At 47.6% G+C, this 285046-nt stretch overlaps 4 protein-coding genes and 1 pseudogene across 19 annotated transcripts; 4 read left to right on the top strand and 1 right to left on the bottom strand.

Moving 5' to 3' along the window:
• Positions 1-51359: 51359 nt before the first annotated feature.
• CREBBP (CREB binding protein) lies at positions 51360-173346 on the top strand. The gene is made up of 31 exons (XM_069570662.1): positions 51360-51722; positions 77348-78060; positions 106300-106476; positions 124359-124599; positions 125881-125994; positions 133563-133805; positions 134942-135044; positions 135318-135464; positions 136282-136399; positions 136918-137089; positions 137371-137415; positions 139487-139611; positions 140197-140385; positions 141829-142245; positions 144010-144189; positions 145102-145291; positions 149400-149518; positions 150326-150565; positions 150856-150944; positions 156268-156348; positions 157867-157923; positions 160273-160350; positions 160674-160741; positions 164721-164871; positions 165207-165353; positions 165966-166079; positions 166628-166793; positions 167095-167262; positions 168783-168944; positions 169090-169371; positions 170145-173346. The coding sequence occupies exons 1-31, from the start codon at positions 51638-51640 to the stop codon at positions 172269-172271; spliced, it is 7308 nt and encodes a 2435-aa protein (XP_069426763.1). The 5' UTR covers positions 51360-51637; the 3' UTR covers positions 172272-173346.
• Positions 173347-178071: 4725 nt separating this feature from the next.
• TRAP1 (TNF receptor associated protein 1) lies at positions 178072-230011 on the top strand. 2 transcript variants are annotated; one of them, XM_069570652.1, is made up of 19 exons: positions 178072-178140; positions 178449-179426; positions 210047-210214; positions 210980-211062; positions 212474-212614; positions 215715-215786; positions 216126-216286; positions 217117-217226; positions 217607-217680; positions 218379-218534; positions 219224-219344; positions 219767-219836; positions 222785-222932; positions 224333-224518; positions 224866-225004; positions 225563-225645; positions 226850-226995; positions 229518-229590; positions 229757-230011. In XM_069570652.1, exons 2-19 carry the CDS (start codon positions 179351-179353, stop codon positions 229856-229858), a joined length of 2109 nt encoding a protein of 702 aa, XP_069426753.1. In that variant the 5' UTR covers positions 178072-178140; positions 178449-179350; the 3' UTR covers positions 229859-230011. The 2 variants fall into 2 exon arrangements, with proteins under 2 accessions (XP_069426753.1, XP_069426752.1); XM_069570651.1 differs by lacking the exon at positions 178072-178140 and having other exon boundaries at positions 179281-179426; positions 225560-225645.
• On the bottom strand, positions 229952-264043 carry DNASE1 (deoxyribonuclease 1). 9 transcript variants are annotated; one of them, XM_069570656.1, is made up of 11 exons: positions 263834-264043; positions 239063-239483; positions 237906-238122; positions 232317-232464; positions 231900-231988; positions 231691-231774; positions 231393-231508; positions 231131-231243; positions 230890-231044; positions 230455-230551; positions 229952-230316 (listed from the first exon to the last, which is right to left on the bottom strand). In XM_069570656.1, the coding sequence occupies exons 4-11, from the start codon at positions 232461-232463 to the stop codon at positions 230269-230271; spliced, it is 849 nt and encodes a 282-aa protein (XP_069426757.1). In that variant the 5' UTR covers position 232464; positions 237906-238122; positions 239063-239483; positions 263834-264043; the 3' UTR covers positions 229952-230268. The 9 variants fall into 9 exon arrangements, with proteins under 9 accessions (XP_069426757.1, XP_069426761.1, XP_069426762.1 ...); XM_069570660.1 differs by having other exon boundaries at positions 231896-231988; positions 263834-263987; XM_069570661.1 differs by having other exon boundaries at positions 231896-231988; positions 232317-232534; positions 263834-263972.
• LOC138428846 (G2 and S phase-expressed protein 1-like) lies at positions 255745-261314 on the top strand (annotated as a pseudogene).
• On the top strand, positions 264040-283267 carry SLX4 (SLX4 structure-specific endonuclease subunit). 7 transcript variants are annotated; one of them, XM_069570648.1, is made up of 16 exons: positions 264040-264090; positions 266020-266157; positions 266481-267089; positions 268482-268703; positions 270453-270642; positions 271493-271705; positions 272131-272339; positions 272452-272768; positions 273246-273480; positions 273856-273944; positions 274777-274923; positions 275915-276084; positions 276895-279101; positions 280679-280781; positions 281345-281761; positions 282215-283267. In XM_069570648.1, the coding sequence occupies exons 3-16, from the start codon at positions 266744-266746 to the stop codon at positions 282606-282608; spliced, it is 5259 nt and encodes a 1752-aa protein (XP_069426749.1). In that variant the 5' UTR covers positions 264040-264090; positions 266020-266157; positions 266481-266743; the 3' UTR covers positions 282609-283267. The 7 variants fall into 7 exon arrangements, 6 of the variants coding, with proteins under 6 accessions (XP_069426749.1, XP_069426748.1, XP_069426751.1 ...); XM_069570647.1 differs by having other exon boundaries at positions 264044-264090; positions 266585-267089; XR_011252757.1 differs by having other exon boundaries at positions 264082-264469; positions 266585-267089; positions 281345-281907; positions 282215-283109.
• Positions 283268-285046: the final 1779 nt, after the last annotated feature.

The following is a 285046-nucleotide window of genomic DNA, read 5'->3' as shown; positions in this document are numbered from 1 at the left end:
TAGAATTCACCTGTGAAGCTGCCCGGACCTGGGCTTTAATGAAGTTCTTTATGTCTCAGAAAGAATTTAATGAGAGACAGGGAAAGGTAAGAAGTGGGATTCCTAGGTGGCGCTAGTGGTAAAGAACCCATCTGCCAATGCAGGAGATGTAAGAAAGGTGGGTTCAATCCCTGAGTCAGGAAGATCCCTAGGAGGAGGGCATGGCAACCCACTCCAGTATCCTTGCCTGAAGTACCCCGTGGATAGCAGAGCCTGGAGGGCTACAGTCCATAGAGTCGCAAAGAGTCAGACACAACTGAAGCGACTTAACACACAGCACAAGAAGCTGACTTGTTTAGAGAGATATGCGTTCCATAGACAGAATGCAGTCTGTCTCAAAAGGCAAGAATGGCACACTCCACAGACTAATTGTGGGCCATCTCAGAAGGTAAGAGGCTTCAAAATATGGGGTGGTTAGTTTTCAATGAGCTGGGTAATTTCATAGGCTCATGAGTAGAAGGATTATTCCAACTATTTTAGGAAAGCAGAGGAGATTTCCAGGAGTTGAGCCTGGAAATTTTATGATTGGCCTCTGAACTGTCATGGCACCTGTGGGTGTGTCATTTAGCTAATGTATTACAATGAATGGTGACTGCAGCCTTGAAATTAAAAGACGCTTGCTCCTTGGAAGAAAAGCTATGACAAACACAGACAGCAGAGGGTTTTTTTGTGTGTGTTGTTGTTGTTGTTGTTTTAATCACAAACCTAAAAAGCAAAGATATCACTTTGCCAACAGAGGTCCATGGAGTTAAAACTATGGTTTTTCCAATAGTCATGTACTGATGTGAGAGTTGGACCATAAAGAAGGCTGAGTGCCAAGAAGTGATGCTTTTGAATTGTGGTGCTGGAGAAGACTCTTGGACAGAGAGTCCCTTGGACAGCAAGGAGATCTAACCAGTCAATCCTAAAGGCAATCAACCCTGAATATTCATTGGAAGGACTGATGCTGAAGCTCTAATACTTTGGCCACCTGGTGTGAAGAGCTAACTCATTGGAAAAGACCCTGATGCTGGAAAAGATTGAGGGCAGGAGGAGAAGGTGGTGACACAGGATGAGATAGTTGGATGGCATCACTGACCCAATGGACGTGAGTTTGAGCAACTTCAGGAGATAGTTAAGAGCAGGGAAGCCTGGTGTACTGCAGTCCATGGGGGTAGCAAAGAGTCGGACATGACTTAGTGACTGAACAACAACAGCAATTATCTGAATTCATTTTATTTCTTTTTCATGCCTTACTCTAGGGGCTAGGACCTGCAGTACAATGGCTACCAGATGTAGTGAAAGCAAATGTCTTCTTTCTTCTCCCAATTATAGGAGGAAAGGACTCAGTCTTTCATTAGTAAGTTTGATGTCCATTGTAGGTTTTTCATAGGTGCTCTTCTATTTTTAGTTTGCTGAGAGTTTTTCTCGGGAATGAATGATGAATTTTGTCAAGTGCTTTCTCTGAACTTACTGAGATGATCATATGGTTTTTCTCTTTTATTCTATTGTAGTGGGTTACATTGATTGATTTTCAAATGTTAACCTAATCTTATATTCCTGGGGTAAACCTCATATGGTTCTGATCTTTTGACTATATTGCTAGATTTTATTTGCTATCATTCTGTTGAGGATTTTTCTGTTTGCACTCATGAGCGATATTGGTCTGTAGTTTTAAAAAAAACTTTTACAGAGCCCTACTTCCTCCTTAAGTAAAATGTAAGGGTTGGGGAAGTCCTCCCCACAGAGGGTATTTCCAAGTCTAAGGTTCTCTCCAGGTAGGGCTCTAGTCCCAGAAATGCCCTGGGTAACAAGCAGCTAGTGTCAGTGAGATGAGATATGCTGGCTAAGAGTTCCACCTGGGTCATTTAGTACGTACATTTGATGGGTAAAGCTGATGCCAAGATCTGAGCTTCTCCTATACAGGTTCAAGAATTCAGCTTTACCAGATCACCCAATGGTGTTCATTTCCTAGGAAGTTAATTGCATCATACTGTGCAAGCCCATGGAGACTAAACGATTAGATCAGTGTCTTTTTATGAATTTATGATAGTAGTATACTATTCCTGAAATCTGAATATTTATGCCTTTTATTCAAGGAACATACTTCCTGACTTGGTCTCTCAATATTCAAGAAACCAAGTTTGTCATGCAAAGGGTTCTTAGCATACCCAGAGGCCAAGCGCAGGGAGCTGGGCAATGCTAGGTTTGTTTTATCCAGGCTGGGGTGGAATATGGAGTCTTTCCATTCCTAGCTGGTGATCCTGTGCCAGTCAGAGTCCCTCTGCCATTGTTAGCACTAAATAAACAATGGTAAATTCTTAGCCTTAGGCAATCATAGACTTAGTCCAGGCCGCTATCTTACAGCCTTTCTCGTGTCGCAGTTAATTGAACAACTGCTGATTTTACATTTGCTTTCATTTTGCCTCCCTGATGGAGACTTAAGACACCCTGAAATGGGGACAGCAGATATTCTGTATCTTTCAAAAATCTTTGTAAAAAAATGACACCTGCACAGAAAAGTGCACACACACAAAATATGTACTACCCAATGGCTAATCATAAGGCAAATACTTGTACAACCACTATCCACGTCAAGAAGTAGAACACTGGCGGCACTCCAGAACCCACTGTAGGCCCTTTCTGTCACAAATCTCCATTCCCATCTTGATTTTTGCTTTATCTCTTCTCTGTGTTTACCTATAATTTTCCACCAAAACGTGCATTCCTAAATCTTATGACTCTGTGTGTGTGTGTGTGTGTGTGTGTGTGTGTGTGTGTGTGGTTTCTTCTTCAGTCAGTCATGTTGTTGTATGGATATTTCACAACTTATTCACCCATTCTACTGTTGGTAGATTAAAAAAAAATTTTTTTTTTGGCTGTGCCCTGAGCATGTGGGATTTTTGTTTCCCAACCAGGGATCCAACCCATGCCGCCTGCATGTAAAGACAGAGTCTTAACCCCTGGATCATCAGAGAAGTCCCTCCAGATAAATTTTTGGATTACCAAAAATCCAAATTTTTTTATTTTTTATTTATCCCTCCCTATTTTTTAATTGTTTCCATTTTTTGAAGTCAGTTTGTTAAATTCTATTTTTTTAAAAAATCCTTTGAGATTTTGATTAGGATTTCTTTGGATCTACAGATCAGTTTGAGAATTGATATTAATATTATTGTCTTCTTATCCATAAATGTATTTGTTTAGGTCTTTTAAAATTTGAAGTAATTTTTTTTAGTTTTATATTTAGAGATCTTCTTTTAAAGTTTTGGGAGTTAGGAAGACAAATATTGGTATTTAACTTGATTGTGTTTTTTTTTTAACTGTATATAAAACTGCACATATAGTGACATTTTGTTTCAGTGAATATACTTTAACTTAGACTTTTAAAAATAGTTGATTTAGGTTGTGTTAGTTTGGAGTGTACAGCACAGTGATTCAATTATATACATGCGTGTTTACGTGTGTGTTCAGTCCTGTCTGACTCTTTGTGATTCAATGGACCTAGCCCGCCAGGTTCCTCTGTCCATAGGATTCTCCAGGCAAGAATACTGCAGTAGGTAGCCATTCTCTTCTCCAGGGGATCTTCCTAACCCAGGAATTGAACCCAGCTCTCCTGCATTGCGAACAGGTTCCTTATCAATGAGCCACCGGGGAAGCCCCTATATAAACATGTACATATATGTATATTCTTCAGATTCTTTTTTCTTATGGATTATTACAAAATACTGACTATAGTTCCCTGGGCTATACAGTAGGTCCTTGTTGATTATCTAGTTTATATATAGTAGTGTGTATGTGTCAGTCCCAACCTCCTAGTTTATTCCTCCCTATTTGGAGGTCTTTGCATACTTTTTTAGTTTTATTTTTAGACATGAGTATTTTTAAAGTATTGCAGATGGTGTCTTTTAAATTTATTTTATGTTTATTACTGGGACACTCTTCTTTTTGAACATTGACTCTATATCCAGTTATAAAATATTTTATTAATTCTAATATTTATCAGTCGAGTCATTTGGATTTTCTTCATATAGAATCATTAGCTGAGAATAATTACTGTCTTAGATTTTTTTTTTCCCCTTCTGTCCAACCCTTATAACATTTATCTCTTTTTCTTGCCTGTTGTACTGGCCAAAGCCTCCAGAAAAATGCTGAATAGAAATGATGGTTGTGAGCTTTCTTATATACAATCTCAAGTATAAGTTGAAATCTCACAATTTCAACTTTTTACCAAATATGGTATTTACCAAGTAAGATCGGGTTTTTTTCATCCATACTTTAAAAAAATATTTTATTTGTTTATTTATGGTGCTGTGCCAGGTCTTAGGTGCAGCATGCAATGCCTTCTTTGCCACATGGATGATCTTTAGTTTCAGCATATGGGTCTTTTTTTTTTTTTTTAAGTTGCAACATGTGAAATCCACTTCCCTGTTGTTGCTCAGTCACTTAGCTGTGTCCGAGTCTTTGTGACCCCGTGGACTGCAGCATACCAGGCTTCTCTGTCCTTCACTATCACCCTGGAGTTTGCTCAAACTCAGTCCATTGAGTCGATGATGCCATCCAACCATCTCATCCTCTGTTGCCCCCTTCTTCGCTTTCTGTCATAAGGGTGATGTCATCTGCATGTCTGATATTTCTCCTGGCAATCTTGATTCCACCTTGTGCTTCATCCAGCCCAGCATTTTGCATGGTGAATTTTATATATAACTTAAATAAGCAGAGTGACAATATACAGCCTTGATGTACTCCTTTCCCAGTTTTGAACTAATCTGTTAGGAGTCAAATCCAAGCCTCCTGCGTTGGGAGCATGGAGTCTCAGTCACTGGACCATCAGGGAAATTGCAAGATAGGTGCTTTTTTTTTTCTAAAGGAATTTTATTAGTTTGTGTATTTATTTGTTTTTTGGCTGCCCTGGATGTTTCTTGCAGTACACAGGCTTCTCTTTGTGGTGGCTTCTCTTGCTGTGGAGTCCAGGCTCAGTTGTGGTAGTGGTGCACGGGTTTAGGTGCTCCATGGCACTTGGGATCTTCCCGGACCAGGAATTCAACCTGTATCCCCCATGTGGGCAGGAGGATTCTTAATCCCTGAACCACCAAGGAAGTTCCCCAAGATAGGTTTTTAAATTGATGTCCCTCATTAGATTCAGGAAGTTTCATTCTTTTCTGTGAGTTTTTGTTTTATAAAGATGTCGAGCTTTGTCACTTTTCCTGTAAGACTTTAGTTGATGAATTTTCTCTTTTAATCTGTTATTGTGGTAAATTCTATTAATTGATTTCCTAATGTTAAATCAACATCCATTCCTAGGATAAACCCAATTTGATCATGATGTATTATCCTTTTACATATTCTTTGATTTGATTTATTTTATTTTATCTAGGATTTTAGCACCCATACTCATGAGTGAAATTGACCTGTACCTTCTCTTTTTGGTGATGTAGTCTGCCTGTATCTACAGTTTCACTTTCCATTGTTTCAGTGACCCAGGATCAACCACAGTCCAAAAACATTAGATGGAAAATTCCAGGGTGGCCCAGTGGTTAAGACTCTGTGCTTTCAATTCAAGGGGTACAAGTTCAACCCCTGGTTGGGAAACTAAGATCCCACATGCCAAGGGATGAGGCCAAAAAGAAAAAAAAAACTCCAGAAATAAACAATTCATAAATTTTACATTGCAGGCCATTCTGAGTAGTGTGATGAGATCTCATCCAGTCCTGTTTTCTACCACCTGGGATGTGAATCATCCCTTTGTCCAGCAGATCCTGCCCACTAGTCACTTAGTAGCAACTCAGTTATTAGACTCATTATCACCGACTCGTGGGACTTATGTACAAGTGACCCTTATTTTACTTAATAATGGCCCCAAAGTATAAGACAAGTGATGCTGGCAATTCGGACATGCCAAAGAGAAGTAAAAAAGTGCTTCCTTCCAGGGAAAAGATGAAAGTTCTTGACTTAACAAGGAAGAAAACAATTGTAGACTGAGGTTAAGATCTATGATATGACTGAATCTTCTATCCATGAAGTTGTGAAGGAGGGAAAGGAAATTCGTGCTAGTTTTGCTTTCACTTTTCAAGCTGCAAAATTATAGCCACAGTGTAGGGTAAGTTCTTAGTAAGATGGAAAAGGCATTACATTTGTGCAATAAGATGTTTTGAGAGACTGCACATTAATATAACTTTATTACAGTATATTGTTCAATTTTATTATTGTTGTTGGTAGTCTCTTACTGTACCTAATTTCTAAATCAGAATTCATCATAGATGTGTATAGATGGGAAAAACAGAGCATATATAGAGTTTGGTACTGTCTGTGGTTTCAGGCATCCACTGGGGGACTTGGAACATATTCCTGCAGATAAGGGGGGCCTACTGTACTGTTCTTGTTGGGCATTAATATAAAATTTATACCAGCATCCGAGAGTTAGCTGTTGAATCCTTTCCTGCTTTCTGGAAGAGCTACATAAGTAAGCGTCTTTTCTTTATTCAATGTTTGGTAGAATTCCCCAGTGAAGACATTTGAGTCTTGAAGTTTCATCATCAAATATTTTACAATTACAGCTTTAAAAAAAATAAAATTACAGCTTTAATTTTTTAATCATTATAAGACTAAGATTTTCTGTTTCTTTTTGTCAGTTAGGTTGTATTTTTCTGTGTGTGTATGTGTATGGGTGTGTTAGTTGCCCAGTCGTGTCTGACTCTTTGTAACCCCATGGACTGGAGCCCAGCAGGCTCCTCTGTCCATGGGATTTCCTAGGCAAGAATGCTGGAGTGGGGAGCTGTTTTCTTCTCCAAGGGATCTTCCTGACCCAAGAATCAAAGCCTCGTCTCCTGCATTGCAGGGAGATTCTTTACCGCTTGAGCCACCAGGGAAACCCTGCTCGTTTTCTATAAATATGTCCATTTCACCGAAATTTTCAAGTCTTTGGCATAGAGTTGTTCATAATATCCTCTTACTTTTGCAACAAAGTCTCTTTCATTTTTGATACTTCTCTGTGTGCCTTCTTTTTTCTTTTTTCATTTTCATTGGGGGTTTATTGATGTTTTTAGTCTTTTCAGTTTGACTTTGTTGCTTTTCTTTGCTGTTTGCTGTGGGTTTTCTTTTATATTTACTTATATTGTTAAATTATTTCCTCTCATCTACTTTTGTTGATTTATTTTGCCATTCTTTCTCTAACCTCTCAAAATGAATGCTTAGTTCATTATACTTCAGTCTTTTTCTTCCCTAAAATATGCAATTAAGGCTATAAATTTCCCTCCAAGCATTGCTTTATTTTTATTCCACAAATGTTGTTGTGTTGTATTTTTTAATTATATAAAATTTAGTTAAAATAATTTCTAATTTCTATTTTTATTTTTTCAGAGACTATGCATTATTTAAAAGTGTATTTTGGAAGCATATTACTCAGAAGTGCAGCTTTCAAAGATACAGGGATTTTACAATTATATTTTTGCTATTGATTCTTAACCTATTTGCAATGTGGTTAGAGAACATTATCTTCTTTAGTTCAGCCCTTTGAAATTTGTTGGAATGTGCATTTTGGTTGAGCATTATAGTCAAATTTTTAAACGGATTTTAAAAAATCCATTCTTCTTGAGGATAATATATTCTCTGGTTGTTGGGTGCACATATATCCATAAAGTCAGATTTGTTGATGACGTTGTTTCAGATCTTCTGTAGTGTTATTTATTTCATGTCTGCTTGCTCCATTAATTACTGAAAAATGTATGTTATAGTATCTCACTATGACTATGGACTTAATCAGTTCCTCCATATAATTCTGTCTACATTTACTCTATGTTTCCTGTTATTCAGTTCAGTTCAGTCGCTCAGTCGTGTCCGACTCTTTGCGACCCCATGAACCGTAGCACACCAGGCCTCCCTGTCCATCACCAACTCCCGGAGTCCACCCAAACCCATGTCTATTGAGTTGGTGATGCCATCCAACCATTTCATCCTCTGTCGTCCCCTTCTCCTCCTGCCCTCAATCTTTCCCTGCATCAGGGTCTTTTCCAGTGGGTCAGCTCTTCACATCAGGTGGCCAAAGTATTGGAGTTCAGCTTCAAAATCAGTCCTTCCAATGAATACCCAAGACTGATCTCCTATAGGATAGACTGGTTGGATCTCCTTGCAGTCCAAGGAACTCTCAAGAGTCTTCTCCAACACCACAGTTCAGAAGCATCAATTCTTTGGTGCTCCGCTTTCTTTATAGTCCAACTCTCACATCCATACATGACCTAGTTTCGTACAAATTTAGGATAATCTTTTTAAAATATATATTTTGGCTGCATATTGTCATGTGCAGGGTGGTTTCCCTACCAGGGATCAAGCCCAGGTCTCTGCAGTGAAAGCTCTAAATCCTCATCACTAAGCCACCAGGAAACTCCTTGAGATACTCTTTTATATTATAGACTGCATGCATGCTCAGTCGCTTCAGTTGTGTTCGACTCTTTGCAACACCATGAACGATTGCCTGCCAGGCTTCTCTGTCCATGGGATTTTCCCAGTAAGAATACTGGAGTGGGTTGCCATTTCCTTCTCTAGGGGATCTTCCTGACCCAGGGATTGAACCCACATCTCCTGCACTGCAAGTGGATTCTTTACCTGCAGAGCCATCAGTATTATTACAGAGTGATGCTCTTTAATTCTAGTGATGCTTTTACCTTAAAGTATATTTGTTTGACATTAGGATCGTGACCCATACTATACTAATAGTATTTCAGTTGTATATGATTTTTTCATCATTTCTTTGCAGTCTTTCTTGATTCCTCTGTTTTAGATATGTCTCTTGTACTTAGCATATATAAGATTTTGTTTTTATCCAGTGTGATAATCTTTGCCTTTTAGCTGGAGTAGTTGACCCTCTTCAGAGAAGGCACTGGGTTGAGTTTTTACGTTATCATTTTGTTCCTCTGTTGGCTTGATATTTATTCAGGATTTTATCATTCTTTTTAGTGACTATTTTAGGAATTACAATATGGCAACCTTGACTTATCACCCGATAGGAATTATTGCCTCTTCTCTTCTAGAAAAACCAAGGCATTTATAAAGAACATTTACACTTCTCCCATATTAGATGCTTTATTTTTTCAAAACCAACAACTTTTTATTGAAGTATAATTGATTTAAAATGTTGTTTTAGTTTCAGATGTACAGCGAAGTAATTAAGTATATATCTTCTTTTTTAGATTTTTTTCCATTTCAGGTTGTTACAAGATATTGAATATAGTTCCCTGTGCTAAACAGTAGCCCTTTGTTATTTATTTTATATATAGTAGAGTATAAACTGCTAATCTCAGACTCATCATTTATCCAAATCTTCCACTTTCCCGTTTGGTAACCATAAATTTGTTTTCTGGGTCTGTGAGTCTGTTTCTGTTTTGTAAATAAGTTCATTTGTATTGTTTTTTAAGATCCCACATAAAAAGAGATATCATATGATATTTGTCTCTCTCTGTCTGACTTATTTCATTAAGCATATTACCTTCTGGGTCTATCCATGTTGCTGCAAATGACATTTTTTAAGGCTGAGTTGTATGTATACAACAGAATATTACTTATATATATATATGCCATATCTTCTTTTTCCATTCATCTGTCAGTATCAAAAGGTTGCTTCCATGTCTTATCTACTGTAAATAGTGCTGCTATGAACATTTGTAGACTTTTTGATGGAATTCCAGTAAAGCTATTTCAAATCCTGAAAGATGATGCTGTGAAAGTGCTGCACTCAATATGCCAACAAATTTGGAAAACTCAGCAGTGGCCACAGGACTGGAAAAGGTCAGTTTTCATTCCAATTCCAAAGAAAGGCAATGCCAAAGAATGCTCAAACTACCGCACAATTGCACTCATCTCACACGCTAGTAAAGTAATGCTCAAAATTCTCCAAGCCAGGCTTCAGCAATACGTGAACCGTGAACCTCCTGATGTTCAAGCCGGTTTTAGAAAAGGCAGAGGAACCAGAGATCAAATTGCCAACATCCACTGGATCATCGAAAAAGCAAGAGAGTTCCAGACAAACATCTATTTCTGCTTTACTGACTATGCCAAAGCCTTTGACTGTGTGGATCACAATAAACTGTGGAAAATTCTGAGAGAGATGGGAATACCAGACCACCTGACCTGCCTCTTGAGAAATCTGTATGCAGGTCAGGAAGCAACAGTTAGAACTGGACATGGAACAACAGACTGGTTCCAAATAGGAAAAGGAGTACGTCAAGGCTGTATATTGTCACCCTGCTTATTTAACTTCTATGCAGAGTACATCATGAGAAACGCTGGGCTGGAAGAAGCACAAGCTGGAATCAAGATTGCCGGGAGAAATATCAATAACCTCAGATATGCAGATGACACCATCCTTATGGCAGAGAGTGAAGAGGAACCGCCTCTTGATGAAAGTGAAAGAGGAGAGTGAAAAAGTTGGCTTAAAGCTCAACATTCAGAAAACAAAGATCATGGCATCTGGTCCCATCACTTCATGGCAAATAGATGGGGAAACAGTAGAAACAGTGTCAGACTTTATTTTGGGGGGCTCCAAAATCACTGCAGATGGTGATTGCAGCCATGAAATTAAAAGACGCTTACTCCTTGGAAGGAAAGTTATGAGCAACCTAGATAGTATATTCAAAAGCAGAGACATTACTTTGCCGACTAAGGTCCGTCTAGTCAAGGCTATGGTTTTTCCTGTGGTCATGTATGGATGTGAGAGTTGGACTGTGAAGAAGGCTGAGCGCCGAAGAATTGATGCTTTTGAACAGTGGTGTTGGAGAAGACTCTTGAGAGTCCCTTGGACTGCAAGGAGATCCAACCAGTCCATTCTGAAGGAGATCAGCCCTGAGATTTCTTTGGAAGGAATGATGCTAAAGCTGAAGCTCCAGTACTTTGGCCCCCTCATGCGAAGAGTTGACTCATTAAAGACTCTGATGCCGGGAGGGATTGGGGGCAGGAGGAGAAGGGGACGACAGAGGATGAGATGTCTGGATAGCATCGCGGACTCAATGGACGTGAGTCTGAGTGAACTCCAGGAGTTGGTGATGGACAGGGAGGCCTGGCGTGCTGTGATTGATGGGGTTGCAAAGAGTCGGACACGACTGAGCGACTGAACTGAACTGATGAACATTGGGTGTCTGAATGTATGCCTATGAGTGGGATTGCTGGATCATATGGAAATTCTATTTTTAGTTTTTTGAGGAGCCTCCCTATTATTTTCCTAGTGGCTGTACCAATGTATATTCCTACCAGCAGTGTAGGAGGGCTCTCTTTTATACACACCCTCTCCAGCACTTATTATTTGTAGACTTTTTGATGATGACCGTTCTGACCAGTGTGAGGTGGTACCTCATTGCAGTTTTTATTTCTCTAATAATTGGTGGAGAATTGAGGAGCCTGGCCTGCTGCAGCTCATGGAGTCACAAAGAGTCAGACACAACTTAGCGACTGAACAACGACAACCAAAGTTAGTGATGATGATGAGCATCTTTTCATGTGCTTATTGGCCGTCTGCTTGTTTTCTTTGAAGAAATGTCTTCTACCCATTTTATTAAAATATTTTTTTTTCTTTCTCATTTTGTTTATTATTGGCTGTGCTGGGTCTTCGCCTGCTCACGGCGAGCAAGGGCTACTCTCTAGTTCGGGTACACAGGCTTCTTATTGCAGTGGCTTCTCGTTGCAGAGCACAGGTTCTAGGGCCTGTGGGCTCAGTAGTTGTGGCTCATGGGCTTAGTTGCCCCAAGGCATGTGGAACCTTCCCAGACTAAGGATCAAATCCATATTCCCTGCATTGGCAGGCACTGGACCACCAGGGAAGTCCTAAGTTACTATTCTTTACAGATACCAAGTACTGAACGATAAATTAATGAGAGAGATCTATTTAGAGGAGCATAGAACCTCCTGGAGAAGATGCCCTTAGTCAGCTTATCCATGAGCCAGAGAGCAGGACAGGCAGCGATGCTGCAGCGAATTCACAGGGGACACGGGGCCTCGAGGGCTGGAGGGAGGATGCAGCCCGCTGGACAGAGCCCCTCAGGACGAGCTGCGCCCTTACGTTACTGCAGGCACCACTCTTGCTACGTGTGGATTCTTGCGAGTTCTGAACACTCAGGTGCGGTTTTCTTTTCTAATCTTCACATCCTTGGGCCGCAGGGTGGAACCTGTACCTTTAGTTCATGACTGCTTACAGTAAGAAAATCCTTCATTGTTCACCCGGCCTGGCTTAGGTCAGTCATTTCACAGACCCCATGGAGGCTGGAGGGATTACAGGAGATTCCCTCCCACCCCACCCCGCCCCGTACTAACGAGAGGCTCTGGCCCATCAAAAGCCTTTTCCTCTCAGTAGCTTTACTGAGACACCATTCACATGCTGTTCTGTTCACCCATTTATGTGTGCAGCTCAGTTGCTTTTATTCAGAGTTGTGCCTCCATCACCACAGTTATCTTTAGGACATTTTCATCACCCCCAGAAGACACTCCGTAACCCTAATCCTCCTTTTCCCCAGCCCCAGCTCTAGGCATCCACTAATATGCTTCCCACCTCCATGGGTTTACCTGGTCTGGACATTTCATATCTATGGAGTCTTACAACATGTGGTCCTTTGTGTCTGGCTTCTTTCACTAAGCATCATGTTTTCAAGGTTCTTCCATGTTATAATCCATGTCAGTGTTTCACTCCTCTTTTTATGGGTAAATTATATTCCACTGTGTGATTAGACCACATTTCATTTATCCATTCACCAGCCTATGGACATATTCATCACATCAAAGTTGTTTCCACTTTGAGCTGTTGTGAATAATGCGGCTGTGAACCTTCAAGTACAAGTTGTTGTGTGGACAAAGGTTTTTAATTTTCTTGGGACTATGCCTGGGAGTGGAATTTCTGGGTCGTATGGTGATTCTGGGTTTAACCTTTTGAGGAACTGCCCGACTGTTTCCCAGAGCACCTGCATCATTTTGCATTCCCACCAGGAGTGTGTGACGGTTCCAATATTTCCACATCCTCAGCTGCATTTGTTATTACCTGTGTTTTTCATCATGGCCACCCTAGTGGGTGTGAGGTATGTCTCAGTGTGGCTCCAACTTGTGTTCCCTGATGACAAGCGACCTTTTTTTTTTCTTTCTGGCTCTGCTTTCAGCTTCCCTCCATCACCTTTGTCCACCCAGACGAGGGGGTGAGCTCATTCTGCAGAAAGACTGGCAAATGCTTAATTCCATCCTTGTGAGAATTTTCTCTCCCTCTCAGCTTTCCCATTAAGGGGCAGTTTTCACAGGTGGTGCTTTAACAGTTAAGAGTTGCTCACCTCATCTCTCCCCAGCTTTCCCCATGAAGCACATTTCTCTCACCCAGTTTACATTTCCTTTTACCCATCTCCTTGCTGGATAGTTGTGGACCAGGTGAGCAAAGACCACCTCATCCCTCCACAGGAGTCTCCTCTTCCTCTGAGCAAGGCCCCGTGCAGCACAGAACAGGTTTCCCTAGTTCTGCAAGCCGACTTCCCCGCAGTCCTCATGCTCTGTGGGTTCTGGCACCTCTCCCAGGCGTGTGCTCCAGGTCGGGCAGCAAGCTTATTTCCTGTGCAGTGATTGGCAGCGTGTGGACCTGTTGGCTCTGCCCAGTGCTGTTTGTGGCAGCTGAGGATCGCCCATTGCGACAATTCAGGGGAGGAAATGCTAGCTCATGTGCCTTCACCCCCTCCAGACTTGTGTTCAGCTCCCAGGAAAGGGCATTCTGGGAAATATCTGGCCCAAACCTTCCCAGTTTAGGCAACTGAAGAGCTGAGTAAGAGAAGCCCTCCAGAGACTTCCCTGATGGTCCAGTGGTTAAGAATCTTCCTCCTAATGCAGGGGATATGGGTTTGATCCCTAGTCAGGGAACTAAGATCCCACATGGCACAGAGCAACCAAGCCTGCTTGCCACAACTACAGAGCCCACATGCCACAGTGAGATAGTCCATGAGCAGCAACACATGCAACTAAGATCCAACACAACGCAATACATAACTGATAAAACTAACTATATAAAAATAGAGAAGCTCTGTACCCCTGGCTGGTACAGGAGGGGTATAAATGTCACTGCTCTGTGATGGAGTGCAGGCCTTTAATTAAATTCCTGTTTATCAGTCCTTTTCTTTTACCACATTTGTAACCCACTGGGAAAGATTAAGTATTTCTAGAGGGAGAAAAAAATCCTGGTGGAATAGTCAACAGAATGGAGAGATAAATCATATAGTAGTTGTTTGGTCTGTGGCAATGCCAACTGCGTTACAAAGACCTGGATCTCAGGATCTCACCACATGCTATGAGAGACAGGTGCTCAAAGGTGAGCCATGCTACACAGGTCCTGTCAGTGTGGCAGTGCACAGCCTGGACACCTTTCCACTGCACTCAGTCTGCACTTCAAAGTGCCTGGGGGTGCAGCTTTGCCTCTCATATTCTCTGGCAGGATCTTATATCCCCTGCAGCCAGCCCTGTGGGCTCTCTTTGCTGCAGTGGGAGAAGACCCCTAAGATCCTAGCATCCTCAGGGAAGCCGTGTTTTCCTGAGCACACAAGTGGTACCCACTGCCTGAATTCAAAACCAAGGAAGGGAGTAATGGGATCCACAAGAGGGCAGGCATTTTGGGTCCACTCATTCATTTGCTCATTTGTTCAGTGCATATTTAATGAGATGTCAATATAGAGTGGTAAACAACAGTAGTTCTGATCCTAAGCCTTTGGACTGAGTCCACGGGAAACTCTCATACCTGTGGAATTAGGAACAGAGACACGTGTCAGCAAAGTCAGGCCCTAGGAAGGGTGAGATGGTGGGTGCCAAGGGACTTGGACTGGTCTCATGGCCAGGGAAGGCCCATGAGGACAAGATTGCTGAACAAAAAGATAAGGAGGTTTTAGGGGTCATGAAACTTCTAGGGAGAATGGAGAATACAGATCAGAGCCCCAGGGAGCAGAGTCTTCCAGGGACTGATGGAAGGTCAGGGTGGCTGGAAATGGAGAAGACACATAATCACTTAGGATCTGGGCGTGATCTGCTGAGGTGGGGTCTGACCTGGGCTGGTGTGCACTGGCGGGGCTGGTTCAGGCATTAAAATCTGAACATTCCCATGGCTTCTCGGCCCTTCCCCTCCCTAGGAAACCCCTGTACCTCCCTAACTCCAGGCAGTAAAGAGAGTGCCTGGTCCAGAGGGAGTCTCCAGTATCCTGTTCCCCCACCACAGCCAGGCCCCTCCTGGTTGTTCCTGCCTATGGCTTACCTGCCCAGGTCCTGCTTGCCCCCTGGGGTACCAGAACGGGTGGCCCTGAGTGTCCTGTACTCCCCCTGCAGCTGCCGTGACCTCATGCCTCTCAGCTGAAGCTGCTTCCACCCTGGCTTCACACCCAGAAGTGGGGACACACAGGGTGCCCTGTGTTCAGCCACATGAAATGCTACCAGAAAGCCTCAAGTCCAAGCAGCTGTATTTGGCCACTTTCCCAGGACACCTTTTTGGTCACAGCATTTCCTCTTGACCCCTCCATCCTCTCCATCCTCCCCAACTCTTCCCCACCCACTGGGTAAGCTGGGGACCCCTGAGTACCATGACCACCAGACCCTGCTGGTCTTCTTCTCTTCTTTCAGATCCAGCAAGTCCTTCCCCACCCCCACTGTCTGGATGAAGGGCAGATGGGGATGTGGCTTCCCCAGGTACTGACCAGCAGGACACACCTGGACACACCTTGTTCCATCTGCATCTCTCCACACACATCCGCCCACAGGAAGACACAGCCCGAGACTCGCCCAGACTGCCTTCACCCAGCTCTTCATTCGTTTCCAGATGACAACCTGGTCCTTACAGCTTCCTATCTATTTATTTTATTATTTATTTGGCTGCACCAAATCTTAGTTGTAGCATTGTAGCATGCAGGATCTATTTGGTTGCAGCATATGGGCTCTTAGTTGCAACCTGTGGGATCTAGCTCCCTGACCAGGGATCAAACATGCCCCCTGCATGGGAGCTTGCAGTCTTAGCCCCTGGACCACCTGGGAAGTCCCTAGAGCTTCCTGTTTCTTTTCTCACTCAGTGTGGTCTGAGCATCTGCTGAGCACCAGGGCTGCTCCCCTCCAGGTGCAGGGGTGGGGAGGACAGGCAGTAGTCCCAGAGACCGCAGAAATTGAGCCCCCATGTCAAAGCTGAAGGCATGGCAGTGCTGTACCCCCCTGCCCCCATGGGACAGGACTGGGAGATGCTGGTGGGGACAGGGATTGGACTGGGTGGGAGGACTGCATGGTCTGTTTCAGAAGATGATGAGGCAGGAACAGATTTGAGACTCAGGGAACAGCCATGGCCAGGGTTGGGAACAGCATGACTGTGGTCAGCAGTGGGGACTGGAGCTGGTGGTGGGGATTCAGCATGGAGGTGGGTCTGTGCCTTGAGAATAAGGGGGGTGATTTCTTCAAGCAGAGGAATGATGGGATCTCATTTGTGTTAATAGAAGATGATTTGTTTGTGCTTGGTACCAAGAGAAGCAAGGAGACCAGTTAGTGCCAGGCTCTTCCATGAACCGTGCAGCTCCCCAGATCCTGGAAGCAGGAACAAGCAGCGTCCTCTGTTGGTTTGCCCTGGAGGCCATGGCCGTCTAAGCTGCTGGACGGTGGCCCTGTGATCAGTCCAGTCTTTCTCCCTGAGCCCTGCCTCATTCAGCCCCATGCTGGATGCCCTCCTTTCTTCCAACCTCCAGAACCTCAGAACATTCTGGCTTCTTCAGATAGCTCCTTCCTCAGTCCTTGACCTCCTGGGGGATGGGGAAGAGGTTTGCATCAGAAAACCATGTGATTCTTGGACCTCTGCTCCTTGCAAAGAGACAGTTGGCCGGGCAGACTCACATGAAAACCCAGCGAAGGGGAAAAAATCAGGGTGTTTCATTCCCTGTATATTACCTGGAACCAAATCAGAGAAAGATTTACTGCCTCTCACAACACAGGCATTTCAAAATCCCTAACAAGAGCCTTCCTGGATTACAATGATTATGGTGCAGGTATGAGCCGCTGTTAGAAAGTCTGGAGGCAATTCATTCCCTTTATAGAAGGTTTTCCAGAGTGTTCTTCATGAAAGATGCCTGCAGAGCATTCAAAAGGGAATTTGATTGATATTCAAGAAGCCATCAAATATTCCAGCCCCTAGAATAATCACAGCAAAGCTCTGCTCTCCAGCAATATGGGGCTTTAGGCAATAAATAAGACAAGTGGTCATTTTAGCTGGTTATAAAAAGGATGAAATAAGAGAACGCAGTGGATGTGACCCGGGCTGGGACTCTAAGGAGGTGGCACTGAGTGGAGTGCAAAATAATGGGGAGGGGCAGCCTTGTGAAGGTCTTGGGGAAGAATGTTCTGTGTGCAGAGTTTTGACAAGTTTGAGTGGCATTTGGAAGGTGAGAACCTGGAGCATAATAGTAGGGGTGGGACCTATCACAGGAGTCTTGTAGCCATGGTACAAGTTGAAGTTTTTACTCCAAGAGTAAAGGGAAGCTGCTGGAGGGTTTTAAGTAAAAAGAGGTGTGAACTGATTTACAACTTGGACATCCCACATGTGCTACTGTGTGGAAGGTGACCCTGGGAGGCAAGGCTGGTACACAGCATTGACACAGAATTTTGGGGCTTGTTTGTTTTTCTAAAAATCTTCATGTTGAGTTTTAAAAATATTTATATATTTAATATTTATTTGGCTGTGCCTTGTCTTAGTTGTGGTATGTGTGATCTTTAGTTGTGGTATGTGAGATCTTGTTCCTTGATCAGGGATTGAACTGCATTGGGAGCACAGAGGCTCAGCCACTGGACAACCAGAGAAGTTCCTTGGCACAGGATTTGGATTGAACTGAGTGCCAACCAATTCCTTTGATCCTTTGTATATAAAAGAGACAGCAGTCCCTCCCCAGGGTGACTGTCCACAGACAAGAGTCCTGCTGAGGGGAAAGGGAAAGAAGCCAGGAACCTGCTGTAGGGCTGGCCCCTGAGTGGGCATAACTCACAGTCCAAACCTTAGTCCCTCGGGGAGGGGACTGCTGAGACCTAAGAGTGGAAAGGAGCTAATCAGACCCTGCATTCATCAGGCATCTAGCCCTCTGTGTGTGTTATCCCAGCAAATCCTGACAGATACTTGAGGTGAGTGTATGTATCTGTAATCACTTGTCATGTAACAAAATGCCTCCAATGTCCTGTTGTTGTTGTTGTTCAGTCCCTAAGTCATGTCCGACTCTTTGTGACCCCGTGGACTGCAGCATGTCAGGCTTCCTCTTCCTCCACTATTTCCTGGAGTTTGCTCAAATTCCTGTCCATTGAGTCAGTGATGCTATCCAACCATCTTATCCTCTCTCTCACCTTCTGCTTCTGCCCTCAATCTTTCCCAGCATCCAGGTCTTTTCCAATGAGTCTTTTGAATTGTGGGCTTAGAGAAGGCTCTTGAGAGTCTGTTGGACAGCAAGGTGATCAAACTAGTCAATCCTAAAGGAAATCAACCCTGAATATTCATTGGAAGGAGTGATGCTATAGCTGAAGCTCCAATACTTTGGCCACCTGATGCAAAGAGCCAACTCATTCCCATCAGGTGGCCAAAGTATTGGAGCTTCAGCTTCAGCATCAAGTGGTGGTTTAGATGATAAGTTGTGTCTGACTCTTGCAACCCCATGGACTATAGCATGCCAGGCTCCTTTGTCCATGGGATTCTCCAGGCAGGAATACTGGAGTGGGTTGCCATTTCCTTCTCCATGGGATCTTCCTGACCCAGGAATTGAACCCAGGTCTCCTGCATTGCAGGCAGATTCTTTACCAACTGAGCTACAAGGGAAGCCCCACTTCAGCATCAGTCCTTCCAATGAATATTCAGGGTTGATTCCCTTTAGGATTGACCGGTTTGATCTCCTTGCTGTCCAAAGGTCTCCCAAGAGTCTTCTCCAACTCCACAATTCAAAAGCATCAATTCTTTGGTGCTCAGCCTTCTTTATGGTCCAACTCTCACATCCATACATGACTACTGGAAAAACCATACTATGACAATATGGATGTTTGTCAGCAAAGTGATGTCTCTGCTTACTGATTGAAAGCAACAGACACTGATTATCTCACCATTTCCACAGGTCAGGAATTCCGGAGCAGCTTCACTAGGTGGTTCTGGCTCAGGGTCTTTTGAGAAGTTGGTACTGAGGTGTTGGCTCTGTCTGCCATCATCTGAAGGCCAAACTGGGACTGGAGGATCCTCTTCCAATATGGCACCCTCATGTGGCTATTGGCTGGGCACCTTGGTCCTTCACCAGTGTGCCACCCTTCATGACATGGCACTTGGCTTCCTCTGGAGGGAGAGATGAGAGCAAGAGAGGTGACAGGCAGGAAGCCATGGTGCCTTTTGCGACCCAGTCTCCAAGGTCAGAAGCCAGCACTGCTGCTTCACTTCATTAGTTGGAATCGAGTCATTCAAGTCCAGCCCGCACTCAAGGGGCGGGGAACCAGGCTCCACTTCTTGAAGGGAAGACCGTCAAGGGATTTGCAGACATACTTTAAAACCACCACAGGAGACGTCTTCACTCCCATCCCAGGTTGGGAATCTTTTTTTTAATTTTTAAAAGTTGAAGTATAATTGATTTACAGTGTTGTGCCAATCTCTGCTGTATGGCAGAATGATGCAGTTATACACATATAGACATTCTTTTTTAATATTCTTTCCCATTATGATTTATTACAGGATATTGAATACAGTTCCCCATGTGATACAGTAAGACCTTATCCATCCTATATATAACAGTTTTTCATCTGCTGATCCCAGACTCTCCATCCTTCCCTCGCTCACTCCCCACCCCCTTGGCAGCTACAAGTCTGTTCTCTATGCCTGTGAGTTTTTCTCTGTTTTGTAGACAGGTTCATTTGTGCCATATTCTAAATTCCACATGTAAGTGATATCGTATGGTATTTGTCTTTCTCCTCCTGACTTCCTTCACTTAGTATGATAATCTCATGTTGCATCCGTGTTATAGCAAGTGGTATTACTTCATTCTTTTTTATGGCTGAGTGGTATTCCATTGTATATATGCACCACGTCTTGTTCATCCATTCATTTATCAGTGGACATTTAGGTTGTGTCCACGTCTTGGCTATTGTGAGTAGTGCTGCTATGAACGTGGGGGAGCATGCATCTCCCTGAGTGATAGTTTTGTCCTGGTGTATGCCCAGGAGCGGGGCTGCTGGGTCATACAGTAATTCTACTTTCGGTTTTCTGAGGAACCTCCATGCTGTTTTCCATAGTGGCTGTACCAACTTATATTCCCAGGCTGGGAATCTTGAATGAACTTCCCCTGCATCACACTATAGGGAACAGGAGGCATGTGATTAGAACTCATATCTCTAGAGCCTGAGTCTTTCCTCTGGCACCATGATGCTGAGGGTAACTTTTCCAGACATTTCTTGGCCTCGGCAGCTAGCTTCTGGTGGAGCCAGACCCATCAGCTCAAACTTAATGTTTCCAAAAATGTCTAAGTCCAGTCATGGGCCCAGCCTAGGCCCCAAGCTAAGATTTCCCTACTGGGGCAGGGAGTTTGTGTCCAGGCTTTAGACCTAAGCCTGAGTCCAGATGCTGCCCCACTGTGCACGGTCAGGGTCAGAGCTGCTCACGGCCTGGAGGGGCCGATCCCCCAGGGTGCTCAGCAGAGTGGGGCTGGGATGGGACAGTGGGGCCAGAGGCTGCTGTGTCTTCCTCTTCCTGCAGCAGGAGGTGCTTGTGGAGCCTTCCAGGGCATTTCAGGGATGGTATGTGATAGAACTTGTTTGATCACTCCCATCTCTGCAATTAAGAGCAGATTCACACCCTGGGGAGCCCACGTCCCGGAGGAGCTGCCTCTGCAGCAATGGGATCAGACGCTCTGACTTCTGGGTCAACTGGGCCTGCCCTCAAACAGGTTTCCAAGTGATCCATTTGTAAAATGGGAACAAGGGGAACAGTGTCTGCTCCCCAGAGCTGTTGAGAGAATTAAACCCAATAAGGTGTGGGAAGTGCTACACTTGGTCTTGGTACATAGTCAGTGCTCAGTGGGCATCAGCTGTCTGAATTCATCACCGTTCAGAGCGGTGGCCCCACTCCATACACTGGACATCACCGTGCTGGCCATGGGAATGTGTTTATGGGGCTGGCTGCCCTCCCATCAGGGGTGCTGTGAGCCCATCAGTATCTACTCATACTCTAACTGACCTTCGGGTTGCACTCTGGGTGGTCTGGACACAGAGGGAGGGAGGGAGTTGGGGCTTTCACTGGGGGCAAATCAGGAACCAATGAGGGTCAGGAGAAAGCGGGCTGACCTGCCTCAGACCTCACCTCCATCCTGATGGCCAATTTGTGTATTTGCCCTGGAAGCATGTGTACCCTCCAGAGAGCACCTCACTGTCTAAGTAGGTCAAGCCCTCCCTGACCTTCAGGAGAGCATGTGTGTCCTGGTGTACCTGTGGCTATTTGGTAGTGTCTGGAGCAGTTAAGTGAGAACAGAGGCGTCTGTCGAAGTTCATGGCTACGTGTGTTTGGTGGGGGGAGGGGGTGGTAGAGAGAAGTGGCAAGAGGAACAGAGGGTCACTGGGGAGAGTGGAGGCCACCAGGTTGCAGGAGAGAGTGACCAAGGACCTGAGAGTTCTGGATCCTGGCCCTGGCTCCACCTGCCCGAAGTCAGGCCCCACCTCCACCCCAGTGAGACAGAAGGACGCAGGTCTGCTCCCATCTGGTCCCCGCCCTGCGACAAAGCACCCTCCAGCCTGTGTTTGGGGTGCCAAGGCTCGTCATGGCACTAATGGAGTTAGCATCAGAATCCATGCTCACCGGCTTTCTGCCACAAAGCCCTCACTCATCGTCTCCAGGACACAGAGCAGGCCCGGCGTCTGTGCGTGGATGCATGAAGGCCAAACCACGTATGCAGCATTTTAAGAGCTTCTGTGCGTCATGAGTCATGTGGACCAAACGTGACTGTAACCCTTGTTTAGAGACCCAAGTAGGCATCACTCGGAAGCTTTAGCTGGGACTGGCCTTAGGCAAGTTGTTAAACACCTGTGTGCCTCAAAGTGAGTTAAAAACCATAACATGCTATGAGGTGATGATCAAGGCACCTCTCACAGGTCCCCGGCCCCACCTGGGCACCTTACAGCCAACTAAGGTGTAACTCAGTTAAACTAAGCTAACTATGGCCACCCGCCCAGCAACGTGAAGACAGTCCACCCTCCATCCCTGCTTCCATGGTGTCCTCTGGGCTGCCTGGCGCCACTGGCCCTCAGGAGGGAAGGAGTTTGCTTGCAGCTACGCGGGGTGCCAGGCGCTGAGTCCGTTGCTCCCCATGATCACGATACACGCTGCTCAGTGATGCTCCTCTACAGTGAATGGCAGAGGCTCTGAGAACCCAGCTTACCCCAGTCACCTGCTAGTACCCCAAGGATGAGCTGACCAGCCCTGCTGGAGTCCCTTCATCACCTTCTCTGGACCTCAAGACAACCTTGAGGATGTGGCGAGAGTGGCCTCATGCGACCACAGAGGAGCCACAAGTCCCAGAATGCGGCTCAGACTCGTCCTGTGATACTTTCCCTCCCCCTGCCCCCGAATACTCGCAGACATCACAGAGGGGAGCAGGGTGGGCGGAAGGAAAGAGCTCCACACAGTTGACTTCATATCCTCGGCACCTCTGAGCTCAAAGGTTTTCTGGGGAGCCACCGCTCATCCAGCGTGCCGGATCACATCTCACTCTCAACAGTCACTCTGTGTCCTCCCAGGACATTTGTCCTCCTCAGTTCCTGCCTTTCGAGATCCCTGCATCTCACCTCCAGTGGCCTGAGTCCTGCCGCGTCGTCTGGCTTCTCTGAAGGAGGGGGGTCAAGAGGCTGCTGGGGTGCCTCCCATCCCAGCTCCATGTTGACTTCTGAGGAGCCTGGGGTCCTTGGGGCAGAGCAGAGTGGCTAGAATCCAAATACTGGCCCAAACGAGGCCACTTTCCAAGACAACAGACTACAAATTAGCAAGGAGGAACGTCACAAGGGATATTCCTTTAAACAGCACGTTCCCCGCTTTGTGAGAAGTGGTTGGAATTACCAGTGGAGTCTGGTGTCGCCTGGCACAGTCTCTCAGCTGGAAACTCAGGGCCGTGTTACTGGGGAGGGTCCCTGAGACTGGCTTGGTCCCACTGAAGTATTTTGGACTTTAACTGGGAAAGTGTGCCCAGAAGATGGTTATTCTTTTTCCTCAATAAGCTGTTTCCAAAGCTGTCCAGACTGTCACACCTCTTCTCTCTCCTCTGACCACGATATCCCTGCATCGCCTGTGCTGGCATGCTACGGGTGTGGGGAGACGCTCCCCCAGTGGCTGCAGCTGTGGAGGTGCTGGCGTGCGGGTGGGGTCTGCGTTCCCTCATGCTCTGTGTTGCCCTCACGGCTATCGTTACAGGTTAGTGGTGGATGGGGCTGTTTGTGCTGTCTCACTTCTGAGGGGCCCCTGGAGCCCTTGGTAGCAGAGACCCCTGCCCTCCTGGGAGTTCACAGTTTGTTCTTCCTGTTGCCAAAGAAATGGAAGCCTGGCTGCCCCAGGGGCTTAACTGGAGCCCCCAAAGGTATGCCCACCTGGCATCTCAGACTGTGAGCTGATTTGGAATAAAGATCTCTGCAGGTGTCGCTGTAAAGATCTTGAAGTGAGCTCACGCTGGATTATCTGGGTGGGCCCTGACTCTAGTGACAAATACCATTATGAGAAAGGAGAGGGGGACTTCCCTGGTGGTCCAGTGGTTGAGAATCCGCCTCCCAGTGCAAGGGACACAGGTTTGATCCCTGATCGGGAAACTAAGATCCCCTAAGCTGCAGGGCAACTAGAGAATCTGCACTGCAGCGAAAGATCCCGCACACCCCAATGAAGATCCCATGGGCCACAGCTCAGACCCAGTGCAGCCAAACAGACAAGTATTAAAAGAAGAAGACAGGAGAGGAAGATCTGAGACACACAGACGAGATGGCCGTGCGACGATGCGAAGATGAAGGCAGGGGTTGGGGCGATGTGGCCAGAAGCCAAGGAGCACCTGGAGCCACCAGAAGCTGGAGGAGACAGAGAGGACCCTCCCCTTGAGCCCCTGGAGGGAGCACATCCCTGCGGCCCCTCGACTTCAGACTCCCGGCCTCCAGACTGTGAGGGAGCACACTTAATGTGTTGTGAGACCCGCAGCAGCCCTGGGACACCAATCCAGGTGCTGTGGTGGGGGCTGGGCCCCCTGGGAGCAGACCCGGGGATGGAGGAGAGTGCGCGGGAGGTTTACTAGGGGCTCCTGTAGGGAGTGAGGAAGCAGGAGCGGCAGGAGGCCGCTGGGCTGCAGCGGCAGATGGCCCTTCACCACGGGATGGGAGTGGGCGCTGAGCCCTGCATCCACCACCTCGGGTGCAGACTCCCAGGAAGGGGACGGCACCCTGATGAGACAAGTCTCCCCGATCAAGGGCAATCCCCAGAGCATTTCTCACAGTGGGGGAACTAGATCCTTCAGCCCCAAAGTGGATTGGGGGGTGAGGCACGTCATGGAAGGGCCCCTGCGGCCCTGACCACTTTAAGCAATGCATCCCAGAACTCAGCGTTCACTTGTGCCTGTCCCAGCCCCAGGGGGACAGCCCTGACTGTCAGCATGTCAGCACCACCTGGTTCACGTGCATCCCCTGCGGGCAGTGGAGAGGCTGAGGCCTGAGTCACACTGGGTCACAGCCACTGGGGGCTCAAGAGGGGCCCCTACACGAACTCCTAGCCGTCCCCACGGCTGACCGTGGCTCGGCGGCAGTAGTGCTAATTACAGATGGTCACCACAGTGGCGACAGAAGATAATGCACGGCACCAAGCGTGTGTCGGGAGAAGCTTGTCATGCCACACGTGTGCCTCTTCACTCGGCCTCTGTTGTGTGTCATCTGCCTATCTGCTCTCAGCATTGGACGAGAGAAAGCCCTGTCCCCTTGGGCCCTGCTTTTGGCTCTTGGGACCTGTTGGAGTCCCAGGGGTGGCTGAGCAGAGTCCAGCCCCACCCTGGCATCCATACCAGCCCACCATAGGCCCTGTACACACATGAGTCATCGTAGATGCCCAGGTGACTCCCTTGGCCCTTCATTAAAGCTGACAATGTTCTTCAGTAGGTTTTCATCCTTAATAGACAATGGTCTCTTTGGGCATTGCGTTTTTTCTCATGATTTTTTTAAAATTTGAGTTTCTAAAACTAGGCAGGTGATACACAAATTTATTTGTGTTTAGTCTTTTTTTCCCTTTAGTTTTAACTCAGGCATGGGGGATTAGGTGACTCAGGTTCTGGTTCATGGTCCCATCTCAGCATTGGTCTGTGCAAGGCGCATCTTTTCTTTTGTAAAGACAGAACTGGTGCACAGCCTGCAAGTAGGTAGCAGTGCCTTCTACCTTGGAGATGGTTTCCACTGTCCCCACAGCAGAAACCCCGCTGTGGGTGGTGCCCAAGATGACAGTGTTGGCCCAGCTTCTGGAAACAGTGCCTAGTAAGGAGTGCTGTCACTCAGAAAGTGAAATTCCTAAGCTGCCTTTCTTGTCCGGAGACTAACTTGACCAGGTCTCTGGTGTCAGTTGATGCTTCCCAGGTGGCTCAGTAGTAAAGAATCTGCCTGCCAATACAGGAGACACGGGTTTGATCCGTAAGTCAGGAAAATCCCCTAGAGAAGCAAATGGCAACCCACTCCAGTATAATGCCTGGAAAATCCCATGGAAGAGGAGCCTGGCAGACTACAGTCCATGGGGTCTCAAGAGTCAGACACGACTGAGCAACTAATCCACACCACCTGGCTTCCGTTACACCAGCCTGTGGAAGTGGCAGGAAGCGTGCATGCCCAGTTGCTTAGTCGTGTCTGACTCCTTGCGACCCCATGGACTGTAGCCAGCCGGGTTCTTCTGTTGATGGAATTTTCCAGGCAAGAATACTAGACCAGGTTGCCGTTTCCTACTCCAGGAGATCTTCCCAACCCTGGGGTTGAACCTGCGTCTCCTGCTTCTCTTGCATTGGCAGGCAGATTCTATATGAGCCACCTGTGAAGCCCCTTACGTGTACCTGAGCCCCTTACCCCAGACTCCCAGTGGATGCCTGAAACCCTGCAAAGCACTGAACCCTATATACACTGTGTTCTTCCTATACATATACACATGTGATAAAGTTTGATTTAGAAATTAGGCACCGTAAGAGATTAACAACAATAACTAAAAATAAAATATAGAAATTATAACAATATGCTGTAATAAAAGTTATGAGAATATGGTCTCAAAACATCTTTTTGTGCACATTTATTGCCTTTTCTAACTAAGCACTTACCTGCACTGTGGCTGTAACTTCTGCAGTTTAAGGAGCGGAAGCAAAACTGGCATGAATTGTTTCTTTTTTGTTCACAGTTTCAGGGACAGAAGATTCATTCTTACCATAGATCTTAGCAGTCTCAGCTTGCAATTTATTTCTTTCATTATTAAGTCAAGAACTTTCACCTTTTCCCTTAAAGGAAGCACTTTTAGGTTTCTCTTTGGTGCATCTGACTTGCCAGCATCACTCTTCTTATACTTTGGGATCACTGGTAAGGAAAATAAGGGTCATTTGAACACGAGTGCTGCAAGAGGGCAATCATGGGTCTGATACCTGAGTTGCTACCAAGTGACTAGTGGGCAGGATCCACTGGACCAAGGGATGATTCACATCCCAGGTAGAGTGGAGTGGGGCAGAGTGAGATTTCATCGTACTGCACAGAATGGCACACAATTGAAAAGTTGTGTATTGTTTATTTCTGGAATTTTTCTATTTAATATTTTTAGTTCATATTTGACTGAGGATAACTGGAACCTTGGAAGGCAAAATTGCAGACACGGGAGGACTACTGAATAGGCGAATTTGTATGTCTGAGGTTGGCTTTATACTCATGCTCTTGAAATTTGGCTGGATATAGAGTTCCAGGTTAGATACCATTTCCCCCCAGAATTTTGAAAGTATTGTTTCCTTGTCTTCTGGCTTCTGGGGTTGCTATTGAGAAGTCCACCATCATTCTGATAGTCGGCTCTTGGAATGAAACCTATTCTCTCTGTGTGTCCGTCAATCTCTCCAAGTTTATAGGCACAGCAGTGTGCCTTGATGTGGATCTCTTTTCATCCTCCAGAATGGAAAGTGTGGACACGAGAATTCCCTGTCCTGATCCTACACTTCAGAGAGCCCTCCAGTCATGCTTTCTCCCATAGGATGAAGCGTCTACTGGCAACTCAGAGCCCATGACCTGATAGCAGCCTGGGTGCATACCTGGAAACGCGCACTCTGGAAACGCCCGTAGTGCTCAAAGTCCATTGCCAGGAGCCACGCAGGCATCTTCTCTAGATCTGTCCTGGGGACAGAGCACGCTGCAACTTGTTCACAATGTTATGCCTACGAAGTGACCAAGAAGCAGCTTCAACAGAAATGTATTTTGGAAATATTTTCTTCCAGTACATTACTTGCTTTTCTGTTTTCTTTATGGTGTCTTTTGAAGAACAAAAGATTTGCATTTTAATGAAGTCCAAGTAATCATTTTTTCTTTTATGTATGGCACTATTGTTGTCATATGTAAGAACTCTGACTAACCCAAGATAGCAAAGATTTTCTCCTATTTTTCTTCTAAAAGTTTTTTTGAATTTATGTGTTTTTGCTTTTTTACAAATTCCTTTATTGGGTAAAATATAGCCACTTAAAATTTTGAAAAACTAAATTTATTTTAAAATACTTTGGAGTGGGGAGGAGAAACCAATATAGGATGACATTGTGAATAAGTGTTAAACTAGGTAATAGGTGAGTAGGAATTCATTATACCTTTTGTAGGTATGGGATTATGTGAACCGTGAACTTCCAGATTTAGAAAAGGCAGAGGAACCAGAGATCAAATTGCCAACATCTGCTGGATCATCAAAAAAGCAAGAGAGTTCCAGAAAAACATCTATTTCTGCTTTATTGACTACGCCAAAGACTTTGACTGTGTGGATCACAATAAACTGTGGAAAATTCTGAAAGAGATGGGAATACCAGACCACCTGACCTGCCTCTTGAGAAATCTGTGTGCAGGTCAGGAATCAACAGTCAGAACTGGTCATGGAACAACAGACTGATTCCAAATAGGAAAAGGAGTATGTCAAGGCTGTATATTGTCACCCTGCTTATTTAACTTATATGCAGAGTACATCATGAGAAACGCTGGGCTGGATGAAGCATAAGCTGGAATCAAGATTGCTGGGAGAAATATCAATAACCTCAGATATGCAGATGACACCACCTTTATGGCAGAAAGTGAAGAAGAACTAAAGAGCCTCTTGATGAAAGTGAAAGAGGAGAGTGAAAAGTTGGCTTAAAGCTCAACATTCAGAAACCTAAGATCATGGCATCTGGTTCCATCACTTCATGGCAAATAGTTGGGGAAACAGTGTCAGACTTTATTTTGGGGGGCTCCAAAATCACTGCAGATGGTGACTGCAGCCATGAAATTAAAAGACGCTTACTCCAACCTAGACAGCATATTAAAAAGCGGAGACATTACTTTGTCAACAAAGGTCCGTCTTGTCAAGGCTGTGGTTTTTCCAGTGGTCATGTATGGATGTGAGAGGTGGATTATAAAGAAAGCTGAGTGTCGAAGAATTGATGCTTTTGAACTGTGGTGTTGGAGAAGACTCTTGAGAGTCCCGTGGACTGCAAGGAGATCCAACCAGTCCATCCTAAAGGAGATCAGTCCTGAATATTCATTGAAAGGACTGATGCTGAAACTCCAATACTTTGGCCACCTGATGTGAAGAACTGACTCATTGGAAAAGACCCTGATGCTGGGACAGATTGAAGGCAGGAGGAGCAGGGGACAACAGAGGATGAGATTGTTGGATGGCATCACTGATGTGATGGACATGAGTTTGAGCAAGCTCTGGGAGTTGGTGATGGACGGGAAGCCTGGCGTGCTGCAAAGGGCATCACATGAGAGTCAGACTCGACTAAGCGACTGAACTGAACTGAGCATGCACACACATACATATTGGACAGAGGAGTTGGCAGGCTACAATCCATGAGGTTGCAAAAGAATAGGATACAACTTGGCGACTAAACAAAAACAACAGCAGCAACAACAATACATATACCCATTCTTTTTCAGATTCTTTTCCCATGTAGGTTATTACAGAGTATTGAGTAGAGTTCCCTGCTACACAGTAGGTCCTTGTTGATTACCTATTTTATATATTGAATTTGAATTGAAAGTACGTACTCAAACAGATAGTGCTGCAGCTTAGTTGCTTTAGTTGTGTCCGACTCTGTGCGACTCTATGGACTGTAGCCCGCCAGGCTCCTCTGTCCATGGAATTCTCCAGGCAAGAATACCAGAGTGGGTTGCCATGCCCTCCTCCAGGAGTTCTTCCCAACCCAAGGATCGAACCCAGATCTCCTGCATTGCAGGCGGATTCTTTACCATCTGAGCCATGAGGGTGTATATGTTAATCCCAACCTCCTGATTTATCCCTCCCTGTCCATCCCCTTTGATAACCATAAGTTTGTTTTATAAATCTATGAATCTGTTTCTGTTTTGTAAATAAGTTCATTTGTATCATTTTTTAGTTCCCACAAATAAATGATGTCATATGATATTTATCTCCCTCTGTATGACTTACTTCACTTAGTATGATAATCTCTGACCACTTTTGCCTTTTAATTAGTGTTTATTAGTTCATTGACATATGATGTAATTATTTCAATGGTTAGATTTAGGTATAACATTTTACCATTTGTTTTAGTTTGCCCTTTCTCTTTTTGTTCCAGTATTTCTCCTTTCCTGCCTCTTTTTGTATTAACTGAATGTTTTAATGATACCTCTGGGTGGTATTTCTTTAGTAAATTCTCTGGGGATTGCACTGTGCCTCCTTAAGTTTTCCCAGTGTACTTAAGAGTGAATGCCATGCTGCTGCTCTGCAAATGTAGAAACCTTGTGACTGTACAGGTCCATTTTTCATTCCCTACCCCCATCCTGTATGCTTTAGTTTTCATGTTTGCTATATCTGCACCCATTGTAAACCTCACAATCAATACAACCCTTTAAATTTTGCTTCAAATATTACATGTGTTTTAACAGAATTAAGAGGGAAAATATTCTTTTCTATTTCCCCACATGTGTATACCATTATCAATATCATTCATTTCTTTCTGAAAATTCAGTTTTCCAGGAGATACAGTTACTCCTTAGTCAGAAGACTTTCCTTTAGCAATTGCATAGCAAAGTCTTGCCGGCAATATATGCTCTGAAGATTTTCACTGAATTTTCACTGAGTACAGAATTGGGGGTTGATAGATTCCTTTCTTCCCTCTTGATCTAAAGATAGCATTCTGTTGTCCTCTGGCCTCCACTGTTTCTGATAAGAAGTCAGTATCATCCGTTCACGGCTCGTCTATGGCTTCCTTTGCCTCTGAAGTCAGTGTCTTCCAGATCCTTGTTGCGCTATATCTATTGTGTCACTTTTTCTTTGTCTGCTTTCCAGACTCTCTCTTTATCTTTGATTTTTAACAGTTTGAAGTGCCTGAATGTAGTTTTCTTTGTACTTATTTAGCTTAGGTTCTCCTGACTTTTTTCAATCTGTGAGTATGTCACCAAATAAAGGAAAATTCCATTCATTATTTCTTCAAAAAATTTTTCTGTCCATTCTCTTTCCTCTCCTAAGACCCCAGTTACTCATGTTAGATCGTGTAATCTTGTCCCACAAGTTACTGGAGTCATTTTTTTCATGCTTGTTTTTTCTCTCTAAGCTTCAGTTTGGGTAGTTTTATTACCCTGTCTTCTGGTTCACTCATCTTTTCTTCTACAGTGTTTCATCTGCTCTCAAGTCCATCAAATTAATTTTTAGTTAAATTATGTTTTTCTAGAATTTCCATTTGGTTCTTTTTATTAGTTTCTGGACCTGTCCTCTGTCCTGAGACATACTGTATTCTCAATGTGTGTTTATCTATCTATCTATCTATCTATCTATCTTTATATGCAGTTTGTCCTTGAGAACAATTATTTTATGGACTGAATTGCACCCCTAATTCACATATTATAGCTCTAACTCCCAGCTCTGACTGTGTTTAGAGACAGAACCTTTAAAGAGGTAATTAAGGTTAAATGCACTCATCTCACATGCTAGCAAAGTAATGCTCAAAATTCTCCAGAACAGTATGTGAACTGAGAACTTCCAGATGTTCGAGCTGGATTTAGAAAAGGCAGAGGAACCAGAGATCAAATTGCCACCATCCACTGGGCCATAGAAAAAGGAAGAAAATTACAGAGGAACATCTACTTCTGCTTCATTGACTCTGCTAAAGCCTTTGACTGCGCAGATCACAACAAACTGTGGAAAATTCTTCAAGAGATGGGAATATCAGACCACCTTACCTGCCTTCTGAGAAACCTGTATGCAGGTCAAGAAGCAATAATTAGGACCGGACATGGAACAATGGACTGGTTCCAAATTGGGGAAGGAGTTTGTCAAGGCTGTATATTGTCACCCTACTTACTTAACTTATTTGTGGAGTACATCATGAGAAATGCCAGGCTGGGTGAAGCACAAGCTGGAATCAAGATGGCCAGAAGAAACATCAAGAACCTCAGATATGCAGATGACACCACCCTTATGACAGAAAGTGAAGAGGAGCTAAAGAGCCTCTTGATGAATGTGAAAGAGGAGAGTGAAAAAGCTGGCTTAAAACTCAACATTCAAAAAACTACGGTCTTGGCATCCGGTCCCATTACTTCATGGCAAATAGATGGGGAAACAATGGAAACAGCAAGAGACTTTATTTTCTTGGGCTCCAAAATCACTGCAGATGGTGACTTCAGCCACGAAGTTGAAAGACGCTTGCTCCTTGGAAGAAAAGCCATGACCAACCTAGACAGCGTATTAAAAAGCAGAGACATTACTTTGCTGACAAAGGTCCATCTAGTCAAAGCTATGGTTTTTCCAGTAGTCATGTATGGATGTGAGAGTTGGTCCATAAAGAACGCTGAATGCTAAAGAATTGGTGCTTTTGAGCTGTGGTGTTGGAGAAGACTCTTGAGAGTCCCCTGGACTGCAAAGGGGTCAAACCAGTCAACCCTAAAGGAAATCAGTCCTGAGCATTCGTTAGAAGGACTGATGCTGAAGCTGAAACTCCAGTACTTTGGCCACCTGATGTGAAGAATTAATTGACTCATTAGAAAAGACTCCGATGCTGGGAAAGATTGAAGGTGGGAGAAGAGGATGACAGATGACAAGATGGTTGGATGGCATCACCGGCTCGATGGACAGGAGTTTGAGCAAGCTCCGGGAGATGATGAAGGACAGGGAAGCCTGGTGTGCTGCAGTTCATGGGGTCGCAAAGAGTTGGACACGAATTAGCGACTGAACAACAACAAGTTTGAATGAAGTCATAATGGTTAGCTGCTAAGCCCATAGGATTGGAGTCCTTATGAGAAAAGAAAGAGAAATCAGGTACGTGCATGAACAGGGGAAAGGACTTATGCGGCCATAGCAAAGATGAAGCAACTATCCGCAAGCCAGAGAAACCAACCCCATGGCACCTTGATCTTGGACTTCCAGAATCTGGAATTGTGAGAAAGTGAATTTCATTAGGTAAACCATCTAGTCTGTGATATTTGTTACAGCAGCCCTAATTGTCCAATGCAAGTTATAATAATTGTTGTAGCATCCTTGTCTGTTAATTCTAATGTCTTGGGGTCAGCCTCCATTGATTATCTTTTCTCTTGAAAGTGGGTCACATTTTCCTATGTTTTTGTATGTCTAATAATGTTGAGCTGTGAATGATATATTGCAGAGACTCTGAATCCCATTATCTTCCTCTGAACAGTGTTTTTATTAAGCCAACATTTAACTTGGCTGGATTCTGTTTGCAAATTCTGTCTTCCCCATAGTGGGCAGCAGCTGAAACCTCAGGTCAGTTCTTTTAGCCTTCACTTGGTGCCAATGCATGCATTGTTTATGAGTCAGCCAAAGGTTTGAGCAGTTTATATACAGAATTTGGAGCACTCCATCTCTGTGTCTGTTCTTTCCAGGTTTTCTCTCCTTCCTTTCTAGCAGCTACGCTTGTCACAAATCGTCCTCTGTTTCTTCAGCCCAGTAAAGCTATGAGTTTTCTATTGGAATTTTAGCCATCTGGAATGGTGGTTATTGCAGCCTTCCCTCAGGCTAGAAACCATAAAAAATGAGAAGTAGCTAATGCAGTTCCATTCTTTCAAGTGTTGATGCCCCTCCAGTATTGCTTTTGGTTTCCTTCCAGAGCCTTTAAGTAGGTGCTTTTTTCAGTGTTTGGTCCAGAATTTGCAGTAGTGTTCTGCAGAAGGGTTGATCCAATAGGGGCTCCTTGCCCATACCTGAGTAGAAGTCCTAAATATTACTGGAATCAGTCCAAGTGTCTCCACTTCCTTTGCCTGAGTTTTAAGCTACCATTACAAGAAGACTAAAGCACTGACTCCGAAACTAGTTTCTCCTAATACTTTCTCCCCATTAAGCTCATTCTCCACATGCTTAGAGCACTTCCGTAGGTTGACCTTGGATCCCCTGTTCATGCTCTCTCTACCTCCTGGGTGTTGTATCCACTTCTGTCTTCAGTGGCTGTCTCTGTGCTGATAACTCCTGAATGTGAACCTCTGGTCGAGTGTCTCTTAATGAATGCGTCCTTTTATTTATGTCAGCGGATCCTTTAACCTATCATGCTCTTAGAGGACATCATTATTTCATGTCTTAAAAACTAGTTTTCTTGGGTTCCCTTTCACAATGAATGCCTTCACTATCCACTCATTTTCCCAAATGAGAGATCTGGAAACCATTCTTTCTTTTTAAATTAATTAATGTTTTTTTGGCTGCACTGGGTCTTCGTTGTGTGCAGGCTTTCTCTAATTGCAGTGAGCCAGGGCTACTCTTCGTTGTGGTGAGTGGGTTTCAGTAGTTGTGGTGCACAGGCTTAGGTGACCCACGGCACGTGGAATCTTCCCCCACCAGGGGTCGAATCTGTGTCCCCTGCATTGGCAGGTGGATTCTTCACCACTGGACCACCGGGGAAGTCCTGGGAACTGTTCTTGGTCCCCTTACCTTCGTGCTTAATCTCCAAAATTTCTTGGTATTTATCTCCTAAACCTCTCTCAACACTGCCTATTTTCTCCATCTTCATTTCCACTGTTGCCACAGTCTCTAGCCTGGGTTCTCAGCAAGTGTCTCCTAACTGGCCTTCCTACTTCTCCTCTTGTCACTCCCATCCCTTCTACACAGCAGTGGCCAGAGCGACATTTTCGTGCTACTAAAGGCAATGGCACCCCACTCCAGCACTCTTGCCTGGCAAATCCCATGGGTGGAGGAGCTTGGTAGGCTGCAGTCCATGGGGTCGCTAATAGTCAGACACGACCAAGCGACTTCACTTTCTCTTTTCACCTTCATGCATTGGAGAAGGAAATGGCAACCCACTCCAGTATTCTTGCCTGGAGAATCCCAGGGACGGGGGAGCCTGGTGGGCTGCCATCTATGGGGTCGCACAGAGTCGGACACGATTGAAGCGACTTAGCAGCAGGAGCAGTTGCCCTTAGTTTTCCATATACATTTTTGAATTTTTATTTATTTATTTTTGGCTGTGCTGGTCTTTTGTTGCTACCCAGACTTTTCTCTTGTGTGGCAAGTGGGAGCTACACTAGTTGCAGTGTGCAGGCTTTTCACGGTGGTGACTTCCCTTGTTGCAGAGCATGGGCTCTGGGGCACGTGGGCTTCACAGCTGTGGCGTGTGGCTCAGTAGTTGCGACTCTCAGGCTCTACAGCACAGGCTCAGTAGTTGTGGCACATGGGCTTAGTTGCTTTGCACATGTGGGATCTTCCTGGACCAGGGGTTGAACCTGTGTCTTCTGCATTGGGAGGTGTATTCTTTACCACTGAGCCACCAGGGAAGCCCTCTATAAACATTTTTTACACAGCTTGTAAGTTCCCTTTTAAAAATCTTGCTGGGGTTGCATTGAATCCATAGATCAATTGGGGGAAAATTGACATATTGGCAATATTGAGTATTCTGGCTCTTGAACATGGTACTGGTCTTATTCTATTAAGTTTGCTATAACAAAAAAAAATCACAGATTGAGTAGCTTATAAACAGCAGAAATTTATTTCTCACAGTTTTAGAGGCTCGAAGTCTGAGATCAGGGTGCCAGCATGGTTGAGCAAGGGCCCTTTTTCAGTTGCAGGCTTCTCATTGTATCCTCACATAAAGAAAGGGGTGAGGGAACTCTCTGGGGTCTCTTTTATAAGGACACTAATCCCATTTATGAGGTCTCCACCCTTATGACCTATTCACCTCCAAAGACCCCATCTCCTAATACTATCACATTAGGATTCAAGATATAAATTTTAGAGGGATAACAGTCAGATCGTAGCAATATCTCTCCTCATTTATTTAGGTTTTTAATTTTTTCAGAAGTGTGGTATGGTTTATAAGGTATGGGCCTTGCACATTGTTTTTGTTAAATTTATTCCTAAATATTTCATATTTTAATGCTATTTTAAATATTATTGCTGGACTTCCCTGATGGTCCAGTGGTTAACAGTCCTCCTTCCAGGGCAGGGGACTCCAATTTGATCCCTGGTTGGGGAGCTGAGATTCCACATGCCGCAGCAGCTAAGCCTGCTCCCTCCAATGAAGACCCAGCTCAGCCAATAAAAAAAAGTTGAAGTCCAAATTATTCATAAGTGCTTTAACTACTGTAGTTTAACTTAAAACATAAACGTTATCATTCATTAATATCAATTTCCAATTTTTTGTTAATGCTATTGAGTTTTTTGGTATTTTTTTGCTATTGAGTTTCATATATTGACCTTATATCCTGTAACCTTAATAGACTCACACATTAGTTCTATTATTTCTTCTAGATTCCTTAGGATTCTGTGTAGAAGCAATTATGTCATCTCTGAATAGTTTTACTTCTTTCTTTAAGAAGTGAAGTTTGCATTTCATTTCCCGTCCATGTTTTATTGTGCTGGATATGACCTCCGTTAACTCTTATATAAGATGGGTGAATATGGACATCTTTGCCTTGTTTCTAATCTAAGAAGGAGATAACTCTATCTTTCACCACTGAACATGATATTAGCTGTAGGTTTTCTGTAGTTGTCTTTTATGGGATCGAGGAAGTTCCACTTCTTTTTTTAAAGTTTTTTTTTTTTTTTTTAATGAATGTATGTAATCCCTTCTTGTTTTGAAGGAGTGCCTTTCTACTGATTTGCTAGTTCAGTTATTCTTTTTATATATATAATTTTATTTATTTACTTTTGGCTGTGCTGGGTCTTCGTTGCTGCGAAGGCTTTTCTCTCATTGCAGTGAGCAGGGGCTACTCTCTAGTTGTGGTGTGCGGGCTTCTCATTGCAGTGGTTTCTCTGGTTGCGGAGCACGATTTCTAGGGCATGAGAGCTTCAGTAATTGCAGTGCATGGGCTCAGTGGTTGCATATCCTGGTCTCTAGAGCACAGGCTCAGTAGTTGTGGCTTGTGGGCTTCGTTGCTCTGCAGCATGTGGGATCTTCCCAGATCAGGGATCGAACCCATGTCTCCTGAATGGCAGGCAGATTCTTTACCACTGAGCCATCAGGGAAGCCCGTGGAAGTTCTACTTCTACTTCAGTGTTCTAGTTTGCTGAGAGTTCTTTTTCTTTTGTTTTAGAAAACGATGATGACTAGGTATTGAATTTTGTAAAAAAAAAAAAATTTTTTTTTGCATCAAAAGAGATGGTCAGGAGGTTTTTCTTTTGTAGTCAGTGTATGAGTGTCCTGGAACTGCCATAACAAATTACTGCAGGCTTGGGGGCTTAAAACAACAGAAATTTGTTCTCTCACAGCTCCGAAGACCACAAGTCTGGAATCAAAATGTCAGCAAGGCTACACTCCCTCCAAATGGTCTCGGGAAGCTTCTGTTCTTTGGTTCTTCCAGCTTCTGGTGGCCCTGGTGTCCCTTGGCTTGTAGCCATGTCAATCAATTCCCTTATGTCTTTGTCTCCTCTTATGTGTCTCAAATATCCCTCTGCCTTTCTCTCTGTCTCTTTTTAAGGTTCATTTATTTATTTACTTATTTTTGGCAATTCTGGGTCTTCATTGTTGCGCTCGAACTTCCTCTAGTTGCAGTGAGCAGGGGCTGCTCTTCAGTACAGTGGGCAGGCTTCTCATTGCAGTGGCTTCTCTTGTTGCACAACACAGGTTGTAGGTGCATGGGCTTCAGTACTTGGAGGCAAGGGGGCTCAGTAATTGTGGCTCCTGGGCTCTAGAGTACTGGCTCAGTAGTTGTGGCACACGGAGCTTAGTTGTTCCACAGCATATGGGAATTTGCTGGACCAGGGATCAAATCCATGACCCCTTCTTTGGCAGGCAAATTCTCAACCACTAGACTACCAGGGAAGTTTCTCATGGTTCAGATGGTGAAGAATCTGCCTGCCAGTGCAAAAGACACAGTAGATGTGGGTTCAGTCCCTGGGTTGGGAAGATCCCCTGAAGGAGGAAATGGCAACCCACTCCAGTATTCTTCCCTGGAGAATTCCATAGACAGAGGAGCCTGGTGGGCTACAATCCATGGGGCCACGAAGAGTCAGACACGACCGAGTGACTAACACAGACCACCAGGGAAGCTCTCTTCTGCCTTTGTCTTATAAGGAGACTGGTCACTGGATTTAGGGACTACCCGAATAATCCAGAGTTATCTCCTCATTTCAGGTTCCTTAACTTAATCACATCTGCAAAGACCCTTCTTCTAAATAACATCACCTTTACAGATCCTAGGAATTTGACATGACACCCTTTAGGGACTCTTTCTAGGACCACCACAGTCAGCTAATATGTTAATTGCCATGACTGATTTTCACATGTTAAACCTGGCATTCCCCACTTGTCATGATGTATTAAATTTGCTTTTTGTGTCTATGTTCATTACTAATATTGATCTGCAAACTTTTTTGGTAATCTTGCCTGATATTGGTGTAGAGGAATGAAGACCTCATGAAATGAAATGACTTCCTCTTCTGTTTTCTGGAAAACCTTGGGGACAATTCATTTTTTCCTTTAAATGTTTGGTCAAATTCATGAGTAAAGCCACCAGGACCTGAAATGTTTTTTGTTGGAAGGTCTTAAACTACAAATCTAATTCATTGACATTAAATTAAATTAAATTTCAGAAATTAAATCCATTTCACCCTGAGTGACCTTTGGTAGTTTGTGTCCATTCCTTCTAAATTTCTGGTCTTGTTGCTGTAAAGTTTTTCATAATATTCTTTTATTATTCCTCCTACCAGGCTATGTTTGGTTTCTCCTCTTTAATTCCTGATATTGGACATTTTAATTTTTTCTAGAAGTTTATCAGCTTTATTGATATTTTCAAAGAACCAGCTTTTGGTGTTATTGATTTTCTCAGTTGCATTTCTATTTTCTTTCATTGATTTCCACTCTTTATTTTATTTTCTTCTTTCTGCTTATTTTGGTCTTAATTTTCTCTTTTGTTTCCAGTTTCTAAGCTTGTAAACTTATTTCATTGATTTGGAAGCTTTTTTCTCTTTTCTAATGTAAGCACTTAATGCTGAAAGTTTTTCTAAGCACTATCGTAAGTACATTCCACACATTTTGATATGTTATGACTTTATTTTCACTCACTGCAAAGTATTGCCAATGTCCCTGTTATTTCTTCTTTGAAGCAATAGGTTATTTAAGATCGTGTTACTTAATTTACAAACATTTGGTTATTTTCCAGATATCTTTTTCTTATTCAATATTTATTTCTAATTTCAATGATGGTCAGGAAACACTGTATATGATTGAAATTCTCTTATTCTTCTTCAAACTAGTTTTATGACCCAGAATGGATGAGTACATTGCCAAGATGTTCGGCCATTCAGAAATCATCACCAGCATGAAGTTCACCTACGACTGATCACAGTGTCCGGAGACAACTGCGTCTTCATCCAGCACGTGGGCCGCGAGATCACCAGCTGCTTGAAGCAGCACTTGCTGGAGATCAACCCCCAGGAGCAGCAGCAGCAGAACACAAAGGATAGGAAGGGGAGCAGCCGGCCCAGGCAGGAGGCCAATACCCAGGCCTGAGATGTGCTCCCTGAGCCCTGGGAGCAGACGGGGAATGAGGCAGACGAAGAGTGTGAACCCGAAGAGGTGCTGAAGATGCCGTCGAAAGAGAGCTTGGGTCCAGATCTTCAGTGCCTGCTGATCAACGGCATGCTGCCACTCTGGGCAAGGCAGCTGGTGAGTCTGCCTGGAAAGCGGGACACCGAGGGGCTAACACAGTATAGTGCCCTTCTCCATGCCCCTTGTTTTTCTGGGAACCCTTTCCCCTTGACATCTCTGCTTTCCTTGGAGAACCCCCGTCCTGCTTCCAGTCTCTGTTATACAGCCTTTCGTTCATCCCAGATGTATTTACTGCATGCCTACCCTGTGCTTTTGACACTATTCATGGGGTTCTCAAGGCAAGAATACTGAAGTGGCTCTCCTTCCCTTCTCCAGTGGGCCATGTTTTGTCAAAGCTTTCCACCATGACTCATCCAATTTGGGCTAGAAGGGTTTCCCTGGTAGCTCAGTGGTAAAGAACCTGCCTCTCAATGCAGGAGACTCGGGTTCAGTCCCTGGGTTGGTAAGATCCCCTGAAGGAGGAAATGGCAACCCACTCCAGGATTCTTGCCAGGAAAATCCCTCGGACAGAGGAACCTGGCGGGCTACAGTCCTTGAGGTCACAAGAGTGAGACACAGCTTACAACAACAAATGGACTATCTGGGTGAATGTTTCATGGGTGTTTTAAAACAGCATGTGTTCTACAGTTGTTAGGTACGTGTTCTGTAAGTGTTAATTTAGTCAAGTTTGTTGGCCATGGTATTTAAGTCTATATCTACATTGAGCCTCTGCTTGCTCTGTCAATTTCTGGCAAAAGTATGTTGAAATCTCCAAGTCTAACTGGATTTTTCTATCTATTTTTCCAGGTCTATCAGTTTTTTGAATTCATATGTTTTGAAGCTATTCTATAAGATGCATATACTTTTAGTTTTATGCTTTTAATTAATTGATATTATCACTGTAAAATGTTCTTCTTTATCCCTGGTAGTATTTCTGGTTCTGAAACCTACTTTGTCTGATATTAATATAGTCACTCTAGGTTTTCTTTTTTGAAAATGTATTTATTGAAGTATAGTTGATTTGTAATGTTGTGTTAGTTTCTGCTGTACAGCAAAATGATTGTTATATATATGTATATATATCCTTTTTCATATTCTTTCCATTATAAGATTATAATGGATTATAATGGTTATTATAAGATATTTACTTTAGCTTTTCTTTTGATTAGTGTTTACATGCTATTTTCCCATCCTGTTATTTTTAATTATCTTTGTCTTTATAACTAAAGTATAATTAGAAATTTGAAAGAAAATTTAAAATTTTTAGTAGCACATAGTCTTATCTTGTCTTTTCACCCAATATAATGACTTTTTCCCTGTTAATTGGGGGCGTTTAGGCCATTTACATTAATATAGTTTTTAATATGGAGCAGGAATTAATAAAATAGAAAGCAAAGAACCAAGAAAGTAGATAAAACACCAAACAAAAATTGGTTTTATAAAAAAATTAAGTTGACAAAACTTTTGTGAAAATAGAGAAAATACAAATAAACATAATATTAGATTTTTTCTTAAAAAAGAGAGCTTTCTGAATAACTTCATACCCATATTCTAAAAAACAGGTGAAACGGGCAATTTTGAAAAATAAGTTTATATGTGTATTAACTTCACCCAGATAGTCCATTTGTTGTTTAGTCGGTAAGCTGTGTCTCACTCTTGTGACCTCAAGGACTGTAGCCCGCCAGGTTATAACCTTAATATTTGATTCAGTAGTTAAAATCCTATCCATTAAAAAATCAAAACCAACAAACATACATAAAGTTTGTCATATTCTACTGAACACTCAAGGAATGAATGTATCCTATCTTATACAAACTATTCTCATACAAACTATGAAGCAAACTATTCCAAGAAGAAAAAATGAAGGAGAGCAGTTCAAATAATTCTATGAGACAAGAACAATTTGAATAGAAGAAATTACTAACCAATCTGATTTATAAGATTTGATGCAAAATCCTAAATAAATATTAACAAACCAAGTCCAATAATGTATTAAAAATGATAACAACAACAAAAATATGATAACAACAGAGAAACAAAATCAGATTATGATCATGTAAGGTTTATTTGGGAATAGAATGGAGGTTTTTTAAACTTTTGTTTATTTATGGCTGTGCTGGATCTTTGATGCTATGTGCAGGCTTTCTCTAGTTGTGGCCGGTAGGAGCTGCTCTGTAGGTGCGGTGCATGGGTTTCTCATCGCGGTGGCTTCTCTTGTGGAACATGGGCTCTAGGGTGCATGGGCTTCAGTAGTTGTGGCTTGAGGGCTCTAGAGCTTGGGCTCAGTAGTTGCAGGGCATGGGCTTAGTTCCTCTGAGATACATGGGATCTTCCCGGACTAGGGATTGAACCTGGGTCACCTCCTCCAGGGCAGTCCCAGAATAAAGGTTTAACATTGGAAAATCTGCTTGTGTGTTTCACAGCATTAACAGATAAAAGAAGAAAATGTGTATTCATCTCAAATTCAGAAAAACTGTTTGATAAAATTCATCACTCATTTGAATAACCCTCAGTAAACAAAGATGAGGAGAGCAGTCACTTTAACCTGAGAAAGCATCTACTGAAACCTAGATGAGTATGCTAAGATCCAAGTCCTAATGTTCTCCTGCAAACTGGTTCACTTTCAGCTCTCTCCATCTCAGTTAACAGCAGCTCTGGCCCTCCAGTTGCTCAGAATAAAATTGAGAGTCATCTTTAACTCCTGTCTTTTTCATTCACCCTGCTCCTAATTCACCAGGATGCCTGGTTGGCCTTCAGAATACATCTAGAATCCAATTACTTTCACCATATCCACTGTTAGTACTAGACAGACCACTAACACCTAGCTGAAGTGTCCTTCCTGGAATTCTTACTTCCAAGTTTGCCCCTTTGACACTCCCATTTCTATTTTCAGTGCAACATACAGAGAGATCCTTTAAAACACACAACCACACAACAGTTCACTCATTTAAAATGTGCAATTCAATGGCCTTTAGTGTATTCACACAACTGTGCATCTATTATTACAATTAATTTTAGAAGATTTTCATTATCCCAGAAGAAATCTGTATCCCTAAGCCAATAATTCCCCAGCCCTCACAAAAGATCCCCTGGAGAAGGAAATGGTTTCCCACTCCAGTATTCTTGGGGCTTCCCTGGTGATTCAGATAGTAAAGAATCTACCTGTAATGTGGGAGACCTGGGTTCGATCCCTGGGTCGGGAAGGGAATGGCTACCCACTCCAGTATTCTCACCTGGAGAATTCCATGGACAGAGGAGGCTGGCTGGTTACAATCCATGCGGTTGCAAAGAGTCAGACATGACTGAGCAACCGATACTTATTTTTTTCAAGCCAATTATTGCCAGTTCCCCAGACCCCAAAGCTACTGATCCACTTTCTGTTTCTATAGGTTTGTGTATTCTGGACATTTTGTATAAACCGAATCATACAATACATGGTGCTCTGTGATCAGCTTCTTTCACTTAGCACATTGTTTTCGAAGTTGATCTGCTCTGTAGCATGTATTTTATTCCTTTTATACTTGAATAATATTATGTTGTATGAATAGACCACATATTTTTGGTGGGCATTTCCACTTTTTGGCTATTATAATGCTGCTGTGAACATTTATATACATGTATAGATATGTATTTTTATTTGTCTTGATTATACACATATACCTAGGAGTAGAATTAGTGGGCCAAGGGGGAGCTCTCTGTTTAAGCTTTTGAGGAACTGCCAGACTGTTCCAGAGTGGCTGCATAATTTTACATGTTCATCAACAGTGTATGAAGGTTCAATTTCTAATCATCCTCACCAGCACTTGTTATTGTCTGTCTTATTCCAGCCATCCTAGTGGGTGTGGAGTGGTATCTCATTGTAATTTGATTTGCCTTTCCCTGATGGCTAATGAAGCTCAGCATCTTTTTATGTGCTTATTGGCTTATTGGCCATTTATACATGCTCTTTTCTGAAAAATTTGTCAATTTAGATCCTTTGCCCACTTCTAAATTGAATTTTTCATCTTTTAAAAACATTTTATTATTTATTTGTGGATTCTCTGGGTTTTCATTGCTGTGTGTGGGCTTTCTCTAGTTGCAGCAAGCAGGGGCTGCTCTCTAGTTGTTGCACACAGCCTTCTCGTTGTGGTGGCGTCTCTTGTTGTGGAGGATGGACGGTAGAGTACTTGGGCTTCAGTAGTTGTGGTGCGTGGGCTTAGTTGCTCCACAGCATGTGGAATCTTACCCAACCAGGGATCAAACCCATGTACCCCTACAGTGGCAGGCAGCTTCTTAATCACTGGACCACCAGGGAAGTCCTGGATATATTTCTGAGGGAGAGCTTACAGGATTTTTAAAAATTAAGTTGCATGTAAAGTGAGAGAAAAAGACTCAAGAATTACTCCACATTTTTTGGCCTAAGAATCTGGGAAAATTGAGTTGCAATCAACCAAAAAGACATTGGGTGGAATAAGTATTGTCAGGAGGTACATTTGGGACTATGTTAATTTTGAGATAACTTTCTGGCCTCTTTCTGGAGTTCAGTTTGGAAGGCATGGGCATTCAGTCACGGGTATTTGCCTTTCTTGTTCTGACTTCCTTCACTCAGGAGATAATGTCTAGGTCCATCCATGTTGCTGCGAATGACATTACTTCCTTCTTTTTTATGGCTGAGTGGTATGCCATTGTGTGTGTGCACCACATCATCTTTATCCATTCATCTCTTGATGGACATCTAGGTTGTTTCCATGTCTTGGCTATTGTCAATGAATTTCCAGTATATATATATCTTCTCAAAGTATAGTTTTATCTGGATATGTGCCCCAGAGTGGGGCTGTACGATCACATGAAAACTATTTTTCATTCTTTGAGGAACCTCTCTACTGTTTTCCATAGTGGCTGTACCAATTTACATTCATACCAATAGTATAAGAAATTGCTATTTTCTCCACATCCTCTCCAGCATTTGTTATTTGTAGACTTTTTAATGTTGGCCATTCTGACTGGTGTGAGATGGTACCTCGTTATAGTTCTGATTTGCATTTCTCTAATAATTAGCATCCATCATGTTAACTTACACTTGTCCCCACACTGACACTGGATCCTCCTTAACCTACCTTATTACTTTTCTGCATAGTGTTTATCACCTTCCAACATATGTTGGAACTATGTTGTGCAACTACATAGTGTGCTGCAACTAAGACCCAGCACAGCCACATAAATAAGTAAAAAAAAAAAAAAAAGAAATCCACATTGTGTTTCTTGCAGAGCTTTGTAGAGTCTGGATTTTGTAGCATACCCCAGTGTTGTATGACATGTTCCTCTGTCCTCTAATTTGCTTGCTGATTGATAGGTAGACTTACTGTATTTTAAATGGTAGTTTTCTTCAAGTTAATCTACAAATTCAATGCAGTGTCAATAAAAAATCCAATGTTTTTAATGGTCCTGGAAAAAATTAGCTTAAAATTCACCTAGAAGAGTAAGTTCAGTCGCTCAGTTGTGTCTGACTCTCTTCAACCCCATGGACTGCAGGTTGCCAGGCTTCCCTGTCCATCACCAACTCCCAGCGCCTACTCAAACTCATGTCCATTGAGTCGGTGATGCCATCCAACCATCTCATGCTCTGTTGCCCCCTTATCCTCCTGCCCTCAGTCTTTCCCAGCATCAGGCTCTTTTCCAATGAGTCAGTTCTTCTCATCAGGTGGCCAAAGTATTGGAGTTTCAGCTTCAGTATCAGTCCTTCCAATGAATATTCAGGACTGATTTCCCTTAGGATGGACTGGTTGGATCTCCTTGCAGTCCAAGGGACTCTCAAGAGTCTTCTCTAATACTACAGGTCAAAAGTCCAGAACAGTAAAGGGCTAAGAATAGGCAAGACAGGTTTGAAAAGGAAGAGTTGGCGGAACTCCCCTTACTCTAAATTAGAAACTGTAGTAGAGGTGGGGGAATCCTTTCAGTTGACCTCTGAACAGCTCAGGGGGTTAGAAGCCCCAGAGAACTCCTTTACCCCTTCTGCCATGTGTGAACAGAGCAAGAAGACAGCCATCTATGAATCGGGAAGCAGGCTCTCACCAGACACCAAAACCACTGTCACCTTGATCTTGGACTTCCAGCCTCCAGAACTATGAGAAGAAAATTTCTGTTGTTCATAAATCATTCAGTCTATGGTATTTTGTTCTAGCAGCCTGAATGGAGTGAGGAGTAAGACAGAGCAGGATCTTGAGTTATTTGTAAACTTTGCATTATTCACAACAGCCAGAATGTGGAAGCATCTTAGACAACCATCAGTGGATGAGTGGATACGTAAAGTGTGGAGTTAAATATATAAGTGGTGTGGTGGTTGTCATTTAGTCCTTAAGTCGTGTCAGACTCTTGCCACCCTGTGGACTGTAGCCCACCAGGCTCCTCTGTCCATGGGACTTCCCAGACAAGAATACTTGACTGGGTTGCCATTTCCATCTCCAGGGGTTCTACCTGACCCAGGGATCGAACCCGCGTCTCCTGCACTGCAGACAGTCTCCTGCATTTCAGGTGGAGTCTTTACTGCTGAGTCTTCAGGGAAGCCTGATACATAAATACAATGGAATATTATTCAGCCTCAAAAAGGAAAGAATTCCTGACACCTGCTACAACATGCAGATGAACCTTGGAGTGGAATGATGGTTGCCAGGGGCTGGAAGATCAGGGAATGGGGAGTTATTGTTTAATGAATACAATTTCAATTTGAGAGGCTAAAAGACTTGGATGCACAAGTCATATTTGGATGAACCATATTAATTTGTTGGGGGCGGTGAAGGGATCAGAAACTGTCAGGTATTTCACTTGGTTCAACTGAGTAAAAATACTCAGTAAAAATACATCTTGACAACTTCCCTATCAGTCCAGTGGATAAGACGCTGCGCTCCCAAGGCAGGGGGCACAGGTTCCCACAGGAGAACTAGGATCCCATGTGCCACATCAGTTCAGTTCAGTTCAATTCAGTTCGGTCGCTCAGTCGTGTCTGACTCTTTGCGACCCCATGGATCGAAGCACGCCAGGCCTCCGTGTCCATCACCATCTCCCGGAGTTCACTCAAACTCACGTCCATCGAGTCGGTGATGCCATCCAGCCATCTCATCCTCTGTCGTCCCCTTCTCCTCTTGTCCCTAATCCCTCCCAGCATCAGAGTCTTTCCAATAAGTCAACTCTTCGCATGAGGTGGCCAAAGTACTGGAGCTTCAGCTTTAGCATCATTCCTTCCAAAGAACACCCTAGGGCTGATCTCCTTTAGAATGGACTGGTTGGATCTCCTTGCAGTCCAAGGGACTCTCAAGAGTCTTCTCCAACACCACAGTTCAAAAGCAACAATTCTTCGGTGCTCAGCTTTCTTCACAGTCCAACTCTCACATCCATACATGACCACTGGAAAAACCATAGCCTTGACTAGACGGACCTTTGTTGGCAAAGTAATGTCTCTGCTTTTTTTCACATAGCATGGCCCAAAATCCCCCCAAAACACATCTCATGTGGTAACCATATACACCAACTTCAAGAAAGTGGTGGCTTTGGGGGAGAGAGGAAACGGGGGCTTTAGTTCTGTGTCTGACACGTGATTCCTTATATAAATAAGTAAAATAAAGGTCTGAAGCTGATGTGGTAAAATGTTAATAGTGCCTACCTTAACAACATAGACAGGAATATCTATGCATTATTTTTTTTAACTTCTTTGATAATTTTCATTGAATAAAAATTAAAGTGGTGAATGGGAGAAGTGAGTCAGGTCAGTGTAGACAACTGGGCCCAGCATCTTGACTGGGAGTGGAGGAGAAGGGGCAGAGTCAGGGCTGGTTGCAAAGACTGTACATTCATGGAGGAGCAGAAGCCCCTGGGGGAGGCAGGGATTAAAGGTTCAGGAAAGGGAACAGTGGGAAGCCACCCTAAGACCTCCAGAAGAGAGTCAGGACCCATTCCTGGAAGCAGGGCACATGCGGCGGAGCTGGAGTAGAGACAAGTTTGCCGCCTCTCTTTGGGGCCCGCTGAGCATGATTGTCCGCTGGGGTCCGAGGCAGGAGCCCGAGTCGCGCATTCCTCAGTTCTCCTTCATGAACAGCCTCTCTCTCCACTCCAGCCTGTGAATCTCGGTCTCGGTCTTTTTCCCTCTGAGTTCACCCCGCAGCTCCTAATTGGGAAATCCAGCCCCACCCCCGGACCTTTTCCCTTGGTGCCACCACACAGATCCCCTTTGCACTGTCCCAACTGGCCGGTGACTTTTGTTCTTCTGCTGGGAGCACCTGCCTCCCTCTGTCTTTCCTTGTCTCTCTTCCTTCTTCCCAAACCAGGCTGTTAACCAGCTTGGTTGAGACAGAGGTCATGTACCCTGTGATTCACCCAAAGTGTAGATTGCAGTGGTTTTCAGTTCTGAGTTGTGAACCACCATCATCATCAACTTTGGAGCATTTTCATAACCCTAACACAAACCCCGTATTTTTTGGCTACCATTCACTGTCTCCCCCTCTCCCCAGCAATCCCCCACAACAGCTAATCTACTTTCTGTGTCTATGGATTTACCTATTCTGGACATTTGAATAAGTGGAATCATACAATATACAGTCTTTTGATGACTGTCTTCTTTCACTGAGCATCGCTTTCTCGAGGTCCATCCATCTTGTAGCTGTGTCCATACTGAATTCCTTGTGTGGCTGAATAATACTCCATTGTGTGGCTATAACACATTACATTTATCCATTCATCAGTTGGTGGATGTGAACGAACTTTTCCCAGGTAAACCTCTCCTGATCTGTTTCTACCTCTTGCTCCTCTCCTGGGCCCTGAAGCATCCTGTAAATGGGGATTCCTTGGTGACATGGCCTCTGAGACTGGAGAGAGCAGGCAGGCTCATGTCTGCAACCCTATGGAGCCCCTTAGTGACTGATTGCTCTCCTCTGGGCCTTATTCCCTCCTCTGTAAAAAGAGGACAGTGATGTTTCCATCCAGGGTTGTGCGAAGTGCTGATCTGAGTGGAGCATATGGCAGGGCGGCCTGGGATACAGAAGACACTCAACACTGCTGGGTCCCTTTTGTCTGTGTCAACCTTGATCCCGGGCTAAGGTGGGCAGGCGGGAGCCATACTTCCTCCCGTGCTGTTCCCCCACCCATGTCTGAATGCTGTGTTCTTTGACAAGAGTCAAACTAAGGGGAGAAGACGTAGAAAGGAAAGAAACAGCAGATATCAGGAAATACCAGGGGAATGGAACAAAAGGATACAAGTGAGACAGAAAAAGGGCTGTAGAGCAGGTATGTTTCAGGGCTGGGAGGCCAGAACATGGGGTTTGAAGACCTGTGTTTCAGGCTCAGGCCTGACACGTCCAGGTCACTTACCTGAGTCTTAGGGACAAGTGCCCTCCATTTCCCCCTCTGGGAGTGCGAGGATGGCACAAGCTCATGTGCCCACTGTTGTGTAAACCATTTACCCAGGAATTCTAAGGGCCTGGAGGTATTCCTACTGACCCAAGCAGGCCCTGGCTGAGGCCTCTAAGTGACCTGACATGTTGTCCCCTCTGTGGAGAAATGGCCTGGAGCTGCTTCAGGCTGGAATCCAACCTTCTCAGTGTCCTTGAGACCTCTAGGCCTCAGGGGAGCCTGACACTGTTCATTCATTCATTCATCAAATTTTACAAACCTGCCTCCTGCAGGGCACTGTGCTGTGAAGACCTGGCCTTCGTCCTCACAGGGCTCCCAGACTTGTGGTGAGAAGGACACACAGGCACATTCAGATACAGGCTGCTGCTGTCCCCTGTGTTACTCTGTGACTCTAAACACCTCCTGCTTTCTTATGCAGTGACTTCTTGAATGTTTGTTTCTGATTTCCAGGATTTGCTGTTTGGCCTCTTTGAATAGATAGGGATTTCTTTATTCTTTGCCCAGGAAGTTAGTGCAGTGGCAATGCCCTCAGGAGATTCTCAAGGGATATTTGATAAACAAAAACAAGAAGGATAAAAAATGAGCGTGTGTGTGGTATACCTTCACAGAAGTATGCCCACAAGTGCTGTGGGAGCTCTAAACTGGGCTGGGAGGGCTTCCTGGAGCAGGTGATATTTGAACCGGGTCTTGGTATTAGTTAGTTTGCCAGGTATATGTATTCTCAGCACAGGGAACAGCAGTTGCAAAAGTATGAAGAGGTCTGAGTGGTAAGAACTTCTAGTGATTGTGGGGGGGGGGAGTAAGGATGGAGTGAGGCATGGATAATGGAAGAGGGATGCAAAGGGGGGCAGTCAAGATTTTGAACAATATACATAAACAGAAAAAAGTAGAAAGATCATTCAGTCTTTTTTTTTTTTTAGTTGAGGTATAGTTGCTTTACTATGTTGTATTAGTTTTTGCGGGTACAGGAAAGTGAGATCACTCAGTCTTAACACTTGAAGACCATCACAGACACTATATAAATGCTGTTTCTTTGAAGCAGAGTTTTTTTCTCTTTCCAAGAAGTTAACTCTGGTGCTGAATGGGGAGAAATATAGTTTTCAAGGGACGCTTAGTGGGGAGATGCCATTGGAGCCGGGGAGTGGGAGGAAGAGCGGTTTGCCCAGGTAAAGGACCTGGGAGGCAGGTTGCTCGGTGGGTGGAGAGGGAGGGAGGAGTCGGCGCTGACTCTCAGAATTCTGGCTTAGGGAACAGGTTGCTGGTGATACCTTTCAGATAAGGGCTTCGGATGAAGCGCTGGCAAGTTTTGAGAAGCAGATAAAAAGAACTGAGATGTGTGAACACCTCAGATTTTTGTGGAACCATCCTGTGGGGAGTGGCCAGGCGGGCCGATCCCCCTGGGACCCCACACCTGTCTGGAGCACCTGAGGGCTCCAGGAGGTTGTCGTGGGGCGGCGAGGGTAGCGCACCAAGGCCCGTCGAGGCCCTAAGCCCTGATGTAATGGGGCCTTCTGGGCCTGGGGACAGGCTGAGAGCGCCCGGCTGGAGGACAGCGCTCACCACCTCGAGGCAGGTTGAGGGTGTCGCACCTGGCGCCCCCGGGGCATCGGGCTGCGGAACAGGGGCTCAGAAGCCTGGCGACGCCCCTCACATCTCGCGGGGGCGTTCGAATTCCGGCCCCGCCACTTCCTGCCTCAGTTTCCCCACTGCACCCGCTCGCAGGCGAACCAGAGGGCAATGTGTAACCTGCAGAGGCCACGATACATCGCTGGCATCCGGCGAGGGGAAGTGGCCAGGCCTAGTCGCGGGGCAGCGGGGAGAGAAGCCGGGACTGAGCAGAGTCGCCCTGCGGGACAGGCGGGCCCTGTCACAGCCGACTCCACGCCCAGGGGCCCGGCTTGAGGCCAGGCCGCAGCCAGAGCTCTCACCGCCCAGTCGCCGTCAGAACAAAAGTGGCGGCGGTGCCGACGCCCGGCGCCCCGCAGGCCGGGCCCCCGGCCGGCAGTCCGGCCGTCCCTCCGCCCGGCAGCACAACGCACTGCAACCGCGCCTTCGGCCCTTTCCGTCCGAGCGCGCTCGGCTCTTTCCGCCGCGGCCGGCGCAGGTGGAGGGGGCGGGGCGGGGGCCGTGCGTAGTGACGCCGCGGGGGGGTGACGCACCGGCGTGCCCCGCCCCCTCCCCCTCCCCGTTCAGGCTCTGGAAAGAGAAGAAAAAAAACTTTCTTTTTTTTTTAATTGAGGAATCAACAGCCGCCATCTTGTCGCGGACCCGACCGGGGCTTCGAGCGCGATCTACTCGGCCCCGCCGGTCCCGGGCCCCACAACCGCCCGCGCACCCCGCTCCGCCCGGCCGGCCCGCTCCGCCCGGCCCTCGGCGCCCGCTCCAGCGGCCCCGCTCGCCTCTCGGCTCGGCCTCCCGGAGCCGCGGCGGCGGCGGCGGCGGCGGCAGCGGCGGCGGCGGCGGCGGCGGCGGCGGAACGGGGGGTGGGGGGGCCGCGGCGGCGGCGGCGGCGGCCCCGCTTCGCGCATTGTTTTTCCTTACGGCGGCGGCGGCGGGCCGCGGGCGGGGAGCGGAGCCCGGAGCCCCCCGGTAGTCGGGCCGCGAGCGAATTAATTAAGTGGGGCGCGGGGGGGGGGGAGCGAGGCGGCGGCGCGGCGGCGGCACCATGTTCCCGGGGACTGCCTGAGCCGCCCGGCCGGGCGCTGTCGCTGCCAGCCGGGCCCGGGGGGGCCGCCGGGCCGCCGGGGCGCCCCCGCCGCGGAGTGTCGCGCTCGGGAGGCGGGCAGGGGATGAGGGGGCCGCGGCCGGCGGCGGCGGCGGCGGCGGCGGCGGCGGCGGCCGGGGGCGGGCGGTGAGCGCTGCGGGGCGCTGTTGCTGTGGCTGAGATTTGGCCGCCGCCTCCCCCACCCGGCCCTGCGCCCTCCCTCTCCCTCGGCGCTCGCTCGCGGCTCGCGCTCGCTCCTCTCCCCTCGCAGCCGGCCGGGGCCGGCGCCGACCCCAGCCCCGGAGCCCTCGCCGACCCGGCCGCCCGCGCTCGGGGCTGTTTTCGCGAGCAGGTGAAAATGGCCGAGAACTTGCTGGACGGACCGCCCAACCCCAAACGAGCCAAACTCAGCTCTCCCGGCTTCTCGGCGAATGACAGCACAGGTGAGAAGGGGGCCGGGCGGGGGGCCGGGGCCCCGGGGGTTGCTTGTCAGCCCCATCCGGAGGTGAGTGCCCCCGGGAGACCCCAACTCGGCTGCGGGCTGTGCGGGGCCCGCGGAGCGAAGGCCCGCGCAGCCCCTTCCCCCGGACCCCCGCCGCCGAGGGGGAAGTTTGTCGGAAGACTGTCATGGGGCCCGAGTGGGGCGGCACATGCCCGGTGCGCTTGGATCGCCCGGAGCTGGAGAGCCCTCCTCGCCGGGAGACCGAGTGGTACTTCCAGGGAGGAAAAGTAAAGTGGAGCGTGTGTATTCTGCGTGGTGATTCCGTCTGCCTCCCACTGCCGCCGTGTGTCCGTCCACACAAGCTTGGCTGGCTGGAGAGATGACAGCGGAGGGTACGCTGGCTAGTGAGAGAAGGAAATAGTGCTGCCGAAAGGAATCCCGAAGTGTTTTCTGAATCGGTAACATATACACAAGGCTGCGACCAGAGGACTTTCCTAACAGCAGCCAGCCCGTGAGTTACGACTTATAAGTTTCTTGGAATGTGCTTCCTGGGAAAATGCTTAGTGCTATTTTGAAAACTCTTGTCGCTGGTCACCTAAGCCATTCCATTTTTCGCAACCCAGAACTTCTTAGCAAGATGTCATAAAAGTTGCTGTGGAGTGTTAATTTCACGTGTATAACTTCGGAAGAAAGTTAAACAGCAGATTCATCTGGGCTGCAGTCTCCAGGGGAGCTTGTGGTGTTCTTACAATGTACATATATATATATATATATATATAAATTATGTTCAGGAATGTAGGAATTACCATTAAAAATTTATTTTTATCAGAATATTGAATAAATCGTTTAAACAGCTTGTCTGGAGACCTTCTTCGGTACTCCTATCAGTTACCTAAGAGAAGTAGTTTAGTTTTCTGTAGGTTTAATGATTCTGGGTTCTTCTGGGCTGGTTCACGGTAGCGTTATGTACTAGTTGTGTTTCCTCTTTCAGAGCTCTCCTTTGCAGTAAAACACAAACTTGTGCTCTGCTGCCCACGATTTGATTCCCAGCGCTGCTTGCATTTCTCCACTACGGTCTTGCAGTAGAAGCATCTGAATATCAGTTTATAATGAATGGGTCCAAATTGAATTATATTGCTGCAGCAGTGCCTTCAGATTTGCAGTAGACACAGCTGTTCAGCTTGTGCAAATATTTCTTTGACCACTAGTGTTTTTCTACTAGTGGTCTAAATATCTCTTTATCCTGTTGAGACAAAACTTGAATTTTGTGGCTGCAGTTTTAATACAATTCCTAGACTATTATTTAATGTGGAAGTGACAGAAACAATCAAAAACAAAAAACATATCAGTCGTGAGATTCTTGTCTGGTTGAAATAAATTTGTTAAGCAGTGGAGAGGAATGAGTAAGTCTGGTGGGTGATTTTAAGTCACTAATAATACTCTATTTAAAAGCTGATAAAAATTGAGTTTGATGTTAATTTTTAAAAATCGGCTTATCTGAAGTGAGAGATGTGGAAACAGGCAAGAGTTAAATGCTCTGATTTCACTCCATGAAAATACTATGGTTTTACTGCAGAATAGATCTCCTTTGCTTCATTAATCTTGACATATTTGAGTGAAAAATCTTTGAACATATGAAATGTAGATCATACCAGACGAGTTTGGCCTTGAAGCTTGTCCTCTGAAACTGGTAACTTTTGAATGGCTTTGCAGCTTTGCTATTGTTAAATGAGGTTATTTTAGATTTTGTTTTATAAAGAGGGACAAATTAGTAACATGATACTTTAACAGAGAGGCTTGTTGCACTATATACTTTCAGCTGTTTCCAGGATGGTGCACAGTGGATTGGCCTTTGGGGCAGTTCTGTTCCAGGATGGTTAGATACTTAATGTGCTGCTAATCACAACAGAGTTTTATCAAAAAGGATTTTCTACTCTTGACCACTTTTTCCCCTTATTTGACCCTTGTAAGGCGCGGAGGCTCTTTTGTGAATGTGAAACCAAAAAGTCAGTTTTTAATGACTCTGTTTAAATAATCCAGAGAATAAATTCACCATTATATTTATGTTGGGCCCTTGGTTGCATATTCGTCACTGTCACATTGTTGTGAAATGGTCCGTTAGTGTGGGGGCCATGGAAGGGGTCACCATTGAACATGTTAAACAAGGTGTAACTTTGTCTCCCATAATTGCTAGTCTAAAATAGAGATTTTAAGGACATATATTAAAGCAAATAAAGGACTAAAGGAATTACATTACACACACAGAGTGGAAGCATTTGAATAGATGGAAAAGCAGGGAGAGACCTGGCAATAACATTCTGAGAGACTCAGCGTCATTTTAGTTAGGGGATGTGTGTATGTGGTTTCTGGGATGAAGTTCGGCCAGGCAGAGCAAGGTGTGTTCCCTGCTCATGTGATAAAATTTGAGGGAGGGGTGCTCCGAATGGGAAGAGCTGAAGGGTTAGGCGAAGCAGGAGGTGGCCTTGGTGGCCTGAGAAGCAGGAGGGACTCGGACGTCATGATCCAGTGTGTGTCTCTGGGGACTGGCCTGTGGAGCCATCCTGTCCGTTAGCTGAGTCTGATGGGTAGGCCCTGGGCCCCAAGCATAGTACACCTGATGCTGGGGAGCTGACCAGCTGGGATGCTGCCTGCAGGGCCCTTGCAGTCCAGCCGGGGGAGTGTGGATGTGCACAGGGTCCCGAAGTAGCCTTTTCTTGTTTTACATTGAGGATGTAGATGCTTTTTCACAATTATCATCTTCATTTACTTGGCACCCTTTATAAGCAGTGGGACTTTGTGTTACCAGTATATAGTTTGTTGTGTGTTTTGGAAATTTTTGTGTTTAATATTTCCAAATTAAAACAGTGTATTACTGTCTTGCAGCAGCAGGGATTCATCATTTAACAGTATGGAAGAAAAATACCTAGGCAAGCCGTAGAGGTTTTTTTTTTTTTGGTCAGCTTTATTGAGGCCAAATATACATTCAACAAATCTACTATAAAAGTTTTGTAGAACTGCCTTCTGAAAGTTGAATAGGTATATTTCATCTCGTGCTATATATGTGTTGCTAGTGTGTATTAGTTGCTCAATCATGTATGACTCTTTGTGACCCCATGTACGGTAGCCTGCCAGGCTCCTCTGTCCATGGAATTCTCTAGGCAAGAATACTGGAGAGGGTTGCCATTTCCTACTCCAGTAAATGTCCCTAAGCAGTTGTGGTTACATTGTATACTGTGAATCCCTTTAAATGCAATAGAAAACTGTATTTAAAGATACTTGGTGTAAATACCATTACCAACCAAAATGCCTTTTACAGCAAAATGATGACCTTTTAGGTTTACATCTCAAGAGTTCTTTTCTCCCCATCACTTCAGTTTGATCCTCAACAGCATCCTGTCAGGTGGGAAGGGAAAGTACTGTTTCTGCCAATTCCAGGTGAGAAACCAGACTTGAGAGAGGTGATCTACTGAAAGTAATGCAAAGGGTGAAAGCCAGAACCTAACCTAGATCTTTAAAATCTGTATATTCATCTTATGAATTTGCATCCAGAAACAGAATTTCCTTGAATCATGAACTCAGGAGACTACATACTTGGCAAGTTTCAGTAGCATAACTCCAGCAAGTGGGGAAAGTTTGTCAGCAGCTTTACGGGGATGTGGGGGGGGCGGGGGTTGGGAGTGGGCAAGCAAGAGTATGCTCCCCTGCACGGGTATGGGCTCCCCCTTCCCTCTGTTCTGGCCCTGCAGGATGTTATCCAGGGTGTACACGGTCTCACCTGTTTATTGCAGTGGATAATTGAGGACCAGTCTCAAGTTATTTCATCTCTTTACTACGTGCCATCTAAATAGGAGCTGTGAGTTTTTGTAGAGACTTCTAGGGCTAGGGCTTTTCATGTCTTTGCTTAGCTTTTACTTGGTAGAAAAGTAGGGATTCTTGGATAACTGAGAGGGATGAGGACAGTGGCCACATTTGAAGTTGCTTGGTGGGGGGGCGGATAAGTATGAATCCCACCAGGGGAGTTGTCACAGTAGAGCAAAAGATTGGGAATCATCCCTGTTTAACGCTTGAATTTGATTGTGTGATTCTCCAACGTGGCTGAGAATGACTTGTAAAGGGACTTAGGCTTAATCCTATAGTCGGAAGTTAATGCTTGCATTGTTAGCCTGTGTTTTTACAACTTCTCACTTGTGCCATTGTTGTTGTGTGACAAAGTGTGTGATTACTTGGGGCTATGGAAGTGCCGACTTTGTGTTTTCACTTAATGTGTTTGAAGACAAAATAGTTAATTATTTTGCCAAAGCATGCCTTCCTTCCCTTGTTAAGATGAAATGTTCCTTACTGTGATCTGTTCAATATGAGGAAGGCTTGCTTTCAGCCAGGTTAGTTGTTGGTGTATCCTTAGTCAGGACAGCATTTCTTTATTTCATTCAAACCAGCTCTTCGGTATATTCCAGGGACACGTAAGGAAGTGTTGCTCAAGAGCAGATTGGTGCTCAGGAGAAATTGGGCATGGCTGAGGCTCTTGTCTGCAGACTCTCCGCAGCCTTCCTGTGCTCTGGGCTCTGAGCTTTGGAGGGGCTGCAGCAGCATTCCCAAGTGCGTGGGTCACAGACCTTTTCTGTAGAGGGTCAGAGGACAGAATTTCGGCTCCGCAGGCCACACGGTCTCTGCCACAGCTGGTCGCTCAGTGCTGCCACTTCAACATGAAAGTGGCTCTGGGTGGTATTCACGGATATGCCAGGAAACTAGTAAAACTCTGGTTTCAGAAACCGGCAGCCGGGGGTTTGGCCTTGAGGCTGCAGTTTGTGACTCCGAGGTGATGTGAGACTGGTGCTCTGAGGATCTTCAGTTTCCTCAGGTGTGGAATAGAACAAGCATCCCCTTCCCCAGGGGCTGGGTGAGATGACGTGTGAGAGGTGCCCGGCGACAGTGCTGTCTGGACCGGGGGAAGCGGGTGCGCTTTGTAGCCACGTTTGCGGGTGGTTCTGGAAGCAGTAGCCCTATGCACGCGCCCACACGGGACACCAGTGGGCAGGTCTGTTGTAGTGAAGCATATAGCCAGAAATTCTTCCATCAGCACTATTGATTTTTTTGCCTCCATTTTCAACTATTTTTTAATAGGAACACGATGGCCATGAAATTTTAAAACTGCCAGAAACTTAAGCAGTGTGGTATGTTCTGAAAATTCTTACTAATTTTGAAGCATATGTCACGGACTGTTTAGGCAGCCAGCATGTGAATCTGTTTATTTAGTGTGTGTATCACACTTCCATCTGAGGTGCCCCTTATGCCATAGTGTACAGAGGATCTGGGTGATGTCTTCTAGTAGCTTAGAACTGTGTTGACGAAGAGAAGACTAAGAAACAGAACTTGAGAAAAGAATGTGAAATGCAGTTAGGTGCCCAAATGCACAACTCAGAAAGGGCAATTGAAGGAAGCTTCCTTTATTCACCTGCTTTTTACTGAGTGCCCCTTGTGCAGAAGCCCAGGGCTGGGTGTCCAGGTGAGGGTGGCACCAGAGGCAGGCCCTTGGTGTTCTTTTCTTTGATGCCCGCACCCTGGGAAGTCTGCTGGTTTTCTACACTTTCTGTGTGCTGGGAAAAGCGCTCTGGCTACTCAGAGAATTTCATCTCTATGGGTGTGATCTTGGCCCATGGCCTGCACCTAAGTCCTTTCAGGTTGTCCCAGCTGGTCTCTCAGATGCCCTCAGGCTCCTGGCCATGCCCTCTTGATTTTCAGCACGTGTGCCCAGTGTCCCTTGAGCCCTTCCACTAGTGGCACGGCCCTCATCAGAAGACTGTCCCATACCTGGGGGGCTCTCAGGATCTGGAGTGGTGTCTACAGCTCCTGCACAAACTGGGGAGCAGGGGGTTGAGGGGTGCCACACTTTCCCCATCCAGTCTAGGCTTAGCTTTCAGGAATCGTTATGTCACAGCAAGGCATCGATGCAGGGTGTCCACACTTACACCAGTGCCTGTTGGGGACACTGGTGACTTTCCTTGGGGCTGTGATTGCCAACAGGGGTGCTGGGGAAGAGCCATGTGCAGGGGTTGCCTAGCTCAAGCTTTGACTTGAAGAGTTGTGAATCAGAGATTGGAGTGGGGGGTGGTTCTTCAGGAAAGGCATGGAAGTAAGCAAAAGTGGCTTTTTTTTCCATGTTCTTAGACAATACACAGAATGACTGCCGCTGATTTAGAAAAATCTGCCTTTAGGGTGTTTTCTTGTTCTGAATTTGGGAATTAAGGCTATTTTTGAGCTCTATGTCTAAAAGTCAAATTCCTGTCTTTTAAAACCTTACCCTTAGAAAGACTTAGATATCATCCCATGTGACAGTTTCCCCCGTGTTTCATTTCCATTAATCAAAAGAATGTTTAGTTGAACTATCTCTAAGAATAGTAAAATCTAATGCTGAAGAAATTTTCACTTGGTTAAATCTGACTTTCCTATTTCTAGATGTCCCGTCTGCTGCTGTTTGACAGTCTCTTAATTTGCCAGTCTTTCTAATACACCTGTGCCTTAGTTTATGTAGTAGATGTTTTTTAATAGTTGTAGCTGTTAACGGGGTTGTACAATTCTGTTGTGAAGTACAATCTTTATATAGTTCAAAAGCTTCCTTTTGCACTGCCCCCCAAATATTTTGAATTTTTTTAAAATCAAAACTGTACCACCTGGACATGTTTTAATTTTGTAGGTAGAATACCCAGTGAAATCACAAGAAAAATAAGCTACTATTCTTTATAATAGCCTGTAGAGTGAGGCTTGGGCCATATTTGAATAACGTGGATTTTGGTGGATTTATCAACAAACTGCATGATAACACCCAGGAACTATAGAAATATATCAAATAATTGGGGTTTGCTTTGACAGTTATGGGCTATATGAGTTTGACCCCTATTTCTTTGCGTTGATTGCTGAGGAAGGCTTTCTTGTCTCCTTGCTATTCTTTGGAACTCTGCATTTGGGATGAGTATATCTTTCCTTTTCTTCTTTGCCTTTAGCATCTTTTCTTGTCTCAGCTGTTTGTAAGGCCTCTTCAGACAACCATTTTGCCTTTTTGCATTTCTTTTTCTTGGGGATGGTCTTGATCACTGCCTCCTGTATAATGTCACTAACCTCTGTCCATAGTTCTTCATGCACTTTATCAGATCTAATTCCTTGAATCTATTTGTCACTTCTACTGTATAATTGTAAGGGACTTGATTTAGGTCGTACCTGAATGGTCTGCTGGTTTTCCCTGCTTTCTTCAACTTAAGTCTGAGTTTTGCAATAAGGAGTTCGTGATCTGAGCCAGAGGAAAACAGTAGAATGGGAAAGACTAGAGATCCCTTCAAGAAAATTTGAGATACCAAGAGAACATTTCATGCAAAGATGGGCACAGTAAAGGACAGAAATGGTATGGACCTAACAGAAGCAGAAGATATTAAGAAAAGGTGGCAAGAATGCACAGAAGAACTGTACAAAAAGATCTTAATGACCCAGATAACCACGATGGTGTGATCACTCACCTAGAGCCAGATGTCCTGGAGTCCGAAGTCAAGTGAGTCTTGACTTGAAGTGTCACTGTGAACAACACTAGTGGAGGTGATGGGATTCCAGCTGAACTATTTCAATCCTAAAAGATGATGCTGTTAAAGTGCTGCACTCAATATGCCAGCAAATTGGAAAACTCAGCAGTGGCCACAGGACTGGAAAGGTCAGTTTTCATTTCAGTCCCAAAGAAAGGTAATGCCAAAGAATGTTCAAGCTACCACACAATTGAACTCATCTCACGCTAGCAAAGTAATGCTCAAAATTCTCCAAGTTAGGCTTCAACAGTACGTGAACTGAGAACTTCCAGATGTTCATGCTGGATTTAGAAAAGGCAAAGGAACCAGAGATCAAATTGCCAACATCCTTTGGCTCATAGAAAAAGCAAGAGAGTTCCAGAAAAACATCTACTTGTACTTTGACTATGCCAAAGCCTTTGACTTTGTGGATTGCAACAAACTGTGGAAAATTCTTAGAGATGGGAATGCCAGACCACCTGACCTGTCTCCCGAGAAACCAGCATGTAGGTCAAGAAGCAACAGAACCAGACATGGAACAATGGAGTGGTTCCAAATTGGAAAAGGAGTACATCAAGGCTATATATTGTCATCCTGCTTATCTAACTTATATGCAGAGTACACTGTGTGAAATGCCAGGCTGGATGAAGCACAAGCTGGAATCAAGATTGCTGGGAGAAACATCAATAACCTCAGATATGCAGGTGACACCACCCTTATGGCAGAAAGCAAAGAGGAACTGAACTTCTCAATGAAAGTGAAAGAGGAGAGTGAAAAGGTTGGCTTAAAATTCACCATTCCAGAAACTAAGATCATGGCATCCAGTCCCATCACTTCATGGCAAACAGATGGGGAAACAATGGAAACAGTCAGAGACTTTATTTTCTTGGGCTCCAAAATCACTGCAAATGGTGACTGCAGCCATGAAATTAAAAGATGCTTGCTCCTTGAAAGAAAAGCTATGACCATTCTAGACATCATATTAAAAAGCAGAGACATTACTTTGCCGACAAAGATCCATATTGTCAAAGCTCTAGTATTTCCAGTAGTCATGTATGGATGTGAGATTTGGACCATAAAGAAAGCTGAGCACTGAAGAATTGATGCTTCTGAACTGTGGTGTCGGAGAATACTCTTGAGAGTCCCCTGCAAGGTGATCAAGCCAGTCCATCCTAAAGGAAATCAGTCCTGAATATTCATTGGAAGGACTGAAGCTGAAGCTCCAATTCTTTGGCCACCTGATGCAAAGAACTGACTCATTGGAAAAGACCCTCATGCTGGGAAAGATTGAAGGAAGGAAGGATGACAGAGGATGAAATGGTTGGGTGGCAGCACCGACTTGATGGACATGACTTTGAACAAGCTCTGGGAGTTGGTGATGGACAGGGAAGCCTGGTTTGCTGCATCCATGGGGTCGCAAAGAGTTGGACACAACTGAGTGACTGAACTGAACTGAACTGAGTTTGACCCAGTTCCTATGGATTAAAATATTTTGAGTGTTTGTCACTTGATTAAAAGTAGAACCTTCTAACCGTGACTCAGAGTTGAAGGAAATGTCAGAGCTTTTTATACTGGGAGGCAGGCAGTGTGGTAGTGAGGAAGGAGCTTGGCTTCCACTCAGTGGACACTGAACCTCAGTATCCAACTCTTAAGCTCTGTGACTTGGACCAGTGACTGTACATTAGAACTTGGTTGGGGAGGATGGATCTCATGTCTAAAAGGAGACTTTCCCCCTAAAATTTTGCATTTCTTCTCAGTTTGATTAGCTTTGCATATTGGGCTCCTGTGGGCTTCCCAGATCGTGCAGTGGTAGAGAATCCACTTGCCAGTGCTGGAGATGCAACAGACGTGGGTTCGATCCCTGGGTCAGAAAAATCCTCTGGAGTAGGAAATGGCAACCCACTCCAGAATTCTTGCCTGGAAAAATCCCACAGACAGGAGCTTGGCCAGCTACAGTCCAGTCCTTGGGGTTGCAAAGAATCAGACCTGAGTTAGCCCACACAGAGACAGACAGACACACATACACACATGGTTCCTGTGGTTCCTGTCATTTAGCCAGTTGCAGTGGCCCTTACTATTGTATCATTGTATGGGAAAGTACTAGATTCATTTTCCTCCTGGGCTGGTGAGGACAGGCTGATGTAGGTGAGGGGTCTGACCCAGAACCAGATCCGTGGACGTCCTCACTGAGCACACAGAAGATGCCGCCGCTGCCGGTTCCCGTAGAGCACGAGGGCCAGCGCGGCCTCCACCCCTGCTGGCGGAGGAGTGAGTGAGAGCTGAGATTGAAGTCCCAGGACATGGGTGCAAGCGTGACACACTTCACTCAGTCTGTGTTTGTAGTTTAAAATTGTTCTTTATTGGAAAATTGAAGTTTAAATGGAACTGTTTTTCTAGTATTGTTTCAGAACAGGGACTTGACTTAAGTTAGGACTTGCAGGGAAAGAAAGTGAGCACAGAGAAACTATATAAATGGTCTTTCTGTTTTAGAGAACAGAGTTAGGGGAGAAAACGTCCTTTGAGTCACTATCCAGTTTAGTCAGGCTGATTGGCTGAAAGAAATATCAGTGAAATTTAATTTCCTCTTTGATTCAGCAGCCACTGATCTTGAAAGGGGTGGATTCAGCCGCTTGCTGTTTTGTGGAGTTTTCTGTTCCTGCAGATTCTGTAATAGGAAGTGACTTCAATGGAGTTTGCTGTTTTTTCCATTCTAGATTTTTGTTGTTCTTATTTAGTTGCCGAGTTGTGTCTGACTCTGTGACCCCATGGACTGTAGCCCACCAGGCTCCTCTGTCCATGGGATTTCCAGGCAAGAATACTGGAGAGGATTACTGTTTCCTCCTCCAGGGGATCTTCCCACCCCAGGGATTGAACCCGAGTGTCCTGCATTGGTAGGCGGGTTTTTACAAACTCTGAGCCACCCACATATTTTAGGTATGGCAGTTTATGGGTTTTGCTAGTAAAGATTGCCCCGTGGTGGACAAAGAATTTTTCTCTCTAATTTGTGTTCATCTTTACATTGGATCTTTTTTGCATTTTATTTAGTTGTAATTTTTATTGGAAATAACAAAAGAGGCGTGAAGCATCGGTAGCTTGTCTGTACCGTTTTGGTCGTGCCTGTACTGCTGTTGGGATTGTTTTTGTTTGAAGAGCTGAACCCATCCAGAGTTGAACTTCTCTTTTAAAAATCTCTGAGAAAATCATATTGAAAGACTAACTCATTGTTTTAGCTCACAGTGATGACTTTTTCAATCTGAAAGTTGAAGGAAAAGCTGGTTCCTTCTCAACAGTAAGAGTGGTTCTGGACATTTCCTTTGTTGGAAACACTATAGAGTTCTCGTGCTGGGAAGTCCTGTTGAACTTTCACTGCCAGTGGCCACCTTCTAGACCCACACCCCCAGGACTGGGTCCACGAGACTCTTGTGGCTAGTGAGTGCTTAGACTGTTAGTAGTGTGACTCAGGCACATTTTCATTTTTCTTCAGTTGTAATTAATATAGATGTTAATAGCCACGTGTGTCTATCGGCTGCTGCATCAGACAGCACAGCCCAAAGTCATGTTTGTTGTTGTTTAGTCGCTAAGTTGTGTCCAACTCTTTTGCGACCCCATGGACTGTAGCCCGTGAGCCCCTCTGTCCATGGCATTTTCCAGGCAAGAATACTGGAGGGGTTGCCATCTCCTTCTCCAGGGGATCTTCCCGACCTAGGGATCAACCCCGCATCTCCTGCATTGGCAGGCAGATTGACTTACTTCATTTGCCTAGAGTGTTCTTTAAGATATAGGCCTGAAGGCCAAGTCCCTCTAAAGGGACCAGCTTTTAAAGATGGAAAACATTTTTAAAAATACACTTTGGTTTAGATTCCAGATTTTTCACTCATGTAGAAAGTATTCTAGTGTGAGTCAGCCCTGGAAATCTAGGGGACACGGCGGGCCCAGGGTCTGCCTTCGCAGAAGGCAGCTCTGTCAGCGGCGACTGAGCGCCTTGGAAAGGAGGCCCCAATTGGGGCATAGGACAGAGGCTGTTCGGAAGGGTCCTGGTAGGCCTTCTGGAGGAGCTAACCAAGACCTGAGGATGAATAAGACATGAGAGGTACTATTCCAGGCATAGGGAACAGCATAAATAGCAAGTGTGGTGGTCTGGAGGTATACACTTCTGAGCAAGTAGTTTTTGCAAGAGCCAGTTTTGTTTTTGTTTTACATTCAATAAATTGCCACTTGGAGGCAGTGTGGTCTTGCCTCTGAGAGGGGGAGACTGCTAGTGTCATTCGACCCTGGTGGGCCTGGGCTCCAGTCTCAACTGTGCCCCTCTTTATTCTTTTATTCAACAAATATCAAAATGCTTATATAATTCACATTGTCTATGTGTGCTTATTATGTGTGGACACTGCTTGGCTGTGGTTATATCATTGTTGCCCCGTCGTCTTGGACCTCAGAGGGTAGTGGTGTGGTCAGGCAGTCCAGCAGCCCTACCAGTGCCTGTCTTAATCGCAGACTGAAAGCAGTGTCGCGATGGGAAAGAGCCAGGTGTTCCTGGCTGGCTGGTCAGGGAAACTCCTTGGAGGAAGGGCACTGGAGCTTGTTGCAGGACAGACTATCGGGGGAGTCAGGCTGGGCACCTGAAGGCAAGGTCACCTCGTGGGAAGCCTGCAGTGTTGGCCCAGGGAATCCAGACATTTGGAGCTTAAAAAGCAATTCAGAGTTTTAGAAACCCATCACATTCAGGGTGATTGGAGGAAGTGACTGTGACCTGTTCTCCAGGAGGCTCGATCATCTTTTTCCAGGTGTATTTTCCATCCAAGTTCATATGTGCAGTGACAGCTGACAGTTGCCTTCTCACTCCCCAAACTGTATTTGTGGGAGCAGGAAAAAGACCCTATGAACAACAACCTAAGAATCAGAACTACAGTTGACCCTTGAACAGTGCGGGGCGTCGGAGTGCCAACCCTCCCTGCAGTCAAAAATCCATATAAAACTTGCCTCTTTATACCAGTTCCTTCACTGTGTCTCCCTAACGCGGGTCCTCCATACACATGATTCTGCATCCTCAGATTCAACCAACCACTGTGTAGTGATGTAGTCTTTACTGTTGGAAAAAAAATCTGTGTGTTAAGTGGGCCTGTGCAGTTCAAGCCCTTGTTCAAGGGTCAACTGTAGTGTTCTTATTCAAGGTATTAGGAAATTTTTATACACACAGGAGGTTTTTGTTTAAAAAGTGTTTTGTTGTGTTTTTTAAATTCTTTTGACTGGGTGACATATTCATAGTGTTCCAAAAAGTACAAAAGGCTGTTTAGTGAAAAGCCTTCCTCTCCTTTTTCCAAAATCACCAGTGACCCTCCCCATAGGCAGCTAGTGTTTCTTGCATGTCATGCAGGAGATGCACTGTGTATGTGAGCACAAGCTTCCTCTGCTTACTCCTCCTTCCCACAGTGACACATGGCTGTGCTGATCCAGTCTAGGTGCGTTTCAGACTGATGAATATCTCAGAGCTGTTAGAAGTATTAATAATTGAAGAGCAGGCATCATTCTAAAAATCCCTTTTTTAAAAAATGTTAAAATGTTTTGGCGCTGTACTTAAACAACACAGAATGATTTTTGTATTTGTGCTGTACTTTATAAATACGAAGAATCGAAGTTTTAAAAATTAATCACGTCTCAAAGGGTATTAGAGGTTTTGTTGCTATCATAGTGTTGCACATCACGTGACCCTGATTGACACCAAAGTTCTGTCTTATGGTTTTTTCCCCAGTTTCTGGAAAAAATTCTTTAAACCTGTGGTTTTTATTAACCACCTTACTAGCTGACATACACATACCTGTAGCTTAACACAACCTACTTCTGCACCAAGTAGATAAAGTAAAAATCAGTCTCTGGCTTGGTAGGACTTCTGAGAATATTCATATTCACTCCAGACGTTTCTGTTAATTTAGTCAGTTAGTCTAGATATTGCGGAATCTTAACGGTGACACAGTTGTCCTTCAGAAGAGGAGTAGCTGAGCTCTCTGCCATCACACATCTGGTGAGGGAAATTGATAGGTATTTAAGATGGAAGGTAAATTTCAGAATTGTTAAATAGGATGGAGAACAGAAATGATAATTAGACCCTTTTTAGGGGTAGAAAGATATACTAACGCGTGCATAGAATATTTTCAGAAGGAAATCCCTGGAAATTGTTTTTCTTAGGTGTGGGAGTCCTCCACTTTCACTGTATAGTCTTCCAAATATATATATTTTTAATTTTAAAGCATAAATATATTGTTTTTAAAATGAAAAACTAGTTTACAAGTAAGTCAAACCCACAGCAAAACATCTTTAGTATTTGTGGTTAGAAGAATCTGTGAAGTGGGGAGAACTGGAATTCCCTCTTGTAACTGGTTAATCCCTCTTGTAAAACCTTTAGATCTGTAGCAGGAATGATTTGAACAGAGTGTAAACTAACTTAGAAGTGTTGTCCAGGGATGGGAAAATATGATTGTGTTTTAGTGTGGTGTCCAGTCATCACTTCCTTTGTCACAAGCTCTGATTTTAGCAGAATCCTTTTGTTAGAGGTATTTTCATGGATGTGCTTGAAGCTGCAAGACCTGACAGCCAACTAGTGTTTCTTCGAGTATACCGAAATAAGGTCACCTTTCCCAACATGAGCAGCGCATATTTTTACTACTGCATTCGGTACAAAACATTATATGTAGATTACCACATTTCTTTAGAGAAAAGATAGTAGTTTTGAAAAGTCCTTTTTTAAAGTCCTTTTTATTTGTCTGCCTTTCAAACTCATTTGAATGCTAAAAATATTTTAAAGTAATACTGAACCCATTTCTGATTTCATCCTCAAACTGGAAACACTTCCAAGTGGAACCAGGAGCATCTGGAAGCGTTCCAGGTGTTATCACCTGGGCTGAAGCTAATCGCCTGGGTCTGGACACCCCAGGGGCTGCCTAAAAACGTCAATCTCTTTAATTAAACGGGTAGTTCACTCACACTCTTCAAAACCCGACACAACTCTGTCAAGTGAGAGCCTCCCCCGGTCCCCTCGGTGGTTTCCTCAAGCAGAGAGCGTGTTTGCAGCTCCCTTGCCCTTGTCCTGCTTTTGTCCTCTTACTGGAAGCTGCACCCTGTCCACATGGTTGCCTGCCTGTACACAGCCACACATGCAGAGCTTCCCCACTCTCCCTTTCTGCAGTTGCTTGGTTCCCGTTGTGTGAGAGGAGCTGTGATTGGTTCAGTCTGTTCCCCACTGGTGGATGGTTGGGTTTCCAGTCTCATCAGTGCCGTAATGACTAGGTCTCCTCAGCTACATTTATCTGTGTAGAACTGATTCCTCAAAGTGGGATTAATGATGGAAAGGAAGGTGCGTTTGTAATTTTGAGTGAATCATCCAATTGTCCTCCAAGAGTTTGTATGTTGGTGGAGCCTTAAAGCTTTAAAAGCAGCACACTCAAACCCAGTGTAGACATAATTGGGTATTTTGTGTATGTTATTAATATAGTTGATAAATACTCAAGTTATTCTTCAGCTTGTGATTCCGTATCATTTTGTACCTCTCAGTCGTTTGTGATTTATCTGTAATTTTATGGCATACCCTTTTTTCCCCCTTTAAGACAATTTTTTAACACACTTTCAGGTTCAGAGCAAAACTGAGGGGAAGGTTGTATAGAGATTTCCCACGTATGCTCCCTCCCCCTACCCACGTATAATCTTCTCATTGTCCACATCCCCCACCAGAGTGTACACTTGGTGTGATTGATGAACCTCATTGATACATGATAATTATCCCGAGTCTGTAGTTTACTGTAGTGTTCACTCTTGGCTTGGTACATTCTGTGTGTTTGGACGAAGGTGCAATGGCATATATCCATCATTAGAGTACCATGCAGCAGTTTTTCACTGCCCTAAAAATCCCCTGGGCCTCCCTGGCGGTTTAGTGGTGAAGAGTCTGCTCATAGTGCAGGAGATGCAGGTTCGATCCCTGGGTCAGGAAGATCCCCAGGGAGAGGGAATGGTAGGGACATCGCATGCAAGAGGAGCCTGGCAGGCTCCAGCCCATGGGGTCACTTAGCGACTGAACAACAGCAGATCCCCTGTGTCTGTCTAATTTTCCCCCCACCAAAAAAGCAAACTCCCGGCAATCACTGATTATCGTTACTGCCTCCATAGTTTTGCCTTTTCCAGAATGTCATATAGTTGAAATCATTTAGTATGTAGTCTTTCAGATGGTATTCTTTCATTTAGTAACATGCTTTCAGCTTCCTCCATGTCTTTTCATGGCCTGATAACTCACTTTTTTTTAGAACTGAATAATATTCCATTGTCTGGATGTTGGTGTACTTTTTAGACTAAATGCATTCATTTCTCTCCTAGCCCACACACACTTCCATATGTTGTACACTGACAGCTCTAAGTTCAGAATAAGGCTGTTCTTTCTCCTGACATGGGACTGCTGCCTACCAGCTGCAGCTCCCAGCATTTGGGCCAGGGGACCCGTTTCTGGCTGGCTGCTTGCTTGTACGTACTCTGTGGCCGGTAGTCTGAGGTGGCCCAGCCCCTGAGGTTAGGGGTTGCTCCTGCAGAGCCCGAATCCTCGCTCTGCCCCACATCCTCCTCCTCTCGGACTTTTAACTAGGTTGCCAGCACTGCCCTTCTCTGCCGGGATGCTGGAGAATAGTGAGCCCCTTTCTACAGGCCAAGCTGTCTGGTCCCCATTCCAGGGCTGCTGGTGGTTGATGGTTGGTCTGATGGTGGCTGTACCTTCTGACAGTACCTTCTTGCCCACCTTTGTCCCAGGAAGGCTTTTCTCCTCTCCTCAGGGCTGAAGGAGACACAGACCTCATTTAGGAAAATGTAAATTGTCCTAAACTGTCTGGGAAATGGCACTCCCCCTTCCCTGGGGCTTCTGAGGGAATCAAATGAGGTCAGAGGCTGGCTGCAAGTCCAGGACTCTCCTGATTTAGGGTCCAGTGTGACAGAGAGCTTCCACTCAGTATTATCTTATAATCCTTTCATACAAGTCTGTGGTGAACTTGGCCATCCCTGCCTGGAAGGAAGGCCTGAGAGCAGGGACTTGCTCCCCTGAGGAAGGCCTGGGAGGAGGGGGATCACCTGGCCAAGCCCACTTTGGCTCTTGGGCAGATAGTGATCTTGAGGAACGGCATTTTTGTTGTTGTTGTTGTTCAGTATAAAACATTGTTCAGAATAAAGTAAAACCTTATTTTTACTAATTTATGTATTTGCATTAAATATTGAAGCCTGAATCATAGATGATTATAGAAATAATTTGCTTTTAATTATTTCCTAATAGTTATTGTAACCAAAAAAAAAAAAAAACAACCAGGGGTTAGATTAGATGTCTTTTAAGAATGTGACTAAATGCCTGAAGTTTATTTGTAATGGCATAAATGCCAATAAAATCGTGCTTTTTTCTCTTTTCTTTTAGATTAAAAAAAAATTTATTTCTCCATTGTTGGAAAGTTGTTCCTTTATTTATTTGCATAATCTTTAAGAATTTTTGAAGCAATATGAGCATTAAATCTAGTAGAATTGTCAGACTATTAGGGCGTTACCATACAGAAGAGACGGTTGGTGTCACGAACTCGGTGCCAGGTCCTTGGTGTGCATGCACCGTTCAGTCTTCATAGCAACTGTGGAAGATGGGGCAGTGACAGTAATAATAGTGACTAATATTTACTGAGCCCTCACTGCATGTCAGGCTAAGTGCTGTGTACACAGTGTATGACTTAATTCCTTCTCCAGTGATCCTAGAGGCAGGTACAGTTTTCCTTTCCAGCTTAGAGCTAAGGAAGCACACAGAGGGAGGAGGCAGGACCTGAAGGAGACTCTGGCTGGGTGCTTCCCTCGCTGCCCCAGACCGTGCCCCCTCTGTTGTTGGTGTCTGATTAGCAGTATATGAATAAATGCACTGACGAGGCCTTGAATGGTCTCCAGGTCATCTAAGACTGAAAACCCTGTGAAAAGGTCTAACATTCTGTGGATGCCTCCTCTTTAGATGTGAGCTTTTTCAGGATGCATTGCCCTTTTTGGATCAAGGTGATTTTTCTCTTTATTTTAATCCAGTTTTGACTCAGGAATTAAAATTCTTTTTGTAAAAATTTCCAAGGTTGATGAATAAAGATGCTCAGCTTTTGAAAGATTTAAGAGCTGATTTAATAAAGCCGGAGAGAATCTAGAGAATTCTGAAAAGATTTTAAAGAAAGCAGACCTTTTTCATGGGACAAAAGGGCTGCAGAGAGAAATAGGGGTAAATGGGGAAGAGAAAATATCCTTGGGAGGGGAGTTTCATGCTCAGAAGTAGAGAAGCACGTATACAAAGCAGCGTCTAAACTCTTGGGTAGTTTATTTCCAATACCACCATCTCTTCTCCATTATGCTTTTTAATCTTTTCATCACCGGTAGGATAGAGGATCATTGATGCCAAGATGTAGCCAGAGAGGGAAATAGACTTGGCTGGTTTTCTGGAAGATAGGTAGCAGGAAGAAGGTGTAAAGAGGAGGATGAGCAAAATAATGTAACATTTCAAGAAAATTCATTGTTGAATTTTGTTCTTTTTGTTTCTGTTTTAGGAAAATAGTAATAAATGTTAAAATTACTGCTTGCCCTCTTGGGCTAGACAAAGTAACTTGTTAACATTGATACTGTGTATCACCTGTAGCTCAGGCACTCTTCTCTGGCCTGCACTCTCTCTTTCAGCTTGCAGTTAGCTGTTCGGGCTCCGCTGCTAAGCATGGGGTGGTAGGCACTGGGCGCTGACCTAATCCCTGTGTGTGGCGTTCACAGCCTCATGAGTTGTAACAAGAAGGTGATAGTATGATTTTAAGATTCACCCATTATGTCTGTAGACTGTGGAAGAGTTCATACTTCTGGCCAGTACAGAGTGTAATAAACTGGTTTGTACACATTTTGAGAGAAAAATCAGTTCTGCCGATGTGGAGGATCTGGGGTTCTGAATGCAATTCAAAGAAAATAAGGTATTATGACAGAAAGAGGAGAATTCAGAAAACCTGAGGGAAGAAGTGTCTTCTAGATGGTTTCTTTAATTAGCTGATGCATTTGAAACAATTCCTTTCAAACAAAACTTTTCAGATGTTGCTGGCTAGAAAGATTGAGTCAGTCACCTGCCAGGTATTTGATTTTGTAAAATGAAAAGCCTTTTCCAGTGCCTCTGATAGTAGATCATTCCTTAAGGTGAAATGCTGCCTTCTGGTTGTGATGCATCAGAATGGGTCTTGCGTCATGGGGGGTGGTCAGTGTTTGGTGTGACCGTCCCCAGACTGAGGTCTCTGTGGTCCAGAGGGGAGAGGGCCCTCGTGGTCCCGCGTGGTGAAGCCCTCCCGCTCCCGAGACGTCAGGTCTGCTCAGCTCTCCTTCCCGAGCCGCTGCCACGGGCGCCGCAGCCTCGCCGGGTGTGGTGGAGCCTGAGCGCCCACAGCTGCTTTTCCCAGGTCAGCTTAGCTGAGAGGCACAGGGGAGCTTGGACCTGGTGGAGATGGGGAGGGAAGAGGTTCAGCCCTGCACCCCTCCTTCTCCCAATGCCTTCCAGCCACAAATGAAGAGTCGTTTGTGGAGGTTGACTCCCCAAAGTACGTATGTTCTATCTTGAGTTCCTTGGTGCAGCTGGAAAGTCCCGAGGGGGCGAGAATTCCTGCTCCCGCCTGTGGCTGCGGAAACAGTGTCTGCTGTTGGCTGTGTGACGGGGCTCATCTTCTGCTGAGGGTGACCCTGGAAAGCAGGTTGACCCCGAATCTCTTGCAGCCTCAGCTTTGCCCTCTCCTGGGCCCATCCTGTGCTGACGTGGTGTAGAGACATGAACTTCCTGGGATTGGAAGTGGTGGTGCTCAGTCTTGAATTTTTGGAACTTCCGATGATTCAGACTGGTGTTTGCCCAACCTGTATGTGGGGCACTGGGTGTGTGGAAATCACAGCTGTGTTGTGTTGCAACAGCCTCCTGCTTCGCTCTCCTGTGTCATGTTTTGTTTTGAACTAGAGAACAGGGAAGAGTAATGGTGAGGAAAGTGTGATGGTGTGAGTGTGGATATGCCTTCCACAAGCACTGCACACCCCCTTCTGTCTGTTACAGAGCCTGTACATCATGTATGTGGCTGTTAGCATGTTCATACATGTTTGGACTGGGTAGGTGAGGACGCAGCAGAGTCAGTCAACCCTTCCTGCACCCAGACAGCTGTGAGACGTGCTTGTGCTGAAACAGGATGAGAAAGAGTGGACACAGTGTGGCAGACCAATAAAAACCAAAACCAGAAACGAGGCATAGACATAACACCTGCCACAGCCATAGAAAGTGCAGGCGCCCTGGGACTAGAGCAAGACAGAACCAGAAAAGAAAATGCATCAATTTGAGAGTGGCAGCACGTGGTGAACTTTTAAAGGTAAGAAAGTTTTTGTGCAGGATGGTGTTAAGATAACTGGTGTCAGTGAAGATAACTGGCGTCAGTGGCAAAGCGCCCCTTTGCAGCTCTCAGCGCGTAGCCCTAGGATACCATTGTCCCTGTTTCACAGTTGAGGGAATTAAGACGCAGAGATTAAGCTGTTTGCCCAGGGACACGGGGCTGATTGACTCAGCCAGGATTTGAACTCCTGTGCTCTGCCTGCGAGTGTTCTTTCTGCATTCCCATTTCCGACTCCCACTTCCTACGCTGGACTAGGGACCCTGTTGTTGACCTTGCTGTGGTTATCTGTTCTTCTGAATTTACCTACCATTGTCCTGGCCTGCTCGCCCTCTCCTAGAAAAGTGCTTTGGGACTCTTGGAAGAATCAGTCGGGAGCATCCACAGGCTATTCCAAACTTTGACTGTACAGTATTTGTAGCTCACTTCCTTCTTCTGGTCTCTAGTGCTTGACACTACATCCCCTCCTGACAGGTAAGAAGGAAACCTGATGTCTGTCATAAGTGGCTTCCATTGTCTTTGTGTAAATGAGTTTCATTTTCTTGTTCATAGATTAAGAAACATTGCATTAAACATATGCACACACTCGATTTTTCTAAAATAGTGGTCAGTAGAAATGTGTGTACATGTGGAAGGCAACAAATACAAATGTTAGTTATATTAGAGGGTTGTTCTCATTTATTTCTACTATATTTCACGTGGTCTTTGTGTCTGGAGACCTTAGTGAATCTCCAGATTAAGGACAACACAGTAGCATGAAAGCTGTGAAATGGAACCCCCAAAGCCACGTGGAAGCACAGGAGCTTGGAGGTTGCCTGTGGGAAGCTGTGGTCAGTGGTTCTCTTTGCTGTCTTCTGTATCCAGAAATCCTGTTGTCGCTTCGTAGTTAAGTGTCCTTGAGCCTGAGGAAGCAACCCCACACTTGGGGCACTCTGCAGAACAACTAACCTACCCTCTTCAAAAATCTCAGAGTTACGAAAGACAAAGGCTAGAGGTCATTTCTAGAATAAAGGAGAAGACAGAGACATGACAACCTAAACGTGTTGGGATCTGGAAATGGGTGTTGTTTTTTTTTTAATTGTTTTGCAGTGTGTTTTTTTCTTCTTTTTCTTTTTTTTTTTTTTTTTTTTCGGCTTTAAAAATAGGCAAAGGACCTAAATAGACATTTTTCTAAGAAGACATACAAATGGCCAATAGGTAGATGTAAAGACACTCAATATCACTAATCATCAGGGAAATGAAAATCAAAACCACAATAAGATTCACCTTACACCTGTTAGAATGGCTATTTTCAATAAGTCAAAGATAACAAGTATTGGTGATAATGTGGATAAAAGGGAAGCCTTGTACAATCTGTGGGAATGTAAATTGATAGAACCACTAAGAAAAACAGTATAGAAGTTCCTCTAAATATTAGAAAATAGAACTACCATATGAACCAGCTATCTCACTTTTGGGTATATAGCCAAAGGAAATAAAATCATGATCTTGAAGAGATATGTGCACTCCCATGTTCAGTTCAATCGCTCAGTCATGTCCAACTCTTTGCGACCCCATGAACTGCAGCACGCCAGGCCTCCCTGTCCATCACCAACTCCCGGAGTTCACCGAAACTCATGTCCATTGAGTCGGTGATGCCATCCAACCATCTCATCCTCTGTCATCCCCTTCTCCTCCAGCCCGCAATCTTTCCCAGCATCAGGGTCTTTTCAAATGAGTCAGCTCTTCGCATCAGGTGGCCAAAGGGATTGGAGTTTCAGCTTCAGCCCTTCCAATGAACACCCAGGACTGATCTCCTCTAGGATGGACTGGTTGGATCTCCTTGCAGTCCAAGGGACTCTCAAGAGTCTCTCCAACACCACAGTTCAAAAGCATCAATTCTTTGGCAGTCAGCTTTCTTCACAGTCCAACTCTCACATCCATACATGACCACAGGAAAAACCATAGCCATGACTAGACGGACCTTTGTTGACAAAATAATGTCTCTGCTTTTGAATATGCTGACTAGGCTGGTCGTAACTTTCCTTCCAGGGAGTAAGCATCTTTTAATTTCATGGCTGCAATCACTATCTGCAATGATTTTGGAGCCAAAAAAAAAATAAAGTCAGCCACTGTTTCCACTGTTTCCCCATCTATTTCCCATGAAGTGATGGGACCAGATGCCATGATCTTAATTTTCTGAATGTTGAGTTTTAAGCCAACTTTTTCACTCTCCTCTTTCACTTCCATCAAGAGGCTCTTTAGTTCTTCACTTTCTGCCATAAGGGTGGTGTCATCTGCATGTTCACCGCAGAATTTTTCACAGTCACCAAGATATGGAAATAACCTAAGTATCCATCGACAGATGAATAGATTTAAAAAATGTTATACCATGGGACTTCCCTGATGGTCCAGTGGCTAAGATTTCAAGCTCCCAATGCAGGGAGCCTGGTTTCGATTCTCGGCCAGCGAACAGGATCCCTCATGTCACAAGTAAGAGTTCACGTGCGGCAACTATAAGATCCCACATACCAAAACTGAGACCCAGCACAGCCAAATAAATACATAAATTTTTTTTAATGTCACACATGCATGCACACACACACACACACACACACATACCACAGAAAGGAATATTATTCAGCCTTAATAAATAGGGAAATCCTACCATTTGCAACAACATGGATGAACCTAGAGGATATTATGCTGCTGCTGCTGCTGCTAAGTCGCTTCAGTCGTGTCCGACTCTGTGCGACCCCATAAGACGGCAGCCTACCAGGCTCCTCCATCCCTGGGGTTCTCCAGGCAAGAACACTGGAGTGGGTTGCCATTTCCTTCTCCATTTTTCTTCTTTTTCTGAAATGGATTTTGCAACAGGAAAAAGAAACGTGGTAAAGGACATTTTGGGAACAACTGGCCAGATCTGAATAAGGGCAATCAGTATTAAGTGCCATATCAATGTCAAGTTTCCTGAATTTGTCAACTGTCCTGCGCTTGTGTAAAGGGTGTTCTTGGGGGCACGCAGTAAAGTACTCGGGAGGAAAGGTGAGGCTCATGCTGTCTGCAGCTGCTCTAGAGGTTCTGTAAAACAGAGTGTGTGTGCAAGGAGTGTTTAGTCCCTCACAGTCAGGCAGGATGAACTAAATATGTGTTCGAGGTGGCTTATGAGGCATGCACGTGTAGTGAACTCAGGAGGTTGAAAAGGGACTGGTTGGTTTTGCAGGAGGAGTCTCCGTAGTTACTGCTTAATGTGAAGGAGGGCTTGGATGTGAGGTTTTCTAGACTGAGAGAAAGTGCATGCAGAGGAGAAAGCGTGCTGATGCAGGTGCTGGCTTGTGGTATTGTGGCTGGGAGGTCGGGTGCCCCAGCAGGTGCTGAGGAGAGTGAAGGAGTTTGAACTTCATCCGCAGACACGATGAAGATACCAAGATGCCTTTAGCTGCAAGTCTCCTTAGACTGTAGCTGGAATGGCTTCAGTGATAGGAGTGTATTTTCTCTCCTTACAGGAAGTCTGAAGATGGTGGGGGGTGGTTCCAGGATCGCTATGTTAGCTTAGAGATGGCTTCATGAACCTGGGTGCTTGTGTTTGCCCTGCAGCCATCCTTAGCGCGAGAGCCCTGTCTCCTTTCCTGGCTGAAGAGCATTGCTGCAGTTCCAGGATGAAATCTAGTGAAAAACGGGAGGTCATCTTCTGAGCATCCCTTAGCATTGGAAAGGAAAACCATCTCCAGAATGCCTTGGCCCACTTGCCTTCCGTGTCCATAGCTGGGACTGTGTCACTTGCCACGGGGAAGGTGGTCTGGTGGCTTTTGCTCCTTGGACTGGAAGGCGCTGCCCTTCCTGAAAGGTACATCCCAGGCAGCCAGCTGAGGAGCTGGTTGGGGAAGACAGTCACAAGAGTCTGCACCTTGGAGAAAAAGGTTTTCAATTTTCTAAAAGTGGTTGGTGGCAGGGGGAGTGGCTTGTTAAATTTTATAAGAAGCCGCATGCACACATCACCCCCGGTTTTACCCGTGCACCTATTTTTGGCAGGTTACTTTCCAGCTACTGCCCACATGCACGCACTTTGGTTCTAATTTTACTCTGTGTGCCATTCTGCATACAGTTTCCATTTGCATGTTTTTATATAACACAAACATTTTCCTATATTTGTACAGTCTTCATATGGTAATGGATGTATGATGTTCTCCTGTTTCTATTGTACAGCAGCTTATTAAACCTCTATTATTGGATGATAGTAATAATAATATCTGAGGGATCCCCTGGTGGCTCAGCAGTAAAGAATTCGCCTGTAGTGCAGGAGCCACAGGAGCTGTGGGTTCGATTCCTGGGTCAGGAAGATCCCCTGGAGGAGGGCACGGCAACCCACTCCAGTATTCTTGCCTGGAGAATCCCAGGGACAGAGGGGCCTGGTGGGCTACAGTCCATGGAGTCACAGAGTCAGACATGACTGAAGCGACTTAGGAAGCACACACAAAGAGCCAATACTTTCTGAACCCTTAGCACCCACAGGCACTGTTTAAGTGATCTACATGTATTAATTCATATAGCCCTCACAGCAAACCTTCAGAGGTGTAGTAGCCATTATCACTCCCCTTTTCTAGATGAGGAACTGAGGCACAGAAAGCCTACGTGACTTAACCAAGGTCACACAGCTGGTAAGTGGGGAGCAGGAGGCAGAGCCGGCATCCAGATACTGGCCGTCTGGGTCTTGAGCTCTGATAACCAGTAGGTTAAACTGCTTCTGAGTATAGTCTGCGTTTATATTGATGTTACAGATAATCCCACGGTGACTGTGTTTCTGCACATCTTGTCCTTTGCACTTGCACGCATGGCCAGGTGGTTGTTACTTGAACAGTGCGTGGTTAGTGAAGGACTGGGGATGACATACAGCCCACATAAGAGAAGTGCCGCTTTGAGAGGGACTGGGAAAAAGGAGTTGCTGTAATTGTCATGTCCGATAACTGAAGGACGGTCTCTTCTGCTCGCTGTTTTATCTTCCTTTGTGATACTCACGTGCTTGTGTATCCGTTGCACATTTATTCTTGGGAGGTGTGCTTTCCATCTTTATATAAGATTGACTTTAACCCTTTCTGTATAATTCAAGTACTTTTTAAGCTCCTATTTTCTTTTACTTTTAATTCTTTTTAATTTCTGTATATATCTTTATTTCCTGTGGCTTTAGCACTTTGAGGAATCTCATTTTCTGTTAAGGCTAGTTTTTTTTTTTTTTTTTTTTAATAACTTGCTTCTTATATATATTTGCTTAAGGGTAGGCTTTAATTTTCTCAAATTGCTGTTGGTCTAACCTGATGCCCAGTTACTGTTTTACACACATACATTCTTGAAGCATTTTAACATAATTAAGCAAACTCGTTAAATTTCCATTGTATTCCTTTAAATTGTATTTGCCTTACCCCACACTCTTTATTGTTGTAGAATATAGGATAGAATCTATCGTTTTAGATAGCCTTTGTCTTATCTCTGTTTAACTTTCCCTTCTTCAAAGTTTGAAAAATATTTTTCTGTTTTATTTTCCCAAATGAACTTTCAGATCATTTTGACATTACTTGTAAGGCATGCGAGTGTTCCATGTTAAGTGCCCCTTTAGATTAAGCTGGTAGTAACATATGACAGTTGGAGAGAGATTGTGGTTGCTTAGTTTCTCATTTCTGTTTCTGTTTCATTTCTAGATTTTGGATCATTGTTTGACTTGGAAAATGATCTTCCCGATGAGTTGATCCCCAATGGAGGAGAATTAAGCCTTTTAAACAGTGGGAACCTCGTTCCAGATGCTGCTTCCAAACATAAACAACTGTCCGAGCTCCTGCGAGGCGGCAGCAGCTCCAGCATCAACCCGGGAATAGGCAATGTGAGTGCCAGCAGCCCCGCTCAACAAGGCCTCGGTGGCCAGGCCCAGGGGCAGCCCAGCAGTGCCAACATGGCCAGTCTGGGTGCCATGGGCAAGAGCCCTCTGAACCAGGGAGATTCTTCGGCCCCCAGCCTGCCCAAGCAGGCAGCCAGCACCTCCGGGCCCACTCCTCCTGCTTCCCAAGCACTGAATCCGCAAGCACAAAAGCAAGTGGGGCTGGTAACCAGCAGCCCTGCCACGTCGCAGACGGGACCTGGGATCTGCATGAACGCAAACTTCAACCAGACCCACCCAGGCCTCCTCAATAGTAACTCTAGCCACAGTTTAATGAACCAGGCCCAGCAAGGACAGGCACAGGTCATGAATGGATCTCTCGGGGCTGCTGGCCGAGGAAGGGGAGCTGGGATGCCATACCCTACTCCGGCCATGCAGGGGGCCACGAGCAGTGTGCTGGCTGAGACGTTGACCCAAGTTTCACCGCAAATGGCCAGTCACGCGGGGCTGAGCACCGCACAGGCCGGAGGCATGAGCAAGGTAAGTGAGCGTCAGTGCTCTGCAGGCGTCCTGGTAACCGGGGGCACATTCCTGCCCCTCCTTCTCTAAAGGGATGGGTTTGGTGTTCCGTGTCCTTCTTCCCAGCATATGGATCCCTGCTGTGTCTTTAAGGTGGAAACTGTTGAAGAAGCCAGCGGTAGGCTAGCCTGCACGTCAGATGGTTGAGAACACGGAGAGGGAGTTGGGGCTGAGGGCCAGTTTTTAGCCTCTAAGACAGACGTGTGGAGATGGGACCACGTGGTTGAGAGGCAACTTTGCGGGGAGTTGGCCTTCTGTGGCGTCAGTGGGCCCGGCAGAGGCACTCTGCCGTCGCCTCCCGCCGCCAGCCAGGGCAGTCCTCTTCATGCATTTCCTGTGTTACAGCCAGCTGGCCTAGTGTCTTTTGTCAGCCTCTGTTTTACCAGTGAGGAAGCTGGGTTCCAAGCTGGTTAGCTCCTGCTGGGCTTAACAGGGAAGAGGTGGCATGGTAGAGCCAGGGCCAGTATGGGGCTTCGGGTCCCAGAGGAAACTCAGAGCAAGGGTTCTCCAGGTGGGCTCCCAGGCAAGTGGCGTTGGCACCACCTGGAGCCTGTAAGGCACTCAGAGCTGCTGACTTGGGGGCTGTGATGGCTGTGCAGTGTAGAGCTCTGCTCCTGAGAAGGGCCTTGCAGCTCGTGTGCAGTGTAGGAGCTGAACGTGGAGAACAGGGAAGGCAGATGCCAAGGTGGAGAGAGACCACTGGAAAAATGAGAGCGGGCAAGGGACAGAGGATGCGGGCTGCCTCAGTGGCTTAGACGGCAAAGAATCCGCCTGCAGTGTAGGAGACCTGGGTTCAGTCCCTGGGTAGGGAAGATCCCCTGGAGGAGGAAATGGCAACTCACTGCAGTATTCTTGTCTGGAGAATCCTGTGGACAGAGGAGCCTGGTGGGCTACAGTCCATGGGGTCGCAAAGAGTCTGACATGACTGAGCGACTGATACTTTCACTTTGAAGGGACAGAGCACAGCTGACCCACCCGATGCCGACCCCGGGATGCGCTAAGGAGGCCAGGTGCTCTCCCCAGTGCCCCTGTGTTAGGCGGTGTTTGGTGCAGCAGGTTCCAGAACAGCAGAACTGTTTGAATTGGATGAGTCCCAGATAAGGGAGAGGGAGAGGCCAGGCCGAGCAGTTTCCCCCTGAGGTTGATGCCGGCACTAGGTGAACCGTGTGACTGGCTTGGCTAAGAAGAGGATTTTTTTTAACTGAAGAAGTAAAAGTGAAGTAATTCTAAACATTCAGATTTCATTTATCTCTTTTGAAGTGTTATTAAGGGAAAATGTGAACTCAAATTTTTGTTGTCCCTGATGTTTGAAGAGGGGTCTGTGTGTGCATGCACGTTTTAGAGTTGAATTGAGAAGAGATTTCTTTTGGTTTAGGCTTCATGGGTAGGTTTGATGTTTGTTCCTTCCTGATTCACTGGTCATTCTGCTCCACATGCCCAGTTACCAAAAGGTATTTTGGAGAATTTAAGTCACACACAAAAATAAACAGGGCTCCTGAGAAATCTTAGAACTTATTGAGGAGTTTTCTTTAAAATGTGGATTATCTGTCCACATTTGCCACATTAGATACTAAAAGAGAATTTTAAAAGACAAATGTTCATTAACCACTGTAGTAATGTCAAATGTCACAGAGCCTCTTGTAAGAGGATGAGAGCAAAAAAGGCAAATAATTGTCTTAGTGTTTTATGAAAATAGTTTTGACCCCTGAAAGGACCTGAGTCCCTTGACCGCATTTGGAGAGCCATTGATTGTGTGTGTGTGTGTGTGTTCATGTATTCCTAAAAGTTGGACTTGGCATACCTGGGCAGAGTACACTGTCACATGTACATAAGTGATTTCCTTGGTCATCAGTGTCCACTAGATACTCAGTTTTCCGGTGGTTGCATGTGTTGTGATTTGTTATTACAGAGTCCCCTCCCCCCGAATTGAATAACCTATCTTTTACTCAGTTGCTGTGGTTCTTAAGAAGCTGTTAATCTCTAGAATTCTTACAGTTTATTTGTTGACACATCTGGCTGTTGTGCTTGTTGTTTGTTCTGGGAGTTTCCTGCAGTCTGGGCATTGCCGATCATGTCTCCCTTGCTCCATGTTCTCCATCTGCCCAGCGTTGTCATTCCTTTGTACAGCGTGATCTGTCTCTATACAGCAGCGAGTGTTCAGTGTGAGGATGGTAAGCCACAGGACTGTTGTGGCACAGCCATCTCCCATCGCAAAGAGGCCGATGGCGAAGAAGGGGTGGGAGGTGGTTGAAAGTTGTCGTGGCCTTTGGCTGGGACAGAAGAACTAGCAGCGGTGGGCAAGAGCAAGAGACGCGTTCATTTTAAGCTGGATGAGATTCTAGATGCACAGAGGGAAAAAGAAACTTTTTAAAAGGTAATTTTGTTTAAAAAAATTATTGGGGTGAAGGATATGCAGATTTCCTATAAAATAATGTAAATAGTAAAAAGAGCAGCCCCTCTTCTGCTTACAGGTAACTGCTTCTGTACAGATATATTAACACAGGTCCTTTTTTAATATACGAAATGGAGCCAGACCACATGAGATGAGCACCTTGCTGTTTTAGGTAACAATAGACCATGAAATGCTTTTCCATGCCAGTGGGCACAGATTTTTCTTGTTTTCCTACTGATAGCAAGGTGGTGTATTTTATGATGCACCATAGTTTGTGTGCCCTGATGAGCATTTGGATTCTTCCTAACATCCCATTAGTCCAGGCAGCACTGCAGCGACTGTCCTCATGTGGGCATACCCACATGCACCGTGAGGGACATTCTGAAAAGTGAAGTTACTGGGTCAAACACTTTGTTAACAGTTTTGTTTTTAGAAAGTAATCATGCATATGGTTTAAACAACTAAGTCAAATTTTTTTAAAAATCAGCGTTAAGGATAAGAACTGAAAAGTTAGTCTCCCTTAATTTTTGACCTTTGGTTCTCCCAAATTCTCTCACCAAAGGCAGCTACTATTTCTTATCTGTCCTGCCAGAGATGGTTTGTATATATACAGGCAAGAGAGGGTGTGTGTGTGTGTATCACTTCTAAATGTAGTATAGTATAACCTCTCCCCTCCCCTGCGCCCCCATTGCGTACATGTGTGTGCGCGCGTCCTTTCTGCCCCTCAGCAGTGCAGGTAGGAAGTTGCTGCATGTTAGATGGAGCTTTCAGTTCTTCTCATGCGGTATGGCAGGGGCCCTGATTTGGCTGTATGCCCCAATAGCTGTATGTTTTGATGCTATACGTTTGAGTTTTGATTTGTGTATATATCTTTGTATAGCTGGATGTATCTGCTGGAGAGATTTGGGGGGTGAAATTTCCGGATTAAAGGATATTGACATTTTTAATAAGCATAGATATTTAAGCACAGATCCTCTCCAGACACATGCAGATTACCCCCTAACCAACAGCAGATGAGTCCCTGTGCCTCAAATTCTCACCAGCACTGATACCTTTTTTTTTTTTTAACTGATTTGCCGTTCCCTTAGGCACAATGTCTTGTCATAAATTCATGGGCCTTTCTATTTTGCTGTTGCTCATATTCTCTGTCAGTTTTTCTGTTGTCTTATTTCCCATTTTTTCTTGTTGGTTTGTACTCTTAATATTTTTGCATATTAAAAGCTAAAGTCTAAAGACAAAAAATTAGAAGCAAAAAGCATATAAAGTGAGATGACAGAAGCAAAATCAAGCATAGTGTGTGTGAAAGTCGCTCAGTTGTGTTCAACTCTTTGTGACCCCATGGCTTATACAGTTCGTGGAATTCTCTAGGCCAGAATACTGGAGTGGGTAGCCTTTCCCTCCTCTCCAAAGGATCTTCCCAACCCAGGGATCGAACCCAGGTCTCCTACATTGCAGGCAGATTCTTTACCAGCTGAACCACCAGGGAAGCCCAAGAATACTGGAGTGGGTAGGGTATCCATTCTCCAGTGGATCTTCCCGACCCAGGAATTGAACCGGGGTCTCCTGCGTTGCAGGTAGATTGTTTACCAACTGAGCTATCAGAGAAGCCCTAAAAATATGACGTGACTCATTTTTTTTTTCTCAAAGTATAATTTTTTTTTAAAGCTAAAGTCTTTAAACCTTCCTCTTGAGAAATCTGTATGCAGGTCAGGAAGCAACAGTTAGAACTGGACATGGAACAACAGACTGGTTCCAAATAGGAAAAGGAGTACGTCAAGGCTGTATATTGTCACCCTGCTTATTTAACTCCTGTGCAGAGTACATCTTGAGAAACGCTGGACTGTAAGAAATACAAGCTAGAATCAAGATTGCCGGGAGAAATATCAATAACCTCAGATATGCAGATGACACCACCCTTATGGCAGAAAGTGAAGAGGAGCTAAAAAGCCTCTTGATAAAAGAGGAGAGTGAAAAACTTGGCTTAAAGCTCAATGTTCAGAAAACGAGATCATGGCATCTGGTCCCATCACTTCATGGCAAATAGATGGAGAAACAGTAGAAACAGTGTCAGACTTTATTTTGGGGGGCTCCGAAATCACTGCAGATGGTGACTGCAGCCATGAAATTAAAAGACTCTAACTCCTTGGAAGAAAAGTTATGACCAACCTAGATAGCATATTCAAAAGCAGAGACATTACTTTGCCGACTAAGGTCCATCTAGTCTAAGGCTATGGTTTTTCCAGTAGTCATGTATGGATGTGAGAGTTGGACTGTGAAGAAAGCTGAGTGCAGAAGAATTGATGCTTTTGAACTGTGGTGTTGGAGAAGACTCTTGAGAGTCCCTTGGACTGGAAGGAGATCCAACCAGTCCATTATAAAGGAGATCAGTCCTGGGTGTTCTTTGGAAGGACTGATGCTAAAGCTGAAACTCCAGTACTTTGGCCACCTCATGCGAAGAGTTGACTCATTGGAAAAGACTCTGATGCTGGGAGGGATTGGGGGCAGGAGGAGAAGGGGACGACCCAGGATGAGATGGCTGGATGGCATCACAGACTCGATGGACGTGAGTCTGAGTGAACTCAGGGAGATGGTGATGGACAGGGAGGCCTGGGGTGCTGTGATTCATGGGGTCACAAAGAGTAGGACACGACTGAGCGACTGAACTGAACTGAAAGTCTTTTAATGAGGGAACGTGTTTCCCCCTTTTTTACTTGCCAGAATGGCCACATAGTTCTGAGTTTTTACCAAATGGATGTTTTCCGTTTTTATAGAAACAAATTTATCTGTGTTTTCCTTTATGTCTTTTGGGTTTTATGTCATGTTTGGAAATTTGTTTCTATTCCAAAATGGAGTATTACATATTTTCCCCCTTATACCTTGGATCTTTAACCCAGAATTCATTTTGGCTTGAGTTTCTATATTAATAGAAATCTAACTTTGTATACATTTTTCCAAATTAGTTAGCCCAGTGCATTTATTTAGTATTACTAATCTGTCTTTTTTCTGAGTTGTCTTACCCTGTTCATGCAAGCTTTGTCTTTCATGTCTTTTCATGAGTCCTATGTTGCTCAGAAGCATACGATAGTTTTCTTTATATAAGTAATACACCTTTTTTTTTTTTTTCCTAAGTTAGTTTCTGGATGTATTCATGGGTTTATCCTTGCTTTTGGACATGAGTTCTATTTCATTACCTAATTGACTGTTGTTTTGATATAGAAAAGATGTTAACATATATATGTCACTTCAGTCATCTGGCCACTTGATGAAATTCTCTTGTTCTAATACTTTTTCAGGTGATTCTCTTAGGTTTTTCCTGGTAGACAGTTATCTTTGGCATTATTGGTACTTTTGTCTTCTCCTTGGCAGTATTTCTACCAGTGTTTATGCTCTTGGGCATCCCTGTCTTGTCTCTGATTTAAATAGAGATGTATTTGGTGTTTTATTATGAAGTGTAGCGTGAGCTTTGGTTTTCAGCCTTTTTAAATTGGGACATAATCTATTCCTCATTTGTTGGATGTTGGATTTTATCAGAGTCCCTCTTGACATCTATAATTATTAGATGTGATTTTTTTCTCCTTTGTTTTATTTATGTGGCAAATTATCTCAGATTTCTTACTGTCCAGTTGAACCACCTCTGTAATTGTGAAATTAAGTTAATATTTTGCTGGATTTTATTGGCTAGCGTTCATTTAGAATTTTTGCTTCTCACTAATCAATAGTGAGATTGATCCCTGATTGTTTTTTGTGTGTTTTGTCAGGTTTTCGTATCAGAGTTATGTTAAATTGCTCAGAGTTTGGAAGCTGTTCATATCTGTTCTCTGAAACAGTTTGGAATTTAAATGATCGGTTCCTTGAAGAACTGAGAAGCTTCATCTGTACAAAAGCTATATGGGCCTGAAGTTTTTTCCTTAGAGGGTGACTTAAGATCTTTGACCATACTCCATTAGACTCTTGGTCTCAAGTCAATATCTTTTTGTTTTAAAAAAATTTAAGTTTGTTTTTATTCTGAGGAAAAACTCAAAGCATTTAACTTCTACCCTTCATTAAAAATAAAAAGTGGGTACTATTCCCATTTTACAGATTAGAAATAGAGGCACACAGAATGAAGAGGAGAAACTATTTAAATCACATCATTCTTTGTTAACATTATTGGCATGTTGTTGAAATGGCTTGTATTTTCTGTTTTAAATGTTTTCTTTAAGAGTCACACAAAATTAGGAATGAGAAAGTGGAAATAATCACAAACATCATAAAGGGCTTCCCTTGTGGCTCAGCTGGTAAAGAATCTACCTGCAATGCAGGAGACCTGGGTTCGATCCCTGGGTTTGATCTCCAGCCTTCCCCTGGAGAAGGGAAAGGCTACCCATTCCAGTATTCTGGCCTGGAGAATTCCATGGACTGTATAGTCAGTCCATTAGGGTCACAAAGAGTCGGACACGGCCGAGTGACTTTGACTATCACTATCATCCAGGCTTCGTGGGATCCTATCCTGGCTGTGCTGGGTGATCGTGGGGAGTTACTCAGCGCCCCTCTGCTCCCTCCTCTCTGTGTGCCTCCGTTTCAACAGTAGGCAACCTCGTGCGTTACCTTTTTGGTAGTGTGCTCTACTTTTCTGCAGAGAATCAAAACTTGTCTTTTAGGAGGAGAGCAAAAAATATATTTAAAGTGGGGATTGGAAGCTATACGCAAGTTCTCTTGCCTGGAGGTGTTGTTGCTGTGTAGAGAGGTGGCTGAGGAAGCAAACACTGGTAGGAAGAGGTAGGTCTTGTGGAGTATCTGGGCAAGGGGTCCAGAGTCTGTCCAGTTCCAAGGCTGTTAAGTGCTTTTGCAGCCTCAGAAATCTGTTCAGTCCTTTCTTATAAGTAATGTAGAAGAAATAAGGGACCAAGATAGTTTGTATGGTAAGCCCTCTTCACAAAGGGTTGGATTAGGACTTGTTTTTGATAAAGTTCTTGGAATATTAGTCTTATTTTAGAAAGTAGTCAGAAAACAGGGGCCTGGCTTTCCTTAGAGCTGTGCTATAGGTGAAGGTTTTGATTTAGATCTAGACCCCCTGGTCAGTCAGCCAGCATTTTGGTTAGATAGGATAAAGCGGTGGTCTCACACTTGGCGTCCAGCACAGTCACTTCGGGCTTGCTAACCCAGCATGCTGGGGCTCCCCAGAGTTCCTTCTTCAGTAGGTTTGGGGTGGGGCCAGCTCCCAGGTGACCGTAGTTGGTGCTGGTAGGGGACTGCACTCCGAGAACTGCTGAAGGGATGGATTAGCAGCATGTTGTCACTAAGGGAGGAGTGGGGCCAAATTGGTCATCGGGAATGAGTGACCCACCTTCTCTATTTGGAATGATGACTGAAAATTTCTCACATTTAGTAGCAAGAGAAATAATCCTGTACATTTGTCTGATGCTTTTCTTTTTCATATTATTTCTTTTTACTATCATCTCATCTGATCCTCGGAGAAGGCAATGGCACCCCACTCCAGTACTCTTGCCTGGAAAATCCCATGGACGCAGGAGCCTGGTAGGCTGCAGTCCATGGGGTTGCTAAGAGTCGGACACGACTGAGCAACTTCACTTTCACGCATTGGAGAAGGAAATGGCAACCCACTCCAGTGTTCTTGCCTGGAGAATCCCAGGGATGGGGGAGCCTGGTGGGCTGCTGTCCATGGGGTCGCGCAGAGTCAGACACGACTGAAGTGTCTTAGCAGCAGCAGCAGCAGCAGCAGCATCTGATCCTTGGTAGCAAATAAGGACATTTTTTTGTTAAGTAAATCCTAATTTTGCCTTTTTTAAAAAGATCACAGTGGAAGTAAATGGTGAGTTTATAGAACAAAAGGACTGAAAGCTTAGAAATACTCCAGTGAGCTGTGGTATGATTATAGAGCTATTGTAGGCACAGGTTTTGGTAAAAATCTTCAGCAGTCTTCTACTGGTTCAGTCATCTTATCATGACTTTCACCGGAGAATATGTGAGTCAGGATGTGCTGAACTTCCCATGATACGTATGCATGAATTTATTTATAAAAACTTTTAAATGAGATGGTATATATGTTGGTCATGGCTTTGCAGAGAGTCTTGGCCTGCTGCTGCTTCTGTCCTCGCTGTTGTCTCACCTTCATCTTCAGTGGTGGTCCAGCCTGCCTCCCCACATGGAGTGCAGCTGAGTGCTTGCGAGCAGAGGTTGGAATCTGGACTTGCTGCGTCACTAATTATTAGCCGTGGGAAAATCATGTAATCACTCTGGGTCTTAATTGTTTGTCTTTTAAATGAGCATAATAGTAATATCTGCCTTTGAGAATTGTGTAGATTAAAAGAGGATAGTAATATCTAAGAATTGTTACGCTGATTAAATGAGATGGGGTATGTATAGTTCTTGGTGCCTGGGTTTACTGAAAACTTACAGAGAAGACTGGGTTAGTTAGCTGGCCAGATGCTTTCTTACCTAAAGGATTTGAGATAATTAACATTTGAAGTGATGTGACTGCTTTTCTGCTGTTTTCAGAGAATTATTTTTTAATTAAAAAAAAATAGTTGATTGAACAAAAATTGTAGGTCTAGAGAAGAAAACACTGCCAGTAATCCTATCACCTACTTCATAATTGGTATTAACTTTTTGATGTTTTCCCTAGCAGTTTTTTAACCATAATTACTTACCTCTTTTTAAAATCGAAGTTGGAGTTACCTTTCTTTTTTTCAGTTGACTTTATAGCATTATTTTCTGTAGCACAAACTGAATGTTTTACAAAATAGCAACATTGAGTTCTTTGATTTGCTAGGTCTCTAGGGTGACTACTTGGAAGAGCATACTGGTGAGAAAAACCAATCAGCCTTACTACTTTCTAACTAGAGGTCAACAATTAGGATCTGGGGTTAGAGACCTACATGTATTAATTTTAAAAATACTTACTGTTTACTTTTATTATTTTTAAAAGTATAATTTGCGTAGAGTGAAATGCACAAGATCTGAAGTGTTAACAGTTTGATTTGTCAAGACTCACGCTGATGTTATCCATACCCCTATCCCAATTCAGGGCGAATCATTAGCCAAAAAGTCCCTTGGTATTCCTCCCTTTTCCTGTTCTTGCCACCCATTTCTTTCACCATGGATGAGTTTTACCTGTTCTCAGACTTTATGTAAATGGAATTTGGTAGTGTGGTGTTTGTTTTTGGTGAGGCTTCTCTTTTGCTCAGAGTGTTTTTGAGATTCATCCATGTTGTTGCCTGAATTCAATGGTTCTTTTTACTGTGAGTGTTCCACTGTGTGAATATACCATGACTGCTTATCTAGTTTCCTATTCATGGACATTGTGGTGGTTTCCAGTTTGAAGCTGTTAAGAATAAAGCTTCTGTGAACGCTTTTGTATAAGTCTTTGTGTGGACATATAAGTTTTCATTTCTCTTGGTTAAATAACTAGAGATGGAATTGACTGGATAAAGAGGGGTCTGTTTCTGGACTCTAGTCCAGGAGTCAGCAAATTTGTAGCCCATGGGCCAAATTTGGCCCATAACCTAAGAATGGTTTTTTTATTTCTAAAGCCTTGATTAAAAAACAGACAACTAAAGAAAAGAATGAGGGATGGAACCCGTTGGTTACCTGCCAAGACTACACTATTTACTAACGACTTTGATAGAACGTCTGTCTGCCGCCCCTCTCCTGGTCTCCTTATGGCTGCGCTGGGTCTTTGTGGCCGCATGCTTTCTCTAGTTGCGACACAGAGGGGCTGCTCTCTAGCTGCAGTGTGGGGGCCTCTCACTGCAGCCGCCTCTGCTGTTGCGGAGCACGGGCTCTTGCGCTTGTGGGCCTCAGTAGTTGCAGCACGTGGGCTCAGTAGTTACGGCGCTTGGGCTTAGTTGCTCCATAGCATGTGGGATCTTCCTGGGTCAGGGATCAAATCCTTATTCCTGCATTGGCAGGTGGGTTCTTTACCACTGAGCCAGCAAGGAAGCCCTGGTCTGTTTATTTCTTTAGCTTTATAGTAAGTATTAAAAACAAATTGTTTCATTTCTCATTTTCATTTGTTTGATGTCTAGATTTTGTCTAGATTGTTTCACTTGTTTGTTGCTAATATAGAGAAATAGAATTGATTTTTCTTTATTAACATTATATCCTGTAACTTTTCTTGACTTACTTGTTAGCTCTACTTATGTGGTAGATGCCTTAGAATTTTCTAGGTCACGTTGTCTTTGTAAAATAAAGAATTTTACTTCTTTCTAATTGGTGTGCTTTTTATCTTTTTGGCTTCACTGCTCTGCCTGAGACCTTCAGTACAGTGTTTAATGAAAGTGTTGAGAGCATGCACCCCCTGTCTTATTCTTGATCTCTGGAGGAAAACAGTCTTCCATTAAGTATGGTGTTAGTGGTAAGCTTTTAAAGATCCCCTTAGTCAAGGTGTTGCTGAGCCTTTTTATCGTAGATGATTGTTGAATTTCATCAAATATTTTCCTGCATCTGTTGAGAGGATCAGGGGGCTTTTCTTTATTCTGTTAATGTGGTAAAGTGCATCTTTCTGAATGTTGAACCAACCTTACATTCCTGGGATAACCTCCCTCGATTGTGATATGTTACCCATTTTATGTACTGCTGGATCTTATTTATTAAAATATTGTCTTAGGATTTATGCTTCTATGTTCATGAGGGATATGGGTCTGTAATTTTCTTAGAGTATCTCCTGATTTGCTTTGGTATCAAGGCGATGCTCTTTTGTTCTCTTTTCCTTACTTTTCTATGAGAGGTTAGTATTGTTTCTTTAAATATTTAATAAAATTCACCAGTGAGACCATCTGGGTCTGGAGTTTTCCTTGTGAGAAGATTTCAAATTATGATTTGATTAATTTAACAGGTATAGATTATTCTAATTTTTCATTTCTTCTTGTGTTAATTTTTTTTTTCAAGGAATTTATCCATTTCATCTCAGGTCTTAAATTTATTTAGCAGTGAAGTATTCATGCTGCTAAGTCACTTCAGTCGTGTCCGACTCTGTATGATCCCATAGACGGCAGCCCACCAGGCTCCCCTGTCCCTGGGATTCTCTAGGCAAGAACACTGGAGTGGGTTGCCATTTCCTTCTCCATGCATGAAAGTGAAAAGTGAAAGGGAAGTCGCTCAGTCATGACCCCATAGACTGCAGCCTACCAGGCTCCTCCATCCATGGGATTTTCCAGGCAAGAGTACTGGAGTGGGGTGTCGTTGCCTTCTCCGAAGTATTTATAATATTCCCCTAATTTCCTTTTAATGGCTGTAGAATCTGTAATAATGTCCAGGGTCTCCTCTTTCAGTCTGATATTTGTAGTTTTATGTTTCTCTCATTTTCCCCTGATGAGTCTGGAGAGGAATTTGTCAACTTGATTGATATTCTCAGACACCCAACTTTTGACTTGTCAATATTCTTTTCTATGTCATTGATTCTCTTTATTTTCTTTCTTCTGCTTTGGACTTTTTGTGCTCTTTATAACTTCTTGGGGTAGGTGCTTAGATCCTTGATTTTAGACCTTTCAATATTAACATTTGAGCGATAAATTTCATTCTAAATTTGCTTTACACTGCATGTGATCAATTTTGATAGAGTTTTATCATTTACTTTATGTTAATATTTTACTTGTGATTTCTTCAACTCATATTTTTTACGTAGAAGTGTGTTGCTTAATTTTCAAATATTTGAGATTTTTGCAGATACTATTTTGTTACTGATTTCTTATTCCATTATGGTCAGAGAAGGTGCTGTATATAATTTTTGTCCTTTGAAATCTCCTGAGGCTTGTTCTGTGGCCCAGCATATGGGCTGTCTTGATGAATGTTCTGCATATGCTTGAAAAGAATATGCGGTTGTAGGGTGTAGCATTTGTAAATGCCAGTTAGAGTAAGTTGATTGTGTTCAAATCAGCTACATCTTTACTGATTTAAGTTAATATACATTTTGGATCATTATGTCTTCCTGATTTGAGTTTTGTATCATTCTCAGTGTTTCTCTTTATTTCTGTTTTGTCTCATTAACACAGCTACTCTCGTTCTTACTAACATCTGCAAAGGATGTCTTCTTTACCCTTTTGTCCATGTCTTTGAAGTGTGTCTTGTGTAAAGAACATGTAGTCAGAACTTGTTTTTGATTTATTCTGACAGTCTTTGTCTTTAAGTGGGAGGCTTGGTTTATTGACATGGGATGTTGATGTAGTTAGGCTTAGGTTGGCATCTTGCCGTTAGTTTTCTCCTTGTCCCTTCTGCATTTAGTTCTTTTTCCCTCTCTCTTTGTTCCTTTCCTGCTCTCCTTTTGAAGGCTAATTCCAACATCTTTGTTATCTCTGTGTTTGCAGTCTTTTTGTTCGTTTTTTAAAAATATATAATTCCCGGTGATGGGTCATATTTTCCTGCCTCTTTGCATGTTTAGTTATTTTTGGTTATGTAGCAGACATGGTGGATCTGTTGTTGAGTAAGAGTTTTGTTGTCTTTCTTTAGAGAGTGTTGGGTTTGTTCTGGGAGACATTTGACTCTGCCCTTCGTATTCCTCTTGGGTGCTTTTCCTTCAGTGCAAATAATTTAGGAATGATTTGATTCTAAAGCCCAGCCGTTAACATATCTCAGACTTACGTATCTTTGGGCAGGGCTTCTTAAACTTTATAAGGATTTGCAGATCACCTGGGGATCTTATTAAGGTGCACATTCTGCTTTGGGAGGTCTTGGGAGTGGGGTACTGTGAGTCTGCTTGTCTTACCAGCTTTGGGAGGGTCGGGTGGTGTGGCTGTGCCATCTAGGCACTGGGAGATCTCTCCGTCTTGATGGTATAAGCACAAATAGGGTGTGTAATGGGTGCCCATTGGTGACCAAATACAGCACATTTCAGAAGGTATCTTTCATTTCTTTCCTTGTTTAGTGCATAAAGTTAGGAAGTACTAAACTTAACATTCTTTGTGTAAATGGGTCCAAAGCATGACTTCAAGGATCGACTTCTCCAAAATGTTTCTGCAATATTTTGGAAAGAGTTGCATTTACTGTAGACAGTAATTTGCTGTCCATCTGTCACCAAGTTAAAACATTTAGGGTTTTTATGTTGATTACTGTGTAATAATTCTGGCATTTTCAGAAGTATATAATGACTATAACATAAAATTACAGTATGATCCTTTTATGAACAAGGATAACAGTTACTGTGTTTACTCTTTTTTGAACTATAGTCAGAGAAGAGCAGGCAAGGAATGACATTTCTGGGGCACCGGTTATACTGGACTCTGTTCTAGGTGTCTTTGCAGCATAATCTTGATTCTTCTCATGTTTAATAATCCTGTGAGGTTCATGCCATATCCGTTTTGCACATGGAATAAAATATTCTGAGCCACTTTTCTGTCTCCCAGGAAATTATTCAAGACGACACACGTTAGAAAGTGGCAGACTTTGACTTCCAGCCCATCCATGTCTGACTCCAAAGTCTGCGTTTTTTCTTCACCATTTTTTCTGTGATATACTAGGATTCAAAATAAGGTGAGAAAGTGCATAATACCCAATTTTCTGTATATGAATCAGCTTTGACCCCCATCTATCAGATTTATAGAATAGATAACTTGGAGAGTGAGTCTGATTTCCCAGGAGTACTTTTTGTTGTACAAAAGGATTTGCTATTTACATCCTTTGAGAAACACACCCATGTATACTGTACTGTGAGCCTTCCCTGTGGTCTGATTGGGCTGTAGCTCTTAATCTGAAATAGTAATTCAGCCAAGCAAGATTGGCAAGACCCATAACAAAGTTGATTTTTCTTGCTAGTGAAAATTTTTTACCTCCCATGTGGGAGGCCAGCATGGTTATAATCACTTTTAATGTGATATTTTGAAGTCATCTTGCCTTTAAAAAAAATGTTTTAAATAATACTGCTACTATGGCAAAGAAAGGTTTATTTTTTTTTATTTTCTGGGTTTTTAAATTTTCAGAACACGCCAAAGAATGATAGAATCAATATGTTTCTGTTAGAATTAGCATGTTTATATTTATCAGATTTTTTCTTCACAGTCTTTTTTTTAATTTCACTTTCTAAAAAATTTATTTTTATGTTGGCTATACCACGAGGCTTGCAGGATCTTAGCTCCCCAACCAGGGACCAGACCTGCGCCCATGGCAGTGAACCACCGGACAATTCCCTTTTCTTTTTTTTTTTTTTTTCCCTTTTCATTTTTAAAGTAGACATTTTTTAAAAACAGTTTTAGACTTGTAGAAGAACTGGAAGATGGTTTTACGGATTCATATACCTCTTCCTCCCCTCATTTCATTTTCTCCTGTTATAACATTTGTGTATTTGTTACAACTAACGAGCCAATATTGATAACAAAATCCATACAGATTTCCTTAATTTTCCCCAATGTCCTTCTTTCTTAAGGATCTGACACCACATTAGTTACGTCTCCTTAGGCTCCTCTTGGCTAGGACATTTTCTCCGTCCTTCCTTGTTTTTGATGATTTTGACAGTTTTGAGGAGGACTGGTCCGGTGTGTTTAGAATTTCCCGTTGTGATATAGTTGGGGTTTTAGACTCACGGTGTTGGGGAAGGAAGATCATAAAGTGCCATTCTCATCGCTTCATGGCAAAGGTGCATACTGTCGCCATGGCTGACCACAGGGCTGTGTGGCTCGCCTGGGCTGGGTCGTGGCTCCGTTGTGCTGGGCCATCCCCCCTCGCGTGTAGCCAGTCCTCTTGGAAAGAAATCACCGTGCCCAGCCCACACTTACGGAGTGGGGTTGGCCTCTACCTCTTTTATGGGGGGTGGGGCGCATCTGTCTGTGTAACTTATTTGGAATGCTCCTGCATGGGAGGTTTGTCTCTTCCTCATAGGTTTTTTTTTTTAATAAATAAAATAAAATCTAACATTAAAAATCTACATGTCTTATATATGTTATACATGGCATAGTATACATATTCATCTCGTTTTTAAAAAACCTGATATTATTAAAATTGATAATATAGATTTCATTCATTTATTTTAAACATCTGTCCATGCGACTTTTACAATTCTTCCTTAAATTTTTTGTGTTATAGTTTTTCTGTATTGTTTGTGCAGGTTTTTGAACTTTGTGCAGGTGTAACACTTTGAAAACTTTGCCTTTTACAGGAACTTGAAGCAGTGGGTAGAGTTGAATCTGAGATACAAGAAATATTTGTTTTAGTAATTTTTAAAATGAAGATTACTCACAAATGGAGTTTTCCCCCAAGCATTTTTTATTTTTCTTTGCTCATGTTTATAACACTTGGTAAAATGAACTCTGTGCGTGCAAACATTCCTTTTCCTCCCTTTGGTTTTGTGCTGATGAATGAGCACCCTTCTTGACTGTTTTAAAGAACGAGTGTCCAGAGTGCTCCGAACACACCAGGTCAGAGCTATCGGTTGATTGTTGATGACATTTTCTGTTCAGGAGGTGTGGGTAGTTATCAGTGGATTATAACTCCAAAGTCATAGTTCTGAGTTAGTACACCTGTGCCCAGTATTATACATTTTAGTGGAGGAATGTGGCGCTTGGGTTTGTAGCTTTTGGTGAATGGCGTATTGCAGTGGTTGTTTTGTTATTTACTTGGTGGAAACTTCATACCCTCAGTAACAAGCCATTTCATTCATGTTTTTCTGCCAAGTTTTTGAAGAATGAACTGGGAGACAAGCCATCTAAAGTCCTAGAGTAAGAGATAGATGACACTGAGAAATGCCAACGTCAGACATGACATTGGAATCACTGACTTTAAACCGTTAACAGTCATGGTGCAAGCCCGCCTGTTTTCAGTATTGTAGAAAATCTATTCACTTTAGAGAATCCTGTCTGAGGTTAGAGATTTTCTGTGCTCTGTTTTTGGAAAGAGATATTAAAGCCACCTCAAAATTGCACAGTGCTTTGTGGTTTTCAGCGCATTTTCCTCTGCACTATTCCATTTGAGTCGGAAACAGGAAGTCTGGGCAGCCCTGTGTGCCCGGTGTACAGGGACCATGGTCTCAGTGGTGGGCGGCCATGCCGATAGGGCCACGGGGAAGCGCTGGGTGTGGTGATAAGGGCCAGACCGGGGGAGGTTTGGAGTCTTGTTTTCTCCCCAGAGAACTTGGCACATTTTGCTTGAAGATTGACTATAGAATGGGAGGTGCTGGCCAGCTTGGCAGTTGTCAGGGTGTGGCTGCACCTCGGCAAGCTACTGCTGCACGTGGGTTCATTGAAGGAAAGGTTTGGGGTGGGAGTGGCTGGAAGCTGCGTGGCCGTGACTCTCAGGTCAGTCTGTCTGGATCTGACTGGAGACGTCACAGCAGTTTCCGTTCCAGTCTATCTGCTCTTGAGAGACAGAGCTTACCTCTTATAAGTAATTATCAGCATTAATAACCAGCTTACTTCTGTTCTTCCCAGTCTTGATGTTCCTTTTAATTAATACCTAGATTTGTCAGTCAGCTCCCAGCCAGATGGCTGATCATCTAGTCCGATCGTTGTGGGTGTTTGAGTGGAGAGACTTTGAAACTGCGAGAGTAACTCCTCTGTGGTGGATACCGGGGGATGTCTTACCGTGTTCTCGTTCGTGGTGCTGATCCTGAACTGCAGCCACCACTGATGAACATTAGTGGTTACTGTTCAGCCCGCTTCTCGGGGCCCATCTAAGTTGGCCCACCTGAGCTGTTTGTCTGCCCGCCCCCTCCCTCCCCAGACTCCATTTAGCAGTTGGAGTGGATGCCACCTGCTGGCACGCACACGTGTTTCCTTGTAGCTTGTGTCTCTTGTCTTGGGCTCGAGAGGACGTGGCCCCACATGCTCTGCACCGCCACCAGCCTGCACTGTCTCCTTGTAGAAGGTGCTGATAGATGTCATTCTCATAAGTGATTAGCATGTGTATCACCACCACCTTTCACTTCCGCTGTGCCGAAGGTCAGAGCATCATTCCAGGAGCTTTGAGCTCAGAGGCAGATGGGCATCAGTGAGAGTGGGCAGGTGTGATAGATGCTGGACCAGCTCCTTGCTCGGAAGGTCTGCTCCCTAAACCGGTACTCTCCACTGTCAGTGCATCTCACTGTCGAAATCTGGGAGCCAGACACGTTCTGCTGAGTCCCTCGTGATCCATTCTCTTGCCTGCTGCTCTCCAGAGCTCAGGTGCCAGGTGGAGTCAGAGGAAATGGTGTTCCTTGCTGCCTGGACCAGAGTGCAGAGAACAGGAGTTCTTTGTGCCTTTGTTGAATCAAGAGTCACTCACGCAGTTTCCAAGTTGATAAACATTAGCAACTGGAGCAGCGCACAGTGTGTTGCATCCTGGTTGGCTGTCAGCTGCATTTGCTTCTCTTTTCCCTCCTCCCAGCCTTTCTTGCCAATGGGAGTGTAGATGTCTGAGTGGCTGAGCCTCATTCAGGCTTTTTTATGGTCACATGTATAATACATTAGAGCAAAGTGTGACAACCTACAGCCATGTTACAACTGTGGTGGATTTAATTTAAATTCCTACCCAGGAGTAATCTCTGTCAGTCATAATCAGTTTGATCTGCCTAGTTTTATTCAGTGTCTGGTGACAGGTTAAAATTAATATTTTAAATACAGCTGTGCAGCCCATCAGTGGGTCATATTATTGTGAGCAGCCAGAATGTTTGCATAGAGAATGACTTAAACACAACTTTTCCTCCTTAGATAAAATAATGCTTTGTGGAGAGAATTTCAATAATAGAGAAAATGTTTAAAAAATAAAAACCACCTCTAAACTCTTTATTAAATATTTTGGTGTTCTCTTTCATGCTCTGCATGTATCTGTGTGCATGTGTTATGGGGATTATATGTTTTTATCCTTTTTTTTTTTTTGAACCTAATGTACAAGGGCCATTTTCCCCTTGTCAGTAAAGGGTGAGTTTTATAGTAAAAGAACTTTTTTACCTTAAATGCCACCGCCACTGCTTCACACGGATTTTGCACTTTGCCTTTGCGAGAGCTCTCACACGAGTTTCTCTAGGAGTGAGGTGCAGAATGTGGAGCGTTGCGGCGCCTCTGTGTGTCCTCGGAGCTGTGTGTGCCAGTGCGTGACCAAGAGCACACCGTTGTACCCAGTGTGCTTTCATCAGGAATTGACACAGCTCGGACTTCGGTTAGAAGTAGAGCCACATGTGTTTGAAATGATGACATGTCTTTGAGTGTGTTTTATGGCTTGAGATTTATGGTGTTTAATAAGCTGGGCAGGACTTGACTTCATCCCCTTCGTTCCTCCTCTTGCAGCCGAGGAGGCCCCAGAGAACACTGGGCTCGTGTCCTCCCCTGCCTCCTGGGATTCTCCCCCTGCCCCGCCGGGAAGCTCAGAGCCTGCCTGTTTCCAGAGCTGGTTCAGTTTTCCTGCCTTGGTGGAGAGGAAGAGCAGAATTCTGTGAAATGTCAGCTTTCTGTCTCTTTCACATTCTACTGGAAGTAATCATGGGGTCTGGTCCCCCGCAGTTTTCTTTGCATATTCGGTCCCATCTAAGTTACCTCTCCTTCCCCTGAATTCCCTTGTTACCTGTGTGAGCTTTCTCCTGGTTCCTCTGTTGTCTCCCCTGTCTGCTGTGTTTCTTCATTCTTCGGGTAGTTTGTAAATCCACGGAGGAGGGTTCTTCTTGGCCTAATAGAAGAGTTCTCCCCATAGAGGGTTGGGGCAAGGTTTACTGAAAGCTTGGCATTCTCTTCTGTTGTGCTGTAGCTTAGCTGCAGTGTAAATTAAAATTCATCTTTATACACCTTCATTCTTTATAAAATATGGTGCTTTGTTCTCATGTTTTTCCCTTTTCTCTCCTACTCTTTTATCATCTTTTCCTCTTTCCTCCTCTTTCTCCATAACCACTGTGGGCTGGGCTTGGTTTTGATTCACAAAGAGGCTGCTTTCCCACCTTAAGAAAATATTAGGACTTGAAGAATTAGGAGAAGTGACCAATTTTGAGTTTCATCGCCCTCATCTTGTTTTGGTGGTACTTCCTGTAACACAGTCTGGGAGATGGTGTGGAGGATGCGAAGCTGTGGAAAGCCTGGCGTCTGTGGCAGGAGTGCCCTGCAGAATCCAGTCTCCTGGACAGGCCACTGGCCACCCCACAGGGACCACGGCCTCAGTGAGATCCTCCCAGGCCAGGGGCCGCACTTGGCCACGCAGACTCAGAATCTCCAGCTTCCTGTCCCCGTCGATAGCTGGGCCTTCCAGGATGTGGATATCAGATGATTCAGCGTTGCTTTTGTCTGTCTGTCCTGGTGCACCGGGTCTCTGGCTGCCTGCGGGCCCTCTCCAGTCGCAGTCATGGGCTTCTCACTGCTTCTCCAGGGCTTGTTGCAGAGCACTGGGGTGGCTTCAGTCGTTGGGGCTCACGGGCTTAGTCGCTCTGTGACATGTGGAATCTTTCTGGGTCAGAGATCAAACCTGTGTCCCCTCCATTGGCAGGCGAATTCTTAACCACTGGACCACCAGGGAAGTTCCATACTGGTTTTTTAAAACCAGAAGGGTCACTGGTTTTAGGATCCCAGGGAACTCTAAAGATCACCAAGTGGCCATCTAAATGCTTCGTGTCTTGTGGCTGAGGAGAACTGAAACTTGGAGGGAACAAGAGTCTCAGTCACACAGCTGATGAGAGACAGATTCAGGATTAGCTCCCCTGACCTTGGCCTGGTGCTCTGCTTGTGAGTTAGTGCAGACTGCACCCTAGAGAGCTGGTGTCTACCCGTAGTGACCTCTGAGGGATACCAACACTATTAGGGCATTTTTATTGCTAGAAGTTTCTGGAACAATTGGGCAAACACAAGTGAGGCCACCTGAGGCCTTGGCTGTGATCTGCTGTCCTGTCATCTTCCCTTTAGGAGCTTCCATGTTCTTTCTAAGTCACACTCTGCTTGCACACCATCCAAGGGCAGTATCATGAGTGTCAGTACGTACTTCTTTCCACCCGTTTTCCAGTTGCAGTTTATTAGTCTAAGGGGAGTCTTCAGACCTGGGGGGCTGTGTGTGTTTCCCTGAATACTTTCAAAGCTGGAGGCATCATGAGAGTTGAGTTCAGCAAGGTGATTTCTCCCATGCTCGGGGTCTTCCGCCCAGTTCTCTCACTCCAGGTGACTCTGCACTGCCAGGTGATTTTGGTGTTGCGACCCGTTGCGTATTCTCTTACTCTTTATTTGCCAGGTCGAGGTACTGGAGGGATTCCAAGAGCGAGCGGGTGATAGCAGACAACTGAATACAGCCGTGTCTTCCATGGAAACTGTTTTTCTTGGCTCTCTCCCAACACTGTCAGGTTGCCAAGAGAAAATGCATTTGGCTTTACAAACGATATGGCCAAACTCTGGGTTAGTCCTGGGTTGTTTGGTTTGTTTTTTGTTGTTTTGTTTCTTTGGTCATGGAAAAGAATGAATACTTCTGGCTCTTAAATTATTTGGCATATTTTTGCTCATGGCACACCAAATTGTGTTTTTACACACTTTATATGAATTTGTGGTTTTATGTGTAGAGCAATGTGTGAAGAAAGATGCGAAAAACTTCAGGTTAATAAACCTGTCAGGTTAGGTCGGAGCCACATCAAAGGGAGCGTTCCTCGCTTTGTCGTGGCCAGCTTGTGAGCAGGCGCCACTTCAGTCTCTTTTTTGTGGGAATGTTCTTTCTTACTCAGTTCTTCTATGTTTTGATTTAAACTTCAACCCAGGAACATTAGTCTAGGGTATTTTGACTGTATATTGTTTCTGCTTAAAATCTATTTTAAGTTCAAAGTGAACATTCTAACTTATTTTTTGCTGGCAAACAATCTAGAATGAAAACTGAAAATTTTGTGATTTGCTAGGACAGTTAGAACACAGTTGTCTGTTAAAAGCGTATCTACAACTAGTAACTGCACAAGATTGTTTTTGTCACAAGTTCATTTCATGTTTCTCTGAAAATGTCTCATCGTCAAATGCCAATAGTCCCAGCTGGCTTCTCCCTCTGATCCTGCGTGTTTGAACCACTCTTCACTATCATGCATTCTCTGAAAAATGTTCATTGCTTTTATTAGTATTATGCATCTGGTGTAAAGCAGTTCCCCCCGGAGCCAAGTTGTAACACACCAGCCAACACCTACAGCACCTGCTGTGCATGTCAGTCATTCTTCTTGTGCTTCGTGTGTGTGAGCCCACTTAATTCTAACACGACTCTAAGTGGAGGCAGCACCTCCTCTTATCTCCATTTTACAGACGATAAAACTCGGGCACAGAGATGCTTAAGTAAATTATCCAAGGTCACACGCCAGCAAGTGGCAGGGCCACCCTCAGACCAGGTAAATATCCCCAGCGTCCACAGACTTAACCACAGTGTCTTACCGCCTCTCAGAGTGAAGTCTTGTTTGTGGCTGTGTTCCAGTAGAACGTTTGTTTGCTTTTTCAAAAATAGGCTTTGAGCTACTCTGGCCCTGGGGCCATGGTTGCTGACGCCTGGTCTTCGTGGACTGAGCCAGTCCCTGTCCAGCAGTGCCCAGAGCGCGAGGCTGGCAGTGTGAGTCCGGGTGGCTCTGTGGCAGCAGGGGGCGACCCGTCTCTGCCAGGGGCGGGGCCTCGGGGCGGGGTGGACGAGCCTCTGGCAGGCTCTCCAGTGGCTTGCTGTGTTCCTGAGCTCTCTGGGCCACCCTTTCCTCATCCACGAAGTGTAAGTTTTAACTAGATTCTCTCTGAGGCCTTCCAGCTGACAGTTGTAACCTGTCCTTTTGTCCTTCCTAAAGTTATCACTGAAGGCTGTATTTTGTTTTCTTTTTCCTGATCAGCATCAGTTACACACACACACACACACACACGCACACACACACACACACACGTGCGCGTGCAGTACTTCCTCTGATCTTTCTGCTATGTAGTGTGGTTTTCAGTGTGTATCAAGGTGTGAGGAAGAATTCAGCTTTTGAAAAAACGTGTTTAATGGGCTCATCAAAACCACATCAGACTCAGTATCGGCTGCCGGCTGACGTGCTGGTGGGGCCATGAAGAGAAGCCTGCTTCTGGCTGTCCTGCCCCTCTCCTGGACATCCTCCCTGTTACCATCATTCCTGACGCGCTCAGCTGGTCACCCAGTGTGTCCCCATCAAGCTGTTAGCTCCTAAATGGTTGTGATCTGATCCTTCCTGTGCGTGTGTGTTGCAGGAGGCCGTTTGGAGACGGAGACTGGGGAGAGTTCATTTGTGAGGGTGGTGGTTCTGTGGGCGGTTGATGTCTCTGGACAGGAGTCTGTTCCTGGGAAAGGCTGTGTACAGCTGGGGGTGTGTGAAGTCTGGGGGGAGCTTGTCCTTCCGTGAGACTCCAGGAGCTGCCTTCCCCAGGGCAGGTGTCTTTTTACTTTAGGGGATCTTAGGACCCCTTTTGAGAACCTAATGGTGGATCTTTTCTTTCAGAAACTTATATCACACAAAATGTGTACAAGTGCGGTCGCCCTAGCACCCCTCCCCGCATCGACTGCCCGGCGGGCCCCGGCCTGCCCTCTCGTCCCCAGGGAGTTCGGGTGGCCAGTTGCAGGGAGGAGGGGCTGCACCATGAGGTGGCTCTGCCTGCAGGGAAAGAGTTTCTCCGTTTCCATTCCCTCCAAACGGGTGGGAACACTGGCTTGCTGCTGTGGTGGAGACTCTGCTGGGGAGGAGCCTGCGTGACCACGGTTCCTCCCCCCTCACGCCTGAGTGAGTTCTCTGGTGTTCAATTACTACCTTACTTGATTCCCGGAGTGAGGGCAGCAGCAGAGATCGTCTCCGGGTTAGTGTAGTGTGTGGAGAGCATCTCCGTGCTCTCTGGGAGCTCACAGCTTGTGTTCTTATCAATAATGTTGGTAGTTGTCATAGTCTGACACAAATAGAGGATGAAAATATTTGTTCCCACACTGAGGTCAGCAGAGGAGGCCGTTGGCAGCCAGAGGGGACTGTGGGCGCTGATGGACCAGGGTTGCAGAGCGCTGGTGGGAGGCTCTGGGCTGGAGCCTGGCTGAGGCCTTACACCAAAGCAAGGGGTTTGCTGGCCTAGGGCGTGTAAGCGCAGAGTGCTGTTGCACAGCCAGGCTGGGGTGCTGTCGCGGGGCACAAAAGTGTGTTCATGCTGTAAGACCAGCTTCGAGTGTGTGCTCTCTCTGTGCTCAACCTTTCGGCACAGGCCAGTGGACTGGTAGCCTGTCTGTTGCAGTCAGTAGCTGAGATCCTCATGTTGACTGTTTGAAAGACAGAAAGGAGCCTGTTCTGCCTCCTCGAGTGCCCCCTGAACCCAGGGGTGACCCTCATCTGTGCCTGGCTGCGGTGACTGGGTCACAGTGCTTTGACCACACCTCCCCGCCGTCGCCCCCGCCCTCAGTGTTGATGTTGGGGGTTCTCTTATTCCGTGCCGGGCTGCAGGATGTCGTGGTCTCTTGGATGTTCGTTTATTTGGGTTCTCTCCCCAAATACTAATCAAGTACCCACTATGTACTGGGGTCCATGGACACAGAGCAGACATAGATTCCAGGAAGGCAAGACATTTCATCCTGGTTTTGTGCCAAAGACAGATTTAGTCTAGATTGTCATAAATATTATCATGACAAGTAATTGCACGGAGCTGTGTCCTATTATAAATCTTCCCAGTCTGTCTGCACTCTGCGTCTAGCAGAATGGAGAGAGCACGTCTGCTCTGTCCTGCTTCTGGGGTAGCGGTCACTCACCTGTTGGGCCAGCAATTCAGAACTTGAGCTGTTTTTGATTGATGGACCAGGCGCCGTCACCAGAATTGGCTGCCGACACTGTCTGTGTTTTGCATGCTGTGTGTGCAGGCGGTGTTCAGGTTTGCTGAACTGAGCCCTGAAGACCGGCTTCCTCATCTGGTCTCATGCTTCAGAGCCCTGCCATCTAGGGCCGGCACAGGCGCCAGTGCTGACACTACTTTTGGGGGGCAGGTTTGGGGGTTGTCTTCCTGGTACACATGGCTGTAGTTTATGTGTCTTTATTCTCTTGGTGAAGTGATAAACAGCTAGGAAGTAGGTTCTCAAATGATTGATAGATAAACTTGATCATAGGAATGCTTTTTCATGGGAAAACTTGGTAGACTTATAAAGCAGTATTTAATTTAGATTTCATTCTGGGAGAAATTGTCTTTTTCCAATACTTACTGTAGTTAACCTTTCCTATTTTCTAAGATTCAACTTGAATTAAACGTTTAAAAGGGCTCTGGAAGAATAGAGTGAAAGGATATTTTAACATGTATGGGCTGTTGCTGAATGAGGCAGAATATAAATACTTATTGTATAGGCTTTAATTTGTTCATATATAAATTGCACCATTAACTGAACGGTTGCCTCTTTCTGCCGTTCTACTTTTTGAATTTTATTGAGAAGACTATATGCCGGTTTTGGAGCAGCCTTAACCCAAAATCTGATAAACTTCAGTTGAAAATAAAATAAAGTTTACTAAGTTGCTATCAAGTAACTGTTGGGAAATTAGAAGAAATATGTAGGTTTTATTGATTGGAGTTAGACAAACATCTTGATTTATACAGTTTCATCGTGAGTGTGGATGCTAAAAAAACCTGTGGTGACTAGATTTGGGAATGTTCAATCTGATCAAAGGAGAGTAGATACAGACAGGAAATCAAAAATCTAGAAATCTCTGGACATGAAAGGGGTTACTCAGAACTACAGGCTAGGACTGGAGAGCAGCGTTCCAGTTCTCCCAGGCTCTGCCAGGAGATAGCTGGGACCAGGAGGCCTGCTTGGCCAAAGGCTGGGGGACTGTTAAAGGACTGTCCTTGCCTGGCCTCTGTTAGCTCTGATGTTGAAGAGGGTCTGGCCTGGACCAGGGAGCTGAGGTTGACCTTGGAGCCTGATCCCGTGGGTAGCCAGGACTCACTTTGGTTCATCTTTGGAGTGTGGTGTCATGAGGGTGGGATTTTCCCCTGTTTTTAAAACACATCTTCTCTGTGAGCTGGCCATTCCTTACCTGAAATCTCTGATCCTTGACTTCACCTTGGTTCTTGCCCCATGAGGGTAGAACCCATGTTGAGAGGTTTCCTTCGCTATGGGATGGCCAAGAAGAAAAAGTGAGAACAGATTTCCTGATGAAGCCTGTCAGAGTTCACAGCACTGGTGCTTTGCCCCAGCAACTCAGCAGGCAAGTAGTAGCCAACCAAGCAGACCACATACCTACCAGGTGTTCACCCTGGCAAGGTGCGCGTGTGAACACCGTGCAGATGTTTGCAGCACCTTAGATGTTTTTTACAAGCCTGATGACCTTTGAACCACATGGGCCCCCTCTGGCAGCTCGTGGGCCTCCTGGCATTCACTTTTCACTCTGCGCTGAAGGACCTGTCTGGGACAGTTGGATCTGTGCAGGGACAGATGCCTTTACTTCGCCCCTCCCCTCCCCGCCCAGCTCTGCTCATTCTGGCTCATCAGTACCGGAAACTTCAAAAGAACATTGATTTTTCTTGTTTATCAGATTGGTGGTTACGAGAAGCGAGCTCCATGCATGCAGGGAAATTGCACGCATTGCACTCTGAACCAGGCTTGGCTCACAGCAGCACCCAGTAAACGCTGGCTGGCTGTGGGCAGAGGTTCATGGAGGGCGGATAGATACACGTCTCCCGACATACTTGGTCCTAAATAGAGAAATTTCAGATGAAATTCAGGAAATGGAAATTACAGCTTCTTTTTCCACAAATTCTTGGGGCTCTGAGAACAGTGCAGTAAAACAGCAATTCAGACCTTTTGGCAGTCTAGTGGTTAAGAATCCACCTGCCAGTGCAGGGGACGTGGATTCGATCCCTGGTCCAGGAAGGTCCCCCATGCCTCGGGGCGACTAAGCCTGTGGGCCCCAGCTACTGAGCCTGTGCTCCGCAGCAAGAGAAGCCACTGCAATGAGAAGTCCCTCTCTGCAGCTGGAGGGCAGCCCCCACGCACCGCAGCGGGAGAAAACCCGTGAGCAGCAGCAGAGACTAAGTGCACCCAAAATAAATAAATGTGTTTTTAAAGCAGAAAGTCTACAAGAAATGATCATTATGTAGCCTTAGTTTAGTGTAACACTTCCTGAAAATACAGGATTTTGGTTCGGTTCTTCTTCGTTTTAGATAACAACTGAAGGAACCTAGCTGAAAATCAGAAATGTCCTTTATGTTAAAAAAAAAAGTTTGTTAAATCTCTCCTTGATTAAGTCATGTGAATTTAAAGTGGAATCTCCTTGTGGGCTTTGTGGAGCATTTGTTTTTACTTCAGTTTACTCAAGTTGACTTCGAGTTTTAGTTGTTCAAATTCATTTCAGTTTACTCAAAGCAAATAGGGCAAAAATGGTAGCTAGGATGTGTTTATGTTCAAAAAATGAGAGTATCAGCTGTGAGGGTACGTGTGGAAACCACCAGTACCTATGAAAATGCCAGACAAGATCTTTTTGGTTACAGTCATTTGGTTTTGTGTTTTTATGTGGATATTTCAGCAGAAAAGCCTCAACTGTGTTGAGCATCTATTTGTTTGCAACCTAGAATTTTAGAGCCGAAAGAAATAATGCAGTTGCCTTTTGCGAGACGCTCATCTCTGAGATGAGGGAAGGGAAGGAACCTAAGTTAGCCTGTGTGAACGGGCTGGTGCTGCAGTCACCACGTGAGGTTGGTGGAGAGAACTGAGCTGTGATTTCTTGGATGGAAACTTTCCCCTAGGGAAGGGGGTGTGGTCTTCTCTTCGGGGGACTCCTGCCTCCCCGTTGCTAAACCTCAGATGCACCAGGACCCCAGAAAAGTAGAACAGGCAGTAGGGAGCAGATGGGCTGTTGCAGCTTCGTGAGAGAGCGAAGACGGGCAGGCTAGAAAAGCCCGTCTCTCAGTAACGCGTCTCTGCTGCTGCTTCTCCAGGGGGGGCAGCTGAGCAGCAGGGCCTCCCCGTGGCCACTCACGCATGTGGAGGTTGGAGCTGAGGGGTCCTGGTTGTGGCCTCTTGACTGCAGGGGACCCCCCGAGGGGGTTGCTGACCCCCTCCCTGAGGCATAGGTGGAATCTATCCTCCCCACTCTTGGCTTTGTCTACTATTTAGATTATTTTATTTCACTGCCAGTGCAGGAGACACAGGTTTGATCCCTGGATCGGGAAGATCCCCTGGAGAAGGGAATGGCTACCCACTCCACTATTCTTACCTGGGAAGCCCCATGGACAGAGGAGGCTGGCGCGCTACAGTCCTTGGGATTGCAAAGAATTGGACATGGCTTACCGGCTAATAAGACTTTATAATGGAAAACTCCAAATAGGTACAATATTAGAAGGGCTAGTATAACAACCCCCCGCACCTGTCCCTGGGTGAGGAGTCACCAGCATTTGTCCAGTCACTCTCTAGGACCACTGCCTCTTGCTTCACAAGGTTATTTTAAAGCAAACCCCAGACATTATATCGTTTCTTTGTCAGTATTTCCACTGTGCATTTTGAACTGATGGAAACTTAAATCTGATTGAGGGAGGTGGTAGCTGAAAGAAGCTACCTACAGAGTGGTTAAGGATTAAGCTGAAGGAGCTCCCCTCTGTCAGTGACTCGAAAAGGTTTTGTTTCCGCATGATCTTCTGACTGTCGGTGCCTCAGTCAGCTGGGGGCACGGAGGGGGGTCAGGCTTAGGGTGAGGGTGGAGGAGCACGGGCTCGGGGGGGTGCTTAGGAGGAGGGGGCAGACGGGATGCTGGGAGCGGCTTTGCTTGTCTTCTGTCTTTAGTCTGTAGCCTTTTGAGCAAGTTGCTCTGTTCATAATGCTAACTGTGAACCTTGAGAATGCACCTTTAATTTATAATTGAAATGAAGGTTCAAAAGGGAAGTAATGATTTTTGCTTCAGTGGGTCACAGTGAACGTTTCTGAGACCCTTCCTTTCATAAGTGGTCGTGTCAGGACGGCTGATGTTGCTCTTTCTGTTTCAGATGGGAATGACTGGTAACACAAGTCCATTTGGACAAGCCTTTAGTCAAACTGGAGGGCAGCAGATGGGAGCCCCTGGAGTGAACCCCCAGCTGCCGAGCAAGCAGAGCATGGTCAACAGCTTGCCTCCCTTTGCCGCAGACATCAAGAACGCTTCAGTCACCAACGTGCCAAACATGGTGAGTCGCCCTTGGTCTCAGACTGTGGATCTCCAGTGGGCGCTCGGTGTGTGGATTCTTATCGTGCGACAGTGAAGATCTGAAGCTAGAAGTGTGTTGTGGGTGATAGGAGAGTAGCACGTATTTCCTGTGTGTGTGCTGTCTCCGTGAGTTTAAGTTTCTATGATGAGCTGCCCGTAAGGGGCTAGTAAAGATGATTCAGCTAGTCCCCCATGCTCCCTACCAGGAGGGAGGGGTTCATGAGTCACTTCGACTTTCCTCCAGAGTCACCCTCTGATTCAATAGGAGAGCTGAGAGAATGGGGGACATGGGCTTTTTTGGCTTTTTTACTCTTCCTGTCTGTCAGAGGTTGAGGCTGTCAGTAGAAGCCCATCAATTTGTGTCACAGTCAAATGAAGGACATTTATCTCAGAGAACTGTGCCTTGTCTTGAGACGTGTGTGTGCTGTCTGACTTGACAGATGGCTTCACGTGTCTTCATTCTCCCTGAGATTTCCTTCGTATAAAATAGAAACTGTCCTTGTAACTCTCGATCTCACTAACCCAGGGATCAGTGGGAAACAGCTCCTTTGTGCTGCAAGATGGAATCGCTTGAGGTCCAGCCACTCAGGGGAAGTGTGTTCTTCTGTCAGACCTTACTGTGCATACGTGGCCGCTGCGCCTCTGATGTGCCTTTGCTGCGGGGTCAGGGCCTGCAGCAGCCACTCTCCCTTTCCTGGGCCAGCCCCGGGGCTGCCAGCCACGCAGCTGTGCGGAGCCATCTGGGCTGACTCAGAAGAAAGCTGGCGGTTATATTCAGAAAAGGTGGTTCTTTGTCTTCTGATTTTTTAAAACCTGTAATTTGAAGTATTTGTCGTGAAGATACCCCAGAGAATTCCTCTATCACTATCACCTGCTTCCCTGGATGTTAGCATCTTCTGTAACTTGGGACAATTTGCCAGAACTAAGTCCTTACAGTACTTAGGAGTCTGGAGGTTGTTGGAAGCAGAAAGAGCTAGGTCTCTTTCTCTTTTTGATAAAAGTCAGGAAGTGGAGTGATACTGAGGTGTCCTGATCAGGTTTGCTCTGTTTGCCACATTCTCATATCTTAAAACAAGAGAGAGGAAGAGTGATGAGGCTTGTCCTCAAGCTGCTCCGAGTTCTGACCGCTTCTTCTTGTCGGCATCTGTGTGACTCTCCTGGGTCTGCTTCTCTCCCTCCAGTAACTGTGTGTGGCCAGGATCGCTCTGTTCGCAGCCAGGCAGATCCAGAACTTAAGGCAAAGCCCACTGCTTCTTCCACGCCCCCACCCCCACCCCCCAGCCCCGCTCTCCCTGGCCTTGCCTCCCGCAGTCCTCACTGGGGGACAGTCGTGTGGACTTCAGTGCTGCTGATTGTCCCCTGGGTTTGCTCAGGAACCTGGAGCACATTTTGGCTTCGGGAGTAAAAGCGTTAGCTTTTCACAGACATCCTGTGTTTTTTGTCTGGGAAACTGTGACCCAACTTTTTCCTCCCTTTCTTCTTTAAAATTTTCTCCAGCCCCACTTTTTCACCCTCTGTCCTTCACGCACAGTCTCGTGGCAGAAACCCTTCCCTGTGGTCCTCTGCCCAGCTCTGCTGCTCCAGGGACTGAATTCCCGGGACTGGTGCGCTGATCAAGGGCAGGGTCAGACCAGACAGGAAAGAAGCTTCTCTCTCCACCTGAGCATGGCCTGGAGCTCTGGGCTGTGGAAGGGCTTCTGTCTGCTGGCACTTCAGAGGTTTCTCAGTTGCGCGGGCCGTGCTGTATGTTGTGGGATACTTAGCAGGATCCCTGGCCTTCACCACTCAGTGCTCCCAGCCCTCCCCCGTTCCCTTCCTTTCCCTGCCTAACCCCCACCACCCCCAGCCAGCCCCAGTTGAAAGCCCCTGCCCTGGAGAACAGTTAGGGGAGGCAGTAGTGATAAAATCTCATCCTTCTGGCTGTGAAGCGAACAAATGAGACCAGCTCTTCCCCCGACCCCACCCCCCTCCTTGGGCCCCTCTGGACAGCATGGTGAACTGGGGCAGCGCCTTGGTCTGTGCCAGCCTAGCCACTGCTTTCCCATGGGGACCTGGGTGGACCCGGGAAGTGATGCACAGCTGTTGTCTTCGGAGTAAGGTCCTCAGACGTTCATCCATGAGGCACCAGAGCTTTGCCAGCATGTATGTCTGAAGCCTCGGCCTTCGCGTTGTTGGGTGCGCACAGGTGCTGGCAGGGACCGTCAGAGGAGCAGGGCGCGAGGGCGTGTCACTTGCCTGATATCCAAGTGCTTTCTCATCGTGTGTTCTACGTTACTCTTTCACAGCCTCTTGAAAGACATCATTCACCTCCCATTGTTCAGATGAGGAGGCTGAGGGTTTGACTGAGTTTATTCAGGGCTTGTAGCCTGTTGTCTGCAAGGCCCAGAACTCTTTCAGTGGTCCTAGCCCTCATGTTTTAGGGGCTCTGAGCTCTTTGGGGGTGTTTATATCACTTACATCTGTTCCTCAAAACATATTTGGTGGTCTTCCTTGAACTTTCTAAATTGTATCCGGCCTGTTGGAGCTCAGAGATTGTTGTCTGCAGGAAGGAAGCAGTTACCAAAGACTTAGGTCTCTTTAGTTTAAAAAAAAAAATAGAAAAATTTGCACCTTGAATGTACTTGTGGTTTTTGTCATGCTTTGGAGTGACCTTGTAAAACCCAGCGAGGCTCTGTGTGCCGCCTGGGTGAGTTCGGGCCTGTGACTCCAGCTCACCCGGTGCCTTGGCTGAGCTCTCTGTGGAGCCATTGAGGCACTTGGTCTTTGGCCAAGGGGCTCGTGCCTGTCTTCTCTCCATCACTGGGGGTGCAGAGGAAGCCAGGGGTGCGGACAGTCTTTCAATTTGCTGCTTTTGTTGAGCACCTTTTCTGAGCCCAGGTGTATCTGGAATGTGGCTGTGAGTGATGTAGAGCTCACCCCCATGGAATTGCAGGGGTGGGGGGCAGCGGTGGTGATGGAAAACAAATAATCAAAGACAGACTGCCCAAGCAGGTCTGAGTAGCACACAGAGGTTGAGGTTGACACGGGGACCTCCTTAGGTGGAACCATCAGAGAGAGAGCTGCACCAAGAATTGGGTTTAAGGGCAAGTTCGGGAGGGTGAGCAGAAGCCATGGAGACCCCAGGGCTCTGGAAGAGCATGGCTTGTATGGGAGCCAGCGGAAGTCCAGGGAAGGATGAGGGGGAAGTGGTGTGAGGTGAGTACTGGGGGCTCAGCCGGAGCCATCTCAGGGAGGCTGTGGGTGGCAATGGCCGCTGCAGTGGTCCAGGCTAGAAGAGACAGGTCACAGTAGGGACAGGGGAGCAGACAAGAGTCTCCACTAGAGTGGGGTCACCAGGAGAGATGACTTGGTGGGTGGTAGGGCCATCTACAGAGCTAGCAGAGGAGCAGGCTGGGGAGAGGGTGACAACGGAGAGGGCACTCACAGTTCCGCTGTAAACCTGCTCCTCTTGAGATGCTTGTGAGATGTCCAGGTGAAGAGGCCAGGCAGGTGGACGGACATCCAAGTAGGGTGGCCACTGTCCAGGGGGGCTGGTGATGTCCCTGAGGGTGGGAGAGGAGACTGAGAGGGGATGGTGACTGTTGGGGTGGTGAGTGAGGTGAGGGCCGAAGATCGCCAGGGGAGTGTGCAGGTAGATGTGTGGGTGGTCACGGAGCGTGTGGGCTGTGCGGCCCGTAGTCATGGAAACCTGTGGCTCGCCACGCTCTGAGGTCTCCCTCTGGGATGTGCTGCCTGGAACTCCAAAGGGCGCAGAGCTCCCATTGCAGATGGGGTCCTTGTTGAGGGCATCCATAATCCCCAGGACAGCATTCAAGAGCAAATGCCACATCTCCCTAAATTTTCACATGGATTTCATTGCAGCTCTGTCTTTCGGCCATTTTATTTGTAATTTCTTAACTTTCTACAGATTTTTGAAGTTGTTAGAATTTTTACCATATTATTACACTGTATTTCATGATTTTAAGATCCACTCCTCCACCCCCCCAACCCCGCCACATTGTAGCATCTTTGAAATCAGGATGTTTTTTAAAAATAGTCAAGTTTTAGGTCTAATAAGACTCAGTATGTATGCTATTATTTATAATGTGAATTAATAAGAGTTACAACTATAAAATATATGTGTTCACTATCCAGTTTTCTAGGATTGTTCACATGGATGTAAGAATTTCAAAATAATATAAATTTTACTGATGAAGAAGAGTGATTTTGGTGAGGGCATGGGTTGGATTGTCTTTCTGTAGCCTGGCTTGAAGGTCCACATGGGCCGTCTCAAAGGAGAGGTTTGTCCGGGCCGAGCGGAGTTGTCCCAGGGCAGTCCTCTGGAAGCGGGGGCCACCTGACCCCTCAGTGACATTGCCCTTCTTGCCATTTTCACCTGAAACGGTCATAACAGAGCATGGGAGCGTTAGCAGGAAGGGGGCGGAATTCGGGTATCAGCTGGAACCGGATTGTCCATTCTGCTGTTTGCTGACCTGTGGGGTGTGGGGTTGTTTTGAAGGGGCCCCGTTTCAGGTGGGGCACCCCTGGGTGTATCTCACCTGAGAAGGTTTGGTGACCAGAGGGCCCCCACCGTCAGTTTCTCTCTGGAGTCTGCTGTGGGCGCCCCACTGTGGTCTCCCACAGGGTTATTTCTAACAGGAAGTTCATGTGTGTTGGGGTTTTTTGTTGTTGTTTTGAGAAAAACTAAGAACTATATTATGGAGGATTTGCCATTCCGAACTTGTGGTGGAGGAGGGACTTCCCTGGTCGCCCAATGGCTGACTCTGTTCCTGCTGCAGGGGCCCCGGGTTCAGTCCCCATCAGGGAACTAGATCCCACATGTGGCAACAAAGACTGAAGACTTCGTGTCACACAACTAAGACCTGGCACAACCAAATAAATTAATTGATTTTAAAGACAGAGTTGTAGTGAAGGAAAATAATCAGGAGTGCTGCTCATTTAACACATTATTGCTTGGGGGATTTTTACAGAAACTCACACCTGTGGTCAGCAATTTGTTACGTAAGTGAATGTTGAAATGTCTCTGGTCAATAAAGTTCAGATAACAAAAAACGAATTAATACATCTCTGGTCAGGTAAGTTGTTAAAATTGCTCACAAAAGGAAAAATAAAGTAGCTCATGGGAGTGGTGGTAGCTCTTGTGTCAGAGAATTGGAACCTGAAGGCTCTGGACAGGCCCCCCAGGCAGCTGCTGGTTCAGGTCTCTGAAGTGGGGGAGGGTGACTGAGCAGGCCGCTCTGTGCGGAGGAGGGTCCGGCTGGAGTGAGCTGGGGGCAGCGCCGCTGGCAGCTCGTGGTGACGCGCCATCAGCTCTGGCCCTTCCGGACAAGCTGTGTGTCTTGGAGTTGGTTCTGTCTGCCTCACAGTGAGTCAGCGGACCCACTGCATCAGAGTGACTGGCCACTGGGCTGCCCTATGTCCTCCTAGTTCGGAATCTCTTAGAGGACGGGGGAGGAATCTTTTTGTCTCTCACTGTTATTGGTGAGACTTTTCACTTTTGCCTTTCTCAGTGTTCCAGTGTGTGCTGCCTACTTCCCTCTAAGACGGTTCAGGATAATTGCCGAGTAGATGGACCTGGTCTTCCTCTTGTGGTGGGACTGCGCTCCTCCGGTGACTCTGGTGTAGATTAGGCTTCCAGAGACTCTGTCCCCTGCAGCGTCAGGGACCTACTGCCCAGATGCCCACTGGGGAGTGGCCTGCTTTGTTAGTCTTTGTGTCCACTTCAGCACTTCGGAAACCTTCACTCTCCCCCTCCCTCTTTTTATCTTATTTTCTCATCATTTTCCATCTTCCATATCCAGTTTCCAATCACTGAGGAATCGAGACTTGAACTGATTGAGCTTCATGAACCCAAGTGTCTCTCCCTGTTGTCGTCTTTGGCTCATCCTAGTTTTCGCTGCCCTTTAAATGCACGCGTGTGTAAAGCATTGTCCGTAGTTCCTTGTCCTTCACACGCAAGGGTCTAAAATCACTGGCACTCTGGTGTTTCCCTCCACCCTAGGCCTAGGGAGAGAGCTTCCAGCACTCTCATCCTTCACTGGAATGACAAGTGAGTAGTCTCATCAGCTCTTCACTGTGAGAGCAGTTTCTGTTGAGAATCACTCTGTGGCCGTGAATTATGCCTCAGTAATTGAACTGGAATACAAGGGGCAGTGTTGGGAAGTAAGTGCTTGCCTCTCACTATTAGTCCTCCAAGTGTTCTTGTAATTTTAGGCATTTACCTTTCTTATTCTCATCGCCTCCACCTGTAACTTGAAGATGAGAAGATGAGTTTATGGGCCTTTGGAGAATAATTTTTCATCTAAAATTCTTACCAGCACCTATATAAATCCTTTCTACTATTTAAACTCATCCTCTTTTGTTTTGGCAATAAATATTAGCCTGGGAAACATAGTCCAAGTCCAAAATATGATATGTTGCAAATATAAAAAAAGCTGTAAATTGAGAAGTAATTTATGGTATTCTTTGATAGTAGAGACCAGCTGTATTGGTTGTACTGGTATTGGAAGTACTCAATCAGGATCATTTAACTGGGTTTCCCTGGTGGTCCAGTGGTCGGAACCTGCCTGCCACTGCAGGGGACACAGGTTTGATCCCTGGTTTGGGAAGAGACCACATGCTGTGGAGCCCCTACGCCCCTGTGCCACAGCTGCCGAGCCTGTGCGCTTAGAGCCGCAATAGGAGAAGCCGCTGCAGTGAGAAGCTCCCACACTGCAGCTAGAGAGTAGCCCCAGCTCTCCACACCAGAGGAAGCCTGCATGCAGCCACAAAGACCCGGTGGAGCTAAAAAAAAAATCACTTAACTTCTTCCCAAGACTAGTTTCCATTAACCATGTCTTTTCTAGAGCCTAATTAGCATAGCCTTTTCTTCAGTGAAGCTTTCTAGGTAAAACAGCATAAATTATCTCCAGAGACATTCAGGTCTTTGACTTCATGTAGAGACTTAGTAGGCAGGTTCTTCGTGTCTAAACAAGTTGTGCCCAGTACACACACTAGTGTCAGAATTTCTGCCTGCCCGGTAGCAGCAAATACAGGGACTGTACCAGGCGTTTTGGAAAATGAAGTGACTGTTTTAGGAAGAACTCAGTAGATACCTTAAATGATTATACCTATATATAAAATTTTTTTTAATTTAATATTTTTTGAAGAGGTAGAACTCAGTAGGCAGCACATTTAATGGGTCTGGAAGGAGACAGTCGCAGCTACCAAAGATGTGAGCGCAGTGTCTGAAGAGTCACAGCTGTCTTGGTGTGGCCCCAACTTCCCAAACTTCTTACCTTTTCCACAATTATCTGAAATGGTGCTTAGGCTTAAGCCACCAAAAGCTAATTTGTCTGTCAAATGATTAATTTGCCAAGTTATCAAAAACTTACTGTAATAAATTCTTGAAGAATATGTTCATATAGATGGGTGGTCAAGAAGATGATTCCTTGAAAGTTGTGCGTGCTGAGTCGATTCAGCCATGTCTGCTTCTTTGCAGCCTTATGGGCCGTAGCCCCCCAGGCTCCTCTGTCCACGGGGTTCTCCAGGCAAGAACTGGATTGGGCTTCTGTGCCCTCCTCCAGGGGCTCTTCCCAGCCCAGGGATCGAACCCCCATCCCTTGTGTCTACCTGCACTGGCAGGCAGATTCTTTACCCCTTGAGCCACCTGGGAAGCCAGTTGTTAGTAGATGGGTAATTCTCGTGGACTGGTTGTACAGTAACGGGGCCTGATGCCCGTAAGACCTCGTAAGTCAGTTGAGACGTGTGGATCTGGTTGGCCTGTCCCCTTGGCTGTTGGAGTAGATCCAGCAGCTTTTACCCTCGAGGTTTCTTTGCACAGGTGTACTTGACCATGCAGCCCCCGAGACAGATCGACTCTCCAGGTGGACAGGAGTGACGCTGGGGCAGGGCAGAGAGTGGGTCTGTCCAGTTGCCTGTCCTGTGCTCTCTCGCCCATGAGTTTTCTTTCTTGAATTAGCCGTTTTTTCCACTGTGAAATCAGTGTTTCTGATTTGGAAGATTGCTTAGAAGTCATTCTGGTCCACCTTGATCATTTTTAGTTGTTTCTTTATTGAATTTAAATCTTAAATTGTTAGGTAATCTTATTTTTAAAAAATCAGCAGACACCAAACAAAAAGAAGACACAGAAACATTATTCTATCTAAATAACTGTTCTGTTTCTTACCAGTTGATCTTTATCATCTCAGGTGATTATCGCTTCTTCCTGGTTTGATAGCAGAGTACATTTAATGAGCATTTTCTCTATTTTATGACTGCAGAGCTTTGTGTAACCAGCTGTTCTAGGGTCCTTCTGGGGGAATCAGAACAAGCAGACATTGCAGAACAACCCTTTGTCCCACCTGGGGTTCGCTTCGGTGTCATTTCCTGACTTTTAAGAGGAGACTGGGGAGAAGTAAAGTTTCCAGGTGGGTCAGGGGAGGATGTCAGAGAAGTAGGGGTCTGGACTGCATTCGTTATGTGGAAGGTCTGGGCCAGGCTGATCTGAACGGTTGTCTGTGGGAACCCAGCCTTGCAGATGGGGGGCGGTGGTCATGTGGTCAAAGGAAGCACTTTCGTTCACTGTTCTGACTTGTCACTTTCTGCTTCTTACTGTTTGCAGAGTCCTTTGCAGACATTGTAATCTATTTTTGGATACGTCATGGAAAATAACTTCTTTTTCTAGAAAGAATCCAGGATAAACTTTATACATACTCCTTGTGCACATCTGTGATTCTGTTCTTAGGATAAAGGGCATTTTAAAAAAATGAGGTTGGTGCTGATTACTCAGACCCATGTAGCAATGACAGATCTAGTAAAATACAGCAAGCTCCTTTACAATTAAGAAATACACCAGAATAAACGTAAAATGTTTGCCTTTCACGGCCGTTTAATGGACAGGGGTTTAAATAACGGTTGAGTTATGATGCCAGCAAGATATATGCAAAGAACAAAAGATCTAGCAATGAGATGGGGTGAGTGGGCTGTGCTCTCCACAGCCCTTGGGTTGTACACTTTATGTTCACCTGCTGTTACTCATGGTTCAGAATGTTGACAGGCAGGGGGTCGTGATGGCAGCACTGTGACTCCTGTTCCCCAGTAACCTTCCCCTTCCACCGTTAGGAGTTGCATGTGAGCTGATGGGAGTTACCAAAATGTCTTGCATGAATTGTAAAGCTTGTGATGGATACTGTTGTATTGCCTTCCAACAAAAGCCAGGAAGCAGGTCACTAGTACCCCGTGATGCTCCCAAGGCTGGGGGTTATCATTCGGTCCTTTGACAGGAGGCGATAGTGCCCAGTTATTGTGGTCTGCATTTCTTGATCACTGGTAAGAAGGAAAGTACGTGTGTTTAGTATGTTTTTGTTTCTCAAGTTGTTTAGTTCCTGTCCTTGGCCAGTTTTTCTTTTTTAAAAAACTTAATTTATTTATTTTAGTTGGGGCCTAATTACTTCACAGGATTGTGGTGGTTTTTGCCATACACCGACATGAATCAGCAGCAGGTGTGTGTGTCCCCCACCCAAAGCCCCCTCCCACCTCCCTCAGTTTTTCTGCTACATTCTCTTCAAATGCTTTATGAGGCAAGGTGGGCAGCCGTCTGACAAGGCGAGCGCAGAAGAGTAAGGAGGTGGGAACTCCCCCCGGCCCACCAGCGCCCATGCGGCTGCACAGGCCTGCGTTAGGCCTCCCTGGGCCGGGGGTGGGCATTAAGTGAGCTGCTGCTTGTTGGGCACCCAGCACCGAGTCCTTGAGAAGTGGAGACTGGAGGACTGACGCCGCCACTGTCTGCTTTGGCTCGTGTGTGTCACGTGGTTCGCCTAGCTTGTTGGTCGCTGTTACAGCGGCCTGGCCCAGGCACACTCACGGTGCTCATGACTGCCGCAGCATGAGAATCACCTGTGAGTGTCTCTCCTAAATGTTTCTTTTTATTGTGACTGTAAAGTGCATCCGTGTTCATTTTGGAAAACCTTTAAGAAGTATAAAGCTGTTGTAAGGAAGCCTCCTCTGTGGAACTTGAATACAAACGCCTCTGCCCCCACCGCCCCTCCAACCCCCATCTTGTGAACCGTAGTCTCTGGGAGGCATGAGTGGGGAATCTGTACTTGAAGAGGTTATACTGGGGACTAGTTCGGAACCACTGCTTTATATATTTTTATGGAGGCCTGTACCACTTTGTAGGACTGTTACAGTTTTTTTTTAATATTTAATTGTTCATTGTTTTCTACTGATTCTTCTGATTTTCCTCCCAAAGTGGGATTTTTTTTCTTGTTTGTTATAAAAATAGTAGACATTTCTTGTAAAATATTCAAACAATGCATGAAGTTGATAAGGAAAAGCTGAATGACTTTACGGTACTATTTTAATAGCTTTCTTCTGTAGCCTGATATGTTCCATTTAACTTCACTGGCAGCGTGAGGGTCTGCGTTATTTCTGGGGTCTGTGTGTGTGTTGTGGCTGTGCTGGGTCTCCATTGCTGTGCGGGCTTTCTCTGGTTGCAGCAGGCAGCTGGGTCTCCGTTGCTGTGCGGGCTTTCTCTGGTTGCTGCAGGCAGGTGCTGCTCTCTGGTCGTGGCGTGTGGGCTTCTAAGTGCAGCGGCTTCCCTTGTTGCAGATCACGGGCTCTCGGGCAAGCGGGCTCAGTAGTTGTGGGGCATGGGCCTAGTTGCCCCAGATAACAGTGATTCTATCTCACAATGCTTGGTGGGTCAAGGATTTGGTTGGGGCTTGGCTCCAGGCCTTTGTATTCCCTGTGGCTTTGACTAGGCTGTCCTCAGGTCCCCCTTACTTTTCATGCCTGCATCTGATTTCATGAGGTCTGTAGCCATAATTTTTCTTAACTGGTCTGTCTTTTCTAGACATTTAGGGAAATTTCCAGTATTCGGTAATTTAATCAAATTGTCTGTCTTTGTACACAGATTTTAGCACAGTAGTCTGGCTACTTCCCTAAAAATAAATTGTAAGATGTAGAACCACTGGATCAAAAGGAATGGACATTTTTCATCTTTTTATCGTGGTCATATTGATAAGTGAAAGATGCTTCTTCGTTCTAATTTCATTTCTTTGATAATTCGTGAGATAGAAGTCATTTTAAAACAGCTCTATTGAGATACGATTGCTCTCCCGTGCAGTTCCTTCTTTAAAGCACACAGTTCAGTGGCATTTAGTGTTTTGTGCCGCCATCACCAACCATGTTCAAATTTAGGACATTTTCTTGTTTCAAAAAGAGAGTCTGTACCGTTAGCAAGTTCCTCCCATTTCCCTGAGATCTTCAGCCGGATGCAGCCACTGATCTCTTTTCTGCCCCTGTGGATCTTCCTGTTCTGGACATTTCATCGAAATGGAATTATACAGTATGTGGTTGGTTGTGACTGGTGTTTTCGCTTAGCACAATGTTTTTGAAGTTCATTCATGTTGTAGCATGTACTGTACTTCCTTTTTTGTGGTTGGGTTATATCCTTTTTTTGATATACCATGTTTTTCCAATTTCTACTGGATGCCCATTTAAGTTGGTTCCATTTTTTGGCTATTAGGAATCTTGCTGCTGCAAACATTAGTGGCCATGTGTTTGTGTGAACATATGTTTTCAGCTCTCTTGGGTGTATGCTTCAGAGAATTGCTGGTCCAGATGGTAACACCAGGTTTAACCTTTTGAGGAACTGCCAGAGTGGTTTCCCAAGTGGCTGCACCCGTTCACACACACTCCAGTAGAGTGAGAGAGAGAGCAGGTTCTTCTCCATCAGCACTTGTTACTGTCCGTTTTTAAACTGTAGCTATGAGGCAGGTGTAAAGCAGTACTTCACTGTGGTTCTGATGATAGTTAATGGTATCGAGTGCTTTTTCATGGGTTTCAAGTTTCAGTAAACATACCAGTTTTTTCATGCATTTCTCTGTATATCTTCTTTGGGAAAATGTCTCTTCGTATACTTTGTCCATTTAAAAAAATTAGGTTCCTTTTTTTTTTTTTAATCATTGAGTTTTAAGAGTACTTTGTTTTAGATATAAGCCCCTTATCACATCTGTGATTTGCAGATGTTTTTTCCCATTCTTTGGGTTGTCTTTCACTTTCCTGATGGTGTCTTTTGAAGCTTAACAGCTTTTAATTTTAATGCAGTCTAGTTTATTTTTTTCATTACCATGGTTTCTGCTTTTGGTTACATACCTAAGAATCTATGGCAAGATAGAGTCCTCCTTCATTTTTATCGTTTTCCAAAATATTCTTGGTTATTGCAAAAAATAAAGCTGCCTAAAATTATAAAGTACTTTTGGGGGAATTTGCAAATTTTGTTCTGTATGTTTAAATGGAGGTTCTTGTCTAAGCATTTTTCTTTTAATTCTCTTCTCCCGCCTGAACAGTGGGGACTGAGCTGGGAAGTTGGTAGAATCTTAAGGCTGCTTCTGACAGATTTTTGCAGAAGTTCATACAGCTCTTCCTTCTTGTTGAGTACCAGCCTCAGAGAGAAGGAAATTAAATTTGCCCCACGTTTGTAAGCACTTTGCAACCTGGACTAGCCTCATGCAAGCTGGTGGAGGTAATGGGGAAGGCTAACCCAGGGACACGAGACTTGTCTGCTTCATGTTGCTGGTGACTCAGCTTCATCCTCCAGTTTGTTTTTGAGATGTGTAAACAGTGTGTAGACTTACTAAATAGCTGCATGTAGATGGAGAATAGACCAAGACTTGAACGTGCTGTATTTCCACATGTTGAGGTTTCAACATACCATCAAATACAGTTCAAAATGTGTGATTGAGAACATCGCAGATGAGAAACAATGTGTTAATTTTTAATGACTTTAAAAGTCTTTTATAATTTAATCCTAAGATTGAGACTTTTTTTAACCAGGTTTTTATATGATACCTCTTACGTTTGTTTGTTTTGTGTGTAGTATTTCTGTATTTTAAGAAATACAGGAGGACGACTGCTTGATTCTTCTAGACGTCAGTATTGTGAGAAAGTAAAGGCAGGGGAGGGTAGCAGGAGACGAAGAACCTTAAAGACGGTAACCAGGTGGAGGGTGTGGGCCTGAAATGGGTCCTGATCTGTGCACAACAACTCTAAAAGACTGTTTGGAGACAAGTTGAGAAACTTGTGTATGGACTACATGTTAGAAGATATTAAAGAATCCTTCATTTGGTTAGATGTGATAATGGTATCTTTTCCTTTCTACTTTTCCACGTTTGAAATTGTTTTGTAAATGCAAAAGAGACCTAACCAGGTATCATCATACATTTCCCATATTCTTCTGTTCCTGTTGATTTTCGCTTGGACTTTGTAGTCCATGGAAATGAGCTGATCGATGCAGAATCATTTAACGTAGGTACTGAATGCTGCAGAGGGCATAGTCACAGGCTGTTTGTTTATTGGAGCCTTATTTTAAAGTGTCAGAAAAAAGAGGAGTGGCTACAGTGTATGCCCAGTCTTTGGAGTTTGGATAAATGAATGTACAGCCACATGTTCACTATACATCATGCTACAACTTGCTGGTACGGGGCAGAACCTAGAATAAATACCAGTTCAGTTCAGTTCAGTTCAGTTGCTCAGTTGTGTCCGACTGTTTGCGACCCCATGAATCGCAGCACGCCAGGCCTCCCTGTTCATCACGATCTCCTAGAGTTCACTCAGACTCACGTCCATCGAGTCCGTGATGCCATCCAGCCATCTCATCCTGGGTCGTCCCCTTCTCCTCCTGCCTCCAATCCCTCCCAGCATCAGAGTCTTTTCCAATGAGTCAACTCTTCGCATGAGGTGGCCAAAGTACTAGAGTTTCAGCTTTAGCATCATTCCTTCCAAAGAAATCCCAGGGCTGATCTCCTTCAGAATGGACTGGTTAGATCTCCTTGCAGTCCAAGGGACTCTCAAGAGTCTTCTCCAACACCACAGTTCAAGAGCATAAATTCTTCGGCGCTTAGCCTTCTTCACAGTCCAACTCTCACATCCGTACATGACCACAGGAAAAACCATAGCCTTGACTAGATGGATCTTAGTCAGCAAAGTAATGTCTCTGCTTTTGAATATGCTATCTAGGTTGGTCATAACTTTCCTTCCAAGGAGTAAGCGTCTTTTAATTTCATGGCTGCAATCACCATCTGCAGTGATTTTGGAGCCCAGAAAAATAAAGTCTGACACTGTTTCCACTGTTTCCCCATCTATTTGCCATGAAGTGATGGGACCGGATGCCATGATCTTTGTTTTCTGAATGTTGAGCTTTAAGCCAACTTTTTCACTCTCCTCTTTCACTTTCATCAAGAGGCTTTTTAGTTCCTCTTCACTCTCTGCCATAAGGGTGGTGTCATCTGCATATCTGAGGTTATTGATATTTCTCCCAGCAATCTTGATTCTAGCTTGTGTTTCTTCCAGCCCAGCGTTTCTCATGATGTACTCTGCATATGAGTTAAATAAGCAGGGTGACAATATACAGCCTTGACGTACTCCTTTTCCTATTTGGAACCAGTCTGTTGTTCCATGTCCAGTTCTAACTGTTGCTTCCTGACCTGCATACAGATTTCTCAAGAGGCAGGTCAAGTGGTCTGGTATTCCCATCCCTTTCAGAATTTTCCACAGTTTATTGTGATCCACACAGTCAAAGGCTTTGGCATAGTCAATAAAGCAGAAATAGATGTTTTTCTGGAACTCTCTTGCTTTTTCCATGATCCAGCAGATGTTAGCAATTTGATCTCTGGTTCCTCTGCCTTTTCTAAAACCAGCTTGAACATCAGGGAGTTCACGGTTCACGTATTGCTGAAGCCTGGCTCGGAGAATTTTGAGCATTACTTTACTAGCATGTAAGATGAGTGCAATTGTGCAGCAATTTGAGCATTCTTTGGCATTGCCTTTCTTTGGGATTGGAATGAAAACTGACCTTTTCCAGTCCTGTGGCCACTGCTGAGTTTTCCAAATTTATTGGCATATTGAGTGCAGCACTTTCACAGCATCATCTTTCAGGATTTGAAACAGCTCCACTGGAATTCCATCACCTCCACTAGCTTTGTTCGTAGTGATGCTTTCTAAGGCCCACTTGACTTCACTTTCCAAGATGTCTGGCTCTAGATTAGTGATCACAGCATCATGATTATCTGGGTCGTGAAGATGTTTTTTGTACAGTTCTTCCGTATATTCTTGCCACCTCTTCTTAATATCTTCTGCTTCTGTTAGGTCCATACCATTTCTGTCCTTTATCGAGCCCATCTTTGCATGAAATGTTCCCTTGGTATCTCTAATTTTCTTGAAGAGATCTCTAGATCTTCTTTGCATTGATCACTTAATAAGGCTTTCTTATCTCTTCTTGCTATTCTCTGGAACTCTGCATTCAGATGCTTATATCTTTCCTTTTCTCCTTTGCTTTTCACCTCTCTTCTTTTCACAGCTGTTTGAAATGCCTCCCCAGACAGCCATTTTGCTTTTTTGCATTTCTTTTCCATGGGGATGGTCTTCATCCCTGTCTCCTGTACAGTGTCATGAACCTCATTCCATAGTTCATCAGGCACTCTATCTATCAGATCTAGGCCCTTGAATCTATTTCTCACTTCCACTGTATAATCATAAGGGATTTGATTTAGGTCATACCTGAATGGTCTAGCGGTTTTCCCTACTTTCTTCAGTTTAAGTCTGAATTTGGCAATAAGGAATTCATGATCTGAGCCACAGTCAGCTCCTGGTCTTGTTGACTGTATAGAGCTTCTCCATCTTTGGCTGCAAAGAATATAATCAATCTGATTTCGGTGTTGACCATCTGATGATGTCCATGTGTAGACTTTTCTCTTGTGTTGTTGGAAGAGTTTTCTCTTGTGTTGCTATGACCAGTGCATTTTCTTGGCAAAACTGTATTAGTCTTTGCCCTGCTTCATTCCGCATTCCAAGGCCAAATTTGCCTGTTACTCCAGGTGTTTCTTGACTTCCTATTTTTGCATTCCAGTCCCCTATAATGAAAAGGACATCTTTTTTGGGTGTTAGTTCTGAAAGGTCTTGTAGGTCTTCATAAAACCGTTCAACTTCAGCTTCTTCAGCGTTACTGGTTGGGGCATAGACTTAAATAACTGTGATACTGAATGGTTTGCCTTGGAGACGAACAGAGATCATTCTGTCGTTTTTGAGATTGCATCCAACTACTGCATTTCGGACTCTTTTGTTGACCATGACGGCTACTCCATTTCTTCTGAGGGATTCCTGCCCGCAGTAGTAGATATAATGGTCATCTGAGTTAAATTCGCCCATTCCAGTCCATTTTAGTTCGCTGATTTCTAGAATGTCGACGTTCACCCTTGCCATCTCTTGTTTGACCACTTCCAGTTTGCCTTGATACATGGACCTGACATTCCAGGTTCCTATGCAATATTGCTCTTTACAGCATCGGACCTTGCTTCTATCACCAGTCACATCCACAAGTGGGTATTGTTTTTGCTTTGGCTCCATCCCTTCATTCTTTCTGGAGTTATTTCTCCACTGATCTCCAGTAGCATATTGGGCACCTAATGACCTGGGGAGTTCCTCTTTTGGTATCCTATCATTTTGCGTTTTCATACTGTTCATAGGATTCTCAAGGCAAGAATACTGAAGTGGCTTGCCATTCCCTTCTCCAGAATAAATACCAAGCCAAATTTATATAAATAAGACTATTGGTCATGGTTCATACATACAAAAACGACTGGGAGGAGAAAAACCTGTCTGTACTTCCGCAGTAGACTCCTGGCTCTCAGGATTGCAGGTGTTAAGTATTTCCTTAGTTCTTTTGCTTTCCACATTTTTATAATCGCGGAAATAGACATAAGGGAAAGAGGCTGTTTTCCCTCAGGCGTTAAGTGCTTCTCCACTCAGTACACTCAGCCTCTTGGCTTGAATTTTGCTTTTGTTTTCGTTCCTGGTTAGGGTTCTAGGAGTCGTGCTCTTGAGTGAAGCCAGGTAGCTTTTCTACATAGTTATTTTATGAGTTCTCATCAAGGTAAAGCCAAAACACAAAACACTCTTTTTGCAATGAACTTTGGTTCATAAAGAAATATGTTTTTACTTGGTGTTTTCCTAGTTGCAAATGTATATCATTTTGATTCTTCATTTGAAAAATCAGCTGTATTGTGCTTCGTGAGAGGCACTAGGTGTTGTAAAATAAAGTCAGAGGTGTGACTTAATCAGAGCAATAGATCAGAAAATCCCTGAAATATGGATTATATTGTTGCATGTTAGGAACATTACATTTCTCTTATTTCAAAGTTTCTTTAGTAAATTTCTGAAAAATATTGGTAGTTGGTAAAAAGTAAGAAGTTCTACAGGCCCCCTTTCCCGTGTTTGCAGTTAAGAGGTATGGCTGATCTGGCCTACTATTTTGAAAGGATGAAAGTAACTAAGCTCTATTTCTATATCTTTAGCAGATCATCAAATACCTAGAAAAAATATTGTCTGATGTCTGAGTAGAAATTTTAATGGAATGCAAAGCATTAGTGATTGTACAGGATGGTTGTAGTCAAGATAAATGCTGTCTTAATCTTTTAGAAGTAATGAATGCTGCAGGTATTGTCCTTCCGATCAGAAGACTAGAAATCTGCAGGGTGGCTTTGATTTCTCTGCTCCGTCAGATCTTCTCAGTGGGTTGGAATTGGTCAGGCCTTGGCGATCTTTTTATTAGGTTGAATCCTATGGAATTGCCAACGTTTGGTCATTTGGCTTAGAGAAACAATAGTTTCATATGGTTCAACCTAATATAACAGCTTTTCCTGCACTTGTATGTATTGTAGCGTGATAAATTGCCAGTGAATTAAAAGAACCTCACCAGCTGCATTCTCACTGTGGCCTAAACTATCACTCAGCTTTACCTTTAGTTTGAAAAAGTAGTTAATGAACATGAATTGGAACTCTGAACGCTTATTAAAATGTTTGTGTTAATTTGTTTTATTTTAGTCTCAGATGCAAACATCAGTGGGAATTGTACCCACACAGGCAATTGCAACGGGCCCCACTGCAGATCCTGAAAAACGCAAACTGATACAGCAGCAGCTGGTCCTACTGCTTCACGCTCATAAATGTCAGAGGCGAGAACAAGCCAATGGAGAGGTCCGGGCCTGCTCACTCCCACACTGTCGAACCATGAAAAACGTCTTGAATCACATGACGCACTGTCAGGCTGGGAAGGCTTGTCAAGGTAAGTGCTGTTTGCTCAGGTCCTGGTGGCAGAGCCAAGGGTGGACTTGTCTGGTATTCTCTGGCACCTCTCCTGTTGATAAGGTTCCCACCTTCCATGTCCCCGTGTGCTGACCAGTCAAATGCCTCTAGACACTCACCTGCCCAGGAGAAAGGCGGTGTGGTTCTGCAACGTTCTGTGAACTTTCGCTGGTGGGGCTGTGCCCTGCGTTCGTTCTTTGCTGCATTCCTCTGTCACGGAAGACTGGTGTCCTCTCTTGAGCACTCCTTCGCCACTCATGTCTAGATAAAGCTCTCTTTTTGACAGTGTAGTGCGCACACCTGCCTGTGCCCGCCTTTCCCCAAGCCTAGAGCATCTGTCTTGCAGTAGTTTTATGCACCCAGGCGCCAGGGCCGCTGCTTCGCCCCTCCACCCTTCTGTCTTGGCTCATCGGGCTCCCAGCCCGGTTGTCCTGGGGACCTATGTGTACTGCCCACCCCTGCCACCTTCCTTCCTCTCCAGAGGGGAGAACCATGCACACACGTGTCCCTGCTCTGGTCTTCACACAGACACCCCAGTTCTCCTGAAGAAGCCCCCCTTCACTAACGGTTCTGCTTCCCTTTAATCTTTATCCTCTTTCTGTCTCTTCTCACTTGTGCTCCTAACCTTGGGGAGAGTCTCCCTGATCTCCCTACTTCCCCTTGTGACACTTGTGAGTCCCGGGTGTAACCCTGTCCTGATGGAGAAGCAGAGGAGGGTCGTGCTGGACCTTTAGGAAGAAGTGGAAGCGAAGATAGAGACAGAGGGACTGGCCGCAGCTGCCGTCTCCAGTGCTCTGAGAAGTGCTGGGCCCCCACAGGGTCTCCACAGACCTCTCATTTGCTTCGCTACGTTTCTTCAGCTCTAGTGTTTAGACGGTTTCATCCTTGAGCATTATTAAACATAATGTAAACTCTTTATTGTAAATAGCGACATTACAGAATTATTATTTGTTCTGCCTTTCATTCCACTTGTGTGGTATTTCAGGCCAAGTAGTTTTGTTTTGTTTTTCATTTGTGGGCTGAACCTTTTTCACCATCATTCATAACATTGCTTCTCTGGAAAGTTTTTGTTTGGAATTCTCAGTAGTCGACTTACAAACTACCTGGAAAGCAGCCTGTTTGTAAGTTGAGGACTGCCTGCACCGTGCTGCAGTTACACTTGTGATCATTTTTTATGGAAGCTGGCCTTATAATGTAGGTGTAATTGAAAGCGCGACGATTTGGATAGAAAAATAACATCTCGTTGTTTTTCTGGTCATAGTTGCCCATTGTGCATCTTCACGACAAATCATCTCTCATTGGAAGAACTGCACACGACATGACTGTCCTGTTTGCCTCCCTTTGAAAAATGCCAGTGACAAGCGAAACCAACAAAGTAAGTGAGCACTGGGGGTAGAGAAGCTTGGCGATAAGACACAGAGAACACAGAGGAATAGGCAGGAAGCAGGGCAGAAGCTAGTCGCCACACCACATAGTGGGAGCTGGGGCGCCAGGGCGGAAGCCGAGGGGGAAGCTCAGCGCAGCCAGCACTCGGGCGCCCCACCTGCGCGGGGTGCGGTCACTTTAGAGTCCCCGCCCCGCCCCCCCGGACTCGGCCACAGCAGAGCAGCGAGTGCAGAAGAGGGATGTCACCTGGATCAGAGAGGCGAGAGCTGACGGGATGGCTCTCTGAGCTTCTTGACAGATACTCAGGATTTGTCACTGTAATGACAGTGACTTTGGGGTGAGGGGTGGAATAGACTGGACACTTTCTGAAATCACCCTAAAGTAGTTTTGAGTACCCTTTGTTCTAGAGGAGTCAGTCAGGCTGTGTTGGTGTGAAATTCCACGTGCAGGTGTTGCGGAGGCGATGCGGTTCCCAGACCTAGCTGTGTAACTAACAGTTCATTCAGCACAGATGGAGGGCCTCTGCACCAGGACTACCACACCCTGATTGCTGCCCTCGCTTTGCCATCTTTCCATTGGTCTGTGTGCCCTTAGCGGGTGGTTAGGCAGTGCCTCCATAGGAGGCCTTGTGTGGCTCCCGGGGGTGCCCATGGGCATCGGAGCAGGGAAAGGATGAGCGTCTCTCCCTGATGTTAAGTCCCTTCTGGTCGTTTTCAAGGTCCAGCTGTGCTCTCAGGGTGTGTCTCTTGGTGTGGACAGGTAGGCCGTGCCCTTGGCTCTCGTGTGCTCGTGGGCTGGAGCTGCCCTCGGAACTCCAGCACCGTCTGCGTCTTCGCCGCCGCATCTGGGCCATCTCACCCCACCCGCCCTGCTTGTGGTTACCTGTCCATTGCTCCCGTTCTTCTTGGGCAGACCTGTTGCTGCCTCAGAACACGTGTGCTGCTTTTCTTTCTGCTTGTTTCCAAATGGCACTGGGAAAGGTGCTTGAGCCCGCTAGGCCCCACTCCCTCCCAAGCGCCCCCAGCGCCCCACACACAGAGTTGTCCGTGGCCCAGGAAAGCGGGCCAGGGTCACGGGCGATCCTCCCTCCCTTGCTCCCCAGTGGAAGCAGTCATACTAAGTTTCCTTTAAAAGTCACTTTCCTAAGTCAGTTAAATTATACTTTTATTAAGCAAAAAATGGATTAATACACAATTTTCTAGGACATTTCTTACATAAAGTGAGGATCTAGGAATCTGTGTCTTCTAGAAGCAGATATTTGAGACAGTTGTAGTGGACTACAGTCTGAGTTTCTTCCAAGTTAGTGTAGAATGTTTTATTTTTTACTAGCACCTTGTGATGGTTACAGTTTCCTATGTTTCAGCATGTATCTCAGTTATAGTGCTTTAAGTGTCAAAATGTTTATTGTTGAGTTTGTGGTTGTACAGTATTCATTCCATGAATAATGAATGAGGATAGTGTTCTTAACCTTAAATTTGGGACTGTAATTTTCTGAGATCCTTTGGTTTTTAATATGTATTGCCATGACAGTTGTAAACTTTTGAGATTTCTCTTTTTAAGAAACACTTTGTGTGGTTTTTATTTAAAAAAAAAAAAAGAAATGAGTGTGGGGTTTTTTTCTAGCATCTTTATAACTGCCTGCTTGTTGTAATGATTGATCCAGAGTGAGCCCTCAGAAGTGGTAAACCACAGTGTTTCTCCCAGTCATAACGTAAGGTGTTGTCAGGGTGATTTCACAATATAAAGTCATGGGGCGTGTATAGACGAACTCTGTGCAAGGTTGTAGCAAATTTTCATGAAAGAAATGAACGTGGGGTATTTTAGTGTGTATTTTGTGTGTTTGTATATGTTTTTGTTTCTAATGCTTCTCGAGTTAGGTTTCTGCTCTGAGTGTATTCCTTTGGTTCCAGCACTATGGTTTTGCAAGGACAAGGAGTTTGATAGGATGAGTGAGAAAGTTGCAGCAGTGTCTTCTCTGTAAACATTTGTTGCTGTTCCTCCTCTCTTGAAGCAAACTGTGCCCATCGTGTGTGAAATGGGCTGTAGCAACAGTGGGGAAGCATGGCTCTGCCCCTCCAGCAGCTGATGGACTCTGTCCAGTTGCCCCTTACACAGCTCAGGATGAGGGCTCCAGTCCTTCCGCACAGTCAGAGGGCCACAGCCCTCTGAGCACATTGGCAGCTTGGTTCCTCCACGTCCGCAGCTTCGAGCAATGTGGACAATGTGTGGCTGTTGTATTTACTGTTGGAAAATGTCTGTGTAAGCGGACCCATGCTGTTGAAACCTGTCTTGTTTAAGGGTCAGCTGTACGTTGAAAATGATGACAGTGTCATCAATCTGGGACTTCTTGCTGGTCCAGCGGTGAGGACCCTGCACTTCCACTGTAAGGGGTACAGGTTTGATCCATGGTTCAAAGGGCACATGAGGTTCATGAGGCACGTGGTTCATGAGGGCACAGTAAGATCCCTCATGCTGCGGGGTGCAGCCAGAAATGAAAGATGAAGCGACAGTGGTGTCAGTCAGAGGAGTGAGGTAGAGTCAGTGGTGTCGCCAGTCCTGGGCGGGAGGGTCAGTGTGCGTAGGAGGTGGGGCTGGGCAAAGCCCAGCTTCAGTTAAGTGACAAGGGAAGAACTGTCTAGACAGCAAGGCTGACATGCCTGCAAGGGGACACCTCTGATTGCACTCAGAGATTCCTATGCAAGTGAGGTTTGTAAGTGGGTAGTCAGGACCCCCAGGGATCATCTGAGACCCACCTGTGTCCACCGAGGCTGTGCTGTCCAGGCAGGTTTTCCCACAGATGCTCGCCACGCCTGCTGCACACACCTTGCTTCTCTAACAACTCCCGTTGATGTCTCTACTGAGATAGCCTGCCCAGGCCACCTGTGGAGCCTACCCAGGGGCCACTGAAAGGAAACCCAGACTGCTGTGGCCTGTGTGGAGGAGATTACGTGTAATTTTTCCCACGAGTTATTGTCCAGAGATTCTGCAGTCACTGATCCTGCATTTCCAGCCCTTATAGAGATCGTCAGGTTTTATTGACTAATGAGGAAGTTGCAGGGTGTGTATCTAGCGTCAGTCTTGGCACCTGACTCCCAGACCTGTGCAAGGTGGCTGTGGTGGCACAGACCGGATTCCCTGTCTGAGTTCATGTTGCCTCCTCAGGGGGTTTTGCTGCTCCGCATATGGTCCTCAGCCCAACTGCAGGCGCACCCCCTTGTTGCTTGTTAGAAACGCAGAGACTTGGACCTTCCCCCAGGCTTATTGTGTTATTAGACTGCATCTTAACAAATTCCGCGTGTTTGCCGCTCTGGACGCCTCATAGGGCGGAGCATCAGTCCTGGAGCTCTTGAGATAGTGCGCGCCCTGCTCTGGGCAGCCACAGGTTTCCCAGCTCAAAGCAAAAGGACTGACAGAATGGGTGCTGCAGGATCAGCCCAGGGCCGCCCCAGCCTGCCCCACTGCCTGCGGCTGCCTGGGTCTCCGGGGGTGTCTCAGCCAGCCTCCCCAGACCCCTGGCTTGAATACCTCTGCTGGCTTGCCACTCACTACTTGGCCCTGCTCTGTGATCCAGCTTTGCTGCTGCTGCTGCTAAGTCACTTCAGTCGTGTCCAACTCTGTGCGACCCCATAGACGGCAGCCCACCAGGCTCCCCCATCCCTGGGATTCTCCAGGCAAGAACACTGGAGTGGGCTGCTAGTTGCTTCTCCAATGCATGAAAGTGAAGTCGCTTGGTTGTGTCCGACTCGTAGTGACCCCATGGGCTGCAGCCTACCACTCTCCTCCGTCCCTGAGATTTTCCAGACAGGAGTACTAGAGTGGGTTGCCATTGCCTTCTCCAGTGATCCAGCTTGAGGCCCCTCTGATTGTTTGAGTTGCCTGCCTTCACGGTGTTGAGTCCTGCTTAAAACATGCCCCCCAGATGCCTACTTGATGCTCCACAGGCACTCGCAGGCTAGGCACCTGCTTCACCTCCAGGCTTTCCAGAGACCACCAGTGTCTCTGTGACAGCCCGCAGCGGGGGTGGGGGGTGGGGGTGGTGAGGCCGCCTGTGGCTCAAGTACCAGACAGCCCCTGGTGATAGCCTTCACTGGAGGCGCTTTGTCCTCGCTCTTCCGGGCGGCGCCAGGTTGCCAGTTCTGAGCTGTTTGGCTTCTGAGGACACCTGCTGCAGGGTGCGCGTTCTTGCTTGGTGGTGGCTGTGATGGGGGCCTGGCCCTCGGCTCGGGTGTCCCTCTGCCCTGGTACACGGGCCTGGGACACCCTGTGCTGTGGGAGCAGCTCTGCAGAGACGTCCACAGTCCTGAGCAGACTTGAGCTTGACTCTCTTGGTGGAAGTCCAGGTGATGACCAAGTAGTGGCTGCTTTGCCTGCCTCATGGTGTCCCCTACCAACCTGACAAAGTTTTGGAATTCAGCATGTCCGTTTTTGTTGGCTTTCCAAATTGAGCGCAGTTTTATTGAGACTAGTTGGGGGCTGGAACTTGTGATGAGCCACGTGTTGCACAGCAGCAGTGGCTAGTGTGTGTGGAGCCTGCCCATGGGCCAGTCTCTGTGCCCACGGGGGCATGAGTCCTGGACAGAGACAGCTGTGAAACCCGGCCCTTTTCTGTCCTTAATAGCTGAGGCATAAGGGGAGTGGGAGCACTCTGGAGAGTGCTGACTGATGCTCAGGGAGAGGGGCCACGCTGTACTGAGATGGAGTAAGACACTGTGGCGGGATATTATGAGGATTGATTGTGTGTGAAACGTAGCCTTAAGCTCTAAGAAAGGAAACAAGGTGTAAAAATGGTAAAAAGAACAAGAAGTGTTGGTATCTAGAGGTAAATATTGGGAGTTCCCTGCGATCCAGTGCTTAGGACTTGGCACTTTCACTGCAAGGGCCTGGGACTAAGATCCCTTAAGCCACGCAGCACGGCCAAAATAAACAAAGAGGTAAGTATCAATAATGTGTAAAATTGATTCATGCAGCAGGCTGTGTTCTCAATGACACCAGATACGTGGAGCGTTGCTGTCTTAGCATTCCTCACCTTTTTGCTCAGTGCTGCGGTGCTGGGAGGGCGCCTGCTCCGTGACTGCAGCTTGAGGCGAGCGCCCTGGTGGGAGGAGAGTTCTGTGAGGCACACGCAGGTCCCGCTGCAGGGAACGTGCAGGGAAGAGGAGATGGTCTTGATCAGAGACCGCTGTCTCTGATATAGGACCCAGGGCTGCAGCCTTTCATTATTGGATAGGGATGTTGCTCTCCCAGCAGACCCTGAGCTCCATGAGCGCAGACTGCTCGCTTCTGTCCTGTTGTCTGTCTGTCGTGGAGTCTGTGCTTGGAAGTGAGGGAGGGAGCAGGTGCAGGAGTCGCAGGTGTCCAGAGAGGAGCAGAGGCCCGGAGGCCACGGGGCGAGCTTGGGGGTTCAGGGAAGGCCAGCTGCTGCCCGGACGCCTGCAGGGTGTTTATGGAAAGCAGAAGCATCTTGAGCTTGTAGGACTTAGAGTTTGTGGTGGCTTTCACCAGGTAACTCCCCTTCCAGCCATCTGCCCCGTAGGAAATGCCTGCGTTCCTTGTCCCTGAAGCATAGATGTTATCTCATAGCTGCATTTGGACTCAGATTGGGCCATGTCTGTTTGTCAGAGACCTTTTTATTTGTTTGTATTTTGTTTTCCTTGTCTCTAAATTAGTTAAAAATGTCAAGTACCAAATGCTTGTCTTCAGATAGATATGTTTTCTTTTAAAGTAAAAAAAAAACCACAGTAATGTGTACTTTAAGACATAAATGCTTTTAACACACACAAAAATTACATTGACCAAGTCAGCAGCTTCCATGAGAGGAGGAAGTCCGTAAGTAGTCCATAAGTGGCCTTGAGCTTGGGAGTGGCCCTCCTCCTAGGATGGGGAATTTGGGGTAAAAGGATGGCATTTGGGGAAGTGTGGACATGAGTGGATTTTAGTAGAAAGAAATCATTGTTGAGGCACTGCTATTGCATCTTCACCCAAAACCCAAAGCCTTGTACACCTTGTTTCTTTAAATTCCTCTCTCTCCGCAGTTGATCAGTATGCAAGTCAATATAGGCCTAGGTCTGTTCCTCCTTACCCCGCAGAGTAATAGAAAAACAAGTCATCTTAGCACTGTCACTTGCCTTTCTCCACTGCACTTCCTTTAGATGAGTCAGCATGTCAGTTTCAGTAGTACAATGGCATGTGTTTAAAGTTTCGTGGAGTATTAACTATTAGAAAAAATACCTTTAAAAGTATTATACATGACTTATTTAAGAGCTACATACTTATCATAAAATGTACCTTGGAAATTGCTTTTCATTTATAATAATGAGGTGCTTGGTGTATATAATTGTGTCTAATGAGCATTAATGAGTTTGAGATCTGAATATTCTTCTTAGAAAAGTTAAATAGTATGGAATATGTAATTATCAAGGGCTTTTTTTTTTAAACACATTTTGGTTTTGTTAAGTTACTCGGATAAGTGTTTGAGTTGTTTATATTATAATTGTGCTGATGGTGATGTGAGGATATTATTATTACAGTAATGGTCTGAATTTTAAAGAAAAATTTTGTGATAGTGTTTTATGTCTCAAAGATCTTATGTTATAGTATCAGTTTTATAACCTGCTGTTTATGACATGGCTCTGAAGTTTGGGGAAGTTGGAAAGAAAGGAACTGTTAAAAATAAGAATCAGTGGTATGATGCAGAACTTCTGCCATATGTTGAATCGATTAGGACATTTGGACGATGGACAGACAGACGGACAGATGGGTATTTGGGTCTTCTCTGTTAACTTTGAAGCCCTTGGGAATGGAGCTCTTTATGTTGCTACAGATTTTCCTCAGTCAGGCACGGTATTTCTTGAACAGCTTCACATAGCAGAGAGCTTAGCATCGTGCCCTCCCACGTAGGAAACTCGGAGCAGAGAAAGGCGTGGTGTTGCCTGGTCACTGTACACCATGGGTTCAAGGAAATGCAGTTTTGTTTTTTGGAAGATTGTGTCAGAGATCGTAATTAAGTTACTGTTACTTGATACCTTTAGTAATTAAGATATTAATTAGGTTAATAAGTAACAGAACTGACCAACTAGGCGTCTCCTCCGCTCCTCCTCCTCTTCCTCCTCTGTGCCTGTGCACTGAGCAGTGAGGGACCCCGAGGAGCAGCAGCAGGAGGGGCTTCTTAGCTCGCCTCAGTGGAGGCTGATGACCCCCAAAGAATGTATGTTTTCCCATGTTTGCTGTTTCCCCAGAACAGACTTCTTATGAGCCTCTACATTTAATACACGCTGACCTTGATTGTGTGATCGCTGATTTTCTGGTCCGTTGTTTTCTAACATAGAAGCTTGAATTCTCTTCAGATTTTTGTTCTTCGGGTGCCGCTGTGCAGATGAAATTAATAGAATGGGCTCCTTCTGTCTGCACAGTTCCTTTCTTGGTAGCGGGGTTCCAGTGCTTCATGATATACATAGGTGGTCTTCTGATAAAATTTTACTTGTTTTTCAGTCGTTTTTAACTCACTTGTAGACTTTTCCCTTTTACTTATCTCTTGTGTTTGTCTGTTTGTTCTTATAGCCATCCTGGGGTCTCCAGCTAGTGGAATTCAAAACACCATTGGTTCTGTTGGCACCGGCCAACAGAATGCCACTTCTTTAAGTAACCCAAATCCGATAGACCCCAGCTCCATGCAACGAGCGTATGCTGCTCTTGGACTCCCCTACCTGAACCAGCCCCAGACGCAGCTGCAGCCTCAGGTTCCTGGCCAGCAACCAGCACAGCCTCAAACTCACCAGCAGATGAGGAGTCTCAACCCCCTGGGTAGGTGAAAGGACTCTCGAGAACTTCCTTGTGCAAATGCAGTGTCGGGAATGACGAGCCTTCTGGAGCCCAGGGCTGTTTTCAGCTACTGTTTTTACTTTAAATTCAAATTTTAAATTTAAATATATATATATGTAATAAAATTCAAATATATATATTATGGTGAATGGTGTCTTTTAAATGATTAAAATAAAAAAATTCCAGGAAAAGGCTAAAGAGTCAGGTACACTGAAGATGTTACAGGCTTGTAAGATGAATCACATTTGCAAATGAACCAACATTTTTGTCACTTGTGTCTGGATAGTTTTCATAAAGGGCATTTCACATGGCTCAGAATGCAAAATCTCACAGGTTGGAATTAGGGCAGTACCACTTGCCTTGACTCTGCAGCTCCTAGCATTTCTTGGTTGTGGACTACGTGTGACTAGAGCCGACCAGTCTGAATCCGGCCAAGCTAACAGGGATCTCAGAACAGGGTTGTTGTGGTGGTTTGGTTCTTTTCCTAATAAAGTATTTTCACTTTAAAGATACTTCATCTGTTGCGTGTTGGGAAATAGTTGCCCTAATGCATCTCTGACTCCTGCTGGCTAGAAGACTGGGTTGGAGTCTTGAAATGTCCCTTCCAGTCTGACACCACTTCTGTTGGTGGTATAATCTGGGACAAGACTATTAACCTGCATCCCACCTTTCTCTTACTTTAGAACGAATACTGTAGACAAATTGACCTTTTGTCTTCTTCACGTGAAGTTAATTTCTATGATTTTTATCTTCTGATATGCAAAACAAAAAGATGAAGAAGTGTATGTGATGGGAATGAAGACAGAATCAAAACCGAAGCTGCAGATGGATCATTTCTGATTTTTTTCCATAGCCGCCAAGCATTCATGCTGCCAGCCAGCCTCCGTAGAAATGCTCTTCTTTGGTTTTCAAGTGCGATGGGAAGCAATTGAATTTATACAATTTGACCACCATTATTGAAAATATAACTCCCAGAGTTCCTGCCATAGCATTTATTATTATGAGTCATAAGAATAATTTTCATAAGAATCATTTCTTTATATGTGACTTATCTGTTATTAGGACTTTGAGGTGTATAATTTAGGAGCTCGTTGATTCCTTTTCTTTTTGTCTTTCAGGAAATAACCCAATGAACATTCCAGCAGGAGGAATAACAACAGATCAGCAGCCACCAAACTTGATTTCAGAATCAGCTCTTCCAACTTCCCTTGGGGCTACAAAGTAAGACCCTTGTTTCATTTGGCTCCTGTCTGAGTGACAGTCACATGTTAAAGTGGGCTGGGAACCACATAGAACTCTTGGTTCTTTCTAAAGTGTAGGGCTGTTTCCCTCCCTCCCTTCTCTCTCCCTCTCCCCTCCCTCCCTCCCTCCCTCTTTCTTTCTTTCTAACAGATAACAGAGTTTAAAGTCACATATGGTTGAAGACCCTTAGTTGGATGAATGTCATGTGAGTCACTTTTCCAGTTGGATGACCTGTTCTTCCTCTCCCCTCAGCCCCCTGATGAATGATGGCTCAAACTCTGGGAACATTGGCACCCTTAGCACTATACCTGCAGCAGCACCTCCTTCCAGCACTGGCGTTCGGAAAAGCTGGCATGAACACGTCACTCAGGACCTGCGGAGCCATCTAGTGCATAAACTGTACGTGGCCCTCTCGCCTGTTACTCACATGTGATGGAAGCACTTTGTGACTGATGGCAGTGTGATAGTTTTGCAGTTTCCTGGGTATCTGATTTAACTCCCAGGTGTTCTTTTGTGTCCCAGGTGATCATACCCTTGCAACTGAAGGGGGTCACGTGCTTGTTTAGGGAGGCTGGAGGATCCCAGATTCTGAGTGCCCAGTGGATCCTGGAAAGGAATATGAACTTTGACCCATGTCACAGGGGCAGGCCTGTTTTCTAAACTCTCAGTGCATGGGGAGCTGGAACTCACTCAGAAGCTTGTCTTATTTTATGGCTCAAGGCTATAGTTGTGGGGAGCCCTGAGAATTGCAGGAATTTGGGCCTAGTAAATACGGATGGCTTCACAATACCATCATACAATTAACATGGGAAATTAATAGTTGATTTCTCCAGCAATTTAAGTTAAATGAAGGGTGACATTAATCAACTCGATTCCGATGGAGTTTTCTTTTTTTTCTCCTTCATTATTTTAATCAAAATTTTTTGTACTTAGTAGTTTAAAGATTAGGAATTCAAAATCATATTATTCTTGAGTTGGTCAAGCACTTATTGTTAATAGCAAAATATTGTTGTGTTTGATTTGTGGATAAATTGGCAGATCAGCATTGTCTCCAGAGAGTGACTGCGCATGAACTAGGCAAGAGATTGGGGGTCTCTCAGCAATGTACTGTGCCCAGAGGTAGACCGCGGTTTCTTCTCTTCCCGGGTCACGTCTGAAATGGCAGGATGTTGACATTGTACTAAAAGTAGGTTGAGAGTACGCGCTGTCCTTTCAGTGTCCAAGCCATCTTCCCGACACCTGACCCTGCAGCCCTGAAGGATCGCCGCATGGAGAACCTGGTGGCCTACGCTAAGAAAGTAGAAGGGGACATGTACGAGTCTGCCAACAGCAGGGTGGGTCAGCGTTCGCGTTCCAGCCGCATGGCCCCCGCGTGACCTGTGACTGCAGGTCTGGACGTGGGGAGGAGGGGGGCTTCCATCAGCCTGCTGGTCTCCTCGCCTGAGGACACTGACCAGGGAGATGTCCCAGCTAAGACTTGAGGTCCTCCCTGCATACCTCTCTTGGTTTGTAACTGCAAAATCTTAAAGTGTTCCCACTACAGGGGTAAATGAAGTTTTTCTAATTTGTGGGTATACTTTATAGTGGAGTGTTGTTATACTATGTTGTCACCTGTGTCAGTGAGTATGCAAGAAGAGGTTCAGCTGTGGAATGAACTGTCATGAGGACTTAGTACCCCCTGACTGTTAAGTCACATAGCATCCCTGGGCTTTGGTTTATGAGTTAGAAGTGCTGAATACTTTACCCAGTGTAAATAATTTTAATTTAAAAGTTCATTAGTTTGTTAGACCCTACAAAACCAGATCAATTGTTTGTTTGCAAATAACTAGTATTGAATGTTGCTGCTTTTTAGGATGAATACTATCACTTACTAGCAGAGAAAATCTACAAGATTCAAAAAGAGCTAGAAGAAAAGCGGAGATCACGTTTACACAAACAAGGCATCTTGGGTAACCAGCCAGCCTTACCAGCCCCCGGGACACAGCCGCCTGGAATACCCCAGGCGCAGCCTGTGAGACCTCCAAGTAAGACTGCATGTCCCGCCCCGGTCTGTCCCCTCTGTGTCTTTCTGCATTTGGTGTGCGTTTCTCAGCACACAGAGTTACATTCCCAGGAAACCTGTTGCTTTGAAAGCATGTGGTAGTGGCTGTGTGCTGTGGTGGCCTATGTTTAGACGTTGAGTCTCACAGAAAGGCCCTTTAAAGGGTGTGCTGGCATCAGAGTGCACAGCACTTTTGGATCTGCTCTTCTCTTTAAATCTAAAGGATTATTTTAAGTAACCTCCTTTTTTTTTCTGCCGTTGTAGATGGGCCCATGCCTCTTCCAGTGAATCGTATGCAGGTTTCTCAAGGTATTTAACTGTTGTTGTAAATCATATTTTAGCTTAACATTCTGCCACACAAAGTTTATTGGTTTGTCCTCTTCCCTGTGTATTTCTTTCTCTCCATTTTTCCTTCAGTTTTTCTTTTCTAATTGCTTCCCCCACCCCCCTACCCCAGTGATGAGCATGGTGCATGTCCACAGGTAGTATGAACATCTGTTGCATTTGGAAGTTTGGAAATCACAGCAAAGCTCTCCAAGGAGATCAGAAGTAGGCGTTCACTTTTTTTTTTTTTTTTTTGATGGACAAGAGGAAACATTTCTCTTGGAAGAGTCTCAAAAAAAAAAAAAGCATTGTAGGAGGGGGGAAAGAAGCATTTCTGAGCATTTGTAAGTAGGGTGTCAGGCCTATCCTAAAGCCCGAGCACCCTGATTAGGGGGGTGGGAGGGACGGGTGAGGCTGCTCTGGGCTACTGAGCACAGGCGCCATGCCTACCAGGCTCGCCGAGGAGGGCCTGTGCTCCTGGCAACTAGTCTGAGCAGCTTCCAGAGGTTCTTTCTCAAGTTGAGAGTCTTTGGTCGTGGTTGAAGCAGTCATTTGAGTTTGGGGGTGAGGGTCATTTCAGAGTTTTTACAGCTCTTGGCAGGTTGAGACCTGAACAGTAGGATGTTTCTGCTGATTGTGAAATGAGATGGTGACATTATCCAGCAGATTCCAAAGCAGGGCCTTGCTGCTGTGTGTGGAGTAGTTCAGGGAGAGAGTGGTCATTCTAACAGCTGTGGTGATCGTCCTTCACACCACACCAGACCTGGTGGAGCTGCTGATGATACTGCGAAGGAAAGTTTTCAGGGACTTGTTCAGATGAACCAGATGTGAAGAGTGAAAGAAATCAAGAAGGCAGAGAAATTGAGCCTTCGGAGGGGCAGGGTGCTGTATCAGGGACAGGGTGGACGAGTCTGCTGCTTCGGGGTCTGAGAAGGGGGCTGTTGAGCAGAGTGTGGACGGAGGAGCCTTTGAAGGAAGCGCTTGCATGCCCCTGTCAGCGGCACGTCCAGGTCTGTGGAGAGGAACTTGTTACGGTGCCGCTTCTTCATGCATCTTTTTCGCTTGCTCAGTAAAATCTCCTCTTGTCAATAAAACCCTCCAGAAGAGCAGGGCCCTTTGTTCTGTGGGCTTCCTGGAAAGTCCTAGTTACTCAGGGGGACATTTCTCACTGGTGCTGAGGGGACCGGTGCTCTGTGATGCCCTCTCCTGCTCCACAGTTAAGGCAGTGCCTCAGGATTCTGTTCACGGCCACAGGACTGGGCTAAGTCCTGAGACTTACTGAAGCAGCATTTACATTGAGCTCAGAGTTCACAGAGGATTGTGGGAAATTACAGGCAGAGAGGCTCCGTGGCCCAGAGTCGGGTAGCGGCTGGGGAGGGTTGCAGTTCACGGTGTGGCACCCCTGGGAAGGTCGAGGCAGCCATGAAAGTGAGACCTTTCCAGTCGGCAGAGAGGAGGCTGAAGCTGAGAACCGCCAGCCCTTGGGCACTTTCTAAATGCTTAATGTCCTTGCAAAATTAAAGCCAAGTTTTGAGTCTTATCCCAGATTCTAACAATAAATGTAAGCCCAGCCAAAGAGCTGGAGGGCCTGGGGTGATGGGAGCGGGCTTCCTGCCGGGGGTCAGGTGGTCCAGAAGGCTCTGAGGGGTTGGCTCAGAGGGTGCCCTGGCCTCAGCAGGCCTCCTCCATGCGTGGTAGGTGCTCCTTCCCACCGCCCCACCCACCCATCTGCCCCGTCACTCGGACCCTGGGATGCTCTGGCGCCGAGTGCTGCCTTGGCTTCAGCTGCTCGCAGCTTCCCTGACGCGCCACCTTCCTCTCCTCACGCTGCCCTGCCTGCTCCCCACCCACCGCCTCCCCACCCCATGGTGGTGCCGTTGTTCCTGGATCTGAGCAGTCTGTTGCTCAGCCATCTTTTCTGATTGACTGGTCTCCTTTCAGTTGTGTATGTAGTGTGTGTGTTCCATCTTATTTGGCTTCAAGTTTCTCTAGCAAATCGTCATTCTGTTTTCCTGTGGGTGCTTTTCCTAATGAACTGTTGTGGGTACGTTTACAGGGATGAATTCATTTAACCCAATATCCTTGGGGAACGTACAGTTGCCACAAGCGCCCATGGGACCGCGTGCGGCATCCCCCATGAACCACTCTGTCCCGATGAACAGCATGGGCTCTGTTCCAGGGGTAAGTGCTTGTCCTCCGCTCAGCTGTGCTGAGACGGGCTTGCTGCAACAGGACAGTTCTCCCGCGGGAGCTTGGAGGTTGGGAATCCTGTGGCGCTTGTTCCTTTGGATAGTGTTGTGCTTTGGCAACTCCATCTCGCCCTCTGGTCCTTATTACTACAAGCATTATTTGACCGTCACTTATTTTTACTGAAATGAGAGATTCCTTGGCACCTGTGACTTTGTGAGAAGATGGGAGTTCTGGGGATGTGTGACAGAATGAGAGGAAAGGTGTCAGCATCCGCTGGCTCTCAGAGCGTCCTCTCCTGAGGCTGCTTTCTAAACTAGTCCGAGAACTCCTAAAAGGCGTATGTGAACTTTATACTATGGCATGCTGTTGATTTCTGTTCAGAGGACTGTGTGGAGCTGGCTCATTAGAGACCTGCGTGGAAAAGTGTGCAGAATGCCTGGGAGCAGGGAGGTCTTAGTGCATGGGGGGGGTCCCCTCCTGTGACGGGGGGAGTTGCGGATTTCCCTCTCTTTCGATTCACCCTGGAGACACGGGCCCTGCAGCCCTCTAAACGCAGTGGCTCACGCTGTCTTGTAGATGGCCATTTCTCCGTCCCGAATGCCTCAGCCTCCGAACATGATGGGCGCGCACGCCAACAGCATGATGGCCCAGGCGCCTGCGCAGAGCCAGTTCCTCCCGCAGAGCCAGTTCCCGTCGTCCAGCGGGGCGCTGAGTGTGAGCAGCGTGGGCATGGGGCAGCCAGCGGCGCAGGCTGGTGTTCCACAGGTACTGTCCATCGTTGTAGTTGTCATTTTCTTAATTTTTGTTTGTATGTTTTAAATTCTAAGCTTCACATGTGATCCTGAGAGACGCTGGTTTTTGAAGAGGGAGGGAGGAAAAATCCCTTGAGTTCACGCTTAATGGTTCAGCACCTGTTGGTCTAAACTGCCCAGGCGAAGTCCAGCTAACTGGGCCATTTGAGTAGTTCCCTTCTTATTGAGTGTGTTTTCACTCATTCAGTATAACGCTGGCGGGGACTGTTTTCCACTCACCTTACTGCCTTTCCCCGACTTCTATTAACTGGTAGAGTGCATCAGATTGCTGCTGTGTACAAATGTACACATATTTAAAACAGACCAACTGTTCTCCTGAGAGGTCAGATTCATTATTTAACTTAACATGAATAACATTGAATAAGAGGCAGTGACTACACTAGATTCACTAAATAAATACTTATTAGTTAATTGTTTTTTAAAATTTTATTTGTTATTATTTATGTTTGGCTTGCTGAGTCTTCCTTGCTGCGTGTGGGCTTTCTCTAGTTGCAGTGAGCGGAAGTTACTGTTGGCGCAGTGCCCAGGCTTCTCACCGGGGCAGCTTCTCTTGTGGAGCCTGGCCTCTAGGCTTGAGGGTTTCAGTAGTTGTGGCGCGCAGGCCTAGTTGCCCCACGACATGTGGAATCTTCCCCGACCAGGGATAGAACCTGTGCCCTCTGCACTGGCAGTTGGATTCTTAACCACTGGGCCACCAGGGAAGCCTGATGCCTATTAATTAATTCTTAATCTGCATAAATTTTATTTCTCTAGCAAAGAGGTCGACAGGTTCGTCCTGTAGATATTTTCAGCTTGGTGGGCCGTGGGGGAACTGCTCTGCTCCACTGTTGTGACACAGGCAGTCATAGACATGTGCATTCACATGTGAGTGAATGGACAGGCTGCTGGCCAATAAAGCTTTATTGACAGAGACCAGCAGCTAGCTGGGTTTGGCCCTGGGCCCTGTGTGGTTGGCAGATCCCTGCTCTAGATTCAGAGTAGCTTTTTAGTTGGCCCACAGGTAATTCTGAAGCATGTCCCTAGTTGAGAACTACCATATTTAAACATTTCAGTGTTTGAGTAACTCATTTTTTTTATAAAAGACAAATACCTTTTCCAGTGGTCTTAGCTGTTGGTGGATATTATGGAACATGAGCTAGTAACTGGAGTGTATGTGTGTTTGTTTAAGCCAGAGATTTCTACACTTACGTAAATCAAAGTCTGATTACTACAAAAGCAGGTTACTATAAGTGTGCAGGTCAATGACATGTTACAAGCGGAACGTTCCCATGTAGTCAGCAGACCTCATCCGGAAACCGTGTCAGGTTCTCATATATTTAATTCTTTATGTCTGCTGCCACATTGTCAGACGGAGGGGAGAACAGTTTTAACTCTCTCTTTTCCTTCTGCCTGTCAGGGGCAGGTGCCGGGGGCTGCTCTTCCCAACCCCCTGAACATGCTTGGGCCCCAGGCCAGCCAGCTTCCTTGCCCACCAGTGACACAGCCGCCACTGCATCAGACCCCGCCTCCCGCCTCCACGGCCGCTGGCATGCCGTCTTTGCAGCACCCAGCAGCTCCCGGGGTGACACCCCCCCAGCCAGCAGCGCCTACCCAGCCATCAACTCCCGCGTCGTCTTCCGGGCAGACTCCCACCCCGACTCCCGGCTCCGTGCCCAGCGCCAGCCAGACGCAGAGTACTCCTACGGTCCAGGCAGCTGCCCAGGCCCAGGTGACCCCACAGCCTCAGACCCCAGTGCAGCCTCCGTCGGTGGCCACCCCGCAGTCATCGCAGCAGCAGCCGACACCCGTGCACACGCAGCCCCCTGGCACCCCGGTGAGCCCCTCGGCCTGCGGCCGTCTGCCCACAGAGTTGCAGATGAGAACTTGCCCCTGAACAATTGGTCGTGAAGCACCACAGGTCTTGGTGCAGCTGCACAGCGTGTGTGTCTGCAACCTGATGGAGCTGTAACAGGCTGTATGTTCATTCCAGAATGGGCTCTGGAGGCCAAGTTTGGCAGGACATGACTTGTGATTATCTTCCCAGTTAAACCAGCTTATAGAAATCAGCAACTGAAAGAGCTCGTACATGGGTCCTCTGTAGAATATTTGAACTATCCACAGCAACATCACCTGTCACAGGTGGTGATCCCTGAGATTTAGTTGTCTTGAGGGTTTGGTAAACAAGTCAGGTTTTTAATTGTACGTACTTTGACCTTATCCGTCAGCCTTGTTTTCCAGCTGGAAGCTCTTTCTTTTTCATGACAAAATGGCACAGCCAGGTTAGCACTTCTGTGGCTCAGATCTCCCCACTCCTCCGGGGAGGTGGCAGTGGCAGGGTCACAGCACATCCTGTGTCCCAGTCCTGTGCCCTGCTGTGGCAGCCGGCCGGGCCCCCCCACGTGGGGCCATCCCCACCCACCCCAGGGGCCTGAGGCTACTGTTCCTCACCGAGCCATGGTATCTGTTTTCTTACCAGCCTAACTTAAAAACTTCCTTCCCCCTGAAATGCATTAACTTTATTTGTGGGGACTGAGGATATTTATTTATAAAATGTCAAAATTAATCCCAAGATGAGTCCCAAGATGACACTTTTTATTTTTCCATAGGGAGTGTTCTTCTTGTTTCTTATTTTATATTATCTCTGAATAAGATCCCTTTATAATGTTATGTTTTGTTTGTTTACTTAAAACTCTTATCAGGTAAATCTTTGAAAACTTGAGAGTTTTTTTTGGAGATTTCATCTCTTAATATTTGTTTACTCCTCTACCACTGTTCCTGCAGTTAACAGGCTAGTTATACACTCTTGTTCCAAGTGAAGTGAAGTCGCTCAGTCATGTCCGACTCTTTGCGACTGCATGGACTGTAGCCTACCAGGCGCCTCCGTCCATGGGATTTTCCAGGCAAGAACACTGGAGTGGGTTGCTGTTTCCTTCTCCAGGAGATCTTCCCAGCCCAGGGACTAAACCTGGAGCTTCCCTTGTGGCTCAGCTGGTAAAGAATCCGCCTGCAATGCGGGAGACCTGGGTTTGATCCCTGGGTTGGGAAGATCCCCTGGAGACAGAAAGGCTACCTACTCCAGTATTCTGGCCTGCAGAATTCCATGGATTGTATAGTCCATGGGGTCTCAGAGTCGGACACGACTGAGCAACTTTCACTTCACTTCACTCCCACATTGTAGATAGACGCTTTACCGTCTGGGAAGTCCATATAGGTACCTTATTCCCCTTCTGACAGTGTATATACACATATTTATTATTCATCCTTTTAACAAAACCATTAGTATCATTGTTGGAAAGAACTGAATTTAAAATAGGTTCTCTGACTTATGTAGAAAATTCCCAGAAGATAATTTTCTGTCATAGTGTAGAAAGCTTCTGCTCTCGCATCTCTGCATTGTTGGCAAGAAGTCAGTTGTGTCTCTGCCTGATGACTTCTCTGGAACTCTTCCTTTAACTCTTGCATCCTTCAGTTCTCTCAAATAGGGGTGCCTATTAGGTTAGTATTGAGAAAGATTAACATGGATCTTTGTTGGGTGAGCAACAGGGTTTAAGATCATCTGTGTTGTTTACAAAGATAAGTGATTTTGGTTTCCCCACAGCTTTCCCAGACAGCAGCCAGCATTGATAACAGGGTCCCCACTCCATCCTCAGTGGCCAGCGCCGAAACCAACTCCCAGCAGCCAGGCCCCGAGGTGCCACTGCTGGAGATGAAGGCTGAGATCAAGACTGAGGACACAGAGCCCGATGCTGGGGAGCCCAAGGGAGAGCCCGGGGCTGCGGTAGGTGCCTTTCCTGGACATGGGTGGATGTGCTGCACACGGAGGCGCCAACACGTGTCGTGTTTCACTACCCCACTCAGTTATGGTTCACGTGCGGAAGAGATTAGAAACAGATTGGTTGTTTATTTTTAGATATTAGGTATGGGTTTATTTTTATTTTGCCAGAAGTGAAGAGCACTGGCTTATATTTTAAATGTTTAAATCATCCAACAACTCTTTCATTGCTGTTCCCCATTCATTTATAATTCTCCAGAGGCAGGCTGCTCATGGGGTGTGTTCTTTTACTAATTAACCTGTGGCAGAAGTTGAAAACTGGCAGACCGTGGGCTGAACTCAGCCTATAAATGTATTTTGTTTGGCCCACACAGTATTTTTTTAAATGGGAAATTACAAATAATACTCTAGACTTCTGGCTTTTCTTGAAAAAATGAGGAGCTTTGCCAGCACTGTGTGGCAGCAGAGCCGTCTGGGTGGGAGCGCCGGCATGTCGCTCAGGCGGGTCACGGCCGCTCCAGTTTGCGGAGTGCCCCCCTGCTCCCCACTGCCTCCCTCCACGCTTCCTGCTGTTCTCGTGGGCTTCATCTGCCAGGCCTCTGAGCAGTTGGACTTTCCATCCTTCCCGCAGTTTTCGAGGGAATTCTTGTTCCAAACTAGAAATACGCGTAAAACTACTGAAGAGGTAGTGGTGTGTGCAGTGTGTGTGTGTAAGCCTATAAGGCGCTGGCACTGTGTTAAAGTGACTCCCAGGCATTCGACCTCTCCTTGTGGGAGAGAGAGAGTGATCGATGTAGCTCTGACTCGGGGAGGTTTTAACAAGCCTGTAGAGACTTTAAGGGCCTTCCGATAAGGCTGGGTGATAACAAAAGTCTCTCATGGTCATGTATCTGTGTCTGTGACTCTGTTTTTCCCAAGATGATGGAGGAGGACTTACAAGGATCTTCTCAAGTTAAAGAAGAAACAGACCCAACAGAGCAGAAGTCAGAACCAATGGAAGTGGATGAAAAGAAAACTGAAGTGAAGGTCGAAGCTAAAGAGGAAGAAGAGGGCAGCACCAATGGCACAGCCTCTCAGTCCACGTCCCCTTCACAGCCTCGCAAGAAAAGTAGGTCGTGTTCTCGGGGACTTACGTGGCGCTGCTTTTCCGTCATGTTAGGAGTACATTATGTGGATGCAAAGCTAAAGCAAAAAAAGAATTCCATCCCTTCCTGTTGCCCTTCTTACTGGCCATTCCCCAGTTTTAGAAATGGTGACAGCTGGACTCGAGGGCACCAGCCCACAGGGTCTGTGCTAGGGCTCTGAGGGGCAGCCCACACCCAGCCTCTCCAAGGTTGGTGCTGGCTTTACTGGGCATGCCGTGGACACCCACTGATGGGCTCCAGTGATAAGGTGACCAGGAGCTTGATGCTGGAGAGTTACTACCATGGCAACACATGGGCCGTTAAGTTTGTAGGTTTCTGCTGGTGCAGATGGAACTGAACCCAGAGTCAGGGGCTGGGAGCAGTGACCAGTGACCAGTGCAGCGGGAGGAGGGCGGCAGAGAAGGGGAACGCTGGAGTTCTGAGTAAGCAGGCTGCGCCAGGCTCACGGTGGAGGTCAGATAGGATCCATCTGAGATGTGTCCAAAGTAGCGAGGAGGAAACAGTGTCAGAAAATTGTCAGGTGACAGAAATGTGAGACAAGGCTCGGTGGTTCAGGGGTGCAGGTGATGCGTTTAGGAATGATGGCAGAAAAACTCAGAGGCTGATGCTGTACAGTCCTGCTGCCCTGGGACCCTGGGGATCACAGAGGACAGTAAGCCTCGGGCTTGTGGTCTCAGACCTCTTTACACTCCTAAAAATTGACCATCGCAGAGAAGTTATTGTTTGTATGGATCATCTATCACTTCTACTCTGCTGGATGTCTTTTTAAACATGTATTTAAAAGTGAATCTGTTTCATGGCATCCATAAGTAACACACTTCTGTGAAAAATAACTTCCACAACAAAAATAACTGGAATGGTGACATTGTTTTTCACAGTTTTGTTTCTCGGAGAATTAAGTGAACACAGCTGGACTCTCATAGCTACCTGTCCCTTCACTGTTGTATTCTGTTGTTTGAAGGACATGGAGAAAATCCAGCCCCACTCAGATAAGTAGCTGATAGACAAGAGTATTTTAACATTTAATAGCCTTTTCAGGTACTTGTAGATAATTCTTTCTTGATACTACACCAAAATTCAACAAGTAGAAGCTTCTTAAAGGCTGGTTGCAGTGTGAAGTCTGAATCCATAGCCCGGAATTTCTCGTGCTCTACAGTGTTTCTGTCTTGTACTCAGACTGGCTCTTTTGCCATTGTATGCCTTTTTTTTTTTAAAGCATGATCCTTTGGTCATTTGGGAATTTGGCTCATCTTCCAAATGTTGGCATACTTTATTATGTGATATTTTTTAAAAATCACATTTATTAATATCACTGTGACTCACTTTAAAAAGTCTTGTAAACTTTGACAAGCTGTCAAGCTTGTGTAGCAGATACAAGTTATTCAGAAATTCTAATTTTTTGATGAAAGTCCAGATTTTATCATTGGTAGCAAATAGCATCAGTTGTCCTGGAAGTAACTGGTGTACTTTGTTCATTTTTGAGAAAATGTCTGTCGAGTATCCAGATCTGAGTAACCATAGCTTGTCTGTCAGCCATTCTCTCTAGTTTTGTGTGTTTGTGAGAAATTGCAGTTACTTCAGCTCTTAGCTCAGCATTTAGACGAGTGCTTTCTCTGAAGACGACGACTGCCTGCAGCAGAAATGCTTTCTGACAGCTTCTCCGTTTGTCACGCAGAATAAAAGAATATGTAGCCAAGGGCTGAGACTTAATGAAAGTAAGGCTTTTTGCTCCTTCATCAAGGACATTTGTTAAGTGCAGATGGCATTTAACCTGTGTATGCAAGACAGCCCTGAAGAGCTCGTGGCCACTGAGTCAAGTTTGGAGCTGCAGCCTGGTCATGTTGCCGCGCTGGTGTCCACGGTGTTCCCTGTTGCTCTTGCCCTTTCTGTGCGTATGTCAACACACAGTGCAAAAAGCGAATGATGACCTAGTGTTACCGGGAAAATCATTTTGCATCATGAATTGGATTTCACACACCCTAGAAAACCCCTCAGACAGTGCTAGAACTTTCTGCAATGATGGAAGTGCCATATGTCTCCCCTCTCTGTAACCACCTCTGCCTCTGAGGTGGAACCAGTTGTGTGTGGCTCCTCAGCACTTGAAGTGTGACAGGTGTGCCTGAGGAAGTGGGTTTTTTACTTTAATATTAATTCATTTCCATTCAGGTAGCCGCACAGGCTGGTGCGGTCCCCATAGACAGCATGGGGATCCCCAAGTCATCCGTGGGCCATGCTGTGGACACTGCTGATGTGGCCCCTCTGGTTGTCTGGAGGTTTCAAGCCAGAGAAGTGGAGTGACTTGCTCATGGGACACCGCACTGGTCAGTGGCAGGAACTTGTTTCAAGTACAGCTCCTGACTGCTACCTCCACTTACTTGGAGTCTTGTCACATCAACGTAGTTGTTAAAGACAGGAGTTAGAAATGACTTTTCCTTGCCATAGGTTTTAAATGTTCAGTGAATGAATGAGCAGTCGTCCAGAGTGAGACACGTGTAAGCGCCGTAAGAGATCAACTCCGGAAGCCCAGCAGGTCTGGGGCAGTGCGTCGGCAAACCATCCGGGCTGCCAGGGAGGGCGTGTTTTGGACTGTGTACGTCCTTGGGTTTTTGTGGCAGCTGCCGGTGCCTGCCTTGTGCGGGGAAGGCAGCCACAGACACACATGCACAGATGAGCATGGCTGTGTTCCGATAAAGCTTTCTTTTGGAAGACTAAACAGTGATTTTGTGTAATTCACATATCGTGAAATATTATTCTTTTTTTCCCTAACCATTAAAAAACTTAAAAACTATTCTCAGTTCCCAGGCCCATACAAAGGCAGGCAGCTGGCCAGATTTAGCCTGTGGGTCATGGTTTGCTGACCCCTGATTTAGAAGAATGAAGAAGCTATTGATTAACTAAAGAATTGTTTTCTTATAAAGAGTTATTCAAAGAAAACCAAGCTCTGTAAAAGCAGCCTGGAAGAAAAAGGGTTAGCTGAGGGCAGGGTTTGCCTGTGTTTCACAGCTCCACGGGGTACACCTGCTCTGGACATGGCTTTGCGCCTGCAGGGGAATGTCTCTACTGGGTGACCCCGGTGCTCACTGACCGCCAGGCGATCTGCAGCGCAGGGGGCCAATCAGGACACCTGGGCAGTCCCTGCTCTGGTGGCAGTAAGCCCTCTAGAAACTTCCCAACCAGTGCCTGTTTCTCTCGTTGTACTCAATACAATTTTTACGGTATTTTAGTCTGATTTATAAATTTACAACTTACCATGCATCCGTTCTAGAAAATACTTTCAAAATCCGAAAAACTATAAAGTGGAAACCTCCTATCACTTAGGACCTGAGCCATCAGAACCCGTCGCAGTATTTGCCTCTCTCTGATGATTGGGCTGTGCACTGGAGTGTGTACTAGCGAGGGTCTTAAGACACTCACTGCCTTCACAGTTCCTGCACCCTTGCAGTTCACGAGGGGCTTGTGTGAATGAATGGCAGCCAGTGTTTATGCTTACGTCGGTGACACCACGAAGTGTAGTAGGAAGTGAGTGGGCCTGGAGCTTGGAAACGTGGTTATTGATTGCTACATGTGCAAGGCGGCAATAGAGAACTTCTGGGGAGAATGCATATTTTTGTAGCTTCCTTATGTTGTACGTTTGTTGGTGAGGTTGTAACAAAACCATCTGTCTCAGGTGGTCTGAGTTTACTTCCGCCCAGGACAGAGAAGTTTCTTCTGAGGAGAAAAGGCCCATTCTGGTGAAAACGGCTCTGTTTCCACACATTTGATCGGTGAGGCAGCTTTGGAAGTTAGGTTCAATTTTTTTCTGTTCCAGCAGAATTTGGCGTTGGAAATCTTTTGTTGAGCAAGCAGACGTCTCAGTGTGGTAGTTTTGCCTCATGATGTGGATGCAGTTTTAAAAACCCTAGTGTGACTATGTTCTCAGAACCCTTGCATGGTAGCTTGAGAAAGTGCTCACGGCCAGGGGGAAGGTGACTTGGGCCTTCTCAGAAGCACCCCAGCTTCCACTGAAAAGCTCTGCAGGAGGAGTCTGGGTGCCTTGTCAACAGTGTCGTTTCCTGTGTTTTCTAACTGCAGTCTTCAAGCCGGAGGAGTTGCGCCAGGCTCTGATGCCAACCCTGGAAGCTCTGTACCGACAGGATCCAGAGTCCTTACCTTTTCGGCAGCCTGTGGATCCCCAGCTCCTGGGAATTCCAGTAAGTGGATGTCGTGAAAACACTGTGGCTTTTCCAGTGTGCTTCAGGAGCATCCACGACACTTGCTTAATCTCTCTAAATTGAGTAGAGTAAGATTTTTTTCCCCTGAATGTAAAGAAATTAGTTCTTTGTCAAAATAGTAATGTACTTTTGTCTTACTAACTGAAATGTGTGTGTTCCCCCACCCCATTCCATTAAGCCCCAGGGTCATGGGGGGATGTGGGGAGATGGGGAAGCCCAGCCTGGGGCATGCAGCCTCTGTTGCCTTGCTTTACTTGTGGCTAAGACTTTGTCCACAAGAGTGAGTTTAAAGAATTGGTGGTGAAAGTCCCTTATAAACCACATGGGCCTCTCACTTTGGTATCCCTGGGTGCTCTTGCAAAGGCCGTGGTGAATAAATAGGTTCTATTTAGCCTTATTACTGTTTTTGTGTTTGTCTTAAGTTTCATTTTGCTTGCTAGGACCAAAAGCAAATCTCTAGAAAAACATACTGTCTGATAAATATGCTCACCGTTTTAATTCAGTCGATCAAAATCTTATTTTTAAAATCTGACACTAAAGGACATCTTTTATTAAATTATTCATTTAATCTTTTTTTCTTTAAATTTGCTTTAGAAGTAATATGATCACACTTAGAAATAGTAACTACCATCATAGAGTAAAACCAGAAGAAGGTCAGGAGTTGCTCTCTTTTTGGTCACTCGTTAGGTTACACTGGTACTTCCTGCTGTTTTAAGGTAAAGCTGCCAGATAAGGCTTACATTTGGGGTTTGGGATCAGCTAGACTGAGACCCTTTTGTCTTTCAGGATTACTTTGACATTGTGAAGAATCCCATGGACCTTTCCACCATCAAGCGGAAGCTGGATACAGGGCAGTACCAGGAGCCCTGGCAGTATGTAGACGACGTCTGGCTCATGTTCAACAACGCCTGGCTCTATAATCGGAAGACATCCCGGGTCTACAAGTTCTGCAGCAAACTCGCAGAGGTCTTTGAGCAGGAGATTGACCCCGTCATGCAGTCCCTTGGATATTGCTGTGGACGCAAGGTACAGTTGGAACATTTTTGAATTCAGCCAAAGTGGATGTTATGAGGATATGATGGACTCAATACTTGGGCCACACCTGTATATTGAGAAGGACCCAGATGGAGTCCAGTCTATTGTAAAACAGTTGGTTGTCTGAAGCTAGAAGTGTTTATGGGTCAAAAGAATCATTAAAAGACTATTCAGTGTACTAACAACTAATTTACTAGCTAAATCTAGTTCTCCATATCAGACAGAGCATTACATGACAGTAAATGCATTTATTTTTAATATTTTCTCCTTTGTTTTTGCAGTATGAGTTTTCCCCACAGACTCTGTGCTGCTACGGGAAGCAGCTATGTACAATTCCTCGAGATGCTGCCTACTACAGCTATCAGAATAGGTAAGCACTGAGCAGTTTTCTGAATTACGGGACAAAAAGAAGCTCTTAGGGCAAGGCACACTCATCTGATTGCAGCTTGCTTACATTATTTCTTTCCTGAAGTTTCAGTGAAATAGGCTGCAGTTTACATTGCTTCTCTCTTCCCAGTCACTCAGTTAGGCCCAGGGTCTCTTAACTTGAAAGCATGCTTGTATAGTATAGAATTTCAACTCAAAGCTGCTTGCTGCACTCTTTGGATTAGGAACGTTCGTTAAGCCATAATGTCACCATATGAGAAAGAATTGGAGTTGAAGTTAACTCTAATAAAGGTTGATGGGCCTTTTTCAAGATACTAATAAAGTTGAAGCCTTGTATTTTATCAGTCTGACTGTAAATATTTGCCTAGGTAAATTGACCTGCACAGGCTGATGGAAAGACTTGTGTTTATGCTGATTCATTAAAGAATTGAGTTTATAAATGACTCCCTGTCAGGAGGTGGCCTTTTCAGGGCTTAGCGAGTGACAGGGATGCTTGAGAAATCTTGGTTCTTCTCTTGAAATGTGGAGATGGCCAAAGAGTAGATCTCTTGTCTTAAGTAGAAGGAGAATGAAAATAATTTTTGTTGTTGATCCCCTTACCTAAATATGGCTTCCTGGTTTGGGGACTTGTCTTGAAAATTAAGCTCCGAGGTATCCATGGCTCTAAGTATCCATAGCATGAGGGCATCCTGCCTTGAAACGGGTGGTATTTCTTGGTCATATTCAGTTACCTTGCCTCCATTTCATGAACTGACTACTGAATTCTTTATGTGACCAAGATGAAGCTTCATGCCTGTACTTTGTCTTTAGGTTCAGGTATTAAATGTCAGCTTTTGGGTCTGATGTTTGATTATTTTTATCTTGCTTGCTTGTAGTAATTGCGTATGTTCTAACACTTCAAAGAAGATAAGTACAAGGCTTTTTATTTACTCAAGGGTACGTGCAGAGGCCTGAATGATTTGGAAGTTATTTTTCTTCCAATTACATTTTTTTAAATTATTCTTAAAAAAAATATGTAGGGAATTCCCTGGCAGTCCAGTGGTTAGGCTTCAGGGCTTTCACTGTGGTGGCCTAGGTTCAATCCTTGGTCAGGAAACTAAGGTCCTACAAGCCGCATGGCACAGCTGGAAAAAAAGGTTAAAATTTAAAAAATCTCACCATATTTAAGTTCATTAACAGCTCCCATCAAAATGCTGTTGGGGGAAAAAAAAAACTGTTGACCTAAAAACATCTTAAGACAAGATTTCTAAGCCTAGTCTGGCTCGCTTATCCCAGTGAGATGCTGGTTCCAGGAAAAGATGTGAGTCCCCAACAGGCATCTCTAGCAGAAGTGCTGCTGACACAGCTGTCCTGATGAAAATATTTCAACATTTGGAATTTAATTTCTCCTTTAGCATGCTCTTCTATCCCTGGAAGCATTTTAATACTGAAAGTTTGAAATGATATCATAGCCTTTGTAGTGGAGTCTCTCCCCAGTGTCAAGTGTTGCTTTGGGAGTTCTGGCCCCTCCTTTTACAGTTTTAGCCCAAAGACCTTTCGCATAGCCCAGAACCTGCCTGTTGATGGTGTGGGCACAGTAACACCCCCATTTGACACCCTTAGCTGTCAGTCTCCAATGAGACAATGAGTAGGAACTCACTTTGGGAACTGATAGGCGCCAGACAAAGCAAAGTCATGAAATCTTAAGGAAATAGGTTAAAATTAACTCTGAAAAATGCCCCCACTAATTAAGTCCAGAAGGAAAAGCAGACAGCAGAGTACTTACCACCATCTCTCCAGTTTGGGGCCTTTTCCTTGTGGGCTTCACTGTTCCTGGGTCCTTTGGCCCCCACCTTTGCTGAGTTGCACAGACTTTGGCCGTATTTAAGTGGAGAGCAGTTGTAGTTCAATAGGACAGGTAGCATCAGCATCTACTACTGCCCCCTCAGAGGGCGGTGTTGATGGAAGGATTCTTTTGAAAGTTTTGAAATGTCCAGTTAGATTTCTGTGTAGGATTTAATTTTACTGAACAAAAGTGATGTCTTTTCCTTAAGAGTAGAAACATAAATAAAGGAGTTCTTTTTACATAAAAGACATTTTAAGAGTGTGAGCATACCACTGCTCAGCTGAATCTCAAAAGGTGTGCTTCCTGGAATACGGAAATGGAAGCGACACCGTGTTGTGAATCTGAAAGCAGTGGTCTAGTTCTGTGATGGGCATTTCAACTGCTTCCATTTTTATTCTTAGCCTTGACTGTTTAAGAGAACGCTGTGGTGTTCTTTTGAATAATGTTTTGGCATTTATAGTTCTTAACTGTTGAGCACTTAGAATAGGAAATTCTATGAACCGTTTAAACAAGTGAAACTAATATATAAGCTAGTGTATGGTTACATTTTCACTTGTTGCCATACTTCGAAATATTTCAAGTAAGTCATGTTGGGAAAACCATTCTATAGATTTTTCCAGTTATTACTGATAGAGGAGAATAGATATCTATTATCCCAGTTATTTGTGTATACTTATATGGTACTTAAAACAATCTGCATTTGAAAATTTACTCCATACATTCAGTTACCCTTACCGATAAACTGTGCAGTGACACTTGCCAACTTTAGGTACCCAGATGTACATCGTCATCAGATCCTGTGAGGCATTTCTCCTTTACAGTTCCATATTCATCAGACTGCTTCCTTCATGTCAGGCAGAAGGTCATCTAGGCTCTTACGGCTGGAAAGAACCATTATGTATTTCCAGGGTGAATAAAGATGGGGCAGGCTGGCATTAACATCTGCCACCTGCTGATTCCCGAAGTGGCTCCTACCTGCTGGACCAGATGGGTGGCTATGCCCCCTCTGTGGGCTGTCGTCATCTCAGAAGGGTGCTCCAGGGAGGCCCAGGCCCTTCCCCCGTCCTCTCCCCATCCACCTGAGGAAGTTTGATTCTCCAGCATCTCCACCCTGGCTCTTGGACAGGCACTCTGTCCCTTCCAATTTCTGACCCTGAGGTTCTTAGGGGTGGGAGTTAGTTATACGCAGACAGCGTAGGTTTCTGCAGCCACCCGGGGGCTGCCATTCAGCCACCCATGCTCTGTTCTGGGCCAGTTTCCTCCAGTGGAAATTATGGGTTTATGATTCCTGTTCTGTAGATGTTGCTAGGTGTCATGTCCTGCTTGAATAAAAGCAGTGAGTTGTCCAGGATTTTAAAACCATTTAGACTCACGTGTAATTATTGTGGCAATTTCATTTCAAAATGTGTTCAATAGTCCTCTTCAAGCTAGCCCACAATAGCCGGATGTTTGCTCATAATGAATTGGAACACTCATTCATTTTAAAAGGGTCGCAGTTTGGCTTTGAAGAGATAACATTGTTGCATATTGTTCTGATTGCTGATTAATTGGTTTACAGTATCTATACTTTAATTCTTTCTTGCCAGTTACGATCATGCCCTCCTACTCATGAAAATTCCTTTTATTACATGATTTCAAGGCTCTGTAAAAATATTTACAAAGTAGTGAATAGCCAGAATATTACTATAGTTCATTCAGGGAAAGAGATACGAGATACATAGTTTTTGAAAACAGCAGTGTTAGTCTATTTATTCCTGGTCAGTTTTTAATCTTGGCAGACTTTGTTAATTGAATTAGTTCTGAATAAACTGGTCCTAGCAGGAAACTCCCAGTTGCTACACACAGTGAATCTGTCATGTTCATCAACAGTCTGAAAAATTGGATAATTTGAAATGCGTGCATGCTAAAGTTTTATACTTTTAATTCACTGTATGTGTTTAGTCAGTGAAATATGGCAGACAGCAATGCTCACTCAATGTGTTTAATTAAGGTTAGGATTAGAACTTGTGGGGATCTGTTTTAGTGGTAATGGAGACAAACTGGCCAGGCAGTGGCCTGAACCTCAGTCATTTGTAGCTACACGTGTGTGTGCGTGTGCGCATGTGTGGCTGTGTGTGTGGCTGCAAGCTGCTACATCTCCTCCTGCCTGTGTGGTTCCGTGTGGCGCTCCAGTCTCGTCACAGTGTCTTTAACACTAATCCTCTTGGCATCTTGTAGATGTACTTTTGAGCACTAAAACCGCATCTTATTGTGCTGCCGTTGCTACCATATATTCATCCTTTTTGCTTGTGCAGTTCACCTCATTCGGCTTGTTTACTTCTGCGGTATTCCTCTGTGCCCATCTTGTTTTTTGCAGCATCACATGCATTTTTGTTGATTTCTCATTTGTGTCCTTTCCAAACATTTAATAGTTTTTATTTAAACTAATCTTATTTGGTACCTTGAGCCCAGGCTCTATGTTATAAGAAATTGGGGTGATGGATAATTTCTCAAATGCAGATTGTGCTTTAAAGATTAACTTTAAATTTGCTTAACTTGGATTGTTCCCAAGTCAGAGCAATCATTGAGTATCTCAGATCGATGAATGATTGGTTCCAGTACCAAAAAGTTTAAAGTCAAAGCATAGAATTGAATTTTAAGATTGTTCATGGATTTACATATATTGTATTGCTTATACAATATATCATAGTTTGTTCTCTGTATATTCTTACTGATAAATGGCTGGAAAGTCTTTGACCCCCGATTGCATTTCTGTTAAGTGTTTGTCTAGAGTATGGATTTGGTTTCATTTCTATTGTAACTCAATTAACTAAGTGAGTAACATGAGAAAAATAACAGGAGAAAATTAAAACCAGTTCTGGGTGCTCAGCATTTTCATACCTTTAAAGATCTGGCTTAATATCGGAAATAAAATCTATGAATTGCTGTCAAGCATAAATTTCCCATTTTGAAAAATAAAACTATTTCAGTTTAAATTGCTCTTTTAAGGACTTTTGTCAGACTGTTTTGTTCAAGGTAAATTTTTTCCATCTCAAACCCTGGAGTTACATTTGGTTTTCTCTAAGTAAGAACAAAATCCAAACTCCTAAATGTAGGCTCCTTGCAATTCTAGTATTACCAATTCCTTGAAAATATTTGCATTTTGGAGCTGAATGAGCCCGTTGTTAGTGATGATGGCCTGGGATGTATGCAATGAGACCGAATGCTAATCAATGCTTTGCCTTGGCTTTCTGCTCTGTGTTGTCTTGGTGTTTGCGTCTTACCTTTATGTCTGTGCTATTTGTTCCCTCCCCTGTTCTCTAATCCTGCCCTTCCCCACCTGCCCCTGTTCCTTTCATTGTCCTCACTGACCCATCAATCAACCAACAACGCCCCCCCTTCGTCGTGGTGATCTGCCCTGCTCTGATTGGTGGCTTCGTTGCTTGGGTGGCTGTGTGTTATGATGGACCAGTTCACCCAAGTATGGCCTTCTTGCTGACAGGTATCACTTCTGTGAGAAGTGTTTCACAGAGATCCAGGGGGAGAATGTTACCCTGGGTGACGACCCTTCACAACCCCAGACGTAAGTACCGTCCTGTCATTTCTCTTGGGGGTGACCCTGGATTGTTGTTTTCCTCTTGTCCATGACTAAAAGGGAAGCACCACTGCCGCTGTGACTTCTCTGTCGTGTATTTTTCATAGTAACTGTACCCACATTCATACTTTACAGTGTGGCTGAATCGCAGTGCCAGGCCCACGTCCTTCCCTCCACCCAGGACCTTGATGCTGTAGCCCCCGTTGAGTCCCAGGGCCTCTTGTAACCTTGCTCTATATCTCTTCTTCCAAAGCACTTACTTTTTCCCAGTGGCTGTCAACTTCTATTTGGGGGGATTGTAAAATTTCCTTTATATCTAAGAAACCAGATAATTCTAGTCACAGAACTGGCAGTAGCAAAAGTCAGTCTTGTGTGCATACCCCGTCTCCAGCATTTAGTTGATCTTCCCCTGAAGCCTCTGTCCTTGAAGTTGCAGAGGTAACAGAAGCCAGGGGGGGAGACCCCAGCGAGTACATGTATCTCCTTCCTCGCTGGAGGCTGGACACCTGCTCACGGCTCCAGCACAGATAGGTGTGAGTTAGTTCATTCATTCCCTCCCTGAGTTCACCATTTCCTGCCTGATGCTTATCCTCTGATGGAGTAGAAAGGTGTCCAGAATGTAGTGAGAAAAAAAGCAGAACCAGATCCTCAAGTTGGATGGTCAAGGGGCCATCCAGACCTGCCAGCCACCATAGCCACCCAGGACTGCCAGCACTGTGCCTCTCTCTCCTCCTGACTCTGCCCTAAGCCCTGCCACCCAGAGAAGTCTGCTGGCACAGCTGCCCCCACAGGCAAGAGGCTTCCCAGTGAAGGGGTTTCCAGCACTGTTCCAGTGACATTTACTCTGCAGCTCAAGTTTACTTTATCCAAGTGCAGAACAGACCATAGGCACCCATAAGATATATAAACCAAAATGTCAGAAATTCTGCTTACTCAGTTTCTCTTTCTACCCCCGTCATCTAATTCTTCAGTCCAGTTGTGTGATTAATAATTGGATTGTATTATTCTGCGAATCAAGTAATTCACATATACACTGATCACAACAAAAGGACAATAGAAATGAAACACTCAGCCCTTGGAGAATAAGTAAAACATCCCCCAAGTACATGCTGAAGGAACATTGTAATTGGAAGAATTGGTTACACCAGTCTTGGTCAGATTCAGTAGCCATCCACCATATATATTTGACTGGGAATTAGCAGGTTTGAGTCTGAACATAATTTTCCCACCATATTTTGACTGACCTTACTTAAATCTTGTAATAAGTGTTGATGAGCATTTTGAGGAAATATTTGAAGGAAGAAAAAAAAATGGTGGTGCTTTCTGTGGAATTAAATTTTATATGTTCATGCCATCATTGCATCTGCTTGAGAGTTCTGCTGACCATCATTTACTTTCTAATGTGAAGAACTAGTTATAGGATAATATTCCAGAGACCCTATAGTGTATACACAACAGATAAAATTTAGTTAATTAACATTTTTCCTCTTCCCCCCCCCCAATAAGGACAATTTCAAAGGATCAGTTTGAAAAGAAGAAAAATGATACCTTAGATCCTGAACCGTGAGTATACAGCTATTTCTTTCTGACTTTTAGGTTTTAACTTTCAGATCAGGAAAGTTCCTCCATGTGATTGGGTTGCTGTGGAAGAGACTGAAATAAACATATTGCCCTGGGTGGAACTTTCTGTGTGGATTTACTCCAAATGCGGGTTCTTTTTTAACTCATGCAAAAGATGTGTGTCTGTAGCATGCTGTCCAGCTGCTGAATTTTACCAGTGAAACGAGTAGGTGGATGTTTTGGTTCTGTTAGAACCTCTGTAATAACTTGGTCATCATTGTCTTTAAGAAGCCATTTAGTGTGAATCTTTAGAGACTAAAGATAATATTTGGTAAAGGGGTCCTAGTATCACTTAAAGGGAATTTTTAGAGAAAGTCTAAGAAACCAATTGTAAAAAATAAATAATGGGAAGCCCGGTGTTGTGTTGGATTGGCCAAAAAGTTTGTTCAGTTTTTCCATATGATGTTACAGAAAAATCCAAAACAACTTTTTGGCCAATCCACTTGTGCTTGCCACCATCTTTGGTATGGTATGTTTTCAAAGGTCATTGTCTTCAATGATCAGTGAGAACACTCAGTTTGTAAAGTTTGCTTTATAATAACCCCTTAAAGAGGCCTCAGAGCTCCTGTGCTGTGGCACCTCCCAGGTCCCCAAAGCCAAGTCCTGAGGGCATCCCAGTGTGTGGAGACACCCGTTTTGTTCTGTCCCCATGGTGAGTGCCCATCCAGGGCCACTTGGTGAGCAGAGGCTGCAGCCCTGCTAGGCATTTGATAATTGTGGCCGTGGTGCATCCAGAGCTGAGAAGCAGGTCCTGCCCTACCTAGGCTCAGCTTCCAGCAAGAACACAGACATCACTCTGTGTCAGAGCTGCCTCAGTCTCTCCTGCCAGCCATGCTGGTGGGGGTTGAGCAGGGAGCAGTGAGGCAGGGCACGATGAACAGTTCGCAGAGCGCCTGGTGCATGAAGAGCTGGCTTCCCGTCTCTGTGAAAAATGTTTACTTTATATTGGAGTATAGTTGATTTCCAATGTTGTGTTCGTTTCTATATTAACTTTCCAACTGCAGAATACTTTATGTTGAGTAGTAGGTACCAGACAGTGGGGAAGACACAGATGAATAAAGGGGGCCTGGCCTGCAGCCATGTGTCTTCTAGTAGGACAGACAGACGGATGGTAGCACAGGGAGCAGGAGGCACTAAGGTGGTCCAGAGGGAGGGGTCCTGGCCCAGGCAGAGTGGCATCCTGGAGAAGGTGACACTCACCTGGAGGGGGCATGGGTGGGGGTGGGCAGATCGTTGCAGACACAGAGCAGGGAAGGGGCCTGGGGCACCAGCAGCGGTGCAGGGAGCGTGGGTGGCGCCCCCGGCACAAGGAGGCAGGGGTGCTGGGTTCCCTGGTGCCTGACTTTTGGTGTGGCTGCAGAGGTTTTAAAGGACCACATGAGGGGGGGGGGCCTGGGAAGAGCGCTCGGGGACAGCAGATGAGGCCGCTGTCATGCTGCCCACTTTGCCTCTGGGTGTCCAGCTTTCCTTCAGCAGAGCAGGGACAGAGAAGCTGGGTTAGGTTTGATCTGTGGTCGAAGGCTCGTTCTCAGCAGGGGCAAAGGGTGGGCCTGGGCCAGGCCGCGAGCGGTGGTGTGAGAGCATGCCTCAGGTCTCTGGGCCCAGTACCTAGGCGGGGAGGAGGAGCTGGGGCCCCAGACGGCCTGCAGGAGTGTGGTGCTCACTGGCCCCTTCAGCCTCCACAGGGTGTGAGTCGTCGTGGCCCTAAGGGCACGGCCGAAAAAACAGGCTTTCACCTTTAAGCTTGTTTGGCGATGAAGATTCCTAGCTGAGGAGATAGGGTCCGGGTGAGGAGGGCAGGCGATGAGGTGAATCCCGACCTCTGCAGTGTTTCCTTGAACAAAGGCCATCATTTCCCACCCTGGTGACTGAGTCAGAGCAGACGTTTCCTGTGCGAGGCGAAGAACAGGAGCTTGTAACACTGACAGCGCTGTTCTCTGCTGCTGGAGTCCATTTAGGCATTTGTAGTCGTCTGGAGCAAGCACGGGCCTTGAAAATGTGACCTGTAAGATAGGCCTTTCTCATAGCAGTTTTTAGAAGTAAGTTTTCGTTTCTGGTTACAAAAGAGATGAGGGGAAGAGAGGAATGAGGCATTGGTACAAAGAAGGGGAAAAAGTCAGCTTTTCCTGTAGAACACATCCTACTGATGCGTGTTTCAAGTATGGCCGAGTCAGCCAAGAGACACGTGAATGCCGAGGAGTCTTGAAGTCCTCATGGCGACAAGGTGTGAGCACAGCACTCAGGCTCCATTGTGCGGTTCCATGTGTGACAGGGCACTTCTTTGTCTTCTAGTTTTGTTGACTGCAAGGAGTGTGGCCGGAAGATGCATCAGATTTGTGTTCTCCACTACGACATCATCTGGCCTTCAGGGTGAGTAACTTCCTGGTGATTTCCTGAGACTCCAGGAAAGGGAGAGCACTCTACACAGAGTGGAGGGGAGGGCACTGGCGGCTGCTGTGCCTCTTGACGTCACCAGCAAGGATCCAGCAATTAGAGGGATGGCTGTTGGTTCTAAATTTAAGTCTTAAGTGTTTGTGTGCTTTAGGAATTGTAGAATCAAAGCAGTCTGCCTCTTCACTTTTGTATAATGATGTGATGTAAATTGCCAGCAAAGTATTTTAATGCTGCATTTCACTAGTTTGGCAACATATACTATTTTATATAATCGGATCACACCCATTATTTTTTTGCAGCTTTGTATGCGACAACTGCTTGAAGAAAACGGGCAGAACTCGAAAAGAAAACAAATTCAGTGCTAAGAGTAAGTCGTGGAAGGGTTTCTGTTCCTGGTCTGTACGTTTTAGAAACATGTACTATATCTTCCCAATCTTCCTTTGGTTCCTCTAACACATGGCTTCAGGGCTTGCTTGTCCCGGGTCTTTTTCTGTGGCTTTGTTTTCTAATACTTGTATTTTTCTTATCTTACCCTTGAAGAGAGTCATTTAGCTTAATCTTTATGTGAAAGTCAGCTTTATGATCAGACTGTGTTTTAGATGGAAGTTTAGAAACTTAGTTATATAGTAAACTTTGTGACTTCTGAGAAAATGTCATCAGATCCTTCTCAGGAAACTTAGAAGTAATGCACGGACACACCTCCTTTGGTGACGGGCACACTCAGCCCTGGGTACGTGCACAGGTGTCTATACCCCCACCAGTGGGCGTGGGCCCCGCTGTTGTGATGGGTGACCCTCTGGGGCCCTTGGGAGTCAGCCAGCATCACAGGGCCGGCCGGAGCTGGGCTGCCCAAGGGTTGCGTGGGTGTGCCACATCGGTGTCTGCGTGGAGCGCCCTGTCGCTATAGGAGTAAACTGTTCCTAAGTGTATGGCGTGTCACCTTCGTTAGCTCGGCTCTCGAGTGCTGGGGCCACCTTCTGTAGCTTGACGTTCCCAGCCATCCTTCTGCTGAGTCAGCAGCAAACCTGAATAAGAAGAGTCTGAAGGACTTCCCTGGTGGCCCAGTGGATAAGAATCCACCTGCCAATGCAGAGGACATGGGTTCAATCCCTGGTCTGGGAAAATCCCACACACCTTGGGGCACCTAAGCCCAGGTGGCACTACTGAGCTTGCACTCTGGAGCCTGGGAGCCAGTTACTGAGCCCGCACACTACAGCTGCTGAAGCCGGCACACCCCAGAGCCCGTACTCTGCAACGAGAGAAGCCACCACAATGAGAAGCTCTCACGCCGCAACTCAAGAGTAACCACCATGCGGCACAGCTAGAGAACGCCTGCATGCAGCAATGGAGACCCAGTGAAACTGAAAAAAGTAATTAATTAATTTTAAAAGGGGGAAAAGAAAAGCCCCTGAAGCAGTGCCTTCAGAGCTCAACCTGCCCCCAGACTCCTGGCTGCTCTCACTTCTCTCCAGCAGGACTGGCAGCCAGCACGCTGCTTGGAGTCCTCGGCCAGAGCCGGGCTGACGAGAGTAGAAGAGAGATGGGATGTTGCGGGGGTCAGCGAGTGGGAGAGAGGGGTGGCAGGCAAGAAGGAAGCCCCTCAGAAGCTCTCCAGATCGGTATTGGCTCAAGTTCAGACTGTGTCATTCCCAAAGTCCACTTATCCGGTCACTTAAACTCTTGTCAAGCCTTTTGAAACATTGATGAAACCACCAGCTGTTGTAATAGCTTTCTTTAGATCGGGGTTTCTGTACTGACATTTGGGCCAGAAAAATCTTTGTTACAGGGGCTAGCGTTTGTAGAATTTTAGTAGCAGTGTGCTTAGTCCCTCAGTCTTCTCCGACTCTTTGCAACCCCATGAGTCATAGCCTACCAGGGTCCCGTGTCCATGGGATTCTCCAGGTAAGAATAACAGAGTGGGTAGCCGTTCCCTTCGCCAGAGGATCTTCCTGAACCAGGAATCGAACCCGGGTCTCCTGCATTGCAGGTGGATTTAGCAGCAGCTGCCCACTAAATGCCACTGCTTCCCCTCCCCACCCCATGAACAGTGGCCATCAGAAATGTCTCCGTACGTTACCAGATGTCCTGGGCAGGGGGTGCAGATGAGGACTCATGCTTTAAAGGATTCGTTCCGAGTGATGTCACTAAAGTAGTCAGCAACTTAGAATCACTTTCCTGGGCCAGAGCCTCACTGACCAAAACAGAAATTGCTAGGAGAGCTAGTTCTCAACAGAAGAGCAGTTGCAGCCTGAAGATAGAGAGGTGGAGGGGTGAGGCGGGACCGGGGAACCTGAGAGCTGGCCCAGCCCCCACCCCCACCCTAGAGCCCAGAGAATGGCAGCGAGTATGTGGACCTCTAAAACATTGGTGTAGAACATTGACTTACAGAAAAGGACCTTAGAAGTGCAGCGTCTCCCCTTGGTTTTTGATTTGAGCATGAATTAGCATCATCTTTGCAAGCATCTGTCAGACACAAGAGAGAAGTTGCCTCCTGGGTATCTGCACTGACTTGGTACAGGGGCGCAGGGGCCGTCTGTCCTGCCCCATTTTATGTAAGGAACTTGAGTGCCTTTGGGTTTTGGTGTCTGTGAGATTCCCGGAACCTGTCAGTATCCTATGGATGCGGTGGGACGACTGCATTGAAAATACCTTCCAGCTGCTGGTCAGCTCATGTGATGCTAACAACTGACCAAAACCACCTCCCCACCTTCCTCCACTCGGCTGGTTAAAAGCACAAAAAGTAACAACTTCAAGTGCTTTGGAGGTCAGCGTCAGAGTGTTCTTACTGTGTTCGGTTATGGAAATCCGTCCTAAGAAAGATGCAACCCAGAGGTCAGAAAGCACAGGCTGAAGTGTTTGATCACATAAAGGGAAATATGAGGCCTCCATCATGTGCGGCTGACAGGCATGTGCATGATTGGGTACGGTTTAAAATGTCCGTTTCCAGACCCAGCAGTCCCACTTTGACCCACGTCTCCCACAGGAATGTTTGGGGATTTACTCCTGTGCATTGTCAGGGAGTCATGGTGCATGCAGCCGCGATCTCATGAGGGAAGGGGGTGGGCCCTATGGCAGGACTGGGTGGCCGTCTCAGCTGCCCTCCCTTCCTAGACTGAAGCCACCTCCTGAGGGAACAAAACCTGCTCAGCAGCCACGTGCATGGGAGCACTTGGGGGTGAGAATGAGAGGGTTTTCTTCAGGGTCTTCACAAAGATAGACGAGGTGGTTGTGAGCCCTTTGCACCTAATTCCATGTTTCTCAGGATGGCTGAGAAGCCATGGGCAGTCACGGGAGTGGGGGTGCAGAAGTTTATACTTTTAATGGGGTTTTTATTTCATTGCCATTGTTAATTTTTTTTCTTTAAATCACTTTCATTGAGGTACAATTTATATACCCCAAAACTCCACCATTGGTGTGTTTATTGCAGAGAGACTGAACTTAGAAAGTCTAAATTTTGCAGATATTTCTTAACCTCAGTAAGGAATCAAGCCATGTAATTATAAATATAAATTCAAGCCATCTTATACACAGTCACTGTCGACCTTTTTGCAGTTTTCCCCTCCAGTTTCTTTCTGCACATGCACAGCTTTTTTCTGCCGTGAACTGTGTGTGTAGTTACGTGCTGTGTAGCTCTTATCACAGGGGCCACTCCTGGGAGAGGGAGGGTGCAGGAGGAATGGGGGATGGAGGCCACCAGGAAAGGGGCCTGGCCAGTCTGCATCCTGGGGCAGCGGCTCCTGCTGCCCAGCTTCAGAGCCCTCGCAGGACTGGACTGGCTCGGTCATCTTAGATTCAGCAGCGGGACACCCCTCGGAGCTGGGCAGGAAGGGGCATTCGTGCCAGCCTGCCTTCCAAGGAGAGCAGCCTCAGGCTTTTCTTTTCTGTTAAGAGTTCTTCCAGAGTGGGAACCAGCCTCAGGGCACAGCTGAGACCCTGAGCAGCCATATGGGCACAGCCAGGGCAGAGCCTGGTGTCACCAGGACCTGGGCACCTGGGGCAGGTGGCAGGTGGACCCTATGTAGCCTCCTCATGCCTGCTCCCCTGCTTAACCCTGGAGCCCGTCTTCTTTCAGATTTGGGTCCACCTTTGTGGCTCTTCTGCCCCTTAGACTTGGAACAAGATGGAAATTTGGGGCATTTGATAGCAGTTTCCAATGTGTGGAGTGTCTGAGACTCCAGGGTTCACCTTTCTCTCGTAAAATGCTCACCTCATAGGATCTCATGAGATCCCTTCTGTATTTGGAGAATGTCAGTCCTTAAAATATCAACTACCCTGGAAAGAAAACATGGATTCTGTAGCCTCAGCCCTTCCTGAGCCCTCTCATCTGCCTCTTCTGGATTTTGCAGGACTACAAACCACACGGTTGGGAAATCACCTGGAAGACCGAGTCAACAAGTTTTTGCGGCGACAGAATCACCCCGAAGCCGGGGAGGTGTTTGTCCGTGTGGTGGCCAGCTCAGACAAGACGGTGGAGGTCAAGCCAGGGATGAAGTCACGGTTCGTGTGCAGACATTGTCCCAGTGGGCACCCTGCCTGGTTAACCAGAGCCCCGCTTTCTGGCAAGGCTTTAGAGTCTGGCAAGCATAATTTGAGAGCTTTTCATCAATTAGCATGTAGCCACCCTTCTCTCAGCGTCCCACAGTCTTCAGGGAAGGTGAAATTCCTGTCCGAGTGAGGCTGTCACAGAGAATGGGGGTGCAGCTCTGAACTGCCTGGGCCAATGGTCCAAAGGGGCGACCCCACCTGCAGTTCGCCTGCACCACATGGGTCAGAACAGCAAGTCTTGTCTGTGTAAACGGTGATGCATGCAAACAGAAGGTTCTTTGTTCCAGGTTTGTGGATTCTGGGGAGATGTCGGAGTCTTTCCCGTACAGAACCAAAGCACTCTTTGCCTTTGAGGAGATTGATGGGGTGGACGTGTGCTTCTTTGGGATGCATGTCCAGGAGTACGGCTCTGACTGCCCCCCGCCAAACACAAGGTAATCCTCAGCCCCTTTCTGATGCATGTGTGCCCTGTGCTGTGTCAGTGACCAGGACTCTCAACATCCTGGAGAACCACTTCAGCAACCAAACAAGTTAGTTTGGTTTTCCCCTAAGCCAGTGAGAAGAGAAGGGTTTTGATGACTGTTCTGTGTTGAGTACATGGGTTCTGACCCTGATCTTGCTGTGGCCCCTGTCCCACCTGGGGCAGGTAAATGTATGGAGAAGGGGTGGGGACTGCTGCCGGGCCTGAGTGCTCATTGATGGACCTGTGAAAACATCTCACCTCTGCCAAGAGTTGCTTCCTGTTCAGTCAGGAATCTGGGTGCATGGGAATCAGAAGTGGTTTTTGCTAGTGGTCCCGGTCTCACCCTGTCGTCCTCACGGTGAGAGATGATGTTGCTGCCTAGTTCAGGGGTGAGATGGGATTCCATTCTATCGATTGGTAGCAGAGGTTGGTGGTGGTGATTTTCTCATGTCTTGTTTGTGGCCAGTGTAGATGCTATCAGAGCAGTTTATTTCTAGAGCTTTCTTTGGATGCTGGTGTTTGGTTTCACCTTTGGGAGATAACCTGAACTTCCGATTAATTTCTCCCTGCCCGCTCCCCCCAGGCGTGTGTATATATCTTATCTGGACAGTATTCATTTCTTCCGACCCCGATGCCTCCGAACAGCCGTTTACCATGAGATCCTTATTGGATATTTAGAGTATGTGAAGAAATTGGGGTGAGTTGAATTCAGATTATCCAGAACTAATAAAACTCTGTTTTTAATTTTCACTGGGGCATTTATTTTGTGAAATAACAAAAGTTTTTGTTTTTTAAGGTTTTCTGTGTTTTTATTTTGGTGTCCTTAGATTCAGAGACAACCCTTCCTGACGTCGTCTTGGGCCATGTGGGGCTAGGGCTTTCCCTGCCTTCTGTGTTCTCGCATTCTAGTCTGTTTTTAATACTTTGTTGAGGCATATTTTACATATCATACAATTCACCTGTTTCATTTGTACACTTCAGTGATTTCTAGTAACCTCAGCAAGTGATAGAGCCATCACCGCAACGGTTTCAGAGTGCTCTCACGCCCCACTCCCACTCCCACAAGGCCCCTGTGCCCATTTGCTGTTCATCCCTGTTGGACCCCTGTCCCCAGCTGATCTCCTTTGTGGTGCTCTCCTGGGCAGTCACTTCTGTCCCTGCTTTGGTGCCTGTGCCTCGCCGTTACCCCTGGAAGGCAGGGATGTTTTACTCCCTGCTTCCATCTGAGTTGTGTGTGTCCTGCAGGTACGTGACAGGGCACATCTGGGCCTGTCCCCCGAGTGAAGGAGATGACTACATCTTCCACTGCCACCCCCCTGATCAAAAAATCCCCAAGCCGAAGCGCCTGCAGGAGTGGTATAAGAAGATGCTGGACAAGGCCTTCGCCGAGCGCATCATCCATGACTACAAGGTGCGCGTGCCTGGGGAGGGGGCAGGGCAGCTTCACATGTCTTTCTCTGTGCTCACATGGGTTAGAGTTAATAGCCACTTTAGGAGAAATGTAAAGCAAAAATTAAAAAATTTTTTCAAGCATAAACTTAGAGGCAACTTCTCTGCCGTCTGTGGAGATTCACAGACGGCAGCTTGAGAACAGAGGTGACATGGCCTCTGAGGCCATGCGGTCGTCCCCCGCATTGTGGCCCAGAGCCCCTTCCTCCCCAGAATGTTGCTCAGGCCCCCTTGTCTCACTGCTGCACTCGGTCATTCTCTAGGACATTTTGAAACAAGCAACTGAAGACAGGCTCACCAGCGCCAAGGAGCTGCCCTACTTTGAGGGGGACTTCTGGCCTAACGTGCTGGAGGAGAGCATTAAGGAGCTGGAGCAGGAGGAGGAGGAAAGAAAGAAGGAGGAGAGCACCGCGGCCAGTGAGACCACGGAGGTAATGCCGGGCCACGTGCTGGGGCTGCCTTCGGCGCCCGGGTCCTCAGGAGGGGGCCTGCCTCATCCGCGGTGGTGTTTCCGCACAGCCTCACTGCGTGATCAGCCACCACGGGGCCTGCCTGGCCCTGGGCCGCAGTCCAGCCGTGCTGCCCAGCTCTGCAGAGACACATGACCTCCTAGGTGGACAGGGGCCCTCGCTCTGGCTTCTCTGGGCAGGACAGCCAGGTCTGAAAAATGGAATGATGAGAGGAGAGCATCCCGCAGGGAGCCCGGGAGAGACGGGCAGGGGTGTAGACGGGAGTTGTGGTCAGGAAGCAGTCCGTTCACTTTAACACTGACTTGAGGAGACTCTTATTTGCAGGCCTCATTCACTTGCTCTGTTACAAACCGCTCCTTGCTCTCCACTGGGCACTTGTGCATTTGTGCCCTCGCTTGGGTCACTCTAAACACCCACCGTGTACAGGCACCATCCTGAGGGCTACAGTGGGAACTAGTGAGAAGCAGGAGAACTGGCGCATTCGTGGTGCACCCTGAGGTGGTGGAGGAGACAAAGGGAAGGTGGATGGGGGCTTTCAGGGGGCCTCGTCTGGGGAGGTGGTATGTGAGCAGAGACTGGGGAGAGGAGCCCAGAAGATCCAGGGGAAGGGCCTCCAGCAGGGAAAGGAAGGTGTCAGAGTCCGAGCTGGGAGCACATGTGCCGTGTTTCAGATGCTCAAGTAAGAGCTGATGGTGGTTTAGTTGGACGTGAAGCCGTCAGCAGTGAGAAACATAGAAGACTAACAACCCTAAATTTAGGGCACGTGAGGACAGTTCTGTTTGAAGGCCACCTGCTAGGTCTGGGCCTCAGAGCTGAGTCAGTGTTACGGCCTCTCTGAGGGGAGGTAGACATGGAGCACTCTTGGGGGATGACCATGAACTGGCTGTGGGACCCCCTCATCTCGAGAGGCTGCTGGTTGCTGACTGCGCGGCTCTGGGGCCCCGGGGTCTAGGGCAGCCTGAGGAGCTGCATCTGGAGCCTCGGGCTGGGGGTTCGTGTCTGCGGCTGCTTCTGGCCGCCTTGTGTGCTTTAGGGCGTGTCCTCTTTGGAACACAGCCACCCCAGCCCCTTCCAGAATGGAGAATGCCTGGGTGAGGATGTGATGAGCTCTCATATCACAGGTGGGCCCCAAGGAGCTGTGTTCATCGTCCTCGGCCTGCCAAAATTTTGCCAGGCCTCCCTGGAGGCAGAACCCGTGGGCCTGGAAGATCGGGTGATTTAGGTCTGGAGGTGCTGGGAGGCTGCGCTGGTCACCACCATGCCCACTGGGTCCACATCCACCCACGTCACCTTCCTCTCAGCACTTACTCTGAAGGCAGCAGTGTTCGTGGCCTTTGAGCAGGCAGGTTGCAGTCCGCTTGGCGGTCACCTGCCTCAGCCCGGCTCCCTGGAGCCCCCGCAGCCAGGAGCTGGCAGCCTGGTGCCTGCTGAGCATGGAGCAAGGGGCAGGGTGGGGCCGACAGCCATGCGTCTTGTTGCAGGGCAGCCAGGGCGACAGCAAGAACGCCAAGAAAAAGAACAACAAGAAAACCAACAAGAATAAAAGCAGCATTAGCCGCGCCAACAAGAAGAAGCCCAGCATGCCCAATGTGTCCAACGACCTGTCCCAGAAACTCTACGCCACCATGGAGAAGCACAAAGAGGTGGGGGCCGGCAGGGAGGGGTGGCTGGGCACTGAGCGGGGCAACACCAGGTGCTGCTCAGAGCTGTGCTCAGCCCCGGTGACGGCGGGAGGCGGGCTCGGTCCTTCCCTTCACGGGGCTGACATGGCTCTTCCCGCACCCCCAGGTCTTCTTTGTGATCCACCTCCACGCTGGGCCCGTCATCAACACGCTGCCCCCCATCGTCGACCCCGACCCCCTGCTCAGCTGTGACCTCATGGATGGGCGGGATGCCTTCCTCACACTGGCCCGGGACAAGCACTGGGAGTTCTCCTCCTTGCGGCGCTCCAAGTGGTCCACGCTGTGCATGCTGGTGGAGCTGCACACCCAGGGTCAGGACCGCTTCGTCTACACCTGCAACGAGTGCAAGCACCACGTGGAGACGCGCTGGCACTGCACCGTGTGCGAGGTGAGTGCTCCCAGGCTGCGCATGTGCTGCCTGGGACTCGTAGTCGACTTCTTCCAGGGAGAGAAGGACCAGATGAGGAAGGCTTATCTGTGCACCAGTCCATTGTTGGTTTTGAGATTGTTTTGGGTTTACACGAGAGGCCTGGATGTGGAGGGGTTCCTGCCGTGTGCCCATGCCACGGTCCCCTCAGGGTTCAGCCTGGGACCTAGTCCAGGCCACATGTCCTGGAGTGGGGGTCAGTCGGTGAGCTTCCCTCAGAGACTGTGTTTGTGCCCACCTTTCCAGGGTGAGGAGACGCTCACAGGACACCACGTTATTTTATTCTCCATTTCATTAGCACCAGCCCAGTGTCTCGGACATAAGCAGGCCTCTTGGCGCAGGGCGGGGACCTAGACGGGAGAGCACAGCGGGTCCTGGTTACACTTGCGGTGACCCCAGCTCTGCCCTTGCCAGGAGGCCGAGGATGCTGGGAGCCTTACTCTTGTGGAGGTCTCAGCCCCAGTGCCCCTGAGCTGCCCTGCAGAGCTCTGGAGACACCTCAGGGACACTCAGGGAGTCCGCCACGGTGTGGGCCAGCAGGGGGCACAGGGACCACCAAAAGAGAGAGTGGCCAGGGCAGTGGCCTCCGGAGCTTTCTGGGGTGCAGGTGTTCCCGGGAGGGAGGCTCTGGGGAGCAGACGTGTTCGGCATCTTTGAGCCTCTCATTGAGGGACTGGGTGCAGGGGCTGCTGGTTGCAGCTGCGTGCTGACTCGTCCCCTGTCCTTGCCCACAGGACTACGACCTCTGCATCAACTGCTACAACACGAAGAGCCACACCCACAAGATGGTGAAGTGGGGGCTGGGCCTGGACGACGAGGGCGGCAGCCAAGGCGAGCCGCAGTCCAAGAGCCCCCAGGAGTCGCGGCGCCTGAGCATCCAGCGCTGCATCCAGTCGCTGGTGCACGCCTGCCAGTGCCGCAACGCCAACTGCTCACTGCCGTCCTGCCAGAAGATGAAGCGGGTGGTGCAGCACACCAAGGGCTGTAAGCGCAAGACCAACGGCGGCTGCCCGGTGTGCAAGCAGCTCATCGCCCTCTGCTGCTACCATGCCAAACACTGCCAAGAAAACAAGTGCCCCGTGCCCTTCTGCCTCAACATCAAACACAAGCTCCGCCAGCAGCAGATCCAGCACCGCCTGCAGCAGGCCCAGCTCATGCGCCGGCGGATGGCCACCATGAACACCCGCAACGTGCCTCAGCAGAGCCTGCCTTCCCCTACCTCAGCGCCGCCCGGGACCCCCACGCAGCAGCCCAGCACGCCCCAGACGCCGCAGCCCCCCGCCCAGCCCCAGCCCTCGCCTGTGAGCATGTCACCAGCCGGCTTCCCCAGCGTGACCCGGACTCAGCCACCCACGACGGTGTCCACCGGGAAGCCCACCAACCAGGTGCCAGCCCCGCCGCCCCCCGCCCAGCCCCCACCCGCGGCGGTGGAGGCTGCCCGGCAGATCGAGCGGGAGGCCCAGCAGCAGCAGCACCTGTACCGGGTGAACATCAACAACGGCATGCCCCCGGGGCGCACGGGCATGGTGACCCCAGTTAGCCAGATGGCCCCCGTGGGCCTGAACGTGCCCCGGCCCAGCCAGGTCAGCGGGCCAGTCGTGCCCACCCTGCCGGCCGGGCAGTGGCAGCAGGCACCCATCCCCCAGCAGCAGCCGATGCCGGGCATGCCCCGGCCCGTGATGTCCATGCAGGCCCAGCCGGCCGTGGCCGGGCCCCGGATGTCCGGCGTGCAGCCGCCCCGGAGCATCTCACCCGGCGCCCTCCAGGACCTGCTGCGGACCCTGAAGTCGCCCAGCTCCCCGCAGCAGCAGCAGCAGGTGCTCAACATCCTCAAGTCCAACCCTCAGCTGATGGCAGCTTTCATCAAACAGCGCACGGCCAAGTACGTGGCCAGCCAGCCCGGCCTGCAGCCACAGCCCGGCCTCCAGGCCCAGCCCGGCCTGCACCAGCAGCCCGGCCTGCAGAACCTGAACGCCATGCAAGCCAGCGGGCCACGGCCTGGCGTGCCTCCGCAGCAGCAGGCCATGGGCGGCCTGAACCCCCAGGGCCAGGCCCTGAACATCATGAACGCAGGCCACAACCCCAGCATGGCAAGTATGAACCCGCAGTACCGAGAGATGCTGAGGAGGCAGCTCCTGCAGCAGCAGCAGCAACAACAGCAGCAGCAGCAGCAGCAGCAGCAGGGCGGCGCCAGCATGGCTGGGGGCATGGCAGGGCACGGCCAGTTCCCACAGCCCCCGGGCCCCGCGGGCTACCCCCCTGCCATGCCGCAGCAGCGGGTGCAGCAGCACCTCCCCATGCAGGGCAGCGCCATGGGCCCGATGGCAGCTCCGATGGGGCAGCTCGGCCAGATGGGGCAGCCTGGGCTGGGCGCAGACAGCACCCCCAACATCCAGCAGGCCCTGCAGCAGCGGATTCTGCAGCAGCAGCAGATGAAACAGCAGATGGGGTCCCCAGGCCAGCCGAACCCCATGAGCCCCCAGCAGCACATGCTCTCAGGACAGCCTCAGGCCTCGCACCTCCCCGGCCAGCAAATGGCCACGTCCCTTAGTAGCCAGGTGCGGTCTCCGGCCCCTGTCCAGTCTCCGCGGCCCCAGTCCCAGCCTCCACATTCCAGCCCGTCGCCACGGATACAGCCCCAGCCTTCACCGCACCACGTCTCGCCCCAGACTGGTTCCCCCCACCCAGGACTCGCAGTCACCATGGCCAGCTCCATAGATCAGGGACACTTGGGGAACCCCGAACAGAGTGCAATGCTCCCGCAGCTGAACACCCCTAACCGGAGTGCGTTGTCCAGTGAGCTGTCCCTGGTCGGCGACACCACGGGAGACACCCTAGAAAAGTTTGTGGAGGGTTTGTAGCATTGTGAGAGCATCACTTTTTTTCCCCCCCTTTCATGTTCTTGGACCTTTTGTACTGAAATCCAGGCATCTGGGCTCTTTTTATTCCTAGATGGAACTGCTACTTCCAAGCCATGGAAGGGTAGATTGCTGTTTAAAGAAACAATACAAAGAATATATTTTTTTGTTAAAAACCAGTTGATTTAAATATCTGGTCTCTCTCTCTCTTCTCTCTCTTTTTGTTTTTGTTTTTTCGTTTTTGTTTTTTGTTTTGGGGGGAGGGGGGTTTTGTTTGGATTCTTTTGTCGTCATTGCTGGTGACTCATGCCTTTTTTTAACGGGAAAAACAAGTTCATTATATTCATATTTTTTATTTGTATTTTCAAGACTTTAAACATTTATGTTTAAAAGTGAGAAGAAAAAAATAATATTCAGAAACTGATTCCTGAAATAATGCAAGCTTATAATGTATCCCGGTAACTTTCAGACGTTGCGGGAAGATTTTTTTCTATAGTGAACTCTGTGGGCGTCTCCAAGTATTACCCTGGACGCTAGGGATTGGCTCCTGCGTGCACACACGTACACACCCACACACACGTCTATCTATACATACTGGCTTAAGCCAAACTCTTGTCTTGCAGATGTAGAAATTGTTGCTTTGTTTCTCTGATAAAACTGGTTTTAGACAAAAAATAGGGATGATCACTCTCTTAGACCATGCTAATGTTAATAGAGAAGAAGCATTCTTTTCTTTCTTCTATGTGAAACTTGAAATGAGGAAAAGCAATTCTCGTGTAAATCATGCAAGCGCTATAATTACTATAAATAAGAAAATTCAAGAAGATCCAATCACTGTATAGAATGGTAAAGCACCAACTCATTTCTTATATCATATTGTTAAATAAACTGTGTGCAACAGACAAAAAGAAGGGTGGTCCTTGAATTCATGTACATGGTATTAACACTTCGTGTTCGGGGTCTTTTGTTATGAAAATGCTGTTTTCAACATTGTATTTGGACTATGCATGTGTTTTTTTTTCCCCCCATTGTATATAAACTACCGCTTAAAATTGATATAAATTACTGAAGTTTTTAACATGTATTCTGTTCTTTAAGATTCCTGTAAGAATGTTTAAGGTTTTTATTTATTTATATATATTTTTGGAGTCTGTTCTTTGTAAGACATGGTTCTGTTTGCTCACGGAGGAGAGGCGGGGGCTGTGGTCCTGCCAGCTGTGGGGGGGCAGCCGGGCTCGGCCGGGGCCGCGCAGGTCCTGCTTGGCTGCCAGCAGAAGAGCCCCAGCCAGAGCCGGGGGCACCAGTGGGCCTGAAGCAGCACTTTGTTCTCCCGTCCACTCCCCGTCCCAGCCACCCTGACCCCCACCGCACCCCAGTTCCTGCCTGCCAGTCCCAGAGCTCCTGCAGAGGGTGTCCTGGGGACTGGAGGGAGTCCGCGGCCCGCCCCTCACCCTGGCTCAGCAAGGGAGGACACCATCACCGACCCCTGGGCTGGGCTGGGCTGGGCAGACGCAGCGCCGGCCTGCCCCTGCCCACCTGAGGGGCTGCTCTGTGGGCCGCCGGGGGCACGGTGCAGAGCACTGACTGCCAGCCCCGCCGTGATGAGAAGAGGCCTCCAGCTTTGAGCGACGCTTGCACTTGGCCACCACCCGGTCCTTCCCCTATCTCTGCTCCAGTTCCAGGGGTCCTTACTGAGGGGCTGACACGCAAGGTCCTGAGCGCTGTAGAAATGACATCTCAGAAGAGGACCACCAGCAGGAGAGCTGAAGTTCCTTCCCTGGTCTGCATAGTCCCTCCCAGGGCACAGGCCAGTAGAGTCCTGCCTCCCATTCCCTCAGCCTCCAACCGCGGGGGTCTAGGTCTAGGGTCGTGATGTTCAACTTGGAAATCATGGCCCAAATAGCTCTCCTTTTGGCCTTGAATTCATAGAAATATTTCCAAAATAATGTGAGTTGAGAATGTAAATTTGAGGAAACTCTGTTAAGAAATGAGTTGTGACACAGAGCTTTGAATCTTGTTCTAATATTGTAGATCTAGTCAGGTAAGATTTCAGACTACCATCTTCGCCACCATCCAGCCCCACCCATCGCCAGAAAGAAACAAGGCCAGACCCAAGGCCACGTGCCATCCCTGCTCCAGCCCCTCTCCCTGGTTGCCTTTTGCAGCAATAAGAGCACCCTGGGCTGTCTGTGTTCACACAAGAAGTGTGGGCCTTCTGGGCCCTGGAGAAGCAGCTTCAGGCCCACACTCCAGCTGCACAGCCCATTAACCTGGCCAGTGGGAAGTCTCTTAGGTCATCCTGGAGTCCCAAGCTCTGTACCAACCTCATCCTCTTGGAAGTCCCATGCAATCTTGTTGCCAAAGGATGCAGCCGAGGGTGTGGTCCGGATGCTAACCCGGCATTTGGCGCAAGGAAGTTTCTGTGTGAGCTGGGGAGCCGTGACACGGTATCTCACATGCTGTCTACTTAAAAGAAGATGAAAGCCCTATATTTGTGATCAAAAAGAGGAAACTTGAAATGTGTTGGTGTTTATAATAAAAGCTGGTAAAACTGCTTGGATTCAAAGATGGTTCCAGTTGGCTAATGACCCTGAGAATTAGCTTAGCAGCCACTCATAAGATATAGGGGTTCAGTTGATTTTGTCTAGTCATGTGTTTATGTTTCTGAGAATTGAACATGTTAAAAACAGGAGTTGGCTGCAGTGTCTGGGTAACAAATGGTGAAGAGCCTTCTAATATCTCCGGCTGAAGACATATAACTTTCTTTTGATTGCCATTAAGTGGAACCAAAAATTTCATTTGAGCCAAAATATGCTTTTAGAACTACATGAGAAAATAAGCTACTTTTAGCAATTGCCTGGTCAGTGGTTAGGGCTCCCCATGTCCACTGCAGGGGGCACACGTTTGATCCCTGGTTAGGGAACTAAGAAACTGCAAGCTGTGCAGCATGGCCAAAGAAAGCTACCCTGAAAAAGCAAAACTGAGTGAAGGGGGCAGCCAGGAAGCCCTCGACCCAAGGCCAGTGTTGGGAAGTAGACGCTGTGTGTATATGCATAAGCGGGTGGGGCTGGGGTCAGCGTCCGCCTGGGATCACGGAGCCACACTGTTACTCAGTCAAGAGCATGGGAACTGGTCAGTCGTTAGATACTAACATGAGTGTAGCACCCAGGCTGACGCAGACAAGGCTGAGAAACTGACAAGGAGCTGGTGGTGCAGTGGTGACCAGGGAGTGCTCGCCTCTATACAGAGGATGGACTTGGATCCGGTGACTAGATTGTGACTGAAATTACTTCACTAAACTGAAGGATTCAAAGGGCACTGACAGAACACCCTGAGGAAGCGGTGCAGGTGTCAGGGGGTCAGGAAGAGACCTCAGCGTCCGCCTGGGATCACGGAGCCACACTGTTACTCAGTCAAGAGCATGGGAACTGGTCAGTCGTTAGATACTAACATGAGTGTAGCACCCAGGCTGACGCAGACAAGGCTGAGAAACTGACAAGGAGCTGGTGGTGCAGTGGTGACCAGGGAGTGCTCGCCTCTATACAGAGGATGGACTTGGATCCGGTGACTAGATTGTGACTGAAATTACTTCACTAAACTGAAGGATTCAAAGGGCACTGACAGAACACCCTGAGGAAGCGGTGCAGGTGTCAGGGGGTCAGGAAGAGACCTCGGGTGGGAGTTCCCTTGGCCGTGAGCAAGCCCTTCTGCCTTCCCAGCCTCGTGAAAGGTAGCAAATGCTATTTAGGTGTGTGTCCACCCCTCTGTAAGGTGGGAGAACAGAGGCAGCATCTAGCCTGAATTCATGAGCACCCAGGGTGGACATGAGCCCCAGTCAGACTCATGCCTTGTGCTGGAAAGGAGCTTTTCCAGCCTTGAGAATCGTCCCATGACCCCCCCCCCCCCGCCCCTCGTATTCCACAGGTTCGGTGTGAGCCCACTCTGGGGTACCCTGGCAAAACGGGCACTGTGGTACAGCATAGCCTCTTGAACATCACTGACTGGTAGGTGGTCACAGGTCCTCACAAAGGACCATGTGGCTACTTTGGCACCAGAGAAGAAATGATGACTGCTAGTCAATGGTAGTGCCACAGCTTCCAGTTCCCGGTGTAGATGACCCCCAACCTACCTCCCACCTGAGGCCTAGACAGCGCTTAGGTGTGGAAAGGGGTTTGATGTCTGATCATGGGTCCCCATGGCTTGTAAGCTTTTTATAGTGGTGATATATAAGCAGATCAATGATATGGATCCAATAAAGCATCCTCAAGGAAGGTGGTGATATTTAGGGAATGTTGCAAGTGAGTTGAGGGCCCTGCGTCCCACAGGTCATTCAGGAAACTGTCCAGAGAGGATACTCCCGGAAAGGGTGGCAAGGGGCCTGTGGGGTCCTTTGAGCCCACTCAGGCTCCCCTCACACCTGGGCACAGGGTTGGAGCCACAGAAGCCTAGGGGTAAGGCCACAGAAGAGGGCTGCCTCTTGCCACTGCACGGAGGAGAGTCCTGGGGACCAGATGCCAACACTGCAGCTGCGCTCCCAAAGCCAAGAGATGTAGAGAAAAGAGCAGGGGGCCCGCGGGGCCACTCAAGAGGCACTCAGAGCTGACAGGAGCTCAGCTGCCAGAAATGGGATCACCGTGAGAGTGAGGTCTCCACCCTCGAGAGCACTGGGGACTCTCGGGTTCCTGCGGGGCCGTTTCTCACTGTTCCCTGCCCTCCAGATACTTGAGTTCTGAGCTGTGCTTTCCTGGGCGAGGAGGAGGGGTCCTCACGTGGGAAGCGGGCAGTGGGTGGCATCGAGCCGCAGCCCCTTTCCCCCAGGAATGAGCATGCCTGCTGCCTCCAGCTGATGTTGAGAAGCACTGGTCTGTCCACTCAGGAAACGTTTATTGATTGGCTTCTGACCAGCAACAAGTGAGGCAAGGCTCAAAGACGGGTCCAGTTGGTCTCTGTCAGGTCGAGGATCGCAGGCTGTTCCGCTGTTGAAGAAGCACACGATCCTCTATTGCCGTGTGTCCCGAGGGACAGTGCTTCCTTCTCAAGCTTAACGTGCGTGCAGATAGATTATCCGGGATCTTGCTAGCATCTTGATTCTTACTGGTGGATGGGAGTGTATGTCAGAATTTCCTTCTTGTCTAAATAATATTCCACTGTACGTATAGAGCATGTTTTGTTTACCCATTCATCCATCAATGGACACTTGGGTTGCTCTCACTTGGCTATTGTATTGAATAAAAATGCAGTGGGCATCTTTCATGGCCCTCAGCTTACCTCTAGGGGAAGGCAGTGACTTCTGCGAAGGAATGAGCAGCCTCACAGTGGCCACAATGACGGAGAGAGATCGAGGGGTCTCCCTCTGCCTACCACTCCCTCCATTTCTCTCTCTGCTCTCCCCAAGCGACTCCCCACCGGTCTCCATCAATGCAACTCAAGTACTTCTGCTTCTACTCATTATTTTCCTTCTTCCATTTTTCTTATTCGCGTAGGGCCTGAAATCTGATCATGACCTCCTCAAGACTGGCTTGGATCCCTGAGCACTTAAAAAGCCACAGGTCCCTGGGTTACCAGGGGACTCAGTATCACAAAATCTGTGACTGAGGGTATATCTCTGAAGGTCACAGGCCAAGAGAGGACAGAGGGCCCTGGTAGGTGTGTCTGGAACCTAATAACTTTGCCCTGGGTCCCCCATGTCTTGGCAGAGGCCAGCCCGCCCCCACCCCCAACTGAAGCCTAGGTTTCCCTCCTCCCTTTGCTAAATACCACTTCCTCTTTTTGTAATAAGAGGGCTCCCCAGGCTAGATACATTGCCCCATCGACCAATGTGTCAGCACTTATCAGAGACGGTTTCCTGAGTGGAGTGAACAACACATGAAATGTGAGGCTGAGATCCCTCAGTTCAGTGACTTCCTGGGAACCCTATGTCTGGGACTAGCTCTGTGTCTGGAGTGTAGTGAGGGAGGGATCAGGCAGGGGTCAGGTTATGCAGGACTGAGGCTGAGGGAGGAGTTTGGAATTGATATGTGCAGGGAAATCCTTGGAGTGCCCAGATTGAGGAGTCTACCATCTGTGGCTGTGCAGAGAATGGGGGCGGGGGCGGAGGCGGGGTGGTGGGGGGCGGGGTATGGTGTCAGTGAGGAGGCTGCTGGGGTCTCCAGGTGAGCAACCTCCGGCTCTTCCATCCAGATGGGCCAACATCTTCAAAGTTCCCCTTCTCAGCTGCTTAAGCCTGGAACTTGGCAATCATGCTTGACACCTTCCTCGTGTGAGTATTCCCTGTCACATCCCCTTCTGCGCGGCCTCAGCTACGTCCAGGCCCCACTGGAAGACACTCTCCCAGCTCCTGTCCTTTGCAGATCCTGTCACAATCTCAACTCGTTTCTGTGCAGTTATTTACCACTCTTCAGTGTACCTCAGTCATCAGGGGGCCGCCTGAGCCCCACTTCAGGTGTTACCAGAGAATCTGAGTTTTACATAGCTTGGAGCTCTGTGACCCTGGCGGTCCAAATCCGCAACCAAATTCACCTCCAGGAGAGCAAGAGAATTGGAAGGAATGCATAAGCCCAGTTTTCCTGGTGGGCCTTGGCTCCAGAGTTTTGGTGTAAGCAAGCCAAGCCTGAAATTCTCCTTTTTCACTCTTTTTGGCTATCTGGCCTGACTTGGGTGGAAGAGACTGACTTCCAGCGGTCTGGACCAGAGGCCGGGGACAAAGACCCCGAAGATGTTAACTGCTTCTGCCCCGGAGCTGCCTTTTCACGGTGTTCGCGGTGGGTGCGAATATCTGCACCGGGTTTCTGGGACGCACATACGGAGGCCCGGTTGGCGGGCTAGTGCGCGGGCGGCCCCGCGCGCACGGCCGTCGCCCTTGACAACGTGACACAAGGTCGTGGGGGTCCCGCCCCCAGGCCCGACTGTCCCCGCGCGGGCCGGCCGCGCCCGAGCCACAGAGGGCCCCGCCCACCCGCCAGCGCGGGCGGCGGACGGGCAGCCGGGCGCGCGCCGTGACGTCACCGCGCCGCGCCCGGACAAAGCCCCGCCTCTCCCCCGCCCCCGGCGCGCGTGGCTGCCCGGGACGCCGGAGGAACAACATGGCTCGCGAGCTACGGACGCTGCTGCTGTGGGGCCGCCGCCTGCAGGCGCCGGCGCTGGCGGCTGCCTGCGGAGGTGAGGGCGACCGGACAAGGGCGGGTGGGAGGTGAGCGGGGGCGGGGACGCGCGGAGCCTCCGGGTCCCCACAGCCCCTATTCTGTGTGGGACTCGCGGTGGCGGCTCTCCCTCACGCGGCGCGGGAGGTTCTGTGAGGATTATGCTCCCAGCACGCGGCGAACGCTGGGCGCTCGGTGCGTCCTGGGGGCACCTAACTCGGTCCGACCTGCGGGTTTCTCCGGAGGTGAAGGGGTTGAGCCCGGGCCCGCGTGACTGCCTGCAGTAGAGGCTGCTCCCCAGCTAGCTGGTCAGGCCGGGTTGAGGCGGCGGGGCCGCCGGCAGTTTCGGGGAGTTGAAACCAAAGGGCGCGTGTGCGCTGGCAGCGGGCTTCACCCGGGGGATTACCTCAGCCCCTTGGCTGCGCTCGGTTCCTCCCCTCCCCCAAGTGGAATGGCCCCTTGTCCCATCGACACACCTGAGGGCCCGCTTGGCCCGGCGCGCGGCGGCGAACCAGAAAACCGGCCCCGGGCCCTCGCGCAGCCCCGGACTCTGGGTTGTTGACCTCCGTAACCCAGAGCTTGAAATTGGGAGGTGCTCAAATCAATGTTGGGAAAAAACCCATGACCGCAATCCCTTCTCTCACTCCCCACTCGAAAGTCACGGCGGGTGAACGTCTTGGCGTACCTTCCTGGTTCTGCACACTCAGTTACACACATATAAATACACACATCTAACGATTTTTACGTAAAATGGCCTAAACCGTTTATGCTTTGTGCTACAGATTTTTTTTTAAGCTCCAGGATGGCTTACATATGTTTTCTGTTTGTATGTATCAGTTTACAACTTTACAAGGCCGCGTAGTATTCTGTGTTACGGACGACGTATCATCGTTTACTTAACATTGTGCTGTTGGCAGACGTTATAAAGATGATTTCTGAGGGTTTGGTTTGATTGGCGGGTTTGGGGTTGTTTAGGTGTTTTTTTGTTTGTTTGTTTTTGCTCTGGTCATTACAGTGCTGTTTAGAATGGGCGAGTTACCATGCATGGCATTTATTTAGAATTTTAGAATTGATGGTTCACAGCGTGTGCATATTTAAAATGTTACCTGATATTGCCAAATTACTGTCCAAAAAGGCTTAAGCAATTTATATTCCCATTAGCAGGGAACGAAACCACCTATAGCAAGGCATCTTCTCCAACACTGGGTATTAGCCCTTTTCCAAACTTGTATTATATATTGTTTAACATATTTGCATGGGTAACAGTAAGAGTGTTTTCATCTGTTTTACAGCTTTTTCTGTTACCTGAGTTTAAAATGTTGCAGTATCTTTTTTTTAAACAATCATACATTAACAGATAAGACAGCTGTAGTTTTTATGACTGTTACTTAATATCCAACATCTTCCTTCCTTTGGAATTTATTTCCTGTTTTACCAGAGTACACCCTTGTGTTAGTTTTGCAGAGAAAGACAATGGGTTGTATATTTTTTTAAGCCCGACCATGTCTAAAGTTATTTTTATTTTGCCCTCATACTTATAGTTTGGATGGGTATTGCATTCCAGGTCAAAATAATTTCCTTCAAAGACTGATAGTTGTCTATTGTCTTCTAGCATCTTCATTAAAGGGGAGCAGTCTTGTCAGTTTGATTCTTGCATTTTATGGTAGCTGACTAGTCTCTCCACCCCGCTCCCCTTGGGAGAGAAAGAAAGGGATTTTCTTTTCTTTTTACTCCTCATGTTCTAAGATGTTCTGATCATGTGTGTTTATAATTCATTCTTTGTACCATTCTTTTTTTAAATTTATTATTTATTTACTTAGGTTGCGCTGAGTCTTTATTGCTGTGGGCAGGCTTTCTGGAGTTGCGGTGAGCAAGGACTTCTCACTGTGGTGGCTTCTCTTGTGGAGGTTTTAAGTGTGCAGGTTCAGGAGTTGTGGTGCAGGGGTTTAGTTGCTCCGTGGCATGTGGGATCTTCCTGGACAGGAATCAAACCCGTGTCCCCTGCATTGGCAGGTGGATTCTTAACCACTGGACCACCAGGAAGTCCTGTGTCATTCTTACTCTTTTGGTTCGCATTGCAAAAACTAGACTGTGAGGCAGCCACAGTAAGAACGGTTGGTGCTTAAGTTGACTTTTCTATTCTCTACCATCTGGAGCCTTGGCTGGCATTGGCATTTTTCTTCACAAGAGTTCAGGCAGACTTCTGGAGTTCCAGGCTGTTTTCAGGATGTAGGGAGTCACTTGCCAGTCAAATTTCCCTCTCTCAGTAAAGCAGCTGTGTGTGTGGCTAATTTAACATGATGATAAAGGTGTTGATGGTTAACTGCTTAAACTCTGAATGGCAGTACCATCTGTTTAAGGTGCTGGGGCTTAGAGCCAGCACCAGAGAAGCCTGTGGACAGAGGAGGGATCTGTGGCCCACTGTCCAGAGGCGCCAGGTGGTCTTTATCCAAGGGGGACTTGGTTAGGATGAGGGGCCTGAGTGGTCTGCAGTCTGCAAAAGAGCAGACCAACCCAAATGTAATAGATGAGCAAAGACCTAGTTAGTTTCTGGTGGAGGAATTGATCAGAACTAAGAAGGAAGATCCCCAAGCTTCTTGTTCCTCCTGGGCATACAGCTTCAGGCTGCAGGAGGTGGGAAGTTGGGGTGGTGAGTAAAACACTGAAGGAAAAATGAACAGTTCTCACGCCCCACTGTCAAAATACCAGGTTGTAACAGGACAGAGGAGGGACTGTTTCAGAGACCAATGTTGCTCCTCTAAAACCAGGATACCAGCTCAGGATCAGTGAAAATGTGTCCACTTCACTCTCAAGTGAGATGCTCAAGTTCAAAGCCAGAGGGTTTTCCTCTCCTGCATTCTTGGTACGTTCAGTGCAGCAGCTAGATTTTTTTTCTTTCTTTTTGAAAAATTTAATTATTTCTTTTGACTGCACTGGGTCTTCATTGTGGCATGTGGACTTAATTGCAGCATGTGACATTCCCCAACCTGGGGAAGTCCCCAACTCCCTGCGTTGGAGTGTGAAGTCTTAGCCGCTGGACCTCCTGGGAAGTCCCCTAGAATTTTTCTCAAACACCCTCTAATCAATCAGTCTTGATACAGAACAGTAGCGTTTTGCTAGGAAGCTGCTGTTCGCTTAGTCCACACAGAGATTTACCTGTAGTTCTGTAGCATTTAGTAAAAGTAGATTTCCGGATGTTTCTGCCATTGCTGGTTATATCTGCTAAAGCCACTAGAAATTAAAGGTGATGGAAGTTGTAGCTTGGAGAGCCAGTGTCTACTTGGGCGCATTATTTCCACTTGATTTTTGTTGCTCAGAGATCAGGTAAATTGAATTTAGGAGTACCTGAGTCATGGGTGTAACTAATTTTGAAAGAATGGCTGTTATTTAACAGCCGTACAATCAAGAAACGTGATTAGGATATTAGGAATTAATTTGAGATAGTCAAAATGAATACCACATTTGAGAGGAACAAGCTGCGGTTAAAGAAGGTGGCGCAGTGGTGAAGAAGTCACCTTGCAATGTAGGAGAAGCAGACCTGGGTTCGATCCCTGGGTCAAGAAGATCCCCCGGAGTAGAAAATGGCAACCCACTCCAGTATTCTTGTTATGGAGAATCCCATGGACAAGAGGAACCTGGCGAGCAGGCTACAGTCCATGGGGTCAAAAAGAGTTGTGCGTGCCTGCATGCACGCGCGCACACACATACAGCAATACTGTTGAGAACAAAATAGTTGGTGCGGGTCTTCCTAAAGAGCCGGGGTAGGGAGGTAGCGGACGTGTGCTGGGAAGGTGGAGTGAGCAAAGCCTGTCTTATGGTCCTTCTGAAGTTTGCACACACCGGCATTTGCAGGGAGTGGAGTCCTGGGGGGATTTTCCATGAAACTTACTTGTAGAGTAGTAAGACATTTCATTTCAACCTTTGTGATGAGAAGTCTTTCTAAAAGACTTAATCACAGATGCAGCCTAACAGAATCTTTGATATTTTCAGGGTCGTTGTGAATGTTAATTTAGGGTCCTCTGTTGTAACACACAGACCCCTGCAGGACCACTGGGCTGTGACATCTCCTCTGTCTAAAACGTCCCACACTGAAACTGCGTCCTGAGTGTTTCTGATACTCATTTGAACTTGCCAGGCCTCTGGAGCTGTGTTCCCTGCTACTCTCCATTTTCAGGTGAGGGTTGGAAAGCTAGATCAAGAATTTGTGAGCAATTTTTTTTTTTAAAGGAGAGGAGAATTCTAGGCAGGAACAGGATATTCTGGTTTAACTGAAGCTCAGCATGTGGATTTTATGTGTTGTATTTTGGCTGTTCAGAAATGCCCTTCCCTTTTGGTTTTGTTATGTTTCTTTGTATTCAGGAGTCGATGTTTCTTGATAGTGTCAGTATTGCTTAGTAGTGAATGATTAGAACAGGTCATGAAACAGTAAGAAATAGTGAAAATGTTCAGGAGTGCTAGAGATAAGAACTAGAAAATTTTAAAGGACAGAAATCTTTATTTGATATATACATAGAAAGTGAAGAGATTTCTGTCTAGAATATTGATACACTTTAAACAGGACTTACCTCAAGTGGTTACAGAACTTAAGAAACAAAATTCAGTTGTGAATAGCTAACCTGAGTTATCTGGTGAAATTTGAGAGATAATGGAACCATCCAAACCAACTTACTGAAAAGCAGAGAATTTCATGGTTACAAACATAGAGCTTAAAACTATGGTAAAATAGTTGGCAGTGTTATGGAAAAAAAGCCTGAGGCTACATTCCAAAGAACTTCGTTTTTCCGGTATTGTATTTTCCCTTTTGGGAGAGGGTTAATTCTTCTTTTCATTGATCTGGAAGTACCTTTAGTTTGCAGAAGTTTAAACTTTACAAGTAAATTTATTAATTTTTCTTTTTATAGAATCTGAAGCTTTAACTTAGAAATGTTACGTTGATATTAGATGAGTGGATTTCAAACATTTTTGTCACGTTTTCCCAGTAAGAAATGCATTCATATCATGACCTACTGTACAGGTATCATATACTGTACAAATACATGTACATCCTTAGCTGAAAGAGTTTTGTAAATACTTAACTGTATTATGCTATGTGTTCTTTTAAAATTTCTTTATTAGAGTTTTATTTATTTATTGGCTGTGGTGGGTCTCCATTGCTCTGTGGGCTTCTTTCTAGCTGCAGCGGGCGGGGCTGCTGTCTAGCTGGGGTGCACAGATGGCTCACTGCGGTGGCTTCTCGTGTTGCGGAGCGCAGGCTCTAGGGCAAGCGGGCTTCAGTAGTTGTGGCTCACGGGCTTCCTTGCTCTGAGGCAGGGGGATCTTCCCATATCAGGGATCGAACCTGTGTCTCATTCATTGGCAGGCAGATTCTTTACCACTGAGCCACCAGGGAAGCCCTATGCATTCTTTTACTTTCTGTTTCATTAAACAAACAAAAGTTCTGACCTAGCTCACTGAATTGGCTTCATAACCAATAGTCTTGACCTGCATTCTGAGAAACACTGTGTCCTGTGGCTGTACCTTCAGAGGAAATGACCGCGTATTTATCCAAGGGCTGTGACCTCAGACCGTCACGGCCACTGCAGAGTGTGCCGGCAGTGTGGCAGCAACAGTTCTGAACACACCCACACAGTGCCTGCAGTGGGCCTGGGGCTGCCCGAGTGCTCTGGGCACCCAGGAGACGAGATGGGCGGGAGTCTTGGCCTCTGCAGTGCCGCCGTGGAGTGCGGTCAGTGCGGACGGGAGCGTGCTGTGGGGATGCCATGCGACAAGCCCTGTGAAGAGACCGGAGTGGGAAGGGGGTCCCAGTAGAAGGGGCAGTTGCGGGGGGCCTCACGAGCAGGGTGGTATTTAAGCAAAGCCTGGGAGGAGGTGATGGTGTCTTGGGAAGGACATTCCAAGCAGAGGGAGTAGTCGAGGCCAGGGCCCTGAGACAGGACTGGGCTGGCGAACCGGGGGGCAGGGCACTCTTAGCGAGGGGGTTAGCATCTCGCTGTTTTCCTCAACTGTACAGGGGAGATGCAGGCAGTTGGTAAGGGGAGGTATGGAGTTAGAGTTCAAGCTAATGTCATAGCAGTTTCCTGAGAAAACTGCTTTCTGTTTTTATTAGTGAGAAGGTAGTGATGTTTTCTATAACAGCCTGGAACAATGAAAAATCTTCCATCTGGACTCTTAGCTCACTGCCCAGTGGTTCGGAAAAAAGTCTCTGTGGCAAAGGGGTGTCCACACCCCTCTTCCCTCAGGAAAGAAGAGGGGCTGCCCCAGGCAGGACCCTGTGCACTCAGCCCCTCCCACTTTGTGCTTGCTGGGTCTTGATGCCCAGAGCCCTGGGGCCATCATGTGGCGCCCTTTCCTTCACTTCAGTCCGTTCCATTCAGTGGCTCAGTCGTGTCTGACTCTTTGCGACCCCATGGACTGCAGCACGCCAGGCCTCCCTGTCCATCAGCAACTCCCAGAGTTTCCTCAAACTCATGTCCATTGAGTCGGTGACGCCATCCAACCGTCTCATCCTCTGTCATCCCCTTCTCCTCCCACCTTCAGTCTTTCCCAGCATCAGGGTCTTTTCTAATGAGTCAGCTCCTCACATCAGGTGACCAAAATATTGAAGTTTCAGCTTCAGCATCAGTCCTTCCAGTGAATATTCAGGGCTGATTTTCTTTACGATTGACTGGTTGGATTTCCTTGCAGTTCAAGGGACTCAAGAGTCTTCTCCAACACCACAGTGCAAAAGCATCAATTCTTAGGCACTCAGCTTTCTTCACAGTCCAACTCTCACATCAATGCGTGACTACTGGAAAAACCATAGCTTTGACTAGACAGGCCTTTGTTGGCTAAGTAATGTCTCCGCTTTTTAATATGCTGTCTAGGTTGGTCATAACTTTTCTTCCAAGGAGCAAGCGTCTTTTAATTTCATGGCTGCAGTCACCATCTGCAGTGATTTCGGAGCCCCCCAAAATAAAGTCTCTCGCTGTTTCTATTGCTTCCCCATCTATTTGCCATGAAGTGATGGGACCGGATGCCATTATCTTAATCTTAGTTTTCTAAATGTTGAGTTTTAAGCCAACTTTTTCACTCTCCTCTTTCACTTTCATCAAGAGGCTCTTTAGTTCTTCACTTTCTGCCATAAGGGTGGTGTCATCTGCATATCTGAGGTTATTGATATTTCTCCCAGAAATCTTGATTCCACCTTGTGCTTCTTCCAGCCCAGCATTTCTCATGATTACTCTGCATTTAAGTTAAATAAGCAGGGTGACAATATACAGTGTTGATATAGTCCTTTCCTGATTGGAACCAGTCTGTTGTTCCATGTCCAGTTCTAACTGTTGCTTCTTGACCTGCATGCAGATTTCTCAGAACACAGGTCAGGTGGTCTGGTATTCCTGTCTCTTTAAGAATTTTCCAAAGTTTGTTGTGATATAGTCAAAGGCTTTGGCATAGTCAATAAAGCAGAAGTAGATGTTTTTCTGGAATTCTTTTGCTTTTTCAGTGATCCAACAGATGTTGGCAATTTGATCTCTGGTTCCTCTGCCTTTTCTGAATCCAGCTTGAACATCTGGAAGTTCAAGGTTCACATATTGTTGAAGCCTGGCTTGGAGAATTTTGAGTGTTACTTTGCTAGCATGTGAGATGAGTGCAATTGTGCGGTAGTTTGAGCATTCTTTGGCATTGCCTTTCTTTGAGATTGGGATGAAAACTGACCTTTTCCAGTCCTGTGGCCACTGCTGAGTTTTCCAATTTGCTGGCATATTGAGTGCAGCACTTTCACAGCATCATCTTTCAGGATTTGAATTAGCTCAACTGGAATTTCATCACCTCCACTAGTTTTCTAGGTAGTGATGCTTCCTAAGGCCCACTTGACTTCGCATTCCAGGATGTCTGGCTCTAGGTGAGTGATCACACCATCGTGCTTATCTGGGTCATGAAGATCTTTTTTGTGCAGTTCTTCTATACACCTTCTTCTTGCCACCTCTCCTTAATATCTTCTGCTTCTGTTAAGTCCATACCCTTTCTGTCCTTTATTGTGCCCATCTTTGCATGAAATGTTCCCTTGGTATCTCTAATTTTCTTGAAGAGAATCTCTAGTCTTTCCCATTCTACTGTTTTCCTCTATTTCTTTGCATTAATCACTGAGGAAGGCTTTCTTACCTCTCTTTGGAACTCTGCATTCAAATGGGTATATCTTTCCTTTGCTCCTTTGCCTTTCACTTCTCTTCTTTTCACAGCTATTAGTAAGGCCTCCTCAGACAGCCATTTTGCCTTTTTTGCATTTCTTTGTCTTCACGTAACCCTCTCCTGATGGACCTTTAGGTGGTTTGCTAGCTTCATTCCCTTTTTTTAAGTCACTGGCAGCACTGCCAACAGTTTTTTGCCCTTCACCGGTGCTAGCACAGCAGTACTTTATAAATGTTTGTCAGTCTGACAGTGAAAATGTTACTGGTTTGACTTATTTTTTAAAAACTTGTTTAGTTTTGGCTGTGCTGCGTCTTCATTGCTGCGTTCAGGCTTTTCTTGGCTGCGGCGCGTGGGTTACTCCTGAGTTGTGTGCAGGCCTCTCACTGCGTTGGCCTCTCTTGCGGATCACGGGCTCTACGGCGTGCGGGCTTCCGTAGTTGCAGCGTGCCAGCTTAGTTGCCCGGTGGCGTGTCCCTCCCGGGATCAAACCCGTGTCCCTTGCATTGGCTGGTGGATTCTTAACCACTGGACCACCAGGGAAGTCTTCTATCTTGTTTGAAAAGGCAGTTTCTTAGTTACGAGTGTGGTAATGCATCCTTTTCTATGATTCAAAGCTACTGATGTTTCTCTCTTTTGTGAGTTGCCATTCTTCTCTTGCGCTTGGCCTTCTCCTTGTGGGTCTGTTAGTGCTCTTGTTTATTAAGGAAACTAGCCCTCTGTCATGTGTTTCAGACTTTTTTGTCTCTAGTGTGTTTGCCCACTGACTTAAATTTTTTTAAAGTGTGGTTATTGCTAATTGATTTTGTTTATTCATTAAAATTTTGTATTTTTTTCTGTTGATATGATTGACATATAATCATATAATTGTTATATTAGTTTTAGTTGTACAACATACTGATTTGATATTTGTATGTACAAAATAATCACCATAATTAGTTAACATCCATCACCTCACACAGTCAAAATTTTTTTTACCCCCTTTTAAGGTCTACTCTGTTGACCTTAATTTTCATGTTGTCCATAAATGTGTGGGCTATGTGTCTTTTTCTTGGGCTGTGTCTTATTTAGACAAATTTCCTTACTGTCAGGTCATTAAGGAAAACTCTCAAATGGTCAGCATCGTTAGTCATTTGGCAGGGAAAGGCAAGTCCCTGTGCAGGGAGGTGGCGCATCACACTCACCGTGGTGGCTGTGCTAAAAAGCACAGCAGAAACAAGCACTGACAACAATGTGCGGAAATTGGAAACTTTGCCCACTGCTGGCAGGAATATAAAATGTGCAGCACTTTGGAAAACCAACCATCTTTCCGTCCCTCAAATGATTAAACAGGGGTTACCCTTTGACTGGCAAGTCCACTCCTGGGTTTACACCCAGGAGAATTTAAAAATTGAAACTTGTACACCAGTATTTATGGCAACATTGTTTATAATAGCCAAAAAGCAGAAATGGCACGATTGCTCATCAGCTGATGAGGTAAACATCATGTAGCCTATCCGTATAATTGATACTATTCAGCCATAAAAATGAAGGACGTGTGCTGTGCCCTCCAGCATGGTTGAACCTGGAAGATAATCACGTTCAGTGACAGAAGCCACAGACAAAAGACCATGCATGGTGTGATTCCATTTATGTGAACTGTCCGCAGTAGGCAGACTCATAGAGGCGGAAGGTGGTTGCCAGGAGCTGGGGGCATGGAGAACGGGGAGTGACTGCCACAGGTGTGGAGTTTCTCTCTGGGGTGATAGTTATGGTGATGATGGTTTTGTAAGTTTACTAAAAGTCATTGAATTGTGCACTTTAAGTGCGTGAGTATCTCAATAGGGCTTCCCTGGTGGCTCAGAGGTTAAAGCATCTGCCTGGAATGTAGGAGACCCAGGTTTGATCCCTGGGTCGGGAAGATCCCCTGGAGAAGGCAATGGCAGCCCACTCCAGTCCTCTTGCCTGGAGGATCCCATGGAGGGAGGAGCCTGGTGGGCTGCAGTCCACGGGCTCGCAGTTCTTTTGCTTGCACGCATGCTCAGTTGCGTCTGACTCTTTGTGACTGAATGGACTATATCCTGCCAGGCTCCTCTGTCCATGGAAGCTTCCAGGCAAGAATACTGGAGGGGTTGCCATTTCCTTCTCCAGAGGATCTTCCCGACCCAGGGACTGGCCCGTCTCCTGCATTGGCAGGCAGATTCTTTACCGCTGAGCCTCCCAGGAAGCCCAAAGCTATTTTAAATATTTCTTCTAATTACTTCTAGTACTTTTAGCTTTTATTTTCCCTTTTATAGTTCATCTAGAATTTATTCTGATATAATAAGTGAGGGGAGAAATTAATACTGTAGCTTGAATGTGTTTTACCATTTTATAATATTTCCTCATGTTTTTCAAAAATGTCTTGGCTGTATGTGCACTTTCATTTTTCCATATGAATTTTAGAATTTGCTTAAATAGTGAAAAAAATCCTGTTTGATTTTTCAGTGGGATCATGTTTTTAAAAATACACTAATTTAGAGAATTGGCACCTTTAAATACTTACTTATTTACTATTTAAGGGCATTTCCCCAAACTTTTTATATCCCTTTATAAATGTGTTGTATGTCTCTAGTAACTTCTTTTTAATGTTTTCTGTGATTGAGTACTTTTTATAAAGAATGTTGTAAATAGGTTATTTTGTAAATAGGTTATTGATACACATAGCACAATTCAAAAGATACAGAAGAGTGTGCAGTGAAAAGCATCTCTCTTCAGCTGCTACCCTTAGCCACCAATTCCCCTCCTGAGAGCAGCCCCCTCAGCCCATTTCTTGGGTGTCCTCACAGAGACACACTTGGGGTATTAAATACACACATACGTGTATTTAATCACCATGGTAACAAATGTAGCCCACTGTTCTGGACCAGGTGTTTTCTTAGTATTTCGACCCACGTTGCCTCATTGTTCTGTGTTTCAGAGTATTCTTTATATATATATTATAATGTATTTGCTAATCCTTTACTGATGACACTCTGCCTGGTCATTGGCCCCTGACTCCTGGGGGGACCCCTACCCCAGAGTCTCATCTGGTATGTCGTTTAGGGGCCTTCTCATGACCCCGACATTGACACTTGGTGGGAGGGGGCTACCCCTTTTTGACAGCCGTATTTTTTTAGTTTACTGTTTTGAGTAATTAAATATTTGATTAGAAAGATGCTGCTTGAGAAGTCGTGCTCTCAGTTTTGTCCCCCTTTCCTTCATTCCCTTCTTCATAGGTCATCACAGTCGTCCGCTGTTTGTGTATCCTTCGTCCACCCCGCCAGTGTCAGATGCAGAGAGGAGGCTTCCCAGGTGGCACTAGTGGCAAAGAAGCCCCTGCCAGTTCAGGGGGCATAAGAGATGCAGTTGGACCCCTGGGTCAGGCAGATTGCTTGGGAAGGCATGGCAACCCACTGCTGTGTTCTTACCTGTGGACAGAGGAGCCTGGTGGGCCACAGTCCATAGGGTCACAGAGTCAGGCACGACTAAAGCTACTTGGCGCACACAGCACACGTGCAGATACACGTTTTTCTTCTGTCAGGATATGCACTTCTCCATGTTCTGCTGTTCACGTCATAGATACTGGAGAGCATTCTGTATCAGTACACAGTTTGCTCAGTCTTTTTTTTTAATAGCCACATTATAGTAGTGGGCCCGTGTCGGGAGGCACCATCACCTATGAGCCCTCCGTTGATGGACATTTAGGTGGTTCCCAGGAATTTGCTGTAGTATATGGCCTTTCATCTCTCTTTGTATTCAGGTTCAGCTGTATCCACAGAATAAAGTCCCCAGATGGACTCTCCAGATTAGAGGTTTGTACTCTTGACTTGATGTGAGAGTTGGACTGTGAAGAAAGCTGAGCGCCGAAGAATTGATGCTTTTGAACTGTGGTGTTGGAGAAGACTCTTGAGGGTCCCTTGGACTGCAAGGAGATCCAACCAGTCCATTCTGAAGGAGATCAGTCCTAGGATTACTTTGGAAGGAATGGTGCTGAAGCTGAAACTCCAGTACTTTGGCCACCTCATGTGGAGAGTTGACTCATTGGAAAAGACTCTGATGCTGGGAGGGATTGGGGGCAGGAGGAAAAGGGGACGACAGAGGATGAGATGGCTGGATGGCATCACTAACTCGATGGACGCAAATGTGAGTGAACTCCAGGAGTTGGTGATGGACAGGGAGGCCTGGCGTGCTGCGATTCATGGGGTCGCAAAGAGTCAGATACGACTGAGCAACTCACCTTCCACTGGCCTCAGACCGTTTCCCACACCCTGAGTGCTGTCCCCACAGGGTCACCAGAAGTACGGTCTGGAAAAGTAATAGCTCTGCGGACTTACTGTCATCTGAGCTGGTGAAGCTTAACCATGGTTTGAAGTAGAGCAAAATGCCAAAGCGGGGGCCTTCACTCAGGAAGTATTGATTAGGTTGTTCAAGGCCTGCCAGATTCCCTTTCCTGCCGCTCCTCCACTTCCCACCTGCAGGCCGGGCTACACTGAAGGCTTATCCTGCCCTCCCAGCCTTCAGGGAGAGCTGGCCCTGGCCCTGGCCCCATTACATCCCACAGGCCTCGGGGAGCTGCTCTGCTTAGACTGGTTTCCAGAGGCTCGTGTGCATCTGTTTGCAAGTCCAAAGTGACCCAGCGGGGTGGAAGCTGGTGGTTAGCTCCCCACCCCAAAGTCTGTCTGCTTCCCTCCCTCCTTCCTTACCCTCTCCCTCCCTCTCCTCTTTCCTTCCTGCCAACCTCCCTTCCACCTCCCTCCTGTCCTTCCTTCTTTTGGTGAAAGGCATGCCATCTAAAAAGGAATGCATGTTTCTAAAAGCAGCATAAAGGAATCCCCGCTGCCCACCTCAGGAACAGATGCCACCTTCCCTCTAGGGCACTGTGCGCCCTCCCGATATGTCCCTTTCTCTCTCCCCGCAGAGGTGACCGCTGACTTGAACAATCTGGATCTTATTCCCTTGCCTTTCTTCTTTCTTCTGCATGTGTGTTTATGGATAGATGCACATACGTACACACACAGTTTGTTGAAATCATCCTGTGTATATTCTGCTGTGACTTTCTTGGGTCAGCGTTGTTTTCGTAGCTTTATCCGGGGTAATGTGCATCGCCTGCTTCCTCGGTTGTGTTACTGTACCTTCACTTCTTTAGGTGTGATTCCTGCCGGAAGCGTGTGTGCTGTTGGATCGTTTGGTGTGCTCCAGGTGTTGGCTGTAAGAGGCACCCATGGCACGTTCTGTAAGATTCCCTCACGCGAACGTGCTGCCTCTGGTTCCTCCATCCTTGGCACAGGCATGGGGCTGCTGCTCGCCCAGGGCTTCTGGGTGTGTCCTTGTGCAGGCATCCTGCCCGCGGGCGCACGGGTGCGTTTCCATAGGGTGCGTGACTCATGTGGAGTTGCTGCGTTTAGGGTGTGTGTTTTTAATCCGCACTTGACTTTTTCAGAGTGGATCTGGGTTTACATTCCATCAGCTCTGTGAGACTCCCCACTGTGCTGTATCCTCACCAGAGCTTGGCATTTCCAGATGTTTTAAATGTTTGTCAGTTTGATGGTTATGAAATGATATTTCAGTTGTGATTTTTAACTGCCTTTTAATGGATTGCTAATAAAGTTTTTTCTATGGTTTATTAGCCATATTTCCTTTTCTGTGAAATGCTGTTTTTATTTCATTTTTTTTTTTTTTTTTTTTTTTGCTTCTGTCTTTTTCTTCTTGATTGTAAAGAATCTACCTGCAGTGCGAAAAACCCAGGTTCAATCCCTGGGATAGGAAGATCCCCTGAAGAAGGGAAGGGCTACCCACTCCAGTATTCTTGCCTGGAGAATCCCCATGGACAGAGGAGCCTGGCAGGCTATCCAGTCCACGGGGTCGCAGAGAGTCAGACATGACTAAGCAACTAACACTTTCACATATGTATTTCCGATGGGTGCTGACCTTTTATCAATAATACCCTTTGTCAATTGTTGCACATGTGTTCTCCTAGTTTGTAGCTCACCGCTTCACTCTCGGCCCGATGTTTGTTTTTCAGAGGGAGATGGAGTTTTTGTTTGTTTTGATGAACAGAAGTTCTTAATTTTAACTTTGTTAAATACCAGTCTTTTCCTTTATGAATTATCTCAGTGTTCTGTGAATGAAGGTGCATGGGTCAAACTAGACTTACTGTTTTTGTAAATAAAGTTATATCAGAGCATGGGTATGCCATTCTTTCATGTGTTACCTGTGACCACTCTCCTGCTGCAGCAGCAGAGTTGAGCAACAGGGCTCAAAACTCCTAAAATATTTACTGTCTGGCCCTTTAAAGATACCTGCTTCTTCTATGAGAGTTGTTCCCTAATTTCTACCAAATGGAAATGGATGAGCAAGTCTGTCAGCACCTTTTTCCCATCAGCACCTTCTTTTTTTAATATTTATTTGTATTTCTTTTATTTGGCTGTGCCAGTGCTTAGTTGTAGCACATGGGAGCTTTGCTCTTCCTTGTGGCATGCGGGGCCTTTAGTTGCAGCATGTAGGATATAGTTCCCTGACCCAGGCCCCCTGCGTTGGGAGTGCAGAGTCTTAGCTACTGGACCACCAGGGAAATCCCAGAAGCCTCTTATTTGCAGCTTTTATATTTCTCTCTTTTGGTAAACTTGCTCATGGATTTCATTTTCCAGATTAGCAAAGAGTTGCAAAGTAGCTATCACAGGCTAATTCTGGTTATAAAACAGTTATGTTTGGTTCAAACCTTTTAAAAAAGTAAATGCAAGCGTTTAAAGTCAGATTTGACATGAATATTTGAGTTTCTGATTTCTTTTGCAAAATTAAAAGTTCAGAGAGTCTGGGCCTGCGTGCTACAGCGGTGACGCTCTCTGAGGGCGGAGGTTGGCTGCCTCTGCAGACGCCGTCCTCACAGCTGTGCTCCCAGTCGCTCCTTTATTCCGAGCCCGTTACTACCGTTTCTTTTGCTGCATTATTTTTTGTGTAGTAGAGTTAATTATATTGATTGACTGTTTACAGGCCTACTTCACATTATAGTGCTTTGCTTCATTGCATTTCACAGATAATTGCATTTTTTACAAATTGAAGATTTGTGGCAACCCTGCGTTGAGCTAGTCTGTTAGCACTGCTTTTTTGATAGCATCTGCTCACTTCATGTCTGTGTCTCCCAGTATTTCAAACCTTTTCATTATTTTTATATTTGTTACAGTGATCTGTGATTTTTGATGTTTTTGCTCTTGTGATCGTTTTGGGGTACCACAAACCACAACCTGTAAAAAGTGTGATAAAATGCTATCAAATAGCATCACATACTACAGAGAAACCTTTGTGAAAGGGAGAGATTGAGAAATTGCCACAGGCACTCCAGCTTTCAGCACCACCACCCTTATCAGTCAGCACCCACCAACATCAGAGCAAGACCTCCACCAGCAGAGAGATTGGGACTTGCTAGAGTCTCAGATGATGGGTGGCATTTTTTTCTTCTTTTTCTTTTTTTTTTTTTGATGGGTAGCATTTTTTAGCAATAAAGCATTTTTCAGTTAAGGTCCATATCCTGTGTTTTTAGACGTAATGCTGTTGCACACTTAATAGACCATAGTATAGTGTGAACATAGCTTTTATATGCACTAGGAGACCCCCAAATTTGAGTGACTTTATCTCGGTAGCTGCTTTATTGTTGTGGTCTAGAACTGAACCTGCAGTATCAAACCAGCCTTGCATCTTTGAGGTAAACCTACTTGGTCATGATGTAGTATCATTTTTATATTTTAATGGGTTTTCCTTGCTTATATTTTATTAAGGACCTCCATGTCTGTGTCCATGAGGGATATTGGTGTATTATTATTATGGTGTGCGTGTCTATGTGATGTCTTTCTCAGGCTTTGATATCCTCAAAAATTGAAGAGAAGCAATTTCTTGTTCTATTTTCTGAAACTTTGTGTAAGATTGGTGTTATTTCTTCCTCATAACTGATAGAATTCAGTAGAAATTCAGGGCTTCTTAGAATTTGTGACAATACCCTTTATGGTATTTATGATGGGTATTCTCTTCTTTCTTCATCAGTCTAGCTAGGAGCTTATCTTCTGTTGATCTTTGTCAAGAATCAACTTTGGCTTTGTTCATTTTCTCTATTACTTGTCCATTTTCTATTTTATTGATTTCTGCTCTTTGTCATTTCCTCCTTTCTCCTGTGTTTGGGTTTAATTTTGTACTTCTTCTTTGTTGTTGTACTTTAAGGTGATCTCTCAGGCCGTTGGTTTTAAGCCTCTTTTCTAACATAAGCATTTAAAACTATAAGTTTCCTGCTACATGCTTCTCTAGGTGTATCCCACAACTTTTAATATATTGTATTTTCATTATCATTAACTATTAAATGTTACCTAATTTCCCTTGTAATTTCTTCTTTGACCCATGGATCATTTAGAATGTGTTAATTTTCAGGTAATTGAGGTTTCCTAGATATTTTATTTTATATATATATGCTGCTGCTGCTACTAAGTCGCTTCAGTTGCGTCCAACTCTGTGCGACCCCATAGACGGCAGCGCACCAGGCTCCCCCGTCCCTGGGATTCTCCAGGCAAGAACACGAGTGGGTTGCCATTTCCTTCTCCAATGGGTGAAGTGAAAAGTGAAAGTGAAGTCGCTCAGTCGTGTCTGACTGTTCGCGACGCCATGGACTGCAGCCCACCAGGCTCCTTCGCCCGTGGGATTTTCTAGGCAAGAGTGCTGGAGTGGGCTGCCATCGCCTTCTCCGGTATATATACACACACACACACTTTTATTTATTCATTTTTGGCTGTGCTGGGTCTTTGTTGCCTCTCAGGCTTTCCTCTGGTTGCAGGGAGCAAGGGCTCTTCTAGTTGTGGTGCGTGGGCTGCTCGTGTTTCGGAGCGTGGGCTCTGGGGTGCGCAGGCTTCAGCAGCTACAGCACGTGGGTGCAGTCGTGGCTGTTCTCCGGCTCTGGAGCACAGGCTCAGCAGTTGTGGGGCACAGCCTTAGCTGCTCCGTGGCAGTGTGGGATCCTCCCAGATCAGGGGTTGAACCCATGTCTCCTGCATTGGCAGGCAGATTCTTTACCCCTGAGCCAGCAGGGAAGCCCAGTATTTTATTATTATTGATTCTAAATTAATTCTGTTGTATTTAGAGAGCTTACTCTGTATGATTTCGTTCCTTCTAAAATTTATTGAGACTCTGGCCCACTTTATGGTCCATCTCAGTGAATATACCATGTGTACAGGAAAAGAATGTTTTCAATAACTGTACTTTGCAGTTGCTAGGTATATAGTACTGGATGAATACCCATCAGGCAAGTGTTTCCTACTGTAACTCAGATGCTCTGTGTCCTGATTTGTTTTTTCGCTCTAGTTCTGGCATGTATTGAGCCAGGTGTCAAGATCTCCAGCTATGATTGTGCAATTGTGCTTTTTCTTTTGATTCTTTCAGCTTTGATTTCATTTATTTTGAAGGTGTTATTAGGCAAATATGTTCATGATTAAGTTTTCCTGATGAACTACATCTCTTTAAAATTTATTTAGTTGGAAGATAATTACTTTACAATATTGTGATGGTTTTTGCCATACATCAACACGAATCAGCCACGGGTGTACATGTGTCCCCCCATCCTGAACACCCCTCCCCGCTCCATCCTCACCCCATCCTGCTGGGTTGTCGCAGAGCACCGGCTTTGGGTGCCCTGCTTCATGCATCGAGCTTGCGCTGGGCATCTATTTTACGTAGTAATATACATGTTTCAGTGCTGTTCTTTCAAGTCATCCCGTCCTCGCCTTCTCCCACAGAGTCCAAAAGTCTGGTTTTTGCATCTGTGTCTCTCTTGCTGCACTGCATGTAGGGTCATCATTACCATCTTTCTAAGCTTCATGCATATTTGCTAGAATACAGTGCTTGTGGTTCTCTTTCTGACTTCGCTCTGTATAATAGGCTCCGGTTTCACCCACCTCATTATCACGGGCTCAGATGTGTTCCTTGTTATAGATGAGTGACATTCCAGTGTGTGTATGTGCCACAGCTTCCTTATCCATTCATCTGCTGATGGACATCTAGGCTGCTTCCATGTCCTAGCTGTCGTAAATAGTGCTGCAGTGAACATGGGAGTATGTGTCTCTTTCAGTTCTGTTTTCCTCAGTGTGAAATCCTCACTGCCCAGCAGTGGAATTGCTGGGTCATATGGCAGTTCTGTTCCCAGTGTTTTAAGGAATCTCTACACTGTTCTCTGTAGTGACTGTACTAGTTTGCATTCCCACCAGTAGTATAAGACGGTTCCCATTTCTTCACACCCTCTCCAGCATTTATTGTTTGTAGACTTTTTGATGGCAGCCATTCTGACCTGTGTGAGATGATACCTCATTGTGGTTTTGATTTGCATTTCTCTAATAATGAGTGATGTTGAGCATCTTTTCATGTGTTTATTAGCCATCTGTATCTCTTCTTTGGAGAAATATCTATTCTTTTGCCCACTTTTTGATTGGGTTTTGTTTTTCTGGTATTGAGCTGCATGTATCAGTATCAGTTCAGTCGCTCAGTCATGTCCGACTCTCATGCAACCCCCTTTGCAGCACGCCAGGCTTCCCTGTCCATCACCAACTCCTGGAGCTTATGTCAAACTCATGTCCATCGAGTCGGTGCTGCCATCCCACCATCTCATCCTCTGTCGTCCCCTTCTTTTCCTGCCTTCAATCTTTCCCAGCATCAGAGTCTTTTCCAATGAGTCAGGTCTTCGCATCAGGTGGCCAAAGTGTTGGAGTTTCAGTTTCAGCATCAGTCCTTCCAATGAGTATTCAGGGGTGATCTCCTTTAGGATGGACTGGTTGAATCTCCTTGCTGTCCAAGGGACGCTTAAGAGTCTTCTCCACACCACAGTTCAGCTGCTTGTGTATTTGGGGGATTAATTCTTTGTCAGTTGTTTCGTTTGCTATTGTTTTCTCCCATTCTGAAGGCTGTCTGTTCACCTTGCTTATAGTTTCCTTCATTGTGCAAAAGCTTTTAAGTTTAATTAGATTCCATTTGGTAATTTTTGTTTTTATTTCCATTACTGGTGGATGGGTCATAGAGGAGCTTGCTGTGAACTGCAACTTTTATTATTCTGATACAGTCTTCTTTTTCTCTGGTAATACTTTTTATTTTGCAGTCTACTTTGTCTGATCTAATGTGGCCACGCCCACCTTTTCTATCCGTATTTTTACCTGATATTTTTTTTTTCATTTATTTCCTTTCCAAAAGGAAAATCCCGCCATACAGCATGTGGGATCCCAAGCAAGGATGACACCCACACACTCTGCAGTGGAAGCCTGTAGTCTTAACCCCTGGACCACCAGGGAAATCCCTGTTTTATATTTTAAGTGATTGTTTTGTGGTGGTGGTTTAATCACTAAGTCTTACCCAACTCTGTGACCCAGTGGACAGTAGCTCACCAGGCTCCTCTGTCCATGAGATTTCCCAGGCAAGAATCCTGGAGTGGGGTGCCATTTCCTTCTCCAGGGCATCTTCCCAACCCAGGGATCGAAGCCGTGTCTCCTGTGTTGTAGCCAGTTATTTTGTGGACAGTGTATAATTGGGTCTTCCTCTATCAATTCTGACAGTCTTTGCCTTGTAATTGGAGTGTTTAGTCCATTGACTTAAAATGTATTTATTGATAACATTCAGGCTTATCTCTATTGCTGTTATTTGTCCCTCTCTTCTACCTTTCCTGTAGTCTTTTGGATCAAGTAAATATTTTTTAGAATTCCATCTTGGTTTACTAATGCTTTTTTAGCTATACCTCTTTGTATCATTTTTTTTGGTTACTCTGGAGAGTGTAATGTTCACCCATAACTTCTCATAGTCTATTTAGAATTAGTATTGTAATACACCATAGTGAAAGTGAAGTCGCTCAGTGGTGTCTGACTCTTTGCGACCCCATAGACTGCAGCCTACCAGGCTCCTCCGTCCGTGGAATTTTCCAGGCAAGAGTACTGGAGTGGGGTGCCATTGCCTTCTCTTGTAATACACCATATAGACTGTAAAAACCTTGCAACTATATGGGTGCATTTCCTCCTTCCACCCCATCCTTTATGTTACGTTTGTTACATGCAGTACATATGTTATAAACCCGACAAGACAGTGTTTTAATTTTTGGTTTAAACTTCGGTAAAACAGTGTTTTAATTTTTGTATATATTACATACTTTCAATTTATTTTAATTTTGGCTTTAAACATTGGTAAAACAATGTTTTAATTTTTGTATGTATTTTAAAGAAACTAGAGAAAACTTCTTTAGTGTTTACCTAGGCTACTATTTCTGATGTTCTGCATTCTCTTTGAAGATCCAGGTTTCCATCCCATAGCATTTACATTCAGCCTGAAGAACTGTAGCGTTTCTTTTAGTTCAGGTCTGCTATTTATGACAAGATACTGTACCATTGTCTTTCAGCCTCCATCATTTCTGTTGAAAAGTTAGCTGTCATTCAAATTATTGTTTCCCCAAATAATGTCTTGTTTTTTTCTAGTTGCTGCCAAGATTTTCTCTATTTATTTTGTTTTCAACAGTCTGATTACAATGTGCCTAAGTGTTTGTCTTTGATATTATCTTGCTAGTGGTTCATTGAATTTTTGATTCTGTAAATTTGTCTTTGACCAAGTTGGGGGAAATATTCCAGTTATTATTTCATCAGATATTTTTCCTGCCCTATTCTCTTTCTCCTCTCCTTCTGGGATTCCAAATGTTAAACTCCTTTCTGTTGTCCCACATATGTCTGAGACCCTGTTCATTTATTTGTAATCTATTTCACCTTGAATAATTTCTGTAAATTTATTTTCAAATTCATAGACTTTCCTTTGTTGTTTCCATTTGGTTGTTAAGCCTCCTAGTTAATTTTTAATTTTCAGATATGATATTTTCTATATGCAGGATTTCCGCTTGGTTTTTCTTTTATAGTTTATGTCTCTGAAATTTCTCATCTTTTATTTTGAGCATATTTTAGCTTATGACATGTAGTATCATTATGATGGCTGTTTTAAAACCCGCGTCCACCAGTCTCCATTGACTGACCCTTCCCTTGAGCAGGGGTTCCATTTCCTGTCTCTCTGTGTGCTGAGTGACTTTTCATTGCATCCCGGACATCGTGAATGTCGCCTTGTGGAGTTTCTGGATTCTGTTGTGTTCCTCTGAAGGGTAGTTATTGTTTTAAAGGTGGATATTAATCTGGTTGGCCCCAGCTGCTAACATTTTCTCTTAGGCAGTGTTTGACCCAGTTTTCCTTAACTGGACTGCTTGCGGTTTGGACCAGAGGTCAGCCAGAGAGTTGGAATTATTATTCCCCAAATTGGAGGCTCCCTCTTTCTGGGCTCTCCCCCCTTCACTGTCCATATTCTGTGGTTTTCCAAATCTCTCCTCTGGCTCTTTCGGCCAGGAAAGCACACATCGTGTGTGTTCTCTCTTAGCGTGTCCGCCACCCTTTGTTGAACCTGCGCCTATTCTGTGCTCTTACCTTTGACTCTCCAGAATCTCCCTGCTTTGTTGACTCTCCTGGGCCTTCTGTAGTCTTCTTGTTCCTAAGTTCGTGGTTGATAGGATACACGTCAGCCATACAGGAAGTGGCACTCCACGCAGTAAAGACAGAAGTGAAATTGTCTTAGCCACATCACACTTGAGAAAGTGGGAGATTTGGGGATTTGTAATTCCAGAAAAACAATCAGTCCATTTCTCACAGCTTAAAATAGTGTGCGTGTATCTAAAGTATGTAACTTAGAGGCCATTATGAAGCAAAACCATAGTGAAACTATGGCTGATGTATAAGAAAGATAGATTTTTTTTTTTTAAAGAAAACAATGCAAAAGAATATACCCAGTGTGTTTTGACTCACGTGCCTTGCTTCATGAACCCCTGCTGGCAGGTGCATTTTCAGTTGCTGCTTACTAGTCGGAATGGCCTTGCAGGATCACTACCGCCATCTGTTGGCTGATTGAATGTGCTTCTGCTTGACTATAGTCATGTTTTTGTTGATAAAAAGTTTCAAGACTTAAAAAAAAAAATTCTTCTGCATCTGGATGCTTTGGCCTATAGAGAAATATGGATGTTCTTGCCTTCAGAGAGTTTGACACTAAGCGATATAAGCTTGTTCCTGCCCTAATTCGGTGAGATGTTATATATTACGAAAAAGTTGATAGAAGAACTTACACAAACTGGCTTGTAACAAGTTTTAAATTAGTGGCATGGAAAATAAGTGCTCTGATTTATAGTAGAGAGAGATTGCTGTGTACTGGGAGGGAGGCCTGATGAAAGTGGGGGGCCTCACACTGCGTCCTGAAGCAGTTTAGGTGGAAAGAAATGGCAGGTAGAGGAGGCAGTGTGAGCACTGGCAGATGTGTGTCAGAGTCACACCGTCTGTGCTTCCCATTCGGTGATCCCAAACCACCAAACAGATTCAGATGTTGTAGCCTGACACTGAGGTTTGTGCTTTTTCCCTTAGGGTGTAGGGGGAGCATGAGGACAGAGTGTGTTTGTATCTGGTTCAGGCAGGCTTATTGCAGTGTTGGTTTATTCTTAAAATCACTGTAGAAAGTTCAGTTCAGTCAGTTCTGTCGCTCAGTCATGTCTGACTCTTTGTGACCCCATGGACTGCAGCTCCCTGTCCGTCTCCAACTCTCGGAGTTTACTCAGACTCGTGCCCATCGATTTGGTGATGCCGTCCAACCATCTCATCCTCTGTCGTCCCCTTCTCCTCCTGCCCTCAATCTTTCCCAGCATCGAGGCCTTTTCCAGTGAGTCAGTTCTTCACATCACGTGGCCATAGTATTGGAGTTTCAGCTTCAGCATCCGTCCTTCCAATGAATATTCAGGACTGATCTCCTTTAGGATGGACTGGCTGGATCTCCTTGCGCTTCAAGGGACTCTCAAGAGTCTTCTCCAACACTACAGCTCAAAAGCATCAATTCTTTGGCGCTCAGCTTTCTTCACAGTCCAGCCCTCACACCCATGCGTGACCACTGGAGAAGCCTGAAGAAAGTTCAGTTAACCTGAAATCAGACCTGCTCTTGACAGCACTGTAATCTTGAGATCTAAGGGAAAGTCTTAGAATCCTGGTTGAATATATGGGTTGCTTTTTTTTCTTTTTTCTCTTTTCTCAACTCTGAGGATTTATATTATTCCAGTCATAAACAACATATTAAATACTCAAAAATATTCTGAATATTAAGTGGAAAGCAAAAGGAATAGGAAAAATAAGACATGGGAAATGTAATCTTGAAATAAGGAAGTCCTTTCCTTTTTTTTTTTTTTATACTTTACAATACTGTATTGGTTTTGCCATACATCAACATGAATCCGCCACGGGTGTACCCGTGTTCCCAATCCTGAACCCCCCTCCCTCCTCCCTCCCCTACCATCTCTAGGTCATCCCAGTGCACCAGCCCCAAGCATCCTGTATCCAACCTAGACTGGCGATTTGTTTCTTACATGATATTATACATGTTTCAATGCCATTCTCCCAAATCATCCCACCCTCTCCCTCTCCCACAGAGTCCAAAAGACTGTTCTATACATCTGTGTTTCTTTTGCTGTCTCGCATACAGGGATATCGTTACCATCCTTCTAAATTCCATATATATGTGTTAGTATCCTGTATTGGTGTTTTTCTTTCTGGCTTACTTCAGTCTGTATAATAGGCTCCAGTTTCACCCACCTCATTAGAACTGATTCAAATGTATTCTTTTTAATGGCTGAGTAATACTCCATTGTATATATGTACCACAGCTTTCTTATCCATTCATCTGCTGATGGACATCTAGGCTGCTTCCATGTCCTGGCTATTATAAACAGTGCTGCGATGAACATTGGGGTACACGTGTCTCTTTCAATTCTGGTTTCCTCGGTGTGTATGCCCAGCAGTGGGATTGCTGGGCAAGGAAGTCCTTTTCAAACAAAAAGACTAATTCCCTTAATATATAAAAAGTTCTTACAAATCAATAAGGAACAATGTAGTAGAAAATGATCAGAGCATATCAACAGTCCATTAATGAAAAAGGAAACAGAAAATATTTTAAAATATGAGTAGATGTTCAGGCTTACTCATAAGAGAAATGTAATAGGAGAGAAATAGAAAAACTACATTAAAATTTTTACCTGACTAATAAGCAAAGATCCAAAAGTTTCATAACAACGCCATCTTGGCAGTAGCATTTTGAAATATTTTGTACTTTACAGAGATGTTATAGAAATAGTACTCAGTCTTCCCCTAGTTTCCCCTAATACTGGTATCTTTGATGGCCGTGGTGTAATTATTGGAAACTGAAATAACATGACACAGTGCTACTCAGCCATACGCCAGTCTCACTGGGCTTTCGCTGGTTTCCCATCCATGTCCTTTGCTGGCCCAGGACCCTCCATACTGTGTACTTGTGTCTCTTCAGCCTGTGTTGTTCCTTCAGGATCGCGACACTTTGGAAGAGTCCCAGCCCGTTACTTTAGAAGGTTTCCTTCTATCGGTGTTTGGTGGTTTCTTGATTGGCTTGAGGTGTGGTTTTGGTGAGAACACAACAGACAACAGGCTGTGCCCTCTCACGCCACCAGGAGTTGCTGTGTGGACACGTCTCATTCCTGATGGTGACGACGACTGTGGCCACTCGGTTAGAGCTGATCTGCCACTTACTGCACCGTGAAGTGCTGTTTCTGTCTTCGAAGCCGGGCGGGCGGGCACGCTGCGACCCTGCAGGTTCCTGCTTGGTGGCCGCCCCTCGCCGTCTGTGCTGCCACCTGCCGGGCGGCGGCGGCCTGCTCCCGTGACCCCTCTTGCCTCTGCTGCCGTCAGGAACAGGGCCCCTCCTCCGCTGGCTGTTTCTGTGAGTGCGCACTCGCGTCTCTGCAGTTCGCCTGCTGCCAGTCCACCGTCACTGCTGTGTTGCCCAGGTTGTCCTGGGTTTCAGCACTGGGAGCCTGTGCCCTCCTGGCGTGTCCCGTCACCGCCTCTGGCGCCCCAGGCATTCCAGGCTCATCCAGTGTGTTCTCCAGTGGCCTTGGTTCCTTCTGTGGGCGAAAGGCATTGCACACTGGAGGTCTGAGTGCCAGGGAGGGCGGCCGCCCGCCTGTTTGCCCAGGCTGCAGCATCTCCTGGGAGCAGGCCAGGCTGGCCGCTCGCGCGCTCTGCTGCACGGTGCCGCTGCCGCTGGGCCTGTCCCTGGACAGAGTCAGCAGGTGCACGTGTGTGTGTGTCGTCACACACTTGTATGCACCGTGACGTTTGTGTCTACGCTACACTGGTGCTTCCACTTGCAGCATGACAGGCTCACCCTGGCTTCCCCGCCCTGGACTTGTGCTCCGCGCTTGGTCTGCGGCTGCTACAGTGATTGTATGCTGTCCTTTGTGAGCCTAGCTTTCCAGTGTACGCTTAACCCTTGAAGAGCCCCCTTTGAACTGCGAGGGTCCCCTTGTGTTTACCCGTGAGTAGGTACTGCAGTACTGCACAGTCCGCAGCTGGGTGGAATCCACGAGTGTGGATGTGGTTGTGGTGGAGGGCCAACTGGAGGGCCATACTTGGGTTTTCACCTTCACGGGGGGGGGGGGGTTCTGTGCCCTTAGCCCCCCGCCACGTGGCTTAGGTGGGCGCTCTCAGGGCGGCTGTGTTAGCATCGGACAGCTGTGCACGCTTGTTCCTGTTTGCATTTCATTTCATGTTCTCCACACACTCTGGTTGCTCTTAACTATTTACTCTTTGGGTTTGTGAAACACGACCGTGGTTCTAAGAGTCAGGAGGGAAGAGGATGCTCAGAAATGTCATTTCCCCTCAGCTCTGCTCCCTCATCCCCACCCTTCCTTTCTCCATTCTAGTCCCACACATCTGTTATGGGTCAAATCGCAAGTCCCCCAAAGATGGTGAAATTCTGACCCCAGGACCTGTGAACATGATCCTGTTTGAAAATGGCGTCTTTGCCGAAGATCCAGTTAAAGATCGCTAGGATGGGCCGTGATCCACTGTGATGTGTCCTTATAAAAGGGAATTCCAACCCAGGGGCAGACACGAGCAGAGGAGGACACCGCCGTCTCCAAGCTGAGGTGCCCTGAGGCCCCCGAGGCGGGGGAGCAGGAAGAGCGGGTCCCCCTCCAGCCCCGCCAGCGCTTGGGCTTTATTCCTTCAGCCTTCAGAGCCGGGAGGAGGTAGACTTCTGTTGTTTCCGTGGCCTCGTCGGGGTGCTCTGCCACAGCAGCCCCAGGAGGCAAACAGCCCGGGTACCCAGTTTCTTGTGGTTTAAATCGTGTGCCCCAGAGATGTGTGCACGCCCTCATCTGTGAGCGTGACCTTATTTGGAAAGAGGGTCTTTGTCGATATAATAAGATGAGGTCATATTGGGTTAGAGTGAGCCCCAAACCCAGTATAACCGGCGACTCAGGAGAGAAATTTGGACACAGAGGAGACCCTCAGGAAAGAGAGGCTGTGTGAGGACAGAGGCAGAGATGGGGGCGTGGCAGCCACGAGCCCGGGGGAGGTGTGGACAGACTGCCCTTAGGGGCCCCGGGAGGACTCGGCCCTGCCGGCACCTTGGTTTTGCACTTCTGGCCTCTGGAACCAGGAGAGATGAAGTTTCTGTGGTTGTAAGCCACCCTGTCCCTTGTTATGACAGCCTTAGGAATTGAATACACAGTCTCATTAGCTTCTGGTTTATCCTTCCTGTTGCTTTTGCACAAACGAGTGGAAACGTGGATATTTCCCTGTATCTCTTTCTTCCATGAAGGGTAAATGTGCGATAGATAACTCTTGATCACCTGGAGCATTGTTTTCAACAGCACAAGACAGGAAACAGTTTAAACATCCATCAGTTGAACACTAGTTAAATACTCATTCAGTACAGTGGATTATTATTTGTTCATTAAAAAGAATAAGCAGCTTTATATGTACTAAAACAGAGCAGTTCCTAAGATGTGTTCTTTCTTTAAAATGTCATTGTTTAGTTTTGGCTGTGCTGGGTCTTTGTTGCTGCTTGGCTTTTTCTCTAGTTGTGGAGTGCGGAGGCTACTCTAGTTGTGACGTGCGGGCTTCTCATTGCAGTGGCTTCTCATTTCAGAGCTCGGCTCCAGGGTGCGTGGACTTCAGTACTTGTGGCATGTGGCTCAGTTGCGACTCCTGGGCTCTAGAGCACGGGCTGAATAGTTGGACACATGCTTAGTTGCCCCTCAGTGTGTGGGATCTTCCTGGACCAGGGCTCAAACCCATGTCTCTTGCGTTAGCTTGAGACAGATTCTCAAGCTCTCAGGCTCACATTAGTCAGCCTCAGACAGGCTGTGATGCAGAAACAAAATAACCTCTAATGGTGAGAGTTTGACACAAGAAAGGCAGTTTCACTGATGTCCTATACTTTGCATGTTAGCAGCCCTCCTGCCTCTCTAAACCACTCCTGGTGGCCTCCAGGGCCATAGCAGGAGAAGAGGGATATCAAAAAGTCCCATTGCCTCTTCAGTGCCACAACCCAGAAGGCACACATGTCACTTTTACTCACAGCCCATTGGTCAGAGCTAGTCATGTGACCCAACATAACCTCAAAGGAGGCTGGGAAACGTGAACCAGCATCTGGAATGCTGCAGGGCTGTGCCTGTCAGTCACCATAACCAGAAACAGCATGAGCGTGAATAAAAGGGCAAATGGACCTTAACTGGAAATACCTCCACCAGTCAATCTGGGGAGCAGATTCTTTACCCATCAGCAGATTCCTGATGCTCCCACGTAAGCCCGAGGACACTGAAAGTATGTTAGAGATTCTTACATCAAACAACCGCTCCCTGTTCAGGGGCCTCACCAGGGAAGCCCTAAGATGTGTTCTTGGTAAAAATATTTATGCACAGAAGACTGGGAATAAAGTGTGCCGGTCATAGTCCAACAGCCCCTTCCCCCGTCTGGGAGCAGGTTTAAAACAGGTAGTTCCTGGGGGTCTGAAAAGGAGAGGCGCCGTTATCCACTGAATTGTTCAGGTTCGTGTGATTTCTGGTTTTCTTTGGGGGTGAAGATGGCTTACAACTGGGCGTGAGGGAATGTGCACCTGTTCTTTCCTGACAGGACCAAGAGGCAGATGATGAGAAAAGGACCGAGAGTCCTTTGAGCAGGGGGTAGGACAGGAAGCAGGGCAGGGCTGTGGCCAGGGCTCCTTCCCCAGGGTGGGCGGCTGCAGGCCTGCAGGCCGGGACGAAGGGGTGCTCCCTGGAGGTCTTGGGTGCTGCTGGGTGGGGTCCTGGAAGGCCAGCCTGAGGCCCTTGGAGTTGGTGGGGTTGTGTTCAGGAATGAGTCCCCTGAAATCAGAAATACCGAGATGGAGTTGGTGTCAGAAGATGAAGGTGTTGAGTTTAAGAGATGGGACAGGTTGCATGGAGCAGTGTGCAGGCAGGGGGCCACCTGGAAGGCCAAGGACCCTGGGTATGCCAGGGCAAGGGCAGCGGAGGAGCTGGGGAGGCTCGGGCCAGGGTCAGCGCGCCCGCGAGCCACTGCTGGAAGGAGGCGCCCTGGGACACCACACGTGTGCACGCACACACACAGCCCTTTACACACACACACTGTCCTTTACACACACAGACACACAGACACAGACACACACACACTGTCCTTTACACACACACAGAGACACATACACAGACACACACACAGCCCTTTACACACACACACTGTCCTTTACACACACAGACACACATACACACACACACACTGTCCTTTACACACACACAGAGACACATACACACACAGACAGACACAGACACACACGGACAGACACACACACTGTCCTTTACACACAGACAGACACACAGGCTCGCTCGCTCTCTCTCTGTCCTTTCCTGAGGCCCCTGAACAGGGAGCGGTTGTTTGATGTAAGAATCTCTAACATACTTTCAGTGTCCTCGGGCTTACGTGGGAGCATCAGGAACACTGCCAGTCTGTGCTTCCGGGGCTGCCTCCCGCCTTCCTCTGGGGGCCTCCCCGTCACTCCCAGTTTCAGTGGTCCAAGTGCTCGTACGTGGAGGGCGATGCTCCACGGAGAGCTGAGTCCACGCTGCATCCTGAGGCCCAGCCAGGTCTCGCATCCCTCACTGATTTCAGCCTGAAGTCCCCTCAGTTTAAAGCAGAGGGTCCCCAGCTTTTGTGGGGAGCCAGGAGCACTGTCCCGGGAGGGGAGGCGGTGTGGGTCACACAGTCTGCTGGCGTCGTACGTCCTGTGTCAGCGCCATCTGGGACCACGGGGACCCCAGCAGCCCTGCCTGGGCTGGTGCAGACTTGAATGCTATAACCAAATGCCACTTAATTCCAGAAGAAATACCCCAGTTTTTTAGGGGGAACAGGTTAGCTGTATGGAGTAAGTGAACAGTGCAGCTAGGCCAGAGAATTAAATATTCAAACTATCTGGAAACTGAATGTTTTCTAAATTAGGCTGGTTTTAAAGGTATTCCTCATATAGGTAAAGGCTAAAGTGTGTGTTATCTATAAATCCAAAAATAAGCTTAAACAGAAGGCAGATATTTACACCTTGTAGGAATGTGGAAGCTGATAACATTGATTTTGAAAGCCACGAGTTACTTCTAACTCATTCCTCCCTGAGCGCCACACGTGCGTAGTGTGTAACCGGCAGCCGCAGCTTGTCGTGGCCTAGACTTTGACACAGAGTGTCCTGTGTTAGGAGCCTTCAGAGTGCTGGGCAGTGAGCCCCTCTACACAGCGCCGGCCCCCGGCCAGTGTCTTCAGGGTGCTGGTGAGGACTGGCTGAATTCTGCCTGTTGGGTGGAGGGGCCGTGTGTCTTTCTGTGGCGCCGGCAGCCACGCCGGGCCGGGGTGCAGTGTCATGGGGGTGGGTTTTCCTTCTCCCCGCGCAGTGGTTCCTCGGTCCACTGTGCTGAAGGGAGTTACTGAAAAGTAACTGGAGAGACACTGAATCCCATTCCTAGTTATGAGGCAGAGGAGATCATGCCCTGGTTTGCAGACTTTAAATGCACTAATTTAAAAGACTCTTGTGGACAGGAGAAGAAAGGACTCAATGAAGATTTTTTGGAAGATGACAGGACAGTTTTGGAACATGCACATCTAAAAATTTGTCTCCTTCTTAGGGAGTATTTTTTCTCCTTTTTCCATGTTAGTTACACAGTAAGGAAGGCTGGCCTGTCGTTATTTCTGGCTCTGGGAGGGGCTGCGAGCATGGAGGCACGTTGAGTTTGGTAGGTTTGTGCACCAAATCGGGGCGCACGTGGGAAGTGGCGTCATAAGGTAGCTGCCTGTTCCTGCCGTTCTGCCCCGAGTTCTCTGCGTTCTTGGCATTTGCCATGTGTGGGGCAGTGTTAGCAAAACTACCTGCCATTCTCGGTATTTGCCATGTGTGGGGCGGTGTTAGCAAAACTACCTGCCGACTACCGGCTAGATGCGCGGAGCTTGTCACTTCCGATTTCTCCAGGGTGACACTGGTCTCTGGAGCCGGCTTTGGTGTGAACAAATCAGGGTATTCTGTCCTGATGTCCTGTTAATTCTTTCTTCCTCATGTTTGTCTTTTCAGGAAAACCAGTTCTGTGTCCCTGGAGGCTCCCAGCTCAGTCCTGGGGTCCCCAGCGAAGCCTGGCCTCGAGCTTCCACGTGGGACGGCCTTTCAGCTCCCAGGCTGCTGAGGACCAGGCGGAGGCGGGGCCCCTGCACTCGGTCATCAGCAGCTCGGAGACCGTGCAGGGTGAGGCTGGTGCAGGGTTGGGGCGTTCGGTCAGGGGCCCCGGAGAACGCTGGCTCCCGCGGGGGTACTGAGGCAGAAGCCGTGCTTGAGGGAGCCACGCACTCACTTCAGACGAAGGAAGGGCTTGGTTGGAGGGAGGGGTCCCAAAACAATGCCTCCTGCATTTCCGGCTTCCCCGGCGCTTCTGACTTCCATCCTGGCGCGTGTGGCGCCCTCTGGTGGTCACCGGGAGTTGGCGCAGGCGCCTGCACATCTGCTAATGATCACCAAGCGGACGGAAGCTCAGCGCGGCCCTGCGTTCCCGGGACGTGTGGAGGGCAGGCTCTGGAGCCGGTCCTGCTGCGAATCCGTTTCTGGCTTTCAGATGAGACAGCAACAGAGTATTTAATGCTTGGGTTAAGAGGAGTGAGGTTTTCTCCTTTGCTTTCTAAATGATTAATCTGGAAACCACCGCATTCAAGAATCGAATCCGGGGTCTGGCTGTGGAGGCAGGTCGGCAGCTTCTCCAAGCAGCGGGACCTGAGGCCTGCAGGCTGCGGCGAGGAGGGTGGGTGCGGGCTTGTCGGCGCTTCTCGGGGAAAGGGAGCCCCTGATCTGCTCTTCTGTCTGAGCCCCAGATGGTTGGGGTTTTTTTTGTTGTCGTTCACTGTTTTGAAAAATGTTTAAAACTCCTTATCTTAAAGATTTTTTTGAATGTTGCAAAGCATGTTCTTCTGTGAAAAAAGACGTTAAACTTCCCTGGTTGCGTCTGTGGTTCGTTACTAGGTTCTGCTACCAAACACGAGTTCCAGGCTGAGACGAAGAAGCTCCTAGACATTGTTGCCCGTTCCCTATACTCAGAAAAAGAGGTGCGTGCCTGCTAATCACTCCCAGCGCTGGCTGGTTCTGTTGGCAAGACTGTTTCTGTGCTGTCCTGGGGAGATGCCAGCTAGTGGGTTAGCAGTGAGAAGGCATTAAATTTGGACAAGTACTGATCTTGGCTACCAATGAGAGTATTCTTACCAAAATCCATTGGGGTTTATGGACAGATATATCCAGGTAATTCTTTGAGCCACACTGAACCTGGGAAGTAATGCATTTTGCTGTTAATTTTAAAGTCTCAGGTGTTGGTGTGGGGCCTTCCCTACTGAGGTCCATTTCTGGGGTGTTGCCCACGGGCTCTGGACCCCAGATTCACCTCCCTCGTCACCTGGCCTCACCAGCCATGGTCTGTGGGGCTGAAGGAAGAAGACCCCCCTGTGTAGAGCAGAGCAGCAAGGAGCGCTTGGGGCCTTTGTGAGGAGACAAAGCTGCTCCAGGCTGATAGGCTGTGGTTCCATGCTCGTTGTTGCTAAAATGCAGAGAATTTGAGAGGGGTAAAGCACAGCTTGGAGAAGGCAATGGCAACCCACTCCAGTACTCTTGCCTGGAAAATCCCATGGACAGAAGAGCCTGGTAGGCTACAGTCCATGGGGTCGCAAAGAGTCAGACACAACTGAGCAACTTCACTTTCACTTTTCATTTTCATGCATTGGAGAAGGAAATGGCAACCCACTCCAGTGTTCTTGCCTGGAGAATCCCATGGACGAGGAGCCTGGCAGGCTATAGTCCATGGGGTCGCACAGAGTCGGACACGACTGAAGCGACTTAGCAGCAGCAGCAGCAGCAAAGCACAGCTTTCCAAAATGAAAAGACTTCCAGGAAGTATTTCCAGGTCTTGTCCTGCTCAACTCCATCCCCAGGTGGCCCCGGGACACCCAGCTGCTTCTCTCTCGGGGCCAGGTCAGCCCTCCCATGTGCTGCGTCTGACTGTAAGTGGAGTTTTATCAGAGGAGAAGGGCTGTGCACACCCAGGTCGGTCGTGGGGCCTGAGGCCCCCTTTTCTCCTGAACATGGGAGGTCTGGTTTGTGGCAACCCACTAGATTAAGTGAAGCTGGTGAGCCCTTCATGGAGAAGAGAAAATATGTTTTGAGGATATTTTGACATCCCTGGGCAAGAGTTGAGAAGTCGTCTCACGAGTCCCTTGCAGTTGGCAGTAACAGACTCCTAGCTCCAAGCTGATGCTGAGGAAGGGGCAGTAGAGTCAGAGGTGACAGAAAGCTGGGTCAGGGGAACATGATCCACCTCCAGTCATCCTGTGGGCGGCTCTGGAGAAACTGGCTTTGAGTACAGCGGGAAGTCTTTATCTGGTTAAATGCTTCCCCCCAGCTGGTAACACTGCTGTAGAGGCTGCTGACAGATAGGTCCTGCAGCACAGCGTCTCATCTCCATTTCCATAGGTGTTCATTCGTGAGCTCATCTCCAACGCAAGTGATGCCTTGGAAAAGCTGCGTCATAAGCTGGTGTCTGAAGGCCAAGCGCTGCCAGACATGGAGATTCACCTGCAGACTGATGCCGACAGAGGCACCATCACAATCCAGGTGCCTCCCCCGATGGGCCGGGAGACGGGCTGCCTCTCTGTCACGCCTCTAGGCTCCCAGTGGCCTGCTGACCACCTTGAACTGAATATAGTTCCCTGTGCTGTATACAGTAGGCCCTTGATGTTTGCCTCCTATATATTCCCATTTGCATCTGCTCACCCCAAACTCCCAGTCCTTCCCTTCTGCACCTGCCCTGTCCCGTGGCAGCTGCAAGTCTGTTCCCTATGTCTGTGATTCTGTTACTGTTTCATAGAGAGATTTGTGTCTTATTTTAGAGTCATATCTAAGTGATACTGTGTGATAATTGTCTTTCTCTAATCTCTCAGTCCATCCATGTTGCTACAAATGGCATGGTTTCATTCTTCTTCATGGCTGAGTAACACTTCATTGTGTGTGTGTGTTGGGGGGGGGCACACACGCCACATCTTTTCCATCCATCCGTCGATGGACATTTAGCTTATTTCCAGGTCTTGACTATTAGGAACAGTGCTGCTGTGGGCATGGGGGTGCGGGTATCTTCTTGAGCTGGAGTTGTATCTGGAGATATGCCCAGGAGTGGGACTGCTAGATCATGTGGCAACTCTATTTTTTTTTTTTGAGGAACCTTCATACTGTTTTTCATAGTGGCTGCACCAACTTATATTCCCATCCACAGTGTAAGAGGGTTCCCTCTTTGAAGAGGAGCCCCATCGTTCAAAGATAAGTACTGTTAACATTTCAGTATATGTCTAATAGGGTTTGTCTGCATATCCAGACAGGTTAAAAAAGTTTTTTTGACCACTCTGCGTAGCTTGTGGGATCTTACTTCCCCAACAAGGGATTGAACCCAGGCTCTCAGCATTGGGAGCATGGAGTCCTAATCACTGGACCACCAGGGAATTCCCTTAACAGATTTTAAACCACGTAGTCTTTTTTATGTAAGGTGACCCTTGAACAGCACTTGGGTTGGGGGGCAGGCCCTCCTCACAGTCAGATCCACACAGAACGTGCAGTCTGTCCTGTGAGCACCCAGTTCCTCCACGTCTGCGGGTCTCGCTCTGTGTCCTCTGTACCCACAGTGCAGAGTGGAGTTGCATCCCCAGACTCAGCCAGCTGCTGCTGTTCCGGGGTCAGCTGTGCTCTTCCTCGCATTCTGGACCGTACTTTTACGGCATGTTATTGTATATTCTCTAGTGCTGTATTTTAATTACAGCTGTTTGGATTAACAGTCTTACTGTAGACACAGCAATACTTTTGGTGGCTATTACGGTTTAGGGTCAGAAAGTTAGAAAGGCAGAGGTGAGTTCATCAGGCGGTGGACCTGAGGGCCATGTTCCCGAGGTAGCTGCTCTAGGCCCTGCTGCCCGCGTCTCTGGGGGGCGTCCGTCCCTGTGGGCCTCTTCCCAGCAGGCCTGGCTCTGCTTCTCAGAACGACTGCTGGTTTGTGATCTTTGGTCTGCTCCTCTCTGCTCTGTGCGTGTGTGCCTTTCTTGCCGGCCGCTGCTGCTGTTTTAAAAGTATGTTTACGTATGATCAGGTCCCTCAGGTTCACGTGTTCAGGGAGTTTGGACTAACACACACAGTAGTGGGCCCACCATACCACTGGGATCATCACCCAGCATTCCCCACCCTTCCTAGCCCTCATCAGCCACTGGCCTGCTTTCTGTTGTTGCGGTTTCCTATTTTCTACAATTTCACACAAACATAGTTGCACAGGAGGTGGTCTCTTGAGTTTGGAGTGTCTCTTGTCACGGTGGTTTTGAGAGTTCGCGCAATCAGACGGATCAGTAGTTTGGTCCTTTCTGTTACTGAGAAGTGTTCTGCTGTGTGAAGGCACCACAGCTTCACCAGTCTCTCCACCAGCTTCTCCAGCGAGCGCTGGAGATGATAGGGATCGAGCTGCCATGAATATTTCAGTCTTTGTATGGACACACGTTTTCATTTCTTTTGGGTAAATACCTTGGAATAGGACTGCCCGGTTGTAAGGAAAGTGTCTGTGTAACTTTAGAAGAAACTGCCAAGCATTGCCAAAAGCTGGTGTCCCATTCTGCGTTCCTCCTGGCAGCACGTCCTTGATGCACTCGTCATTGTTGGTCTTTAAGGTCAGCCATTTTAGTGAGCGAGCAGTGTCTCAGTGTAGGTTTAGTTTTCATTTCACTAATGGTTGGGGACCCTGGTGGCTCAGAGGTTAAAGCATCTGCCTGCAATGCGGGAGACCCAGGTTCGATCCCTGGGTCAAGAAGATCCCTTGGAGAAGGAAATGGCAACCCACTCCAGTATTCTTGCCTGGAGAATCCCATGGACGAGGAGCCTGGCAGGCTATAGTCCATGGGGTCGCACAGAGTCGGACACTACTGAGCTACTTCACTTCACTTCACTTCCCTAATGGTTATAAGTGTTTGCCATTCATGTATCTTCTTTGTGAAATGCCTTTCAGATTTCTGCTCATTTTTACTCAGGTTGTTTGTCATTTTTTTGCATTGTAAGTTCTTTGTATATTCTAGATTCGAGTCCTCTATTAGATATACTTTGCAAATATTTTCCCCTAGTCCCTGACTTGCCTTTTAATTTTCTTAGGTAGTGGCTTTTATAAAAGCATAAGTTCTTAATGAAATGCAGTTTATCACTTTTATGTTTCATGCTTTTAGTGGCCTATTAAAGGAGTCACTGCCTGTTCCGCAGGGATAGAAAGGCTTCCTCCTGTCTTTTCTTTTTTTTTTTTTTTGTCTTCTCTTTTAGAGGTTTCACGGCCTCGGCTCTTACACGCAGCCCTCTGATCACGTGGTGTCTGCGTGAGGGAGACGTGCTGGGTGCTGCTCTGCCTATGGCTGCTGCTTGTCTCGGCACCGTTTGTTTTTCCCGTCCACAGTGGTTTGTCTTGGAACCTTTGTCACAAATCATGTGACACTGTGAAGCTCTTCCTGGACTCGGTTTTGTCCCTGTATCTGAGTTAGTCTGTCCTCTGGTGAGGCTTCCCCAGTAAGGCCTGGCTGGTGTGACTGGAATCCGCCTTTCCTGACAACCCTGTTGTGATATCACGGGCCGTGAGCAGGTCCGACTTGGGTGCTTGTGCCTGGCGCTCCGCACACGCGCCCTGGTGTTCAGCTTGTCTGTCTCCTAGGACACCGGTGTCGGGATGAGCCAGGAGGAGCTGGTGTCCAACTTGGGAACCATCGCCAGGTCCGGGTCGAAGGTGAGGCCCCCGCCTTCCCTGGGGTGCTACCGCCACTCCCCTCAGGTCAAGCATCCTAAGGGCAGCTCCCTTAGGCTGCCCTTAGACCATCCTAAGGGCTGGTCCCAGATGCTCTAGATGCCAGCTTGAGAGGACTGTCCACCAGCGCGTTTGTGCCATTGGGGTCCCTCTGTCCAGGATTTCTCTGCATCATCATGGGGCCCTCAGAGGTAGTTTGTTATTTGTTGGATGGACCGGCTGGAGTGGGTACTTTTCCCACAGCTAGAGACTGGCTGACCCCAGGTTCAAAGCCAGTCCATCCCCGCCTGACACACCCCTCTGACCAGCCTCACCCTGCAGGACTTTCTGGATGCACTGCAGAACCAGGCGGAGGCTGGCAGCAAGATCATCGGCCAGTTCGGTGTGGGCTTCTACTCGGCCTTCATGGTGGCCGACAGAGTCGAGGTCTATTCTCGCTCGGTGGATGCAGGCAGCCTTGGGTACCGGTGGCTTTCAGATGGGTGAGTGAGTGAGTGGGTCCCATGTCACCCATCGAGTGTCCCCCAGGCCCTGGGGCCACCAAGGCAACTGTCACCCGCCACGCAGAGTGGGACTCCAAGGCCTGGTCTGGAAGCCCCAGCAGCTTCTTGGGCCTCTATGGGAGGCCTGTGCACCCGCTCAGGGTCTTGACTCCTTTTGCTGCTGGGTCCTGCGCTGCTCCAGGGCACGTGCCTCTTCTGAGGACATGTCCTTGATTCCTCGGGAGTGTCAGGGTCTGGCCCCTGGCCACCCTACCTCCTGCTGGCTCACCACATTCTGGGCTTGCCTCATGGGTGGATGTCCAGGAGCATCTCAGCTTTTCACAGAGGCTGGCACCTGCCATGGCTGAGGTCAACTGTGTGTTTCCTAAACACCCAGACTTCATTTCTGAACCTGCATTCCCACCCTGCCGGGGCACAGCCCGTGTCCCTCATCAGAACAGAGATTTCTGTTTTGTTCCATGAAAGTCACTTGGGATGTGAGATGACAGGGTGCCCCCTCCACTCCAGCCCACACGTGCCCCTGCTCTCCAGAGGCAGCACCCAGCCGGGGCTCTGGAACGTGGAGGTCTCACAGGAGGAGGTCTCCCGGGGTGTGGCGCTTGCCAGCCATCACAGGGAACTTGAGGCCCAGAGGTTGTGCTCATGAGCAGGGACCCCGCACCCCAACCCCAGCACCACTGTCCCTGGGGGAAGGGGTTGCAGCTGGGTTCGGAAGCAGCGAGGCTCTGGCTCCCTTTCTATTCGAGTCCTGGGGCCACACGGGCCTTGTCAGGGCTGACGAATGGACTCACTTCCCCTCTCCCTCTCAGCTCTGGGGTGTTTGAAGTTGCTGAAGCCTCAGGAGTTAGAACCGGGACGAAAATCATCATCCACCTCAAGGCTGACAGCAGAGAGTTTGCCAGCGAGGCCCGGGTTCGAGGTGAGCATGAGCCTGGGCCTCCGGGACAAGCTTGGCGGGGGCTCAGGGTCACATCTTCGTCCCAGTGCAGTGTGGTGTCGCTGGCCACCTGCCTGGCCTGAGTCCAGGCTCCAGACAACCAGAGTGGACGCAGTGCCGGGTACACCCCGCTGTCCGGGTCTCACTGATGCTACTGAACGTGCCCAGTGCCTTCCAGTGGTCACGTTACCCCGTGAAACCCTGATTAGGCTGCCAAGAGGTGTGGGTGTCTCACGGTGGCCTAGGCCCCCTGACCCGGTTCTGGAGCAAGTTCTACTCCCCGTGGGGGAGGGCAGGGATGAGGCCTCCCGGAGCTTTTGTGTCTAGAAGCTTCCGGTATTCATTGTTTCTGTGTCTTCCAGATGTGGTGACAAAGTACAGCAACTTCGTCAGCTTCCCTTTGTACCTGAACGGAAGGCGCATGAACACCCTGCAGGTGAGGCCAGCTGCCTGCGCGCTCGGCCGCCATGGAGCTGAGCCGCTGTCTGTCAGGTCGGCCAGGCAGATGGGCCTGCGGTGGCTGTCCGAGCCCCAGCGTGGGATGTTCTGGGCAGGAAGGACAGTGAGACCTGTGGGTGCAGGTCCATGTGCGCCAGGAGTCACCTTCACAGTGCACGCCCCGCGCTTCTGGCTGTGTTCAGTCACTCTGCCCTCAGCACCATCAGTTCTACACCGTCAGTTCTAGAAAAGGTCACCCCTGCCCACCCACCCCAGAAAGAGACCCCCACCATCACCAGCCCCTTCCCTGAGCCCCCAGTAACCACAGTCCACTTCCTGGTTGCTTATTCTGGATGTTTCATAGAAATGGAATCAGACATCACGTGGCCTTCTGCATCTGGTGTCTTACTGTGTTTTCAGGGCTCGAGCTGGTGGGAGTGCCTTGGCGCTGTCTCCCTTTCCGGCTCAATCGCCTTCCCTGAGCCTCTCACCCCCTCGGCGGTTGGTGCTGGTCATGTGCAGCCTTGTCCAGGTTTTGCCTCCTGCTCGCTCTTCCTGATACTGCTGGGCACGGGGCACTGGTTCCAGAGCCGTGTGTGTGTCCATGTGTCTGTCCAGCACTGGGCACCGCAAGCTCCGCCCACACGTTGTTGGGAAGGTGTGTCTGAAACAACATCCCTGTTCCTCCATTTCCAGGCCATCTGGATGATGGACCCCAAGGACGTGGGCGAGGGGCAGCACGAGGAGTTCTACCGCTACGTCGCGCAGGCCCACGACAGGCCGCGCTACACCCTGCACTACAGGACGGACGCGCCGCTCAGCATCCGCAGCATCTTCTATGTGCCGGACGCGGTGCGCACCCCCACCTGCCCTGGCCCAGCCCTCAGCTCGAACCCAGCCTTTCTGGCTTTGAGAGCCTGGAGCCCGTTTCTCTCTGCTGAGTGTGCACGCGCGTCCCCGGGACCTGTCAGGAAAGCAGAGCCCTGGGCACCCCCTTAAGCAGGTCCCCGCAGGGCTGTGTGCAGACTGCAGTCCTGGTCGGGAGTAGGCTCGGCAGACGGTGACCCTCTGGCACGCGCTCCACTGCTGATTCAGTGTGAGGGCCCATGGGCCACACTGAGACAGGCACGTGGGGCTGGGTTCCAGAAGCTGCAGACGTGGAAACTTGAATTTCTCTTACTTTTCACATGTCATAAGGTGCTCTTTTTTGCTTTTTTCCTACCATTAAAAAATGGAAGGAACGGTTCTAAGCTGTGTGAACAGTTGATTTGGCCTGTGGGCTCTAGTTTGCTGACCCCTGGCCGCAGCAGGTTTGGCTCTGTTCAGAGGATCAGACCAGTCATCGTGTTTATGGTGGGGGCAGCAGCTGTCCAGAGAGGCCCCGCCTGGTCCAGAGCCTTGGTGTCAGGGCCAGCCTCTCTGGGCACCACATGTATGCTCCAAATCTCCCGGGCCAGGCAGCCTCAGGAAGGGCCCCTGACTGTGGCGCTCCACCTCTGCGGGGCCTGCTCCTCCTGACACTGTCCTTGCTTTGCCTCCAGAAACCATCCATGTTTGACGTGAGCTGGGAGCTGGGCTCCAGCGTGTCGCTGTACAGCCGCAAGGTCCTCATCCAGACTAAGGCCACAAATATCCTGCCCACATGGCTGCGCTTCGTCCGAGGTTCGTATCTGTGCCCAGCCTGTGGCTGAGGCCCTGCAGCCCTGGGAACAGCTCCTGGGAAGGCTCACCTGTGCTGAGCTCGGGGGCGGGGGGTGGGGGTCAGTGGGGGAGCCGCATTCTCATAGCCCGGGGCCTCTTCTTGAGCTCCCCACCTCCAGACACTGGGTTCGGTTGATTGATCCATGACAGTTTTATGATTTTGAGCAAAAAATCTAGGAGGTGGCTTTTCAGAGAGTTCAGTGGATGCTGAAATTGTAGAAACTGTCCCGGCAAAGGCTTGCTGGCCTTGCCTGCTTTTCTTCCGACCCCATGACCCAGGTCATGACCTGGACACAGTGTGGGTGAATTCTGGGACGAGGGGTTGGGCAGGGACGCCCCCGAGTATCCGCTGCTCTCACCCACGCGTGGCCACCTGTGTCCAGGTGTGGTGGACAGCGAGGACATCCCCCTGAACCTCAGCCGGGAGCTGCTGCAGGAGAGCGCGCTCATCAGGTGAGTCAGCAGACGTGGCGCCGCCTGGGCAGGCCTGCCTCTGCCACCAGAGGTGTGCTGGCTCGAAGCTGCCCAGCCTGGAGCACAGGTGCCCGCGGAGCTGTGGCGGGGTCACGTGCAGGTCGCCTGTGCTCTGCCTCGTGGTTCCCTTCGGTTTTCGTGATGGGTTTGGGGACCGACGTGCGGGAGCGCGGCCGCTACGTGCCCCTCCCTCAGCCGAGCCCGGCCCCGGGGTGGCCGCAGCAGGGAGGCTCCAGAGGCTGTCCTGGACGGACGAGGCGGAGGACAGGCCCAGAGCCAGGACGCCTGACCTCAGTCCAGGAGGTCACTGATGGTGGAAAGGAGGCAAGGGCTGGGCCTGGGACCCGCCTGGAGACGCTGCTGTTGGAATCCATGTGGGCAGGGGTGGCCATCCTTCTCATCTCCCATCCTGATGGCAGCCACAGCTTCGATCTGCTGAGTGTTTATTCTCCCCCAGACCGTCCTGAGCCCCTCCTGGGTGCAGCCCCTGTCTCCTCGGGGGTGCGACCCACTAGGTCTCCATGTCACAGTTGTGGAAACCGAGTCACAGGGAGGTCACTGCCACCAGGGAGTGAGCCTGGATTTGAGCCCATGTCTTCTGACTGCAGCCACGTACACAGCCGGAGCTGGGCTGACCCAGACGCTGGCGGGACCAAGGCTGCAGGCGCGGGCGTGTCCAGCCATTTGGTCACTGCTTGCAGTCTTCCAGGGCTGGGTTGTCATCTTTACCAGCAGAGTCAGCCTTACGTGAAATTTTTTTACAAGAAGCGTGACACAGAATCCATTTTCCCTAAGCCCTGGGAGAGTCAGCTGTCCGCCGCGTGCCCGCTGGCCCCGCGTCTCAGGTGCGCTTCTAGAGGACGCACGGCAGGGTGGACCTGCCAGGTCTCCACAGACCGCCCACGCTGCACACCCGTTGTACCCTCTGCAGCGAGAGGGTCCTGTCCAGGGTCACGCACACCTTTAGCTGTGGCGTTTCTCTGGCCTAGAGGCTGGCTGAGTTCCAGTCATTCCCTGACTCTCGAGACCTGTGTGTGTCTGAGGTCCCCGGGATCTCCCAGGTGGCCCCGGCGTGGGTCTTGATGCCCCACGTGCTTGGGTGCAGAGGGAGCACCGTGTGCATCCTGTCAGGCGGCGAGACGGGAGCTGTCCCCTCACTGGTGCTGACATTTGACTAAGGGGGTGTCTGCCAGCCCTCGCAGGTGAAATTCCTCTCTTTTCCTCTATAATTAGTAATGATATGTGGGACTGGTATTTTGTAGCTGTGGGTTCATTTCTTATACTTTTCTTAATATTTTTACAAATTATTTGCGTGATTGGATTTCCGTTTTACTCAGGAGCTGTGGTCTGCTACTGTCATTGATGCCCGAACTGCCCCAGGTTTAGCGGGAGCTCGCCCGGGCTGACTCCTTTGCCCCCATTGTGCTTTGTCTTCCACCTTCCCATCTGCTCCCAGCGGTGTGGAATCTGCCTGATTATCCCCAGAGTGTTACCTCTCCGGTCCTCTCCTCAAAAAAGCCTGCCCTCCCCAGCTCCGCAGCTCCCTCACTGGCTCAGGCCCTGATGCCACCCGCTGTCCCCAGCCTGTGCCCTCTTTTGGGGTCCTTGGGCTCTGACACTGCACGCCAGGCTTCCCCAACCCTTGCCCTGCACGGACACCTCTTCGTCCCATCCAAGCTGCTGTGGCTCCCCTGACAGACGCAGGCGCTGCCCTGTCCCATTCTCCCCTGTGGCTGATGGACTGAGTTATTCAGGATGAGAGGAAAAAGAGGAAAAGCTGAAATGAACGTTAAATGTTACTGTTTCCCTACCCTGAAAAGCAGATGGTAATTTTACCTTTTTAAAGGACGCGCAGAATACTGTTTAACCACGTGCTCTCTCGGTCGCGGCCGCGGCGCACAGGGTCTTCTGTTGCAGTGCGTGGGCACACAAGTTGTGGCTCAGGCTCCGCTGCTCCGTGCCATGTTGGGGCCCAGCTCCCTGACCAGGGGCTGAGCCTGTGTCCCTGCACTGCACAGTGGGTCCCCAGCCACTGCACCACCGAGGAAGTCCTGAGGCATAATATTAAGGAAGTAAAAACACCCCCTAATCCCACTAAAAAAGTTGTTCAAAATTTTATGCCATTATGTAATGTTCTGGTAAATATCCAGATGCAAAAATTACCAATTTTGTAAAACTGTAGGCACGTATAGTGTGTCCAGGATGAAAAGTGAAAGTATCAGTGTTCAGTCGTGTCTGACTCTTTGCAACCCCAAGGACTGCAGCCCGCCAGGCTCCTCAGTCCATGGGATTCTCTGGGCAAGAATACTGGAGTGGGTAGCTGTTCCCTTCTCCATGGGATCTTCCTGACCCAGGGATCAAACCCAGGTCTTTGCACTGCAGGCAGATTCTTTACCATCTGAGCCACCAGGGAAGCCTCTATCCAGTATAAACCAAAATTAAAATATACACGCATGGATCATAATTATGAAAAATATAACGTACAACAAGTAGTTTTTTGCATACTTAGTACATATGTGTACTCTGTAATTTATCCATACTGGGATCTTTCTGGTTTTTCTTTCAACTCAGGCACTTCTTCATGTCATTAAGAATCATGTTGAGGGTGTAATTTTTAATGGCGTGTAGTTTTCCATCATTCATTTCAACCTGTTCTCTCCTGTTGAACACACGCTTGTTCATAATTGTGTTTTATGTGCTATGGTGAAAATCCTGGTCCATAAATCTTTACCAGCTGAGCCACAAGGGAAGCCCTAGGGGTTCCTGCCTCTAGGGGGCGCCTGTCCCCTTAACTGGAGTTGACCACAGGTCACCCTTCCTTTCTGGGATGTCTTCACTCTTCTGATTATTAGGTGGCTAAAGTCCTTCTGTTTGATGGTATTCCGTGAAAGTTGCTTTCTTGTAATAAGTGCTTTTCTGTTCTGTAGAAAACTCCAGGGCGTTCTGCAGCAGAGGCTGATAAAATTCTTCATTGACCAGAGTAAAAAAGATGCTGAGAAATATGCCAAGTTTTTTGAAGATTACGGCTTGTTTGTGAGAGAGGGAATCGTGACCACAGCTGAGCAGGAGGTCAAGGTAGGGTCTGGGTCTCAGGCCTTCCTCTAGGTGGCCTCGGACCATGACACCACTGAAGAGCAGACACCTGCTGGGACGTGAGGATGGCCAGCCGCACTCCCAGGGGTCAGGCCTCTGGACCCCACAGGTGGTCCCGGCAGGCCCAGCTCCGCCAGGGCCCCTGCCTATGGCCAGAGCGGTGGAGGTGTGCACCGTCTCCTCCCACAAGGGCCCAGGGGACTTGAGGTCACAGAAGCAGGGACAGGCCAGGTGCCTGGTTCACGGGTGGGGAGGGCAGCTCATGTGATGGGGCAAAAGTCCTTCAACATGGGCCAGGGGTCAGTTAACTACATAATTACTTAAAAACAGTAAGATTGTTCCATAAACATTTTGGGGCCACTTTTAAGTTGTAATACAAAAGAAGGAGGGTGACTGACTGCCTGGGGTCTCGGGTGCTTCTGCAGGCCAGTGAGGGTGGGACGGGCTGAGTGCCCAGGCTGCCAACCTGCGCACCCCCCAGCACCCCGGTTGTCCAACAGCTCAGGCACCACCTGCTTGGGCTCCACGTGTGCCCTCTGTGTCCGTGGGAGCGGCACCCAGGTGGGGCCAGAGGCTTGTCTAAGCCCTTTATTGGTGTCTCGTGTTTGTTAGGATCTGTAACGAGCACCAGAGCATGAACTGAGCCTCTGCACTCAGTCTGGCTTGCTGGGGGGGCTCCGCGATCCCTGTCCACTCCCCTGGCATGTCACCCTCGTCTGGACTGTGCCCTTTGGGCACCGTGGTTTGTCAGATGAGGCGGTAGTGTAGACATGGCAGGGTTTATCATCAGGACATGACCAGCAACTAGCCTGTTGCTGCTTCTCCTTCCTCATCGATGACTCCACCCGCGGTCACATACACGTCTCACCCAAGCAGAGACAGACACACCCCTCCTTCCAGGGTCTATTCTCCGAGTCACACACCCACTTCGGTTTGCACACTGCTGTGAGGAGGGCTGGGGAGCATGGACTTCACACCCACGTGCCCTGCTCCGCGAGAGAGGGTCTGTGATTCGGGACAGAGGGAGGCTGCTGGGTCTGAGAGTAGCTCTGTCACAGACAGGGCCCAGCCACTCCTGCGACCGTGCACGCAGCTCACCCAGAAAGGCCCGCGCAGCGAGGTCCTGGGCCAGCTGGAATGGCTGGTAGGGGGTGCCCAGGGCCCTGCACTGGAGTCCCCAGGTCCCCCAGACCCCGGGTCAGCCCAGTGTGCCACCCCAGGCCGGGCTCCTGCAGCAGCTGCCTCAGCTGCAGACACGGTGGGTTACCAAGCCAGCCAGAGCCGTCCTCTTACTGGAGGGCCCTGAGGTCTGTGCCCCTCGGTCTGGCGGCTTCCAGAGCCAGGACCCGGAACTCCAATGACCCAGCCTCTGGCATGTGCAGGAGGACATCGCGAAGCTGCTGCGGTACGAGTCGTCAGCACTGCCTGCTGGGCAGCTGACCAGCCTCCTGGACTACGCCAGCCGCATGCAGGCCGGTACCCGCAACATCTATTACCTGTGTGCCCCCAACCGGCACCTGGCGGAGCACTCGCCCTACTACGAAGCCATGAAGCGGAAAAACACGGAGGTGGGTGAGCCGGGCCCCACCTCTGCACCTGCCCTCCCCTCCAGCCAGGTCAGAGGGCGGGGGCCCTGAGCCCTGAGCCCTGAAGGAGGGGCGTGCTCACTGGGAACTGACGGGCTGGGCTGGGCCAGGGACCAGGAGAGCCACGCGGTGAGCCGTCCACAGGCAGAGGCAGGCCGGGGCCGCCATCTGATCCCCTCTCTAGGAAGTGACACGAGGGTCTCTCTATGAACATCCTCCGCGTTCCTGCTTGCTGAGGGCTATCTCTAAACCACTCACTTTATCCAGGAGCCCTGCTCCGTCACGGGCGGAGGCTTGCCCACCTGATGACGCCATCTCGGCCCGGACAGGTTCTCTTCTGCTATGAGCAGTTTGATGAGCTGACCTTGCTCCACCTGCGTGAGTTTGACAAGAAGAAGCTGATCTCTGTGGAAACGGACATTGTCGTCGACCACTACAAGGAGGAGAAGTTTGAGGATGGCGCCTCAGGTCAGCTCGCTTCCCTGCCCTCTGGGCTCAGGTGTGGCTGGTGGCCTCGGGGAGGGTGAGGCCGAGCGGCCTGGGGAGCTGGCTGTTGGCCTCACGGCCTCTTCTGCTGCAGTAGTGGGTGTGAGAGGTTTTCTTTTCAATGTGTCTTCATAAGACTGATAAAGCTAATATGCATATGGGCCTCAGGCACCCAAAAAGCATCCTTTCTGAGGTATGAATCTATCAGCTGTTTTTATTTTTTAGTATTTATTTGGCTGCACCGGGGCTTAGTCGTGGCACTCAAGACCTTCAGTCTTTGTGGCAGCATGCAGGGAACTTGTAGTTGCAGCATGTGGGATCTGGTTCCCTGACCAGAGATTGAACCCGGGCCCCCTGCATTGGGAGCGTGGAGTCTTAGCCACTGGACCACCAGTGAGGTCCCTCATCCACTTGCTTTCAGATGCAGACCATTTTGGTAGCTCTGTGGTTGTGCCGGTCGGTGGCCAGCAGAGTGGAGAGAGCCCACGGGCAGAGGGTTGTGCAGACAGCCCGAGCTCACCCTGTGCTTGCCTGTAGCAGGAGACCGCCTGTCAGAGAAGGAGACAGAGGACCTGATGGCCTGGATGAGAAACGCGCTGGGGTCCCGCGTCACCGACGTGAAGGTGAGGCTCTCCGATGGGCCACCAGCCAGCCGCCGTGACCCTCCATGACCACACAGCTGGCCAGCCTGCCATCTCTGGGCTGCTGGCCTGGCGGGTGCTCTCCCAGCAGTGGTTGGAGCCATGGTGTGAGGTGGAGACCAGGCATGTCACTGCCACCCCTGCACTCGTGTGCCCTCTGTCTCACGTGTAGTCACGAGTGCCCAGGGGTGCTGCTGATGCGGGATGAGCAAGCTTGGCTTTGCCTCCACTTTGTAGAGCAGATGGAACCAGGAGTGGAAAGTGAGCAGTTGAGAGCCTGGTGGGCAGAGAAGAGGGCTCCCAGTTGGTCTGCCTGGTGCAGGCCTAAAGGGGCTGTAGTGGCTGAGGCTACGAGAGCATGCCATCCTGCCTGGGCTCTTAGTGGGGGTCTGGGTGGGCTCTACTGAGCTAGGGACCCACCAGCCCAGCACAAGGCTGCGGGAGAGTCACCAGAGAACAGGCATCCCTGGCTGAGGGACGTGTCCAGTGCGGCCGCAAAGCAGGGCAGGAGTCCGGATGACCGAGAGCGGAGGGCAGACCAGGGCCCTGTGGGAGGCGGCAGGGGGCCTCTGGGCTGCTGGGCAGGGAGCAAGGCTTCTTGACACAGCACACGTGTCGTGCCTGTGCTCTGCAGCAGCGGCTCACTGAAGGTGTCCTGTGAGGGAGGCAGAATTCTTGTCCGTTTCCTATGAAAGAACAGGCACGGTGCTTCCCTAGGTCAGCAGGCTGTGAGCCCAGCAGGCCCAGGAGTCTCTGGTATAAGTCAGGAGGCCTGTAGCCTGCAGGGCTGCTGGGAAGAAGGTTTATTTGATGAAATAAAGGCCAGAGGGAGCCACAGGGCAAGGCCGGTGAGAGCACTGTCTCTTGGAAGGATAGAATTAGAGAGGGGCGGGGTCTGGAGATACAGGGTCGCTGTAGGACTTGGCAGCAGCCCCTGTGAAGCAGAGATATACAGGTAGCACCAGGCAGGATGGACCTTGGAGGCTAGTTGATAGGTTAGAATTTGGCAGCTTTGGAGTGTAGATAAGGAAAGTTCCCAAGCAGCGTGCAGTCAGGCCTCCTCTCCTTAGGGGGTGATGGGGAGACAGGGAGGAAGGCATGCGACTGCCCTGGCTTGTCACCTGAGGAAGCCTCATGTCTGTCAAGACCCTGCCAGGGCTCCCCTCACCTCTGGCTGTGCCTGCAGGTGACTGTCCGGCTGGATACCCACCCTGCTATGATCACGGTGCTGGAGATGGGAGCCGCCCGGCACTTCCTGCGCATGCGCCAGCTGGCCAAGACCCAGGAGGAGCGCGCACAGCTGCTGCAGCCCACGCTGGAGATCAACCCCAGGTGAGGCCGCTGGGGCCTGTGTCCCACTATGCCCAGGGAGCGTGCGTGCTCCTTTCTGACCCACCGGGTAGTCTTTGAGTTGTATGAATCCGTGTTCTTTCACTTATAACACATAGATAAGTACATGAGCTAATGAATAGTTTGGTTAATATTTGTAAACAATCATGTTTAAGAAAACTAGACCTTGCCTGCGCCCAGAAGCTCCTGTTTTCCTCCCACTAGAATTGTTCTGCACCCCCGCCCCCGCCAGGGGGAGCTGCAGTCCTGACTTTGGGTACCTGTGCATCGTTACACACGAGCTCAGTTCTCCGTTTCTGAGCGGCGTGTGAAGGTCAGCCAGCCCGTGAGCCCACCCCGTGGTGGGGGGGTGACTGTGGTTTGTGTTCACAGCTGAATCGCATTCCAGGTACAAGTCTGCTCCGCACAGTAACTGTTCTGACAAACGCTGGGGTGGTTTCTGTTTCGAGGCTGTTGGGAGCAGGTTGCTCTGAACGCCTGTCCTCCACCTGGGGCGTGGAAGGGCTGTGTCCTAAGCTGGGCTGGACCAAGCCCAGGGCTTCCAGAGGGCAAAGTGTCAGAACCTGGTCCTGCGAGCGAGCCTTGGGCTTGGCTTTCTCTCAACAGTGCCGCCTTTGTATATTTCATCAGCTGCAAATATCTTCACTTACTTTTCACTTGTCTGAAGGTATCTTCTGAAGAGAAATTCTTTATGTAATTAATTTTAATATAATCAAATGTATGCATGTCTGATGCTTTCTGGGGTCTTAGGAGATCTCTATTTCAGACATGTTTCTTCCCCTGTATGCCTTTCGTGTTCGTGGAGCCTGTCTGGGATCCATGTGGGGGGTGGGCAGGGATACACTTCAGGTTCATGGAAACATCTGTTGCCAGGACTGTTAACTGCTTAATATCTCCACTCCTGCTGATCTGTGCTGCCTTCTCAGAAGAGTATTTTTTTCTTTAGCATTCTTGTACATTTTTAATAGTTATTTGATGTCTTTTTTTTGGGTATTTTGAAATTTCATTTTCTAACTGGTGCTGTTGTATATGGAGGCATTTTTTATTTGGAAACTAACTTTGTACGCAGCAGTAATCTTTTAAATGAAGCACTTAAGTTACCAAAAATGTTAGAAAAAGTTTCTAACCACCACAGTCACTGCCCTATTTGGTGTATTTCTTTTGGACTTTAAACTATGGGAGCTTTGTTTTTTAATATAGTATGTGTCTGATTTTTTAATTTACCACCTTAGCATATTTTTCCTCCTTTTTAAGCATTAATTTCCTTAAAACTACTAGGGAGTAGGGGAAGGTGCCTTTTCCAGCTTCTGAGCCAAATTACTAGCCGCACAATTACTAAGTGGAAGATCTGAATTGGCTAATGGCTGGCCACGCTAAGTGTCAAGGGCCTCTCCACAGCCACCCCCGTTGACAGGTAGGCATAAGTGATACAGGCCTGCGTAATGGGTGTGTGGCTCCCAGCGCCGAGTCCAGCAGAGATGGGCACTGACTGGACACCCACTGGCTTTAGCTAGTTCTGGCACAAATGTGGTTTTATAAGATAGCTGTGCAGAGGGCTCATTTTCTATTGCCAGAAGACTTTAACGCATTTGTTTTAAAATTTGTTTATATTATTTAAAAAAAAAATAAATAAATAAAATTTGTTTATATGTTCCTTGAGTCTTTAGAATTCTCAACCATATGGAGTTCGTGGTGGGACACCTCCAGTGTGGGGTCCTCACCCTGCAGATGTTGCTGCTGTGAAGAGCCCTGGGAGGGAGGGAACCGCAGCATCTCAGACGGGGCACCACAGATACTGCCGTCCTCGGTACCTTCCCCCAGTGCCTTCAGTTTTATCAAACACACACCATTTCTGCCATTCAAAAAATGAAAATTATACCTTATAATTTTGATGTTTCCTATTGTATTTTCTGCAGAAAAAATTTCAATTGTTATGTAGCCAAGAGTCTTTTCTTTCTGACTTCTTTGTATTTAGTCTGAAAAGGCTTTCTTTCCCCTTTGAAGATTATCAAACACTTCTTTCCTGTTTTCTAGTATTAGACTTTGCTTTTAGTTTTTACATTTAATCCTTGATTGGTCTGGAGATTATTTTGGTTCTTGGTTCAAGGAATCACACAGGAAGAAACTTGCTTCCTGGGTGCTGCCCAGTTATCCTGTCTTATCAGGTACTAATAAAATTGCTGTATGGATTTGACCATTTATACGTTGTCCACTTTCTTTATCTCAGGAGTATATATAGTTTTTATATTAATAGCAAAACTTTTGCCAGGTTTTCTGGGTATAATCTATAATCAATTATAGAAGTTTTTGTGTTTTTTGACACTGAACTATTCTTTATCACCGTTATTGTTGATGCAGTGTTCTAGTAACCCCAGCATTTCAGAAGAGTCACTCCAGGTCACAAGCCCTTGTGCTTGGTGTGCACCCCAGCTCTGGCTGACGTGTGGTTTCTTGTGCTTGGTGTGCACCCCAGCTCTGGCTAACGTGTGGCTTCTGTGTTGCAGGCACGTTCTGATCAAGAAGCTCAGTCAGCTGAGAGACAGTGAGCCTGACTTGGCCCAGCTGCTGGTGGATCAGGTGAGGCTGCTGGAGCGGGCGAAGAGCAGGCTGAGGCTTTGAGGTTTCCTCTAGAACCCTGTTTTAAATAGAACTCTCTTCCCTTCTTCTCTTTGCATTTGAGGTCCCTGGGTTGGACCCAGGCCTTGTCCCCCCTCCCACTGACAAGGTCTGCCCTGCCTTTCAGATCTACGAGAATGCCATGATCACAGCGGGACTCGTTGACGACCCTCGACCCATGGTTGGACGCCTGAACCAGCTGCTTGTCAAGGCCCTGGAGCGACACTGATGGCCGTGGACGAAGGGACAGATACAACCGTGGGGCAAGGCGGCCTGCAGCCAGTCACTAGGGAGTACGGACACACACGGGAATGACTGGGTGTGCAAATGACAACACCTCCTTTTGAGCTTTATTTAAATTAAAAGGCATTTCTTAGTTTTAGACTTCCTTCCCAGACTGAGGAAGTGGGATGCTCTGGTGACACAGCTGCCACACTTAACAATGGAAGTGGGTCAGGTGAGGAAAAGCCTGTCTTCCATCCCTCTCCTCAAATTCCAGCTGTTGCAGGGGAGTTGGGGGCACAGGGGGAGGGACGGCACTGGGTTCCTTAAGCTCCACCCTCCGCTCTTAACTGTGACGAGTCAGTTGTTGTCTTCAGCTCCTGGCGTGGGGCAGAGGTTGTGGACCCCAGAATGGACTTACGTCAGCGTCACCTCCACCGGGTAATGGTCACTGATGGCCAGGGCCTGTGGGAACACGGCAGTGAGCGCAGGGACCCCAGACACCTACAGTCGTGCGCCTGAGGTGGGGTCAAGACTGGCCCAGGGCCATTGGTTTTCTCAAGTCAACAAAAAAAAAGCAGTGTGTCCAGGACAGATACTTACCATCTCGTTGCTCAGTCCGTATGCAGCTTGGAAGTCAAAGGGAACAGCCGAGCCAGGAACCACAGAACTCTGGAGCAGAGACCCTGCGACTACGATCCTACAGCAGCAGACATGAGAGAGAGTCCCCTCGAGCCCAGGGTGTGACACACTCTGCACTTGCACCTTGGGTCCTGGCCTGTCCCCCCAGCTCATCTGGGTCTGCTGAATGTCACACAACCTCAACCACGCTCAAATGCCACTGTGGAGTTGGTCGGGCCCCAGCTCAGTGTTGCCCCAAACTGCACACCACTGACCAACCTCCATTATCTGCCAGTGTCATATTCTCCCTAAATGTGCTCCAACCCAAAACTAAGAAATGCCTTTCCTAAGTCAGGAGGGTGAGTGTCTGGTCTTGGGAAGCACTTCTGAAGCTAGTCGCAGAGGCACCCTGCTCACCTGTCATAGGCGCAGTTTGTGGACGTAGCCGTCGTGTCGGCACTGTCAGGAATCAGCCACTGGAAGGTAGAGCTTGTGCGCAGGCGGATGGATGACCACTGCGAGGAGGTCACGTAGCTGCAGTCAGCGTTGAAATCGCCCATCAACATGACGTCCTGCCAGGAGACAGCCACAGGTTGGCCCAGGGCATGATGCATGATGGAGGCCCCCAGAGCCCAAGGCAGGGAGCGGGGGGGCTCACATTCAAGTCCCACTTCTGCTGGACATCCAGATAGACGTCGTAGAGAGAATTAATCTCAGCCACTGCATCTGATGGGGCCGAGTGCAGGGGAACAATGGCAAATGCCTTGACCTCTGTGGAGACAGCAGAGCGGGTGTTGGCTGGGGTGGAGGACAACTGAGACACCCCCCCGAGGGTGGACGTCTTCCTAAGCATCAGTGCAAGACCAAAGGGGCTGTGGGGTGCAGCGCAAGGCCAGTGCGTCCGGGGCGGGTGCACTCACTGGTGGAGGGGGATGAGAACTTGACCACAGCGGGCTCCCGGCTGAAGCTGTCGTTTCCGCAGGACTCGCAGCCGTCGTCGTACTGGTAGGTGTCCAGCACGGACACCTTGTTGGGTCTGCAGAAGGCCAGGCCGGAGGGTGGTCAGCCTGGGCTCAGGCCTCGAAGGACACAGCCCAGCTCAGACCCCTGCTCTGGGGGCCCCAGTTCCTGCCCCCAAACCCAAGGGGAGGGGCCCACAGGCTCTAGGCGACATTGCAGCCTCCTGTGTGCCCATGAGGCAGAGGCCTGCAGCGTTACCTGAACACAAAGAGGTAGCGCTCCTTGTAGCTGTTGCGGCCCAACGGCTCACTGACCACATAGTGGTAGGAGTTTGGGTCATCCCTGGATTGAGGAGACAAATGTCCCAGTCAGGAGTCTGTGGTGGGGTGAGTCCCAGGGACCTACCCCACACCTGTGTCCCTGTGGCTGGGCTCCCCCCGGGCCTCCTGGGACTCCACTTCACCCACTGGTTGAGATCGTCCAGGAGCTTCCCCACGGCCACCAGGTGGCTGTCTCTGACCTCCTGGATGAGGGCGATGTCGTAACGACGCAGGATCTGGGGACAAGGCCACGGTGTTGCCGAGCAGGCAGGCGGAGACCGATGTGTCCGAGCCTGCCTGCTGTGGGTCCCAGGGCTGAGCTGCTGCCCTCGCCCTGGACACTCCCTGTCACAGCCTGGCCTGGGACCCTAACACCAGCCAGGAACACCACAGCAATAACAAGGGCCTGTCCCCCGACAGGTGGGCTGAGACCTTGATGCCCCCATCACCACCACTGCCAGTCACCCTCAGGACTGACCACCGGCCCAGGATTCCAAGGGCCTGTTAGACGGCCCACCTCCAGCTTCCCCATCCTGAGGGCCCTAGGGACAGATCTGGACTTACCCGCACAATATAGCTGGAGAGCGTAGCATTGGACATCTTGGTCTCCCCGAAGGTGCGGATGTTGAAGGCAGCTATCTTCAAGGACAGGCCCAGCTGCAGCAAGCCAGCGAGGGCGAGCAGCAGCCCTGTCAGCCTGGTGCCCCTCATCCTGGAGCAGGAGGGAGAGCCACGTGTGGGCTGGGGCGGCACGCTGGGCACCCTTTCCTCCCTGAGCCCAGCTGGACAGAAAAAGACCAGGGCGAGAGCCAGATGGTAAGGACCACGTAATGGGCCCTAGATCTCCTCATTCCTCACCAGCCTGCAGATGAGCTCCACGAGGGCTGCCAGCCCAGCAAGCCCCTGGCAGTGTAGTGCCAGCTCACTGCCCATAAAGGGCAGACACCCCCTCCACGGGACTGGCTAGGGTTCTCACGGTCAGGCGTCCTCCACCTATGGACCACAAGTCACCCAGCCTTTGGGGCACCGGGCACACTCACCTGAAACCTTTCACAAAGAATTCTGCCAAGAATTGGTATTCTTCAGTACCAATTTTCTCCTTTGGCTGCTTAAATAATATTCACGAAGTGTTAAGAAACACAAGCGGGAGCTGCTGCAGCTCTGCACAGAAATGTTCATCCCACCTGGGGTTTTAAAGGTTCAGGCAGCTGTGCCCTTTCCCAGGGCATCACCTGGAGGACACGGAACAATAGCCCTGCCTGTGTGCCTTTTTCAGCAGGTGGGTGACTGGCATGTGTTTATTTTGAGAGGCACAGGTCCTTGCTTCTGTAAAAAGCACCTGATATTTGCACTTGATTTTAAAAAGTCATTCAACACAGCCAAAGGCTCTCTGGCTTTTGCACATGTTGCTCTCCCAGGGATGGGGAGCAGGTGCCCTCGCGGGCAGGGCCCCAGGAACACCCCAGCTGCAGGATCTGAGGTGACCTTGGTGCCAGCACAAAGCTCAACTGTGCCTGTTGCAAATGGAGCCCATGGCGGCGGCTCTGTTCCAGAAACCCCTCTCCCCAACTCCAGCTTTCCCTGTGGGGGCTTCAGGGCGGTGGGCACCAGGAAGGGGCAGGGGCTGCAGAGCCCACCTTAACTGCTAGCAATGGAGAGCCTGTGTGTCCAGGCGCAGGTGACAGGAGAGGTCACAAGAACACAGTCAGGCAGCAGATCAGGGTCAGGCCTTGGGTCCAGACATTTCTTCTTGGAATCCTTTGCCTTCCCATTTGTATTCACTTCCTGTGGCCGTTGCAACAAGTCACTACAAACTTGATGGCTTAAAACTGTAAGAAACTTACTGTCTAATAATTTCAGAGGTCAGAGATCCAAATCACTGCCCTGAGCTGAAATCAAAGTGTCACAGGCTGCACACCCTCTGGAGGTTCTGGGAGGCCCTTCCGCCCTCTTCAGCTTCTGGAGGCTCCTGGTGTCCTTGGCTGTGGCCTTCTGTGTCAATTCTTCCCCCTCAGAGAAGTAGCTGAGTGAGTGTAGGGTCCTCCCAGATAATCTGGGACCATCTCCGTATCATGAGATCCTTTTTTGCTGTGTGATGTTTCCAGGGATTAGGACATGGGTGTATTGGAGGGAGGGTGGCATATTCAGCCCGTCACCCCATCAATGGGGGCTCTGCCCCATTAGGGAGAGGCTGTGGTCTCCAACAACAGCTCTGCAAGCAGGAAGCCTGGGTCCCTCCCTGGAATGGAAGGGCCTTGCTGTGGCGGGCGTGTGAGGTGTGTGTGTGCAGGGCTACAGGGGACTGGGGTTCAGGGAGCAGGAGTAGCCTGAGAAGAGCGGTCTTCAAGGACCAAGGTCAAAATCACAGAAGTGTCATGAAGGAGGAGGACATAGGGGATTAAAAACAACTCAGAAAGTAAACCAAGACCAGAACTCCCTGAAGTAATGAGAACATGCTGATGGACAGCTCTGGCCATCAGCAGGAGTGCTAGTCAGCTTGAATCGGCATCTACAATGCAGGTCACATGGCCTTGCCCTCAGGCTGCCAGGAGCCCCCCTGTAGCCTTATGCAAAGGTTGGCTGACTCTCCTGTTTAAAATCTCCAAGACTGCAAGAGGATCAAAATCAAGATTCTAACCACTAACCAAGACCATCAATGCATCCAGAACAGGTGCCTTCCTTCCATGATTTCTTCCCTGGACACACAGGTGCAGATCTTTGAGGGGAGCATGGGAATAAACCAGTAGGTGGCAGCCATGGCTCACACAGAGGGTACCTGGACCCCCCCAGTTTTCAAGGACACAGGCACCTCATCAACCAAACACTGCCCCTTACGTGCCAAGGAGCTGCCCTCCCTCACCAACCTGCCAGAAAAAAGGTCCCAACTATGGCCTCACTTGCACCAAGTGCCCAACTCCGCTGCCACACCAGTGGCCCTCAGTTAGGCCCACAAGAGAGGCAGGCAGCTCAGCCCAGGAAGAGCCCAGCCAAGAGTCAGGGGTGTGGGGCCCAGTCCAGGCTCACCCACTGCACCTTCAACCACTTTGAACTTCAATATCTTCAACTCTAAATAAAATGGGGATAAATCCATCACTGCTTTCCTCTTAAGTTTGTCTTAAGGATCGATAGATAGAACAAAAACACCATCTCACATCTCAAAACTTCATCCTATCCTAGACCACCACTTCCCTGGTGGTGTAGTGGCTAAGACTCCACGCTCCCCACATAGAGGGTCCTGGTCTGATCCTTGCATGCTAAGACACGCAGGCAAAAAAAAAAACCACCCAGTGAGCACCCCCAAGAACTTGGGGGTGGAGGGGTGTGACTTGCACACCAGCATGTGGCCCAGGAGACGAAGGTCCACAGGCCCAGGGGCAAGAAGCGCACGGAGCAGCAGGGCACGGAGGCACCCGCAGTGAACCTGCAGGATGCATTTTACTTTGGGGGAAAACGGTGACACTAACCGTCTCCCAACACTCCAGCGTTTCAATATGACATCTTGAGACATTGCTTTGTGTGGTTTCATGTCTGCAAAGCTAGGTTTCTGGCAGTTACTGAAAAGGCAATTACTGTGTAAGTCAATACGGAAAAGGCAACAAGGGTAACCATGTTCAGTTTGATTCCAAAATTCCAGAAGAGCCTGACAGGCAAACGTTCCACTCCTAAGTAATTACGGTTACTTAAAAATGCAATGAAAAAAATTTATGTTTACATTATTTTCCAAATATCTATTATAAGTTGTTAAGATATAAATACTGTACTTAAACTGTTTGGACTTAACTATTTAAAAATGAAACTGTTACTTCTTTGGCCTGTGGGTCCCTTAAAATATTTACTGACCTTAACTAGGGGTACTCTCAGAGTCTGGGACCCTCTAACACACACAATGGGGGTGCCCCCTCCCACGATGGCCCTCGCCTGCCCAGACGCCAGACGCCTCAGGCTCACCTGGGTCCCTGCTTTCCCTCAGCTCCACCCACTCTGGTTCTGCAGCGCCTGTGCCTGCCCTTCCCGGAACACAAGCAAACCCGCCCACTGGTCTCGCTCCCAGAAACTCCCCACAGTCCAGTCTCCACACAGCACCCCCACATCTTGTGAATCAGATCACCCTATTCCCCTACTTAGACTCTGTCATGGGTTCCTCCTGTCCTTTAGGGGAAAGCAGGCACCTACCAGGGGCTGGGTGATGCAAGCTCAGGGCCCCACTCTGCCCCCAGGGCCGCCCAGGTTCCGCTCACGGTGCCACCTCAGGAAGGTCGCCCTCCCCGGACCTGACCCTGCCACCAGCATGGTCCCAGTGTCACCTTTTCCGTGACCCTTATCACTGGTTTTCTTTGTTTTAGTGTGTTTGCTCTTACCTGCTTATACTCACTGAAGGCCAGCCTCTACTATTAATAGAACATAAGATGCACAGGAGCAGGGACCTCGTCTGTCTCATCCCCGAAAGATGCCTGAAGGGCAGAGGCCCTGTGCTCGCCTGCCCCCCACCTCCCACATGAGAGAACGTCCCGTCCTCACGGACCCCCCCGAGAGAACCTGGCAAGGCCTCCTGTCCTGAAGCACAAGGGACACTGCAGGGCGTCCAGGCGGCTTCTGGATGCTCGGCCTGAACTCATCAGAAGCTCCCAGGAGCCAGTGGCTGTTGTGCCCGCCCTCAGCCAGGTCTGACGTGGATCCCTTCTCTCCTCTCAAGAGAGGTGCTCACCGGCTCCAAGACAGCACTCTGAGGATGAAGGGGCTTCCGACTTTTACCCGAGACAGTCAATGTCTCTGCTGGGACACTGCTCTAATCGGGGTCCAACAGAATCGGTGTAGCTCAGCAGTCATCACTCAGCTCAGCCACTGGCCTTGGCCCATGACCCCACCTTAGCTCACCATCCCTCGTGAATTTATTTCTGTTCATTATAAGGAAACCATTAACCCAGGACGGAAAGTTTCTCAGAACAGCATGTGCATGAATTGCTATCATCCACAACAGTTTCAGAGTCACGCTCAGCACAGCCCCGACCCTGCCCCCTCACCCAGCTACGCCAGTGCCCACTGTGCCACTGCCACAGGCCACACCTGGGCTCCGCGGCCCACCGGCCTGGGGGCCAACGTGCGCACCTTCTGCACGTCACAGACAAGCCTCCCCTGGCTCCTCATCCCACCAGAGGCATTTTCCAGGGTGTGTGCTATGAAGACTGGCATACCTTTAGCCTGAGCCCACGAACAAACAGGTTCAGGTTCCAACGCCTGAGGCCCTGAGAGATTTAACGAGAGTCACAGAGCTCCACTGACCAGCTGCCCAGTGAGCTGGTACCATTTCCAACAAGGCAGAGTGAAGAGCGTCCCCTGAATGTCCAAGCCCCCTCAGTCTCTCCCAAGCACAGAATGCCTCCTCAGCAGGCTCTCCCCCATCCAACGGGTCTCCAGAAGGGTTCAGAGTCCAGGACAGTGTGGGTAGTAGCGGCCAGTCATGGCAGGGTCTAGAGAGATTTTCTACTGATTTATCTTCCAGTTCACCAGTCCTTTCTTCAGCTCTCTCTCATCTACTTTTAAATCCACCTAACTGAATTTTAAATTTGCTACTGTACTCTTCTCTTTTAGAATTTTCAATCTTTTATGAATTCTAATTCTCTGTGAATCTCTCCATTTTACCTGCTTCAATGTTAATCAGTTATTTTAAACTCTATGTCTGCCAACTCCAGCATCTTAATCTTCCATGGGTCTCTCACTCTTTCCTTTCTGTCCCATTTATCAGGGTATGTAACGACTAGACGCAGAGTCAGGCGCTGTGTGTGACATGACAGACCGGGGAGGCCGGGACAGTGTCTCCCTCCAGGGGGCAGCGGAGAGGGCCGGCCACTCAAAGTCTGAGCAGAGAGACTGGCATTTTTAGGGCTGTTCCTCCTGGCAGGCTCTCAACTCTTCCTGGCACCATGAAACTGCCAAAGACCCAGCTCTGCTCCATACGCACCTTCTGCCTCTCTGGCCTGCTCCCTCTCAGGGATCTCTGCCCTCAGATCCCACTGCCTCCACAGCTCCCAAGCCCCCAGAGCTCAGTCTCCCCAACCCCACAAGATTACCTGGAGCTTTGCTGGGTTCTCTGCCTCTGGGCAGCTGCCCCTGCCCAGCCCCCAACAGAGAGGCTGGTGTAGGAGGCAGACTCACCTCTTCAAGCTCCCCTCTGTGTTGCGGGTCCCAGGGTGGCGCTCCAGTCCTTTGAGCAGGTGCCTTGAGTCCTCGGCAGGACCGGTCTTCTGTGAGCAACTCCATAGCCAGAAGCAGTCTGTTTGCTACCTGGAATGCGTCACTGAAGTAGAGAGCTGGAGGCTCTGGTGGGTAACTAGGCAAGCTGGTCTGACTAGCAGGCTGTGCGTGGACATCTCTGAGGTAAAAAGCAAGAGAATGCAAGCCAATGAGAGAAGATCAGAAGGAAACAGACCATCCTCTCTGCCCAACCACGTCTTTGGGACTGAAGATCTCTGTATCCTGTTTGAAACCTAGAGTATTTGTTCTCATCACCCCAGTCCTAAAGGTGAAGATGGCGCAGGGCGTGCTCTACAGGCTGTCCTGCACCCCTCAGAGAACGGCAGCACCTGTCCTGAGCTGAGGTTCACCACCTCGCTCCTAGAGAAGGGGCCTTGGGGCCTGCAGGCGGCCAGCTCCAAGCCTCTTTCCTCTCTGGCAACTCAGGGGCAGGTGGCGATGCTATTTTCTGAAAACTCCAAGTACCTGCTGTGCTTCTCCCGGGACCAGCCTGGGGCTTCTCTACAGACACTAGAGTGTTTCACACTGACGGTCTCCACACAGGTGTCCCGCGGCTCCTGCGTCAGGGCCTCTGCACTGCTCCTTCCCTCAGACCACAGGGCTCGCCCCTTCCTTGACTCGAGCCTCTGCCCAGACGCCACCCACTGCGGCACCCCACTCAGCAGAAGGCTTCATCCCATCACTGTCTCCCTGCTCACTCTCTCCTGCCCACGGTCACAGCCAACAACCGCTGTACACTCAGCCTCATCCCCTGGGGCCGACGCAGCAGCACCTCAGCACAGCCTGGCTGAGTGACGAGATGAAGGCCAGTCAGCGGCCTGCTGGACAGAACCAGGGCTGTAGCTGCTGCAGCCTCTTCAGCCCATTTAAGTGTGAGCATCTCACCCAAGAGGAACCCAACGTGGTCCTCCCAGACGACTGAGTAAAGGAAGCTTCTGCACTGGGCCAGGCTCCTCAGCCTGGCAGAGATGTCCGCCTCCTTGGGAACTGCAGGGCTCTGGGCAGTGGCACTGATCTCACCCCATGTCTATACCAACATAGAAAACACGTCCACTTACCTGTGAGGCTGGCTTTCCAGACGCTTTCCCCCAGGGCCTGCATAAAAGCACAGTCGCGGGTCAAGGGACAGGGTCTCAGGCAGGAGCAGCGATGACCTCAGGAGACCAGGAATGAGTCCAGTCCGGCTCATTCCGGCCAAAGCCAGAGTGGCCTGAGGTGGGTGGCCTTGTCGGTCTGGGTCCCCAGTGCCCAAAGACTGCTGAAGTCGTAGCAGGCCGCAGAGGCAGCCTGTGCAAATGCCTTGATAACCGGTTGTTTCCTCACTTGGGCTCCTATGAGGAGACGCTGATCTTCGCAGGAGCCTCAGCCCACAAATGACACGGCACAGGAAGCTTCTAAAATGCAAATCTGCTGCAGGAACAAAGCAAGCTGCCACCATGTCACTCCCTGTGCCATCTCGCTGGTCCCATTCACACGTGACTAGTTTAAAAAGAAGGAAAAGGGGAGCGTTAATAATGTCAGCTGAGCGATAGGACACCCAGCTGTCCTGAAGTTTCATCAAGCTCCTGACAGGCTGTTTCATGTGTGTGCTTTACTCACTTTTTCAAGACAGAGTAAGAGGGGCCCCTAAACAATCAGGAGACCAGGCAAGAGGCAGTGTGATGTGTCCTCAGCCAACGCATGAGCGCGAGACAAGGACCTGAGAGGGGAGGGAGACCAAGACCCCGGGCCCAGTGGTGCGGGGTGGGAGGGCCCGCGCCGGGCACCCATGCAGCTCGAGGGATCTCAGCTCCTTTGAGCAGGGAGCGAGCCCAGGCCCATGGCAGTGACGGTGTCACGTCTTCCCCACTGGACCTCCAGGGAGCTCGAGGCTCCGTGACCAGCCACAGCCGACGTGGGTTCCAGGCTACAGTGCAGGGAAGGGAAACAGACCCAGCTGTCCTGTGCGTGCAGGAGACACGGGGAGGTCAGGGAGGCCCAAGCGGCTAGAATGTGTGGAACAGAATAGTGGGGAGCAGGGACTGTAAAGAAAACAGAGCTCCAGGATCTACAGGGCACCCCCTCAAGTCTTCACCTAAAGACAAGTTTGCACCTGTGTGAGAAAAACTGAGGAGGCTGGAACAAGAATCCCTGGAAAGGAGCGGACAGAACCACCTCCGGAGCTCACACAGAAACAGGAATAAACTGTGCCCCCACAAGCCACCAGGGAACGGCTCCCGCATTCACACAGTACTGCCTGGCATCCCCAGAAGGGCTTCCCCCTTAGTAATGAGGCTAAATTATCTGTACACCAAAGGCAGCTCTGGATCACCCTAACACAGCTCAGGAGCACTTCTCTAAAGGGTCAACTGATGACAAGGAACTTAACTGCGTGCCAGACCAAGATAAATACTCTTTGAAGGAATGCGACAAAACAACATAAATACATAACGTCCAGCATCCAAAAAGGAAATGGGCAGGCCTATTGGTCAGGGGACAGAAACCACAAGGTATTCTAAACAAGGAGAGTTTAGCATAAAGAGCTATTAACTATTCATAGGAACTGACTAAAATGAACCAAAAGGGTGCAGAGAGGATTCAGAGCTGGGAGACAGCAGTTTACGGGATGGCGAAGCTCACCAGGCTGAGAACCATCTGAGACGCTGCCAACACAATCAGCCTGGAAACTGTCGGCAGAGTTCTGCACAGCCCCAGGGTGGAAGAGCTGGTGAACTCACCAGAAAGCTGCCAGGAGACCAACTCAGGTACCCACGGAACATGCCTGGCAGTGCCTGTTCCCTTTCAAATATATGAAGAGCCTCATCACTGGCACTCAGGCAAGTGCTGCTGAGTTGGTCGCTAGGACACTGCCTGAGAAGGTGCCACAGAAGCTCTCTAGGGCTCAGCCGATGTCACAGAACAGGAATGAGCAAAGCGCAAAGCACCAGGACACAGGCCCTTTCTCCTTCAGCCCCTCCAATGACAAAGGCTGGCATCAGGCTAGCTGGCAAGGAGGGTAGTAACGCTCCACTAACACAAGCAGGCAATGAAGGGCGGATAGACCAGGCATGTGAAAAAGAAGAAAACATGACTCAGGACCACAGGAAAAAGCAATCAACAACAGCTGACCTGGAAGTGACAGATACAAAGGCATTATCAGACAAGGACACGCTCCGTATGCTCAGGAAAGAGAGGGGATGTGCCCATAAGTGAGAAACAGAAGCTACAGAAAGGCCTAAAGGGAACTTCTAGAGACGATGATAGTGTCTGAAATGCAAAGCACACAATCTGGGATGCACATCAGATCAACACTGAAAAAGATCAGACAACTCAAAAACAGCAACTGCAAACTGTTCAAATAAAGGCCATAGAGGAAAAAAAGGCATCAGACACTGACAAGCCATCCAATGTACATGAGTTGGAATCCCAGAAAAAGGACAAGGAGGCTCTTTAGTTCTTCATTTTCTGCCATAAGGGTGGTGTTATCTGCCTATCTGAGGTTACTGATATTTCTCCCAGAAATGAAGCTTCTGCTTCATCCAGCCTGGTATTTCACATGATGAACACTGCATATAAGTTAAATAAGCAGGGTGACAATATACAGCCTGGATGTACTCCTTTCCCATATGCTCACTACAAAAATGTACACAAAAATGTATCACTACAAAAAATCAACTAAAGGCCAATCAACACATGAAAAGATGCTCAACATCAGTCAGGCATTATTAAAGAAATGCAAATCAAAACTACAAGAGGTATCATCTCACACCAGTCAAAAAGGTCATTATCGAAAAAGTCTTCAAACAGTAAATGACAGAGAGGCCGTGGTTGGTGGGAATGTAAACTGATACAGCCACTGTGGAGAACAGCAGGAAGATGACTTAAACTATCCTATGGCCCAGCAATCCTACTACTGGGCATACACACTGACAAAACACAATTCAAAAAGACAGGCACCCCAGTGTTCACAGCAGTCAGGACGTGGAAGCAACCTAGGTGTCCACTGAAGGGTGAATGGATAAAGAAAACTGGAAAATCCACAAATATGTGGAAGTTAAACAACATGCTCTCATACAACCAATAGGTCAAAAAGGAAATCACAAGAAAAATTAGAAAGCACACTGAGACCAATGAAGACACACACACCAGAACTTTGGGATGCAGCAAGAGCAGGGCTAAGAGGGAACTTCAGAGCTATATATGTTTCCATTAAAAAAGAAGAAAAGTATCAAAGCAGTAGTCTAACTTGTACCTTAAGGAAATAAGAGCAACTAAACCAAAGCTAGCAGGAGAAAGGAAATAATAAGAGTACAGCATCAATAAACAAAGAAAAGGAGAGTCCAGTTGTATTTCTACACACTAACAATGAAAAGGCAGAGGAACCAGAGATCAAACTGCCAACATCCGGTGGATCATCGAAAAAGCAAGAGAGTTCCAGAAAAACATCTATTTCTGCTTTATTGACTATGCCAAAGCCTTTGACTGCGTGGATCACAACAAACTGTGGAGAATTCTGAAAGAGATGGGAATATCAGACCACCTGCCTCTTGAGAAACCTATATGCAGGTCAGGAAGCAACAGTTAGAACTGGACATGGAACAACAGACTGGTTCCAAATAGGAAAAGGAGTATGTCAAGGCTGTATATTGTCACCCTGCTTATTTAACTTATATGCAGAGTACATCATGAGAAACGCTGGGCTGGAGGAAGCACAAGCTGGAATCAAGATTGCCGGGAGAAATATCAATAACCTCAGATATGCAGAGGACACCACTGTTATGGCAGAAAGTGAAGAGGAACTAAAAAGTTCCTTGATGAAAGTGAAAGTGGAGAGTGAAAAAGTTGGCTTAAAGCTCAACATTCAGAAAACAAAGATCATGGCATCTGGTCCCATCACTTCATGGGAAATAGATGGGGAAACAGTGGAAACCGTGTCAGACTTCATTTTTGGGAGCTCCAAAATCACTGCAGGTGGTGACTGCAGCCATGAAATTAAAATGACCAACCTAGATGGCATATTTAAAAGCAGAGACATTACTTTGCTGACTAAGGTCCATCTAATCGAGGCTATGGTTTTTCCTGTGGTCATGTACAGATGTGAGAGTTGGACTGTGAAGAAAGCTGAGCACGGAAGAATTGATGCTTTTGAACTGTGGTGTTGGAGAAGACTCTTGAGAGTCCCTTGGACTGCAAGGGGATCCAACCAGTCCATTCTGAGGGAGATCAGCCCTGGGATTTCTTTGGAGGGAATGATGCTGAAGCTGAAACTCAAGTACTTTGGCCACCTCATGCGAAGAGTTGACTCACTGGAAAAGACTCTGATGCTGGGAGGGATTGGGGGCAGGAAAAGGGGACGATAGAGGATGAGATGGCTGGATGGCATCACTGACTCAATGGACGTGAGTCTGAGTGAACTCCAGGAGTTGGTGATGGACAGGGAGGCCTGGCGTGCTGCGATTCATGGAGTCGCAAAGAGTTGGACACGACTGAGCGACTGAACTGAACAATGAACAATCCTGAAAGGAAATTAGGAAAACAATTCCACTAAAATAGCATCAAAAGATTTAAAATACTTGGGAATAAACTTAACCAAGAAAGTGAAAGACTTAACACACTGAAAAGTAAGCATCATTGCTGAAAGGAATTGAAAAAGAACACACGAAGACACAGAAAGACGCCGTACCTCACGGGCTGGAAGCTTTAATCAGACGTTCAGCTCAGTTCAGTCGCTCAGTCGTGCCCAACTCCTTGTGACACCATGAATCGCAGCACGCCAGGCCTGCATTACCCAAAGTGATCTACCTATTTATGCAATCCCTATCAAAATCTCAGTGACTTTTTTTCCACAGAAATAGAAAATCCTATCTTATCGTTTTCCATATGGAATATCAAAGGAACTCCCCCCCCCCCACCGAAGTATTCAAAACCACCTTGAAAAAGGACACAGTTGGAGGTCTCACACTCCGTGACTTCAAAACTTTGTCCAAAGCTACAGTAATCAAAACAGCGTGATACTAGCATAAAGACAGGCGCACAAAGTGCGCAACGTTGGGACTGGCAGGGATTTCTTGGATATGACACCAAAATCACCCACAAAACAAAATACAGCTAAATTGGATTTCATTAAAATTAGAAACTTTTGTGCAAAGGACCTATCACAAAAGTGAAAAGACAACCACAAAAGGGGAGAAAACACCTGGAAATCATTTATCCCATTAGAGTCTGGTATTCAGAATATATAGAGAACCCCTACAACTCAACAACAAAAATCAAACAACCAAATTTTTTAAATGGGAAAAGAGAAAAACTTTTTGTAACGGGCAAAGGACTTGAATAGACATTTCTCCAAAGGTAAGCAAATGATCAATAAACACATGGAAAATGATGAGAGAACTGCAAATCAAGACTGTGACGAACTATCACTATCTTCCCATTAGAATGGCTACTATATTTAAAAACTATAAGCTTTATAAGCATGTGGAGAAACTGGAATCCTTATGCACCACGGACAGGAATGCAAAATGGTACAGCCAGAGCAGAAGACAGTATTGAGATTCTTCAAAAAAATTACACAGAATTACTATGATCCAGCAACTTCACTCCAAGGTACCCAGAAGAACAGAATGATAAGAAAGTTCTGAAAATGGATACTGTGTGGGTAGTGGTGATGGTTGTACAACAACGTGAAAGCATTTAATGTCACTGAACCGTACACTTAAAAATGGTTAAAATTGTAAATTTTATATTACATAAATTTTATCACAATGAAAAACCATACAGCTAACAGTATACTTAATGGGAGAAATTAAATGCTTTCTCACTAAGATCAGGAAGAAGGTAAGAATGTCTATTTTTACCACTCCCATGCATCATCATACTGGAAGTCCTAGGTAACACAACAAGAAAAGGAGATAAAAGTTACACAAATCAAAAAGGAAGAAATAAAATAACATGACATGAATTATCTATGTAGAAAATACCAAAGAATTAACAACAATTAAAAAAAACCTCCTCGAACTAATAAATTACTATGACAAGGTTGGAAATATAAGATTAACTGACAAGGGTCAACTACTTTCTTATCTACCAGCAACAGGACTTCTGGTTTCTAGTTCCGCATGTAAGGAGGTTGGACGTCACCACTCTGTCCTGACAAGTAGTAAAAAGCTGAACTGACTGAAAATCAACAACTTTTCTTGGATCCATAAAGAGGAAGACACAGGGCAAATTACTGTCCCCAAGTCTGAGAGACAGGCACAGGAATACAGGAGCCTTAAATGCACATTACCAAGAGAGCAAAGGCAATCTGAAAAGCCCAGCTGCCTGCTTCCCTGGTAGCTCAGATGGTACAGCATTTGCTCGCAATGTAGGAGACCCAGGTTCGATCCCTGGGTCAGGAAGACCCCCTGGAGAAGGAAATGACAACCCACTCCAGTACCCTTGCCTGGAAAATTCCATGGACAGAGGAGCCTGGCAGTCTACAGTCCATTGGGTCGCAAAGAGTCAGACACGACTGAGCAACTAACACACACACACACACACACACACACACACACACCTGAGTGTGATCAAGGGAGGGCAGGGGACACACACACCCCATCTGAGTGTGATCAAGGGAGGGCGGGACACACACACACACCATCTGAGTGTGATCAAGGGAGGGTGGGGAACGCACACACACACACCCCATCTGAGTGTGATCAAGGGAGGGCGGGACACACACACACACACTCACCATCTGAGTGTGATCAAGGGAGGGCGGGACTCCCGTATTCTGCCCAGCCCCTAACTCAGAGGTGAGCTGAGTGGACCCCGGGCTGCTGCCTTCCCTCTCCCAGCTTACCACTGTTCTACCCACAGCTCTACAGCCCTGGCTTAGACATTTTTGCCTGGGGTAGAAATAGGCCAGAAAGCACTGACTCCTAATTTCCTCCAAAGGAACTGATTTCATTTGCAACAGACAGGGAATTAGTTCAAGCTCAAAGGTGCTCTCAAGAAAGTAGAGGGTGTGGTGAAAGGCAAGGGACAAAGACAGAGGCTAAACCACAGACGACGACACTACACACTGACAGCACCAGATAGTCAGTACCTAAATCAGACTGATTATAATCTTTGCAGCCAAAGATGGAGAAGCTCTATACAGTCAGCAAAAATAAGACCTGGAGCTGACAGTGGCTCAGATCATGAAGTCCTTACTGCAAAATTCAGACTTAAAGTAAGTACTAAAAACCACTAGGTCATTCAGGTATGACCTAAATCAAATTTATGATTATATGGTAAAGTGACAAATAGATTCAAGGGGTTAGATCTGACAGAGTGCCTAAAGAACTATGGACAGAGGTTAGTGACACTGTACAGGAGGCCATGATCAAACAGTCCCCAAGAGAAAGAAAGGCAAAATGGTTGTCTGAGGAGGCCTTACAAATAGCTGAGAAAAGAATAAAAACAAAAAGCAAAGGAGAAAAGGAAAGATATACCCATCTGAATGCAGAGTTCCAAAGAATAGCAAGGAAAGAGAAGAAAGCCTTAAGTAAACAATACAAAATAATAATAATAATAGAGGAAAACAACAGAATGGGAAAGACTAGAGATCTCTTCAAGAAAATTAGAGACACCAAGGGAACATTTCATACAAAGATGGGCTTAATAAAGGACAGAAACGTAAAGACCCAATAGAAGCAGAATATACTAAGAAGAGGTGGCAAGAATACAAAAAATTGTACAAAAAAAGGTCTTAATGATCCGGATAACCAAGACGGCATTGGTCACTCACCTAGAACCAGATATCCTAGAGTGTGAAGTCAAGTGAGCCTTAGGAAGCATTACTACAAACAAAGCTAGCAAAGGTGATGGGATTCCAGCTAAGCTACTTCAAATTCTAAAAGATGATACTGTGAAAGTGCTGCACTCAACATGCCAGCAAATTTGGAAAACTCAGCAGTGGCAACAGGAATGGAAAAGGTCAGTTTTCATTTTGATACCAAAGAAGGGCAACACCAAAGAATGCTCAAACTACCACACAACTGCACTCATCTGACATGCCAGCAAGGTCACGCTCAAAATCCTTCATGTCAGGCTTCAAACAGTACGTGAACCAAGAGAGAACTTCCAGATGTACAAGCTGGATTTAGAAAAGGCAGAGGAACCAGAGATCAAATTGCTAACATCGATGGATAATCAAAAAAGCAAGAGAGTTCCAGAAAAACATCTACTTCTGCTTTATTGACTAGCCAAGGCCTTTGACTAGGTGGATCACAACAAACTGGAAAATTCTTAGAGAGATGGGAATACCAGACCACCTGACCTGCCTCCTGAGAAATCTGAATGCAGGTCAAGAAGCAACAGTTAAAACTGGACATAGAACAACAGACTGGTTCCAAATTGGGAAAGGAGTACATCAAGGCTGTATACTGTCACCCTGCTTATTTAATTTACATGCAGAGTACACCATGTGAAATGCCAGGCTGGATGAAGCACAAGCTGGAATCAAGATTGCTGGGAGAAATACCAATAACCTCAGATATGCAGATGACACCACCCTTATGACAGAAAGTGAAGAACTAAAAAGCCTCTTGATGAAAGTGAAAGTGGAGAGTGAAAAAGCTGGCTTAGACTTCAATACTCAAAAGAATAAGATCAGGGCATCCATTCCCATCACTTCATGGCAAATAGATGGGGAACAATGGAACCAGTGACAGGTTTTATTTTCTTGGAATCCAAAATCACAGTGAGGTGACTGCAGCCATGAAATTAAAAGACGCTTGCTCCCTGGAAGGAAAGCCATGACAAACCTAGACAGCGTATTAAAAAGCAGAAATATTACTTGGCCAACAGAAGTCCATTTAAGTCAAAGCTAATGGGTTTTCCAGTAGTCATGTATGAATGTGAGAGCTGGACCATAAAGAAGGCTGAGCGCTGAAGAACTGATGCTTTCCAGTTGTGGTGCTGGAGAATATTCTTCAGAGTCCCTTGGACTGCAAGGAGATCAAACCAATCAATCCTAAAGGAAATCAACCCTGAATATTCATCAGAAGGACTGATGCTGAAGCTGAAGTTCCAATACTTTAGCCACCTGATGCAAAGAGCCCCCTCATTGGAAAAGATCCTGATGCTAGGAAAGATTGAGGGCAGGAGGAGAAGAGGACAATAGAGGACGAGCTGGTTGGATGACATCATCAACTCAGTGGACATGAGTATGAGCAAACTTCGGGAGACAGTGAAGGACAGGGAGGCCTGGCGTGCTGCAGTTCCTGGGGTTGCAAAGAGTCAGACACGACTGAACGACAAAAACCATAAGCTGGCTAGTTTACAAGAGACAATGAGGGAACAGCACAAGCGGGGAGGAGCCATCCCAGGGTTATAAAAAATATCAATAAAATATATCACCGACTGTACAACCTATCCCTTTAAAGAAACCAAAATTTTGTAGGATTAGCTGGTAGAGCAGTTTGGGTATCCTAACTGTGTTTAGACCATTGCAAACAATGGCAGGAATATGGCTGGTGGATAAACAAGGCCCATAAGACAGAAATGGGCCTCAGGGGAAAGAGTTGCCAGTCCAGGCATTATGAGATGAAATTAATTCAATTTTAATGAGAAACGGGATTCAGAGGAACATAATTTAGTAAGTAGAATTAGCAGATTAGAGGAGTTCTCCTGCAGAAGGAAAGCAAAGGATGGGCATCAGCCTGGAAAGATACAAGACTATAGCAAAGTGGGCCTGGCCAATCCAACAAATAATTGGGGATAAATTCAACATCAGGACCAGCATGGATGGGCCTCTTGACTACTTTAATACAGATGGAGCGGAATAGGCCATGGGACAATGGCCCTCCAAATCCATGGAGTTCTCTGGGAGCACTTATTATAACCCTGAAATAAACATTAATAATAAATAGCACATAAAAAACCCTACAAGCCAAACTCAATGAACATAGATGCAAAACATTCCTTTAAGAATTATATATGCAACTTCAAACAACAGTTCATTGAAAGATCAATAGTTGGGCTCTGAAGATGGCTGTAGTGGTCGCATACTTTCTGAGTGTTAGTCGCTCAGTCACGTCCAACTCTTTAGAACCCCATGGACTGTAGCCCGCTAGGCTCTTCTGTCCATGGGATTTTGCCAGGCAAGAATACTGGAGTGGGCTGCCATTTCCTTCTACAGTGGTCTTCCCGACCAAGGGATTGAACCAGGGTCTCCCACGTTGCAGGCAGATTCTTTACCTTCTGAGCTACCAGGTAATTCCTTTCATACATTCTGGTTCTTCCCAAATCACTACATAACACAGATTTGAAAGACAAATGCTTATGAAACATTTATAACAAAAACAGATGAAAAAGTATCTGCAAGAACCTGAGGCCCCAAAACACAGGTAGATTTATTTTGTATACCTACAATACAGTGTCCACTATAGATAGATACATAGCCATACCCCACGTGTGTTAAGTGCCCATGTTAGAGAAAGCAGAGATAAATAACAGCGTGTCACAATAAATCTGAGATGATGAAAAACCCAAATAATCAACAAGTGTTCACCGAAAAGTATACTGAGCCATTTTGAGAAAAGCCCCTTAAACTGGGAATGATTTTGCCTACTCCAATCTGCAGTATAAATGCAAGGGGCCAGTGGAAAGGCCTAGAAGGGTCTAGCATCTATGACTTCTCAAAATTGGTCCACCAAGGGCTTCTGTCCAAGAAGGACCCCACACTGAGAAGAAACTACTGGCAATGGAATAAAAACAGGGCAGGAAGCAGACAATAAAGATGAAAAAAAAGAGAGGGTCCAGATAAAAGTGGGCGAGGGAAACAAAACTGAAATCTCAGAAAGTCACTATTTTTCTTTTTAACAATGCCTGAACACAACAGAAGAGAGAGCTCTGAAAAGAAAGGAAAGCTATCTGAATCAAGCTTCCTTCTAACACTTCAGGAAAATTGAATACACCCAAAAATGAAGTATAATGATGTGAAACACCATATAATATTACTATAAGGAAAAAGAAATTGAAGAGCAAAATAACATCCCTGCAAACAAAAAAGCATGTCAGGAGGAGGACACACTCCAAAAAAACAGATCAGAACTGTAATATACTATTTCAAAATAAGCTTAAAATCACTAAGAATATTATACAAGCCATGAACGAACATCATAACTCAGGTTTTCAAAAATTCAGAAATGAAAAGACAATTTAAGAATTAGAAACAAAAGGAAAAATTCATTTCAGAAATAAACGTTAAAGTAGAAGAACAAGAAAGCAAACACAATGAACACTAACTCATGAGGAACAGCCAAGAGTTTTCCCACAATGGAAACCCTCGTGGCTCAGCTGGTAAAGAACCCGCCTGCAATGTGGGAGACCTGGGTTTGATCCCTGGGTTGGGAAAACCCCCTGGAGAAGGGAAAGGCTACCCACTCCAGTATTCTGGCCTGTGTAGTTCATGGTGTTGCAAAGAGCTGGACACACCTGAGCGACTTTCACTCACATGAGGAATAGCAGGTTTAAAAAAAGGAAGACTTTAATGAAAAACAAAAATAAACGAAGAAAGATAAAAATTATTTAAAAGAAAGTGACAAATGTTGAAAGCAGGCAAAGAAGAAACCACACAGAGACAACAGTCGCTGGGGAGGAAGCTGAGGCCGGAGCAGAGTTAAACGCTGGAGACAACAATGAGTGCATGACTCAGAAAGAGATTACCTGCACACATTTCAAATAATTTTCATCAGAATTTCTGTTAACATTTTATGCAAGAAAATGGAGTCACAGATTTAAGATCTCAAGGAAAAAACTGTGATCTAAGGATTTTCTATCTAGCAAAAGTGACCTTCAAGTATCCACAGCACCAACTGTTCCCGATATGCCAAAACTTAGGGAATATTGTCCTCTCGAGTCCTAAACAAAGACTATACTAGAGAACAAGCAAGAGTGAGTAGAACACATCAACATAAGGAACTGATGAGTCAAATATGTTCCTTGTAGATCTAAGACTAAATGAGGGTTAGAAGAAAGATAATATTATATAATGGCTACATAATCTGACAATGTAGATAGAATACTTTGTAAGAAAAAAAAGCAAGAGGAGACTGGAAATAGCACATGCAAAAAATTTCTGTAATGTTTTCAGTAATCATAACCAGTTGTGGTAGCATTTTATAAATAAATGCTGTACGTGTAATGTGGGATAAAACTAATGAGTAATTCCAAAATGTCTCATTCCTATCCACCCCATGTCCTTGAAAATCAGGATTCCTGACATGGAGATACATATATCAGAAGTTGTTAAGTAAAAACCTTGTAGTCCTGAACTTAGAAACAGCATGAAGAACTCACAAGGTATTTTATCTTAGATATACTTCTCCTCTCTAATCACTAAAAGGTCAGGAAACAACGGCCAGCCCAGTAGCAAATAGCATTCCTTATACCAAGATTGAGGTCTTGAAATACCATTTCCTACTAAATGAAACCAAGGTTTCTTAGAGAATTAGCTGATTCCAAGTCTGGAAGCAAGAAATGTGTAACATGAGTCCAAACATCTAAATATATGTGGAGGAATTCAGAATGTGCCACCCAAAAAGAAGCCACATTGGCATATTGGATATTTTGAGTTAAAGGCATTCGAAAACATTAAATAGAAGAAAAACACCCTGACCTTCCTTCTTTTTCTTAAAAGCAGGAGATGAAATTCCCATATGAGAGATGGCCTCCCTATACCAGAAGGAAAAGTAACATTCTTTTTTTATTTTTGGAAAGTAACATTCTTATTCTCAAGGACAAGAAGTTGAGACAGAATTCTACACAGACAGGCCTCTTTAAAAATAACTCTCTTTTAGCCTCCCCATAAACTGTAGTCATCTTTCTAAATCACCTCCCTTTGTTCAACTTAATATAAAAGCAAGTTAAATTTAATAATTTCTTTGGGTCGTCACTCCTTAGGAGGGCTCCAGGGTCGCATAAAGTTTATATTAAATAAATTGTGCAGACTTTCCTCCTGTTCATCTGTCTCATGTCAATTTAATTCACAGGCCCTGCCAAAAAAAACCCTAAGAGGATAAGGGTAAAATCTCCCTCCTCTACAACAGATACAGGAAGCGATCAATGACTATGAGGACTGTGTCAAAAGGATCCAGGAGTCAAGTTAGAGAGGCTTCCACTGGCCAAAGAAGAAATAATTTGAGTTTCAATAAGGATAGCTACTTCAGTGAAGTGAATGAAGTCCACCAAATAACAAATCTATAAACTGATAATGGTATTTTAAAAACAGGAATCACAAGTTGGATGAATCACAAGCTGGAATCAAGATTGCTGAGAGAAATAACAACCTCAGATATGCAGATGATACCACTCTAAAAAAAATGAAAAGGAACTAAAGAGCCTATTAATAAGGGTGGAAGAGGAGAATGAAAAGCTGGCTTAAAACTCAACATTTAAAAAACTAAGATCATGGCATCTGGTCCCATCATTACACGGCAAATAGAAGGAGAAAAAGTGGAAGCAGTGACAGATTTTATTTTCTTGGGCTCCCAAAATCACTGCAGATGGTGACTAGAGCCATGAAATTAAAACATGCTTGCCCCCTGGAAGGAAAGCTACGGCAAACCTAAACCGTGTATTAAAGAGCAGAGACATCCCTTTCTGTATAAAGTCTGTATATTAGAAGCTATGGTGTTTCCAGTAGTCATGTACATATGTGAGAAATGCACCATAAAGAAGCCTGAGTGCTGAAGAATTGATGCTTTCAAATTGTGATGCTGGAGAAGACTCTTCAGGGACCCTTGGACTGCAAGATCAAACCAGTCAATCCTAAAGGAAATCAACCCTGAATACTTATTGGAAGGACTGATGCTGAAGCTCCAATACGTTGGCTACCTGACGGATGAGATGATTCCCTGGAAAAGACCCTGATGCTGGAAAAGGTCAAAAGGGAAAGGTTAAAAGCAGAAGGTGAAGGGGGTGACAGAGGATGAGATGGTTAGATAGCATCACCGACTCAATGGACACGAATCTGAGCAAACTCCAGGAGACAGAGGACAGGGAAGCCTGGTGTGCTACTGTCCATGGGGTGGCAAAGAATCAGACACAACTTAGTGACTGAACAACAAAAAAATTTTAAAAAGAAAACTAACTGGTAATCTTCTGAGAATGACAGAGAACCAATTCATTAATTTGAAAACTGGATAAAGAAAATAATCAAAGATTTATCCTGCCTTTCCTATATGAACTATAGCACAAAGAACCCAAATACTAGCAGATAAGGCTGTCCTTACAAAATTATTCCAGACAATATAGAAAACCAAAGTCATAATCAGAACATCACCACTTCTTGTGGTTAGGGTGCAGCTGGCTTAGCAAATATCAGCGTTATACAATGTCACACGAGGCAGAAGCCCAGGCACAGAGCACGGAGGGCTGCTGTCATCTAAAGAGACCAAAACCCAACACTGTAAGCCTTCTGATAAATAAATTAGCTATGATACTAGGAGTTAATCTATTGGCAAGACTATAAAGTCTCTGGATCCAGCTGGAAATTTGCAGGAACTATATAAGACAGAGCAACATGTCAAACTATACTACAAATATGCTAATAAGCAAAATCCAAACCTGTGGAAAACTCCACAAACCAACCATCGAATGTGCTTCAGCAGACACATTATAAGGAAAACAGAGCAACTGAGGGGAAAGAGGTAGACAGAGAAACTGCGAAGTCATATAAGGGTCTTCCCTGGTGGCCCAGTGGTTAAGACTCCATGCTACCAACGCAGGGGTTCCAAGTTCAATCCCTGGTTAGGGCACTAGATTCCACACGTTGTAACCAAAAAAGTTAACATGCTGTAACTAAGACCCGGTGCAGCCAAATAAATAAATACATAAATATTTTTTTTAAAAAGATGAATACGATGTAATGGTTGGAAAAGGTCAAAGAAGATGCCTAGGACATAACTCATAAATGTTCTTTTCTTCCTAGAGGTAAATTCAGTGTTTATTTGGGGCCAGTTCAGGTTCGAAATTAAAGGTTCCTTTATTAATCACATGGAGCTTTCAATCTATGAAAATGTTACCCAGTCACATGAATGTGACTTAATGATGTGATAAATGATATGACCGAATGAATGTGACATCATGTGACAATATGACATGCGAATTTTTGGAAAGTCATATTCATGAATTTTCTGCATATTTATTACCAATCTACCTGATGAAATATGAAGGCAACAAATGGAAATTAGAATTTTAAAACACTGAAGATAATGCTCTATTTCTTAGGTTGGATGGTAGATACACTTTTATTCATGAACATTCTTTAAACTACTTATTTTCTTAGAAATGCGCATCACAATAAATGTTTTAAATTGAAGAACTGGCCTTCAATCATTAGTGCTTTCTCCTAAGAACTGAAAGTTGATTCTTATTACATCAACTGGGCAAACTTTTAAAATTAAAAGGTCTATTAATATAACCATCAAAAATAAGCAAATATACACTGTAACACGTATTCTATTATATGTATCACATGTATAGTCCATATTTTGTCCATCCATGCATCCACTGATGAGCATTTGAGTTGTTTCTACCTTTTGGCTATTGTGAGCAGGAGTACACATTTTTGATTTAACACCTTTTTTTTTTTTCCAGTTCTGAGCAAAGACAAACGAATAGAATAACTGAGTCATAAGGTAATTCTATGATCACCCTGTTAAAGAACCACCAAACTGGTTTCCACAGCACCTGTACCATTTTGGACCTCTAGGAAAGAATGAGGGTTCCAGTTTCTCCACATCCTCACCAATATTTATTTTCTGTTTTGGAGGTCTTGACTTTTTTTTTTAATTTTTTATTGAATACATCAACATGAATCCGGCACAGGTGTACAAGTGTTCCAAATCCTGAACCCCCCTTGGCTGTCCTAGTGAGTGAGAAGTGGTATCTGATTGCAGCCATGAAATTAAAAGACGCTTACTCCTTGGAAGGAAAGTTATGACCAACCTAGATAGCATATTAAAAAGCAGAGACATTACTTTGCTAACAAAGGTCCGTCTAGTCAAGGCTATGGTTTTTCCAATGGTCATGTATGAATGTGAGAAGAAAGCTGAAGCGCCGAAGAATTGATGCTTTTGAACTGTGGTGTGGGAGAAGACTCTTGAGAGTCCCTTGGACTGTAAGGAGATCCAACCAGTCCATTATAAAGGAGATCAGTCCTGGGTGTTCTTTGGAAGGACTGATGCTAAAGCTGAAACTCCAGTACTTTGGCCACCTCATGCAAAGAGTTGACTCATTGGAAAAGACTCTGATGCTGGGAGGGATTGGGGGCAGGAGGAGAAGAGGACAACTGAGGATGAGATGGCCAGATGGCATCACCGACTCGATGGACATGAGTTTGAGTGAACTCAGGGAGTTGGTGATGAACAGGGAGGCCTGGCGTGCTGCGATTCATGGGGTCGCAAAGAGTCAGGACACGACTGAGCGACTGAACTGAACTGAATGACTAATGATGTAAGCATCTTTCTATATGCTGTTAGCCATTTGTAATTTGTATATCTTTAGAGAAATGTCTATTCAAGTTCTGTACCCATTTTCTAATTACGTTGTTCCTTTTTGTTGTGGAGTGGTAAGAGTTCTTTGTGTATTATGGATACTAGACCCTTATCAGATATGTGATTTTAAAATGTTTTCTTCCATTCTGTGGGTTGTCTTTCCCATCTCTTGACAGTGTTCTTTGATGCACAAAAGCTTTAAATTTTCATGAAATCCAATTTATGGATTTTTTTTCTTTTGTTGCTTTTTTGTATTTTTAGTGCTCTATCTAAAAACCAACTGTCAAATCCAAGGTCATGAGAATTTATCTGTTTTCTTCTAAGAGTTTTATGGTTTCACTCATAGATTTAGGTCTTTGATCTGTTTTGAGTTAATTTGTGTATATTCTGTTGTAACACCATCCATTCAAGAGATTCTTCTTTCCCCACTGAATGGTTTTGGAATCCTTGTCTAAATCAAATGTCCATGATGCATAGGTTTATTTCTGGCCATTTAGTTCTATTTCACTGCTCTGTATTTCTATTCTTACGTCAGTAGCAAAGTTTTGATTACCATAGCTCTGTTGAAAATTTTGAAATCATCCCCCAACTTTGTTCTTTTTTAAGATTGTTTTGGCTATTTAGGACCTCTTGCAATTTCATATGAACTTCAAGATCAGTTTTTCTGTTTCTGAAAAAAGAATATTGGGATTTTTGTCAAGTATTACACTGATCTGTAAATTACTTGGGGGAGTATTGTTATCTTAACAATATTATGTGGAAGATGATCTGACTTAATTTTAACATCAAAATTATCAACTTTATTAAGGAAAATGTTGTTTTGCAGCTGAAGCCGGTACATCTGCATGGAATCTCCCCTTAAATTCATCAAGCAAAATTAATAGAAACATGTGTCACACAAAAAGATAGCAGTGGTAGACAGAAACGCAGTATAACCTAGAATGACTTTAGTATACTTTGACGTGTAAAGCAATCATTTCCCCTCTGGATTTCAACAATTTTGGCAGTGCAGCAAACAGGATTATGCAATAGCAAATAAAACCTTATATGGGGACTTCCTGGTGGTCCAGGGGTTGGGAATTCGCCTGCCAATGCAAGGGACACAGGTTCAATACCTGGTCCAGGAACTAGGATCCCACATGTTCCAAGTGTGCCACATACTGAGCCCATGTACCCTAGAGCCCATGTTCCAAAAGAAGCCAAAATGAGCATCCCCTGCTCACCACAACTAGAGACAGCCTGCGCACAGCAATGAAGAGCCTGTGTGCTGCAAAGACCCAGCGCACCCCAAATAAATAAAATTTTAAAAAGCTTATATGATCAAAGAACTGAGAATGCAGACAACTCTTCCCTTGTTCTGCCCTCTCCCTAACCCCTGCCAAGACAAATGAGAGGAAGCTATGTAGGTTTGGGGATTTACAGCCAAACCACAGACCTGGGAAAAGAGCCTTTCACTTCTTCCACAGAACTGTTTAAAATATTAACTCAGTGGAAGATGTCACAGTTTCCAAAAAGGAACATATTCCAGGAGGGTAAGAAAGTGATAATCATAGCATATTCAACCTTCGCCTGTTTCCCCTGGATCCCAAAATTATCTACTCCTATGGGCTTAGAAAGCAGCCTCTCCTTGGAATACCACTCCTTTCACTGGCTCTACATTTTCCCACAAACTTCTGCACTTGCCCTCTTTCTGATATACCTTGTAAAGTTTATCAAACATGAGGGCAATTCTGACCTTTTAATATACTAAATGTCCTTTCATGACCCTGGCAGTAAAGTTCTGCCACAAATGCTAGCAGGGAACAATCACAAAGTATTACCACTGAACGAACAGGGACCCAGTAACATTGTTTTTGGACACTGCCCCTCAGCTTAGTCACACTCGGGGACTCCTGCCTCATTTCAGTGGGAGACTGTGAACCTCAGAGCTTCTGCTAGAGCTAAGTCACAATTGGGTCCAGGTCAAGGGGGCTCCCATGGTTCATCTTGGGTCAAAAAAAATTTGCCCCAGAACTCTGTTTCTTGAAGGGAGGAATCATGTCTAACCCTAAATTCCAATCACCTCCTTGCTCAGTTTTTGGCGTCTCTTTTATGTTTAGCCAATAGGATTTGCTCAGTAGGTATTGGCTAACCATAAGAATCATCTGCGAAACTTTCAAAGGGAAACCTATCCAAGACTAATTTAGCAGGTCTAAGGGTGGTGTCCAAGCATTCCAGTTTAAAATATTCCACAGGTAAATAAGTTGAAAAGCTAAGGTTTAAGGAACACTCTCCTCTCTAAACTACACTTTGATAACTCTTTTGTTTAAAAGAATAATATGGCCAGACTTGAACAGGCGGCAGGAGAGAGAAAGGCAGGGGGGTTTTCTTTCCCAGGCTTCCAAGAGATTTAAATCCTAAATGAAAAAATAGGTACCACCTTCACAATTGTTCTTTCTTCACATCATCCCAGCCATGTTCCCATGCATTTATCATTTTTTTCCCCAGTATAATATGATGTTTTGCCATCTTAAAAATCTTGCTAGGAAAAAAAAAATCTTGCTGGGGGAGGGAGAGACTATCCTTTCCAAGACTAGCTAATTCCCAATGATAGTAATCACTTTCCTAGGGAGCAGTCTCTCATATGCAAATTCATCAACACATTTATCTCTCAAAGATGAAGTCAATATTGTCCCTGCCTTGGTCATCCCAGGCCAGGTGCTAAGCAACTAGAGACCATCTCTATAGACCAATACAGTCCATGGAATTCTCCAGGCCAGAAGACTGGAGTGGGTAGCCTATCCCTTCTCCAGTGTATCTTCCCAACCCAGGAATCAAACCAGGGTCTCCTGCATTGCAGGCAAATTCTTTACCAACTGAGCTAACAGGGAAGCCCATAGCCCAAAGTCCACGGGGTTTATTCAAACTAGCCAGTTCTAAACCCTCTACCCTGCTCTGCTTTGCCTTTTTCAGGTAATAAGGCTCCAACCTAGGCTTTCCTCTCATTCCTGCTTCTGACCCCTGACCAAAACCTTCCCTATGTGGCATGACATGTCCTCTCATCTCTGGAAATTAATAAATTTTTCTTTCAATGGCCCTGGCTTCTCCTTGTTGTCACCCAGTCACCTCTTACAAATCAAAATCCCTCCAGTACAAATGAGACACTCCACTGCTACCACATTTGCGATGTCTACTTTACTAATTCAATTGGAACCTATATTACAAACTAACTTAGGTTTCCAAAAGCAGACAGCAAATACCACCTCCTAACTCCTTCATATGGAGAAAGTTCTTGAAAGCCCTATTTGCATTTCACATTTGAAACTCAACACTCAGAACTAAATGTAGTATGACCCAGCAATCACACTCTTAGGTACAAACCCAAGAGTTCTGAAAATACACACATACATACATGAAATGTTCACACGGTCATTAGTTATAGTATAAAACTATAGTTATTAGCGGGGTGTCGCGGGGGCTCTGGGCCGGTGCTGCAGCGGCCGCACGGTGGGGGCTTCCCTGGGGGGCTGGGGGAACCTGGGCTCTGACACCCGCCCCGCTTCTGTCTCCTGCTCCTTGCTGTGACCTCTGATAGCCCTGGCCGTGGAAGGAGGAAGCGACGTGCCTTCAGCCTGCCTGCCCCTCACAAGAAGCGGAGATGGAGGCTCCCAAGAAGGAAGACATTCTTCTGTTGCCTGATGAAAAGTTTGACTTCGACTTTTCGTTGTCTTCTTCAAGTGCCAATGAAGATGATGAAGTCTTTTTTGGACCTACTGGCCATAAAGAAAGATGTATTGCTGCCAGCTTAGATTTAAATAATCAGCTTCCCGAAGAACCTCCTTTGCCAGCTTCTGAAAGACACTTCACCTGGAGTCCGCTCACGGGGGAAAAGTTTGTGGAAGTTTATAAAGAAGCTCACTTACTGGCCTTCCAGATACAAAGCAACGGCAGAACCAAGGCAGCCCCGGCTGCCCAGTCTAAAGACCCTGGGAGCCAGGAAGTGGAAGGATTCATACAGGAGTCTAAACTCAAAATAAACCTCTTTGATAGAGAAAACGAAGTGAAGAAAAGCCCCAAGTCACTTAAGCGGGAGACATACTGCCTGTCCGACGACCTCTGGAGGACATCCCTGCTCCGGGGCACTCAGCCCGCCTCCAGCGCAGCCCCACCAGCCGCTCCTGCCCAGACCAGCTGCCCTGAGACGTCGGGGCCGCTGCCCGCCTCGTGCCCTTCTCTGCCAGCAGAGCCCAGTGCTGTTCAGCCTCCGAACCAGGCCGGGGCTCAGAAGAAGGTCATCAGCAAGTTACTGCCGCCCCGAACCTCGTCATTTCAAGGAAAGAGCCTTCACTCAGCCGTGGAGAAGCCTGCGAGACAGAAGCCAGCTAGTCCTCCCAGGATGAAAATCCAAAATGAAAAGGACACCCTTGGCAGCATGCCCCTGGACAAGCTCAGCACCACCCGGGACGTCGCCAGCGTGCCAGCCAGTGGAAGCCACTTGGTCCCAGGCAAGCGGTTGCTCCGTGTTCCAAACAAGTCTGGGCCAAAGAAAACCATGCTAAAGCCACGTGGGTGTGCTGGCGGCCTGGCAGGAAGGTCCTTGTCAGGGTCTGTCTCGGGCCTGAGCTCTGCTGCGTGTGCTTCTCCTGAGACCGGCAGAGCTAAACCAAGTGAACGTCCAGGCATCTCTGCGGACAGTGCCCGGTCAAGCTCCAGCCAGATGGGCAGAATGGGGCTCACCCTGCCACGGCCGTCCCTGAAGGCGAGCCCCAGGGGCATGGCCTGCAGGCAAAGCCAGAAGCCAGGGGCTGTGGAGTGGACAGCGGAGCAGCCCAGGGGGGCCCCCAGAGCATCTCTCCCCCAGCCCCAGACCCCGGAACAGGGAGGCTCTGGGCTGAGCTCTCACTGTGGTTTGTCACAGTCTTCTCAAAGGGATAAGACCGGGAGTACAAGAAGGCGCGATTCCTGCCTAAACTCCAAGACAAAGGCTGTGGCTACCCCTATGAATCAATTTAAAATTCCCAGGTTTTCTACTGGTGAGCCCCCGGCTGGTACGACGCCAAAGTCCCGTCGGGCACAGTGGCCGCAGTCCTGCACGTTGGTGGGGAGGGTGGCCCATAGCACTCCCGTGAGGTGGTCCTCAAGCCACGCAGAGCCTTGTCAGCAGCGTGAGGACCATGAGCACGAGGTGCCTGTCGGCCCTGCCCACGCCTGCCGGCCGCCGGCTCTCCAGCCTCTGGCAACCCCGACTGTGGCCAGGCTTCTGGCTTCTCCCCTGCTTGCATCTGCTCGGCAACTCTCTTCTGAGCCCCAGAAAAAATCCATAGAGAGAACTGCACCCGCCAGGGAGGGCGACAACCAGCCTGCGTCCAGGCGCCCCGACTTGTCCCTCGACGGCAGCTGCTCACCATCTGCTGTGCCACAGGCACTGGACTTTTCTCCAGAATAGAGTGACTCTACTTTTTCACAAAGTATCACCACAGAAGTCCCTGGACGAGGAGCAGCCCCCTGAAGCCACAGCCTTCAGTGAAGCTCTCCTCGTGGACCTCAAACTGGATCAACTCAGCCTCGCCGGGGAGGCTGTGGCCACAGCCCTAAACGGCCGCCCGCTCACTGACTTCTACAGGAGCCTCGAGGCAGCCGTGGCCCCGCGGTCTGAAACTGGGCCCCTAGTCGACCTCCTGACAAACACCCCAGAGCAAACAGGAAGGCCGTGGCCAAGCCCCCGGACAAGGTGGGACAGCTCACAGACTTGGCTTCCCCTCTGATCCTGCTGAGCCCCGAGGCGGACAAGGAAAACATGGAGTCTCCGCTCCTCAAGTTCTGAGTGGAGTGAAACAGTTCTTTGCACTTCACTCAGTTACAACAACAGTCTTAAAGTGGTATTCAACTATCAGAGATAAATTTTAGAAGAATTTGTGTTGGAAAAGTTGTAAAATGAAACAAAAAGCTAAAAGCTAAGTAAAGTTACTGTGCCTGGAGCAGGCTATGGGGTTGGGGGGCAGTGTCTGGCCACCTGAGGTCGCTGCAGGCCACTGGCCTCCATCCTCCCAGCCCCGCTTGCGTGCTGGGTGCAGAGTGAAGAATGGGTACGCTCCAGATGAGTCTGGATTTTTTGCATGTAAAATAGCAAGTGACCATCTTTAAAGTTAAGATTGTATGAAAAGTTAAATATTCTAGTTTAAGTTAAACGGTAAAGTAAATGAAAACGGATTAAACCACCAAAAAAAAAAACAAAAAACCTATAGTTATTAGTTATAGTAGCCAAAATGTAGAAACAACTGATAAATGGATAAATACAATGTGGTATATCCATACAAGGAAATACTATCCGGCCTTCAAAAGAAATGAACTGATTCATGCTACGTGGATGACCCTTAAAAACACTACATTCCTTAAAACCCAGTCAGAAGGCTTATACGATACAATTTACATAACATATACACAACAGGCAAATGCAGAAAAGGAAAGTAGATTGGTGGTTGCCAAGGGAAAGAGTAAAGGGGAATGAGGCTCATGGGTACACAGCTTTCTATTTGGGGTTATAAAATGTTCTAGAATTAGACTGTAATGACGGTTCCTGCCTCCTGAAAAATTTGTATGCAGGTCAAGAATCAACAGTTAGAACTGGACATGGAACAATAGACTAGTTCCAAATGGGGAAGGGAGTACGTCAAGGCTGTGTATTGTCACTCTGCTTATTTAACTTAAATGCAGAACACATCATGTGAAATATCAAGCGAGATGAAGCACAAGCTGGAATCAAGATTGCTGGGAGAAATATCAATAACTTCAGATATGCAGATGAGGCCACCCTTATGACAGAAAGGGAAGAACAACTAACTAAAGAGCCTCTTGATGAAAGTGAAAGAGGAGAGTGAAAAAGCTGGCTTAAAACTCAACATTTAGAAAACTAAGATCACGGCATCTGGTCCATTCACTTCATGGCAAACAGATGGAGAAACAACGGAAACAGTGAGAGATTTTATTTTCTTGGGCTCCAAAATCACTGCAGATGGTGCCTGCAGCCATGAAATTAAAAGACGGCTTACTCCTTTGAAGAAAAGCTATAAGCAAACTAGACAGCATATTAAAAAGCGGAGACATTACTTTGCCGACAAAGGTCCGTCTAGTCAAAAATATGGTTTTTCCAGTAGTCATGCATGGATGTGAGAGTTGGACTATAAAGAAAGCTGAGCACCAAAGAACTGATTGATGCTTTTGAACTGTGGTGTTGAAGAAGACTCTTGAGAGTCCCCTGGACTGCAAGGAGATCCAACCAGTCCATCATAAAGGAGATCAGTCCTGAATATTCATTGGAAGGACTGATGCTGAAGCTGAAACTCCAATTTGATGTGAAGGACTGACTCACTGGAAAAGACCCTGATGCTGGAAAAGATTGAAGGCAGGAGAAGGGGATGTCAGAGGATGAGAGGGTTGGATGGCATCACCGACTGGACGGACATGAGTTTGAGTACGCTCAGGGAGTTGGTGATAGGCAGGGAAGCCTGGAGGGCTGCAGTCCATAGGGTCACAAAGAGTCGGACACGACTGAGCAACTGAACTGAAGTGACGGTTCCACAACCTTGTGAATATACTAATAACCAACACTGTGAGAGTGAATTTTATGATATGTAAATTATAACTTAAAAAAAAACAAACCTAACTGTATCAGTTTCCCAACAAAACTACTCCTGTATTCGTCACTTCAGTAACTGAAACCACGTTCCCAGAAACTTAGAAATTCTTTTCCAGAAACCCACAAGTATTAACAACTAATTTGGTCACGGCAATTCAAACGCCTCAATATTTCTCCTTTTCCCCAGCTTCAACTCCTAAATCCAGGACGCCCTCATTTCTTGCCTGCATCACCGCAGCCTTCTGATGAGCCTTCAGGCTTGCCTCTCCAGACCAACTTTCACACTGCAACTAGAAACTCCTTTAAAAACAGTATCTATGTCGGCTCCCAAGGACCCCAGGTTGAAGTTCGAACCCTTAATACGACTTATAAGGTCTCTCAGACTTCAGTCCGCGGCGAACCTCTCCGGCTTCATGAGCTCCTCAAATCCTAACAACGTGCACCTGGGAGCCTGGAGAGGGTGGCCATCGCTTCACCTTCCCAGCCCGCACGAGGAAACCTGCCCCTCAGGCCTCAACATGCTCGCAAGCGTCTCCGGGAGGAAGCCCGCGCTCGGTCGCTCGGCTCCCGGTCTGGCGCCCGCGTTTACCTGTCGGCTCCTGACGCAGATGCGCTCAGGGGCCGCCAAAGAACCCGCATACATTTCCTGTGTGAACCGTGGTGCGCCCAAACTTCAACTTCAAACTGCGGCGGAGCCCGAAACTCACCTCGACTCTTCCTCAGCACTTAGTAGACTTCGCCGGGAGCCGCCTACATAACCTCAGCCGCGCGGTCCTCTGGCGCCGCGCTCCGCCTGGTCCTGCCCCGCGCGCTTCAGGAACGCTCTCAGTCGCGCGCGCCGGCCGCAAAGGAGGATGGGACGCGAGCCTCAAGGATCCCCCTGCGCCCGCGCAGCCGCAATTATCCGCCGCGCATGCGCAGGGGCTTGGGTCGCCGTTGAGAAGGTGCTGCGGCCGCGCCAGAGGTAGGAGGAGTCGGGCTTTGAGGCCGGGAGTCTGCACCGGGGAGAGGAGGTCCGGCCGCCTCAGGCCTTTCTCGGTCTCCTGAGAGAAAAGAGCCTTCCTCGCCCGCTGCCAACCGCGGTTAGAGGCAGGAGCCGGGCTTAGGTAGAGGGGGCCAGGGCTGTCTGAACGGAAGATGGGTGGGGGGATCCGGATACCCATGGGTCACGGCCCGGGCGTCCGACTGGCGATCGGAATTCGCCATCTGCCTTTGTAGCCGCCAAAGTCCTTCGCAGCCCCTCCCCAGATGGCAACCCGTGTGTCACCGGATTGGGGGAGGCGGGGGGTCCGCCCCGCACCTGCCCATTCATTCTTTCCGCGTCTGCAGTGAGCCTGGCCGCGGTAGGTACCAAGCTGAGTAGGCAGAGTCCCCGGCCCTCTGGAAAGTTGCCGTCTCGTTCGGATCTGTTACTCCTTAGCAAATACCGATAGAGCGCCTATGGCAGATACACTGCTTTAGACTAATAACCGGCAGAGATGTCGCGACTCAGGGCGGTGTGGAGGCTGGAGTTTGCTCCAGCTACCACGTCCAACAGTTTGCTTGGCTTGATGTTCCAGGCGCTCAGACACGCATCTCTGCTTCTCTGTGCAGCCTTTGCTCCCACCACTTTCTCTGGTGCTCTCGGTCGTACCAAACTCAACAGATTACTGTCGAGCACTTAAGTCAGGCACCATGTCAGCCAAAGAGAATACAAAATGAGTGCGTGCCCTCCTGAAGTTTTGAGCTTAGTAGGGGACACAAAACAAGCTACTGAATAAAAATATAAGAGCTAATGCCCTGGAACCGCACTGCCTGGGTTTGATCCCAGCCTGCCTCTTGAAAGGCTGTGAGAACTTGAGCCAGTTTCTCATTCTTGTGCTTGGTTCCTTGCTGTAAAGAAGGGGTGTCAATAGGTCCTACCTAGTAGAGTTGTAAATCTTAAACTAGTTAGACTTGTAAAGCACTTGGGACGGCTGCCTGCACAGTAAGCATTCAATAAATCTATTACATGTGATTATAACATGATAAACGCCACTGTGAAAACAGTGTGTGATGATAGAAAATAAATGGGAGTGGAGAGGGTTCAATTAGATAAAGACTGAGAAAACAAGCTTCTCTAAGGAGATGGAAAATGAAATGAGCTAGCCATGCAAAGTAGATTTTAGGTGTGTGTGTCTGCCCCACTCTGGAAAACTAGATGATCAATGGATTACCTGGACCGTGGAAACTGCCTTATGGTATCTGAAATGAACACTCTACCATTGGGTTATTCAGTTTTGATTTTCAGAACTCCACTGAACTGTGCCAATATAAATAATCATGCCGGTAAGGCCCAGCCTTTGCACATGGACAGCGTTCTGGTCACGTGAGTTAGGAGAGTTGCTGGGGTGAGAATAGAGAAAAGTGACCTTTTTCTGATTTGGAAACAGTGGTTCTGTCAATGAAGGATGAGCCTGCTGTATTCCTGTGTTTGGTTTCTTCCTGAGCGTTCAAGTGCACATTCCGTCTTTCTCTCTGTTATTATATTGCTTGCTGATAGAGCCTCTGAGAGCTGAAGGCCTTGGACCAGAGATAGTTTTTCTGGATTCAGGGACCATCTTAATTCTGTGGGTGACCGCTCTTCATGGGATTCATTCCCCAGACTCTGGTTACTCTTCCAAGATGCACACATTTTTCTGCCCATGGAAGAACACGCTTTGACAGGTCTTCAGGTCCCTCTCCCCTGTTGCTTTGTGGTAGCCTGTAGGATGATTAGTTTGTGTTAACCAGGCTATAGCTGAGTATTTGACAGGGCTATTGTTACCCTGAAGACTTTTCCCATACTCCACATGCTCTTGTACCTTCCTGGGAGAAATGGTATAAAATGACAATATCTATCTAATTACACTTAAATGCTTTTGGTTTTTCTCAGGTGAAAACTTAAATGGACCAAATGTGCTTTATCACCATGGAGATCCTGGAGAATCACCTGAGCACCAGGGCCACGTGTATTCTCTCTGGGAGGTGTCTACTGGACAACAGACCCTTTCAGATGTGAACTTTAATAAAGGTAAGCTTTCAGTGTGCTGAACAAAGGTTCATTTTGAAGAAAGACATTTTTTAAAATTTATTTATTTATCTTTCTTGGTTGTGCTGGGTCCTCACCATTCTTGGACTTTCTCTAGTTGCCCTGAGCCAGAGCTACTCTTCATTGCGGTGCATGGGCATCTCATTGTGGTGGCTTCTGTTATTCCAGAACCCAGGCTCTAGGCTCACGGGCTTCAGTAGTTGCCGCATGTGGGCTCAGTAGTTGTGGCCCATGGGCCGAGTTGCTCTGCGGCACATGGGATCTTCCCAGACTGGGAATCAAACCCATGTACCCTGCATTGGCAGGTGGATTCTTATCTACTGGACCACCAGGAAGTCCAAGAAAGACATTTGAAATCATTATGGAGAGAGGGAACAATACATCCTGCTCAACTGTGCAAACTCTCCAGGTACTACAGTGAGAAGCAGCGAGGAACCATAATGAAGCTTCCAGTGTGAATGAGGCCTGGCGAGGCTCACACTCGGGTTCACTTTCTCACCTGTGCACAGGCCCGCACATCGACCCTCACTTCTCCGAAGACCAGCCTGAAAACCTTCAAACCCGTCAGATGATGGATGAGTCAGATGATGACTTTCAGGAACTCTGTGCCAGCTTTTTCCAAAGGGTGAAAAAGAATGGCCCCAAGGAAGTGTCAAAGGAAAAGAAGACACAAAAGGCCTCCAACAGCACCCAGATAAGAAGCAAACCAAAAAGGACCAAACTAACTGCTTCTAAGAGCAAGACCCCACAAGGCCCCACTGAGAGGAAAACTTGCCCTGGCAGCCAGGTCCCGCGGACTCAAAAGCACAGGGCACCCAAGAGGCCAGAGACTGAACCAGCTGCCCCTGAAAACACCGAGGGAGGTGTACACACTTCTGCTGTACTCCAGGATAGCGCATGGAGCACCCAGACAGGTAACGGTCAGAACCTCTGCCAGAGAGGACACCAGAGGTGATTTGTACCATTTTAAACCAAGGATCAGAAAACTTTCTGAAAGCTAGTAAGTTTCTTTGGCTTTGCCGGCCATACAGTCTCTGTCACAAACTATTTCTTAGACGATGTGTAATTGAATGGGCTGTGTTCCAGCAAAACTTCATTTACAAAAATAGGCAGCCTGCCCAAGACCATAGTTTGCTGACTCTTGTTTTAAAAAATAGTCATTAAGAAAATAATCATAACCGTTGTATGAATTCTCTACATGATATATTTGGGGCCATCTGCTCTTTCATTTTCCTATTAACGTTTACATCATGCAGTTAACATGAGTTTGTGGTGTTTTTTTTTTTCATGAACATAAAAATAATGCTACTTCTCTCATTTTCTTGGGTTCATTCCAAAGTGGGTAAGTTACAATGGGTGAGCCAATTTGGTTAGACTGCTGAGAAGGTAGAAGGCATATGCTATGTGGGTTTAGAGTCCCAGGAGACTCTTCTTGTCCTTCCTATCTCTTCCAAACACCTTTTATTCTTCTCTGTTTATTTGTTTAAAGCAACTTGCTCACCCTGCTGCCCTGGTGTATTAAACCACATGCTCAACATACATTCTTCATGCAGAACTGAAAACCAGCCTTGCGTATATAACACAGCGCAAGATCTTTGGACTCCTGAGTTCTGTTTCTAAATTTTTCTCACCTTCACTTCCTGATCTTAAATAATGTTTTTTACCTATGTGGTCAGCAAGGCCTCCCCAATGCAGTGGTGGTAGAACCTTAGCTCACAGAGACTGTTGTAAGGCTTCATTAATGTTGCCGAAACGTTTTGGTCTTTCACGCTTCCTTTGAGAGTATAGTGAAAGCTATGCTTGATTTCCCCCAGAACACTGCACTGCTCCCCCCAAAAACACACCTGCGAGGATGACATGCAGCATCAGGGGCTGCATGGATCCCCCCAGAGGTCATCTTCAGACACCAAGTTAAAGGAGAACTTCTGACCTAGAAAGATATGTGTCTGTCATTAATAACTCTTTAATAACAGCTTTATAGGGATACAGTTCACATTCTATAAAATTGACCCCTTTCAAGTGGATGGTTCAGCGACTTTATTCACAGAGTTGTGCAGCCATTCCCACCACTTAATTTTTAGAACATGTTTATCACCTCAGAAATGTGCCCCCTCCCATCACAGGTACATATGGCAGGGGTGTTTTTATCACCACAAACAGTGAGGCTACCAAAAAACAATCAGTACTTTAGAGTTACACCTAATGTAGTCAGTAAAGGACCCATTTGAAATCTGAGGTCTTTGACACTAGAAGAACCTTCGGTTTCTCCTGCTAGAACTGATGCGTGTGAATGTTCTCCTTGCCAGAGGCCACCACGGACAGCCTCTCGCAGCCCCCTCCTTCCTGTCTGACTGCAACGGCGCCAAGTCCCTCCAAACCCAGGGCGGCAGAGCTGGTGCTCCAGCGAATGCAGCAGTTCAAGAGAGCAGACCCCGAGCGCTTAAAACATGCTTCCGAAGGCTGCTCGCTCGAGGCTGCACCTGAAGAAAATGTCGCAAAGGGCCCTCAAGACGTGATGGCGGTGAACGGTATGAAGGAAGCGCTGTCTTCCCAACAGGGATGATGTTGGGGGAAAGGGGTCAGGAAGGAGCCTGCCTTCTCAGCCAGGGGTGGGCCTTCCGCCCCACGCTCTGCCTTTGCCACTCTGGCCAGAGAACAGAGGGTCCCCTGGGTCATTTCTCACTTAGCTTCTTTGAGAAGGTACCACTTCCTCTTTTTTCATTTTGACTTATAAAAATTTTCCCATTCAAAAGAATCAGAAAAATATATTACAATGAAATCCCTATGCCCTCAACCTAGATTTAACAAACAGTGGACATTCTGCCACACCTTTTCTTGTCTCTATAAATGGACACTTCTTCCGTACCATCAGAAAGCAAGTCACAGACATCATGATGCTTCACCCCTAGACTCTCCTACATAACCGCAATTCCATAAACACACGTGGGTCCAGAACACTGCCTGCTCACATTCACATTTCCCCGGCTGCCCCAAGGACTGCTTCTGTAGCGAACTCTTCCTGAACGAGGGTTCGTCACACGCTGCTTATAGCCGTGGCTCAGTAGTGTCTCTGGTCTAGACTCTATAACAGTCTCTTATCTTGTCCTTGTTTTTTGTGATACTGACTTCTTGAAAAATCCAGGACAGTTGTCTTTTAAAACTCCCCACTTTGTGGATCTGCTTGTTTCTGCCTGATGTCATTTAACCCTTTCCTGCAGGGAAGTGCCATCTGCTGCACATTGTACCATCCCAGGAGGCTCGTACTGTCAGTGGCGCTTTATCCCCTAAACAGCAGGAATCCTCACCCCTGGTGAAAATACACAGAAGGAAAAGAAATAGGAAGAAACCATTGACAGACCTGCAGCCAGTAAATCCATAGTTTCCCGGTATTTACTTGCAGGTTTCACCTCAGGACTACTGAGCACTGTCAGGCTACCCCAAAGGCCCATGCAGGTGACACAGTGATGTGGCATCAGTCCTTGGTCCACGGGGCACCAAGGGGTACAGAGGGGTCACTCAGCCAGTGCATGAGCCCAGCCCCTGCCCTGCATGTGACTGAGTTGTTTCCATCAGTCTTCTTCACATCATACCCAGTAATCAGGAGAGAGAAACCATTTCTTTGTTTAAAACAAGTACTGGACCAAAATGAAGTGTGGTGCTTTTCTGGCCTTGTTCTCAGGGCACATCCCGCATGAGTGCCAAGGGTCTGCTCCAGCAACATCAGGTATGACAGGGCCACAACAGTGGGCACAGCTGCCTTGGGCACCATCCCAAGATTAGAATCAGTCCATCCTCTGGTCTGATGCCAAGAAAAACCAAGAGCAGCATTTGGCTCTGACCTGGAGGGGCAAGAAAAAGTCAGAGCAGTAGGAGAGGTTGAGCTTTAAAGAGGAAACCTAGGATTCCTTGCAGTAGGAGCCTTACAATCCTGGGATGCCCAGGGTTGCCACTTTAGCAGAAATGGGAAACAAAAGGCAAATTCTTCAGGGCTCTGGTGCTCAGAGAGTGGTCCTGGACCAGCCACAGTGGCCTTGCCTGGAAGTTGGCCGAAATGCAGAGTCTCAGGCTCCACGTAGCCCCCCCCAGAGTGCCAGCCTCCTGACCTGCACTTTAACGAGCTTCCTGGGGGTCCTTGCGCCTGTTACAAGTTTGGGGAGTACCCTGCTTGGTGTCCGGTCTCCCTGGGCTGGGTCTGGGCTCCTCACGCCCCACCCAGCGTCCTTGCCCCGTGAGGTCCAAGGACGAGCTGGTCCTCATGGGTCCTTGTGTCTCCACAGGGTGTGGACCCGGGCTCCCCGCCACAGAAAGCGACACTGCAGTGGCCTTGGCCCTCCAGCAGGAGCTTGGGCAGGAACAGGCGTCCGCACCCAACGACAGCCTGGAGGAGACGGGGTTGTTCTTTTGCCAGATCTGTCAGAAGAACCTCTCAGCCATGAACGTGACACGGAGGCAGCAGCATGTGAACCGGTAGGAGCAGCTCGGCCGTCACCTGACTGTGCTCACCTCGCCCGTAGATGTGACCAGCTCCAAGGCTCCTGTGGAATCTCCTGGGCTCCAGGGGGGAGTCTTGAGATTAGTACTTCAGTATCAGGGTTGGTCCAGCCTTGGTTTTTTTTTAAACAACAGCTTGAGAGAGAATTTGTGTGCCGTGCAATTCAGCCATTTAAAATGAGCAGTGCAGTCATGTTTACTTAGTGCATTCAGAGTTGTGCAGCCGTCACCACGGTCAGCCCCAGACCCATGAAGCAGGCACCCCCACTTCCCTCTTTTCCTCAGCCCCTGGCAGCCACTCACCTGCCTTCGGTCTCCAGGGACTTGCCTGTTCCAGACATAAGTGGACTCACAATCTGTGGCCTTTCGTGTCTGGCTTCTTTCACTCAGCAGAGTTTGTGCCGTCCGTGGTGTGCTGTCTCAGTGCTTTCCTCCTTTTTATGGTTTGATGATATTCTGCTGTATGGATGGACTGCCTCTTGTTCATCCATTCATCCACTGATGGACACCTGTCTCCACCTTTTGGGTTTTGTGAATAGAGCTACTGTGAACACGCTTTTCATGTATTTGCTTGAGTATCTGTTTCCGGTTGCTGGGTCATATGTTGACTCTGGTGACTCTGTGTTTAATATATCCTAGCTTTCCTCAGGCATCTCTGCTCACAGAAACCTAAATGCAGTGTCTGGAGGCCGACTGCAGGCTGTGGGGAGGGACCAGCTTGTGGGGGGAGCAAGCCTTGGCCCACAGCACGACCACACTGACCTGAGCCCTCTCTGTAACCACATGGCCAGGGAAGGGTGGTCCCACCTTTGCTGTCTTCCTCCAGGTGCTTGGATGAGGCTGAAAAGGCACTGAGATTCCCCACGCCTCAGATCCCTGAGTGCCCCCTCTGCGGCAAGCCGTTTCTCACCCTGAAGAGCAGAATCAGTCACCTGAAACAGTGTGCGGTGAAGATGGAGGTCGGCCCGCGGCTCCTGCTCCAGGCTGTGCGCCTGCAGGGGGCTCAGCCCGCGGGCACCTCAGGCACTCCAGCACCCAGGTAAGTCAAAGGAAGAGGAAGAGAGATCAGAGTATGTTGATTTTTTTTTTAAAAAAGAAAAAGGACTTTTGTAGTGGTGGAGGACAACAGAGCGCTGATTCTGGAGATGAAACGCTTCAGAAGAAAACTGGGCACAGTCTCCACAGGGACCGGGAGGGGACAGCGCTCCATCCTCAGAGGCTCGGGAACAGACCAGCTGGCATGGACTGGTTTCCACGAGTCCTTCCTGAGATCCCCCTGTCCCTAACAGTTTGAGCACAGAAACTGCTGATCCTTCTGTATGTTGAATCCACGTTTACCCATCTCCTCTCATTCCCCCCACCGAGGAGAAGGGGTCCAGCCCTCCCAGGTCGAACGGAGACCCTCAGAGCAGGAACTGCTCACCCCTCTAGCTCATTCACCTTTCGGTCTGGTTGCCATTTTAGCCTCAGCGATGGAGCTGGCTGTCTGAAGCGGAAGGGAGCCACCACCAAGAAGGAGCCACGGAAGAGGCGGAAGGTCCCTGAGCCAGAGGCGCCCTCCGAGGACCTGTTGGTAGCCATGGCTCTGTCCCGCTCAGAGACGGAGCAGCAGGCGGTGCCGGCCGCGCTCAGGCTGGGGAACGCTTTTGCAGAGAGGACGAGGCTAGGAGCAGGTGCGGCGGCTGAGCGGGGTGCTGAAAAGCCTGGCCGCGCGGCAGCTGCCAAAGCTTCCCCTGGGGTCCCCGGTGGGAGGACGACTCCGTGCTGCTTCTGTTTTTTCTCCAGAGAAGAAGACCCACAAGAAGAAAGCCCCCACGTCCCCCCCACAACTGTTAGTCCAGGATGCGGAGACCACAGGCCGGCAGATACAGGACCGCCTGGCCCAGCTCCTGTCGGAGGAGGTGGAGCCGTCCAGCACGCCGCCACTCCCCACCAGCAGGATTCTAGAGGAAGAGCTGGCCAGGGGCAGCCAGGCCCTGCGACCCCCCAGGGGGCCACAGAACCTGCTGTGGGAGGCCAGTGCCCTCACCGGGGCTAGGGCCCTGGAATCCTTCTACACGGCCAGCCTGGTGCCTCCTCTGGTGCCCCAATGGCCTGCCAAGGTGTGCTCCCTTCCGGTGGGGCAGGTGGGCTCAAGGGGAGAGGGTGGCGGCTCCGGCTGCGGCACCAAACGCAGAGGGGAGGAAGCCGGGTGCCACGGTGTGGACTCTAGTGTGTTGTCTTTGCAACAACCAGATGGTTCGCACAGCAGGAACAGGGAGGCCCACAGGTTTCTAAGCGTTAAGATTCTGGAGAGTTCAGAATGCAGGGTCCCAGGTCCTGCCCTGGACTGGTATAATCTGCCTGTGATGGGACCCAGGAACAAGACAGGCCTGTGTACAGGAATCGGCACTCACCTGCTTGAAGCAATTTAGATGCCACTAGGAGGGCAGGGACGCTGCCAAGACAGAGGTGCCTACTGACGGGTAACAGCGACAAGCTTCCCAAGTGGCTCTGGCTGGGGCTCGCTTCCCAGGGACCCTCAAGGTGGTGGCGGCTGTGGAGGCCACATGCTCACTCTGGTTCACTACTTCTTTCAGGGTCTCACACAGGAGCCCATGCGGCTGCCACAGCCACCCAAGCTGCCAGAACTGAGTGTGGGAGCACCCGCTTCTGCCCCTGGCACCCACCCCGTGAGCCACAGCCTCCGGAGCCCAGCACCCTCCGCCAGCCAGAGGGAGCGCCAAGCCCTGCAGGATCTGCTGGAGCTGGCGGGAGAGGGGTTGCCTGCCAGCCCATGCAGCAGGGACCTGGCCAGCTCAGGGGGGGCTGCAGGTGAGACCCCGACCCTCAGGGCCTCCCCACCCCGGTACCAGGGCCGCGATGGCCGCTTGGGTCCACAGTCCCAGTTCACCCTGTCTGACGGGAGGAGGTGGTCTCTCTGGGTGCTTTCCTTTCTCCTCAAAGGTGAATGTGACTCAGGCGAGTCCGTCAGTTTTCCTTCAGCTTTGACTGAGGACAGAGCCTTCTGCCAGAGCGAGTGGTCGTGAGGGTTGATTTCGGCTTTCTCTCCAGAGTACAACTCTGTTGGGCAGGGGTGGCGGTGCAGGTGGCCTCTGGACAGTTCGCCTTCCATGACGACATCCTCGGGTCGGCCAGGTGATGCTCTTTCCCAGGTGGTTGATGATTTTAACCTGCAAATCCTTTTAGGGATGGACTTGTCGCTTGGTGGCCTTCCACTGACTGGGTTTGTCCTGCCAGCCAAGGAGAAGTACCCGGAGGAGGGCGGCCAGGCTTCGGTGAGCACGTCTGGTCCTGCTCGCGGCTCCGTGGTCGTGGCTGCAATGCTTGTTGTATGTTCAGTGCAGCTGGCTCACAGCCAGCCTCCAGGCCCCTGCAGAGTCCACGGGCACCCCTTGACGGCCTCTGAGCTGAGCCAGGTTCTGTCCCTTCCGTTGTTGAACCCCAGGGGCACCTCAGTAGGCTCCCAGGGCCAGGCCCAGGGAGCACCCTTGCTCTGTGAGGGTGCTTCATCCAGCCAACGGGACTGACCAACTAACTCGTGAGAATCCTGGAGGCCTCCAGCTAACAGTTCGTGTTCTGTACTGGTGACTTTCTGGGTTAGAAACTGGTTTTTCCTTAGAGAAGGTGTCATCCCGTGAGCACATTGGTATCAGCCGAGCGCTTGTCACCAAGTTCTCCCTGGGGATGTGGCACCTGTCAGAGAAGGGACATGGACTCCTAGCCAGCCTCACAACTGCTTGGGCTCAGGTCCCACCTGTCACATCCGGCTGGGCTGATGGCTTCCTCACGGAGACCTAGCAGCTGCTGACCCTGCCACCGCGTCCTGGCGAGGCTGTCACCCACGCCTCTCCACGCGCCGGGCCTCCGTCTTCACGGGCCGGGCCTCCTGTCTAGGCCAGGGAATTGGGTGTGACAGAGAACTTGAGAAAGGACTGGGTCTTGCTGTTCCCTGTCTCCGAGGGCCTGAAGGTAACCTCAGGGTGGAGCCCGACGTTGGACCTGGTGAGGCAGGAGGCCCTCACTGGCTGCCTCCTCCCCTTGCGTTGGGCACCTGCATGGTTCGGGGGCCCACAGGTGGGAGTGGCCGCTCTCCCCCTCTCGTTGCAGCTCGCCCTTGGTCTGCTGGTGGCCGACTTTAGTGCCATGGTCAACAACCCTCACCTGAGTGACGTCCAGTTTCAGACAGACAGTGGGGAGGTGCTCTATGCCCACAAGTTTGTGCTCTATGCCCGATGCCCACTTCTCATGCAGCATGTGAGTGCGTGTCCAGGCGGCCTATTCCCCCTTTGCTCTTGTCCCTCCTCCCTCCCCTCCCACTCACCCCTCCTCCCCCTCACCCTCCCCTCTGTGCCCAGCCTCTCCCTCTCTTCCTGCCCCTTTCCTCCCCACACCCCCACTCTCCGCCCACTGCCCCTGACCTGTTCTTCCCCTGATGCCATAAAGGTTGTACTTCCCTGGAGAAGACAGGTTTGAGGTCAAGAAGTGCTATGAGGAGATGAGCTCAGGGCTGGGAAACATCAGATTTCTTGTTCCGTTGAATAAAAATCCTGTTTTCCCTAGAACTGTTTCCTTTTCCTCTATTTACATATCAGTAAAGTCTTATGGAGAAGGAAATGGCAACCCACTCCAGTGTTCTTGCCTGGAGAATCCCAGGGATGGGGGAGCCTGGTGGGCTGCCGTCTGTGGGGTCACACAGAGTCGGACACAACTGAAGTGACTTAGCAGTAGCAAAGTCTTATCATCACCTTCTGTTTTTTTCTGCCATGCTGTGTGGCTTGAAGAATCTTAAATTCCCCAACCAGGGATTGAACCCTCACCCTTGGCAGTGAGAGTGTGAAGTCCTAACCACTGGATCACCAGGGAAGTCCCTAACTGACCTCATTAAGGCTGAGCTGCTATGACATTTCTGTGTTGTCATATCTTGACTTGAACGTGTCATGGACTTGAACGTGGCATCACAAGAATCCCGGAAACTGCTGTCAGTCTCGTCAGAAAGTTCTAGTGCCTTTGATAGGCTTGTCAACAGAGGACTGACTGGCTCCTTAAGCCTCTATCGCTGACTTGACTTTGGAAACAGACAGGTTTTGTGCCCTAACCTGAAGAATTCCTGGTCAGCTAAATGGAGCGACTCTGGCTAATGCCCGTCCTAGGACGGGATCCAAGGCACCAGAACCTCCTGAGTCCTGTCTTGCCCCAGGTCACGGCTGTCCCGTCAATAACTCTTCCATGTGCATCTGTCCCTCAGGTAAACAGTGAAGCCTTCCTGGCCGAAGAGGATGGTGACTTGAGGCGCCAGCGCGTGCTGCTGCGTGACGTCAGCACCGAGGCCGCCCAGGCATTCCTGCATTACCTCTATGCTGCCGACACCATCCTGACTCCCCAGCTGGCCCCTGACCTGCGCTCTCTGGCCCAGAGGTCTGGGCTGTTCTTTCCACTTACTTCTCGGTTTTTGACAGTAACCGACAGGGATTATCTGGTTGATGGCCCATGAGAGGTCAGGGCTGAGTCCTTCCTGTACCTTTTAATCCCAAGTTTATGGCCAGTGGTGACCTTGAACAGGGTGTACTGACCAAGATTCTGGCCACAGGGAACGCTTGGAGGGGAGCCCAGTGGCTTTCACTCGCTGGGAGTGACGAAGGGGTGGTCTCAGGCCTCAGCCCCAGCAACACCACCCCTCAGCAGTTCCGCCACCAGAGCTGCCCAACGGCCGCCCCTCCAAGTCTGAGAAGGCGGACGTCGGCAGGATGCTTGCTCTGACGCCCCTGACGCTGCAGCTGCCTGGTCTCTCCACCCCCGTGTCCTGCTCCCACCTCTGGGGTGGAATCTGGGGAGGGGCGGGCTTGGCCTCCGGGGTCTCCAAGGTGCCGATGAGATGGCAGAGCTCCAGGCAGGCCGGCGCACGTGTCCGGGCTGACCCAAACCGGCCTGGGCAACCCCGTGTGTGTCAGTCCCGGTGCTTTGGGTCTGGTCACAGAACCACCCAGCCCCGCGGTCCCACCTCAGCTCACGCTCAGGCTGCACAGTGAGGCTAGTGGACCCTCCCCAGACGCTGTTTCTAGAGCTGAGTGGCCTGGGGCATTGCTGGGCGTGGACATGGGCACTGTCTCTGCAGGGGATTGGGGAAGGGCCAGGGAGTCACGGCTGTGGGGACTCCTGCCCTGAGCCTCCTGAGCCAGGGCGCTGCCTCTGCGCAGGGGGTGGTGACGCGTGGCTTTCCTCTTGCAGGTTTGGGGTGAGTGAGCTTGTTCACCTGTGCGAACAAGTGCCCTTTGTGATGGATGCAGAAGGTGGACAGGCAAAGGAGCAGGAAGACGACGCTGACGGCAGAGTGGAGACTTTCCGAGAGCTCCTGCACCTTGTGTGGCTGGGTGAGGAGGAGGGAGCAGAGGCCCTGCTGAAGCCGGAGGGCCGCGAAGAAGACAGAGAAAAGGTCAACGAGGAGGAGATGGAAGAAATTTATGAATTCGCAGCTACTCAGCGAAAGCTGCTCCAGGGGGAGAAAGCTCCAGAGCCAGAGGAAGAAGCTGACCTGCTCGGGGAGGATGGTCCAGTTTCGGGGGAAATCCTCACAAGTGAACAGGATAAAGAACAGCCAGAAAATGCAGAGCAGGTGGAATCATCCGGGCAAGGAAGAGATGAGACCCCAGCCAAATGGGGAAACACGAGACAGTCCACACTCCTGCCCCCCAGCGACCAGGCTTTGAACGGGGGAGAGAGAGCAGAGGCCCCAGAGGGAGCACTGGCTCCTCCCTGCTCCTCCAGCCCCGCCCAGGGCCAGCCAGAGAGGCAGGAAAGCACCCCTCTGTGCTCAGCTGATGATGATAACGTTCAACAGCCTTTTTCATCACCTCAAGCTGGATACTCTGAACTCTCCCGGGTGACGAGCGATTGGGAAGAAGGAAACAGGACCATCCAAGAAAGGGAGGTAGAGGGGTTCCATCCCTCTGCACACCAGCAGGCACCCCCCTCACGCTCATGCTTCCCACCACAGCACCATCAAGGCCAGAGTCCTCGCCAGCCACGTCCTCACACTCGTTGCCCCAATGACCTGTCCCCACCAATACTCCAGTTGCAGGCCACAGCTTCCAGCATGGCCTCCCAGAACTTATCACTGAAGCCAAAGAAAGCCAGGCGCCTTCCCTCGTCACGTGAGGACCCAGGCCAGAAAGACAAGGAGTGTAGTTCCGCACTGGAATGCAGAGGTAAAGGGGTCCTGATCTTCCCAGAAAAATCTCCACCCATGGATCTAACCCGGTCAGGACCTGGCCGCCGGAGCTCCAGGCCTGAGACCTCTCCCCGCAGCATGAACAGAGAAGACGAGGTGATCCTGTTACTGGATTCAGATGAAGAGCTGGAGCTGGAGCAAACCAAAGCAAAGTCATTTCTGAACAGTCCCTTAGAAGACAAGAAAGTTCTGGAAGTCAGCGCCAAGTCCTCTGAACTGTTTTCCATCATTGACCTTGACGCGGAGCAGGAGCCTCCCCAAAGCCCACCAGGAAGCCAGGCCCTGCTGCCAGGGGAGGTGGAGGGGCGGCTAGGGGCCAGCACCGACGACAGCACCACGGACACCTCGTGGCTCGTGCCCGCCACCCCGCTGGCCGGCGGGAGCTGCGACTGCTCCTCGCAGACCCAGATCACAGGCCTCGGGGCCAGGCCACCAGCAGACCCGCTGGCTCTGCCCAAGCCCAGGGCCCTGTTAGAGAACAGGGACGAACCCGAAGCCACGAGTAAGTTTTCGGTCATCATACCCCAGACGTCGTCCCCACACCTGGGACCCGCCCCTCCTGGAGGCTCTGACGGGAGAAGGCAGGCCTGCAGCAGCCCATCCAGCCCCCGCCGCAGACTCCTCCCACGTGCTTCTCCTCTGGCTCCCCGGCCCATCTTAGGAGGCCTCGCCGACCTCCCCAGGCAGCTCCCGAAGTACCTGCCTCCTGTGCGGAGCCCGGCAGCTCAGGCTCCCATGAGTGAAGTGGTGGAGGTGGAGGACAGTGAGGACGAACAGGAGGCAGCCTCCCAACAGGCAAGCAGCAGCCCCCTGCTGGACGGTGACCCCCCGCTTCCAGCCGAGGACTGGTGCTGGCACATGGAGCCCCTCTCACCGATCCCCATTGATCACCTGAACCTTGAGCGGACAGGCCCCTTGAGCACCAGCAGCCCCAGCAGCAGGGCAGAGGGTGCCCCAGACAGCAGAGACTGCCACTCCCCGGCACTGCTGGGCACCACCCCAATCCGAGGGAGCTACACTGGCCGGAGGAAGTCTCAAGAGAAGTCCTCTGGGGCTGGCTCCCCTGGGAGCCACCAGCAGAGCTTTCTGAACTCAGCTCTGTGGGATGACTGGAATGAAGAAGATCAGAGGTCCTCAGAGGCAGCTCCTCTGCCCCAGACGCCGCGCACAGATGGAGCCCAGAGGTCATACAAGTTACAGACGCCAGGTGAGTAGTGGGAGGGTGTTTGTCTCTGTTTCATGCTGAGGGGCATGAAGTCATAATGACAGCGAGGGGCGGCCAGCCCTCCCCTTGCCTGCCTGACCTTCTCCACGGTTAGGGAGGAAAGGCCTGCGGTCAAACATACACTTCTTAAGCTAGTAAGTACGGGGGCGTCCTAAAGCTGCCTGGATTCTGCGCTCACCTGGGCACCTATTAAGGACCCCTGTCTGCGGCCCCGCTCCAGAATACCTCACCAGCACTTCAGGGAGACTGATGAGCCCCTCAGGTTCATCTTAAGAGCAGACACGTGTGGCTCCTCAAATAGTCAAACAATTGCCATTAGCACCAGGTCATTGCACTCCAGCATTCAAAGACTTGAGATCGGGACTCAAACACATCCTGCACACTCATGTTCACAGCAGCACTATTCACAACAGCCAAAAAGTAGGATCAACGCAAATGTCCATCAGCTGATAAGTGAATAAAGGGGGTCCATCCCGACAGTGGAGTCTTCTCAGCCATACAGAGCTCTGACACAGGCTACAACATGGACGAACCTTCAAAACATGGTGCTCGGGGAGAGAAGCCAGACTCAAAAGGCCACGCCGTATGATTCCACTTGTGAGCTGTCCCGATGGACAGGTCCACAGAGAGCGAAAGTAGATGAGTGATCGCCAGGGGCGGTGGGGGCGGAGAACAGGGACAGACCGGCATGGAGCTTCCTCTGGGGAGTGAGATGTTTTACAACAAGAAAGAGGTGGGGGCTGCACAATGCTGTGAATGGTCTGAGTGCTACCGAATGGTTCACGTGAAAAGTTACGTGACCGTCATCTCAAAAGAAAACCAGGCCAGGTTCCACCCCAGGGCTGCTGCTTCAGGAGATCTGGGGTGTGACCAAGAATTTGCATTTCTAACAGGTGCCCAGGTGGCATGTGAGAACCACTTCGGGAGACTTGAGACCTGGGTATCTTAGAATCTGAGGGGAGATTCACGGGGGTGATAGACTCTCTGAAATTGTATAATGAACCTTGTGCATTTTTCAGGAGACAGAGCCTGTTGTTTTCATTGGTGTCTCAAAGGGCTCCATGCTCATAAAATGATAAGAACCAAAGTCCAGATGTACCTAAATTGTCCCTAAGTTGTCTTTTAAATATTGATTAAAAAAAAAAAAAGAGCATTACTAAGATGTTATTCACATACCATAAAATTCACCCTCTCAAATGTACAATTCAGTACTTTTAATACAATATTCTACAACTGTCTGATTTCCAGGATGTTTGCATCATCACCTGAAAATAAATCCTGTCCCCATAAGCAGTCAACCCACTGCCCCTTCAGCCTGACCCCTGGCCCCCACTTACCTGCCTTTGAGCCCCTAGCAGCATCAGCACCACGGAGCCCTGGCCTTCCCCGGGTGCTGTGTGATGCTTCCTGACGGGAAGGCAGGATGCCAGAGTCAAGCGGGGAAGGGTGGACATCCCCGCTCTCCCAGAGCGAGGGCAGCACGAGCAAAGTATCTGGGTGACACTCCCAGAGTCAGAAGAGGCCCTCCTGCTGAAACGTGTTTCTTTTGTTCTGTCCAGAAGGTGCTGATCGGAAGAAGAACTTGCCCCCGAAAGTGCCCATAACCCCAATGCCAAGGTACTCCATCATGGAGACTCCAGTGCTGAAGAAAGAGCTGGACAGGTCAGTGTCCTTCTGGAAAGCTCATTCCGAGCAGACCCTCCCTCCCATGTGTGTCCAGGCTCAGCGAAGTGGGAAACAGGAGGGTCTGCTGTGGGGGTCCGCTTTGGGCTCTGGTGGCAGGAGCCTCTGATTGGTGGGGGCTGTGCGTGACTCCTGGCTCTTCACCTACTGTTCCTCATGTGACTCAGGGCTGAGAAACATGCTCCTCCAGGTCACTCGCTGGGGACAGGCCTCCACTTGCCACGTGGGTGGGAATGGGACTCTTGCCTTAATGGTCTGAGGATAGAGACCCGGTTTTTTAAAAGAACATCACAATTATCACATTCCAGTGAATTCCGCTGTTCATCCTGGGTCCCAGGGAGGTCCTTGCTACCCTGCCACTTACAACTCAGAGTGTGGTCCTTCTGGAATATTCCTGAGTCTGCTCTATGGGTATTCAGGATGGATACTGAGCTCTGAATGCTCATGAGTCAGGCATTAAAGATTCAAGTACACAAAGCCACCAGTTTAATTTGTTGATAACTGTTTGCTCTTTGCTGAAGTGCACCTGTTTCCCCATTAAGGTTTGGGGTCCGCCCTCTGCCCAAACGCCAGATGGTCCTGAAACTGAAGGAGATATTCCAGTACACTCATCAGACGCTGGAGTCAGACTCCGAGAACGAGGGCCAGTCCTCACAGCTGCCCTTGGAGGCTCCCTGCAGCCAGACCTACACCACCCAGACCGCTAAGGCTTCAAGGGCAGCTGGCCACACCCAGCTGGAGGCCCCTCCTGGCCGCGTTCCCCAGAGGTCCAAGGGACTTGCCAAGACCAAGGGCCCCCAACATCACAAGCAGCAGCCTGGTGGCAGCATCTCTGCCCTGAGCGTGTCACCAGCCAAGGAGGAGCCTTTGGACCCTGGTGGGGACGCCCAGCTCCCGGCCTCACAGGAGTCCACGGCCACGTCTGTGGACAGCGGGGACAGCTGCTGCAGCTCGCAGAGGTAACCGCATGAGAACACGGCCGGCGTTCATAGGCCCTCTGACCCCGAGCCTTGAGAGTTGGCGTAAGTGAGGCTTGACAGCCAACACTCAGAAATCCCAGTGGCCTTCCGGCTTTGGACGACAGGAGACTGCGGTGGGGTTAAAGGTCAGCCCCCTGGGCCTCCCAGGCAGACCTCTGGGGCTCCCACACACTCGCCCACAGGTGGGGCCAGCCTAGTGCAGCTGCCCTCGGCATGAGATCCTGGCTGAGGGCGTGGTCCCGCTCAGGCCAGCAGCTACAGTGCCAAGGACATAGCAGCCTGGGGCTTCCTGCCGCCCCAGGGTTGTCCCTGCCACGTGCTGGGCTCGCAGGGGACACAGACACACACTCCTGCCCTCAGAGAGGCTCCTGGTCTTGGGGTGGAGGTGGAAAGAAGGGGTGTTGCAAGGTGTTACCGTCTGGTGCTTTTCAGCTCATCCTGTGAGTTTGGAGCGGCCTTGGAGTCTGTGGGAGAAGAGGAGGCAGGCGAGGAGGTGGTCAGCACCTCACACGCGGCCGTCCAGGCAGTGGCCACAGAGGAGGCCGTGCGGCGCTATATCCGCTCCCAGCCGGCCCTCTACCGCAAGGTCCTGCTGTACCAGCCCGTCGAGCTGGCGGAGCTGCAGGCTGAGCTGAAGCAGCAGGGCATCCACGTGGCCTCGGGGAAGCTGCTGGACTTCCTGGACACCCAGTGCATCACCTTCACCACGGCCGCCACCCGCAAAGAGAAGCTTGGGAGGAAGAGGCGGCAGCCAGCGGGCAAGAAGAGGGGCAGAGCCCGCAGGCCCACCCCTCACTCCCCAGTCCCAGCCGTCACCAGCCTGTGAGAGCCTGTGGCCCCTGTCCATCCACAGGCCAGGCCCCCGCGGTGCTTCCGGGTCTTCTGACCACACTCTCCCCCTATGAGTGACTGTCCTGGAACAGCCTGCTTTCAATATCCTGGAGTGTCCTCAGAGTGGTCTGCTGGATTTAGGCCCCAGCCACCCCCCTCCATTGGTGCCCACTGTTTGTCTCCACGTGTGTCAGGAGGGGTGATGGGCCACTGCCAGCTGCCAGGGTGAGGCCTGAGTCGGGCGTGTCGTCCCCTCTGTCCACCAGTCACAGGTGTCCGTGTCCTGAGACAGGCGGCAGGTCTAGCCTGCCCCAGCTCTATCTTCCTTCTCAGTACTTGGGCCTCCACCAGCAGACCGACTGTCCACAGGCTCCAGGTGCTCTGCTGGCCCAGCTGTCCTGCCCAGTCACCTGTCATTGTCACCAGCAGCCTCCAAACCGAACAGTCCCGAAGGCCAGCACAGCGTGTAAGCCCCCAAATAAACAGTTCTTTGTTACCTGGTTTTGCCAGTGCGTGTGGTAGCTGCGGAACACAGGTGAGGGCTGAAAAAAGAAAAGTTTGGTCTCTACGTCCTTGTGAATGTCTCATCTGTTTCAAGTACAGTGTGGTTGATTTTATATGATGTGCAATAAAAACATAAAGGCTTTACTGAAAGCTTCTAGATGCCACACTCCAGTAACGGGCTGTGGGGAGGGGCCCCCAGCACCCCCACACGTCTCCATCTCTGGGGGACCCAGGCCTGCTGGTTATTACTAATAGAGGTTTGTTCCCTCACTCACGCACACACTGCCCACCCACACGCCCACAGTCAAGAGTCCTCAGCAGGCGCTGAGCTCTGCTCTCTATGCTCCCCCGCTGGTTTGTTACCTACAGGCTCAAGCCACCCGCCTGCAGGGTCCTTCCCCCTGGGTCGGAATCTGCATTTTAACAGGGTGTGTTTGTGAAGCTTGCTCTGGCCCAAGTGCTAGGCCCTGTGGAGAAGTGGGAACAGGCCAACACCTCTGGTCACCTAGGGGAGGCCTGTCCTGTGCTGGCTGTGATGGTCAGCGCTTGGGGCGGCCCAAAGGGACAGCTTCCCGGAAGAGGGGTTTATGAGCTGGGCCTCAGCAGCATGCAGCATTCGGGGAGGTGAAATGGGGCTTCTTGAACATGTATTGTGTGTCCTAATTCATGACCAGGCAGAGGGGGACCTGGCCTTCCCCGTGTCTGCTGCCTGGGGGTGGACAACAAGAGAGAAGCCGGGGCTCAGATCCCCACTTGATCAGACCAAAGAAGCTACCATGTGTTTCCTGTATGAAGGGCCTGAGGCCTCCTCCCCTGTGGGCTGTGTTAGGAGAACAAGATGAAGTCGGGCAGGAGGGAGCTGACCAGGTCCTCACCTGGGTCGCTGGATGGCTGGGAGACCCTGAGGCTCAAGTGCACAGTCCAGGGTCGGGGATGGGGGTCCTGGGAGCCTCCCTCCTCAGACAGCATCCCAACTCACATAACACTACCAACTCCAGGTGGATAAGGAGGCATTGGGGGAGGGATTAAAGTTGATAAAAAGCCACCAGCTGGTGAAGCCAGGGAAGGTGGGCCTGGGGGCCAAAGACCCTTGAAGACCCTGGCCTATGTGGTCTGGCTGGGGCATCCCTGCAGGCCAGCAGGAGTCAGCAGTGGGCCTGGCCAGGCTCAAGGCACAGACTGAACTGAGTGCAGAGCATGGAAAGGCGGGTAAACCAGCCCCTACAGGAAAGACCACTACATCCAGATAGTCGGTGGCGCCTGGGACAGCATGACATTCAGGCATGAGGGACTAGGTCCAGCTAACTGACTGAAAAGGAGCCAGGGATGAGGAGCTGTCCTCTCCCACCGCCCACAGGGAGCCGAGGCCCAGCTGGCCAGGGCACAGGAAGGACGCACATTGAGCTCCAGGCAGCGGAACGTTCGCCCGTCGGAGGAAATGATGGGACGCCCACGCTGCACTGTGATGTGACCTCCCGGGTGGGTTCCACTTCCTGCGGCCTGGCCTCGGCCTGGACAGGGCCACTCACAGCAGTTGAAGGAGGCCCACAGCCCAGCTTGAGCTGGGCCCAGGCAAGGGGGCCCTGGGGGCCCGCACAGCCCCAGAGAGGCCCCTGCAGGCAGGAAGCCTCAGGCTGTGGGCAAGCTGGGAAGGGCCCGTCCGGTGGACCTCAACTCCAGGTGGATGGAAAGCCCCAGAGTGAGAACCACCATGGGAGACGCCCACCCCAAACACACAAACACCCCCAGGAGAGCCAGGAGAGGGCCCCGAACTTGTCAGAGCAGCCAGAGGAGGCAGCCTGGGGTTCCGGCCCTGCCAGTCACGTGCCATCCCTTCAGGGGTGGGTGGGGGATGGGGGAAGGAAGTCGGGGGGCAGTGCCTACGCAGGGTGATCCCGAGATCCCCACAGAGGATGGTGTTTCCACCCG

Source organism: Ovis canadensis, chromosome 24 (assembly GCF_042477335.2).
Source record: "Ovis canadensis isolate MfBH-ARS-UI-01 breed Bighorn chromosome 24, ARS-UI_OviCan_v2, whole genome shotgun sequence".
In the NCBI taxonomy this organism is placed as follows: Eukaryota; Metazoa; Chordata; class Mammalia; order Artiodactyla; family Bovidae; genus Ovis; species Ovis canadensis.
Note: the sequence above shows the minus strand (reverse complement) of the source record. Positions and strands in the feature narration are given on the sequence as shown.

Bases quoted from the DNA above. Each gene is read 5' to 3' on its own strand.
- CREBBP (XM_069570662.1), top strand. From the start codon at position 51,638: ATGGCCGAGAACTTGCTGGACGGACCGCCCAACCCCAAACGAGCCAAA. The intron at 137,090-137,370 runs GTAAGACTGCAT...CTGCCGTTGTAG, and splicing joins GCAGCCTGTGAGACCTCCAA to ATGGGCCCATGCCTCTTCCA. The intron at 164,872-165,206 runs GTTCGTGTGCAG...TCTTTGTTCCAG, and splicing joins AAGCCAGGGATGAAGTCACG to GTTTGTGGATTCTGGGGAGA.
- DNASE1 (XM_069570653.1), bottom strand. From the start codon at position 239,442: ATGGTGGCAGCTTGCTTTGTTCCTGCAGCAGATTTGCATTTTAGAAGC. The intron at 231,775-231,895 runs GTGAAGTGGAGT...TCCTCAATCCAG, and splicing joins TGGACGATCTCAACCAGTGG to GGATGACCCAAACTCCTACC. The intron at 230,317-230,454 runs GTAAGTATCTGT...GTGTTCCCACAG, and splicing joins ACGGACTGAGCAACGAGATG to GCCCTGGCCATCAGTGACCA.
- SLX4 (XM_069570648.1), top strand. From the start codon at position 266,744: ATGATGGATGAGTCAGATGATGACTTTCAGGAACTCTGTGCCAGCTTT. The intron at 272,769-273,245 runs GTGTGCTCCCTT...TACTTCTTTCAG, and splicing joins TGCCCCAATGGCCTGCCAAG to GGTCTCACACAGGAGCCCAT. The intron at 276,085-276,894 runs GTCTGGGCTGTT...TTCCTCTTGCAG, and splicing joins CTGCGCTCTCTGGCCCAGAG to GTTTGGGGTGAGTGAGCTTG.
- TRAP1 (XM_069570651.1), top strand. From the start codon at position 179,351: ATGGCTCGCGAGCTACGGACGCTGCTGCTGTGGGGCCGCCGCCTGCAG. The intron at 211,063-212,473 runs GTGCGTGCCTGC...CCATTTCCATAG, and splicing joins CCCTATACTCAGAAAAAGAG to GTGTTCATTCGTGAGCTCAT. The intron at 219,345-219,766 runs GTTCGTATCTGT...ACCTGTGTCCAG, and splicing joins ATGGCTGCGCTTCGTCCGAG to GTGTGGTGGACAGCGAGGAC.